This window comes from Cydia pomonella, chromosome 9, assembly GCF_033807575.1.
Source record: "Cydia pomonella isolate Wapato2018A chromosome 9, ilCydPomo1, whole genome shotgun sequence".
Taxonomy (NCBI): Eukaryota; Metazoa; Arthropoda; class Insecta; order Lepidoptera; family Tortricidae; genus Cydia; species Cydia pomonella.
In genome coordinates this window covers 13,462,963-13,710,432 of record NC_084711.1, presented here as the reverse complement: position 1 = coordinate 13,710,432, position 247,470 = coordinate 13,462,963, and the positions used below count along the sequence as shown (strand labels likewise).

The following is a 247,470-nucleotide window of genomic DNA, read 5'->3' as shown; positions in this document are numbered from 1 at the left end:
AAAACAGTTTACACGGTTTGACTGTGGGATCGTGCAGTCTCTACTCTCTTATATTTATATTACATTCATAGCCTCAATAATATCTTTAGGAATCAAGTTCCTCAAACATCTTGAAGCTGTGAGGCCCAATCATCTTTAATCATTATTGACAAATTCGTTGCGTGCCAATATAACCCTCAATGAAGATCATCTACAAGACAATGTGTTGACATCGTTGGAGAAAATGGATATTCCACAACCGTCTGGCAGCTGTGTCAATCGTTTACTGATGTCTGACATCTGCACCGAAGTAAACAAGCAAAAAAGTTATTATATTATTTTATTCTAATGTTATTCTAATGTGTAAAAGAGTCTTGACATACACAGCAGTATTGTCGTTTATATGAAAACTAAAGACCCGGCCGCCTCGCCTCGGCTTCGCACGGGTTAAGGCCCTGCATCGAAAAATAACGGGATCTTTGAAGCGTGGCAGGGGCTAGCCCCGGAAACAAACTGGCGTGATTTTCGGATATATGTATCTTGACTATATGATAAGAGGTATGATACTAGTCGAAACAAAAAGGCTTAAAATTTTCTCGATAGAATATAAATCCAAAGTTACATCTACATGTTTAGTGTTTACCTCAGTGCAACTAGAAAACACATCTTCATCCAGCATAATCCACTTTAAAGTAAAGGTTTTCATCTCGTCTTAAACATCATTCAACTAAATATTAACTTATTATCTTATACAAACGGATTTATTCTCGTTTTTGATTTTATGAATTCAACAGAAAACGCCCATTTTACGCAGTTCGGTTTCTCTTTCTGTCATGCGTCAAAGTCATATATGCGTCCTTTATGCCAGTAATGTTAGATGGCCGTGGTGCCTCAAAGAGGTAAGACCTATGTCAAATCGCGCAGCGCTCCAAATTACGTAAAATCGACATATCCAATAAACGTTGAGTCGTAGCTCTATTAACTAGTAACGGAATCGGAGGTCTACTACGAATGGAGCTATCTTTACAGGCCTATACGTTACGCATGTGTGCGTGTTTGCTTAGCTACGTCAAAGTCAAATACTCTTTGAACAATTACAACGGGTAAGGAAGTTTCGACAGCATCTGTAATGTATCGGTAGCTGTGTGGTCGTGTAGACACCAAAGAAAAAATGCGAGACATCTATAGACCGATCGAATCTAATCGTAACTTTTTGTTTTCTTTTTTTGTTACTATATAATATCTTTATTGCTTATTTTCTATTTCATTGTAAAAGTAAATCTTGTCTGTCTTATACAGAAATAAAGTTATTCTTTTAAATATGTGTATTAAAAACATATTTTAATGACACGAATAATTTTATTTTATTCATACCAATTTTTCTATAGCCTAGGTAATCTTTATGTAAAACAAATATACTTATTATATAAAAAAAATAAACGAAAAAAATCAACATGTTTATTAGAAAAAAAAACTCGTTTGCACGGGCCGGGGTTTGAACCAGCGACCTCTGATTTGTAATCCGCATGCCTTAAGAACAATTCACATAATTTATTTAACAGGATACTGTCAAAACGTCAATGACTAATATGACTTTTCAGCAAAGAGTAAAGTAACTATGCTTTTCAGTTTGATTTTACTTGACAAGGAGCAATAAGAAAAACGTACCGAATCGTCCCTTTCTTAAAATTGCCATTCAAAGAGAGAGATGGGCATTGTGATAAGAGAGGTATGGGCATTGTGAATTTCATCACGCTTTGTGTGGTAGGGCACAGCCAGTACAGAAAACCGCAGCCAAATAACACTAGACCCTACTCATAGTGTTGTGTTCCTGCCGGTGAGTAAGGTTGCCAGAGCTCAACGAGGGGGGGGGGGGGGGGGCGAGTTTAGGGTCGGCAACGCGCATGTAACTCCTCTAGGCGTACATAGGCTACGGAGACTGCTTACCATCAGGCGGGCCGTATGCTTGTTTGCCACCGACGTAGTATAAAAAAAAAAAGAAAATTCAGCTCGTGTGTGGTGCTATCTATAGTTTTTTTATATGGGTACGCTGACAGCTGTCGTTTCAATACGATTTTGCGAGATTTGGCGTTTTTAGGTTAATAATTATATAGAGATAACACCTGTCACCCTACCCATCGAGTTTGAAAAATACTATAAATGTTAACATATACAGGCTTACCATCAGGCGGGCCGTATGCTTGTTTGCCACCGACGTAGTATTAAAAAAAAAAAGAAAATTCAGCTCGTGTATGGTGCTATCTATAGTTTTTTTATATGGGTACGCTGACAGCTGTCGTTTCAATACGATTTTGCGAGATTTGGCGTTTTTAGGTTAATAATTATATAGAGATAACACCTGTCACCCTACCCATCGAGTTTGAAAAATACTATAAATGTTAACATATACAGGATGGTTTTTGATAATGTATATCTTAGAACTTACACTGTTTTTAATATTTTTTTTCAGATTTTAAAATTATACTTTTTTACCTTAATAATATATCTTAGTCTTGACAAAGACGATTAAAGTTTTATACTTAGCAAAATCGCTTACTAACAATGTCTTTCCTGTAAGTTTAGGCAACTGCTATAGCAGATACCACCATTTAACAGCAGTATCAGTTCATTACACTTGGTTCGGTGCTTCAACCTCTTGTCTAACTGTCTGATAATTAAAGTAGTTCCTAATAGACGGCGTTGTGCAATTTTGGATATCCCGATCAAACTTTTCATTTCAGAGGAACGCGATTCTGTGTTGATAATGTTAGTCAATACTTTATTTGTCCATGCTCTTGAAACCATTAGCCAACCAATTAGCTTATGGCGGGCATTGAAGGGTCGTTCTTTGAAATCAGATTATTAAATATAATTTCAATATAAGCCCATCAATCGAATAGGCATACATTTTGGTCAATTTCTTATCTATCAGGGGAATAATAAAATCGATAAAAAGAATGTAAAAGCGACGAGGGAATGAAAAAACCGATAAGGGAATGACAAGGAATGACATAATGACAATGAATTTCGGAACAATTACTTCCAAAATAATACACTGATTCATAGAACGCTCTTAGCAACTTAATGTTATTTTTAAGATCTATAGAACGAAGTACCAAACGTTGATTTTAGTTGAAACCCCAGTCCAAAGGCATTGAATGAGAACCAGGGGAAAATAAATAAGTATGTCTTTGATCGACTGTAAGTAAATAATCATTTACTTGACATATGATTTTACATTGTACATGCCCATGAAGAATACATTTTATATCAAAACACACGGGAATGAAAATCACAGTGAACCAAAGCCACGGGAACGATATTATGAAATCGTTTATTTCAGGTGAAAGACCCATAATTACATCACAAACAAACGAAAATACAATACAAATTATCTTAAATTAAAAACAGTCAAAATAACAATCATAAATACATACGTCAATTTTGTGTTACCTGTAAGAATAGCATATATTTTTAAGAAAATAAGTAAACTAAATATCAATATCCTTAGTAATTTACCTCTAGTTTTATGTCAACCTAATATCCTAAGAGCATTTATTAGAAACATATTAAGAAGTTCTAAATGTCACGGAACGTGTAGTGTGACTTCCTCGGATTTTATGATATTTTATTTTTCTTTGAAAGTGTTTTTGGAAGAATTTTATATCAAATGTTAACACTTACACCTATTCCACAATACGGTTTAAAAATTGTATGGATATATAACGACTTTATAACAATTTTAATAACATACATCTTGTGATCAGTTTTCGTGTCACCGCCGCGCGTGGTAACATAAACATGCAGTACTCGGTAGAAAGTTACCTTTACGTCTGGCAGCCTTTTTAACGCTTTAGAACAGCAATACTGTGTTGGTGTCAGATTTGCAAATGGCTGAAGGGAGAAATGTTGTCGAAAATTATTTTTTTGTGTTAATTAAAAAAAAAAGGTCAACCTTAACGCGTCACCGCCATGTTTGAGTTTTTAAAAGTCAGTGCTCATTTCACGTTATTGTTTGTAACATAAGATATACCTAATACATTCGAGATTGAGCTAATTATTTAATATTTGCAAAGTCAAAGGTAATTTTTAGGTAATACCGAACATGTTTCAAATTGTCACGACAGTGGCCTCAAAATTCTCTCCCCGCCACGGACTATTGAATCCACGTTCGTGTCATATAGATACGTGGTCGTGACATTCTCAATTCGTTTGATTAATTTAGAGGCATATTCACTCTTTAGAAATGGATTTTATTAGCTACGTTCATTTGTTATTATTGCCCAACTGCCGAAGCAGAAAAATGGTTTCCGCGTGTATGTGGATGTATGATGTGTATCCGATTCTTTGTCACGATCTACAGCGTTAGTTTGACGAATTTCAACGTATGAGCTGTCATTCGATGTGTCGTAGTCATGGGAGTAACTTAGGCTATATTCAAAATATTGTATAATTCAAAATAGTGGAGTTGGCCGCCAAAATGCCGAAACGTCACGGCTGAGGGACACTTTGTGACAACCGTGATTATGTACTCATTTTATTTCTTAGTCAATTTGTGTAATAATGTCCTATAATATTTATTTATTTATTTATTTTATTTATTTATTTACCTTTCCTGAGGGTATTAAGCTTGACCATATGCATCAAAAAATATTTTTCTGGACACAATTTAAGAATCACCCTGATTGTTTGAGTAATTGTTTAAAAGTTTCACTTTTTTTGTAGTTTTCGTTGTTACCATATACTTACTTTTTTCTTTTTTATATGTAGGTGACAACTGTGATTCACTATCATCCGAAAAATTGGTCGTCGGAAAACGGCACCCTGTATTTCCTGCCTCAACAATATATTACTAAATAAAATATGATAACTAACAATGTAAGATACCGAATTTAAAAAGATAGGTAGTGTTATACCTACAATTATCTATACTATTGACATCTTCCAAAAATCAACAATAAAAATTGGCTATATTGTAGTCTCAGATTTATTACAATTTACAACAATATAATTTTTTATTTTCTAGTAGCAAGTAATAACGCCATCTTTTTTATTTTCTAAGAATTAAGTTTCTGGCCGACCGCGTATAATCGTAGTTAACTTTTGTAACGCTAGATGGAGCTTTCACCTTCACGTGCGCCGCGGACTCCGCGGAGCGCTTCCATGTGTGCGTGCTAGCGGGGAGTGAGGAAGCTATCGGGCGTGGCTTACGAACCGGTATTCACGGCTTTAGTAGGCCCTTAACAAATAATATTATTCTAGTGAAAACCGCAAATCCGTTCAGTAGTTTTTGAGTTTATCGCGAAAATATAGACGCGGCGAAGACTTTGTTTTACAAGGTGTGGTGTGTGGTTGATGATAACTGTCTTGGTGACAGTTAGTTTCTAATCTAACCTCTAGTGGAATTTGCCAGAGTCGGACGTAAGCAACGTCAAAAAAGCGGCCAAGTGCGAGTCGGACTCGCCCATGAAGGGTTCCGTACCATTTGTGACGTATTAAAAAAAACTACTTACTAGATCTCGTTCAAACCAATTTTCGGTGGAAGTTTGCATGGTAATGTATATCATATATTTTTTTTAGATTTTTCATTCTGTTATTTTAGAAGTTACAGGGGGGGGGACACAATTTTTTTCACTTTGGAAGTGTCTCTCGCGCAAACTATTCAATTTAGAAAAAAATGATATTAGAAACCTAAATATCATTTTTGAAGACCTATCCATAGGTACACGTATGGGTTTGATGAAAAAAAATTTTTTTTTTTTTTAATTTTATGACGTATTTAAAAAAACTACTTACTAGATCTCGTTCAAAGTTCAAACCAATTTTCGGTGGAAGTTTGCATGGCAATGTATATCATATATTTTTTTTAGATTTTTCATTCTGTTAGTTTAGAAGTTACGGGGGGGGGGACACATTTCGGGTCGAAAACGACCACTCCCGAGCATTCCCGAACAAACCATTCAGACGCCGCGGGCGGCGGGTGAAAGCGACCCCGGCCAAATTTTTTTTTTTCGCGATTTCGGGGTTGGTCCCATAATAAAAGTTGCTCAGCATGACCTATATATTCAGCCGGTAAACTATTGCAGGTGACAAAATAAACACCCTGTATGATATAAAAAAATTCTTGAATACATCGATGCCCATGTATTGAAGATATTTTTCAGACGTTCAAGAAATGTTATCTACGAAAATAAAAAAATATATGTTAACGGTACCAATAATGGGACATTTAAGAGAAAATTTGGAGTATTTTTGATATTTCACCGATATCTGTAAAATTTCTACCGCTTTATGCTTTAAAAGTTGAATGTCCAATTCGTCCCTTATGTTTTCTATGTATTGAATAAAATCTACTACAATTAGTTTCAATATTATTAACCAATTAAAACTATGTTTTTTTGCTCCAGTCATGGGATGTATGGCGCAATTAATTTTTAAACTAACAAATATCAATGAAAAATTAAACTTAAGCTGCTTGTTTATGGTAAAATGTTGCCAGCGATTAAAAACTGATAGTAAATACTTGTTTTACAGGATTTTTCCATACTAACCCATTACTGGTGCCTGTTCCATTATAGGGGTGTTTACTATAGGGACCGTGCGCGTTGGAGGGTCTGCCATCTTTTGGCCTGAATCGGAACAATAAACATGTAAATTTACACGTCACGTGTTTTCTTGTGCATAGTAGGTTCTGCCATCTTGTGGGCTACATTGGAACAATAAACATCACATTTACGCCTCGCGCCAAAAATCTGACGGCTCCTGTGCTGCCTCCTATAGTTCATGCACGCTCCCTATATAACCGTGAAAATGTGGCTACGTCATTTGGTCAAAACATGCAAAATCTGCGGTTTTTGCACTATCTTACCTTATACCTTTAAACGAGCAATTGTTGTATACATGTATTTCAGGGATCTTTGAAGCTGCTGTAACGATTTCGATGAAATTTGCTATATGTGGGTTTCGGGGGCGAGAAATCGATCTAGCTAGATCTTATATCTGGAAACATTTGCGAGCATTCGGTCTCCCAGATGTTGAGATTTATGAGTAACGAATTATATGTCACGTAAAATGGAAATTCGTGGAATGGTAACTATTATATTAAGAGAACACCAATAGTCCGACGGCAGAGAATATCCAGAATACAAAGTTTCAAACATTTTGTGTTTTCGACAGTGACGGAAAAATTACCACAAAACTGCCGTCAAGCACCTTGCATTAAAGTAAATTGCGTTTTCTTGCAATTAACGTGCTTAAATAAAATACTTTATTAAAAAACAAGAAAACTTAGAAAAATAGCCATGTTTTTATTATTTAATACGACATTGAACTTATATAAATTTCATTCCGCATACGTTATACAAAAATGTACATATTAAGTCATTATTATTTATTATTTTGTCAATTTACTGTTGGGACACCCTGTTAATAAACAGGGAAGACGAATGATGTCAATGCCTACCTATCACTTGGTTACCTCTCGTGGTCTATAGAAACTATTAGAAACCATCACGAGGAACTAAAATGATAGTTCCTTCAAGTCTCTTGGTTGGGCTAAATTTATAAAATAATTGAAGAACTATGTTTTTACCGTATTTTTATAACTTAAAATGTTACATTTTCTAAATAACTTAATGTGTACAAACATTTTACGTGGCAGCTACTCTATATAAAAAAAACCGGCCAAGAGCATGTCGGGCCACGCTCAGTGTAGGGTTCCGTAGTTACTCTTCCGTCACAATAAGCTAAACTGGAGCTTAAAGTATAGTAAATTGTTAACCAAGGGATGAAACGATACCTTTCACCCGAGTTAAACAAATAGGCTTTGCATAATCAGTACCTAATTAAAGTAAGTCTTTTTACTATGAAGGGAAAACTTTTTGCGATACGATAACTCAAAAACAGCTAAACTGATCATGTCCGCTATAGTTTTCATTTAATGTCTTTTTTAAGCTCTACTTCCACGATTTTTTTCATATTTTTTGGACCTATGGTTCAAAAGTTAGAGGGGGGGGGACACATTTTTTTTTCTTTCGGAGCGATTATCTCCGAATATATTCACTTTATCAAAAAATGTTTCTTAAAAACCCCTATTAGTTTTGAAAGACCTTGCCAACGATACCCCACTCTAGGGTTAAAGCGAAAAAAAAATTCACCCCCACTTTACGTGTAAGGGAGGTACCCTAAAAAAAATTAAATTTTTAGATTTTATTGTACGACTTTGTCGGCTTTATTGATTTATATATCCATGCCAAATTCCAGCTTTCTAGCACTAACGACCACGGAGCAAAGCCTCGGACAGACAGACAGACAGACAGACAGACAGACAGACAGACAGACAGACAGACGGACATGGCGAAACTATAAGGGTTCCGTTTTATGCCATTTGGCTACGGAACCCTAAAAAAGAGTGTCATAAGGCCCATCATTCCACACCACATGTATATAGTGAACTGTCAAGTATCGTAATCTTAATATCAATAAGCACGTTATGATAATTACCTCATCACTAAAAACGGTATCATTTAGGGTATCCTTAAGGAACTTGTAGTATGGGAACATGCTGCCATACGTTTTTGGGATACCGAATGACACCATGAGAGGCCGGCGCTCCGCCGGCGACCTGGAGGGACCAGCCCTTTCCTGCCAGGACATGATTCACTTCAAGATTCCTTAATGTCACTAACACTTGCACTGTAGTTCTAAGCTTTATAAAAGTCTTATAACACATTATATGCCATATGGGCATTGGAACTATCACGCTACCTAACCTCAACAATAACTACTACACTTAATGACAGATACGCCAAAGAATCCACAAAAGTGGCGGGTAGATCGATATTATGAACGAATGGAAAATTCAGGATAGTGTCCTGTCGGAGTGGAAGCAACGCCGGACTGAGTATTGATAAGATTTGATTGAGGCAATGGTATTAAATAATGTGTAAGCCCTTATCTAAGTTATCGGTCTGTTTGTGGAGCTCCACGCTACAAAGTTGTTTACACTTGATACCTATATAGGTACACGGCATGACGCTCACACCCCTCGAATTGAGTAAAATAAACTTTTATGCTAAGTGAAAACAATAATTTGAGGTAAGGAATATTATTTCGTCATAGGTAGGTAGGTAGAGTTCACATACCTATATGTATATTTGGCAATTGTTGGTAATACATTTACACGTTACTTGACGCTAGAACCTCCTCGCAGAGCGTTAAATTAGGTACTATGTACATTAGGCCAATTATTATAATGTTACGACATTTATAAAAGTAACATAATCCAACAATAAACAAAAAAGATATCTCATGATATTTCGATAATATTGAAATGAAAAAACTAGCGCCATCTTACGAGGTTACATTGAACTCCTTATAGTAAAATGTCAGCTGCGCTGCGTTCGCGCAGTGAGGAAGGTTTGTTTCATCCGATTTGGAGGTTATCATAATGCCGCGCTGGAAAAACAGATGGCGTTTGCTTCCACCTGTGTCAACTTAACACATTGTATAGTAGCGCTGGTAATTATACATTATAATACCTATAGCAGTACCTCACAGTCGTGATACCTATAAATAAAAAAGATATTAATAAAATAAATAAAAATAAAACAATAGTTTCATATCTTTAAAAAAAAAAAGGGAACCGCCGTCAAAACACCGACCCACTGAAAAGCACAAAATATTTTTTTCACGTCAGCAGCTCGAGCGTGCGAGGCCTAATACAAGTTCGTAATATTTGGATTCTATTGTCTTTGTCCCTTTCACGTCATTTGCAAAAAGAAAGAGACAAAAAAAGTGCATACGTAATTCAGCGGTATATTGACAGTTTATACCGCTGAATTACAGAAAGACCCCCGAAATAAGTCAGACCGCATTGTTCCAAAACACCCTACGAGTCTTCATTCGTAATAATTAATTAAGTAATGAAATAAAAGTTTAAAATTTAATAAAATACCATATTTTACGTACTTAATATTTATTATACAATCCAAACAATGAACTTAAAAAAAATCGCAATTGTTACGCAAAGTAAATAATGCTACTTTTAACGATCTCAAATAGTTGTATCCGCAATTCGGATCGTATCTTACAAACTTTTTTTTCCAACTCGAAGAAATATCAAACTTTGCTCTCTTTAACTTACAAGCAAAAAAGAGAGTAAAACCTACGTATGCTATGTAGGTATGTCAATATAGTTTAAATGCATTTCACTAAAAGCAAAAAAGGTAAGGTCATTCGTCATTCTACGATTAACAATTACTTGAATTATCTGTTGCTTATGATAAATAATAGTTTGACCTACAGCAGATGACATTAAAAATGCGGAAGTTGCACAAATATTACAATGCCAATCTATCGTCGTGTGAGGCTGTAAACACGAGAGCCCTTCAACGCTTCGCTTGCAATTCGCTATGTGTACGACTGTCAAGCAACCTAGCATCCACAAATGTAGGGGAAAACGTCAATTCACTATTCACTACATCTTATAAAACTATGTACTCCTAAACTAAGAACTACTGAACGGATTTTCATAAGACTTTTATCTATCAATAGAGTGATTCTTAAGGAAGGTTTAGGTACGAGTATATAACTTGTTAAGGTGTTGTGTAAATTGGTTGAAATATGACGATGTTGTGGGAAAAAATCACACTGGCCAGGAGCTTTAATCGAAAACGCTGCCTTCTGTTTGAGCTATAACAACACAATGTATGGTGGGGTTGTCTCTCTTTTATGGTTCTACAAAAAAGTCCGCGATGGTGAATATCTATCTTTTAAGGATAACTTACTATACCCATTCTTAACTTTCATTTAAATGAATATTTCGGGAGTAATCGTAAATTAAAGTTCCATTTCGAGCCATATAACTTGTATGTACGAAATGTTAAAGACGCTTTCCTCGGTTACTTCCAATTTTACCACCGCATGCGCTGCGAATGCTGCGATCGCTTTATCCACCCACCATGCACTTCGCGCATAGCCAATAGTACATTGAAGAACGAGGCCCCCCCCCCCCCCACCCCCTCGTTCCTCAATGTACTATTGGCTTTATTAGTGAAATATTAGAAACTAGGGTGTTAATTCGCGACAGCACTCGAGTGCAATATTATTACCCCCGAAGTTACACACAACATTTTTCATCACACTTGCAAAGAAAAAAAAAACTTTAAGCGTAATAATACATTTGAAACATTCGTCCGCCATATTGTCATGTTTTGACAGGTGAGGCATCGAATCGAAGGCACAGACCTATTCGGCATTAATCCATAATTGAAAATTGTGTAAAAATATTTTAAACGACTATTAAATTAAATATTTTATAAACGGTAGTATTTTAAAAGTAAAACTCATTTATACCTAGTAACTTCCTTGTGAGTTATAGCTTTTTTTTTCACAATCCATAATTACCGCGGGAACATTATAGGCCTGTGTCCTCCAGCACACCAGCATGAAATAAGATCTCTTTCGAGCAAGTGTGATGAAAATTACTTATGCAAAGCAATAATAAATCGTTTGCGAGAGAAACGTAACTATACAAGTAGATATAAACCGCGCTCTGAGGTGGAGGCTTTATGTCGCTTAATCCTACTACGAGGCCACAGTTATTTGACAAACAAGCTGTAACCATGTTATGAGCTATACCTACGTCTAGGTACTCAGTCCAAGAAGGGATGGCGAGGACGACCCACAAAGCGTTTCGCAACGAGTGAGGTCATAATACCCAGCCGCCCGTGCCTAGTTGGAAGGGTCCGGGATCTAAAAATACTGCAACTTTGCTATACTTGAAGCTATTCAATTGGTTCAAACCAGCTGAGCGTAGCTTTATTTACGTAGTCGATAGAGAAAACGAAGCCCTGGCAAGCGTATATAACTACTAATGAAAGATAATAAGATGATTTTCAACAATATGAAAGACGATTAACGCGGGAAAATTAGCTTTTAAGGAAATAATACGTAACTACCTATGTGTAGGAAACGTTTTCTACTAATTCCAGCTAAACTGACATTAGACTATAAATATGTACGGTCAACCAATTTGATTCCTAGGCCACTATAGAACCATGTCATAATGACTTCTACGACAGTGCTTATTGAGTGATGCATGTCATGTATAGAGTAGTTAAAGCGACAAGGTTCTATAGTGGCCTAGGATTCAAATTGGTTGTCTGTACATTACATACGGTATAACCCTTGACTTTCTCTTTATATTTTTATATACAAAATAACAAAAGCAACGTAATATAAATATTGTCTATTGGAAAATGTGTGTAACGTGGATCGCAATTTTTTCTTTTCTCAGATGTTGAATTCATTTTCTTAGGGTTCCGTACCAAAAAGGTACAAAAGGAACCCTTATGGTGCGACTCTGTTCGTCCGACCGTCTGTCACATTGCTAAATATCTCGAGAAGTACTTAAGCTACCGATTTGAAATTTGGATTTGTAATGAACAACGCTAACCCAGACATATTGGAAGTGTATTTTTTTTATTTTATTTAAGTATATTAATTATGGAAAATGCCCAATACAAAAAGAGGGCAAAACTTCAAAGTCTAGTTACAAGGTCAAGTATATTTGGTATCACTTGATAGAGCTCAAATTGAACATTGCAAAACAAAACCTTTGTACCTTTTTAGTACGGAACGCTAAAAAATGCTGGAAATTATCTTTTAAAGGGGAAAAACGTTAAAAGTTCGTGACAAGTACGATTAGCGTGTTTACTGCAACCTAACTTGTAAGAAAAAACTAGTTAGCTATAATTTTATAAAGCTAATTGGCTGTAGGTATCCTTATATAGTTTTTTGACAGTCACAAATCAACACAAAACAATTCATTGCTAATGACTGAGTCACGGCTTTATAACTCTTTAATGAATGTCGGAGTGTGATAATGATAAGGCCTCGCAAACCGCGGTGAAAATCGCAAGTCTGTCTGTACACTGTTGCTTAATATTTTACATGACAATTTGTCTGTACTTTTTACTTTGTGGTTTACGAGTATTAAAAACATTTGTGAAAGTCTCACTTTGTTTTTGCCGCTACATTTATTCAAAACGGAAATTCAATTTCCGAAAAATATTATTGTATGTATGTATGTATTGTAGGTATGTAAATTTCATTCAAGGTGCCTATTTTAGTTTCATATTCAATGAAACCGAGCAGATTAGCTAGCAAGTCTGCTGACAATCACAATTCGTTACGTTATAGACATGGTCAAGTGATGATCATATAGGTACACTGTAATAAATTAATGCAAATCCAATTCCACTGTGTTTTGGTTCGTATGTTTGTGTGAGTATATATGTACTTAGTATTTTTTAAGATATTTGTATACTGAGATGAACTTTGGACAACATAATATTTTGAATTACACTTGCGAACAAAGAAACTAAATCACTTCACATGTTTTGCTTAATTTAATAACTGTTCTAATTTTCACGGCATCCTATAAATCGCCAAATGAATATGATAATTGTGTAAAAATATGTTTGGAAAAGTAGTTACTAATACCTGGTGCAAACATACACATTGTTATATGGTCAAGTGGTCATAGACGCACAGCAATAACGCATCTCAAAAAAGTAGAATCAATTTGCCATAACATGACACTACTTTCGTCTAGTAGTCTCGCTTCCAGTGAAAATATATTGTGATTTTTACAAGACTTGACTCCTTAATAATTTAGCGGTTAGCATATTAGTCCACCAAAGGTATTTAAATTATGAATCAGAAGTTCTAACTTCCTTAAACAAACGTAGCTTTAGGCTTAAACAGAGGCTGAAACCAGGTCAGCGCTACAAAATTAACAGGTAGAGACGCGAACACAACTCAGTAGTTAATTATATCAATGTGTCATACATAATGTTGGGTACTACAACAGATCATAAATCCAATATTAAATAATACTACATACTTGAAACTAGAAGCATATACGTTTGATACTGATTTGTTTCGCTTATTTTAATAGTTCAATCAAGTTCCATCCAGATTTCAAATAAGTTATGATAAATTTAGAACCCATAGAGACCGTAGAGTGCCATATAAGCTAACCTCTCCACTGGCTTTGAAGAGACAAAGAGCGAATTACTACTATTAAAGTCATGAAATTTTCCAGAAAATTCCGAGGAGTTTTCCAACTTTTTGTATACTTTCCGCAACTTGCACATTTGTAGCTCATTCAAAATCTATGCAGAGTTGGCTTGGTCGGACACTATGAACCAGTCTTAAGGCCCTGCATCGAAAAATAACGGGATCTTTGAAGCGTGGCAGTGGCTAGCCCCGGAAACAAACAGACGTGATTTTCGGATATATGTATCTTGACTATATGATAAGAGGTATGATACTAGTCGAAACAAAAAGGCTTAAAATTTTCTCGATAGAATATAAATCCAAAGTTACATCTACATTTTTAGTGTTTACCTCAGTGCAACTAGAAAACACATCTTCATCCAGCATAATCCACTTTAAAGTAAAGGTTTTCATCTCGTCTTAAACATCATTCAACTAAATATTAACTTATTATCTTATACAAACGGATTTATTCTCGATTTTGATTTTATGAATTCAACAGAAAACGCCCATTTTACGCAGTTCGGCTTCTCTTTCTGTCATGCGTCAAAGTCATAAATGCGTCCTTTATGCCAGTAATGTTAGATGGCCGTGGTGCCTCAAAGAGGTAAGACCTATGTCAAATAGCGCAGCGCTCCAAATTACGTAAAATCGACATATCCAATAAACGTTGAGTCGTAGCTCTATTAACTAGTAACGGAATCCGAGGTCTACTACGAATGGAGCTATCTTTACAGGCCTATACGTTACGCATGTGTGCGTGTTTGCTTAGCTACGTCAAAGTCTAATACTCTTTGAACAATTACAACGGGTAAGGAAATTTCGACAGCTTCTGTAATGTATCGGTAGCTGTGTGGTGGTGTAGACACCAAAGAAAAAATGCGAGTCATCTATAGACCCATCGAATCTAATCGTAACTTTTTGTTTTCTTTTTTTGTTCCTATATAATATCTATATTGCTTATTTTCTATTTTATTGTAAAAGTAAATCTTGTCTGTCTTATACAGAAATAAAGTTATTCTTTTAAATATGTGTATTAAAAGCATATTTTAATGACACGAATTATTTTATTTTATTCATACCAATTTTTGTATAGCCTAGGTAATCTTTATGTAAAACAAATATACTTATTATATTTAAAAAACTAAAAAATTCAACACGTTTATTAGAAAAAAAAACTCGTTTGCACGGGCCGGGGTTTGAACCAGCAACCTCTGATTTGTAATCCGCATGCCTTGAGAACAATTCACATAATTTATTTAACAGGATACTGTCAAAACGTCAATGACTAATATGACTTTTCAGCAAAGAGTAAAGTAAGTATGCTTTTCAGTTTGATTTTACTTGACAAGGAGCAATAAGAAAAACGTACCGAATCGTCCCTTTCTTAAAATTGCCATTCAAATAGAGAGATGGGCATTGTGATAAGAGAGGTATGGGCATTGTGAATTTCATCTCGCTTTGTGTGGTAGGGCACAGTTAGTGGATGTCATTCCAGATCTAGAGCAGAGCCCAACTGGGGAAGTACCCCCACCTTACAGAAAACCGCAGCCAAATAACACTAGACCCTACTCATAGTATTGTGTTCCTGCCGGTGAGTAAGGTTGCCAGAGCAGCTCAACGAGGGGGGGGGGGGGGAGTTTAGGGTCGGCAACGCGCATGTAACTCTTCAGCTCGTGTGTGGTGCTATCTATAGTTTTTTTTTATATGGGTACGCTGACAGCTGTCGTTTCAATACGATTTTGCGAGATTTGGCCTTTTTCAGGTTAAAAATTATATAGAGATAACAGCTGTCACCCTACCCATCGAGTTTGAAAAATACTATAATGTTAACATATACAGGATGGTTTTTGATAATGTACATCTTAGAACTTAAACTGTTTTTAAATTCTTTTTTTTTCAGATTTTAAAATTATACCGCTCTACATTTATACCTTAATAATATATCTTAGTCTTGACAAAGACGATTAAAGTTTTATACTTAGCAAAATCGCTTACTAACAATGTCTTTACAAAATCGCTTTCCTGTAAGTTTAGGCAACTGCTATAGCCATTTAACAGCAGTATCAGTTCATTACACTTGGTTCGGTGCTTCAACCTCTTGTCTAACTGTCTGATAATTAAAGTAGTTCCTAATAGACGGCGTTGTGCAATTATGGATATCCCGATCAAACTTTTCATTTCAGAGGAACGCGATTCTGTGTTGATAATGTTAGTCTATACTTTATTTGTCCATGCTCTTGAAACCATTAGCCAACCAATTAGCTTATGGCGGGCATTGAAGGGTCGTTCTTTGAAATCAGATTATTAAATATAATTTCAATATAAGCCCATCAATCGAATAGGCATACATTTTGGTCAATTTATTACCTATCAGGGGAATAATAAAATCGATAAAAAGAATGTAAAAGCGACGAGGGAATGAAAAAAACCGATAAGGGAATGACAAGGAATGACATAATGACAATGAATTTCGGAACAATTCGTTCCAAAATAATACACTGAATCATAGAACACCCTTAGCAACATAATGTTATTTTTAAGATCTATAGAACGAAGTACCACACGTTGATTTTAGTTGAAACCCCAGTCCAAAGGTATGGAATGAGAACCAGGGGAAAAGAAATAAGTATGTCTTTGATCAACTGTTATGATTACGATAATTTTTACTTAATCCATGAAAGTAAATAATCATTTACTTGACATATGATTTAACATTGTACATGCCCATGAAGAATACATTTTATATCAAAACACACGGGAATGAAAATCACAGTGAACCAAAGCCAGGGGAACGATATTATGAAATCGTTTATTTCAGGTGAAAGACCCATAATTACATCACAAACAATCGAAAATACAATACAAATAAACTTAAATTAAAAACAGTCAAAATAACAATTGTGTTACCTGTAAGAATAGCATATATTTTTAAGAAAATAAGTAAACTAAATGTCAATATACTTAGTAATTTACCTCTAGTTTTATGTAACTTGGTAACCGACGATTTCCGTGATGACGCTGATATTGAGAGGGAGCGGAGGGCCTTGGCCGTCAGGGCCAATATGATAGCTCGCAGGTTCAGCCGGTGTACAGCGCCAGTTAAAATAACATTATTTCGAGCATTCTGTACATCGCTGTACACCTGCAGCCTGTGGACTCGGTACACGCAAAAGGCTTTTAACGCCATGCGCGTACAATATAATGACGCGTTCAGGGTACTGTTGCGGCTGCCTCGCTACTGCAGTGCGTCGGGCATGTTCGCGGATGCACATGTGGACGGATTCCACGCGACACTGCGCAAGCGCTGCGCCGCGACGCTCCGCAGGGTGCGCGACAGCCGCCACAGTCTCCTGACCGTCGTGGCTGACAGATGGGACAGTGGCCTGATAAGGCACTGGTCCTCTCTGCATTTATCTCTAGTACCTAAGATAGTTATTTAAGTTTTTTTTTTTTTTTTTTTTTTTTTTTTTTTTTTTTTTTTTTTTTTTTTTTTTTTTTTTTTTTTTTTTTTTTTAAGTTAACCTTAGTCATAGCTTTTAATTCTTAAGATGTACTAACAAAATATGGACCATGTTTGTCTGAAATAAATGCATTTTATTTTATTTTATTTTATTTTATTTATTTATTTTTATGTCAACCTAATATCCTAAGAGCATTTATTAGAAACATATTAAGAAGTTCTAATTGTCACGGAACGTGTAGTGTGACTTCCTCCGATTTTATGATATTTTATTTTTCTTTGAAAGTGTTTTTGGAAGAATTTTATATCAAATGTTAACACTTACACCTATTCCACAATACGGTTTAAAAATTGTATGGATATATAACGACTTTATAACAATTTTAATAACATACATCTTGTGATCAGTTTTCGTGTCACTGACGCGCGTGGTAATATAAACATGCAGTACTCGGTAGAAAGTTACCTTTACGTCTGGCAGCCTTTTTAACGCTTTTTTTTAGAACAGCAATACTGTGTTGTTGTCAGATTTGCAAATGGCTGATTCTCCCTTCAGACTCCCTTTGTGTTACCGAAAATTATTTATTTGTGTTAATTAAAAAAAAGGTCAACCTTAACGCGTCACCGCCGTGTTTGAGTTTTAAAAGTCAGTACTCATTTCACGTTATTGTTTGTAACATAAGATATACCTAATACATTCGAGATTGAGCTAATTATTTAATATTTGCAAAGTCAAAGGTAATTTTTAGGTAATACCGAACATGTTTCAAATTGTCACGACAGTGGCCTCAAAATTCTGTCCCCGCCACGGACTATTGAATCCACGTTCGTGTCATATAGACACGTGGTCGTGACATTCTCAATTAGTTTGATTAATTTAGAGGCATATTCACTCTTTAGAAATGGATTTTATTAGCTACGTTCATTTGTTATTATTGCCCAACTGCCCAAAGCAGAAAAATGGTTTCCGCGTGTATGTGGATGTATGATGTGTATCCGATTCTTTGTCACGCTCTACAGCGCTAGTATGACGAATTTCAACGTATGAGCTGTCATTCGATGTGTCGTAGTCATGGGAGTAACTTAGGCTATATTAAAAATATTGTATAATTCAAAATAGTGGAGTTGGCCGCCAAAATGCCGAAACGTCACGACTGAGGGACACTTTGTAACAACCGTGATTATGTACTCATTTTATTTACCTTTCCTGAGGGTATTAAGCTTGACCATATGCATCAAAAAATGCTTTTTATACGTAACAATATGTGAAAAATAAAAATCTTTTATGAAAAAATATTTTTCTGGACACAATTTAAGAATCACCCTGATTGTTTGAGTAATTGTTTAAAAGTTATTAGTTGAATATTACATATTTCAGCGTAATAAAAATACTTACTTCACTTTTTTTGGTAGTTTTCGTTGTTACCATATTACTTACTTTTTTCTTTTTTATATGTAGGTAGTTACCACTGACAACTGTGATTCAATATCATCCGAAAAATTGGTCGTCGGAAAACGGCACCCTGTATTTCCTGCCTCAACAATATATTACTAAATAAAATATGATAACTAACAATGTAATCTTACATTGTTAGTTATCACACCGAATTTAAAAAGATAGGTAGTGTTATACTTACAATTAACGGTACTATTAACATCTTCCAAAAATCAACAATAAAAATTGGCTATATTGTAGTCTCAGATTTATTACAATTTACAACAATATATTTTTTTATTTTCTAGTAGCAAGTAATAACGCCATCTTTTTTATTTTCTAAGAATTAAGTTTCTGGCCGACCGCGTATAATCGTAGTTAACTTTTGTAACGCTAGATGGAGCTTTCACCTTCACGTGCGCCGCGGACTCCGCGGAGCGCTTCCATGTGTGCGTGCTAGCGGGGAGTGAGGAAGCTAGCGGGCGTGGCTTACGAACCGGTATTCACGGCTTTAGTAGGCCCTTAACTTTAAATGAGATAAGGTCAGGTCAAGTGAGGTAAGAGGACACTTGACAATAAACATAATTTTGCAGTGCCGTCGCCGAATGTTTCAAAATCCATATTGTCAGATTACTTATTACGAATTTCTTGCCAACTCTTGTCAGCAGATCTGTACATTTTACCATCCCAGCACTGCAAACCATGGCGCACCTGTTAAAGACACGTCACGATCAGGGTTATCGGCATCGCTGCTTTCTGAACATCCACTATATAGGGAACCTCGACACGAGAAAAGAAGAACAACCATCCTTTTATATCTTGCCCTGTAAATAACTGTGGTTTTGGGTAATCGTGTCCTCCTGACTAGCATGTTGGTTCTCTACACATCCCTGCTGCTGAAGAATACGACCTTCATGTTTTTTTTTGGAGTTACAAATTATTACGAGATTTATCTTTAGGCGGCTACTAGGTTAAACTTTATTAACCTCTAGGCGCCCACAAATCAAAACTGGCCAAGACAAATGTTATTTTAATTTATCCAATTAAAGATTCATAATTCAATGGAATGGAGGAAGGAGGTTTTTTATAGGTATATGCCGCATGTGTACAAGTATATATCATAGTTAGGTGTTTTGAAGATTTTCTATGATCTTTTAAACATAAAGCTGACAGATATATTGCTGGCCAGTGTATGCTATCTTTGTCGCTATAAATATTAACCTAACAACGAGTAGATTCATTCCGTCTCCGTCAATTGATCGATTGATTCCTGCTGCGCGTGACTGAGAATAAAACAGATATGATTGATTTCTATTGAGATATTCATTCTAGTAGCTACTAGAGCTTGCAGGCATAGTTGTGATACGTTATAGTATTTTTTTGTTTATTATGTGTACCTAGGTTTATTTATTTTTTATAATGTAGAAAGCAAACGAGAAATGAGCAGCGGAATGGCCTGGTGGTAAATAATTGCCATCGCTCATGGACACCTGTAACACGCAATTGGCGTTGACGGCCTTTAAGTTGGGAGTACTCTCTCTTTTCTTAAACGTTCGAAGGTCGTATCGGCCCGGAAATGCCGCGGGCTACAGACCGATAATGCAACACTTTCAAAACCGAAAAAAGCATAAAAAAGTGTTAATCATTTCGATTGTGTACATAAGTAAACACTAAGCTTCAAACAAATAATTTTTACTATCTTATCTTTCAAACTAAATCAATGCTTATCGGCAATGAGATCACTTATTTTCAGAGATAATAAAACATACAGGCCATAAACCATCAACCCGAGATTAGAATTATAATGGAATCATATCAGTTAGCTCTTATTCGCACGAGCGTCTCGCTCGCACTAATAGCTCAAGAAAATTAACCCGACGGGCAATTAACGGGCATAGTGACAATTGCTAAAAATGGAACCATGCTACCACCGCAGATGAATATACTAAAAGTTCTCGAGGGTGGGGGTTGTGCTGACGGAGCAGAGATGTGAAAAATAGTTTATAAAAATTATTTTAATACAAAATACAAATACTTCTTTGATATACTACTTAAAATGCAAATTAGTTTGTATTTGCATTTTAAATACAAGTATTTTAAATAAGTCACATCTCTGTGACGGTGTAGCAAACCTGATTTCAAGTTTTTCCAAAAAGTTTATTTTGACGGAACTTGAACTTGAACTATTGAACCCTACACTAAGCACGGCCCGACATGCTTTGGCCAGTTTTTTTTACGCGCGAATGACAGCTAAATGATATGATTCTAATATCGGTTTGTTATCAGTGCATGTTCGAATTGGCCTGTAACTAGTAACGATTGTTGCTTTGTAGTCTCGATTATTAGCTCATGCAGTAGGCCATTCTACAATAATACCTACCCAAGGGTAGGTAGTGCTAAATGCTCCACATTGCAATGGTAATAGAATCACGTCGGCTGGACATGAACTAACAAAAAGAGTATTCAACGCAATTGACACGCCAAATTTAAAGTATAACCATCATATAATTAGTTTGATTTTAAAGTATTATTATGCAACAAATCAGAATCAGTACCCCTAGTGTAAATATTTTCGACAGCGAAACGTGACGTACGCGTTTGCGTTAAGTGTCATTTTGTATGAGATTTTTGACTTTCCAAAACGTCCCGCTTGGCGCGCTGTTCAAAAACGCATACAAAATGAGACTTAATGCAAACACCCGGTAGCCCTCGGAGTGCCGCAAGGTTCAATTCTTGGTCCCTTCCTGTTTTTGGTATACATCAATGACCTACCAAAAGTTGTGCAAGAAAGACATGATATAGTGTTGTTTGCAGATGACACTTCCCTTATATTTAAAGTGAACAGAAAGGAAAATAGATTCGAGAGCATTAATGACGCGCTATCTACCGTATTAAACTGGTTTACGGCAAACAATTTGCTTTTGAACGCAAAGAAAACCAAATGCATCAAATTTACGCTACCTAACGTCAAGCAGGTAAATAACAGCAAGATTAAAATAAAAGGTGATACGCTGGAATTTGAAGATCGAACTGTTTTCCTGGGAGTCACTTTAGACTCAAAACTGCAATGGCATGCACATATAGCCAACTTTAGCCGGCAAACTTAGTTCAGCAGCCTATGCAGTGAGGAGAATCAGACAGCTAACAAACGTAGAGACGGCCAGGCTGGTATACTTTAGTTACTTCCATAGTGTTATGTCGTATGGAATTCTGTTGTGGGGAAAAGCGGCAGACATTCAGACAATATTTGTACTGCAAAAGCGAGCTGTACGTTCCATCTATGGACTGGGCGCTCGAGTATCCCTAAGAGAGAAATTTAAAGATGCAAGCATTCTTACCGTTGCATCTCAATACATACTTGAGAGTATTATGTATGTTCGGAAAAACATTAACGAATTCAAGTTTAACAGTGATATCCATAACTATAACACTAGAAACAAGCATAAACTTGCTGTGCCCGCCCACCGCCTCCGTAAGGTTAGTACGTCTTTCGTCGGGAACTGTACACGTTTTTATAACAAAGTTCCCACTGATATAGTGAATTTGCCTCTTAACAAATTTAAGTCACACGTTAAGAGCTCTTTGTTAAGTAAGGCGTATTATGCTGTGAATGATTTCATAGATGATAAGGATGCCTTTAAGCCAGTAGCTTGATCTTGATAGTATGATAAAAATGTCAGTAATAGTGTTTTCGTTTTCTTCCTGTGAAATAACCATACTAGCGTCCAGTAGAACTGACACAAGAGAACATCATGTTCTCGTTTGATTGTATTATTTTAGTTTTGGACACTTAGAGACCTTATACACCTCTAAGATTTTATTTTATTTTAAATTTCATTTTATTTTAATACCTATTTTAATGATTTGGACACTTAGAGACCTGTACATCTCTAAGTCAATTTAAATTTATAATTTAGTTTTATAGGTAGGCACTCCTTATGAATAATATGTAGTCGCGTTTATGTGGCGCTATGCCGTCTTTAATGTAACTTACAAGCACAAATGTTGTATCTCACAATTTTTTTTATTATATTTATATTAATACAACCCGGCAGCTTGAACATGTCATGCTCGCTTAAAAGTCTTTACTTACGGTGGCGTCGTTGATCGGGTCGCCACTTTCCCGAATGAAGGTTGAGGGAGGCGATGGCTGAGATACACGTCATACTCGTGAACGGGTGCTGTTTGTGGAGACCGGTCTGTTTAAGCTTACACGGGGTACAGGTTATGTTAAAGTATGTAACTTTACTTTTGAGTGACATTAACGTGAGACACTTCATTCGGTTCTTGTCTGTTTTAATTTTTTTGTCTTTTAATTATTTATATAAGAATTCAAGCCTTGGCGACCCTCTACATCTCTAAGGATAATTTAATATATATTTTTATATTTTATCTCTGACACTTAGAGACTTATACATCTCTAAAGAATTTTAGTATTTTATGGTTTTATTTTTTTATCATAGTTTTTTTTTTTGTGTAATTTGACATTTAGAGACAGTATACATCTCTAATAAAGTATTTATTATTTCATAGATTCGATATTTGTATTTGTTTTTTTTTTTTTTAATTTATTGTTTGTAAAAATGGACATGTAAAAGTGCCCCTGTGGCCTATTTGCTGAATAAATGTTTGATATTTGATAAACGCGTACGTCACGTTTCGCTATCGACTAAATTTACACTAGGGGTACAGATATACAATGTAAAAAATAGCCTGTCATGTCAAATGTGATTGGAAGTATTGAATTCAGAAATAATATGTGATTGCGTAAATTACCAGCATTTGCTTTTGTAACAGTATATTCTATGATACTCGTACATATAATCACCCACCTATTCCTAAATACAGCGTCTCGTATTTTCCAGTCCGGTAACCCTGCGTCTTGTTTTGGTACATTCAAGCATCCGTTAGCGATCGCTAAGAAGCTCAAAATTGGTCACGTTTTTTCTTTTGTAGCCTGCCTCTCTCGTACTCACGAAATATACGTGATGGTTTCCCTTTTGCACACTTCAATTATCTATAAGCGTAAGTGTCATTGTAGATTTGTGATCAGAATACACAAAATACAAGAATAAAAAAATAATCATACGTAGGTGTATTAAATACGGCCTTTGGATTTTCAGGTACATTCACGGCCATGGTTTTAGAGTAAGCATCCATGATTGAGGCAACAGAGCGATCTGCAAGGAAAATATTCACCAAAGTCGAACGCAAATTAAAACGAGATACATCAATAGGAAAGCAAACTCGCTCATATCATGCTGGTTGTTAGCCTATACGGCAAAATGCCAAAAGGCAAATGAAGAAAACCTTTTTACCGAAACTCAACTAGTCATACAAACACGTCATTTATGAGTAAACTCGAGGCGTGCCGCTAAGCCGGTTGACAATAAACGTGATAAAAAGTACACGGCCTAAAATTTAGCAGGTAAAAACTAAAAATAAGTGAAACCTTGAAAGGTTTTTGGACTGTTGGAAAGGAACTTGGAATGGTAGGTATTCCTTGTAAAAAACCAGCCTTTGAGATGAAAACTTTGTGAGAAATGGCGATAAAGTATTTTCGTGCATCAACATATTTATTATTGAAAAAACAAGTTGAACCTCAGTCAAAAGTTGACGTTTGACAATTCAGTGACCGCAAAACTTATGGTGCAGTATACAGCGCCATCCCGCTATCTGTTTTGGATGTCAACTAAGGAGTACGTTTTTTTTTGTCTTTAGACAGTTTATTACAATCAATTATCTTTGCTATTCAAATAAATAGGGGACAACTCACAGATCAACCGAGCCCAAACTAAGCAAAGCTATTATACTATGGAATATGGATAATAGGCGACGATATATCATATGTACTTATTTATATAGATAGAAAACATCCATCACTCAGGAAAAAAATATCTGTGTTCAACAACAAATATCTGTGTGAATTTTTCATAGCATTTGAGTTTGTAAAAACGTGTAACGTTTTTGCGTTAGCTCCCTCTTAAAGGAATGATGATCTCACAAGTTATGAAATAATGGCAGACTGCGGCCTAGCTTTAGTGTTTCGTGCATATCAACAAATCGATAATCAATAGGAAACGTACTGCAACACTGACGTTATCACCAAGAGGATGTAGGCATCGCACGTCTGATCTATCATCTCTACAGATACGATTTATCACGCGAGACTTGGAAATGTTTATGTCGGTTATGTATTATTTATACCTGTTTAGTTCTTTATGACTGATTGAGTTACATACGTACTTAATAATCCTCCTCCCCATAGTGGCGCTTTCCCAGGCTAACAACTTTAGCTGGAATTAAAGGAGCCTTAATCCCGAGAATCCACACGATTTTTTACCTAAGGGAATGCCATTTGACCTTTCATGCCAGAGGTAAACTGGACCTTAATAGGATTAGTCCCGGTTTCATCAGGTTTTCCCTCACCGCAGAGCTACGGTAATTATGTGAAATATTTTCGTACCTATAGTGCACTACATCTGATCCGAAATCTATATGTATTCGTCAGTAACATAATACCTAGAATTCTCGTGTCAAAGAAAATATCACGCCATAAAAAGGAGGAGGAACGGCTATACCGAAAAAAAAAACTGTAAACTTTAAATGAAATAAACTGATGCAATTGATAAGAAATTAGAGTCACACCAAGATAAGTTAGCAGTGATTTTGATAGGGCAGACTTTGCACGTGTTAAGTAAACGTCATAATTTCACAGAAGTTTGACGTTTAAAGTAACCCTTGCGCAGTCTATGTGTCAAAATCACTAATAGCTTGTATTTTTATGATGCAATAGGCCCCAGGTTATCCTTTATAGTCTTTATAAACTTAGGTAATCTTTTACCCACGACGGAATTGACTGAGTATAGTGTTAAGGGTGAATTTGTATTTGTGTATATATATTGTATACCTATGTATATTTTTTGCATACGAATTCACATTCATTATATTCGTCTTCAAAACGGATCGACAGATTTAATTGAGTTTTTCTGTAAAGGACTAAATTTTAACGTTTTAATTTAGTCGAAGGTTTTTTAGTTAAAATTAAAAATTATGTCAATAAAAGACTGCGGAATAAATAATTAATTAATATTATAGGACAAGAAGGCTTGTGTTAGGGGTACTCAGTCAACGATATATATAATATATAAATAGTTAAATACATAAAAAACACCCAAGACTCAGGAACAAATATCCGTGCTCATCACACAAATAAATGCCCTTACCAGGATTCGAACCCGGGACCATCGGCTTCATAGGCAGGGTCACTATTGTCACTAACCACTACGCCAGAACGGTCGTCAATCTGAAGGAGCGCGCTAAAATAAATCTCGATGTAAATTTTCCTAGACTGACTGACTGCCTTGGCCTTGGAATAACCGCTACTCATCTATCATCTATCACCAACACTTAGCACTCGCACTAATTAATTCTTGAGTGACCACTGGAGGTAAAATAGCCAAGCCTACTTACAACTAACAGTATTTTTTTATAGCATCGTTCGCAGACGTTTCTGCTTGTTAAAAATTAATTTCGTATTGGGTAGAGTAGCACATCCTAACTGGTGAATTTCCAATATGAATTGGAACTCCGGTAGCCGTTCAAGAAGTGCCGCTCTTGCGGTAGATGTCGCTAGGGTCCCCTAGACCCATATGGTGGAAAGATTCGCTGGCTATGGATGAGGTCTTGGTGGCTCAGTTGGCAGAGCGCTGGAGTATCCTATCAGAGGTCGTGAATTCAAGTTTCACGTAAGGCAGTAATTTTATCACTTTTAAATTTATTCTAAACTTAATAGCATCGTTCGCTAATGTTTCTGCTTGTTAAAAATTAATTTACTAACAGTTAGGTATAATATTTTTCACTACATCAGCTCCTAAAAGCTCTCGTTATCCTTTAAAATTGATGAGAAAGTTGCATTTCATCCGCATGAGCGGCAGTAGACGTTGGCTGGTGGAATTGATTTTTAAGTGATGATTTAGAATGATAAAAATAATTCATTTGGACTTGATTTGTAATGTTTTACAGTTAGTATTTTCCTCGCGTGTGTGTGTGAAATTGTGTTTCACTCGGTAGCAAAGTTTGATTAACACTTGTGCCTTGAAACCCTCGCAACGCTCAAGATTACTGTTTTCGAAACACTCGCTACAATTTCGAAACACTCGGTTCAATATGCACGAGGGCTAAAACAACAACTTTGCCTTCTTGTAAAACGAATAACTATTATTAAATTAATGTAGCTGTATAAACAAAACCTTCAATCTACGTTAGTGGCATGTTTGTGCCGAACCAAATATTAGATTCGTTCGTCGTAAAAGCAAGTTGGTGGAAATCTTTTGCGATGATTATCAGATCATTGATCTGATAAGACACAATAATATTGATGGAATTCAAGTTGTAGCAACTAGTAGCAGATTTCTTGTTTGTGTAGCTTTAACCACATATCTGACTCGTAAAGGACTTCTTCGTACACTAGACTTTTGTAAAATTAGTAGGCGTGTAAATTCTTTTTCGTCTTAGCGTTAATCTTGATTGCATACTCGGCTTAAGTCATTTTAATTGTTCTCTCTCTCATTTCATTTGAGATAAATCTTATACTCTCATGTTAAGGTATTGCTACAGTATATTACCCATAATGCGGCATCAGTGCCAATTATCAGCACGTCACGTTATTTGTGTTGAATAAACGAAACAAACACAGTCAACAGTATTAACTTAAGAGTACTTTGCTATTACTAGCGGTACCCTAAAAGCTTTTAGTGGTGGGTATTATGGAGGTTCACGTTAATATAAGAAAATCGTCAAAAAATGTATAAGGTTATGCCTACATAAAAATGTTAGAAATATTTACTTAGAACCTTTTAACGGATTGAAAAGGTAACTTTAAGATTTGAGATTAGATTAAATAGTAACGGAAAGAAATAGCGTAGCAAATAAATTCTAAAAAGCATACTTTCGTATGTGCAGTAAACATGTGGGTGGGTTACGTGTATATACTTCAAATAAGGTGTTACAAGGCGTATAATTTTTTTGCAGTTGGTCGACTATACCTATACATAACGACACTTATACGTCCGACTGGTCTAGATACCGGTGAAGAGTTAAAGACCTCAAAAATTTACCGCCCTTGAGTTTAACTGGTGAAAAGTGGATGAGATAAGTAAGAACAACGTACTCTGGTGTCGGGAGGTCAAAATCCCTCCCTAAGCCAGCGAAGATAGTGAGTCATATCATACACCTATAAGATAACTGACCAAGCTGTCATGATTACATTAATCCAATCGACACAAAGCGACAATCCGAATAGTATATCAACGTAACAACGTGCCAATGAGCTGTCTTTGGCAAACAGTTAAGATGGTGTAACGATGATCATAATTAAAACTCGACAGCAGAGGACCTACCACGAAACACTTCATTCGTTCGGTCGTCTATTTCTTGTCTTACATATTCAAGAGATAGAGATAAATTTCGATAACTGTTCATAGTAGGCCCTCAGGTGGCAGGAATATCCAGCGTTTAATAAACTTTGGAGTAGAATTAACATTTTAATAAGTACGTAAATTCTGAAGCACACATATGGAATGGAGCGAAATAAACCAACAATGACAAAGAATCACATGTAGAACCGGATGTTTGGCGAGATACAATTCAAATTGCCGTCAAACGTGCAATGTAGAGTGTACTGGACTGGATACATTTTTATTTTACACACTTTTATTTAGCTTCACCGCGTATCTTCTTTGTATACAATGTAATCTTGTAACTTAAATTTGAACCACTTCCTGGTGTCTGTTTGAGCTGAAATTTGGTATACTTCTGTATTTCCGATGACAATGCAATAGCATACTAAAATGGAGCTGATCTGATGATGCAGTCGGAAGGCAGCCAAAGGAACTCTACGATGGGAAAACTTAAACACATTGAGTTTAGGCTCATTTGAAAGGTCTCGAGAAGTACTTGATAGACATACAAAAAAGAGAAAGTGCAGTCGGCAATAAAAGTGTGTGTCAAAAATATTTTTGACGGTTACTTGTTTTCTATTTAGTTTCATTTACTTTACTCTTTTGCACGTCTCCGAAACAGAAACCATTTTAATTTCAAACAAAAAAACCTTTTAACGTGATGTAACATACAAGTATTGACAGGTAAATGCTATAGATTTCCTTGAGGAAATACATGTTTATGAGAGGAGTCCGTTAGGAGCGAGAAGACAACTAATTTAGCTCCGTTTAATTGCCTGCAGTCTCCAGTTAGCTATCAACAGATTGTATTAGACCGAGACACTAAAGTTATATATGTCGGCTAATACAACACGACATAATAATGCTTGCCAACGTGTTCACTACACTAGCAGCTTGCAATTAATGACACTAATGGGACGATAAGTTACCGATATGGCGTTTATTTTATCTTAATGCGCCTATTAATCCAGCATTTCATAGTATAATTAAGTATCCAATAAATAGCAGTATGGAGTAGTATGTAGAGACGTGTATAGAACTTTTGAACCGTCACTCCATTGAAATAGATTCGTATAAGCATTTTTTTACCTCGATGGTACCTAAAAAATGTTCTGAATCCTTTGAGACAATGTTTGAGACCCTGAGTAATACAGCCCGTCCTCGCTTAAATTGCAATAATCGTATTCGTAACTTGAAGTAGCTACATGTCGGCCTTTACTCGTATTCACTAAAGGCCGCAAAAAAAAACTAACCTTTCATCTGAAATCTAAAGAACGTCAAGGTTACTATTAGAAGTATTAGAACAAATTAAATTATTTTCTGAAAATAAAGGAGGAAAGGTAGGATTTTCAGGCGCCGAAAGCCTTCAGTAAGAAATGACCAATGCCGCCGTGATCCCGGTGGCCGAGTGGCTCAGGCACCTGCCGCGATAGCAGAGGACGCTGGTTCGATTTCAGCCTGGGGCATTGGAGGCCTAGGTCACTTTTTCTCAGTATATAACATTTATTTCAGTGTATAACGTGAAAGTTTTCAATTAGACAATATTATTAGAGTATAGTTTAATATTAATATACCTAAATTTTATTCAATATCTTGATTCTTAGACATTATTAGAGTCAGACCAAACTAAGTTGGCAGCGATTTTGATAGCCCAGCCTGTGCAAGTGTTGAGTAAACGTCATAATTTAATAGAAGTTTGACGGTTAAAATAACACTTGCACTGTCTGGGCTGTCAAAATCGCTGCCAACTTAGCTTGGTCTGACTCTATGTGAATAGATTTTCTGAGTTATTTTTCTAATAGTGTTTAGATGGGGACTGGCGACCTATATAGTATAAGTGGAACTAAAAGTTTTACATATCTCTGGAAGTCAAGTAGAAGAATATTTAAATTTAGCTAGTAATACTTCTTTAAGACATTTATTAAGGTTACGATTAGGTTTTTAATTTATGATTCTAATTTAATATTTATATGTTAATGAAGTAAAGTTAAAAAAGCGGCCAAGTGCGAGTCGGACTCGCCCATGAAGGGTTCCGTACCATTTATGACGTATTAAAAAAACTACTTACTAGATCTGGTTCAAACCAATTTTCGTTGGAAGTTTGCATGGTAATGTATATCATATATTTTTTTTAGATTTTTCATTCCGTTATTTTAGAAGTTACAGGGGGGGGGGGGGGGGACACACTTTTTTTCACTTTGGAAGTGTCTCTCGCGCAAACTATTCAGTTTAGAAAAAAATTATATTAGAAACCTAAATATCATTTTTGAAGACCTATCCTTAGATACCCCACACGTATGGGTTTGATGAAAAAAAATTTTATTTTTATTTTTTATGACGTATTAAAAAAAAACTACTTACTAGATCTCGTTCGAACCAATTTTCGGTGGAAGTTTTCATGGCAATGTATATCATATATTTTTTTTAGATTTTTCATTCTGTTATTTTAGAAGTTACGGGGGGGGGGACACACTTTTTACCACTTTGGAAGTGTCTCTCGCGCAAACTATTCAGTTTAGAAAAAAATGATATTAGAAACCTCAATATCATTTTTAAAGACCTATCCATAGATACCCCACACGTATGGGTTTGATGAAAAAAGATTTTTTGAGTTTCAGTTCTAAGTATGGGGAACCCCCAAAATTTATTGTTTTTAGGGTTCCGTAGCCAAATGGCAAAAAACGGAACCCTTATAGATTCGTCATGTCCGTCTGTCTGTCCGATTCTGTCACAGCCACTTTTTTCCGAAACTATAAGAGCTGTACTGTTCAAACTTAGTAAGTGGATGTATTCTATGAACCGCATTAAGATTTTCACACAAAAATAGAAAAAAAACAATAAATTTTGGGGGTTCCCCATACTTAGAACTGAAACACAAAAAATCTTTTTTCATCAAACCCATACGTGTGGGGTATCTATGGATAGGTCTTCAAAAATGATATTGAGGTTTCTAATATCATTTTTTTCTAAAATAGTTTGCGCGAGAGACACTTCAAAAGTGGTAAAATGTGTGTCCCCCCCCCCGTAACTTCTAAAATAACAGAATGAAAAATCTAAAAAAAATATATGATATACATTGCCATGTAAACTTCCACCGAAAATTGGTTTGAACGAGATCTAGTAAGTAGTTTTTTTTAATACGTCATGAAATTAAAAAAAAAAAAAATTTTTCATCATACCCATACATGTGGAGTATCTATGGATAGGTCTTCAAAAATGATATTAATGTTTCTAATATTATTTTTTTCTAAACTGAATAGTTTGCGCGAGAGAACCTTCCAAAGTGAAAAAAGTGTGTCCCCCCCCCCTGTAACTTCTAAAATAACAGAATGAAAAATCTAAAAAAAATATATGATATACATTACGATGCAAACTTCCAACGAAAATTGGTTTGAACGAGATCTAGTAAGAAGTTTTTTTTTAATACGTCATGAGATTAAAAAAAAAAAATTTTTCATCATACCCATACATGTGGTTGTGGGGTATCTATGGATAGGTCTTCAAAAATGATATTAATGTTTCTAATATTATTTTTTTCTAAACTGAATAGTTTGCGCGAGAGAACCTTCCAAAGTGAAAAAAAGTGTGTCCCCCCCCCCTGTAACTTCTAAAATAACAGAATGAAAAATCTAAAAAAAATATATGATATACATTACGATGCAAACTTCCAACGAAAATTGGTTTGAACGAGATCTAGTGAGTAGTTTTTTTTAATACGTCATAAAATTAAAAAAAAATTTTTTTTTCGTCAAACCCATACGTGTGGGGTATCTATGGATAGGTCTTCAAAAATGATATTGAGGTTTCTAATATAATTTTTTTCTAAAAAGAATAGTTTGCGCGAGAGACACTTCCAAAGTGAAAAAATGTGTGTCCAAAGTGGTAAAATGATGAACGAGATCTAGTAAGTAGATTTTTTTAATACGTCATAAATGGTACGGAACCCTTCATGCGCGAGTCCGACTCGCACTTGGCCGCTTTTTTTTTCTATTTTTGTGTAAACATCATAATGCGGTTCATAGAATACATCTACTTACCAAGTTTGAACAGTATAGCTTTTATAGTTTCGGAAAAAAGTGGCTGTGACAGAATCGGACAGACAGACGGACATGACGAATCTATAAGGGTTCCGTTTTTTGCCATTTGGCTACGGAACCCTAAAAACGGGTCCTTTAGTCGTATATATTACTGGTATTAAGTACATTAAGTAAGAATTTTAACTCAAAATTTCTTGCTTGTAGAGGCCTATTTTACGCTTTTCCGGGGAAATTTTAATCAGTGGGACAACGCGTAGGCTGGCATTAAGCTCTTTGCTCTATATTTAAGCTTTTGTTTTCCCAATTCTCGGCATAGACAAAGCTTTTTTTGGCCAAAATTAATAAATTATGTGTAAGGGTAGTTTTTGGAAGCAAAGTAATTTAATCACGATTATAGAGATTATTAATGCGTGAAAGATTATCTAAAAATAAATGTATTCACACAATGTGCATAGCAAACAGGACATTGCAAGGTGCTAACCGTCGGCTCAAAGGAATCAAATAGCATTATTGATGCCATAAAATGCAGGAGTGCCTGCTCAAGTGTCACGCGCCGCGGCTCCGGTTTGATTGGTGGAATTAAATCGAGTACCCGCACCTCGTTCTTGGTAATTTGTCGGCCTCGTGTCGTACATTCATTACATCGCAGCTGCAAACGATTAAGTCGCGCGTATTTGTTCTAGTAGGTACGCGGGTCAATGATGCCCTACTGCTAATAGATACGAGTATGTTGAATCACACTTTTTAATACCGACACTGAAACTTCAATGATTGTGTGTATAGATAACCGATTAACCACACGTCAGCAGTAGTGGTGCCTTGTATGACACAAATTTACAGACATAAAGTGAAATGCCACGATCAACTATCCATTTATTACGGTTTACAGTTTACCAAAGAACATAAAAGATTTACGATTTTATAGCTATAGGGACGTGGAGCAGAACGAATGTGTGTGTTGCTATTATTATTACATTATAAAGCATTTTTTAATCAATTTAGTAGCCCTATTAGTGTTAGTAAAGTATATCTGGCTACTGTTTCAACATTGTATTAGTTTTGGTATACGATACTTTAATCAATAGAGTTTAAAACAGATGTTTTTAATGTGAGTGGTTAATAACAACATCAACAGTAGTTTTAATGGTGTTCAAGGCTTTTAAAGATGGTAACAATACATTGTATAGATAACTCGACCATCCACGCTTGATTAACATGCGTAACTTGACTGCAGATGTAAATATCGTAAAATAAGTAGTACAAAACAATGTGCATTCAGCATTGTGCTGTGTCGTATAAATACTGACTAAGGCGGAAGGGTTTCATTGTAGCAGACCATTGTATTGGAATCTTAAAATAGAAGCCATAACCTACTACACGCGTCGAATCCATCGAATTGCATTAAATTTGTGTCGCAAGGTCAGACTCTTAATGTTAATCAAGATTGACCCCGCTTTTTTGAGATTATCAACGTGTAACAGAGCCAAGGACGCAAAGGCCACACAATCACTCAGTTGAGTAAACACGAACCAGAATTAAACAGAAAAGTTACTCATGCTATGTTAAAGAAAACAGCGAGGTTCTTTGTCGTGTTTAAGTGTGATGACTATAAGACAAATATGATAAAAAAACAACCGAGCTATGAGACGGCACGTTTCAGGTAGTGGTAGAGGGACGACGACCGGTTCGAATCGAAAAAAATGACAACAAAAACAACAGAGCGTAGTGAAGTCAAGTAGGTACAACAATACCATGCACACTAGCACCAGGCGTGTTGTCATGAGCCGATTGAACAGTTGGAAAATGCATTAACCTCTATACCTCTTGACCTCTATGATGCTCTCCACTCCAAATGTCTTTCCAGTGGATGAGGTGGTGCAAATGGTTCATATAGTTGTGGTGGCGCGCAACCACTTTCTTGCGGGAGTCGGTCGGAGACGGGGGAGCCGTGAGGGACTGCCGACGCCCGCTGGCGGCGGCGATCACGGCTCGGGGAAGCTGAGACGCCAGCAGGCGCTCCGTCTCCGGGCCCTCATCGGACGATATGCTGTCTGTCAGCATTCGCGAATTCCTCACTCTGCTTCTAGGCAAACTACACTGGGAGTCTTGTTTCTTCATGTTCACTCACTGTTTATGTTCGATCGGATTGATGTTATCGCGAGTTCGCGGACACGTGCGGCGCGGCCGGCGCCGGAGCGGAGACAGAGCGCCGCGGTCGCACGTGGGCGCCGCGCCGGCAGTCAGCAACCGGCGACGTCAAAACAACGGCTTGCACACGACCACTGGCTACTAACCAGAAGGTCTACCATGAACTCCGTAATATGTATATCACCATCATTGTCATTCGATGAATGGTAGAGTGAAAGATCGAAATAGAATAGACGAATTTTAACGCGAGCTTCGCGGTAATTGCTCAGCCTGTGGTTAATTCGTTGACTACATCAATATATGTATAATTGTCATTTAATTTTGCATCATACTAATATTGCGACAATGATAGGCAAAACAAAAGGGGGATCCTATATTGTTATCTAATGAAGTGACCCGTTCAAGTAGCCTTAATAAGATAACAGAATAATGTGCAATATATACAGCCACAATTATTATAATTATACCAATTGAAATAAATAACTTGCCAGAATAAAAGCTATTGTTGTTATGTATTTTATATAATTTTTACTATTTACTAAGAGTTAAAGAGTTCGTTAGTTAGTTATTTTAATCTATATATGGCCTTGGTGCTATCAATGTAAGAGTAAATATGCTTTTGAACAGGTCTGTTTTATTGTCTGTTATATTCACAAAAACATATTAGATAAGATTCAACTTAAGTGTCAATAAGATTTGTTCATATTTATTACCGCAAAGGCTAAAAAAAAGAAAAGTATTTTTTATGTATTTTTATAAACTCAATTTTAAAATAAACCTCATGTTATTTTATAGTGATGAATCATAATCTTTACCAATGTCTTGATTCCCAGATCTTGAACAGATATTACTCACAATGTTTAAATACTGAAGTAAATAAATATAAAAATATTTTACATTATTAATATTTTAGTATAAACTTAGAAAAAGTAGCATGTAATATTTTGCTTTAGAAATATGTATGAGTATGTGTGTATAGTGTATGAGTGTGAAATATGTATACTTTATCAATATTTTACTATTAAATTAGTCCTAATAAATATAACATGAATCACTGCTGCTATATTACAACACTGCTGACACACTACTACGAGTTGAAATAATTAATTTGCTACACAAAGGAATATAAAAATTCTGTGAGTAATAAATTGTTACACAAGAAATAAATGAAAGAGATTTGATGTTTAGCAGCAAATATTTTGCCATAAGACTGCAGTATATTTAAATAAATTTGTTGATTTATAAATTTCTTACACTTAATATCTTTGAGGTTGCTTCACAACACCAGTATTGGGTGCAGAGTAGATTCATAAGTTATGACATTATATTATGATTCATGGCCTTTAATACACCCATCCAAAGAGCATATAATGCATCCATCTATCAAAATGGTGTACCTTATGCGGAATATATTGCCACTATATTTCATAGGGCTGATTTCAAATTTGTCTACCCATGCCAGAAAAATATTTTAACGGAAATTGTTTTTTCGTTAAAGGTTAAGTAACTGTAAACATAAATAGTGTTCTGTAAACATAAATGCAGCTTCATTATAAAACTAAACGATATATTACTTCAATCATAGTAAGATACATTTAAAAATAATGGTTTTCTTTTTGTAAATAGTTATTATATGTCCGGAAAATTGTATAGAATGAAGCACTTACCTATGGTAGAAACTATAACTGGTGCTCACAATTACTTGATAGCTACATTATAACAATATCGTCTTTAAAATCACTGAATTTTTTATACTAATACATAATTCAATAAAAATCTGAATCTCACTTCAGCGACCATAGGATGTCAGAAATCTCAGAAACGTCAAATCCAACAAATTTGCCAGATCTAATATATAGCGTTTCTAATACCGAATACCTAGTCAAGCTACTTTTAAATATATTAAAATATTTTTGGATCATTTTCACTAAAACAGTATACTGTACCGATTATAATACCTCCATATCAATAAAATGATTTATTTCTTCGTTCTTTATTTCTTATCCAGTGTACGGTATGGTGGATCTTTCTCTTTTACTCTCACTAAAACGTATTCAGAGTGATAGAGAAAAATGGCCGCAAATGACGCACTTCGATTTTCGCGGTATAGCCCGAATCTGAACGCACTTAAATGTCAATTTGACAAGAACATTTGTCATTCACACCTCACACATGAACCGACTACGGAGTACGTAAACAATGTAAATATTGTGAATTTCCTAAGGGAATAAGATTCATATAACATATTTGTATGTTGTAACTATTAATAAACTTAAGTGGTATTATATGTACCATTAAAGGAAATGGCATTGCCTCAGAAGAAATACTATAGGCAACGTGCACATTCTAACCCCATTGCTGACCACTGTTTTGAATAGTAAGTCAAAATTTGGTACACAATCATTATGATAATCTTTCTGTAACTAACTGATTTTCAAGAATTCACTACACAGTATCATTTTGTTTTAGCCCTGCTCACCCAGATGATTATGACTGGTCTACCTTGTATCCAACACTTGAAAACAATGAAAAACGGGTTGAATTCCTAGATGTTGGTTGTGGATATGGAGGCTTGTTAGGTATGTATATAATGTAAGTGCGAATGCAAAAATAATATTTTTATGAATATTATTCATATCAATTACCAAACAAATATTCTCTATTATCTCTATATTCTCTTTTTGATATTTAAATTTGTTAAATATCAAAAAGTGGCGCTATCTAATAGACCAAGGGTATGGCGGCAAATTTAACACATATCAGTGAATGAATAAGGATCAAAGTCAAATGGCATTTTAAAAGTTTTAATAATGTGTCGAAAGATGGCAGTAAATTTACTGCGGCTACATAATTTTCTTTAACAATTCACCTCTGTTTCAAATTCTCTTTGATTATACTAATGCTCCTGGGTCAACCGCATTCGAGGGAAGCCAGTGCTGTCAAACTGGTCTAACTTGACAGACATTCAGATGTACTTTCAGAGTAGACAACAGTTATACTAATGCTCCCAACTTTCCCTTTAGGGGAATTCATACAAACATTCTCTTTACAGTGACTTTGTCTCCTATGTTTTCTGACAACCTCATGCTGGGATTAGAAATAAGAGTGAAGGTGTCAGATTATGTCAATGACAGAATTAAAGCTCTAAGGATACAGCATCCAGACCAATACCAAAATGTGGCAGTTTTAAGAACAAATGCAATGAAATATTTGCCTAATTTCTTTCACAAGGGCCAGGTTTGTAAGGCATATGTAATAATTAATAAGGCACCTTTTCTCTGTAATTGATATTTTATGTAAATATAACTATTTATTAATGTTTCAGCTTAAAAAGATGTTCTTCTTATATCCAGATCCCCATTTCAAGAAAGCAAAACATAAATGGAGAATAATTAACAAATGGTTGTTATCAGAGTATGCTTATATTCTAGCAGAGCAAGTAAGACATCCTTAGTAACTAATTATTTACCATCATTGATAAACACCATATGTTTTCAGAAATTAAACTCCTTTTGTAATCCAATGCCTGAAATAACTATTTTGTTTTCGATTAAATAATAAGTGTAAGTGGCTTAGCAGTAAGAGTGTGCAACTTGCAATCTGGAGGTTGGGGGTTTACACCCTGGCTCGTACCAACGAGTTTTTCGGAACTTACCTACGAAATATCATTTGATATTTACCAGTTGCTTTTCGGTGAAGGAAACTAGACTAATCCCAATAAGACCTAGTTTACTCTCTGGCTTGCAAGGTCAAATGGCAGTCGCTTTCGTAAAAACTAGTGCCTACGCCAATTCTGGGGATTAGTTGCCAAGCGGACCCCAGGCTCCCATGAGTCATGGCAAAAAATGCTGGGACAACATGAGTAAGATTCATAAATGTAAGTAGGTATATCAAATAAACCTTTTTTGTTTCTTACAGGGTATTGTATATACTATCACAGATGTAAAAGATTTGCATGAATGGATGGTGAGTCATTTTGAAGATCATCCTTTATTTGAGAAAATATCTGATGAAGAATTGGTGAGTACATTACGGTGCCTGATACTTACAAATACAAATTCATAACAGTGTTACATTTATGCTGACTACCACACTAGGCATAGATATATGAATATGACCATGGTCAGCAAACATCGCTTGCCCTAAGGATGCCTTATCAAGTTATTTGTATAATATTGTATTGTAAGGGATAGTTCCATAGATTAGAAAGAATTGCTGTCAAGCTTCTGTGTTGTACGAAGTTTCCTTTCTGTATGGTAGTGTAGTACTATTACTTATTCTTCATATTGCGCCAATCTCAAGAAAAAGGGACCTTTGGCCTTCTTATGGCATACAAAACACCATCTAATTGAGCTGTCAAACTTATGGCTACAATGCTTTACTCTGCTTTACACATTAGTCTTTCCACACATGTTGTCATAACTACTTATTTTAACTGCTTAAGAATTTTTAACCGAGCGTGCTTGTGTCGCGGTCGTTAGGGAGGTTTGTCTTATTTATCAGACTGGCGAACTGAGCTGGATATTATATGCACTACGGCGATTAAAAGTTTAAAACCCAACCTAAGATACGAGTATCTTTATAGATGAAAAATATTACTATTAAAATAACTGTTTCTTTCAGAAAAGTGATCCAATTGTGGAAAAGCTTTATGAAAGCACCGAAGAAGGTCAAAAGGTGACAAGAAACAATGGCGACAAGTTTCTCGCAGTATATAGAAGAATTTCAGATGAAATGGCAAAAATCAAAAATTCTAACTAATTTTTCATTTAATAAAACAGTATTTTGTGCTGAATTCATTGCGTTTTATATTTGATTATAAGTTATAACCAATATTAAAAACTTATCTTTACATACAGACCACACTTTAGTATAAAGAAATGCATTAAGTTAGTACATATTTATATCATGAAGGCAATAATATTTATTTAAAAAAAGCAAGAGTACATTAAATATACAGAATCGTATTTAAAGTTTTTTCCTAATCTAATTAAGGCTGAAAATTCTATTTATATGTTTAGATATATTGTAAAAGCATAAAATTGCAAATACATATCATATTAAAAATAGTAAAAATACTTAAATTTCTTATTGTTTACCTACTGAGTTTTTTCTCTACAAGATTAACCCATCTACTTAAAGAGCGCGAGATTTCTAAATGTCTTCGCATATGCCCTGCAGCAGCTAATAACCAGTCCTTCCTTTCCGTCCATTTTTTGTGTGACAAGAGAGAAAACAAGAGAGCAGCCCAGATCTCTGCCTGATTAGGATATATGTGTAAGCCTTCTTTAGCCAGCAACAGGGCCTTGGCTTGGTTGCCCGCAAAATGCTCGGCAATGCTGGCAGCAGAAATGATTTCAGCTGGATTACATTTGCAGTCTCCATAATGGGCTAAGCACAATGCTCTCTGCGCACAATCGCTGGCCACCTTTGATCTCTTACTGGATTCTCTCATACAGTACTGGGCCATGCAAAACCACAACAGGGCATTGCTTGGATGATCATGAAGAGAATCACTAAGCAATTTTATAGCTCCATTAATGTTTTCATCACATAAGAGAACATAAGACTTCAGAAACCCAATATCAAATCCAAAGTTACTATCCATTTCATATTTTTGCATCTCACTTACAGCAAGCTTAGACAGACTTTGATCAGAATGGATAAGTCCTAATGAACAAATTGCAAATAAGCTGTATGGTGTGGGCTTCTTTTGAGATATTTGGATGCTATGGAAAAGTAAAGTTTTTGCATCATCTGCTCCTTTGTACATATAGACAATGCCTGCCATTGCAACAAGAATATCTGCTTTGTCATCATCTTTATTGCTCAACCAATGCAGAGCCGCATCATAAGCTGCATATGATTCTTCATAAAGGCCTTTCTTATACAGGGCAAGAGCTAAGCCACATGTAGAATCCAAGCTGGCTTCAGTTATTGCTTTATATACTTTCACTGCTTCATCATATCTCTCCATTCTCATCAATATTCTCCCCATATTCAGGAAGGTAATATTTCTGTTTTCATCATCTGCATACTGCAATGCTTTTTCATATGATTTAAATGCCGCCCTGATAAGTCCAAAGCGTTCTTGGAGGATTCCGATAATCGTGTAGGCACAAGCATTATTAGGTTCAAAAGTAGAGTACCACTCGACAAGATCTATAGCATAAGGAATTGCATGGAGACCATCTATAATATACTTTAACTCTGAGTTTTCTTTGTAGTTACTACTCTTTTTTAATGTGCGGCACACCCAATCAGCATAGCCAAGTGCACTTTCAGGGTGGTATCCAAGTCGAGAAGCATGTCTGAAGAGGTCCATAGCTTCCTCTTCCCTAATGACTTCTGCAATCAGTGCCTGTCCTATCCAACTCAGAGGATAAGAAGGCAGAGTCGACTGTCCACGCCAAAAACAGTAGTTAGCCAACTTGTGATGATTTAACTTTAAGTACAAAGTTCCCAAATTACACCAAATTTTGGCAACAGACCATTTCCGAGTTACAAGTAAAGCTTTGATGAAACAATGCTGTGCAAGATCAAATTTCTTTATAAATAGACATATTTTCCCGAGCAAATTCCAATTTCTCCAATGGGATGGTTTTTCCTTTATGCATTGAAGTGTCAGCTTATAAGCTATGTGGCAATTAACCAATTTCCGAGATTCTTGATAGAATGCAAAGTAAGTTGATGCTAGCTCATAAGAAGCAGATAGTTGATTATTTTTAGCAACAAGAGAGTAACATGCAATCGCTTTAGGGAAGATGTCTAGCTTCTGATATGTCTGGATATTCTCATCAGATTGCACAAGTAAATCTGTCATATACACATAGGCATATTTATTTGGCAGAGTGGTGACAAATATCAAAGTATCTGCTAAAAGCTTCCAAAGACAGATAAATTGCTTTTGTTTCTGTAATGCTTTGATAAGGTAATTTATGGCTTGTTGAGCACAATCTCTAGCACTGCCATATACTTTAGCCATTACTTTTTTCTTGGCAATCCTCATCCATGTTTCTGCTATGCCTTTTAAAGCTAACATAGAATTAGCATCAATTTTCAAAACTTTTTCGTATGTAGCAATTGCTTCTTCATACTGTGTTAAGAGGGAGTGTATGTTTCCTATTTTAGTCAGACAGTGTGAGCTCCTGCTAGGATTGGCTGTCATTACTTTATTATAAGCTCTTAATGCTGATGTGTATGAGCCCCGAGAAAAATATGCATCAGCTAAACATTCAAAAGCAGCAATATTGCTCTGATCACTTTTGATAACATTTCTAAACTGTACAACAGCATTTTCCCACAATCTTTTACTCATATAGTGTAGCCCCAATCTGAAATTCAACCAAGACTCCTGTGTGTTCTTCTCTGCAGCAATCAGGAGTTCAAAATCAGCCTCTTTTAGTTCCAATTTTGTGTAAACTTCACTCAGTTTTCTAGTTATTTTGGGATTTGTACTTTCCAAACTGTGGGCTTTCTCATAACATTTTCTTGATTTTTCTAAATCCTTCTTGTAATCATGGTAGAAATGACCTAAATACAGAAATGTGTCTGGATGGTGTGGGTTAAGTCTTGCTGCTTTTAGTAAACTGATTTGGCTCTTTTCATAGTCCTTCAGTTTCCAGAGAGCCTTGCCCAAGTAGAACAAACACAAAGGTTCATCATTAATGTCTTGAAGAAGTGATACAGTTTCAGCATATTTTTGCTGTTTCAGTAAAAATAAAGCTTGGAGCTGAAGGTAGTATTCACTCGACTGAAGCAGGTCCATTATGTGTTCTGCATTTTCATTAGTTTCAATGTAACATTCTGTGAGAATGGCTTGCTCTTTAACACTCAAAGTATCAAGGGGTATTTCTGATGCTGTAGAAATGGCTTGTTTCCATTTCCTTTGTTTGGCAAGGGATAAAAACAAGAATCTTTTCAAATCCAAGATAAAACTTGGTTCTTTAGCTTTAGGGAGGAAATTTGTAGCTAATTTTTGTACAACTGACCATTTCTTTAGCATCATGGCACATTTTATAATAAATGTTGCTTCTGTAATATCTGCTTGGTGGTAGTTTATCAATGGAACACACTGCTTATAAGCTTCCAAATATTCTGATTTGTCAAAAAAAATCATACACTTTAGCAAGCCAGGGTACTTGGAATTTTCAATTCCATCTGTTATTTTGTCTACAAGACTCTCTATTGGTATGTTATTGAATGAGTTATCTTTAACATATCTGTTGCATATGTGTTTGCAAGTGAATTCCCGTAACACAACATTTTGTGTAAAGAATTGAAGGCCTATAATTTCATCTACTGCTTTTGCATAGTCGCTTTTTTGAAGTATTACTTTGGCATAAAGTAGCTCTAGAGAACTGCTGGGATCTTTTATGTAATACTGATCTAATAGGTTTAAAGTTGACTGTATGTCATCTTCTTTACAAGAAATACCACTCTTAAGAAGTTCTAATAGTTGATTTTCTACTGCAGCTAATAATTTCGCTTCACTAACTTTGTCTTTATAGTGGAGAAGGGTAGTGATAGCTTCTTTGCTTTTTAGATGGCAGCCGAGTTGCCCAAGTTTGGTAATTATTTCGAAGGCTTTGTCTTCTTCAATTTGCAATTTTAATATTTCATCATAGACAGTAATCAGTTTTGTCTTTGAGGATTCATCATCTTTTCGTTCATAATAGTTGGCAAGGCCATGCCAAGCTAATGGATGATCTGGTTTGCTTGCAATAGCCTTCTGATATGCCAGGGGTGCTTGATCAGCATCTTGTAGCGATTTCCCAAGGAGCACTAGTGCAATATAGTTTTGTTTATCCTTTCTCAGAATATTTTTGCAACATTCTTGTGCATCTTTGTAATTGTTATCATCAATTAGTTTCCTTGCTTCCTTCAACAATGCTTTTATGTCAGCCATCTGTAATTCACAAATAATGTGCTTTCATTATTAGACACAAAGTATGTATCAAGACAATTAGAATAAAAATACGTAGAAATATAATAATCGGTAATCAATATGGAAAATTAAAAATATCAACAACTTTTCTTAGGCAGTTGTCGGTTTTATATGCAAAGTGCTTTCGAAGAAAACATCTTTTATTGTACACTTATCACAAACAATTACGAGAATAGAATTATACGATTCTAACAAATGTAATTTAACCTACCGCATATATAAATCTCGAGACTCATGAAAATTCAACATATAAAAGTAAAGAACCACCACAAGACAATGTCATAATGTCAACCACATTGAACTGTCACTGTCATTATAACCGCAATGTTGCCTTTAGGCGAAATAAGAAAACCGGGAACATCGCATCTTAAAAACCGGCCAAGAGCATGTCGGGACATGCTGAATTGCTCAGTGTAAAGTTCCGTAGTTACACATCCACAGGCGCGGATACAAGATTTGGCTTAGGGGGGGGGGGGGGGGGCATTTTGAGAAAATCATATATTTTTGCACAGGAAATAAGGTAAAAAAAAATGTTACTCAATTTAGTAATGTGAGAGCCAGGGTTTTAGGGGGGGGGCCATTGCCCCTGTGGCCCCCCCCTTGTATCCGCGCCTGCACATCCATCACAGTAGAATGCCTTGAATGGAGGCTATTAGTAATTATCATGTACAGTCAGCAAAATGGAGTACCTTCGCGGTATGGCTTTGTTTGAACTAAGAAGGGAAGACTTTTTGCAATAACTCAAAAACGGCTTAACCGATCATGTTTGCTACTACGATTCACTTCACGTGACACGCACCTTACTGTGTCTACTTCTTTGTTTTTCTTTTATCGTCTTTGTAATCAAAACTAATTAAAATAATTATTTTTATTCTAATTCTAAATTTTTTTTTTTAGTTTTCGCCTACCACTTTGTTGGCGTGATTGTTTATTTCAATCAATCCCATTGCCAAATTGCAAAGGGTTATGATTTAATTGACTACGTAACCCTAATAATGTGACCGCTGGAATTTTATCGAATTATTTTGATTTATGAATTGAAGTGACGAACTGACGATAAAATATGAATCGTCATGTTTTAGTTTTCCAAGGTAATCAATATTAAAAGCGAATTATTGTAAATATCACGAAAAATGAGTTAATTATTTGATTTCATTTTATAACCTTTTAAGATCATTGAAAAATATGAATCTAAGCCTAAAATAATAACAAAATAATACTTCATTAAGGGTAAATATCTATGATTGGACCATCAAAAAACGTAGAAAACGTGCCAAAGCGTGGCATCTGGTAACACAGCCAACATATTTGAGACACGTATAAAGAAGCTCAATCTATACACGATTTCAATTAGTAAATGTAGATTATTGGGTCGACCGGCTGGATATTAGCTGTACATTACAAAAGCTGTCAGCTGTACATTACAAAAGCTGTCATGGACTTTTCGTTATATTTTCAAAAATGTGTAAACAATATAGTAATTTAGCTTCTCTATTGGAAGTTATAGCATTTTTTTAATTAGAATTACGCTCGGTACTTATTACGCTCCATGTTCAGAGTTCATCATGACATCCGCTGAATATTTATCGAATTATATTAAAAAATTAGGTAAGAAAACTTATAGTTTGCCAAGTGAACGTAAAGTTCCGTACATTATAATTTTCCGTATATATTTGTTAAAATCTCTTTTAGGTCATCCTATAAGGGAAATACGTGAACGTTCACTGCAGTTATTGACCGCTAAACTGCGTTTGGGTTGGGAGATTGAGGATGAATTATCTGGTACTCGTGAACTTTTGGAGGCTTTGCTGGCATGGTTCCATGTCCAAAAACCTACACTCCAACGAGAAGCACTACAATTATTACTAAGTACATTAATGGTAACTATCTTAGATAGTAGTTAAAATTACATAGTTGCACCTTATTTTGTTTATGTCTGGATCGGCCGGTCAAGTGCTAAAATGCTAATGACATATAAGGAAAGGAATAGGAATAATGGAGTATATGTCAATAGTTGGGTTCACACTGAGCGAGTATATGCGTAAGGCAGTTTCCTTGCGCACAAAGCAGCCAGTGTAGATGTGCCTCGGCCGAGGCATGTCTACAGGTATGTCTGGCCGTTTTGTGCATGAGTAAATTGCCTCGCGCGTATGCTTGCTCTCTGTGGAGATTCTCTTCTTATGATGTATAATAAGTACATCTACAATTTTTTTCAATCCAAGTTTTCTTTAAAAAATTCAACTAAATTGATTGTTTGTACTGAATAAAAAATTTACTAGTAGAGAACAGAGTGACAGACTTTTTGTATAACACATGGGTTTACATCACAGATATGGCCTAGATGGTGATTAAAGTGCAGTAAGGTGCTAAAACACAGAAAAGTTCGATTATCTAGAAAACCATGAAACTTTTACAGACATATAAGTTCATTATCTGGACCAGCCTAAGGTGCCCTGTCGGTGGTTAGAAGGTTATCCATTAACTACTGGGCTCCTGGTATATCCAATAAGATTTTTTATGTATGAAAGTTATCACCATTGGTAATATCAATTATGTCGAAACTTCATAAGAAAAAATAATTGAGTGCATAAAAAAGTAACACTAATTTCTGCTCAATTAGTCCTGTTCCTTATGTCATTTGCACTTGAGCATCTGATCCCTATTCATGTCCTATCCCAGGGGCACCAAATATCAGACGTCTCTACATTACACTATTACTTTTGCTTATTTAATTAACTCAAGTAGAAAAGAATCACATTAGACATTTATTTTAAAAACCTGACCCCTGAAGAAACGAATTGGTGGCCCCTGTCCTATCCTTTAGTCATTAGAAATAAATGATAAAAGTTTCTGATGTTATTATGAAATTAATGTATGTTAATTTTTTCCTTAATTTATAGACAAAAGCGGGTAATTATATAATCAAGGAATATGGAGTTAAGAGACTTCTATCTAAATTGGATGCCCTAAAACACAAAATAGACGAAGATGCTCATGACACCTACCGAGAGCTGATAGAAAGTATCCAGTTCCTTAATATAGTAGAAGAGGGGAGCAATGTGGATGTGCCGCGCTTAACTATACCTTCTGTTACTAGGTAAGCAATTACTAAAGTGCAGGCAAGCCTGCGAATTTGCTTGAGAACTGACAACAAAAGAGATTCTACAACATTTCTATCCAAGAAACATTTTTTGTGGTCTTATATTCCATGTCATCCAGAATGATATGCAGATTTGTCAAATCTAAGCTTAAATAACATGACAATACGAGTCAAGGCCCGCGTCTTCGTGAATAACACAATCTATATCTATTAATGAGTACATATATACATTATTTCTCTAATGAAAATAAAAGGTACAATTGAGGCTCTTCAAGCCATCCAACAATGAACATTTAAGTGTTCTTAGATGTCTGAAAACAATTTCTAATAGGATTGGCTCTTTTTGTGAAAAGTGTACTGACTTCTGATTTAGCTTATCGATTGGGCTCCATGAAGCAGTGTGTTAATATATAGCAACATTCTTAGTTGATCACTGTTATAACTTATATTGTTTAAAATTAGTCAGCTAACTGTGTTGAATATTAAACTACTAACATTTTTTCCAGTTCAGACAGTGATAGAGATTCAAACCAGGATTATTTGACAGGCTTGAGGAATGATTACCAGTCATCAAGAGATGGTTCCATATCTAATGAAGATCCTGTCAATGTGTAAGTATTATTTTCCTTTCTTTTTGGGGGGCATTCCAGAATAGTGTTGGGTATGTTTTTTTGAACTTCTGATAAAGCTAATAAGCCTATATTTGGCAAGATAATGCTTTGTTAATTTAGCTTTAAATTCAATAGTATACTCGCATAATACAGATTTCTCCAGGTTATTAAGGTAGCTGCCAAATGCGCCACATCCCCGACAAAGTAGACCTTTTTGTGGAATGCTGTTGGGTAGCTATGACCATCTTAACTTATCTTATCCTCATAAAAACTCCACCACTACCACCAGAACCTTGCTTCGTACGCGCCACTACATTTCAACTTTTTCTTTTGCGGTGCATGCCGCAACCGCTGTAGGGAACTATTGAGTGCGTCAACTTCTGGCTGATTCCAGAGCAAACTGCCCAATCAGACTCTACACTATTCATCGGAATCACACTTTCTGTCGCGTAGTTTAAGGAATTTATTTGTAATATTAAATAAATATTATAGGACATTATTACACAAATTGATCCACACATAAGGCTTGTGTTGTATGTACTTGGACAACCATATACATAATATATAAATACATAGAAAACACCCATGACTCAGGAATAAATATCCGTGCTCATCACAAAAATAAATGCCCTTACCAGGATTTGAACCCGGGACCATCGGATTTATAGGCAGGGTCACTACCCACTAGGCTTAGACCAGTGGTTAATATGAGCCTTGATCCTTGAATCAAATGCTAAATAAATAATTACATTGTTTCAGGTCCAAGGATCACAATGGCATCAGGTTACTCCTTTTTCCTTGGGTATCGCTGACGTCATCTGACTCCAAAACTGTGATGCTGGTAGAAGATGCATTGAAGCTGCTGAAATCTACACGGCGTTGCTGTCGCTTCATCTGTGACGTGTTCCTTAGGGATTTTCCAGCTGAAATATTTCTGAATCGACCATCAATTGTACAGGTACATATATTATAAAAAATAAAGGAGATATATTTCTGTTACTGCTAGCCGAGACTCAAACTCGTGGTTCTGAAACCCCGGCTTACCTCTCTACCAAGTGTTTCAACTATATCCTTCATAGTTATGCATGCCTAAAGGTAGACGTCCACAGGGCCGCATCGCTCATATCGGACGCATCGCACGAAACGGATCACTTTTGTGACTTTCTATACAAAGAATACTATAATCCATTGCATGCGATGCGTCCGCTGCGTGCGATGCGGCTCTGTGCTGCCTCTCCACGGAAATGGAGATGGAAAAGAGAAGAGATGAATAGCATTGGTTATAATCCACGTCTCCTCTCATCTCCTCAGTGAGAAGGCAGCTATAGTGGGGCTTCTAGCGACATCTACCGTAACAAACTGCCATGCCGTGCCGTAGCAATGTCATCAATTGTGACTATATTGTAAACCTTGTTGCATTGAAATAAGGTCGACCAATGGTCATTTTGGTGTCTCCCTTTTAATTTATCATGAGTTTAAAAAAACTAAACTTACTGTACATTAGCACTTTACATTTGTCGGGGGCTTAGTTAAAAATATTGTGTACGGTAAAATATAAATAACAAGTTGTATGTGAAATTTGATCACCATAAAAACAGATACTGAACTTTAATTTAATCTAATTATAATTCAAGACCTACTGCACGAATCCACGTTCGAATACAAGAGGTTAAACATTATTTTTGCTTTCTAGAACCTCCTATCGATGGCAAACACCGGGCAGGGCGGACGTCTGAATGAGGTGTTATTGGTTTTGCTTAGCATTACCCAAACTCTGAATAAGAGGGTCTTCGAATTGTCTTCTGTTGATTTGGTTAATGATGCGTACAAGGTAAAAAAAATGATTGTTTTAACATAGATAAAAAAATATATTAAAGTGTTACAAAATATTGTCTCAGTTGTATGTTTTTTCGTAACAGAATTGTCAAACAGGGATGTACGTTATCTAATTTAGCTGTCAGATTTGCCAGCCCAACCTTACAGACAACCGCAGCTAAATAACACTAGACCCTACTCATAGTGTTGTATTCCTGCCGGTGAGTAAGGTTCCCAGAGCTCAATGAGGCTGAGGGTGCGTGTTAGGGTCGGCAACGTCGGCAACATAGGCTACGGGGACTGCTTACCATCAGGCGGGCCGTATGCTTGTTTGCCAACGACGTAGTATTAAAAAAAAAACGATCTTTTGAACATCGACATGACTATATGACTTAGTATTTTCCTTGTCGTTTTAGTTTAAACTTTGAAATTATTATATGTATAACCCATCCTACTTAGAGTAGGAGAGTAGGCTACTCTCAATAATTCCTTCCGTCATCTATGTATCCGACTAGTTTGGCTACAGCTAAGTTTAAGTCTGTTGCAATATCTGTGTGCCTCCACCGTAAAAGATATGGTTTATTTTGTTTACATTTTTCACTGTCAACATAACAGACCGAGTTTAACACATTTTCTGTTCCACAGATAATAGACTCCAAAGAAACAGATGACGGCATGAATGCAGAACTCCAAGAGCTAGCTGGCAACAGTTCCCCTGAATTGCAGGATGACACACTAGCAGCTTTGAGACAGTGGCCCGCTCCCTTATATGCTTTGGAAACTACACACACGGTGCTTACTATTATGGCTAGAAGTGTTGTGCTGGTTGATCCGGAGGATAAAAGCGAAGTTTTAGATGTGGTAAGAATTAACCATGAAGTGCCAAACTTCAATAATTGTAATACCGTATGTAGGTCAAACTTGATTGAGTAAGAGTGTAAAGTCCAAGACAATATAGTGCTTCGAATTTGAGAGCTAAACGAGATGGCGCTTTTTTTTTAAAACATTACCGCTACTATAATTGGTGGCACTTGGACATGCTGGCGAGTTCTACAAGCCGAAAAATATGTATTACTTGGTTACGCTTCACTATTGGTACAGTACAGTATTGGTGGTGGGTATCGGTTTTTTAGCATTGTTCTGTTCTTTAAATTTACATTATCATTTAACAGCTAAGGTATAGTCCTTTCACTCCTTGCTGGCGTAAACTTTTATAACTGTTAGGTATATAGCATGTAATATTATAATGATTTGTTTTTCAGAAAACGTTAAACACATGCCTTAGCCTAGTGGAGTCCCTTATTCAGCTTCTGCTAGAATGTGTAAAGGAAAGTTTCTGGATTGCCGACCATACATCTAAAACGCACAGAGACATAGCGCACAAAAGTTGTATGGTTATGAGACTGCTTGGGGACCTGTTGACGAAATACAAGTGAGTTAAAAAGATGTGATATTCTATAACTAGGTATAACTAACTAACTATAACTTAACTAACTAATTAACTTTTCGATCTAGTATAGCTAGTGTTTAGGACCCGTAGGTCTATGATGATCGCGCTTTTATCGCTTGCCATCGTGGCCGTGACTGTCTAACAAGTATGTAAGTGTGATAGTGACTGGTGACTAGGTAGATGATAAAAGAGCAAGCATTTTATGAGTGCTGGTTGCTTATGTCTATTATTGTGTTCACGATAAAATATATTGGACTTGAAAATGATCATACCTTTTTCACTCTGCATTCACAGCTTGTTTGATGATAGTAACAGTTTCGGTAAACAAAAGGTTCCACTTTTTCGGCTGTCAATAGGGATCATTTTTAACTGTATTTTTATACCACCAGATTATTAAATTGACAAACGTCTAAAATTATACACACTTTTTGTCTGAAAATAAATCGTTCTATTTTATATTAATTTATTCCAGAAAATCATACACGAACTACCCAGAACTGAGCCATCATCGAGTAGCATGGTTTCGCCTAGTAAAGTGTGCTGAGAAGTTGTTGCGCTGGGCGCGACGCTCCGCCCTACCGCCTTCCTCGCTAATGGTCGCCTTGCAGGCTGCGCAGCTCGACCCAGCGCTGGAGTTGTTCTATCCGAGTCTAAGCGAGGATGTTTGTGAGGTGTTACAAGTAAGTTATGTAGTTGTAGATTATCAAGAGATGAGATATGACTTAGAATTTGGTAATTAGCCCACGCTAGTCCAGAGACCACTCTCTGGACTCTGGGAGCGAGGTTCGCAACCGCGTTGCGTTCACACGCTGGGACGACTGTCAGAAAAAAACAGAACTTGGCATGGTTTAGTGAGGTCTGTTTGCTCAAGTTAGGTATATTATCATTTCATTATCATTTTTCTGTACTTGCAGAGTACTAAAATATCTACGAGTAACGAGTTTAAAACAAAATATCAAGAGTTATCCAGGCTCATAGAAGCGATGGACGCGGCAGTTAAATTTATGAAGAACAAAAACTCATGTCGCAGCAGCAAGCAAGTTCTGAAGATCATAAAAAAATCTTTACCGGTCATAGAAATACACTTAAATGAGAATTATTTGGACGAAGTAGCTGATATACTATTGAGAAAGGCTAGATATATGGACTTGAGCAATGAAGATTGGACTTTAGCTCGAAGTATAGCCCTAAGTCTGATGGCACATAATGTGAATTGGGTTGCTATAAAGTTTTACAATCAACTGGCAGATATGGTGAAGTCTGTGTTGGTGGATGAAGATATAAATCAGATTGACAATGAGAAGTGCTTGACATTACTTGGTGATGTTAGTATTCTGACTGAGATTTGTTGTCATGGGATGTCTTCTAACATAAAAGAGGCAAGTTTTGTTTAGATATTTTTGTCATTTTATTTTTTATCTGTTTAGTAAAGAGTTATTGATGGAAGAGGTCAAAGTGTAATTAAAGCAACGTCTATTTTAAGTATTTTAGCTGCCTATTAGAAAAAAAAATCGTGTTATTTCAACATATAAATTATAAACTGAAATAGATGCCATATACGAAAGAAAAAGTGATCATGCCCAAAAATTCGACCTAGGGTCCGGTCTGGTATCCCTTTTGAGAATTTTGGAAGAGTATTTCGTAAGGTATTTGCTTACCAAAGCCGTTGCTCTCTAAAAGCCCATTCTGCTTTTAAAGCGCTTCATAGTATGGGTAAGCAGTTCTCTTTTCGAATGTATACCTGTTCTTAAGCGCTAACCTCTTGAAGGGGTATAATCCCTTATAACCCTTATGCCATTTTCAACATTCTTTTCATTAAAATAGAATCAATATTGCTAATTTATGTTTAAAGTGAAGGACTGGGTGTTTGCGCGTTGACAGCACAGGTGTCATAATTTTTTTGGTTTAGGTTAGGATACCCTTTCATTTGTAGCGGTAGCTCTGTAAGGGACATCCCTTTCTAGAGCTAAGCAAAATGAACGGGTAATCAATTCAAAGGGAAAGTAAATCGTTGGGGCTAAACGATAAAGCCAGTTAAAAAGGTTTTTTCTGAGGCGGGGTGGATGGGTCCCTGACCCATGCCGCCATGACCCAGGTGGCTGATCGCTTTTAGGCATCTGCGGCAAATGCAGAGGACGCTGGTTCAATTCTAGCCCTGGGCACTAGGGCACTGTAGGGTGTGGTCACTTTTCCTTTCGCATATGACATCTATTTCAGCTTATAACTTCTATTTCAGTTTATAACTTAAATAATAATTTTCTTAACAGGTTGAAACAAGCGCTATTGACATTATGCTGTACTTACTTCGCGGCCGTATGGTTTTGAGTGAGAGTTGTTGGTGGCGGCTTTTGGCGAGTCTATTACCCATACTACCATTATTGCATGTCTATGCGGCACATGACACCGAAATTGGTACAATATCATTATACTATGAAACTTTGTTTACATTCACTTTTTATTACTAGCAGTTTCCTCAAATCAGTTTTCGTGGAATTAGCAAAAAATATTATAAATTTAATTGTGAATTTGTAGAAGCATTTATATTTTTACATTAATTTCAGGTCTTTGCTTCAGGTATCGTACGTAAATATAAAATTATCCGTAAAATATCCTACTTGGCATTTTAAACAAATTGAAGCCTTGTTCTAAATCGATATTGGATATAGGATAGGAAGAGTTATTTAGACTTGCTCGAAATACGGCTTGGCAGTGCGTGGAATAATAATAACATAAATTAGAAAAAATGAAACTTAAATCTCTATTTCAATTTCATTTTCACAGGGCAAGCAATATGCAAGTCTCTAGAACCAGAAATATCCGAATGCATGGGTGTGAGTGCGACAGAGAACATGATGGGTCTCGTGCGGTTGCTGTTCGTGCAATGCGTGGCCGTGCGGATGGAAGCTGCGCACCAACTCTGCCGGCTGCTAGGTGCGTTATAAACCTTGTTAGTTAGACTTAAGGTTCAATATGCAAGTCGCTAGTGATAGTCAAGTTGTTAGAGAAGACGATGGCTCTTGTGCGATTGTTGTTCGTACAATACGTGGCCGTGCGAATGGAGGCCGCGCACAAACTCTTCCGGCTGCTAGGTGCGTTATAATAGTAAACCTTATTGGGTACAACCTAAGGTTCAATCGGGCTGGCAACTGTCAATGGCTTGCAAAGATGGTGCCAGCATTGATTTTATCAGTCTCTAGTGTTCTACATATGAGAAGTGGCATAAAGGGTTATCCTATGCTAGCACCCAGGCCATATCATTCCCAAAAAACATGATTTGATTTTTGAAATTTTTATTTCTTGTTATGGTCTAGTTACGGTATATGTATAATTTTAAAATTCAACACGTCATCCGTCGTTCATTTCACGTAGACATATAAGGTTGCTTAAGAAATTAGTTTATTTTTCATTAAAATAAAAATACCTAAATAGCTAAATTAAGATCTCATCACATAGTTCTGTCACACATACATATGCATGTCATTTATTCTTATAGTAGCAAGTTTTTATTAATATTTGTTTACATATAGGAAACTATAGGTATAGGCATAGAAAGATGTTACTTTGTCTAAGACAACACAAATACGTCTCTAATCAAAGCGCACGTCGCCTAGGTGGACGTAGAAAACATAAAGTGTTCGACTCAGTTGCGCACAATACAGTTTTTTATCGTCGTCAACTTGACTTCCTTGCACCCTTCCTTTATAACAAAGTCAACGAATATTTATACATTCAAAATGATAATAAACACTGCTTGATAAAAAATATCCGTAATTGGACTCTGACCCTAAACTACGCTAACACTGAAAAACTCCTTGAAATTGTAAGGTGATTGGCTAGATTGATTCTGTAAGATAAGCATTTAAATAAGTTTTTCTTCTTCTTCGTACTAAAGGTAAAATAATCTTGTAACAGTTGGTCTTATCAATAAAAAGCGATCTAATCAAAATATTGCAACCACTCATAGTCTTATATACGTAAGGGCTATTGTTGACCAACAACCAGCAGTAGGTATATGTATGATAAATTAATAATATATAATGAAAAGTTCATCACACAAGCACACACACACACACACACACACACACACACATTACTGATATTGTATACGTATATACGTAATTAAGCAAAATGATTATCCAATTTTTAGATTTGTGTACCAACTAACCTTTGCTGCATTTCTAAAAATAGAGGTGGTTCCCTGATCCCTATAAGACAGGTTTACCTAGTTTAGGGCTCAGGACACTATTCCTAGGCTTTCCAACAACAATAGAATGCTTCTAAAAATGTAATACTTTTCTACTGTGTAATAAGCTGCAATTTTGATACCTAAATAAATCATTTTTCATTTTCATTTTCATATACTTATCTGTTTTGTAAGACTTTTTGTTTCTTAACAAATAAGTATCAAAATCTTTAACTTAAACTTTAGTACACTAAACTTGACGTTACTAAATTACATTGAATTGTTTCAGGTGACCAGAGATATTTACCTCCTAGAGAGTCCCTACGCAATGACGTATTACTGAATGCGCTGAGAAGAATTAAGCCGCAGAGTTTCAATGTTGATTACTCTAGCTCTCCATCAAAGACTCACCAGGTAATCATAATTAATAATAATATTACTCATTAATTTTTTTGATATTGTTGATTTTGTTTCTAGGTCTTTGTCAAAGAGTATAATTAAAGTCAAACTTAAGAAGGAATTTATGAAACGTAAAAATTGTATGATTTTATATTGGAATGATCACAAGTAGAATCAACCCTTTAACGACAATTATTGAGAATTAAGTTAGGTTAGGATAGGACTACGTTATTGATATTCTTTTTTCAACTCGCTAAGTCAATTATTACCGGCTAAAATTGACATCAACTTCTTCTAGCCGCTCGAGTTTATCGAATTACTCATACTAGAAGCCGCGTAACTAGAATATGTTTATGTCAACTTTAGCCGGTCTTCTCCGGGACCACGGGGACAACGCTGTCCTCGAAGCGTCGGAGGTAAACTTAATTAATTAATTTTAAAATTTAAGTGAAAGTTTAAATCAGTGTTTCGCTAAGTGTATGTATAAAATTATAAGATAAAATGTTTCCTACATCAAACTCCAGACTGGCCTCTCACAAATCCTCGACGTATTGAAGCAAGACATAGTACTAGACGAGAACGGCAAAGAATACGTGACACGACCATCAGGACGGCCGTCTTTAGAGCCTTCATTGCGAAGAAGCTCGCTTCAGCAACTATCAGTGTTAATGCGACAGCAAGGCGCTCATGACGCGTTTCTGCGCTGCGATGGGATACAACTCATTGTTGCTATACTTAGGTAAGTCATATGGTGACCCGGCCAGTATGTGATCTGTCAATACAGTAGACTTTAGAGCCTTCACTTCACAAAGCCACTATCAGTGTTAATGCGACAGCAGGGCGCGCATGAAGCGTACCTGCGCTGCGATGCGATAGATCACATCGTTGCTATACTTAAATAAGTCACATGGCGACCCCGCCAGCATGTGATCTATCAAGACAGTAGACTTTACAGACTTTACTTCACAAACCAACTATCAGTGTTAATGTAACAGCAGGGTGCTCATGACGCGTTTCTGCTCTGCGATGGGATACAGCTCATCGTTGTTATACTTAGTTAAGTCACATGGCGACCCTGCTAGCTGGTGCTATCAGTAATATCAGTATGGCCGGCTTTAGAGATAAGACCGCCGATTGTGTTACCTATAGGGAATGCAAACCGGTTTTAACCGAAACCGAAAAAACCGGTTAAAACCGGTTTTTTGACGTTAACCCAAAACCGGGTTTTTAGAATTTGAAAAACCGGTTTCGGTTTTATACGGTTTTTTTTTATTATTAACTAAGTTGCATGTTTTATTCATTATAAGTGTGTAAATCGGTCCTAAACCGGTTGAATCGACATAAAAATCAAATAATGTTGTGTTGTGATAGTTTGATCAACAAACCAAAAAAATAATTTTATATAATTGGTTTGTTCCTATTCCTAGTTACAAATAACATTAAGTCGTTTGACAATTCCCATACAATACAATAAAATAGTCAGATATTCTGTCTTTAATTTCGTGATATAATCGTGTATATACGAGGGCTGCTATTTATATATCCGGAAACCGGGATTACAATCTTCTTAAATAGTATATTTGACCTCCATGGTAAAATTTGAACTTGTTTAAGTACTGGCCGGTATATTTTTTCTTTCTTATTAACGCTAGTGTTTTGTTTTTGACGGGTTTTAAATGTCATCTCGCTGCAAGAATGGAACTCACTCGTGAAAATATTCGTGCTATGATTTATTATGATTTTCGGCGTGGTTTAACGCAACAACAGTGCATAGATCAACTAACTTCAACTTTTGGGGATGAAGCTCCATCTAAAACTACTGTGTATCACTGGTTTAGTGAGTTCAATCGTGGACGTAGTATGCTTACGGACGAAGTTAAGGCAGGTCGCCCGAAATCGGTCGTTGTACCACAAAATATTGAGGCTGTGCGAAAACTTATAATGGACGACCGACATGTTACGTACCGCGAGATAGAGTCGACTCTGGGTATTTCTATGACTAGTATTAATAGCATATTACATGATAATTTGTTCGCGTTGGATACCGCACAACTTAACTAAGGAGCAAAAAGATGCTCGCGTTGAATGGTGCAATAAAATGTTAAAAAAATATAACCGTGGTGACTCAAAGGCCGTTTATAACATCTATACAGGTGACGACTCCTGGATCTGCATGCGATCCCGAAACGAAGCAACAATCAACGGTATGGGTGTTTCAAAATGAGCCGGACCCTACGAAAGTTACTCGTGCAAAAAGTACATTGAAACAAATGGTGGCCTGCTTCTTCGGTATTAATTGCCATGTAGCTACAGTGCCACTAGAAAACCGTAAAACGGTTAATTCAGATTGGTACACGACCATTTGCTTACCGGAAGTATTTGAACAAATTCGTAAAACTAACCAGCGACGAAAAATCATTCTTCATCATGACAATGCCAGCTGTCATACGTCACGCGAAACAACTCTATTTTTGGAAGGTCAAAATGTGGAATTAACGGGTCATCCGCCATACAGCCCTGACTTGGCACCCAATGATTTTTATTTATTTCCCAATATAAAAAATAAATTACGCGGTCAACGATTTTCGACCGCTGAAGATGCTGTCGACGCATTCAAACAACACGTTATGGAGGTACCTCAGGCGGAGTGGTAGAAGTGCTTCAAAAATTGGTTCACACGAATGCATGTGCAATGCGAAGTGCATAGATCATCAAGGGGAATCTTGAAAAACAATAAAGCCGTGTACGTTTGTTTTTTTGTTTCCGGATATATAAGTAGCAACCCTCGTACTATACTAGCATTCGTTTTTACACGTGAAGCAATCTTTTCTTTATTCCATGGCGATGAATTTAAGAATTGTTGATTCTAAAAACCGAAACCGGTTTTAACCGGTTTCGGTTTTTTTTGTGGTAAATTCCCTAGTTACCTACCGCTACTTTTAAGATTGTGATTGTATCTTGTAGGTTGTGATTGTACTGGGGTGGACAATAAATAGTATTGTATTGTATTAGGTGCTACACACAAGCCATTTAATAAGGGCACAGAAACCCTATGAATTAGGCCTTACTATAGAGGCTGCCAAATTCACAATGAAATGCTCATAAAATGAAAGGATACGACTTTGAGCTTGCCAGCAGCAGCAGAGAGTAGGAGCAGGAAGTTAGATCACCCACGCATGATGCCACGCCACTGCGATATGCCACTAGGGCTTAACCGAGCTGAGCTTAATTTAGCTTAAAAGCGTTCGACACATTCGTAGAAATACCGGATGAATTGTACCTACCATATTTTTTCAGAATGTCTCTGATGGTAGACGACTACTTGGCCTTTCCAGAGTGCGCAATCAGTTGCGTATCAATACTCAACAGCGTATGTTTTGCTAGCCGGCATGTTTTGGCTAAGATACATGACCTACCCTCACTTTTGATAAGAGGTATGATTTTATTTCTGCGTACCCTAGCTAAGTAGATCACTACTTTTTTTTTTATATAAACAAAACCACGTGACTTGGTCGTGTACACTACCGCTCAAAAGCGTTAGCCCAACCAGCTTTAACGGAACAAACGCGGGCGGGTTTGTACAAAACTTAAAATCGCGGTTGGGTGGGGGAAGTTATTTGGACTCGGTCATTGCCGATTGACAGGAATAGGCTTATTGCAAACAGGGTTATTATGAGTAGCCGTCGTTATTAAATGACCAAAAATGTTGGTGGGCAAATACTTAATACAAATACATGACAACTGATGTAATGGTTAACTTGGATTTACTTCCCGTGTGACGAAAATATTTTTATCTAATAGTTTTCTCATACAAATCCGCGTTCCGGCATTTGAGGGCTTAAATAAATCACCTTTTATGATAGGTTTAATCTCATTGGTCGCATGACTGAGATTGAATCCATACACTAACGAATGAGAAATTCTGTTTGCTTCCATTCCAAGTATCTAAAATATCTATTGTATTGGATTAAAAGCCGATTTGCCGATGTAATAAAATGTGGTAACTTTAGAACAACACATTTGCTTTTCCAGTGTGAACCACGTTCGTTCGCTATAAAGTCTTAATTTTTTCCAGTAATATTGGTATTCCCTGCCAACGATTCGGCAGTGCTGATGTCAGCCCAAGTACTAGCTCTTATAGCATGGTCAGGGTTCGCCCTTCAGGAATTGGATGCTAATCGATTTCAAGTACCAGCATTGCCATTAAGTGTTGTAGACCGGACAATAATGCCATTTAATGTAAATAGTTACTGGAGTATGAGTCCTAACGCTGAACATTCTATTGTAGGTAAGTAAAAGAAGCTATGTTTTAAATATAGAAAACAACGTTACACATTCTTATTTATCAGTTTCCAAAATATTAATGCGTATGCTACTAAAATCATAACACTTCAATATGATTTTGCTGTAGTACCTACTCTTTAAAATGCCTGAAGAAAATTAAACAGCCTAACAAATGACTCAAACGACTGGACTCGATCGGAGCGTGGTTACTAAAGTTAATGTAATTATTTACGACTGCTCGCGATCTCTAGCACTGCCATTTAAATATAAAATATAACTACTATTTATATAGAAGGTTCAAATTCTTTTTGTAATATTTGCCTATACTTTAGCCGTTTGACGTGATTCGTGCCTACCATTCCATTTAATCACCTATTCTAGAATGGCTGCTCTCCGACGACGACTGGCGCGCCTCCGTCCGTATCCGCTGGTGGTGCGCCTGGGAGAGCCCCTCGCGCGTCCTAAAGGGCGCCCCACCGCCCCCCGCGCCTCTAGCCCTCCGCCCCACTGCAGATGATCTCACGCTTTTGCGAACTGCGTCGTCGGTGCACGAGGCCACTAAAGCGCTGCTAGCGCTGGAAAATGCCACGTCGCATAAGCAAGTTAGTGAAGCGCTGAACATTTTAGAAAGGTATGCTACATGTCTTTACATATTTTAAAACTTACTTCTAAGCAGCAAGCAACAAAGCGCACCTCGGTATGTCCCCGCTGGTGGTGCTCTTGTATCTTATAATAATTTCTACTCGTTGACTGTAATGGTTGAATTAAGATTTCGTATACCAATCTATAATTGCGTGCTTTTCAAATGAATCGGGTTTAACGTGACATAATTCACGACAGAGTCTGCAATAAATGATTTTTATTTTTTTTATTTAATTTCATTATTTTTATCTTTAATCCGACGTTGCCTATTTTTTACCCGTTCATTCATTAAATGTGGCGTTCCATGTCTAAAAGAACCTTATGCTCCATGTGCATAAGGACCCTTCTCTATAGAAAGTCACAAATATGTGTACACAACGCGAAAGTTTAAAGTGTTATAATTCTATATTTTGTTTTAAATCTCTTTGGTGTACCTCAATGTTATTTTATTTGGTTTGATTTTTTTAAATTTAGTATTTCCCCAAATCCACCTCTTCCATGGTTTCCGCTTAGTAGACCCGGTCTAAAAAAAGTGTACTTTTAACTAGTTGTTGTCACTTGATTATAGCGAGACCTGAAACATTACTCCTAAGAATTTTTTAATATTAACGTAAACTTTATTAACCACATAAAATTAACTAGACTAAAATATTAGTATATAACTGAAATAAATAGTTTTAGTGCTGAAAATTGCATGTATCAATATAGGTATAAACCTGAATCTCTTACTATAAAAAATATATTTTAGTTTTTTGTTGACTTGCATGACATTTAAATGTACATCTGGTCTCCCGCGATACAGACCTAGCCTAGTGCGGGGACTCCTGGAAACTCTGTTGTCAACCTAGTTATGCACCAATTCCTAAAAACAACTGCTGTATCCTTTTTCTGTCCTTTTTTGTACAATAAACGTATTTTTATCTTTTATCTCATTTCACCTCTAACCATTTTGCGTGAGTACAAATATCCAAATATCTCACATTCAAACATCAGTAAACATCCCGATCTTTGTCTCACAGTTACACTCACTTGGCGAAATGGTCTCCAGAATGCGCAGACTTCGGCGCCCTGCCCTGGCAACACATGCGTCGGTTTCTATGCGCGCCGCCAGCCTCACCCCGCGATACGGCACTTTTGATCGCTCTACTGCACTTTATAGTTGCGTACATGGACAATTTGCCTAGCGAAGGTATTCAATTCAATTCAATTTATTTTCTGAACACATGTACGTTCCATAGCGTGGTTAGTAACAAAATAATCAAGATATTTATAAGCTACTGGTAGTATTTTTAAAATCGTAATGTGTAACAAATATTAATCATAAATATTTTTTTTACAAATAAAAACTTATTAACTCCCTACGTGGAGCGCGCGCAAGACATGGATATTGTACTGAGCTGGTGATCCTTGCTCTGGGGCGTACTTGGTGCAACAGGTCTCCATAACAGTTCAGCGGGCAATGCTGCAGGCATTATAGGGTTCTGTGAACCAGTACGATGCAGGGGGGGGGGAGAGTATTTTAGGCTAAGTGTAAGTTAATTTTATCCTGTTTAATTGTGTTTTTTTTCTTAACTACTATTTTAAAAATTTCGTAATTTTTAGGGTTCCGTACCTTGAAAGAAAAAAACGGAACCCTTATAGGATCACTTTGTTGTCCGTCCGTCCTTCCGGCTGTCTGTTTGTTTGTCTGTCTGTCAAGACCCTTTTTCTCAGAAACGCGTGGAGGTATCAAGCTGGAATTTATATCAAATACTCAGGTATACTGTCCCTTGGAGCTGTGAAAAAATCAAACTTCTAAGCCAACGCAATCAAAAAATACAGCCGTTTATGCCGCAAATTTTCGACACTCGCAAGGAAATCAAAACCTACAGGGTACTTTCCGTGAACTCAGAATCTTGAAATTTGGTACGAAGCAACGTCTTATAGCACAGATAAAGGAAAACTTGCGAAAACCGTACAATTTTATTTACATCATATAATAATACATATATACTTACAGGTTTGTACGGAACCCTCGGTGCGCGAGTCCGACTCGCACTTGGCCGGTTTTTTAACATTATGTAGGATGGTTATATTATGATTTTATTTATACATGTGTTTTTTATTATTGTAATGTGAATAAATGATTTTTAGTATGTTGTATTGAAGAAATCTATGCTTTACTAAAAACCTATTTATTGTCAATAACAATATACATAATGGATATATACAGATGATTACTATAATTAGCTTATATCTAAAATAGGCCCTTGAGGCATTGTACCAAGGATGCTGGCGGCATTTCCTCGTTGTATCGCAATACTGATACGTTGTGCGAGGAAGCCGCCAGCTCTTCGGTCACCAGTTACTTAGTTGTTATAGTTGTATGAACACTCAAGGAAAACTTCAGTTTTGCCCACATATCAATATAAATCATAATCAGTAGGTTTGTTTCAAGCTAAAAGACTGTTTTCTTTTAGCTGGTGCGCATTCCTGGATAAAATCCTGCTTCCTGGGCAAGGATACATCTATAATCGCCCTGCTGAGCCGCGACAGACTGTTCCCCCAACAGACTGCGCAAGACAATATAGAAATCACACAGTTGCACATACACATAATCAAGGTGTTGCTGCGATGCGTCGTTCTACTGGAATCCTATGATGATTTTGACAGCAGCAGACTGGAAAGTCTCGTGAAGATCCTGCTTGCGTGTTTGGAAAAAGTCGACTTGAGGAATTTTCATATGTTGGGTAAGTTTAAATCAAGGGATGTCTAGTGTAAAACTTTTTTTATAGGTTTATCATTATATTTCAGGCGACTTTTTGAAACTAATTTAATTTCCAGGGTACCTAAACGAGCTGATGCGCTGCATACGCTACGCCCTGTACTCCCGCTACTGCAAGCTCTCAGAGAGCACACGAGACTCTTGCCTAGCGCTAGTGACTCGCACACTGAGCGGGTGCTGTGCGGGCAGCGGCCGCAAGGGACAGGCGTGCCGACTCGACGCCGTGCTGTCTCTGCTGGCCATGTTGAGGCAGATCCACGAGGAGGGCATACCGCCGCAGGTAGGGGACACAAACCCGCACGAATTTTAGAAAACCGGTTTTTCGGATTTGGTAGAACAGCAAAACCGGGTTAACCCGGTTTTGCCGCTCTGCGTAGTGGCATACTACGCAGCGCACGTACTGAAGTATTAAGAAAACTACTTCAAATCGTGAAATGTCTAATGAGGGATCCCTCACAACGACTTTAAGGCGGAGATTTTTCCTCAGCTGGTTACGACTTTGAGCAACAACAGGCGTGGTCGATGGCGCTTTAAAATGGTGTAGACCAGCGGTTGAACAAAAATGGGTTTCGATAATATTAAAGTTTTTTCTTTTTTGATATGTCATTGGGAGTATGTTAAATAATACTTTGGTAAAAAGTTAGAAATTTTAAGGTTGAGCTTTCGGTTATATTTAAATATTTTAATTTTTGCTAATAACTAAGTAAATATAGAATTAAAGTTACAGAAAACTTTAGCATATCGAATAACACTTCAATTTATGTACAATTTTCAGTTTTTAGAAATCTGGAACAGCTGCTTTCTGGTAAACGTAAAAACACGAGTTATTTTGTAAATATAGAATTAGAGTTGCTGATATTGCAAAATTACGATATTATCGATCAACTTAGTATTCTAGTAAAAAGTTAGACATGTAGACAATGTGCTTGTCTATATATTGATTTCAGGTTAAGCAGTATAGCTAATATTGAATTAAAGTTTGTAGAGTTAATAATAATCGATCATCAACAATGATCTCAGTTACTAAACAAAAATTTAGAAATATAAAATCACGGCGACACTCATTACTGATATGTATGCATTCCTTGCTTATATAAATACGTTACGTTTCAAACGCGCGGCAAGTTTGCGCGCGCCGCGCGCTGTGGCAAGATGCAGCGAACAACGGTAGTGGGGAGCGAGGTGCCCTTGACTGCGTCTACGGTCCATCAAAACAATTCCTAAAGCGTGTTTTAAATTAATAGCAATAGAAAATTGTTATTTTGTTGTTAGTATACTAATGGCAATTTACCTACCCGTATTTATTACTATACTAGGGATTGCCCGCGGTTTCGTTCACGTAAAATTCGTTATCGCGTTATATGAATATTATTTATTTATTTAAACTTTATTGCACAAACAAAGAAAAATGTACAAATGGCGGACTTAATGCCAAAAGGCATTCTATACCAGTCAACCATTGGGTCAAATAGAGACATAAAAAAAAACACATTCTCATACAGATGACCACCCTTCCTTCCTTCCTTCCTTCCTTGTACCTTGTATATGCACCCTCATGTTATTTATTTCTGATAAGAAATAAATGTAAGACAAAATTCACAGTGATACATTTCAAGTAGGTTGCCTTGTAAGATTGCGTACGGATAGTTTTTTTGTTTGTTATTTCATCGTATGATATATCAAATGAAAGCTTATTTGAAAGTTGCCGTATTAAAAAAGTTGGTCCAGTTAATGGTCGCCTAGATTAACCGATTTTTATATAAAATGTAGGCAACCATGGACTGGACCAACTTGTTAAAAAGGCAACCTAGTACAGTTAGTAATATAGTACCTGGGCGACCGAGCTTTGCTCGGTTATAACTATTTATTGTAATATGGTGGTGATAATCTACATAAACTTAAAAAGTAAAATGTGAACTGACAATTATTATTATTTACAATCGATTTTAACCTTACAGCACTTGTCACAGAGTAACGCCATCTATTGTCGATTTCTCTTATTACATAGGTCATTTTTTTTTACTAAATTAAACTTGTGTAAAACAATAAAAATTAAAAAATTATATATAAACTTGAACATATAAAAAAAAACAAAAGTTAGTCACCGGGCGAGATTCGAACCCGTAACACTCGTTTAGCAGTCCGCGTCTTAACCCGCTGGACCAGAATGACAGTGGCCGGCAACACGAAATTAGTGACCATATTCTGCGTCGAAAGAAAAACGCATGAAAACTCGAAAACACGCGTTTTCCCAAACATAAGACTAATCTAGATAGATTGTATACCCCCAAAAACCCCTATATACCAAATTTCAGCGAAATCGTTAGAGCCGTTTCCGAGATCACAGAAATATAATTATATATAATATATATACAAGAATTGCTCGTTTAAAGGTATAAGATAAAATAACTTTTCTTTTGATATATCATGTGACGTTTTCGTTTACACACTAAAAGCACAGTGTAAAAAGTAACAGTGGGTCGACGCCTTTGATGTTTGCGTAAATGCCGACACCGCTCAAGGTCTCCGTACCTACCTAGGGTTATCACAGACTTACACAACTGCCCAAAAGAGGATGGAAATGTTTTTAGTTTTCATGTTGTATGATGTATGTGTACTAATTTTACAAATGACGTCCATTTTGGAAATAAAGATGGCGGACGTCACTTTTTTGAAAAAGTCGTCATGGGTGTTGTTTTCTGGGTTTTTAGGGGTGTGGATTTAAAAATGGCATCTATTTTGAAAATAAATATGGCGGACGCTACTTTTTGAAATGGGTGTCGATGTGTGTAGCCGTGATATCAACCACCTTTAATTCTAAAATGGTCTCTATTTTTGAAATCTGCACCAACAAGAACCGCCAAAATTGACGTCATTTTTGTAATTGGAACCCCGAGGAACCTCGGAGATGACACCCATATCGATTTTTAAGAAAAATTAATGTCCGCCATCTTGGATTTCAAAATAGACGTCATTTTCGTAATCGGAATCCCGAGGAACCTCGGATATGACACCCATATCGACTTTTAAGAAAAAATAATTTCCGCCATCTTGGATTTCAAAATGAACGTCATTTTCGTAATCGGATCCCCGAGGAACCTCGGAGATGACACCTATATCGATTTTTAAGAAAAATTAATGTCCGCCATCTTGGATTTCAAAATGAACGTCATTTTCGTAATCGGAACCCCGAGGAACCTCGGAGATGACACCCATATCGATTTTTAAGAAAAATTAATGTCCGCCATCTTGGATTTCAAAATAGACGTCATTTTCGTAATCAGAATCCTGAGGAACCTCGGATATGACACCCATATCGACTTAAGAAAAAATAATGTTCGCCATCTTGGATTGCAAAATGAACGTCATTTTCGTAATCGGATCCCCGAGGAACCTCGGAGATGACACCCATATCGATTTTTAAGAAAAATGAATGTCCGCCATCTTGGGTTCCATAATGGATGTCATTTTCGTAATCGGCACCCTGAGGACTTTCAAAAATAATGAAAACATCAAATACTACATGATACATATACAAACAGAAGCAAGAAACAATTTCTTGCTTTTTAAAGCCTTAAACTACTCATAATTTCTTAAAATAAGTTATAAAACATGTCCGCCATTTTGAATTTGAAAATTGATATCATAATTATGATATATTTTTGTTTACACTGAGACAAATAATATTAGCACATGTCGTATGAAATATTTTAATTGTGTGTTTTTTTTATTTATTTTTATACTACGTCGGTGGCAAACAAGCATACGGCCTGCCTGATGGTAAGCAGTATCCGTAGCCTATGTACGCCTGCAACTCCAGAGGAGTTACATGCGCGTTGCCGACCCTAACACCCTCCCACCCCTCGTTGAGCTCTGGCAACCTTACTCACCGGCAGGAACACAACACTATGAGTAGAGTCTAGTGTTATTTGGCTGCGATTTTCTGTAAGGTGGAGGTACTTCCCCAGTTGGGTTCTGCTCTAGATCTGGAATGACATCCGCTGTGCTGTGCCCTACCACACAGAGCCAGATGATGAAGAACGAACGAAACGCACAAGGCGTGCGGATCGACCGCTACCGATTTAAATCGTTTTTATGGATTAAACAACCAAACCTGAGTGTTTTAGTGTTCTATCGCGCGTGACAAAAGGCCTAAGACTGTTAACCGTACCGCCGGCCGGCGTGTGAAGGAGGAGAAGGTGCTAATCGTAAGAAGAACCAGTCACATCGAGAGGATTCCACCATTGCTGCAACCTCAGGTTAGTCCCGTGCATGATAATCCTGTTGGACTGAATTTCTCTTGTTGTATCGCTTGTTACCGGCGAGTGTAGATATTTATGCTCGATCCAGTATGTTACGGATTGGCATTGCATCTTTATTAAAACCGCGCTAATTTGTAACATTCTTTTTGGTATAAAAGAATGTTACAAATTAGCGCGGTTTTAATCAAGATGCAATGCCAATCGGTAACATACTGGATCGAGCATAAATATCTACACTCGCCGGTAACAAGCGATACAACAAGAGAAATTCAGTCCAACAGGATTATCATGCACGGGACTAACCTGAGGTTGCAGCAATGGTGGAATCCTCTCGATGTGACTGGTTCTTCTTACGATTAGCACCTTCTCCTCCTTCACACGCCGGCCGGCGGTACGGTTAACAGTCTTAGGCCTTTTGTCACGCGCGATAGAACACTAAAACACTCAGGTTTGGTTCGCATTTGACGCGCTATGCTATTCCGTGCTCTAGTTTTAAATTGTCTATCTCATGCAAAATTTTCATCGCAGCGTTGGAGCGAAGCCTGGTCGGGTGATGCTGTTCGCTGCGTAGTGGCATGTGCGGGCAGCGCGCGCGCCTCGTTACGAGCCGCGGCGTTGCGCGTCCTAGCGCAGTTGGCGCGGTACAGCCAACTCTCGCCGCAGTTACTTCAAGGTACGGTACTACTGTCTGGATGATATTTGATTAGTTATACTTTATCGACTGAAGCACCTCGTGAGACGTTCTCAAGCAATTACACCTCATAGTTTCAATTCATAGTTTATATTAATGTGGTAGACTTGGCGGCAACATTAAATCAAATAAATATTGTTTCACAGGATATTTAGACGCAGCTTAGTCCGTAGGTGCGACATTTTTCTGTTATAGTTAAATTAAGTCTCCTTATGTCTAACTAAATCCAATAATACTCGTGTGTTTATGTATAGCGATCCCATCGGAGTCAATGGCACAATACGCTGTGAGTTTCATTTCGAACGAGCGCGAAGCGAATGCTGTACGCGCTGCCGCCGCTACCCTGCTGACCGTCGTGGCTTCCCGTCCGTCACATTATACCGATGTAAGTCTAGTATTTACCATTCTTGTCCACTAGCGATCCTGATATTCTTGATACGTGGCACAATACGCTGTGAGTATCATCTAGAACGAGCGCGAAGTTAACGATTTGCGCGCTGCGGCCGCTACCCTGCTGACCGTCGTGGCTTCCCGTCCGTCACACTATACCGATGTAAGTAAAAGCATGTAATAACTACAAAAACTGTAACTAACTACATACTCAAACTGCCTAATATGTATTAGTAAACAGCAAATGGGTTAGTTTACTTCATACATATCCAATTTGTTTTGCAGCAGACATTATATGAAATCAGTGAAGACGGAAATACACGGAAAAATAAGTTGAATTTTAAATAATCAATAGTAAAACTAAAATAACCTATTGTTGTAGCTGATTGCTGTTTTGCTGTGCTTTATTGTAATATTTTATTGCACTTTTGTCTTTCATTTACATGTGCATATTTTATATTATAACCGGATACTTGTCCACCGTCATGAATAACAAAGCGACATCAATTCATCGAGCAGACTATAATGTAGATATTTTACGATTTTACCACTAACTTTCGGCCATTTTATGTCGTGTCGGTGTGTTAATTGTTTAAAGTGCTCGTCACTATATACAATATAAAGTGATAACAAATTAGCTACCATTATTTTTACAGCTCCTGGAGCATATCTAAGTAATAGCTTTTATGATGTTTTTTTTTTGTTGAGAAAAATGGAAAACAAAGCTATGTAATAACACCCTGTTAATGAGAGATTTAAATGAGACTACATCGAACAGATTCTACGAGTACAACCTCCTTTACCTAACTCTTAACTGGCCACTTCACGTTGATAGATGAAATTACACGTAGATTATGACAGAAAGTGTTAAACACCTTGTTAGTTAAATGCGCATGTTGATTATTTTTAGATAGATTTTTTTTGTTAGGTAAATGAAAACAAACAATTATAAGAAAAGTTATCTTAATTTCTATTTAAAGTTAATTGTTTATCACAAATATGTACTTAACCCTTTGACGGCCATTATCAACCTCCTGCATTTCGACTCACATTTCGACCAAAACCTGGCGTGTGCGTAGTATATCTTTACCAGGATGGGAACACTCATCGCGAGTGAGGTCACTGCACCGAACAGGGGAAAGTGGCCGTAAGATAAATAAAGAATGGAACCAATGATTTATTGATTCTTAATTCCCTTAATTCGTCCATTGGTGCCGTTCATTTTGTTGATTGTTGTTCAATTATCAGGGATGTGTTCCGTGTTTTCATAATAGGGTTTATACCGTCTGTATTGTACCATCGTCCTCATTGTTAACTAATAATTCGTAAATAAGGTTTATCATACGTCAATTAAGTGTTGCTTTTAGTTCATTTTTTTTCTATAAAGAGCGTTTAAAATAAAATAATTTAATTTACAGTACATATGGTGCTACTCTGCCTCACTAGTGCGAAAATAAGCATATTACGTTACTGTGTCGAACATTTAAAGGACCATATGTACTGTAAAACGTTGTACGATACATGTGCGAATACGTAATTTACAACTCGCGTCGATTTAAAATACTCCTCTCAGTAGTGTTTTAATTTATCGCCACTCGTTTCGAATGTCCTATTTTTCGCACTTGCATCGTAATATACTAATCGTAAAAACATTTGTTGAAAAATCTTCAATCCATAAGTAATCAAACGCCGTATCCAATATGTCATATTGAATATGAGAATCGTTTATGGACAAATTCCAGACGAAAATTAAAATCGCATCGGTATCACAGATGCGACGGAAAGTCACGTCATCTCATCATATAATTTATAGGCATTATTGATGTTTCGATTGACGTTTTCTATAAGTACTCGTAAACGGTTGTCACTTGGCTAGGCCCCTTGGACAGAAATATAGTATTTATATAAACGACACGATTCAAATAGTTTCATTTGGAATGTAGCATAAGGCCGCGTTTCCCCCAGAGATGTGCGAGGATGCGTAGCGGGGGATGTGTTTGTTAAGAGCCAAGAGTATCACTACATGGTTCTTATGAAACACATCCCTCGCTACGGATCTTTGCACATCTCTGGTGGAAGCGCAGCCTAACGGGCTGACTGGTGGTATAGGCTAAAGTAGATTCAGCGAATCGCTTGATTTGTTATTTTATCGCAGTCGTTTAAGATGTGCGCACTAGAATAGAGTAACTAAATTATCATATTCTATATCAGTTCTCGGAATTTGTATTACATCACCAAACGATTGAAACCTAGTTGACTACAGGATGTTTTATATTTCGATATTACATATTAAATAGTTAGCACATTAAAATAGAGTAAAACCATATTCACAAGTTCAGTTGTTTTTGTCAATTTACATTGCTAAAGGATATTTAATATGGTAGGTACAGTCAGCCAAATATATTGCGATACACCTTTGTTATCTTGATATATTTCACCACTCTGAAGGTCACTTATCTGACGCTGACTTTACATATTTTAACAAATATAATAAACTTATTACGGATCGGCTTAACTCCTTGGCGCTGCGAGAGATGTGGCCTCGCTCTTCATTTTCTGTCGCATGTACCTATAACGGGGAGTGCTCCGAGGAATTGTTCGGATTAATCCCTGCCTCTTCTTTTCGCCATCGCCCTACGCGATAACATTTCCATCCTCAACATTAAGATGGTCGGCAGTCCTCACCTGTGCGTTCCTCTCTCACATACTTTTGCAGGTGTCCATGGGCGGCGGTAATCGCTTACCAGCAGGTGATCCGTCTGCTCGTTTGCCGCCCATATTGTAAAAAAATAGCTTCGATTTAAATTTATAAAAATTATTCTATGTCCATCCCTGGGCCTTAAACTGTCTCCATAGGTACTAAATTTCATTTAAAACGGCTCAGAGTTTAAGCGTGAAGTGGTAAAAACAGAGTTACTTTCGTATTTATAATAGTAGTAGGGATATGTTCTTAGTAAGAAATAATTCCAACCTAGATTTATCTTGTACTTGTCAGCACAACTGACCATCGTTATACCTATTGCAATAAGTGCGACAGTTAACAGTTTTGACTACAGTATAAGTTGTACATGATTATCTGTACCGATATAATGACTGGGTACAATAATTTATGAGAATGTTAATCGTTCAAACAAATGAGTCTGTTCTAAAGCGAGGCACAGCACCATTGTATCACATCCATAAAGAAGAGCCGGCTAAGGTGGCTTGGGCATGTGTATCGAATGGAACGGACTAGGTTACCACGTCAAATCCTGCTAGGGGTGGTTGCAGACCCAAAAAGACCGGTCGGGCGGCCAATGCTGCGCTTTAAAGATTGCGTCAAGCGTGATATGGTTGCTTTTAACATCCCATGTAACAAATGGCAGATAATGACCGAAGGCCGACCCGTGTGGCGTCGTGCTATTCATGATGATCAATCCAAGCACGACGATGCCTGGCTTACCTGTTTAAAAGAGAAACGCATGAGGCGCCACGAGTGGGCTTCCAACTCCCGCTCACCTGGGGAAGCATATACCTGCCGCGTGTCTTCATTTCTCGCATAGGACCCATACAGCCACGAACGCAAGTGTCAACATCAGGATGCTGCTTAAAACATTTGACTTAGATGAAAAGGCCTATTAATCATTCTACAAAAATACGGTCAGAAAACTAGTATCTAAAACAACATTCAATCTAGAGGAAATGTTATCTTAATGTAACGAGAAACTTTTTATCACATCCATTGCATTGTGCAGTTGTGCGTGTATTTGTAATATACGTGCTTAGTGTTTCTATGATGGATTCTATTATGTGAGTTGCATACATATTATTGAAATGTATTCATACTCAATTATTTGCAATTTATGCAAATACTACACAAATACTGCTTCTCAGATAAAGGCATTTTAATATTCTCAGATAAGACTGAAAACGGTCATAGTAATTTTATAATAAAACAACGCAACTCTATTGAATTTAAGCTCGTTAGAATCGCCTTATATTATTTAATATCAAAGATAAGTACAGTCCGCGATAAAATCTTATACCTACCTATGAAATCTAACGTATGTCAAAAAACTTGTAATTGATTCGTAACGGTACCTGTTGAATAAAGGATATAAAATCTCATCAACATTATTATATAACCATTCCTTGCTTTGAATGCTAATGGCCTGTCTCTTAGACCACCAACGAAGATTACCACAACGTTCATAGTTGTACCTTTTTAGATTGATTGCAGTGTTTGTATGCAAGCTAGTTTCCAACTGCGCTAACTCAAAGCATGGCGGGGCCATGTGCGACATTCGTTACACTAAGTACGATTCTCACCGAACGGGCCGAGTCGGAGCGCGCCAAAGCGCATTTTACTAGTTACCAAAGGAATTTAGAGCGTCTGCATAGTAGTCAGATCCTGTATTTGAATATTATTGGCACCGCTTCCGACCGGTCGGCTGCTCGCGTACGCGGACGGCGGCGCTCGGCTGTCGTTGCACGTAATCGGCTCCGTTCGGTCACTCCGCGCGCCGTCGGGTGAAGTCACGACCTATCGAATCCATTAGTGTACCTTCCGCCCCTGCCTTTGGTGTCATCATTTTCATCTTCTAATGCAGCAGCCAGCAAAATAAGTTTTTATTCTACTATTTTTGATAGAAACGTTGGCGACGATCTCCATTTCAGCTTGACCAAAAATGCTTCTGTTTGTCCTGATGTTCTCCTCTGCAGCTCGCATTTCTCAACTGATTCTCGTGTAATTTTGTGAGCAGGTTCGGTTGTAAGATAGATTTTTTCTGTCGTTATTGTGAGTTTGCTTTGCTGTGACCGTAGTTTCGCCATATCCATCTGTCTGTCCGTCCAGCTTGACCAAAAATGCTTCTGTTTGTCCTGATGTTCTCCTCTGCAGCTCGCATTTCTCAACTGATTCTCGTGTAATTTTGTGAGCAGGTTCGGTTGTAAGATAGATTTTTTCTGTCGTTATTGTGAGTTTGCTTTGCTGTGACCGTAGTTTCGCCATATCCATCTGTCTGTCCGTCCAGCTTGACCAAAAATGCTTCTGTTTGTCCTGATGTTCTCCTCTGCAGCTCGCATTTCTCAACTGATTCTCGTGTAATTTTGTGAGCAGGTTCGGTTGTAAGATAGATTTTTTCTGTCGTTATTGTGAGTTTACTTTGCTGTGACCGTAGTTTCGCCATATCCATCTGTCTGTCCGTCCGCGGCTTTGATCCGTGATCGTTAGTGCTAGAAACCTGCTACGGTAAGATTACACATTTTGCAACGAGAGGGTAAGTGAAATTTTGGATACGAGGGAATTAAAGACCCGAGCTTCCAATATTCTTACCCCCGGATTTACACACAATGTTTTTCATTACACTTGCGAAGAAAAAACTAAATTTTAAGCGATATAATTCTTAAATATGGTGACATATCTAACATTCGTCCGCCACGTTGTAATTTCTTGACTGCATTCAGCCATGAAAATTATTTTAAACTGCTGTTAAATTCATCAAATTAAATATTTTTAAACATACACAAAAATATTAAATTTTAAACGTCAATATTTTAAAAGTTAAACTCATTTATGCTACTTGGTTTGTATCAATAAGTGACATAATTAAAAAAAAGTTCATAAGTTTTCATTGTAATTTTACATGTAAAATGTACTGTTATTGGAAAATTATTGTTTGTAGGTGTACTACTCTGTAGCCGTACATTTACTCAGGCGGTGCTGACACTCCGTAGGGCTTATCAAGCCGTTGTCCGCTTGGCGTTTCTATCACTACAGCTTCGGACCTCGTCCGCAGGCCACGCAGTCTCTCCCTGCATTTATTTACTCACGTTCCAAACGCCACGCCAACAATTATTTAAATCAGATAAAATCAGCGTACAATGTGGTTCAGTCTTGTTCCTTTAGTGGGTTTGTTATCGCTTATTGTTCTGCTTGCGGGTTTTCACTACCTTTCAAATGGAAGAAAATACTGGCTACAAAGGAAAGTACTTTACGAAGAACCGTGTCCTATTTTCGGGAACTTCGGCGCTGCTCTGACATCGCGGCGCAGCTATGCAAAAATGTTAAAATATTTATATGAGAAGTATAAAAACGAAAAATATGTCGGCATTTTCCAAGCGCGCCGACCCACACTGATGGTGCTGGATATGGATATAGCGAAGACTATATTTTCAACAGATTTTGCTTGTTTTAGTGACCTGAGAATATCGTCAACGGATACCAAGCGAGAGCCTCTATTAAGAAATGTGATAAATATGAGAGGTACAGAGTGGAAGGCGATGCGGCAAATTATTAGTCCCACGTTCTCTTCAGCAAAAATGAAAGGGATGTTCCCGCTTATATCAGAATGCGCCCACAACCTCAGGAATGTCTTGCTTAATTCTCTCGGAGAGGTCGAGGTCCCTGAAGTAATGTGCCGCTACACGACAGACGTCGTAGGAAGTTGCGCATTTGGTGTCGACCCCGGATCGCTGAAAAATCCTGAATCTCCCTTCTTCATAATGACAAAGAAAATGTATAGAGTAGACCGTGCCACGATTCTGAAACGCTACTGTCGGACGTTTTCCCCTAGATTGTTCAAATTGCTGAATTTGAGGAGTTATCCTCCAGACGTTGAAGTGTTTTTCACGTCCGCCATAAGCCAGGTGCTCAATGAGAGACGCTCCGGCGTCCAAAGAAATGATTATCTACAATTGATGCTGAATGTTCAGGAGACTGAAAAAGAGTTCGAAATGACAGATGCCCTTATTACATCGAATTCGTTTACATTCATGTTGGCGGGGCTTGAAACGTCTTCAACTACATTATCGTTTTGTTTGTATCAGTTGGCTAAGGACAAAGAGGTACAGGATCGGGTTAGGGAAGAGATAAAGGAATGTATGGAAACGCACGGCGGTTTGAATTTTGAGGCGGTAACCGCTATGAAGCTTACTGCTCAAGCGGTTACTGAGACGCTGCGCATGCACCCACCGGCACCAATGGTCACTCGTCTCTGCACCTCACCTTGTGTGCTCACTGGCACTGACTTGAAATTTGAGCTCAGAAACTCAGTGCTGATCCCTATCCAGTGCATGCAACGCGATGCCCGATATTTCTCGAACCCTGAAAAGTATGACCCAGAACGATTTAACGACCCTAAGACACCAGCTATTTTCGCTTTCGGTAGCGGTCCGAGAAGTTGTCCCGGTAAGCATCATTGTTAAAATAACGTCCCTGTCATGCAGTGATAATAATACATTTTTCTATACAAACATCCTTTGTTCATTCAGATATATTTTATAAAGTAATTTGTCATTATCATAATTGTTTTAAAGTTGGCCTTAAACATTGCGACATTGAGTCTCGATGCTCTCGATATCTTGATAGGTAATCACTCTTAGCGTTGAACTTTCAACTATTTTGATTAATATCTTATTTATTTGTATCTGTACTGTAAATACGTATTCCAGGGGGTCGTTTCGCTTACCTGGCGGTGGTGGCGGGGCTCGCGGCTATGCTGAGCAGGATGGAGGTGGCGCCGAGCGCGCGAACTACTCCACGTATTGAATACGACCCCAGGAGTTTCATACTCAAAAACAAGGGCGGCATATATCTTGAATTCAAAGCTTTATAAATAATACCGTCTAATATTAATTCTGATAGATGAGGTATTTTTACAATGTATCTATGTTTCACGGAGTGGGATGGTTATGGCAAGTAAGCATTCCCGTTGTTATCCCGGCCGATTCACTCTTTGCACAGACTATGATCAATTTAGTTTTATGTGCAGCTCATAAAATACGGCGTTGCGTGAACAAAAGATTTCATTTGGCAGGATTCGTCCTTAGAACCCAAGGATGGATTTAAGAAGTGCAGCCACCAAGATTTTTGATGTAATTTTTTAAGTGGGGGCTCTCAACTTTATCTTTATATATATATCATTTAAGCTACTAGCTAGGCCAAGTTTGGTATCGTTTTCGTATCAATCGGGGTTGCTGAATTTATTTATGGTATCATATTACCACCATTCCGAAGTAAAAACATAAAAAGTAATTTTTTAATTCCTCGTCACGCTAAAATCGTTGAACTAATTATAATTAAGTTAAAATTTGGTATAGAGATAGTTTGAGTCCCGGGGAAGAACATAGGATAGTTTTTATCCCAAAAATCCCTTAAAACTGAGAAGGGATTGTATGATGAACCAATAACTGCTCAACCGATTTAGATGAAATCTACGACTACATCTGGGTTATTTTCACTAGTTACCACCAAGTTGTTAACAGTGGTAACTACTGGGTTTTTTTCCCCACTGGTAACTACTGGAAAAAAAAATGACCACTATAGTTACCACCAACTCGGTTTGGTGGTAACTACAGGGATTTTTATTTCCCAATAGTTACCATTAAAATATTGTTACAGTTCAATATTAATAAAACAGTAGAAATAGTATAGTATAAATGTAGAGTGCTTCAATAAATAATTATACGAGTAAGTCGTATAGTGTTTCAGTAAACTTCCTTAAAAGTGAGACATCAGAATGAAATGTAATAAATAATAATAATCAGTCAACGCAGGGCAGCTTGTGGCGAGCTATTGGGGAGTAGCGACCTCACGTACCCGAGTGCTCCTGGGGAGTACTGTTACCCGCAAGGAGGGTGGGTGGGACAGGATTCTCTGCCTCTGGCTTGCCTTAGCCGGCCGGCCAGAGTGGAGTCGATAGAGCTTTAAACTCCAGGGGTGGAAGTGATCAATTGCATAAGACGCGAGTTGGCACAGTGGCTGCTCGCAGCCTCTAGGTAGAAAGCGGCGTACACCTTTCAACACCCCTGAGCCGCTCACACCGGTGTTGCCCTTGAGCCATCCTAGATGTCGCTTTTTGTAGGGGCCCATCTTGTGAGGGCGAGTAAAATTGAATACCGTTTTATTAGGCAGGCGTCCGGTTTTATATCCTACAGCCCAGTATTTAGTCTATCGCCTTCACCCAATAGCCCAGTTCATGTTAGAGTCATCAACTCAAATAGTCCTTACACCCTGGCGGGTGCTGCCTCTGCGTGCGTCCCATGACACGGGCAAGGGCAGCATCCGCTCGGTGTACCCTTTACATTTCATTAAAGTGTCAAAAGGGCCTCTACGTGTTGGCTTCGGCTCCGCGCACGCCTCCCAAAGGTCCGGAACACCATTGTTCCGTGATGGGAAAGACATAATAATAAATAATAGTCGTTTCAGCGAACGGTCTCATAACGAAGAGTCTCGGCCAACACCTTGAGAGACTCGCTAGGTGGTTGGATCAAGGGTCAGATGCAGAAGGTGGTGATCTTGGACACGGCGCGGATAGTGCGGCGGTTCCTCTCTCTGCGGCTCTGACCACCGGCAGCTTGGGCCCTGCCCCGCTGCTTGCGGCACCCTAGGTTTAGGTTAGGTTAGGTTTTTTTATAATGTGTTTATATGTATTTTGTTTTCTTTTTGTATGATTTTTTTGTATTTTACTTTTATAATCATATTATAGAATGCCTAACCTAAGATCCAAAATAAATAAAGAGAATAAATAATAAATATTATAGGACATTATTACACAAATTGATTAAGTCCCACAGTAAGCTCAATAAGGCTTGTGTTGAGGGTACTTAGATGACGATATATATAATATATAAATATTTAAATACATAGAAAACACCCATGACTCAGGAAAAAATATATCCATGCTCATCACACGAATAAATGCCCTTACCAGGATTTGAACCCGGGGCCATCAGCTTCGTAGGCAGGGTCACTACCCACTAGGCCAAACCGGTCGTCAAAATTTGCATATTTAACTAATGATCGAATTCTGAAGCTGAAAAATAATAGGATTCGTTGTTTTTTAGTCATACAAGGGAAGCCCAAGTTTTTTTTCTGGTTTTCTTAGAAATTTTCTGTTGTTTTCTGATAAATTTTTTTGGAACTTACTGTTTGTTACTATTTCCCTTGAACATTATTGTTTGTGACACTGAACTAGTTCAGCTTTAGCAAGTATCTGTAAAAATCCGTACTCCTATTTGAAGAATATGTATAGCTCATACTGTGCTATATGTAGTTTATTAAAAAACGTCGGAATAGTTAACGTCTATAGTCAAAGAAAATTTGGTCATAAACAGATATTTTAAATTCCGTCATCAAAAAAAAAATCACTCTTTCTTGGAATTACCCTTATATACCTATAACGTTTAATAAAGTTCTTTTGGCAAAAGAAAAAATAATAATTTTTAATAACGAGTATTTTTATTATTATTTCGGTCACCTATATACTCTACCCTTTACGATTTGTCATAGGAATAGTCATTGCCAACTACTAGTATGTATTTGTAAAACGTCCATAACATAAAATGTTTCATAATTCATAATTCATAATTCATAATAATTTATTTGCGAAAAAAGGAGTTACAATAGTTGGTACATTATATTTTCAAGCAAGTCCATCCTCTTAGCCGTCCATACACAGCATGCAAATCTTACTAACTAGCCTAAATATGAAATATTTTATAAAATAACAATTTTATTTACAATCATACCTAAAACAACAACATAATTTAATAAATAATTTACAACGCCTTCAACACGAATTAAAAAATAAAATAAAGAAGGGGGTGCATAACCATATAAAATTTTAATTGAAATGTAATGTCAAATATAAATAATAAACTAATAACTAGAAACAATAATTTGATGTAAATTTTTATTAGATTTACTTTAATTTATGTTGTCTAAAAGAAACGTCCCTACATTATAGTACTGTTTTTTCCGCAACAGTTCTGCTACATTTTTTCGAAAGCTATTAAAAGGTAGCCGTTGAATTTCTGGCGGCAACTTGTTAAAATTTTTTATACACATTATATAGCACTGCTTTGAGAAAAATGAAGTCCTTGGAACGTAATCGTGTGCCAGTCTTTCGGGGTTTCTAGTGTTTCGAGGGTATACTTCTTTAGCCGTCTTAAAAAGATACATGTGTTTTTTAACAAAGACGCAAACCTCTAAAATATATAAACAAGGCAGGGGTAATATATTTAGTTTTATAAAAATGGGTTTACAATGATTCGTCTGGGGCCACACCAAATATTGCCCTCACACATTTCTTTTGGGCTATGAACGCCCTTTCAAAGTTTGTACAGTTACCCCACAGAATAAGTCCATATCTTAGTTGAGAGCTAACATAACCATGGTAAGCAGCCAAAGTCGCTTCCATGGTGGCAGTGCGTCTTAACCTACTTAACACATACACAAATCTATGGACTTTGCTACAAACGCTTTCAATTTGAGAATCCCAATTTAAAGAGGAATCAAGTTTTAAACCTAAAAACCTGTTTAACTTCTTTAAAACGATAAAACCAACGATTCCCTCCACAGTTCGTGCAATTGTGCTATAACAGGAATAACGTTAATTCATAAAAATAAAAACACCACTGCAGTTTAAAAGTGAACTTGAAAAATATTTTAATCTACACATATCATAAACCCTCTATGATGCCTTCAAAATCCGTAAATAATGGCCAACATTACGATAAACTATTTTGTTACAACAAATTTCTTATCTATGATGATTTTGTAATTGCTTCATAATTCATAACAACATCAAAATTGTTTTTTTTTTAATACTACGTCGGTGTCAATCAAGCATACACCTGCAACCCCAAAGGAGTTAGTTACATGCGCGTTGCCGACCCTAACACTCCGCACCCTCGTTGAGCTCTGGCAACCTTACTCACCGGCAGGAACACAACACTGAGTAGGGTCTAGTGTTATTTGGCTGCGGTTTTCCGTAAGGTGGAGGTACTTCCCCAGTTGGGCTCTGCTCTAGATGTAGAATGACATCCGCTGGCTGTGCCACACAAAGCGAGATGACAATCACAAAGCCTATACCTCTCTTTTGGACGTAGTTTAAGGACGTACCCAGGTACGTACGAACAGAGCAACGATGTCTCAACGTTGACTGTAGTGAATATATCATAGAAAGTTTATAATACATACATACATACATATAATCACTCCTTTTTCCCTAAGGGGTAGGCAGAGACCACGGATTTCCACTTGCTACGATCCTGACATACCTCTTTCGCTTCCTTCACTTTTATGACATTCCTTATATGTGTGTAGATAAAATAGTGTATGTATAACTGTACATAATTAGGCATTAAAACACTCGTGTGATCCTTTTAAGAAACTCACTTAGTTCGTTTCTTAAACTAAGACTCGTGTATTTTAATGCCTTTGATTATGTAGCAGTTACATAAACTGCTATTAACATATTGTGTTAGTTACTTAACTTAATAAATTAGAGTATAAGAAGTGTTTGCACTACCATTGTCATATTTGATGTTCTGTATACTGTACAATTTGTGTACATAAAATTTTTAGTATTTTGACTATGAAATTATCCACTTACGTCATAAATATAGTGTGGTCGTGCCTCATAGCACCACCCAGCACAACTACGACCTCTTAAGTCACAATGCCTAAACATGTATACCGTATGAGCACATTTTTTTTGTAGTATTTGGACTATTATGCTAATGTCTATGCTAACCACTAATGTTATAAAAAGCGTCTTCGTGCCAGATAGCATTTACCCAGCACAACCCCTATGTCACAGTGCCTTAACTGTTTTAGTACAGTTTTAATTAATTAAAGGAACATAAACCGTAAGACACTGGGCCCGAAACAAAGACCGGATGGAAGCTGGACAGTCCTTAAGAACCGTGAGATTGAAGACCTAGTGGCTGGACCTAACATCATTGGAGAACGTAAAGCCCACTGACTCCGTTGGTTGGGCCACCTTGAGAGAATGGACGAAGATCGGAACATAAAAAGAGCGTACTTGGGTCGCCTAGCAGGAGATCGTCCTATCGGACGCCCCAGATATCGCTGGAGCGACATGGTGGAGGCGGATCTGCGCGAACTTCGAGTCAACAATTGGCGAGAAGTCGCACAGGACCGAGAAACGTGCTGTCTTGTGTCGGAGGCCAAGTCTCATTTTGTGTCGCTGAGCCAACGGAGTAAGTAAGTAAAGGAATATAAAAGTAAATGTTTGTTCGTGATTTTGTACCGCAAAAGAAATGACAAAATCTTCGTGGTCGTGCTGTATATCATCACACGGATTAACCCGGAGTTACCAGTACAATTGAACCCTGTGTTAACGGTTAACTCCGAGTTAGTGGCTAACCCTGGATGGTGCAAGTGGCCCTTAACAGCAACACAAAAGTGTATGCGTATTAGGATCCTGACTGTACCTTAATGTATATTTTATATCAATTGTAATAGTGGGGGCCTAGATATATTGCATTTTCTAATTCAAAAGCTTCTCTTTTAAATCGGGTTTGCCCTTATTCTGTTTCAATTTAAAAAAAAAAAATTGTAAAGTCTTAGCCAGACTTACCTTGGAATAGCTCTATACAATCTTTGCCATTTACTGGTATATGATATTAACATCGATAATGACCATTGTTTGCAGAATGATAAATGAGTATTTAATTTTAATTTCCTACGTTTGTTTGCGAAAGGTATTCAAAACAATCCACATAATACCTATTACTGGTGGTTAAGTGACCTATCGGTTGTGTTTTCAATTCAATCGTGTTGTATCTACAAGTTTATCTTTTGTAACTGTAAAAATAAGGTCATGCTCATGAATCATGAACTGAAAAGGTACTGCGTTGTTGTTTGAGTTAGATATTTGACACAACACAGATGAATAATAAAGCCAACAATTCTAAAGTACCTGCTTCATGTTATATATCTACCGCTACAAATACCAAATACTTACTTGTCTTTAGGTACTCGCAATTCTTGTGTGGGGTCTTCCCTCAATTTCAGTCAGTCGACAATTTTTTAATTTTGCACTTTGCACTCTGGGAGTTTGATTTCTTAGAATAGGTAAGAAGTAATTAATCTTCAGTGCTGCGAAACTACTCAAAGATTATCCCCTGGAACGTTATTACTTCGAATGCGGTTATAAAAAAAAACAATAAGCTAGCCTACGCCAGTAATCAATCATAATTGCAAGCACGCATCTGATAAATATTTTTGGCAAGATTTCGTCGCTGAGAATGGCAATCGTACAAATTAAGCGAGGATCGGCGAACGTAATGCATACTTAATGTGATGGTGATTATTGGACCTATTTATTCCAGAACACAATGGACAGCGTAGCGCACAAGCTAAGGTGTAGTATATGCAAGTCACGGGCGCGGTACGTCAACATTCGCGGCCTTGAGCGGGCTTGCCGGCAACAAAGTATTAAAACTAGCGACAGTAATATATATCTGCACATTTAGGAATTCTTTTGCAACGTTGGAAAACAATAGCTCTTCTTTAATATAATAATGCATACTAGTTGTATGATGTTGATGACACACATGATAATTGCTTGCGGTCCGCGCGAATTTTATTGTTTGAAAATGTACTACTCGGTATATCATTTTACTCTTACTGGCGCTCGCGCTCCGTAGCGCTTATCTATCAGTCGTTGGCCATTCCACGCTTCGCTCACTCCAGCATCGGAGCTCGCCCGCAGGCCACGCCGTCTCGCCCTGCATTTGTTTACTCACGCTCGAAACGCCGGCATGCGATAATCTGCGTTTAATTTTCAAACAATAACTTGAATCAGATAAAATCAGTGTACCTACAATGTGGCTCAGTGTTGTTCTTTTAGTGGTTTTGTTATCGCTTATTGTTCTGCTTGCGGTTTTTCATTACGCTTCAAATGGAAGAAAATACTGGCTACAAAGAAAAGTAATTTACCGCGAACCGTGTCCTATTTTCGGGAACTTCGGCGCTACTCTGACATCCCGGCGCAGCTATGCAAAAATGTTAAAATATTTCTATGAGAAGTACAAAAACGAAAAGTATGTCGGCATTTTCCAAGCGCGCCGGCCGACACTGATGGTGCTGGATTTGGAAATTGCGAAGACTATATTTTCAACAGATTTTGCTAGCTTTAGTGACCGAGCAGCATCGACAACGGACACCAGGCGAGAGCCTCTGTTAAGAAATGTGGCGAATATGAGCGGTGCGGAGTGGAAGGCGATGCGACAAATAATTACTCCAACATTCTCTTCAGTAAAAATGAAAGGGATGTTCCCGCTTATATCAGAGTGCGCCCACAACCTCAGGAGTGTCTTGCTTAATTCACTCGGGGAGGTTGAGGTCCCTGAAGTGATGTGTCGCTACACGACCGATATTATAGGAAGTTGCGCCTTCGGTGTCGATCCTGGATCGCTGAAAAATCCTGAATCGCCCTTCTTCAAAATGTCAAAGAAAATGTTTAAAGTAGACCGTGCCACCATTTTGAAACGCTACTGTCGAACGTTTTTCCCCAGATTGTTCAAATTGCTGAATTTGAAGAGTTATTCTCCAGACGTCGAAGCCTTTTTCACATCCGCCATAAGCCAGGTGCTCAAAAAGAGACGCTCCGGCGACCAAAGATGTGATTTTCTACAATTGATGCTGAATGTTCAAGAGACTGAAAAAGAGTTCGAAATGACAGATGCCCTAATTACATCTAATTCGTTTATATTCATGTTGGCGGGGCTGGAGGCTTCAGCAACGACATTATCGTTTTGTTTGTATCAGTTGGCTAAAGACAAAGAGCTACAGGATCGGGTCAGGGAAGAGATAAAGGAATGTATGGAAAGGCACGGTGGTTTGAATTTTGAGGCAGTAACAGCTATGAAGTTTACTACTCAAGCAGTTACTGAGACGCTGCGCCTGCACCCGCCGACGCCGATGGTCACTCGCCTCTGCACCTCACCTTGTGTGCTCACTGGCACTGACTTAAAATTTGAGCTCAGAAACTCGGTGCTTATCCCTCTCCAGTGCATGCAACGCGATGCCCGCTATTTCCCGAACCCTGAAAAGTTTGACCCAGAACGATTTAACGATCCTAAGACACCAGCTATTTTCGCTTTCGGTAGTGGTCCGAGAAGTTGCCCAGGTAAGCATCGTTATTACAATAACGTCGCTGTTATGTTGTGATTTTACATTTTTTATACAAACATTCTTTGTTCATGCAGAGATATTTTATAAAGTAATCTGTCATTCTCATAATTGTTTTAAAATTGGCCGTAAACATTGCAGCATTGCGTCTCGATACCCTCGATATCTTGATAGGTAATCAATCTTAGAGTTGGACTTTGAACTATTTTGATTATTATCTCGTTTATGTGCTATGTACAATATATATTGCAGGAGGTCGTTTCGCGTACCTGACGGTGGTGGCGGGGCTCGCGGCCATGCTGAGCAAGCTGGAGGTGGCGCCGAGCGCGCGAACTACTCCACGTATTGAATACGACCCCAGGAGTTTTATGCTGAAAAACAAAGGCGGCATATATCTTGAATTCAAGGCTTTAGATATAAATACCGCCTAATATTAAGTCTGATAGTTTAGGTATTTTTACTGTGCAGTTGTAAGTGATAACACCTCAGAAAAGAAATATTGTTGTTGTAAGAAATATTTCGCTATAATGTGTGAAATGCGTACTTCAATGTAATGAGGTGGGTTTTACCCGCGAGTAAAACCAGATATTTAGTAACGATGAATCATTCTTTGCTCTCCTGCACGATATTGTAGGATAGAGCATCACCGTGAATCTCGTTTCCGAGTGAAATACAAATGAAAAAATATATTAATATGATGAGAGGGAAGGTTGGAAAATGCAACTATTGTCATAGTTTGTAGTTATAAATAGTATTATTTACTTGTTTATGAATTATGTACTTAAGTTATTATATGTTATTACTTGTTAATATAATGTAAATGGATTATATAAATGTAAATCTATGTAAGTATATTATGTCACCAACCTGTGTCAAAAATATTTCGATTAGTAAAATAACGTTTCATGTTTTGAATAACCTAAGTAAGCATTGATGTGATATAGTTACTAATACCTAAGGGTCAAGCATTTCAGAAGAAATTAATAATTTGAACTTATACTGCGTTGCTTAATCTGAAAAGTAAATGTCTAACCGAGAACGATGTACTTATTTCCGATCGACCTTTCTCTATAGCCATATTCACATGTAACTGGGACAACTGGTGACAAAAGGAAATATGCATTTCAAATATTTTTATAAATTGCCTTTATATGCTGAAATGCAATAAATCTGTTAAAATCTAATATTTTAGTATACCACATACTTAAATAATGCTTTACCACGCAACGCCATACCTACTTGCACGACTAGTAATGTACAGTCAAAAGATTTCATTTGTGACCCATTTCGTAAGTATGAAAACCAACATGAAAGTCGCTAGGGACCTCATACTATTGTCACTATGACAAGATACGAAGTGGGTCATAAATAAATCTTTTGACTGTACGTTTCATGTAATCAATTAATCATACTAGCGTTTAATAAAAAAAATATTGTTTCTCTGTTGAGTTACGTTAATCAGTATCGATTGTTGTTGGTCAGTTCCTAATTGAATTAAATAGTGGGTTATAATAGTGCATAATAATATTCATATAATAATAGTAGACTTAGAAATGTCAAAACGAAATGCCTTTACATTTCAGGTATTGGAGAGTGAAATCTTACAACAGCTTCAAGAATACAACTTCTTGGAAACTTGTATTGAAATATTCGTGGAGTTTTGCAATGAAATAAAATACCAGAACCAAATAGGTAAGTCCCGCATCAATTTCCGATTGTGGTGGTTTTTACGAGTGTGAATTTAGACTTATGCGTGTTTATCAACACATCAAGTGTATTAAATTCACACTTAAATATGAGATTAGATATGATATAACCAGTGAGATGAGAAAGCAAGCACAAATTGCTTATTCATGTTTGTCACTAGTTGTATTTATAGATAAATACATGTTTTTAGGGTTTCGTAGTCACTTAGAAACGCTGCTGTGATCGTAAGTGCTAGAACGCTGCAATTTGGCATGAATACATTCATGCATGGCGACAGAACGGTAAAATAAAGCCTGCAAAAAATTTTTTAGGATCCGTCCCATACAAAATGGTTTTTTTTTCGCTTTTATATAATGGTGTGGGATTATCGTTGGATAGGTCTTTCAAAACGAATAAGGGTCTCCGAAATAATTTTTTTGATAAAGTTAATATTTTTGGAAATAATAGCTCCGAAAGAAAAAAAAAAGTGCCCCCCTCCCTAACTTTTGAACCCTGGATGCAAAAGTAATAAAAAAAAAATCGTAAAACAAAAGATTAATAAATACTTTCAATTAAAACTATTGCGAACATAATCGGTCCAGCCGTTTTTGAGTTATTGCAAATAAATCTTCTCTTCTTAGTAAAAGGACGTACAACGCGCTGCGGGGGCTCTTATAATGTACATGATATGTACTTTATAAGAGCCCCCGTTTGGCCTGTTCTGTCAGAATGGTAACTACGAAATCCTACACTGAGCATGCCCCGACATTTGTCTTGGCCGATTTTTTTATTATTATTGACAAGTTCCTAAAGGAAAAAGACTTCAAATCTGCTAGATGACAATTTAGAATACACGCCATACATTTTACGCAGGCTTACACTTCAAAATTACCTTACATTTCAAAATATAATAAACGAACGGTATTGTTGCTAAATATTCTATATCAGGATATTTCTTGATCAGCTTTAATACTACTTTGCAAGATGCACTAAAATTCCGAATATGCATCTCCAGCAGTGTAAGTAGCACTTTTTATATTCATGTAACGAACAATGACTAATGAATCGTATGCGTGGTAAATAAATAATTTAAGTCTGTTATAAACATGCTCACAACATACTATAGTATTTCAAAACAGCGAATTTATATAAACTAAATCAGGAGGCCGATTTTGGTTTAACATTTTTTTTAGATTTTGATCTGGTTTTGTTACGACTTAGACGATCGCTTACGGGCACCCCACACTAGCGTCTTTTGAGCGTCGTCTAGTCAGCGCTATGGAAAATGGCGTCGATGCACAGTTGCGCCAACGTTGCGTCGATCAGCAGCCATAGAGTTGACTAGACGCCGACTTTCAGGATGTGTGGTAGCCCTACGCTGATTGGTGTGCGCGAAATGCAGCCAGCCCTGTCATTAGGCGTCTATCGCATTGATTGGTAAGACACCTAATGACATCAATAATAAATGATTACATCAGAAACGGCCTTCTAGGTACAATAATCTCAAAATAATACTACCTACATAATTTTTCAGAACCTAACGTTCCAATGTCTCTACTCGAACGTCGTTCAGAACTCGAAGTGCGCGCTGAGAAATGCGCAGATGTGCGGATATCGCCGTCGATCGACGCGCAGGTACGCCGCGCACCGACAGCATCGCTAGTGGCTGCACTCGCCGATGTTTTACACAACGTCGCGGTATTCAAGCGATGCCCAGTGCAGGCGTGGAACGAGCAGGGACTATACCGGCTGCTGTTTAGGTATGACAAAGTACTATGCTAGAAATGTGTGACAGTGGGTATGTTGCAGTATATCGGTGGAACGCAACGCGCTCTGGCCACAACGTCGCTACGTTTAAACTTTTTTTTTTTTTTTTTTTTTTTTTTTTTTTTTTTTTTTTTTTTTTTTTTTTTTTTTTATAATTATTATTATTATTTATTATAACATTAAAATATAAAATATGTGTACCACAAAACAAAATATTCACCAAACTGCGAGACAGTTTGTTGGCGATGAGCTCGCTCGTTATACTTGAAAATGAAAAAATGAAAAATGAAAAATATTTATTTCGTAACTTATAAGTAGCTTTTTACATCTTAAAAAGGTACATAATTTTGCACTGTCCTACCGTCCCGGCATGGCCAATTTTTATGTAGGTATTACAATTATGAAGTAGGTATAACGTAGGATTGGTGACTCAACACTGGTGGCGCGGGCGCGGGACAGGAGCACAGCGGTGCGTAAAAAACTAACTTAACGCTAATTACTACGTTTGGTTATAAACTAACAACTCGTTATATTTTTACAACACAAGTGGCAAGAGGCACTACAATAGTTGATTTATATGAAGTTATTTTATGATACTAATATTAATGTTAGGTATTTAATTTACTATTCATGCTTTATGGAGTTATCGAATCTGTCTATTAATATTTCTTTAAATTTTTCTTTCAGGCTACCTATTTTTAATTTAGGGATATCTAGCAATATTGGGTATTCATTGTAAATTTTTGGGATTAAGTATTCTTGGGTTCTCCGACCATAATAGTTTTTGGCTGCAGGTTGATACAATTTTACTTTTTTAGATGAGCGAGTCACACGTTTATTCTTTTTCTGTACTTTAAAATCATCTGTATAATACGTATTGATAACATTTAAGTATGTGACTTTGCAATGCACTGGGAGAATTCTACAATATGAGAACAGTGAGTCATACTGATGTTTATACCTATTCCTTGTGTTTAAACGATTCCGGGCTTGGATCTAGTTATTAAATTGCAATTTAAAATTTCAGATGCGCCTCCTGGTCCCGTTGTTCTCCGTTGGACAACAACCGCGTTCGCGCCGCGTCGTGCCGCGCACTGGTCGCCGCCGCGCCGTATAAATGCGTGCGCTCGTCCCTGGCCGCTACTAAGGATTGCTTATACAATCTAATGATGACTCTCACACCATTGGACGATGGTAAATTTGGGGACCAGTGCTTTGGGTGTTTGCTTCTTGGTACTCTCATTTGGACAACGACTAAGTCGGTTGCGGGACGTGTAGTGCGTTAGTCGCTGCTCCGCCTTATAAATGCGTGCGCTCGTCCCTGGCCGCTACTAAGGATTGCTCACACAATCTAACGATGACTCTCACACCATTGGACCATGGTAAGTTTGGGGACGAGGGTTTTGGGTGTTTGCTTCTTGGTACTCTCATTTGGACAGCGCTAAGTCGGTTGTGGGACGTGTAGTGCGTTAGTCGCTGCTCAGCCGTATAAATGCTTGAGGCGTGCTGCTAAGGATTCGTTACACAATCGAATTATGACTCCTCACCATTAGCCTGGGCTCTGACTTACGTGGAACCGCGTTTATTTGGCAAATGACGAACTTTAAGGTCTAAGGGCATAATCTACCAATTAAATAAATAAATAAATATTATAGGACATTATTACACAAATTGACTAAGTCTCACAGTAAGCTCAATAAGGCTTGTGTTGTGGGTACTCAGACAACGATATATATAATATATAAATATTTATAAATACTTAAGAGTCCTTATTCCTACAGACGAGCGTATTTTGTAAAATGCTTCCTTTTTCATTCAAGATTACGACGTAACTATTAGTATTTATTCAAAAACTGATAACGTACTTAAATAATCGTTTCCTAAACTAGGGGCTCCAACAGTTCAAATTTTCATTTTCTCTTTTAAACCTCTTTTTTAATGAGGTTTTTTGGGAGTCTTTTCCAAATTTTGCAGTGAGATGTGGCGTTTCGGTTCTCAATTTTGCTATAAACAAGAATCATTTGGTACATGAATGACTACAATTTGATTCAACATATCTCGTACGAGGGGCTGGAATGATTAACAATCGAAGATTCATTTGAAAAAACTGATAAAATACCTTCCGAGTTTTCTTCATTTTTTTGGCGAAAACAGGGTTTTATTATATTTTATTTCCGCAAATTGTACGCATATTTTGCTTTAAAAATAATATTATAGCAAACTGTAACTTTATGTTAACCTATAAAAAAAAAATCGTAACTATGGGACCTACATTGCCGTAAATTTATATTTTTTTAAAACACGTATAAATCACGCAGCAGCGACGCCCCGCTCGCAGTCCGCGCGGAGCGCGCTTAGAGGACGGACCTGTGCTCGATTGTCAGGCATTCGTTGCGATCGTAATCAGCTACGGAGTTCCGAGAAGTGCTATATACTGCGATTAGAAAATCTTAATAAAAGTTCATTTTTTACAGTATGCCTAACAGACTCGCTTATTGATGGATTTTCAGTGTTACTTTTTTTTTAATACTAAGTCGGTGGCAAACAAGCATACGGCCCGCATATGTACGCCTGCAACTCCAGAGGAGTTACATGCGCGTTGCCGACCCTAACCCCCTCCCGCCCCTCGTTGAGCTCTGGCAACCTTACTCACCGGCAGGAACACAACACTATGAGTAAGGTCTAGTGTTATTTGGCTGCGATTTTCTGAAAAACGCATTTTCACTTGAAATTACGTTAGGGTTTGCATTATTATTTTTGACCCGGATGAAGTCCAAGTTCTCATGATGGAGTCAGGAGTTGGTCACCAGAACTCCTAATCTACTAATTATAATCCCATCGTGTTTGGGCTCAAAAGATTTGCCCTGACGAACACCATCGATCTAGATGAGGTCCAGGGTCTCATGATGGAGTCAGGAGTTGGTCACTAGAACTCCTAATCTACTCATTATAATTCCATCGTGTTTGGGCTCAACAGAGTTGCCCTGATGAGCACCTTCAATCTAGATGAGGTCCAGGGTCTCATGATGGAGTCAGGAGCTGGTCACCAGAACTCCTAATCTACTCATCATAACTCCATCGTGTTTGGGTTCAATAGAGTTGCCCTGACGAGCACCATCAATCTAGATGAGGTCCAGGGTCTCATGATGGAGTCAGGAGCTGGTCACCAGAACTCCTAATCTACTCATCATAACTCCATCGTGTTTGGGCTCAATAGATTTGCCCTGATGAACACCATCGATCTAGATGAGGCCCAGGGTCTCATGATGGAGTCAGGAGTTGGTCACCAGAACTCCTAAACTACTCATCATAACCTCATCGTGTTCGGGCTCAATAGATTTGCCCTGACGAGCATCATCAATTTAGATAAAGTCCAGGGTCTCATGATGGAGTCAGGAGTTGGTCACTAGAACTCCTAATCTACTCATTATAATTCCAACGTGTTTGGGCTCAAAAGATTTGCCCTGATGAGCACCATCGATCTAGATGAGGTCCAGGGTCTCATGATGGAGTCAGGAGTTGGTCACCAGAACTCCTACTCTACTCATCATAACTCCATCGTGTTTGGGCTCAATAGAGTTGCCCTGACGAGCACCTTCAATCTAGATGAGGTCCAGGGTCTCATGATGGAGTCAGGAGCTGGTCACCAGAACTCCTAATCTACTCATTATAACTCCATCGTGTTTGAGTTCAATAGAGTTGCCCTGATGAACACCATCGATCTAGATGAGGCCCAGGGTCTCATGATGGAGTCAGGAGTTGGTCACCAGAACTCCTAAGCTACTCATCATAACCTCATCGTGTTCGGGCTCAATAGATTTGCCCTGACGAGCATCATCAATCTAGAAAAAGTCCAGGGTCTCATGATGGAGTCAGGAGTTGGTCACTAGAACTCCTAATCTACTCATTATAATTCCAACGTGTTTGGGCTCAAAAGATTTGCCCTGATGAGCACCATCGATCTAGATGAGGTCCAGGGTCTCATGATGGAGTCAGGAGTTGGTCACTAGAACTCCTAATCTACTCATTATAATTCCAACGTGTTTGGGCTCAAAAGATTTGCCCTGATGAGCACCATCGATCTAGATGAGGTCCAGGGTCTCATGATGGAGTCAGGAGTTGGTCACCAGAACTCCTAATCTACTCATCATAACTCCATCGTGTATGGGCTCAATAGAGTTGCCCTGACGAGCACCATCAATCTAGATCAGGTCCAGGGTCTCATGATGGACTCAGGAGTTGATCACCAGAACTCCTAGTCTATTCATCATAACTCCATCGTGTTTGGGCTCAAAAGATTTGCCCTGACGAGTACCATCGATCTAGATTAAGTCGAGGGTCTCATGATGGACTCAGTAGTTGGTCACCAGAACTCCTAATCTATTCATCATAATGGTAATTTGATGGTGCTTGTCGGAGTAAATCTATTGAGCCCAAACACGATGGAGTTATGATAAATAGATTACGAGTTCTGGTGACCAACTCCTGACTCCATCATGAGACCCTGGACTTCATCTAGATCGATGGTACTCGTCAGGGCAAATCTTTTGAGCCCAAACACGATGGAATTATAATGAGTAGATTAGGAGTTCTAGTGACCAACTCCTGACTCCATCATGAGACCCTGAACATCATCTAGATTGATGGTGCTCGTGAGGGCAAATCTATTGAGCCCAAACACGATGGAGTTATGATGAGTAGATTAGGAATTATGGTGACCAACTCCTGACTCCATCATGAGACCCTGGACTTCATCTAGATCGATGGTACTCGTCAGGGCAAATCTTTTGAGCCCAAACACGATGGAATTATAATGAGTAGATTAAGAGTTCTAGTGACCAACTCCTGACTCCATCATGAGACCCTGAACATCATCTAGATTGATGGTGCTCGTGAGGGCAAATCTATTGAGCCCAAACACGATGGAGTTATGATGAGTAGATTAGGAATTATGGTGACCAACTCCTGACTCCATCATGAGACCCTGGACTTCATCTAGATCGATGGTACTCGTCAGGGCAAATCTTTTGAGCCCAAACACGATGGAATTATAATGAGTAGATTAGGAGTTCTGGTGACCAACTCCTGACTCCATCATGAGACCCTGGACTTCATCTAGATCGATGGTACTCGTCAGGGCAAATCTTTTGAGCCCAAACACGATGGAATTATAATGAGTAGATTAGGAGTTCTAACTTGGCTGGGCAGCATGGGTGCGTAGCCAACATGCCAAACGTTTACGATACGACAAGGAAACACTATCTGTCTCTCTATCGCACTAATATGCGCAATCGATTGGCTTCTTGGCTAGGTATCATGGGTGCGTAGCTAACATGCCAATCGTTTACGATACGACAACGAAACACTACTCTCTCTCTATCGCACTAATATACGCAAACGATTGGTATTTTGGCTAGGCACTAAGCAAGTGTGTGGCCAACATGCCAATCGTTTACGATACGACAACGAAACACTATCTGTCTCTCTATCGCACTAATATACTTTATTTATACCTGCAGTCATTTAGTAACTTCTTCATTTTCCATTGGTGTGAAAGAGACAGAATAAAGAGCAAGGGTTATAGTACACTCTGTAGTCTGTACACTTAGTAGTAGTGTACATAAAAAAAAAACTACTGTGCATATACAATAAAATAAAGAGTGCCCATATGATATCATATGACACTAAAATTAATGTTGCTTGAAATTATATTGAAAACTATCAAGATTATTCTAGTCTGCATTGATACGCGCGTCGCGTTGCCGGCGCTCGCGTACCGAGCGCCAACGCCATCTATCGAGCGTTATTTCGTGAAATCGGAGAACGCTCCAAGGATTAAGGGCTCTTAAATACATAGAAAACACCCATTACTCAGGAACAAATATTTATGCTCATCACACGAATAAACGCCCTTACCAGGATTTGAACCCGGGACCATCAGCTTCGTAGGCAGGGTCACTACCCACTAGGCCAAGCCGGTCGTCAGCCATTAACTATTAAACTAATCGCAAAACCCCGATAAGCTACGTACACCTACGCAGTGCTACTTACGTAATTATTGCGATTGAGTCAGTATTACGGTGAGGGTAATCTTTTCCTCATTTTATCTGCTGTCAGCTATTAGACATTATTGGTTATCAATCACCATATTGTTAACAGTTGTGACATCACAATTGTATTGTTATTATTTTGTTGACGTACTGTTATTGAATTTTAATGTTATGGTTTCCGCTGTTAACTAGCGCTTGGCACATTTACTGAATATGTAAGAAATAACCACATATATTATAGAGCTCTTATTAGTAGACGTTACATTTAAAATACAGAAAATACCTTGCTGTCCTACTAGATATGCCTTACCTCAAAATCGCAAACACGTCAGTCGTTGATATGCATTATTTTTCTCACTTTAATTCTGAATTTCAGACGAATTGAACGTCGACGCACTTGCAGCTCGAACTCAAGCATTGCTTCTCCTCGGCTCTCTGCTGCCAGACCAATCCACTAGTGATTCCGTCTGGACTCAACTGCGGAACGCGCCTTCGGCACCGTTTTTCAAATTACTACTGCAGTGTTTGGAAAGTGATGTCACAGGTAATAAACTATTAATCTTATATTTTCCTGATCATTGATAAACGGCTCTGTTCTGTCAGACCGTTCTACTGGTGATTCCGTCTGGATTCGGCTGCGGACCAAGCCGTCAACACTATTTTTCAGTTTTTTACATCACTGCTTGGAAAGTTGTTTTTGTTTTTTTTTTTTTATAAGTTCTTTATTTCAAAATAATATATAATATACAAGGTAATATGCTGTACACGAAACCAGACACTTACAAATGACGATAATAAAAATTAGTTTCTCAGGCTAAACGCTAGCTTTCTTAGGCTAACGTAGGCCAGGATCATATAACACTGATTTGACCATTTGTTGTCTTTAATGGAATAATAAATAAATAAAATAATAAAAATTAACACCTATAAAAGTTTATGGCATACATTTTTGAATATACTAGTTTAACATGGAATGTTTTGGATATATTAGTGCTTGGAAAGTGAGATCACATAAACTACTAATCCTACATTTTCCTGTTCATTGATAAGTCCGATAGACTGGTGATTCGACTAAAATAAAGAACTACTTTTGCTTGTGTCAAAAACAGTAAGATATCTTTTGGGTGAGGTTTTTACGGTTCCGTAGCCAAAATTGCAAAACGGAACCCTTACAGTGTCGTCATACCCATCTCTCAATAAAAAAGTCAGCTTCGGACCGAGCCGTCGACACCGTTTTTAGTTTACTACTGCAGTGCAATGGAAATTGATGTCACGGGCAATAAATAACAAATTCTACATTTTCCTGTTCATAGATAAGTGTTCTGCGAAATATTTGAACAGTTGCATGATTTGTATGATTATTTTATGATTACACATGACACATCTACCTCTATTTGGTACTATGACTTCATCGTGTCTGGTAATAATCTATAATTTTTCCTTCATGGTTTAAAAGTTTCATAATGCACGAACCAAATTCTTCGGTAATGCCTTATTTTTATTTTTAGTAGTGGTATTTCTTGTTAGGTTATCGCTCGTATTTACAAGTCCCAACATATACATCAATTTATGCTTTCAGATTTCCAAGATGCAGCCGTATTCTGTCTCATCCAACTCTCACAATCAGCTGCTAACCGCAAACACCCAGACAAAACGCAAGACGAATCCTGCATACAACTATTGGACAACATGAAAGCGCTTCGCTTCGACAATCGGGACCTCAGCGCTGGCGACGCGAAAGATTGTCAGCCAGAGTATTTAGTAGAGGAGCTGTGCTGGTCCCTGATGCAGATTTATCAGAATATGGCCCTGCAAGGGAACGTGCATGAGTCCAGTCAAGGTAAAACATTATTTTGATTTGTGTTTGTTGACCCCCATAAGAAAACTTATTAATAATTATACTCTAAGTCAGAAATCTAAATCCCTCTCGTTAAAATAGTGGAGGAACCTACTACAGCAATTTCTATTTCTCTAGCTTATAATTAATTAGAAAGATGTCAGTTGATTTTTCTAGATCCATCGGGATAAAACATATCTTAGTGATATGTGTTCAATACTGTTTGTAATACAGCGTCAGTTAAAATGACCTTGCATTTTTACCAGTGACTTGGAACTTTGTTTATAAATACGATAAGATACAGAGCAAACAAAATAGTGATCCACTCAAATGATAGAACTAATTGCATTCCATTTATTGATTAATGGAAACAGGTAAACATTTTATAGATTAGATACTTAAATCTAGTCGAACTGAATGATTTATTTTTTTATTTCTAGCTAACATGATCATTTACATTCTAATTATGGCCTTTCTTTAAAAATCGCGTTAAAGACTATAAGTAGGCTTATTTTAGCCCCTTTCCAAATATTTTTTTTTTTTAAGTATTATAGGACATTATTACACAAATTGACTAAGTCCCACAGTAAGCTCAATAAGGATTGTGTTGTTAACGATATATATAATAATATAATATATAAATATTTATAAATACTTAAATGAGTGAGGTGAGGTGAGTAAGGTTGCCAGAGCTCAATGAGGGGGGGCGGGTTTAGGGTCGGCAACGCGCATGTAACTCCTCTGGAGTTGCAGGCGTACATAGGCTACGGAGGCTGCTTACCATCAGGCGGGCCGTATGCTTGTTTGCCACCGACGTAGTATTAAAAAAAAATACATAGAAAACACCCATAACTCAGGAACAAATGTCCATGCTCATCACACGAATAAATGCCCTTACCAGGATTTGAACCCGGGACCATCGGCTTCATAGGTAGGGTCAATACCCTCTAGGCCAGACCGGTCGTCAAATATTAGAAATTAAAATTTCATGATAACATTTACATGTAAAGCCCGACCAGAAATATGTGATCATTGTCAAGAGGGCGCTGCTATTCTCATGTGACAGTTCAGTTTAGTATGAAAAATTTAGTTGCAATGAAATTCCGCAATATGGCGCGTGATCATATATTACTGGTCAGGCTTTACGGCGCTTGAATGTAAACAGTCTATTAAACCTTTATGTCGTTAAATGGACTGTCATAGATTTTAAATGAACATGTTATAAGAGCATTATTCCATAAGGAAGTAAGTTTTAACGGTGCTAAACTGGATTGTCAAACGTTAGCGCTAAGTAACCTATAAAACCGCGGTTAATTAATTGGCAGTGACTTGTAGCTGGAGGTCTCGGGTTCGAATCTCGGTAAGGGCATTTATTTGTGTATTCATCACGAATATTTGTTCCTGAAATTATAGATGTTATCTATGTATCGTATGTATTTATGTATATATATGTATAATGTATATTGTCGTCTAGTACCCATAGTACGGTCACAGACTTTAATTGTTGATCCATTTAGGGTACAAGCTATGATAATTTGGTTTTCAATATTAATACTTTCGCTACCAACGCTTTCGTAGCGCTACGCTCGTAGCCGATCCTAGCGTTTTCCCGCTTTGTAGAGGAAAGCGACTACGAACAGAGAACCCGCCGAGCGCGTTCCTGGTACTCAATGTGTTAACGGTATGCAATATCCAATGTAAAGTAAACCCTAAATAGTTCAACAATTAAAGTCCGTGACCTTATAAGCTTAGCTTAGTTCGAGGCTAACCCCCTTATTCATAAGCGTCTACTAAAGTTAACAAGCCGCTAATAATCGTTTGTCCCTTTCCGACGTATTGGTATGATGGAAAGGGACAAACGGTTATTAGCGGCTTGTTAACTTTAGTAGACGTTTATGAATAAGGGGGTAAGTCGATATGTGTAAGATTGTCCCCAAAAATGTACTTATTTATAAGTTTGGTTTTTCCAGACGAGCGCTGGTGCCGTTTATGTTCCTGCCTCGCGTCCCTGCTGTCAGTGAGCGCCCGAGGCAGACTCTACAGCGTGCACCGACAGTTCCCGCGAACCCTGCTAGCCACACTGCAGACTGTGCGAGATAGATTGTCTGTGTTAGGGCAGCCCGTTGAAGTTATCAGGAATGCGAATAATGTAAGTAGTAAAAAATAGAACGTTTGTTGTTGTAGTAAACCTGGAACTCCTCCTGGAACAGTTTATTGTGCAGAAAATTGAATACAACAAGGTGAAAAAGGGATAACATTTATACAAAGATGAATTTATCTCTTTACAGGATCTCTGTCAGATCGATTATCTTTAATCCATGTTTCGTTTTAAGTAATCGTTTTCAGTATTGGTTAGTATTTTTTTTTAAATATCATATCAATATTGTTTTTTACAACAAATTATACAAGATACGAGAGAAAGAGGAAGAAGTGAACTTTTTTAGAGGTCCATAAAATGCCATTCCTCCACACATATATGTAAATTACGTTGTTAATTAATGTAGTATGTGTACTGTGCACGTTTCATAACTTTGGTGGAATGACTATTTTACGCCTTAACCCATCAAATAGCAATAATTGGTAAACAGACCCTTCTGTTACTACTATACATATAACTATACATATAAAATATTAGTGGGCATGATCATTTAAAACTTGTTTGTATTGTTACTATTGACACCAGGGGGGCTATCTCAGTGAGTGAGAGTTTTTATTCATTCGTATCATCCGAATACATTGTTATTGTTACTTTTCGATTGACGTTTGTCGATAAACGATTATCAAATTGGGTACGGCCCCTACACGTTGGTACGAAATCCCTACCTAATTAACGGTCACTAATAATCACAAAATGTTAATTCCAGAACCCAATCCTGCGGACATTGTACTGGTTGCTAACCCTGATCAGTTGTTTGATGACGGATTGTCTGCCGGCGAAAGAAAGTTTAGCGGAAGACAACATAGCGTTGTCGCTCAACCGACTTTGGCCTTGGTGTATGATGACCGAGCCGCTAAGGGAAGCCGTGGTTCATCTACTGTTGACGTTCACTAACAACTGCCCTAAAGGTAAGAATTAGCTTACTGAATTGGATAGTGTAAATTGTGTTTGACTAAAAAATACAAGAAACACGTATCTACGCTATAAAATCGAGTTCTTCTAGTGAAGAAAATATCAATGTTCCTGGCAAAAATACATCGCTTTCATTCAACAATTGTCCTCACGTCAATATAAATATTAATTTCTATGAAAGTACTTATAGTTATGCCAATGTTTTCTTATTTCCTCGCAGTAGTCGTGAAAAGCACTATGTAATGCCTCGGCCGGAAACGCTAAAGATGGACTCGTATTATTTGAGGGTCTCCACTAATGTCTCGGCCCTCAAATTCACTCGTCCATCTATGAGCGGTTTTTCGGCCTCTCCTCAAATGTACTATAGCTGGTTGTTTGCTGGCGGAGAAAAGTTTAGCGGAAGATAACATAACGTTGTCGCTCAACCGGTTTGGCTTTGTTGTATGATGAGAGATGCTGTAGCTCATCTAATATTTACTTTCATGAACTGTCCTAAAAGTGAAAATATTTTATAGGCTAATTATTTATTTAGTTATTAATATTTAATTTTAAAATGTAATTGTATTTAATTTATATAATTGTATGTTTTTTAAATGTTATTTAATTTTATAAATATGGATTATCAATTGTCTGAAATAAATGAATTTTAATATTTTTAATTTTGATTTTGGTAAGTTCACCAATGACGGGTTCTCGGCAGAAAATGTGTATAAGTTACTGCAAAAAAAAACTACTCAAGACAACCAAGCATTGTCGCTAAATTGATTCTAGTTTTGGCTTGGTGCGTTGATGGGCGAGACGCCGACAGAGGCTTAGATCTATTTGTTGTTGAGCTTTATTTACTTACGATTGATCAGAAGGACAATATATAGGACGATTGTCAGCTGTCTTATTGTATTACAGCTGAAAAACAAAAAAATTGAACTAAACTGATAGATGAGCATATTTTTTGTTATATAATCGATCATACTTATGCTGATGATTGTTTTGCAGCATGGAGCGCGATGTGCCTGTGCGTCGCCGGGCGCAGCCTGCTCCTGGAGTGTTGCTCCCTCCTGAGCCGCGAGGCCGCGGCGGCGGGCCGCGCGCGCTCCGAGCTCGCGCTGCTGGCCTGCGTGCGCGTGCTGCGGCACACCGTCGGCCACCACCACTGTCGCGCCGTCATACTGAAGGTACATCCGCGGCGGCGGGCCGCGCGCGCTCCGAGCTCGCGCTGCTGGCCTGCGTGCGCGTGCTGCGGCACACCGTCGGCCACCACCACTGTCGCGCCGTCATACTGAAGGTACATCCGCGGCGCCGGGCCGCGCGCGCTCCGAGCTCGCGCTGCTGGCCTGCGTGCGCGTGCTGCGGCACACCGTCGGCCACCACCACTGTCGCGCCGTCATACTGAAGGTACATCCGCGGCGGCGGGCCGCGCGCGCTCCGAGCTCGCGCTGCTGGCCTGCGTGCGCGTGCTGCGGCACACCGTCGGCCACCACCACTGTCGCGCCGTCATACTGAAGGTACATCCGCGGCGCCGGGCCGCGCGCGCTCCGAGCTCGCGCTGCTGGCCTGCGTGCGCGTGCTGCGGCACACCGTCGGCCACCACCACTGTCGCGCCGTCATACTGAAGGTACATCCGCGGCGCCGGGCCGCGCGCGCTCCGAGCTCGCGCTGCTGGCCTGCGTGCGCGTGCTGCGGCACACCGTCGGCCACCACCACTGTCGCGCCGTCATACTGAAGGTACATCCGCGGCGCCGGGCCGCGCGCGCTCCGAGCTCGCGCTGCTGGCCTGCGTGCGCGTGCTGCGGCACACCGTCGGCCACCACCACTGTCGCGCCGTCATACTGAAGGTACATCCGCGGCGCCGGGCCGCGCGCGCTCCGAGCTCGCGCTGCTGGCCTGCGTGCGCGTGCTGCGGCACACCGTCGGCCACCACCACTGTCGCGCCGTCATACTGAAGGTACATCCGCGGCGCCGGGCCGCGCGCGCTCCGAGCTCGCGCTGCTGGCCTGCGTGCGCGTGCTGCGGCACACCGTCGGCCACCACCACTGTCGCGCCGTCATACTGAAGGTACATCCGCGGCGGCGGGCCGCGCGCGCTCCGAGCTCGCGCTGCTGGCCTGCGTGCGCGTGCTGCGGCACACCGTCGGCCACCACCACTGTCGCGCCGTCATACTGAAGGTACATCCGCGGCGCCGGGCCGCGCGCGCTCCGAGCTCGCGCTGCTGGCCTGCGTGCGCGTGCTGCGGCACACCGTCGGCCACCACCACTGTCGCGCCGTCATACTGAAGGTACATCCGCGGCGCCGGGCCGCGCGCGCTCCGAGCTCGCGCTGCTGGCCTGCGTGCGCGTGCTGCGGCACACCGTCGGCCACCACCACTGTCGCGCCGTCATACTGAAGGTACATCCGCGGCGCCGGGCCGCGCGCGCTCCGAGCTCGCGCTGCTGGCCTGCGTGCGCGTGCTGCGGCACACCGTCGGCCACCACCACTGTCGCGCCGTCATACTGAAGGTACATCCGCGGCGCCGGGCCGCGCGCGCTCCGAGCTCGCGCTGCTGGCCTGCGTGCGCGTGCTGCGGCACACCGTCGGCCACCACCACTGTCGCGCCGTCATACTGAAGGTACATCCGCGGCGGCGGGCCGCGCGCGCTCCGAGCTCGCGCTGCTGACCTGCGTGCGCGTGCTGCGGCACACCGTCGGCCACCACCACTGTCGCGCCGTCATACTGAAGGTACATTCGGTCAGTGACAAGGGCGTGAACATTATACAAATATGCGTGCATCACCTCGTGATCCCATCTTTTTCAATCACAATACGTTGCGGCGGCAATGCGTACACGTGTGTCCGCGAATATGTCGCATTTAATAATTTTCCTTCGGAGGGAGTTTTATATTCAACTCAAAAATGTTATCTGCAGAGCTCGTCGCTGCCGTCCCTCAACAAGATGCGGTTCCGGGCCGGCAGCGGCGCTGTCGCGCGGCAGTGGGGCGCGCTGTGCTGCGCGCTGGCGCGGCACGCGGAGGGCGCGGCGGGCGTGCTGGCGCTGCGGCCGCGCGCCGCGCCGCTGGCCGCCGTGGCGCACGCGGCCTGCCACGTCTCCCTGCGACACAAGTTTCTTAACGACTGTGAGCACCCAAACGCTATGCTTTCATTTCAACGAACGACTAACCCCCTTATGCATAAACGTGTACTAAAGTTACGATGCCGCTGATCATCGTTTGTCCCTTTCCGACGTGTTGGTATGATGGAAAGGGACAAACGATGATCAGCGGCATCGTAACTTTAGTACACGTTTATGAATAAGGGGGTTAGTATTTGCTCTTATGTCAAGCACTGACGCTGAAGCTGTTAACGTTGAAGCCGCGCGCGGCGCTGTTAACGGTCGAGGCGTATGCGACGTGTCGTCCGTCTGATACGTCCCTGCGACTACTGCGATACTAATATTATTAGTCCACGAACTGTCAAATCGTATGGGTTACCATGACAACACACTAATAATATTAGACTAATACCGTTCGAGAAATGGGACCCAGCGCTCCTCAACGATTGCGAGTACGAGATTAAGCGTTCGTTCAAACGAACATGTACGTATTTCTTCTTATGAGCCCCATTGTGAGCGACCACGTTTCTATGCCGTACGTCATCACTGGCAACACACGCTGGTTGAAGACTTTCGTCTTAAGACCCTGCGGTAATTTGGACGAGAAAATGGTACGTAGCTTCCCAAACGCTGCCCATCCAAGTTGGATTCAACGAGTGGGCGGGCCACGTTGCTCGCAGAACCAATGGCCGATGGGGCAGAAAGGTTCTCGAGTGGCGACCACGTACCGGAAGACGCAGCGTGGGAAGGCCCCAGACTAGGTGGACCGATGATCTGGTTAAAGTCACGGAAACTGTTGGCCTTTGTCCAGCAGTGGACGTCTTTCGGCTGAGATGATGGTAAAGTTAACCAGCTCACCAATCCGTAGTTCCCGAAAATTATAATAAACGTGGTTCACAGTTGACGTCATTTCCATTATTCTAAAGATATACTGCATTGTGTAATGGATACGTTTTCGTTTGTCTTGTCAAGGTTGCTTTTGACAGCTGTGACACATAATTATTATTACAATACACTGGGAAACATGATAAATTATTGGTGTCATTTTATTTATGAATATTTAGTTTTTGTTAACTACGTCTAGGTTCAGCGTTCTCATAATGCATGCCATTTTATTTTATTCATATTTAGAAACCCATAATTCAACTTGTTAGGTACATGTTTTATTTAAAACCCACTAGAGACTAGTGAGTAATATAAACTTCATAATTTTGAAATATCGTTTGCAAACAAAAAAGAGGTCATCTATAATAAGTAGGTAGAGATTCAAGGAAGTCTCATTTGTTATTACAAGGTTCCAAACCTAGTACATACGAACATTATTTCGTGTGTTAGTGTGGGTCAAATCTGGGAAGCTAAATTTGACCCTCTTTCCGGATGACAATGCAATATTATCATGATAATATGTGATTATGATGATCTGATGATGGAGACAGGGAGAGGCCATGGGAACTCTGATATAATAACAACGCAAACTAATTGTGTTTGAGGTAGTTAGAATTATCTCGACGAGTATTAGTTGCCTGTGGGAAGAAAAGTACAGTCAGCGATAAAAGATTGTGCCAAAAAATATATTTTTTTCCCAAACACTTATTATTATTCAGTGTGGGTGTAACTTCGCTTTTATTATAACACCACCCATGAAACTCAAAGTAAGACAGAGAGTTGAAGTATCTGGGGGCCTGGCAGTGTCCCCGCCAAGTCGAGCAAAAAAGCGGCACGGCCGTACCATCCTTTTCTCGAAGCAGTTCAGGACATTTTCGACCCCTCTATAACTTCGTTATGGATAAAACTAATTAAATAAAATTTTCAGTAACCAAGCGGGCATTGTATAAACACAGTATATTATAAATTTCATTCAATTTGAACCAGTAGTTTAAGAATTAAAAACAGTCAAATTTTCTTAATTTTGTCACTCACTGAATGACCGATCATCAAAACTCTAAGGCTTTTCTAGCTGACCTAGAAGCTTCAAATTTAGAATACAACTAGTGTTTAGTGTGTAAATCAAGACAAAACTTTATTTTGCAATAATGGTCCAGTTTTCTTGATACACCAACTGCATAAATAACTTTATAAACCTATATAAATATATAGGATTACTAAGTTACGTTTGCAGTGAAGGAATCAGTGTACCTGTAAGAAGTACACAACTACAAAAAGTACACAACAAAACAGTACTACAAAAAGAAATGAGATGCCATCAAAAACATAACTTCTAAAAAAACCAAGTCTCGCAACACAGTTCTACCGTAAAAAGTTGTGAGATCCATGTAATACCATGTCGGTTAATTTATTTAGTCCCTACTTAAAGGAATTTCTGTCTTAAGTTATTACATAATTAGCTAACCTAACAACATTTTATAGTGACCATATCAATATTTAAATCTTTTATGTTTTAAATAAATAAACTGACTTGGTAATCGCACTAAACAATCTAATTTAATATAATATGTATTACTTGTGAGATACGTTATGTTTTCATGCGATGGCCAAGTCATTCTGTTTATTTAAAACACGAAAGATTGTTAATATTGATATGGTCACTAGAAGATGTTGTTAGGTTAGCCAAATACGTAATAACTAAATTTCCTTAAGTAGGGACTAAATAAATTAACCGACTTGGTATTACATGGATGTGACAAGTGTTGCGAGACTTGTTTTTTTACAAGTTATGTTTTTTATGGCATAATAACATTTCAAAACCAGTTCAGTCGTTTACGAGTTACGAATTATGCTGATAGAACACAGATACACACGTAAAACTTAAAACTTCCCCTTGGTTTACGCAGCCTACGCAGGGGGTAAAAATATACACCCACATAATGTTGTTCTAGTATCAGCTGCCACTATAACTATACTAGTGCTTGTATAAGCCAATTTCCCTTTTCTATACGTTACACAGCGGCTCTAAAGCCACGGTATAGTGTTTTTGTCTGTCGACTGTTAAATGGGTTGAGATTTAGCAGTCTTTGATTTATTCGTCTTTCTCTGAAACTTACTGACAGAACAATTAGAGAAGATCGGTCGGCAACCATTATCCATCATGCTATTGTACTTGTCCATCACTTTGCAGTCACTCGCGAAGCCATATCTTTGTTTGAACGACAACCAAACGACATTTGCGTAAAAGTCAAATATGCACAGACCACACTTTTGCTAGGCAACAAAGCAAACACTTTTGAAGGTTATTTTAAAAACCTTGTAGCTAAGCGGGGCTATAGTCGCTTGTCCGTGACTGTCCAAATATTTGAAATGCATCTCTTGCATTGGTAAAGCAAACAAAAAGATTGAAAGTCGTATTTGTATGTAGGTATACTCTTGCTCTTGTAGCTAAACTCTTGTTGTTGGGCGATAATTTTTAAAATAGCAGCAAAACGGTAATTTAGATTACCTCTAGTATTTTAAGGTTACAGCTTTTGTGTTTGCTTCCATAATAGTAGATTGTAAATTTTCCTCGCAATCGAAGTGAAAAGCAGACTGTATAACTCAGTATCAATAACTCAGGCATAAATGTAGTTTGTCCATTTTTAAATGCTTCTAAACCGGAAACGGTGCCGTATAAAAATAAAATAAAAATATACATAAATTCAAGACATCAAGTAGTATGACTATTCCAAATATCAGCAAATTCTATAACCTATCATTTTTCTCGCTGCCCGCTTGGCATGAAATGCCCCTACTGTTTAATTTGCTTCTGAAGACTTCGCTAATAGTATTAAATATTGAAACTTTCTAGCGGAACTCCTGGAGATGCTGACAGGCAGCCTGCTCACGGGGGACATCGCTGACATCGTGTCGGCAGCCCGTGCTGTGTGGGCATTGGCTGCTAATAACCATAAGGTACGTGATATTAGACTTGTGACTTTTCTGCTTTTGGCGACTCGGAAATTATAACCTTCCCCACCATGGAACTGTGTTAAAATACGGTATTCACCTGATAAGTTGAACTAACTTTAACTGCCCCCTAGCTTAGACACATCCCTCGAGCTGATTTTCATTCAGAAATTAAATTCCGTATCCATAGAGATGTATCAATACAATTAATAGGACCGCGGCCGGTGAAACATCCCACTTTATCGATTTCCATAAGGACGCCTTGACAGGTTATTCGTATAAAGATGAAAGCATATCTTGTCCTTATGGCAAGCGACAAAGGGGGACTTTTTGCCGGCCGCGGTTACAAATATTACATAAAAATTAAAAAAAAAAAAACCCCTACGCTATATGCCAAAAAATCCTGGATAATGAAATTTGTATATTTATCACGAATTTTGATCCCCAGTTGTGGATGTTTCCTATATCGCGCATGGTATCCTCAACATAACAACAGCCTTATTGAGCGTATCGTGGAACTTCGATTAATGTAAAATTGTCCCATACCTAATATTTATTACAATTGTTAATGTGTCATGGTTCCGTTGTGGGTTTTCCTTCCATAATAATAGTGTTATCCTACATATTAGGATTCCAACGCATAGGTACTAAATTCAATTAAATCGAAATAGAATCACAGCTGCTGCGGTAATAATACCGCTTCGCTGGGTACATGTGTCGATTCCTTTTGCGGTTTTCCGTCGCCACGTTCTAAATTGTACCAACGGGCATTATTACACTCGGTGTCTTCGTGTGATTTTTACTTTATAAGGCTGCATTTACACCAAAGTGGGGCGAGGATGTGGAACAAAGTGAATGTTTCCACCATCCTGACACAGCTTCCAATTCAATTCGATTTCTTTATTCTTCAATTTAGGCATTAACATAATGCACCCATGAATGTCAAAAAAGTACATTTGTACAGAATTCAAATGAAATTAAACAATAAAAACAATCACAAACATACATATTGCCCTTATTGATCGTTTTTGCAGTAGAAATATTGTTTCAATATCAGCAGCAGAACCCCACAGTACAAGTATGATATCAGACTGTTAAAGTAGGTAAAGTAAACCAATCGTGCCGTCTCTATATTAGTTAATGGTCTCGTTTTTCTGACTGCAAAAGCGGCTGAACTCAACCCGCGCCAACGCGGATTAGCAAAGTAATAATGTTGTTCTAATTTATAACACAAGATCGAAACTAGCATGAATAAGCTGTTAGTTTAACTACATCTACAATTGGCAGGCGAAACTTCTCCTAAGGAGCGCGCGAGTGCCGCTAGCAGTGCATTCGGCGCAGCAGCGCTTGCAAAGAAGTACGGACCCCGCGGCGGCGCGGGCGCTGCAACTCATCGCGTATACGCGTTCCGTGCTGCAGACCACGTGATCACGTTTACTGCACAGGTAGGCCACAGCGAAATGTCAAGCTCGAATCTGGACCAGTCCAACTGGGGTAATCATAGAGTGCTCACTCCATACATTAGTTTAAGAAAACTTAATAATAAGAATCAAAACGCTTATTATTTTCATAGTCGACATCTAGCGTCAAGTAGCAGATTTATCAGTACTGCTACTTCACAATAGATGTCGCGACGAACGAAAAGTCTAATCCTCAACAATTTTTAGCTAATATCTGGTTTTTTCAGTATCCGTTATTTTCAGTTAATATTACCGGATTAACCGGAACTATATTTTGAACTCCTGCCTGTAATATTAGTTGTAAATTGAAGAGCAATACATTTTTGGTCAGACGTGACACCCGTTACATCTAGTGTCAAGTAGCGGTACTGATAAATCCGCTTCTTGACGCTAGATGTCGACTACGAAAGTAAGCGTTTTGGAAAGAAAACTGATGTATGGAGTGAGGACTCTATGCTTACTTGTTTCTCTATGATATAGGCGAGTAAGGTTCCAGCCGTCCAGCGCAGAAGCGTTTACATAAAAGTACGCACGATGCACGCAATGCCATCAAAGTGACTTTAGGGTTAACAATGCTTCACTCTACATTCCGATGATAGAAAAAATAACATTTTTAAATATTTGTCCTTCTAGAGCCCCTAAGCTCACAGAGGCATTCCACAAAAAAGTCTTGTCGGCGGTAACGTCTAATGATATTACCAAGAATTTCATGATCTGGCGGATTTTACGATCGGATGATGTACGAGTAGACGAAACACACAAAAAAATACCTAAAGTACCGAACTACGAGGTTTTCGACCTCTGCGTGCTACGAACGTTTTTGTACAGTGGTAGTACCTAGTAAGACTATATCTTAGTAAACATGAAATAAAATACTGCTTCCTTATAATGTAAGACCAAACCTCCACAGCTTAAAATAATTACATACATTAAACCTCATAAAGACGAAGTACCCAACTATTTGCTTTTACGTAGTACGCAACTATTCTTCTGTATTTGATATATTGCGCTTTTAAGATCATAATTGGACATTAGAAGCGACATAGCCGCTTAATCATAGACACGGCCACACAAAACACGACACAAACGTAAAAAAAACTTCGTGGACCGCATTATTTAACGAGCACACTTATTTATTTTTATTATCGTCATTTAAAACCATTATTGTGTACCCCCTAAAATACCTAGTGCTTAAAATTTCACAAATACATAATGGCTAAAGGTTTCTATGTATAACGCTGTCGTTAACAGGAGATCATTATACTTTGGCGTTAGTACTGAGTTGGTATTCATTATTATTATTACTAAGAGCTACTGTAGATATACCCGTACCTACTTTCAAAATTAAAATAAGTAGTACAATAGCTTGACCAATTACAAATTGCCTTAATTTAAGCTAACGATTAAGGACGGGTTACACCGACGGCGTCAGACTAATTAACTAACAAAGATATAATTTTGTAAGTGTAGAGTATCACTGCCGAAGATGTAGAGAACTTTTTAAAAACCATACAATTATTTTTCTGATAATAACGATTACCGACGGTTGGTGTAACCAGTCCTTAAACTTGTACAAACTTGTTTACAAGCAATATTTAAATTATTGTTTTGTTTCAGCCTAAGAACAGTACTGTTCGTCGTCTACATAAGTATTCAACTCACGTTTGCTGCTAAATCTTATAGCGCAAATTGAGTCCCGATTGTTCGGTGAACACGCTTTTATTGTTGGCTCCTTTCCAAGACCTCAACGATCCCAAACTCGATGCAGTTTAATATCATCTAGGAGTTCCTTTAATTACCTCTCGACTGCATCATCAGATCAGGGTGCCGATTTTTGAATATCGAGCGCTCGATTTCGTCACTAGTCTGTGGAAAACGGCGAAATGCTTTTTTAAATATGAGCGATAGAACTTAGGAATCGAATGGTATTCACCACTCGTTTCAATTCTATTAGTAGAATTGAAATGCCTAGTATTGGATATAGTATTGAAGGGAAATTGAGCGCTTGATATTCAAAAATCGGCCCCCAGTCCATGTCCATATAATCGATATCGTAGGTTACGATTTGGATTATTAAAAATCACAAGCAGCGGATGCTTTGTCCGAAAATATTATAAACTTTGTGTCATAAAAACGTGCCAAAATGATTACCATTATAGCAATATAATGTGTTAAAATATTTTAAGATGTAAAAACTTGTAAATTGACCGTTAAAGTGCGAAAGCTTATATGCTTAGTTAAACGATATTGACTTAGTAAACACTATTCAAATTGTAATGTGACTTATGATATGAATGTTGTTGAATTAATCTTAAGTGTGACACACACTTAGCCGAGCATTTAGTATGTGTTTATATTGTGTTTGATAAAATTGATTTCAAATAAATGTGTAAAATATTGTGTATAATATTTTCATTTTGTTCCTCCTTCCTTTCATTGTCTTATTGTATACATGCATACATACACCGTGGGCTGGTAAAACCCGACAGATTTTAAAGGTGTATTCTTGACCGCATTTAGAGACTAAAATGTCATACAAAGTTTTCTGAAATCTGTCTTTGTTTTAGAGATAATGAGAATTCTTGTAAAAAAAATCTGTTATAACTTAGTGAAAAACGCCTTTTTGGCTGCGGCGCTGCGACGTTATGACTTGGTTTAGACATACTTACCTATTGACAGACATTAAACTTTTAAAGGAAACTCGCAATTTTTATAGGCGGGTTCTCTTTTCGTAGGCGCTTTTCGCTACAAAGCGCGTAATAGGCAAAGATCTTTCGTAGCGGCGCGCGCTGGCAGTGAATGGGTTAAGATAGTTGTTGATAGTCGGTTGCTAAGCGATTATCTCGGATGACCTGCAAAAATGGTAGTTTGTTTTGATCAGCTTTTATATCGACTAGATATTAAATATTACATAACGTTGATGTGCTTAAGTACTTAAATAATGTAAATATAAAATAGGCTTAACTTACTTACCTACTCGGTAACCTAAGTATTTTATTGTTAATGCAATAGTAAATTATACAACTAGGGCATTAAGCGACTCATGTTATCCGAGGAAATTTTCTCTACTTTTCACTTCGATTGTGAGTAAATAGTACATTACTATAGAGGACGGGAATCGAAGGATTGCAGGCCAAGTAGATATAGACGGCCGAGCGTAGCGAGGTCGAATAGGGATACGCGGCCGGCAACCCCGTTTCTCGCCGAGATTTGTATAGTGCTTTTCTCAAACTTGCAATGAAATAGTTAAAAAAAATAAGATGATGATGATGATTGTTATTATTACTTTCGGGTTATTAATAGGGGAACGAAAATTTGATTGAACTTTATGGGGCTGTACCTAGTTGGTTACTAAATTCTGTTACTGCAATAATCTTTATCTACATAAAATATACGAACGAAAGTTGAATAAACTATATATTAAAATGAAGTACACAAAATCAGGAATTACGTATGACAATATCATTCAAAATGGCCTCCTCCGGCCTTGACACAGGCCCTCAAACGACGAGGTCAGTCATCAATAGCGGCACGAACGATTGTCATGTCTAATTCAGTCACTGTCTTAACTATGGCCCGCTTGAGGGAGTCAAGATGTGTGTGGGGTTTAGCACAGGCTTTCTCCTCAATAACCTGCCATATGGCATAATCCAGGGGGTTAAGGTCCGGGCTGGAGGACGGCCAGTCTTCGTGGGCAATAAAGTCAATTTTGTTCCTTCGAAACCAGGCTTGAGTTGTTTTTGCCTTATGTGCAGGAGCTGAGTCCCGTTGAAAGACCCATGGCTGGTTTTGAAATAGGGTGTGGCTTAAGGGCTTCACTATTGGTTCGAGAACGGCTTCCTGGTAAACTTTGGCCCCAGTTTTCACACCTTTTTCACAGAAATGAACCTGTGTTAGCCCTGAGTATGACACACCCAGCTAAATCATCACATAAGAGGGATGATGGCCTCGTTGCACTCTCGGAACAGACACAATCGCCTCTTGACTGTCTTTTGCATACACTCTGTCATTCTGGCGGTTACAATATTCTTCAATGGTATTTTTTTTGTCTGTAATTAATATTTTTCGGTGGTCATTTTGTGCGTACCGCTTTAATAGCACGCGACTTCTCTCTAGCCTCATAGTCTTAATCGTCCATTAAGCAAATGACCTTTTTGCCTGCGGTAAGCGTGTAGTCGAAGGTCTTCATTGATAACTTTTTTTAAGGAGCTTCTCTTCACAGACATCTGTATTGCCAACAACTTTTGCTTCCGGAAGGGGTTTCTTGCACCTTCACTGCCTTTATTAGAGCTGGGGTCCGAACGGTGCGTGGTCTTCCAGACTTCTTGGGGTCATCGAAGCTCTGAGTACTATTGTATCTATTAATTGTGCGATAAACAAATTGTTTGTTGATTTTTAGGTTTTCAAGCAACTTCAAAATCATGTTTGGCGGGTGCCCACATTTACGATACGATACGAACGATTCTCTTTTAGGCCCCATTTATAGATACGACGAGATAAGCGTTATGTGTGGTATATAATTATAGCTCACAAATCCACCACATTATGTAATTTTTTATTTTTTCGGTAGCATTTGTTTTAACGGAAATAAAGAGGTTGTAAATCGAGTAACAGAACTTAGTAACCAACTAGGTATCTCCTAAACCGTGCGTCGTAGCGCAAAAATAATGAAATTTTTGTTCCCCTTTGAGTCCCTGAAACAATATATAACAAACACAAAATAGAACAAAATAAACACAAAAAAGACAAAAAAAGAAAAAAAACATGATGGCAGAATTTTGCTTATAGGTAGGTTAAGACGTGCCATAATTTGACGTTTAAAAACAAAAGAAGGTTGCCTTACAGGCCTATATCATCTTCACTCATCGCACCTGATATGTAGTATTTCCGGACCTAATTTGAAGTCATGTCAACATTTCATTACAAGTTTGAGAAATAGTTATTTACTATACAAGAGCAGAAAATAGGAAATTCGCAACGAGTGGTGATAAATTAAAACACGACCGAAGAAAATGTTTTAAATAGACAGGAGTTGCGAATTACCTATTCGCACGTGTATTGTACAGTCAGCGTCAAATAGTTTGTAGCAACCAAAGTAGCCAAATAGTTCGGTACACCATATATTTAGTATGGTGTACCGAACTATTTGGCCACTTTGACTGCTACGAAGTATTTGACGCTGACTGTACAACGTTTTACAGTACATATGGCTCTTTAATTTAAAGGTTCGACATATGCAAGGAAAGTGCTCATTCCCGCACGTGTGCGGAAAAGTAGCACGAAAATCGTACTCGGGCCGTTCAGGGGCGCAGGGCGTGCCGTCGGGAGCGCGCCGGCAGGTCTGGCAGTTTTTGAACTTTATTGCTAAGTTAATAAGGGTCGATACATATGATTTTTCTTTATGTTTTGGAGCGCAATAATTAATTTTATGCCGTTTACACGCGACTTAAATGTCAATTATACGAGCATGAGAAGTGAAAACTTGGTTATAATTCTCACAGAGTAGTTTACGTACAACTAGAATAAGGAAAACTGGCATAATACGATCAATTAATTTCCTTGAGCAACGCTGACTACAAAAACATGCCTACGTACATAGGAACATAGGTAACAGTTAAAAAAATGCCTAGTAATGTATTGATGCTCAAATTATTTTACAGTACATATATGTATGTATTTCCCTTATATGGTGCTGCGGTAATTAGCACTTAACGTGACTATGTCGAAAATTTAGACGGCCACAATGTATAGGCACTGTAAAACGTAAGATACACGTATAAAAAGGTAATTCGCAACTCGTGTCGATTTAAAATTGATCGCCACTCGTTGCTTCGGCCATTGCAGAACTGAGATATTTGTATTTTAGTCAAAACATCATCGCCCAATCGCTATCGTATTGCTAATCGTTGTATTTTCTTAAGTTCATCATTTTGATTGTAACAAGGTACAGTCAGCGTCAAATATTTTGTAGCAGTCAAAGTGGCCAAATAGTTCGGTACACGCATACTAAACATATGGTGTACCGAACTATTTGGCTACTTTGGTTGCTACAAAGTATTTGACGCTGACTGTACAATAAAAAACGTAAAATATAGTGTTTTTATCAAGTTTAAACTTTTTTTTCGAATGAATACTCGTAGGGTTTTTTGGAACGATGCGGTCTGACTTATATGTACCTACATATTATGTTATGCCCCAAATTTTATATTAAAATTTTAAGGAAAAAATGGATAAAGTTACGCTTCCGGTAGGACTTCAACCCGCAACCTCCGCAATCCGTGCGTTGCTCTAAAACTAACTAACTAAGCGCAAATTTTTAAATTTTTTCCTTTAATATAAAATTTGGAGTATCGCACGCAGACGTATCTGCTTGTTAAAAAAATGACTCTCACATGTTATGTTTTTTTTATTTGTAGTTTTCTTCTTTCATTTTGCTACTCTACTTATTTCGGGGGTCTATTATAAACCGTCAATATACCGTTGAATCACGTTTGAATTTTTTTTGTCTCTTTCGATTTGCGAATGCCGTGTAAGGGACAGAGATAATAGGATCCAAATATTTTGAACTTGTATTAGGCTCCACACGTTGAAATGACATCCGAATATAAAGGTCACTTATATGTCATTGTGCCTCACTCAGTGAGCAAAATCTCTCACGCTCACCTCTTGTAAGCAGCAAATTAACCTTGTTCAAGCTGCTGAGGTGAACATGAATTGCTGCAGGGTAGATATTCGCGCACCGCTGCGAGTGCGGCATACCATTCGCCACGCTCACCCAGCGGTAGACTCTATTGCTTAGGTAATAAGAGTGATGACATTTTGACTAAAATACAAATATCTCATTTCTGCTATGTAATTCCGCTTTGTGCCCATATGACGAAATGAACTACATAGAAATACATCTCAAATCACCTAATTCTCAGCTCTGTTGGTTTTTGGTTCATTTTGACACATAGTCCTTTGAAGTATTTCATAATCATCACGTTAGTTGGTATGGTAGGATATAATAAACAAATTTCGAATGATAAATATTCAATAGCATTCAATTACATTCGATTTGTAAAGTTTTACTGCTAGTATTTTTCTTACCTTGAGGTGGGATTAAAAAAGAACTCTTTAATTAATCCTCGCGCCTTATAACGGTCAACATTCCACTTTTTTATCCACTCGCTACGCTCATGAATTTTGCTGTTTTCCACTTATATACTCAGCTGAATCAAAATATTGACACGAGGGGATAAACATTAACTTTGCCGTCTTGTAAAACAAATACATAACTAATATACAGTTCTTCCTATTTACACTTAGATAACAAGAAATAAGTCACCAAAGCTGTAATGTTAAAATGTGAAGACATTATTATAGCGATAAAAAGTGCATGGCGCATCTGAATACTTTAGCAACTTTATTCAACAATTGTTAAATCCTCCAAGACTTTATTATTAAACTGAGTTATGCCGTAGACAAAATCGAAGTCACAATGACTATAGAAATAAACGCCATAAACATAACCCATAAATTTAATTAGATACCTACCTACATGTTTTATTTTAATGCAGAGACCTGTCAGTTTGACGTAGGTTAGTAAAATTAATAGATAGAAGTAGCACGAACATGGACTCATATTTTGTTAATATAAACAGTACCTAGGTTTAAACTGCTATTGTGCATTCGCTGCTCGTTCGATTTGTGCCATCTGATCGCCGATGGTTTACTTTATTATTGTTTACTTACGTAGGTAAGTTTATAAATAAACTCATCAAGTGCCTCGGCTTACCCACAGTGTGGGTATCGTTCGCGAAGAACTGTCAGCTCCCTTCGATATATGCTTGAGTATCGTCCGCGATAAGGCAAAGGGCGCTCAATCGCGAGGGGCCAATACAAACGTAGTACGGGGAAGTTTGCTTTGCTCATTATCGGCGAGCGTAAAGCGATAATCCGCGTGTGCGGGCGCCGGCGGCGTCGCGTCAGTGCGGTCGCGTTGCCCCTACCCGCCGCGCCCGCGCGCGTCTTCCTTCGCGAAACGATCAATAAGGAACAATGGATCGCCCGGGCGGCCGCGGCCGGTGGTCCAGAGCCTCCAGTGCTTGACCGCGAGTGTGTGTGACAGTGGGCATGTCATTGTTCAGTTTCCCGCCGGAGAGCTACTCGGCGGTGTACGATGGGAAGAACGAAGCTAACGTAAGTAAAGCGCGCGGCTATCGGCGCAGCGCCGGCGCACTTATCTGCGCGCGGACAAGGTCGCGACGTGGACCGCACTACGGTGCATTCAACTCGATCGGCATCAATATTTACGCGATCATTACCAGCTCGCGGTCTGACCCTAGCCTGCCCATCTAAAACTTCCCTTGACACAGACGGCCCTCTAACATTATCATTTGATGGTACCTATTTATCTTGTAAATAGGAAAAGTAACCTATTCCAAATCTAAGTACCTAAGACATACTATGTTAACCTAACATACTAATTATTAGGTTAGGTAAGTATATTCGGGTTAAAAATCCTGTCTTTAATCCACCGCGACTATAGTTTTGACCACAGGGTCAAGTACTTGCATGTAAGCATATATCATTCAAATAAGTATAATAATAAGGTAATTTGTATAATGTTTAAGTTCTCATAAGTTTAACCCTAACCGTATATAAATTGAAACTTTGTTTATAACTTATAATAAGGTTTGGCAACAAAAAACAACGCGTAGTAGGTATAATTATATACTTGACGTTGTTTGCAATAAGCCGATTAATGTTAGGCGCGCTCGTTTAGCGTATGGAGCACGCACCTCGGCCTGAGCTACATCTGCTTTGTTCTTTTGGTTCAATTGTTTCGCCAAGGTTAACTATGCTATACTTACATCGGTTATGTTATCACAGATACGGTTCGTTAAGTTTTCGAAGGAAACATGACCAATTTGACTACAAACAAGTTTTTCACATGTAACCGCTAATATGTTCTTGGTTTTTCTTGGAGTTAATTTCTGCCCACCTAAACCGAATGTCCAATGTCGCCCATTACTGGTATTATACATAAAATACAAACTTTCAAGAAAAAGGTACCTGTACCTACATTCCTGTCTGTAGCGCATTATTGATAACCGACAATAAGACCCTTAGTTTAAAACCTCACATAATAAGGTTTTCTTTCGAGGTTTTCCTCACCAAAAAGCTAACGTAAATATGAGTCATTCAAACCTACGTTTTCCTGATTGAAAAAATTGTGTAATATAGGTTAGGCCTATTATTTATTGATTTAAAAATTACTTTCACAAGAACCCGCCGCCATAAAAGTGACATTTTAAAACGACAACATGCTGAAATTATATGAAATTCGGCATGAACATTTTAAGTAACCTAATATATAATACATACTTATATATTTATTAACAGAATAGACATATACAGAGGAGAGTAAGTGTACAAATACTAGCTTAAATCTTTAGATTTAATAGGCCCTTGAGGTATTGTACCAAGGATGCTGGCGGTATTTCCTCATTTAATAAATAAATAAATAAATATTATAGGACATTATTACACAAATTGACTAAGTCCCACAGTAAGCCCAATAAGGCTTGTGTTGAGGGTACTTAAACAACGATATATATAATATATAAATATTTATAAATACTTAAATACATAGAAAACACCCATGACTCAGGAACAAATATCCATGCTCATCACACAAATACATGCCCTTACCAGGATTTGAACCCGGGACCATCAGCTTCGTAGGCAGGGTCACTACCCACTAGGCCAAACCGGTCGTCATTGTATCGCTCTTCGGTCACCAGTTACGTCAACCAGACGCTTCGCGATTTCTGCAAAAAACTTGTGCACGCTGGAACCCCATGGACCTAGAGTTTCAACTCCGTATGGTACTCTCTACCGACATTTATATTTGTTACGTTTTAAAATTTCAAAACCTATATAATTATGTCTGGTATTCGTTTTTTTGCTTAAAATTGTAATAGACACAAAGAAAATAAAGCGATATTTGTATTACAATACCTATACCTACTTATAATAATTACTTGAACGCTTTGCCAAATGTCATGTTATTGCAGCATACCGTTTTAACTTCAAGTGTATTTTATGTATTTTATTTTATTTAATATGTAACCTACTTATTGATTTTCTTTTTCCAACGAGCTTTAGAAGGCAAATTGCAGGGATGTTTCTGTTTTCAACATTTATCATAATGGATAGCTTCGTAAGAAATGGAATCAGGAACAGCGTCTAGGTTACCAAAAATTAAATTACAATCACTATGGTTCAAATTACAAAAATGGTTCGTTTTCCGGACAGGTCAAGTCTTCCGAACTCCTCATTTACTTAATTATTTTATGGGTAGAAGCAGGTATATCTATAGGTATTGGTTGGCATACTCGGATGCTCGACAGTGCCTCAATCTTCCTACTGCAGGTTATTAGTTAGGTAGTCAATAGTCATGCAACGGTTGACAGTTATAATAGTAGATTGTTAACCAAGGGGTGAAAGGCACCTATTCCTTCTCTAGGTAGGTAGACGCCAATAGTCCGATACTGAAATGATGCCTTCCACCCGAGTCAAAAACTCTTCATTCCATTTCGAATACGAGGAAAGTAACCCTGTAGTAAACCTGTGCAGTGCATTTAAAACACACGGCTAAGTAACTTAGTATTTCTTGACGGTACTTTCAATAAATAATTTAGGTAGGTATAAATATCGTTACTTACGGAATGGGGAGTTATTATAAAAAGTGCTTTAGAGCAGAAACGTATAAATTTCTGCACACTTTTTAGAACAACAACGACCCACTTTCAGAGCATGAGAAATAAAAAATAGTAAAAAGTATAAGAATTGTTTGTGCCCATGATAATTCACATCTTCGTGTCATTTTGTTGAGGGTTAGGTTGCTGCACCATGCTCTTACGGGTCAAACATATATGAGACGATCTCATTTTTGACACATAAATAAGTACCCATTTCACCGTGTCGTAAATTTTTGCGTAGTTTGTCCTGCAAGATATTACATTATTACAGGTAGAGGTACACCTCAGTGTTGCTCAAAACAAACTAAAACACGAACCGAACGCTGCCTCCTAAGACCGCTTCAGCCAGAATGTGACCTTGGCTGTATTTTTTATGAATACATTTATTTTTATATTGTATCGTATTTCTTAGATCTAAACGTGTATCGGGTTTCCTGATGTTTCTTGTACTAGTTGTACTATGTTTGCTTTCCCTAATACCTTCTGTTTGACATAATGATCCTGACCCTATAGTCCTAATTGTTATCGTTTTCACGGGGGCCGCAGTGCTAACCTAACCTAACCCACTCGTCTGGCAACAGTTCATCTTCATGGGGGGTCACAGTTCGAAGTTAACCTAACCCATTCTTCTGGCAACAGCTCGTTTTCGTGGTCGCTAACCTAACCTAACCTAATCCACTTCTCTGGTAACAGAGTTTGCTCGTAGAAGCCGCAGCAAAGTCACAAAATCTAGGGCTGATCTGATACCCATTAGAACAAAACGGTTAGGACAAGGGATTTTGGGACAAACGTAAATTTCTTTATTCATTTAATCTTTATTGTATTCAAAGAAAATACAAACGTACAAAAGGACTTAATGCTACAAGGCATTATCTACCAGTCAACCTTCGGGCAAAGCAGATTAACTAGTAGGCGGTGCAACATCATACTTAAGGTTTAAGTATCCCACTGGAGGCTCCTCACAGGTCTGGCCTCTATGGAGTACTGTAGGTACTTCGAAATAAAGATGCCTATTACGTATATATTGAACATTTTTGACAGGGCACAGTCGCCGTCGTCGAGGCCGTCGCAGAATCGAGCCCGACTTCAGCGCGATCCAGTTCTACTTCACTCTTCAGCTGCTTCCATTGTGCGGTAGGTGTTAGCTACCTACTTTTAACTAGTTGCTAATTTCTTGTGCTAGTGTGATTATGGAACACAGGGTCGCCAGTCTAGAAATAACAGTACGATGCCAAATACAATTAGGTACGTTAGTAGGTAAGTTCTCTGAGAGAGTTACGGAAGAGGGGTTGCGTTTCAATCCTTCTCTACAATGTTTCTATAATAATATGATAAAAGGCCTATATTATTTACTTGTATTGGATATGGAAAATAACTGCCTTATATATGTATTGTCGTACAGCCATTTACCTTTCTAAGTTTACCGAAACGCTGGAAAGCTATTTAATTCATAGATACTCTACGTGAGATGGAACTGCTTGTATGCTGCTGCTTATATTGCGGCTTCAGTCTTAACCAAAATAAATAAAAAAATAGGCATTGAATACCTACCGAATAGAGCGACTGAAATTAGGCCAAGTACCACAATTGTCGGAAACAAACGTTTCTTTTTCAGTGTCTTTAGATAAAATTCTTACCAAGAAATTAAATTTCACAACGAGAATGGTCCAGGTATTTGCCATTTTGGCTGTACAAAACAGCCCACAGGGGCTAGGCCAGGGGCAGGGGCTGCGTCCTATAGTGGTTTCAAAGTAAACAATAACATTAATTTAGTTTTAAACGTGCATGCTGTAACTTAAATTCCTACCTTACCCATTATACAATTTTGAATTTATTTTGAATTTTGATTTTTTGATTTATCTTACAGATCCCGAAACAAATCAAAGGCATACGCAAACAGAAAAATGAAGCTAAATATAAGGTAAGATATTCATATAATTATTCAGTTTTAATATCCCGTAATTGTTTACATATGTCGTTAAATTAAGGTTATTGCCTAGGTAGGTATGTGTGGCGTTATGAATCAAAGGACGTGAATTATGTATTATAATTCGCTAAATATTTGAGGGCATTTGTTTGACAATCAATGATTCACGGTTAGGCCGTGGCATGCGCCTGTTTACGAGTGCCAGAACATATTAAAACACCATACATTTCATGCCATTGTGAGTATTTATAAGTCCTTTTGAAATTGCAGAAGAATACGTATGTTAATCACTGGCTCTTGATGGCATTAAGCAAATATCTCTGGAAACGTTGGGATTTCCCACAAATACTAATATTTGGACCTTGTTTAAGTGCGGATACTAAGTTGTTCTAAGGCTAGTGGATTAGTTAAGGATTGAATGTAGAAGTTTTAGTCGTGGTCCAATACCTAAAATATTGTATCAGTAGGTGAGATTTGATTGTTCACCTCACTATCTGGTAATGTTATCTTTATGGTTTATCCTTTAAAATATGGGCGAGATGAAGGAATTGCGAGGGTTGTACGGTCACGTCTGAAAATATCGATACGGACGAAGTGCCAAAAATATTTAGACTACCCATGGGCCATAATGTCGTGTATACATTTTTTTGGCACTTCGATCGTGTCGATGTTTTCAGACGTGACTGTACCTATTGCTTTCAAATTATACATAATCTTATACCTTTAAACGAGCAATTCTTGTATATATGTATATATATATATATATATATATATATATATATATATATATATTTATATATTTTGGGGATCTCGGAAACGGCTCTAACGATTTCTTTGAAATTTGCTATATGAGGGTTTTGGGGGGGCGAAAAATCGATCTACCTAGGTCTTATCCCTGGAAAAACGCGCATTTTTGAGTTTTTATATGTTTTCCGAGCAAAGCTCGGTCTACCAGATATTAACTACGCTAAAGGCGTTAACTTGTATTAAATTTGACAGAGATCTGCACGGGTACCACGAGTTGGCATTTGACATTTACATTAACGTCTGCGTGAACTCGATCGCGTTCCCTCTCTATCGCACCAATCCATCAGTGCGAGCGAGATAGACTGCGATTGTTTACACACTCGCTAACGTAAACGTCAAGTGTCAATTCGCGGTACGGCTACTGAAGAAAACCTCGCAGCACTTATTGTATGACCATTACCATCTGAGCGTCGGGGCAGTAAATCATTTTTATCGGACTCTCTCGCTCGTACCCGTGGTGCTTATGGCGAGCGCAAGTGATGCATGTACAGTCAAGTGTAAAAATATGGGTGTACACATCTTACTCAAAAATATGTCTCATAGGATCTTATTCCAGTGTAATAAGAGCGGAGTACCATATTTATGAGACGATTCTTTCGATACATATTTTTGCACTTGACTGTAGTAGCAGCGATGTTTTGCTATGGATAGATTTATGTGTTAGTAAAATAGTACTCTTATAGTGCTACGACTTTTAAATACATATCCTCGCCGAACAACTCTGACTTCTATGACTATTATATTGCATGGCGAATTTGGCGAAACAATTGTTCTAACTAGACACTAAGTTAAAATAGGTCATATTATAATCTAAGGATATTTTTTTAATTAAAATAAGAACAATGATTTAAAAACTCCAATCAACAGTTGTAATTCCAATGTAACTAACCGTATCAATCCAAGTGCTTGCAATTTCACGATCCAACTTGTTAGATAGGAGCCTAGATCCTGGAATTTCCATCTTTAAAAAAACTATAAGTTATTGTGTCAGAGTTTCTATAAAGTCTATGTACTTATTACCTAGCTATTACCTAGTCGAATTGGCAGCGTAGTGTCAGTGTCATAATTTCTCACTCTTCTCTACGATAAGGTTGGATAAGGATAGTGCATTTTGGAAGCATATCTTGCAGTGGATCATTACCTAATTTATAGACGTACATTACCAAGTGTTTGCCTGATATTTATAATTTGTTCAAAGACGACACGGAATTTCTCATTTTTTTGCCATGTTTGATTATTTAAATGTGGGTATTCCCAATACCTCTTATTCATTATGTGAACTTTATGTTTCCATGACATAGAAAAAGGGTTAAGAAACACCTAAACATATACTTTACCGTTAGCGCACCCTCATCAGTATAGTTAGTTAGTAAATATCTATGGTACCTATACTACTACTACTTACTAAGGTCCGACCGAGAACGCTTTTTTTGTCTCGGCCGAGACCGAGACCGAGACCGAGATTCAATGGGATTCTCGGCCGAGACCGAGACCGAGACCGAGAATTTATAAAATAGAGAAAAAATACGAATTTTGCACTAAAATTGTTTTTATAATCGAAATTCGACGATTTATCAGAAAAAAGTTATCATAATCAATTCCTAGCGCTATTAAACAGTATTTTTAGGGTTCTGTAGCCATAATGGCAAAAATCGAACCCTTGTAGTTACGTCATGTCCTATGTCTGTCGGTCTGTGCGTATATCACAGCCATTTTACTCAAAAACTATACGGTATATTTTATAACCAAAGTTGGAACGTAGGTGTAGATGTATTATGTAAGTCGCTTCTTAGTTTCGAAAAAAATAATGTAAAATATATTTTCAAATATATACTCCGTATAAATGTAACAAGAAGTAAAAAAAAATCATGTGGCTCATCATTAGATAGATCTTTAAAAATACAGAAAGGTTGCTAAAACGTTTTTTTTATCAAATAAATACTTTTGACAATAATCGATTTAAAAAAAAATTGTGTGATCCCCTCTAACTTTTGAACCGGGAGAGCAAAACCATTAAAAAAATTCTAAATAAGCAAATAATTTTTCAGGAAAATTATTTTGAATATGGAAGAGTTATAAAAAAACTGATCTTCTTATTAAAACGACAAAAGTGCCACTAACATACGCTCTTTTGCTTGTACGGCTTTTTTGTATTATATGAAGGTACGGAACCTTCCATTATGCGTGGTCCGACACGCACTTGGCCGGTTTTTCAGTACGGATGTGCACAAAAAGAGGTAAAATAACAATAATCAAAATAAAGAGTTCTATATTGTAACCCAAAATATCCGCCACAGGTGTCGTTTTGTACTTACCTACTGCTTTGCTTTTTCCCTTTGACACAAATATATTTAGTATCAAAATATCCAGTGTCATCTTCCACTCACAACAAGTTAATCTAAGTTACATCCCGATAACAATATACACCCATTTATTCATCAATAACAACTACCACAAAACGAAAAAGAAACAAATGAACAAGTCATTACTTGCAACCGCGCCTATCCGATCCCAACACTTAGTATTTGATAAGTAATTGGCTTAAAATGTGGCTATGAAACCAATTTAAATCACAAAAAACGTCACACCAACCGGGCGATGCAACCAACGAGTGGCTTAGACCCCGGGGATCGTGCGCGGAAAATTCAAATTCACCAATGATAACTCATTGCTCATTCTCGGTCTCGGCAAGAATCTCGGCCCATTTTGGCCGAGAGCCGAGACCGAGATCTCGGCCCGATTTTTGGCCGAGAATGCCGAGACCGAGACCGAGATCTCGGTCGGACCTTACTACTTACCCAAATCGAATAAACTCACGATGTACGAGTATCTCGGTACTCTAGGAGTCTAGACGGCATGTTTTGGTCTTCTTGGAGGATCCTTCTGAAGTTGAAGATGTGATCACGGCTACTGCCAGCCGCATAGCTTAACTGCATTAGCGAAATCAGTAAAAAAAATATTTTCGAGAGTAAAAGTAGGTACCTAATTTTTGCGTGCGTCTTTGCTTTAAGTGAAATTTTCATTTGCCCATTGAGAAATCATAGACAATTATATACATAGCGGATAAAAATAATTGTTTTAAAATATTTTTTCGTACTTGTGATTACTAATCATTAACGAATTACACAGTTTCGTTCGACCAGCTCTGTTTGACGTTACTTACAAATATGATTGTAGTTTTCGAGAAATATTATAAAACATGGAAGTGGTAATATTTTATGAATGCGCGACGGTCACAGACTTTAATTGTTGACCCATCTAAGGTTCAAGCTAATATGGTTGTCAATACTATGACATCTCCAATGTAAAGTAAACCCTAAATTTAAAGTACTGTGACGTGACTGTACCTAATATTGTTTGTTTTCATTCGTCACATGTAACTTTATCTCTCGTAAGTAAAGTCCGCTCTTAGCGTTGGTACGCATGTTGCATCATGAGTTATGTTACGTCAAATCACTGTGGCATTGCGTTTGAGCGTAATATTTGTTGTCTGATTGATGTTTAGTCTATTACTTATCTATGGAATCGCTTCGTCGCGCGTCATGTATCTTATAACTTCCTGTGTATCAATAAATACAAGCAAGTGTTATATAACACTATTCTAGCGATAATTATGCTTGCCTGAAGTATAAGTATTTATGAGTACGCGTTTGAAGGCATTGAAAGCTTTACAACTATGAATATATAGCTATGAAACTATACAATAAATCCACTCTATTTATATGTAAAATCATGTCGGTTTTTTTGTATTAGTTTGTGTTTTATTATACAATCCGGCCCGGGTAATTGCTGTCATGTTAGGTATGTATTATCTTGGCGAAGCATGGCAAGTGTATTAAACGATTTAGCAGATGAAGTAATAGTAAATCAGATTAAATCAACTACAAGATCAGTTTGGTTAGTGTCTGCAAAACTCTGTGTCGCCGCATAGGTAAAACACTTTTTCACCTCAGCAGCTCGAACAAGTCTACTTTCGTTACTCCAGGGAGTGCGGAAAGTGCGACTTTCCTCACTCCAGGAGGTGAGACAAAGTAGCTTTTTAATTTAGTGAAGGCCATGAATGCAGGAATAAAAACTTTACTTGATGTTGATGTTCTCACTACTGAGGTGAAAAGTTGTATGTGTCACACGAGAGTAAAGTTATTTTACATCTCGTGTTTTTGAATCCCGAGTAAGCGAAAGATTATGTTGAGCGTAGCGAGAAAAACTAAAGAAAATCAACACTCGCAAGAAAAACTAACTTTCCTCTCTTGTTGCACAAATAACTAATTTATCCACACGTAAAACTTATTACATCCATTCATTTTTGTATGAGTTTTAACAAACTTGAAAAACTTGTATTTTTTAGCGACTTTTTCATAAATTTCACGTTATACCCAACGTATACTGCGATTCGAACTATCCTCATGCGAATTTACATCTAAGGAACGGGGAGTTCTCCTAGGAATTGTTCGGATTAATTCTTACTGTTTCTCTCCACCTACGCGACAACATTTCCATTATGAGCACATACATGCAGGCAGTCCTCAACTGTGATTTTCTCCAGAAACTTCCTGCCACACACAGCTGGAATCAACTGTCACCTACGGTATTTCCGTACTTTCCGTGCCTTCATAACTTCAAGAAAAGAGCGTACTCCAATTTTAAATGCCAGCAACGCACATGCAACCGCTCTGATGTTTGCAGGTGTCCATGGGTGGCGATAATCGCTTACCATCAGGCGATCCGTCTGCTCATTTGCCTCCAATATCGTAAAAAGGCGTCTAGAGATTTAAGCATGAACCCGTGCCGGAATTTCTCCCGGTCAGCACAAAAACTCTCCTCGTCCAAGCTCTTGTTCTGCCTGTCCTTGATTATGCTGATGTTTGTTACACTTATCTCACTCAAAATTCCTTGAATAAATTTGACCGGCTCCTTAATAGCTGCATTTGGTTCGTGTTCGGACTTCGTAAGTATGACCATATCTCCTCTTTCCGTAGAAAACTTAATTGGCTCCCTATTCGAGAGCGTAGGTCCCTTCGTATTCTATGTACTCTCTACTCAATCTTGTTTGACCCGTCCGCCCCAGATTATCTCCGTTCGAAATTTAAATTTGTTACCCCACGTTCAGGTACAGATCTTCGCTCTTCCCGTAGTCTTAAGCTCATTGTCCCCCAACACCGAACGGGTTTCATGTCCAATTCTTTCACTGTTCAGGCAATCAGACTTAGGAACGTTCTCCCACTCTCTATCAGACAAGCGCGGACCAAATTCACATTCAAGCGCATGCTGCGCAAGTATTTCCTTGACAAACTTTCTTCTTCATCAACTTCATGATTCACACTTGGTATAATTATGTATGTATTAATATATGTATGTTTATGTATATGTGTAAGTTTATCTATATATAGTTTATATTCATATATAGTCTCGGTTACAAATTCATTTACTTTAAAAGACACTGCACCTACTTAATCTTTCTGGTTTAACCCATTGGTTGACTGGTAGAGAATGCCTTAAGGCATTAAGTCCGCCATTTGTACCTTCATGTATTGTGCAATAAAGATTAAATAAATACTCTGCTTTAATAATACAATGTCAAACCTGATCTTTGACCACGAAACGTGACCTTCGGTGCCCGAAACTGTTGCGAATTCTCCGGTCACGGAACTCTGATCGCATTTCTCTGCCACATGAAAAATGGGATAACGTATAAGCATTCCTATAATAAGAAAATATATGCGCGGCGCGGCGGTGACTGACCGCCGCCTCACGTGCGTTCCATGGGTCACGCATGCGTAATTTTAGTTAATTTTTACCCGACTGCCGCAAAAGGAGAGTAATGTTTTTCAAGCGTATGTATGAATGTATGACCATTTATTTGACACGCCCTACAGCCAAAACAGCTATATGGTGGAGGAGGAGGAAGTGGTGTCGTTGAATTACTCAGAATTGTGGTAGTGACAAATTTTGTAAATGACGCCCGCAAATTTAAAAAAAAAGTGGAGGGGGGGTCGTTTTTTTCTTCTTACCATACCAGATATGGGTATCAAATGAATGCTAGTAAAAAGATCATTTAAAAAATACATGTAAGCAGCCGGGTTATTGTTTTTATTTGTTTCTATACCTTATTTCAATAAAGTCACTTATTAAAGATTCCACTTGACGTGCAAGAATAAACTGTACCTATATAATAACTGTACGCTCCTGAAGTCATTAGTCTCATTAGATACATCCTCATTACCATTTAACATATATCAGTGAAAACCCGGCGTTATAACTCTTTTTAGAGATGCGTATATGGAGTGTGGATTAAAAGGAGTGCAATCTCTTATGGTAGAACTGTTGCAAAAGTGTGGAGCTGTCAGCTATAAATAATATTTCCAAATATCTCCAGAGTAGCGCTAGAGTAGCTAAGAACCTAGGCGTTATCGACGGAGTGAACTGCGCTGTCTATGATTTGATTTATTGTTCAAGTACTCTAGGTATTGTAGCGCCACCTATTTAAGGTTTTTTGATGACACTTTTTGGTATATGGAGATTTCTTTCCTTACTTTACTTCCACCTTTCATAGATGCGTAGTCAGTGTAGCCAGTAAGGTACCCTTACACTTTCGCCATGCGCTTCTGTCATTCTGAATAGGTTGAATCGTTACATGTATGGGGTGGCCCCTAATAATAGTAATAATATAATATACACCTTGTTCGCACCCACTCTGTTAATTTTAAGGGTGACTTTCAAATGTCGTACTTTTTAATTGTTTGGTTGAGTTAAATATAATACCCGTGTTATAAATAACAACGCTATATGCGGCATTTAATAACTTTTTAAGAAAAATAAAAAATATATACCTACAAATTTTCGAAAATTAACTACCGTTACTTTCCTTTAATGTTCTTAACCATACCCCGAAGTTAAAGAATTCAGTAAAAACACTATACTTAACTACTATAGTAGCCTAATCTACTAACCTACCATAGGTAGCAGTTACAAAATACACCCGTGTTCAAAATTTTATTTAAAATGTGATCACGGGAGGTGTATGGCCTTTTGTGACGGAAAAACATTCACGTGCCGCTTTCCTGCAGAATTAGAAACATTTTTTGTCTCCCGATTTACAAGATTTTGCCTCTAATTTGCTTTATAAATTATGTTTTCCCTAACTTCGAAGTCTTCGAACGGACACATAAAAATTCACCTATCACCTAGCAAATGATTTTGAAATTTGATCGCGATGAACAGTCATAACCATAACATTTCACAGACATCACATCAATGATATTATAACTCCAGATAAATAGGCGTTACAAAATTGAAGCGCTTGTGCCCTTCTGCTCCTGGAAACGACGGGAGAAAGAGACAAGTTTATGTTCAATAAAGAGTGTTACAAAGATAAATGCGAAAAATAACAAAAAACAGATTCATTCCCAAATAATGCAATAAATATGGGAGTACATATTTTTTGTGCGCCTTATGTATGTGTATAACCTATCTATAATTATACAGGTTGTTTATTTAGTCACCTGCAATAATTTACAGGTTGAATATATAGGTTATACTGAGCAATTTTTTCTATGAGACCAACCCCGCAATCGCGAAAAAAAAAAAACAACGGGTTGCACTCCGGGAGTGCCGGCAGAAGTGAAAACTTGAATATTAACGTTGTGCATTTTTGATATTCTGGAATGGTTAGGGAAATATTTTGCACGAATTGCTTTAATTATCAGTATAAAAGTACTAATGTATGTGGTAAAATACAATATTCATTTATTGCGCTATCGTACACAAGCATGACAATTTATATTACTTACATAAAAAATGTAACACTTCAGAACGATTACAATTATTTAACATTAAAAAGTTTATCTCTCAGAAAAATCAACTTCCATCCATAATGTCAACGACTCTTACACCATCATCATTACTAGAACCATCATGGAGTTTTTCGATCAGGTCACGTGTCCGTCTTACGAATTTTCAATCTGACGAATCTGCCGGTCACGTGACCTGTCGCGAGTTTAACATTTTTTCCCCATCACAAAAAGTGCACAGCGCCGCTAAAGAAGTTTTCACTTCAAAAATTGTCTGTTTCATACATTTGGCTGTCTGATCTTGAATGGGAGAGTAATTTTTTTTTCGCGATTTCGGGGTTCGTCCTATAGTAAAAATTGTGCAGTATGATCTATATATTCACCCCGTAAATTCTTGCAGGTGACTAAATAAATAACCTGTATAATATAATTGCTTCACATTCGATTTTTTGACGATAATTGCCTCCTAGCCTAATAGGTGTATTTGTTACAGAGTTATCAATGTTTTCTATATTTTTCAGTATTTATGTATGTCCCTATTAATATTATAAATGCGGAAGTAGAGTAGTAGTAGTAGCAGTCTGTCTGTCTATTCCCTCTTCACGCTTAAACCGCTTAACTAACCCATTTACCTAGATAAAGTTTGGTATGGAGATAGTTTGAAGTATTATATTAAATTGTCGCTTATAACGTACATATTTCCCATAAATGTATATATAAATAAATACGAATGTCCTGACTGGCTGACTCATCAACGCAGAGCCGAAACCACAAAAGCTAGAAAGTAGAAATTTAAACATGTTTCATCTACTTATATTGTGTAGAAAAAATAAGAAGCAACTTTGAGATGTTCAACCCCTAAGGAGTTTAAAACGGGGATGAAAAGTTTGTATGGAAAATAAGCTTTATTTGAAGCTAGGAACTTGAATGAAACTTTGTTAAAGGGTATATTATTAAAATAAAAGTAAAGTGGTTTAAGTATTTTTGAAAATTATTTCAGCAGTTATGAAAAATTATCCCCAAACGGGTTGAAAGCTTGTATCAGAAAAGACAATATTTTTGAAGCGAGGATCTTGAAACTTCGTAGATAAATACAATATTATGACACCCCTGCATCTTTGGAAGCATGCAGAGGCAGCACCTGCCAGGGTGTAAGGGCTATTGAGAGTTGATGGAACATAAAATGAACTAGGCTATTGGAAGAAAACAATTAACCAAATACTGGGCTATGGGATATAAAACTAGACGCCTGCTTAAAATGGTATACACACCACCTTTAACAAAATCACAGCTGTAACATCTTGACTGAGGAAGAGAATGTTTAGTTCATGTATTTAGTATAAAAGTACGATCAGACCGCTGCTTACAAAACAGCGGTGTCGATGTCGTCGCACCTTAATACGTGTGTGATTAATAAAGAAACGTGACCTACGGAGGAACGATATTTAAATGAGTTAGTTAATCATATATATATATATATATACATTTGTATAAATCTCTACGTTTATATTTGTCTACTGACTGTCCCAACACAGCGATCATTGGTCGGGTGACGATTTAACTGACCCGACTCACCTGACTGACGGTCTAACCTGACTCAGCAACAACAAACAACAACAAAGAGTGGAAGTGACATTAAAAACGCTATATTTTCATGGAATTATTTTTATTTTTAAGGAAATTTGACATTTACGATGATATTTTCACACTGTCATTGTCATTGTGAATGCCCTGCCGAGTTAGATCATGGTGATGACCAGCTTAGAGGTAAATTCTTTCTAGCAAAAATAGAAAGAAATACATACTCAGATCGGACCACGGGGCTCGGAATAATCTATGAATATACATGAAACAAAATAGCCACAACCGAATACAGAACCTCGCGTCTTGCTATTGAAGTCGGTTAGTAAGAAAAAATCTTCTGACATTCTTACCATATTTTATGCAAAATAAAGATATTTTGATTTTTGATTTTTTTGAGTTTTTGCTTGTTGTCCCATCACATAGGTATCTAACTTGTTATACCGACTTAAAAATGGATGGGTGGATAAAAAAAACTATTTTTTTTATATTTGAGCGGGTCCGCTTTCTAGTTAGTCCCACTATCATCAAATTTGGGTCTTATGACGGGATCCTGGAGATATCCATAAAATTGTATAATAGAATATATAAATATTTAACTTTCTTGTATTTTGTCAAAATGTTTTGTAGGAATTTTCTATTCTGACTTTCATATGTGTACGAGTAGGTATGTACCTACTTACCTCAATTTAATTATTCTAATCGGAGCAAGTTGGTTGTCATCTGTGAGTTCTGTGACAGATGGAAGGACAGACACACTAGTGATCCTATAAGGGGGAACCCTTATTTTTTCCTTTTAAACTACAGTACCCTAAAATCGTTGGTTTCTCAACCAATTCTGTTTTATCCCGTGATCCTGAATAGTCAAAATAAGTCCAGTTTAAATGATGCCTTTTAGAACTTATGCCTGTAAGAATTGTTATTTTTGTGGATCTGGTAAATTATGTAAAATATGCTATTCGTAGGTACGTACGAGTACGTGTTGGGCTCATTCATTTTTTCTTTAATAGAACCTACTTCTTATTTATAAACTACGCAGACCGCTAGCTGCGCAGAGTTTTAAAGCACGCTAAATGCGAAGTAGTCAATTTATATGCTCGCTCTGTATGTGGAGTAAGGCAGATAAGCAGGCTGAGGCAGCGCTTGCCAGAGGTCAGTATTGACGTCAATGGAGTCACGTGGTCCGAGCGCGCAGGCGCGGCGCATCCTGCGCCCACGCCGATGCGCACACATGCCTTCTTCCTGCTATTTCGGTTTAAATTCTTGTAGAATTAGCATAAATATTGTGATTTACTAGTAGCTGAGGATGCATCCGAGAAAACGCCCGGATGAAAGAGAGACGGGTATAACTATAATAACTTATTAATTACTATAGTTACAGTTCAAAAATGTATTAGATATATGCCTAGGTTTATACCCGCGCTTGGCAAGGCGTTGGCTATGGCGTGCGACAAAGTGGGACGTTTTGCCGGCCGTGATCACATATATTCAGGTTTTGCTTTAAAAAAAATTGTTTTGCAAATTTTGAAAAAAAGGAAAACCTGTAAACCTCAAAGATGATAAGATCCTATAGATATTATATACTCGTGCGTCCGTGAGGGACCAAACATACGAAATGCGACAAAATTAATAACATGTTTTAACATTCCTGACAACATACCAAAAACAACCTACGTAATTTGGGTGGGTTATTTGTTGCCCACCATAAACCATACTAAAATGTACGATGAGGGAAAAAAATGAGACTGTGACAAGGACAAACAATAATAGCGCTTTCTCTGCTACTCCTACTGAAAGTTCCTTCAGTGCAACTCGTTCGTTCATCTGGTCCCTCCCCCATTTCATCTCTATATTATTGGACCTCTATGATAAACCTAGTTTTTCATTGTCAATAACATACTAAAAATCATGGAGAATCGAAATTTTTCGAAGTGGAAAAACATTTTCTCTCTTTTCCATGGACGAGTACGTAGTCTTTAAGTGCTAACACTGTACTTATACTGTTTTCAATAAAATTATTTGTATTTGTATACCTACTTCCCTCTTTGTTCATTGTAGATTTCTTGTAATTTTTATCGATTTAGTGCTCCGTGCAAAACTTTGTTCATGTAGTACTAATGGTATCACTGCGGTCTTGCAAAAATATGTAGGATATACGCATTTAAAAAAAATGATAACTCGTGAAATGGGACTCTAATGTTGGAAAAACAAGAGGGAAACACCTACTTGCAAGTTATTGAGCTTGAATGCATAAGTATATTTTCTTACAAATGGACGGCAAAGTCGGCTTTGCCGTCCGAAGTTTATGTTCTATCAAAAATTTAAAAGTTAAAAACGTTGCAGTCTCGATTTCAGGACTGCAATGTTGCATACAAATTCCATTATTTGTCGAGTTCCAAACTTTTAACAGCTAAACAGATGATTAGTAGGTACTTACTATTATAATGTTGGTACTATAAGTATATATGTATATTGTAGCTGTTGTCAAATAGGTTGGCGTATTTTGGGCAGAAAAATACACTTAAATTTTTTAATTAAAATATTTTAAGGCGGCAAAGCAAATCAAACGGTTATTCTGTAAAATATTTCTATTAGATTTAATATTTCTTGCACCTGTTTTGAGAAAAGCACTATTATAATTCAGCTGGAAAGGTACTTGCTGGCATGGGGTTCAATTAAACGGACTCCCAAGGTCGTTCGTTTAAAACGGATCCCCATCCAGCAAGTAATTACTATACTTCCGAGCCTCGACAGTAATTGCTTCAAATCTTGCAACTAAAATATGAATTAAATCCTCAACATCAAATAATGACAGTAAAACACCTGTCTATATGAACCTACGTATTTATTATAAAAAAAATAATTCATACGGGGTGGGACCGGTAACAGGGACGGTTCAGCGACTTTAAAAACTAACTTGTGTTTTGATTTTTAGTACTCACACTTTAAAGTTTATTCTTAGACGCAATGTATTGCGAATTTTGTTATGTTTAAAGCGTGACAAGCAAGTTCAATTACAATGGTGATAGCCAGGGGTCAGACAAAAAGTGCGGATGACGTAAAAATGACGTAATCTTGCACACAGGTGATGTTTGAGTTTGTATTTAAACTTCCGTGTGACATGTAGTAACAAAGTAGTATTAATGAAGTAACAAAATAATCGTAAATAAATCCATGGATTTAATAATACAGGTGGTAGGGTGATGTAGTGAATAAAATAAATTTCACGAAACTTGTTACCATAAGGTATAATTATTTGAAATTAGTTAGAACAAGTCTGTGGGATTCACAGATAAATAGGTTTAATAGTCAAAAGTGGGAAAAGTAGGTAATATTAGTAAAAATTAAAAAAGATAATTTGATGTTTTGTTTACTGCTATCATAGAATTTGTAAGGTTCATATTAAATTCACTTTGCCCTTTTTTTCTACGTTTCCGACATGTTTGGTTATCTCCAAATGTCTTTTAATATTGCTTACCTTCGTTGGTATATCTTGATTACAGCAATATTGTCACGTACCTCCAAAAACGGAAAATTGCCACAATATTCGAGTAAAGATGACATTTTAGAGCGTTTTCTTATACATTAGTAAATATAAATTTTAGCTAAATATAATCGTGAAGATACAATAGCTAAACAATAACGAAGTCAATTTATTGTTCATCTGATTGACAATGTGTCAGTCAAAAACGTACTTACTCATTTCAAGTGGCGATATCGTTTAATAAATGATAAGTGATAATTGTTTATGAAAATCAAAAATACTATTTGAAATCATCCTATAAGTGGTTTGACGTCATCCGCACTTTTTGTACGACCCCTGGCGATAGCATAATATTAAATTTGTATGAAAAATAGAAAGTCTTTTAAAGACTTCATATTTTTTTAAAGATATAGAACTAAAGTGCCATCGTTGAGGAGTACAATCTAGGTATGTTTTAATTATTTGCTCGTGTTACAGGCCCCACCCGGTATATACGCACCTTTCGGATACTTACAAAACATATACTTAATACGTAATCTAACAAATTAAGAGGAAACGTTAGCGGTAATTTTTCCATACAAACGTTCTCGATATTTTCCTTTACGGTGTTTGACCTGTAGATAAATATTTTTTTATATGAGTTCATTTCAATATTACCAGTAGTTGTGTCTGTACGTTGACAGCAATAAACGCAAAAATCAAAATGGTCAGACACAGATAATTTCTTTCTCACCCCATTTCCAAAATTTTGTTACGATTGGTTAAGTTTTGGAGGAGGAAAATGTCGAGAACGAAACCTGGATTTCTGATGTTTTACGCAGGACTTTTCGCCTAAGCTGCAGTTGTCCTTATCGCACTAATTTTCAGAGCCGTCCCCGTCATCGCGACGGAGATATTTACCTGAAATTATCTAATCTGAGAAGGGACTCAGCTGGTATTTCCACTTGAACCAGTTTATTGAATTAAAAAAACAGCGTACGTTCAGATCGATAGCACAGGCTTCCTTATCTAACAAAAAGCTCATCCAACTTAGGTTTCGTTAAGGTTTAGGTTACGTAGTACAGCCGAGTTCAAGGATATATTAACATGTATCGCCATATTACAAAAGAGGTAGGGTGTAAATTGTAAACATTTTTGACATCAAATATATATTACAAAATTTACAAACGCCTACTGAGCGGGCATTGGCAACAATGTATCATTTCTGTTTCCATTGTAACTACAAAGGCAACTTTGCAACTTCACATAAATAGGCGCACAACTGATAGCTGCACTACTGTAGCCACTCAAATGCTTCATATTTTTCAGTGACTTCTATTATTATAATAAAATCAGGGTGACAGCTGGTAACTACAGTTACCAAAAGCAAGTGGGTGGGTAGGGCGTTTGTTTAATAAATTTGTATCTGGAATCTGTATTTCCAATTTCAACGGAAATGTTTTATTAAATTAATAACATAACTATGTGCTTAATCGATCATTCACGTAGATATAATTTTTAATAATTTCTTTCATTTAACTACGTTGCATTGAAATTTCTTCAAATCTTACGATGTTTGGTGGGTAACACAATATTTTTTTGTCATCTTCCTTATATTTAACAAAAACAAAACATGTTATGTTATAACCCATAAGTATACCTTACGTAGACGTAGATTTAAATTTAACCTTATTATTTACGTCTTATGGCTTCTAGGCTTCAGGCAAACTATTATTTAAGTGTGAAATTCTTTTCCTAAGGGTTCTATCCCCAGTAATGATTAATAAGTCACAGCAGCCTTTCTATAATATAAGCATGATTAACTGGTGTTTTTGAATCTGCTGAAAGCTCTAGGTAGCCATAGCTATTTATCGCAAGTAGGTATTTATGTTTTACACTAACGGGATATTTTTTTTAAATAAAAGCCTGTATGTAGTTACCTTTACATTTGACTTTAGTTTTATGGTTTATCGTTAACAAGTTTTTTTTAAATCTGACAGTGGGACGTTGGTCCTCGCTTCACTTAAGTTTAGCTACTAATATAGTTACTTATTTAAGTATTTTCTTGTTACTAACAAACTATGGTCACTTATTTGTCTGAAATCAATGCATTTTATTTTTATTTTATAGGTGTATTTACGTCCTTCTAAAATATAATCTGTGCCGGCGGAAACGTGATTTGATCAATTTGTTGTATATCAAAGGCAATTTAGGCTAAGCTACTTAGTACCTGAGCCGTAGGCTCTGCTCGAAGTCACGTAGACCCTCTGCCAAGTGACGTGTCGCGTGCCTTCTAATAACTGTATAGGTTTTATGTAGCATCGTGCCAATTCCATTTATTATATTATTAGTTACCTACTTTAAATTTCAACTATACATATGTAGATGGGAAATTAACTAATGGCACAAAGGATTCTTGGTGGTAGGTAGGTATAGTTTTGCTTTTTTTAAATAAGCCATATAGTTATATGCCTGGATTTATGGTATGTTGCAGGGATCGGAAACCAGTATTTTTTGAATGGGAACGAAAACTGCATTTTTTCGTTCTTTATAGTTATTTCATTTTTAATTGGGCAATTGAATAAGACGAAATCGTTATCTGAAAACAACTGAATCCTACATTTGGAACATAAAATAAACCCAAATATATGGTTACTTGGAAGTTTTTGCAAAAATTCGGTTCCGATCCCTGGTATATTGTATGAGTATGCAGATTACATTATTAGAATTGCTTCTATAAAATTAGCAAACTAAGAAGATTGTAAGTATCCACGTCATACGTGCTTAACATAATTCAAATCGCCTACGAATTATTTATTAGCGGCGCTTCTTTTACAGGTTTTTAGCATGTTTATGCTAAAATAAGGTATATATCAAATATATTAAAACTTTGAGCCTGTGCGTGACGATGGATGTTTGAAAGGTAAAAACGGCGACGACTGTAAACTTTAAATATAGTGTAGTTCAGGGGTGGCCAACTTGATTAGACCCAAGATCTCCTGTTTACTAACGAAACCCTGTGTGATCTACCAATTACATACTTCTTGAAACCTTAAATGAAACTGGTCTACGTATTTATATTTTTTTCCTTGCCTCGATCGACTGGACTAACAGTCGCGATCGACCGGTCGATCGCGATCGACCTGTTGGCCACCCCTGGTGTAGTTCTTATCAATATGTGATAGATGATTAACACAATATTTGAAGCGTTTGTCCTATTAATATGTAGTCTCTTCTTTTGAAAAACATTAAACATTATTTTCATTTTGTTTCTTTAAAAAAAAAGCATGTTTCCTTCAAGTAAAATTAGCTAACTTAAGGTTTTATGGCATAGCTTTAACTTGCATGTTATACTGTGTTAATGTTAAGGGATGCGAAATTTCTTTTTCCTTACAGTTTTGAGCGGTATGTTCAGGTATAATCACGCAATAGTACATTACTATAGAGGACGGGAAACGAAGGGTTGCAGGCCAAGTAGATATAGACGGCCGAGCGTAGCGAGGTCGAATAGGGATACGCGGCCGGCATTTGTATAGTGCTTTTCTCAAACTTGCAATGAAATAATAAATAAAAAAATAGGATAATGATGATGATGATTGTTTCATGTCCTAATGTGATATTCAGTGCGTCGGGTATTGAAGGGGAATAAAATGTGATTATTTTTGTGCTTCGACTCCGACGCACGCCATTACGCTTTTTTTTCTTTACTTTTTTTTGGTGTTTTTTTTTCGTTTTTTTATTATTACTTTGGGGTTATTAAAAAAGGAACGAACATTTGATTATTTTTGCGCTACAACGCACGGTTTAGGAGATACAGTCCTATAAAGTTTTTTTTTCAGTCTTGCAGAAATCTTAGGAAACCCTGAAATAATATTTAACAAACACAAAAAAGAAAAAAAGGTCTAAAAAGCATAATGGCAGAATTTTGCTTATAGGTTTTTTATGGTTGAATGCCAAGATGTGCCATAATTTGACGTTTAAAAACAAAAGAAGGTTGTCTTACAGGCCTAGGTGTGTAAGGCTGTATGAAATTCCTTTACATAATTATCATCTTCACTCATCTCACCTGATATGTAGTATTTCCGGACCTAATTTGAAGTAAGTCATGTCAACATTTCATTACAAGTTTGAGAAAAATAATATTTCTGAATTTACCTTAAAATTGCTACAAATTGAAACAGCATACTGTAATAATAGATAATGACATCCACATCTCATGCGTCAGCTAACGAGTTAATGACAAAGCATTAGTCGCAATTACTCGTAATATGATGAAAATTGCGGACCGATATTAGGACACTGATTTTTTTATTATTGCCGGTCTCATTAATGTCGATAGTCATTAGATATAAATACATAGTTTACCCACTGAGGGCGGCGTACGTGACAGGACGAACTGTGTCACTTCGTTAATCGGAGAATGCTGTTTAGGTAACCGGGGTTACTAATTGGTTCTTAATTATACCAAACTGAACGGTATTTGATATAGTTTTCCTTATACCTAAATCCGGACTTGTAATGAATTAAAGAACATTAAGTAGAATGCATTTGGTTGAGAATGTTCCTTTTTATTTTACAAAGTTTTATGACTTTTTACTTCTCTTTTTGTTCCCGATACGCAGTTTTTTCCCATATTCGTTTTCGTATTACCTACTTGTAAACTTTTTCTTATAAATACATTAAGTATTAAAGATTCCCCGAGTCTAATTTTACAGTCAGTCGTCGGAAAGTCGTACCGGATGGGTCCTGGAGGTATCAATGATCGGCCAGCCGACAACGCAACGTCGCTTCCGTTCTGGTCGTTTCGATTTCCATCCAATTTCCAGAGTCTACGAGCGAGGTGGTTGACGTCCAGTCCACAGGACAAAGGGCAACGCTTCGGCGGCGCAGACGGTGGGGTAAATGCTCCGCCTGGAGACGATGCATTATTCAGCCCTGCATTGACGGCTCACGAACTGATTTCATTTGTTTTCATCAATCTTGACGTTCGATTTGCAATGTTTATAGTAAGTAAAAACACGGTGATTTTTAAGGAAAACTTTGTTTCCATTCTAGAAAATTTTCATGATCTGAAAAGGTTCTTTATACACAAAACAGGTAAAGGTACCTGCTTAGTTGGGTACACAGTCTTATCTTAAGGGTTTAATTTCTTAAATCTTACCTGTTCCTATATATATCTAAAATTCTACAGTCAGCTGCAAAAGCCTGCAAAGACTGTACATGTAGTGCATAGTGCCTTTTCAAGTCTCGAGTTATCTTAGGTAAGTTTCACTACTTAGCGTCATAGTGAAAAACTGGAGACGAAGTGTGTCGTAAAGACTTGGTAGTAATGGTGGTCCCAATCTGGCTGTTATATAACATCATGTGACAGATACAACATGATATTGATAGTATTTTATTATGTTGTCCTTGTCACATAAAGTTATATAACATGTAGCCGCCGTGCAGGTCAGGATCTCGACGACTTAAATAAAACTTCGATTTATAATGAAGTGAAGTATAATCTTCCAAAAGGTACTGGTTTACAAGGGTTCTTGCCAAGACGATTAACTGTAGAAAGTGGGTGTTGATAGTATGGAGGATGATGAAAGAGTGATTTGCAATATATGATCAGTACAAAAAGGTAGTTTAAATTTAGATGCTTCTAATTGGCGGCGATACAGAGTATGTGGAGCGCTCCTATTGGTGCTTTTAAAAAGCCTCCGAATACTAGCCGAGCCCGACGGCTGCGTTTAGCTACTGCATTGATTTTTATACAATAATAAGTTGCATTCGCAACAAACATTTTATAACAGCTAGTGTGGGACCATCATAAATCACAACAGCATAGATGCACGAAGATAACAATCTAAAGGTCCACCGCACACTTTCCCAAATTTACCTAACATAAGGAAGTCCTCTGAGTCTGTAACATTTCTGAGGTATTTGTAGTACTGTATCAGCATCATACAAACCTGATTCATTTCGTCTTATATACGAGTACGTATCTAAAAAACACATACGTTGAACATGTCCTTGCTGGTCTTTTAGATACAATGTAACGAGCAGCAGTGTTCGACAAGTCTGTCCCAAAGATGTTAGCATTAATATGTACTTTATAAATCGAGTTTATACGAGTGAATCCGTCGGATACTTTGAACGTTGTTGTAGTAGTAATAATCACATTATTGTATAAAAACAGTTTCGCGTAAAATTTACAGAAATTTTGATCTCTTCTAGCTAACCTTCGACTAGATGAGTGGAAATTAACTGGAAACTTTAATTAGATAGACAATACTTTGAACGTTATGTTGTGCTACTTGCATTAGAAAGATTGACCTTTGAATTGGTTCACTAGCCGATGAACCAGTTTGATTGGGCAATTTATTAAATTGTTATGTTTCCCCTCGTAGTCAGTCGTCGTTATTCAATTGAATTGCCTGTTATGTACATCACGGTATCAATTAAGAAAAAAACTACCTATTTCAAAGTAAGCTAATTCCTAAAATATGTGTACATAATTAATGTACCTCCCAGGTGTTTTAGTTACAATCAGATAGCATTCGTTTTCTGAACAATTTGGTGATCGGACCCCAATCTCCATTTAAACACACAATAAAAAAAGGTGCTAAAAGTTGTTTCATTAAGCAGTAATAAAACCTAGTATCAACTTTTTTATGTATTTGTACTTTACGGTTGGTATAAAAGTGACGTTGTTAGGTATGTAATAAACCTATTTTATCTTTCGGTTAGGTTTCCTGTTTCCTTTTGTTTATCGTAACTGCGTAGTGTTCCTCCGGCTCCTCCTATCGCTTGTTTACGCTTGGATGACGGGCTCGTAATTCTCGGTAACATCAATATATATTTTCGAACATCATTTACTTAAGATGGTGTTTACATTTACCGCCCAAGGGCCTGGACGTGGGTTTGTTCAACTCTTGTTTTGATCAAGCTTTCATGAGCTTTACCTTAGTCTGGTTCTTCGCTACGTGTTAAATTGTTTTGAAAGTGTACATCTACACTTTATACAGACATCGTTACTCGTATTCTTTATGCTGGGGCCACACTAACGGGAAAGGCCGTTTTTCATACGGCCACACTGGGATCCCCGTTAATCAAGTACTGTTTTATCTAGTAGGTACTGCTTGCTACTATCTAAATAGGGCATTAGTTAAACTTAAGGAAGCTACATGCAGTAGGTATAAAAATACCCCAACTTACCAAAAAATATATGTAACAGTACAATGAAGAGGCGTCACTCTTTCATAGTTTGTAATAAGTCTAGTTTAATCTGTTTTTTAGCAGTTTCAAGAAATTGATATTCGAGTAATAAAAAGTTTATGTTTTATCAAAAAATGTAAAACATTTGCGTCAAATAGTCGTAGGCACGCGCAACCCCGCGGCGAGTGGGGACGCCCGTGGCACACGTCACTGAATAACTTAAGTTTTTCTCGAATCATTTAATAAACTGCATGACTACGTGCCAAATAACCAACCATTACATTGTATGGATTAAAACGAATAAAAGCTTATTAATTTATATGGACTGGGTTGGAGTGACTGTATAAATACTTACCTATTAACGTAAACTCAACGTCAGTACCTATATAACTATTGTCATTGTTGTGCAAAGTTTCATTACAATCCAATACGAAACTCCGTTTGTATGGGAAGGTGAAATTCGGCCGAGCTTCCTGGGGACTCTAAAGTCCTCCATTTGTACAGTGAGCTGAGAATTTGCATGGAGAAATTATGCATGAATGAATTGATGAAGTCGCTTCATTAAAGTGTAAATAAAATAAATATGTACATATAAAGCGCTGTATAGTAGCTGTATCTCATCTCTGCACTAATGGCACGTAGCAAAAGCGGCTGTTTGTGTCAGGTGTTCAAACTATTTGCACACGTTCTTAGTCTCCACCTAAAGCTTGTCACCTGCTACCTAAAGGTTGAATGGAAGAGATCGATTTTTAACAATAAGACTGCCTGTACTGGCTCTACTTGGGTTGCTGCTTTCTTTCTGTATTGGTTTCTTCTGATGAGGAGTGCAATATAGTATTTTATACAATCGTGATGTATTAGAGAGCTTTTCAGTCGAGTACCGTGTTGCCTAAGTGAGGTACAAGATTAGGGTTCCGTACCCAAAGGGTAAAACGGGACGGGTGCGTATTACTAAGACTCTGCTGTCCGTCTGTCACCAGGTTGTAATGGTTGTATCTCATGAACCGTGATAGTTAGACAGCTAAAATTTCCACAGATGATGTATTTCTGTTGCCGCTATAACAATAAATACTAAAAACTAGGGAACACTCGGTGGGCGAGTCCGACTCGCACTTGTCCGCTTTTTTTAATACTGTTGGTATTCGGTACTTTACGCTGTTAAAACAACGCTCTAAGAGCCAGTTTGTAAGACTTCGTTTAAAGTTTCCCTCTAGCAGCTTTAGTTCCTTTACCTGTTATTCACTGCTATGGTAATTTTTTAAATAGTACCTGGTTAATTTAAATCCCCCCCCCCACCTTTTCAATCCATTGAAAGCTAATTGAAAGGTAACAATCACGTGCTCAACAGTCTCAATCGAACGATCTAACCCATGGAATTACATCGTGCGAAAATAAATCACTCAGGCAATTGGGGTTAAATCGTAATTGGGCATGACATGGAGCATGAGTCCTTTAGACGCGCGTTAGCACGATCTGGGCGCGTGCGCATACGGGCAAACGCGCACTGCCATTCTGATATCATTATTAAATTATTATTTTTTAATTAATTTGACAGTGCCTTAATTTGTTTTAAAGATGCAAATAATGGTTCTTCATATACCTATAGAGTTGTTGTAACACGGGCATTACATTTAATTCAACCAAACAATTGAAAACTGTGACATATCAATGTCATTTCGAACATCAACCGTCCGAGATACGTAGTACTTACGTTTAGTAGCAAGTGTAACTCGTACTAAACACTAATAAATATTTAAATAGGCCCTAAAGCAAGTGTATACGCTTGTAAGGGCCTAATAATAAAAAAATAAATTATTAATTATCTCCGAAATGGAGTTAATTAGAATACCCGTGTCTTTGAGAAAGTTACTTAATTTAAGCTCAGGAATGCACCCTTAAAATAAAAGGAAATAAAAAAAAAACACGGTGTATAAATGCTTTTCTTGGCGACTGTTTGATTTTGATGACGTCTTACTAATAAAAATAACATCAAAATTGATTATATAATTATGACCGGCTTCGAAGTAAGGGAAGAGAAGAGGTGTAAGATATAAGAAAATTTTGTCAGCAGATCCGAAGAGCATAATCGGAAATCCCCTTACATTTAATGTTTTCCACATTTCCAGTTTTTGGGCCTGATATTAAAACGTTAGGGTTTATCGTATAGCTTTTTTGTTTCATTTCGGTATTTTACCGCGGTATTTATTGCAAAGTACTACCAATAGTGGTGGAGCTATCAAATTTAAGATGCAGTAGGTTCAGAGAAAGGAGTTTTAAACAACCGTAGCGCTTTTTTGGATCACAATACGGCTGCTATAAATTTAATTAGCAAATCTTGAGGCCTTTCCTAAAGGAACTGTATCGATTCGAATCGATGTATAAAATGCACTTAAATTTTTTTTAACAAATTATGCACAAGAGCTAAAAATATGACCATTCCTTCTAAAAATCGTCAATATAATGTTTGAGAGAACGTATCGATTACTTTTTTTTTATTATAACGTAAAAAAATTGATATTAACATGAAACTGGCTCTTTCGGGCACGTACAGTCAGAGTGAGAGAAGAACACGAACTCACTGGGCTGGCTGGAATGAAACAACTTACTGGGCCTTAAAATTAAAAATCGTGCTTTGTGAGCGTTGCGCGGTAGTGTCAAGTTCAATCAATCAGCGCAACTGGTCGGCGTGCAACGGCCGGGCTTTATTTACGCGCCACTTTATCAGCTCGCACGTAATAGCCTTTATGTTTTATTTATGGCCTAGGCACTATTGCTTTGCTCCTACGTAGTAAGGTTGAGATACGTTTTAGGTATAAAACGTTTCTCAAGAGGGACTCCTTTGTTGCCTATGTACCGCTCTTCTACTACAGACATTTTATTTTTAGGCTATACAGATTAAAATATTTGACTTATTATTGAAAAAAGCGCTGGTGGCCTAGCGGAAAAAAGCGCTGGTGGCCTAGCGGTAAGAGCGTGCGACTTGCATTCCGGAGGTCGCGGGTTCAAACCCCGACTCGTACCAATGAGTTTTTCGGAACTTATGTACGAAATATCATTTGATTTTTACCAGTCGCTTTTCGGTGAAGGAAAACATCGTGAGGAAACCGGACTAATCCCAATAAGGCCTAGTTTACCCTCTGGGTTGGAAGGTCAGAAGGCAGTCGCTTTCGTAAAAACTAGTGCCTACGCCAATTCTCGGGATTAGTTGCCAAGCGGACCCCAGGCTTCCATGAGCCGTGGCAAAATGCCGGGACAACGCGAGGAAGAAGGTTTATTGAACAAAAAGGGTGGGACGGATTATAAGAGCACTTTTACGGTACACACCTGTACATACCTGTATGAACCGGTATATATGTAATATGTATACCTACTCTATATTTTATTACTAAACACCACTGTGGGGATTTATGCTCGTACCTTGCCATAGCATATTTGGCATTCTCTTACTTAATTTACATTACAGTAGGTAGGAAATAACTATGACCATTCTTAAAAAGGAGCCACAGATTAACCCACCTAGGCTAGGTACCTAACTGATTCGTTAGATTGTGATCAGTGATGATAACATAACATAATCGTCGCCTTCTTGAATACCTAAATACCTATCACTTATTATTATTCATATTTTACCTTAGTGCTCATTATTTTAGGTACGAATTTAATTAGCTTCTTAGTTACTTCCAAATTATCCTCATTAAATATCATTTGTATTCGCTTTGTTCACATATGTGGTTACGATAGTGCGTAACCTTAGTACCTATTACTATCATTTTTAAATTAATGTCACAGCTGTTGAATGAATAAAACAAAAATTGGCTATGACAAGATAGCTAGGGATTGAGGGGTTTATATATCACTTATTGTACCAAATATGTATAATGTACGGCTCTTTACAAAAAGCTTTCATGTTCGCAGGTAAAATCCACGTCAGACGTTGAGAGTAAATGCTCCCATCCCCATGCCCCGCCGCGGTCGCAGTCTATTATATTATACGCTTCATTATAGACTTATTATTTTGTAGGGGGCATTTTAAAAAGATGTCCATTAATATTAAAGGTGTAACGCTGCATATTCAGCGCGGCCTCGGCCATGGACCGGTCATTCTGCCGGGCGCGTGGCGCGGGTCAACGAATCTCCTCAACTACGAACCGCCCCAGCAGTACGCACATACCAAGTTATTATAATGTATGCCCCGCAGTGACCTATCGTTATTTGACCACCGACGCCGGGAATGAGACGCGCCAGGACCACCATGACGGCAGCGTTTATATGAATAATAATTGTATCACTTACTCCACCCGATGCGGTCAAACAGTTCATGAACCGCATCCGTCCATCTGATTTACGTGGAAATGAAGGAGTTTTCCACATAAAAGCATATTGCAGTATGTAATTTATGACAAACCAAGGTAATTTTAATTTTCCTTAAGGGGTTCTAACTCGCCACAAAACGACATGGACTCATCTGATGGCGATTGGCGGGAGCATGTTTAAAACCGTGGGTGCCGCGTGACGAGTGGCAAAAGATAGGCAAGACTTGGTTTGTTTAAACGATGCATGTTGTGTTTCCTACGTAAACATATCGCATCTCATTGCGAATTTGTTGAAAGAAGAAGTTGGCATTAGGGTATCTTTGCCTTTTTTTGGATTTGCTTATGGTATAATTTCATTTTATATAAGTAGGTATTTATTGCTTGTCATAATTAAATTTATTTTAAAGTACATACATATGGTGTTACTTTAACGCCCTAGTGCTGTAACTACCACTATACATTCGTATGTAGAAAATTTAAAGGGCCATTAAAACGTTGTACAATACACGTCCGAAAAGGAAAAACTCCCTTCGGTCGTGTTTTAATTTATCGCCACTCGTTTTTCGTTCTTTGAATTTCCTACTTTTCGCACTTGTATCGTAATGTACTAAGTCTATAAAGAACATAATATCATAATACGAAAATATTTAGGTGCAAAAAATATTTATTGTTAAAAAAAGCAAGTTAAACATGCTACATGCTCAAACTCCAATAATAAATGAAACCTCTGGAGCTGCAGGCGTTTATAGGCTTAAAATTATGACGTATTAAAAAAAAAACTACTTACTAGATCTCGTTCAAACCAATTTTCGGTGGAAGTTTGCATGGGAATGTATATCATATATTTTTTTTAGATTTTTCATTCTGTTATTTTAGAAGTAACGGGGGGGGGGGGGGACACACTTTTTACCACTTTGGAAGTGTCTCTCGCGCAAACTATTCAGTTTAGAAAAATATGATATTAGAAACCTCAATATCATTTTTAAAGACCTATCCATAGATAGCCCACACGTATGGGTTTGATGAAAAAAGATTTTTTGAGTGTCAGTTCTAAGTATGGGGAACCCCCAAAATTTATTGTTTTTTTTCTATTTTTGTGTAAACATCATAATGCGGTTCATAGAATACATCTACTTACCAAGTTTGAACAGTATAGCATTTATAGTTTCGGAAAAAAGTGGCTGTGACAGAATCGGACAGACAGACGGACATGACGAATCTATAAGGGTTCCGTTTTTTGCCATTTGGCTACGGAACCCTAAAAAATGGTTTTTGCGCCAATTCATGGGATTAAATTGGTGAGCGGATCCCAAGCTCTCTTAGTGAGCCATCGCAAAAAGTCAACGTTAAGATAATGTGCGCGGCTTCTGTTTTGGAGATAGTAGGTTCGTTGTTTTCCTACAAGCAACTGATAAATACCAAATTATATTTGTACATAGTACATACCTATACATAAGTTACGATAAACACTTTGTTACGAGCCAGAATTTGAATCCTTTTATGCTTTTTGCAAATAATATTATTTATGTGTTGTAGTCAAACCCTTAAACTTAGGTTTGCTTAGTCGCAGACCGAAACTGACTAGTAAATCTACCAAAGTACTATAGGTACAGTTGAGTTCATCAATATGTATACATTTCTTAATAAGATGAAATAATGTTTTATGAACTCGACTGTACGCCACCACTTAACTACCATGAACCACAGCAGTATTACCAACTTGGACAATAAACTAGTATCCCTTTGTAGTAGTCTTTTAGTTATTTCCTTGTGTTCTTCTTCTTCAGAGCGGAAAAGCGTAGAGATACAATATTTGTAAGTTCCATATTCTTGCTAAGTACGCAAAATGCCTACACCATTTGTTTACCTTATCCAACCATTTAAAATACACATTCCACGATAAACGCATTTGCTGCTGGACATTCCCAGCCAGCACCAAAATATTATCAAATTCGACGTGTAGGCAGACGTCGATAAGTCGTTTTTAAAGCGGCAAAAAACGAGTTAATCTGTTACGGTGAAACCGAACGAAATTCTTAGTATATTACTCACATTACAAGGATGTGGTTGAACAGATTGTGAAGATCAAAGATTGGTTATTCATTTATAACAGGATTCGATTGACGTTGCGACGCTAGGATAGTAAGTAAATAGACAATTATGTCAAAATGTTACGGGTAAATTACCATATTACGTAACTTACATAAGAGTGTGATAATTTGTTTTTGGGCAGTTTTATTCGGTTGTTGGAATGGCTAACAGTTTCGTGGTCGGTTGATTAATATTTTTTCTGAAGATTTAGATTATCATTCCCGATTATTTTCTAGTAATCCAGACATCCTGCGAAACATCAATAATAACCCATAAATGGTAACCCTATAGGAAATTGCTAATGATTCAACCTTGAAACTGAAACCCCTAGTTGAAAGGTATAGTGTTACTTATGTTTTACTGCTGAATAACAAGGCACAGTGTGGTTTTGGTCACTTTACGAGTGCCAGTGTAGACGAGGGAATAAACATTTTGCGCATGTAGTTTACAGCGAAAAACAATTAAAATAATCACAACCGTTACCGGAAATACTGTAAACAGTAACGGCATGACGTTGTTACAATGATGGCTCACTGTAGAATTAATGTAGATTTTTTTGCGTCATCTAAATTAAATACTGGTAAAAGTCCTCAGTCCTTGTCTTTTGCACTTCTGTCAATGAATAATATACCTACCTAAGTAAGTGCCTACATTTTTACGAAAAAAAAAAACTACGGGATATCGTGCGAGCATTGAGCGTGACTATTGCGAAGAAAAATCTTACCGTGTTTCTACCTACTTACCTAGGTTCCGTTTTTGATTCCTTTCTAGATTTTTTATCGCTTGTTCTTTCCCTCCTCATTTTCGATCATGTTAATAAAATTAGTAGATAGTAAGATACCTTAGATACCCCGGATATGACGTAGGTTATTGGTTCAGGAATGATTCATACCGGTCAGAGGAACAGAGATGAGTGTGCGGCATCACGCAGGCTGGCACAGCCAACCGGATTGTAAAACTCGTGGCTTGCGCTAAACTCCTACACAATACAAATAACTATTGTATGAGTAAATAGCGAGAAGCGCTGGTGCCCTAGCGAAGCGGTAAGAACGTAACGACTTTCAACCCGGAGGTCGCGGGTTCAAATACTTCAAATCCCGGCTCGTACCAATGAGTTTTTCGGAAATTATGTACGAAATATCATTTGATATTTACCAGTCCCTTTTCGGTGAAGGAAAATATCGTGAGGAAGCCGGACTAATTCCAATAAGGCCTAGTTTACCCTCTGGGTTGGAAGTTCAGATGGCAGTCGCTTTTGTAAAAACTAGTGCCTTCGCCAATCCTTGGGATTAGTTGTCAAGCGGACCCCAGACTCCCATGAGCCGTGGCAAAATGCCGGGACAACGCGAGAAAGAAGAGAATATTATATGAGTAAATAAATAAATGAAAAGATTGTTATCGGGCTAAATAACAGTGTCTTTTGAATCAACAGCTTCTCGATCCGAAAAAATAAACGTAAAAAGCAACTTGCAGATTATTATGTATGTTCTTAGATACATATCTATCTAGTATACATATACTTAATTTTGTAAGAACTAAGAAGTACCGGAGTAGATTATAGAATTTTTTATAATGCTCTTTGAATATTTATAAGATTCAAATAAATTAAAATAGTACATTACGATACAAGTGCGAAAAATAGGAAATTCGAAACGAGTGGCGATAAATTAAAACACGACCGAAGGGAGTGTTTTAAATCGACACGAGTTGCGAATTACCTATTCGCACATGTATCGTACAACGTTTTACAGTACATATGGCCCTTTAAATGTTCGACACAGTAACGTAATATGCTACTTCTCGCACTAGTGCTATAAAGTAGCCCCATATGTACTGTAATAGTATTTAGCTTTCTCGCACAACGTATTGGAATCGCTATACAGCGGGGAAATGCTGCCAGCATCCTCAGCACCATGCCAAAGGGGCCAAATTTTTTAGACATATTTTATTATTATTTTTATTTAGTATTAGTTTTTAGTTTTAATTTAGTTTTATTTAATAGATAAGTTAGTTTATTTTTATTGTACCCGACATTTAATTACTTTTTAATAAATTTGATAATTACTCAAATAGTATTTCATCTAAACAACAACAACAAACTTACATAACCCATTACTTTCTGAATGAAAAGGTCTTTAAACTGAGCTTGTTTACAAACTTACGAAACAAAAGCTGATGTTTTTTTATTCCAGCAAATTAATTCAAGTTACGCAGTAGAAGCATAGTCAGTTGTTTTTAAACCTGTCTACTTTATATGAATTTAATGTTAGTGCAGTTCAAGGCTTGAACTGCGAATTCAAAGTGACTTTAGAAAAGTTCGAATTAGAACGTTTCCTTATTTTTTTGTTAACAAAGAAAAACCTGCTATAATATAAAATTCATTAATTTTAATCACTTTTCCTTTTATTTTCATATCCTTGTTCATTAATTTTAATCACTTTTCCTTTTATTTTTGTTTATTTATGTAGATAGTTTTGTTTATAAGTCTACAGAAAATCATTCCCATTTTTTAACCGACTTCAAGATTTCAAAAGGAGGAGGTTTCTTTGTTTTTTTTTTAATGTTTGTTACTCCATAACTCCGTCATTTCTGGACCGATTTTGAAAATTATTTTTTTGTTTGAATTTATATATATATATATATATATATATATATATATATATAGATTGGTCCCGTTTTTGTTAAAACTCAGGTCTGATGATGGGATCCATGAGGAATCGAGGAAACTCTTCAAATGTGAAAGGTATACATACAGTGATTTTTGTATTTTCTTTAACATATCAAGCATATACATTCAAAAAAGTGACATTTGATGAAGTGGAACTGCTAATGATGATCAGAATGGAACTCTTCAATGACGCATAGTACACGTTTGGCGATTTGTCCTCTTCGCTGTGTTTGTTAAGTACGAGTAAATTAGATTTTCAAGACAAATTTTTGGCAAGTTCGAGTTCTGACGATGGGGTCCATGAGGAATCGAGGGGACTCTTCAAATGTGAAAGGCATACATAAAGTGATTTTAGTATTTTCTTTAACAAATCGAGCATTTACATTTAAAAAAGTGACATTTGATGAAGTGGAACTGCTGATGATAATTAGAATGGAACTCTTCAACGACGCATAGTACACGTTTGGCGATTTGTTCTCTTCGCTGTGTTTGTTAAGCAAATTAGATTTTCAAGACAAATTTTTGTCAAGTTCAAGTTCTGACCATGGGGTCCATGAGGAATCGAGGGAACTCCTCAAATGTTAAAGGCATATATATAGTGATCTTAGTATTTTCATCAACAAATCAAGTATTTACATTTGTAGAAGTGACATTTGATGAAGTGATGATGAACAGAACGGAACTCTTCAACGATGCATTGTTCACGTTTGGCAATTTGTTCTCTTTGCATGTTTGTCAAGCAGTTAGGTTTTCAAGGTACATTTTTATATTTCTATCCTATTTAGTTTTTTCAATAATTATCTGGTGCTTTATTTCATGCATGGTGTGAAATAATTTATCATAAATACAGTCGAATACCCTACTGCGGGTATCTTACCAGTCAACCATAGGGCAAATCTGAAATGCGCCAAGGTGGGTACAGTGACAAAAAAAAAACATGTTACCTCCTTTTCTACATAATTAGGCATCGGACGCTGTTTTTTTAATTTCATTGTATGAAATCCAAAATCAATAATAATCGTGCTTTCACCGGTCCACCAATGAGGGATCATTGAAGTCGGTTTTTTTTCTTAAAAATTATTTGTTATCACCCGTTAAATTAGTTACCGATATTTTAAGACATAGTACTTCACACTAAAACAATTGATTTTAAATAGAAATTAAGAAACATTTTCATATATTTTTTTGTTTTCATTCATAGAACAAATAAATTAATATTATATCTAAAAAAAAACATGTGCGTTCAACTGACAAGACATTTAACACTTTGTTATGTCAACAATTGTAACGTTTTTAACTAAAAGGTACCACATTGTCGGTTGTCGATTAGGTTGATTTAATTTTGAAGCTTTATGGAAATAGCTCTTATTGACAGCCGACAATAAGTTCCTGTGTGGCTGAAAACGCCATAATTGTTTGTCTAAGATGTCATTGTCAACGTGTCATTTTATTCATCCACGTGAAGTGGCCAGTTGTTAGGTTCTAGAATCTGTTCAATGTTGTCTCATTTAAATATCTCATTAACAGGATGTTGTTACGTAGCCAATTTGTTTTCCAATTTTCTCCAAAAAAATTCATAAAACCTATGATGTACTCCAAGGATAAATATACTCCCGGATCAGGTGCAGAGTACTATGAGCTGTAAAAATTACGGTAGCTAATTTGTTAGCACCTAATTTAGTCAAACGCGTAGGTGTTTGCGCAAACAGGTATGGTTCTACTCTTTTGTTTTCTATATAGTAAAGCAAGAGTTGCGACAAGATTACTGTCGAAAACGAAGTGAATTGTCAGCATTTACCTTTACAACTGCATGTCAAGTGCGTGGTAAGTAAGTTTAAATAGTCTCTTCCATTTCCTTTTGCTTTATAAAAGTAACCTAACATTGCATTTCAAAAACACTTTTTTAGTTGAGTGCATTAAGAATTTAAGATTATTGTCTATTTATTGAAAACATTGTTGGTACTTTTACGTTTCACTCTAAAATATGAGTCACAGTATAATGTTGCGTAAATTTGATTGAGTAAGGTGCCCTCGCGTAAACAACATTCCTTGAATGGCGTAGTGCATTTTCAAAGTAAAAACATCTAGTAAGCATTTTTAATGCTATGACGTCAAAGAATGGATTTGTTTTGTTATGTAGTCCGTGTAGATTGTCGTTTGCATATATAATATAACCATTCGTTTGCTATTTTTCCGTGAATTATACTGCCCAGGTAATAAAGGTGATAACTAAAGCCAAAATTAAAATAATTCCTCGCAGGTTAAGCTGAAATTTGTATCAAAAAATTGTATCTTTTGAAATAAATTTATAGTTAAGGATTAGTTACTAGCAAACCATGCAGGATTTTAAAGTGGCACACTCTAGTTTTTTGGGTCACTAGTCAGCACCGGTACGATTATTTCGTGAAATATGACGTGAGGTGACGTGGAAGTAGGCTGTTTCTATAAGTGTATTTCAACTCAAAACGTATATAAGCCATTCTACTTTTTATTGTACTTTTTGACACTTTTTCGTAAATGTTTATTTTAGTATTTCTATTTTAAAATAAGCATTTTCTATTTTCGCAGTAGCCCCTCTAATCCAGCTCTAATCCTATGTCAGTCAGACCAATATACTGTAAGAGCGAAATTAATGATGCTTTGCAATTAATGTCCAATCAATGGTAACATTTGATTAAATTTCAGCAAGTATCAGCCAGCTAGTACAGCTGCCTTAAAGCAAACATGTAGGTACAGCCAGTCATTAATTATTTAACATAGAGCCATATTGTTCAATGAATCGCGCTTAATTCATTACTGTGGGTATGCGCCAGTACAAACTAGTTAAGGGACTAACCAAACATACGTTTTTTATTTGCTGTTTTGTTGCAATAAACAACCATTTTACCCGTTACGCAGCGGTGCACGTTGCATTGCATTGCTTACGGTAAGAAAAATAATATTAATTGCAAAAATGAGTGCCACACGACGCATTTATTTTGAAATCGAAATGGTATCTAATTTTATGTTCTGAAAATGTATCCAAGTGCTTTTATTCCTTGTAACATAATTTGTGTAAAGTCCTTATGAAATAATCGAGTACCTAAGTTACTTATAATAAATAAGTACATTGTGGAATATATAGTACTTAACGTGAATTAAATTTAGATCGTGAAAATATGTAGGTTATCATAACCAGGAATCGTATATATAATACGTATTAATCAATCGTCTGTTGAAATATTTCTTGCATCTATAAGAGAAAACCATATCGCAATCGTGATCAGAGTAAACACAGTGACCGCCGCGAACCTCACGTCCGATGACCGATGAGTGACGAGTCAGAGAAAGTGAAGTCTGTATATAAATCGTTTCGCAAATGTTCGACTCTGGTTTACTAGTGTAACTGTAACCCCGAGATCAGTAAAAGTTGTGCGACCAGTCATTTTATTCGTATTGGTTTGCTCGAGGGCCGAGGCGAATGCTAGCCTGAGCTACAGATGTGATGGCAATGTTGAGACAGGGTGGCGCTCCGTTCGTTTGACGTCAAACGATGAGTGTTTCATAATCAACGGGTTGTGCGTGCTTTGGAAATCGCTTCCTCAGCGGTGAAGACATCGCTGATACCAACTTGAAATATTATCTTTAACGTAGGTCATCATTCTTATCAAACAATTTCGTGTCGTGCATAAAACTAATGTGCGTGTTTAAAATAAGAAACCATGGTTATTTACGGAGTTAGGCGATTTCATTCGTATTAAGATTCTAGGTTAAAAATACGTCGACACTTTTTAAATAATAAATGAGGCACCATGGTAATTCACAAAGTAGTTGCGTACAGTCAGCATCAAAAGTAGAGGATGAAATTACATGTAAAAAGCACCCACATTCGAGAATTTCTGTTTTGCCCTATGGTTGACTGGCAGAGAATGCCTTAAGGCATTAAGTCCGCCATTTGTGCTTATTTTTATTGTGCAATAAGGATTAAAATAAAATAAAAAGTGTGTAATTACACTACATTAGTATTAGGTAGCTGGTGCTTACTTGCAACAGTTAAAACTTGCTACTATTTTCTTTTCTTCCTTGCAAAGTTGGTTAGTACAAATTTGTATAAAAAAATAAGTTACTCAAATGGTTGGCTTAATTATTCGACTTCTTTGTTTCTTATAAAATTCGCTTCGTTTTCATTGATTATCTATGTGCAGCTCAATTATCACGATTTTTTTAGACCCATGGTTCAAAAGTTAGAGATGGGGGGGGGTACATTTTTTTTTCTTTCGGTGTGATTATTTCCGATAATAATCACTTTATCAAAAAATGTTTTTGAAGACCCTTATTCGGAAAGATCTGTCCAACGACACTCCACACCATACGGTTGAAGCGAAAAAAATAATCCTTGCCACTTTTTACATGTACCCTAAAAATATTTAGATTTTATTTTACCACTCTGACGGATTGATTGCTTTATATACTTATCCATACCAAATTTCAGCTTTCTAATATCACTAATGACTAATGTTCACGTAGCATGAGCAAATCCTCAGACGGACAGACAGACAGAAAACAGACATGACGATACTTCTACAAAATTTTAACCAGTTCCTATTAATCTACGAATAGCTTCATTTCAAAAATTGCTTGTATGATCCAAAGTCCATTTTATACTGCGAAGTTGCCGAAATATACAGTTGATTTCGATACGCGTCTGCGGCGTATGCAATTAAGGATTATGAATTGTCTGGGTGTTATAGGCCGACATGTTCGTTGCCAAAGGCATCGGTTGTCCGTTGGCGCCGTTCTCCGTTTTGTATAAATGTTTGTTACCTATGTATCTCCATACAGTATGACGCTTTACAGCATCGACGACTCGACGGAGACCAATGCCTAAGAAGTGAAGTGACGTGCGCAAACTCTTCGACGCTTCGTCCATAAATATGAAGAGCATTGCCTGCGTAGATGCAAAGAAGACGACGCGTGGACTACTGTAAGCTTGTCACGTTGATATCCTATAGGTACATACAATATACATACAAGCACATGGTACATATAGTCGGCGCAACGTAAGAATATTTGACAGTTATGTACAGTTAATATTTGACTTCGTTGACCCTTCTATATATGACGATAGGCTATCAGTTAAGCGGTAGGTCTTAGCATCATATCCATAAAGGTCAAATCATAAGTGTCAAATAATGGTTCTTACGACGCGCCGACTATATGTGAGTAAAGAGCGTTTTGTGAGTAGCTTTTTAATTGGTTTACAGCTGCATAAAAAAGAGGCACTGACAGCATTTTATGTGTTTTTATTCTTTAGTAAATTTTAAACACAGTACCTAAATTTGGCTGACTCGTTACACTTATTCGACCGTCAGAAGCCACCTGACCTATAAAAAATAAGATTGTGTACCCAGAGGTATCTAACGCGACTTCAACTATGGAGTCACGCGCGAGAATGCAACTCATACTAGCCGGTCAGGCTGACAATCTTACTTTCCCTTCCCTCTGTAGTAATGTATTTTCTGTTAAACAAAATATTCATATTCATATATTGCATCCATGGTAGGTACACAGGTGTTACATAATAGCTTGTTTCACATAGGCCCTGGCAGATATATTAACGTTTGTAAACTATAATTTAAACTTAACTTCTGAATGTTTCTTTGTTTTGAACATTTTCATTGATTTACATAATCCGTGTCATGTCTATTATCCACAGGATATTTTTTACCGATTTAAAATAGTAAACAAAGCAAATCGACGCTTTGTGTGAATACAATGGCGCATTTATCCGCTCTTCGCAATTACACATTAACCGTAAACCTACTATTCATTAATGTTATACAAGGTTACTTCAAGACCCATTTATAATGATTAGAGCCAAATAATAGAACTGCACCTACTTAATATTTCTGGTTTAACCCATTGGTTGACTGGTAGATGATGCTTTAAGGCATTAAGTCCGCCATTTGTACCTTCATGTATTGTGCAATAAAGATTAAATAAATGAATATAATTTGCATTTGTTTTTAATATTAATTTTATTTTGTTGACACGGTTGAGTTAGTTAGTTGTCTGGAAGTATGGTCTTACTATGTCATAATTATATTATGTTTTTGCCTATATATACTTTTAAAGTTAGATAATTAATTTAGAAATAAACGGGGAGAATTTTCGTGAAAATATCTGAGCCAAGCGTTCTTCTATCAGATTATTTTGAAAATTGATTTATTTAAAAAAACCGAGTTCATAATTTAACGCGTAAATCTACGTCACTGGAAAACACTTAAGTCTAATGATTTATTTATACTGAATTATAACGTTGCTTATAAGGAAACGTTATTGATATCCACTGTACTTCCTTCCTCTATAACGCCGTGTATCTGCAGATTTTTTATTAAAGATTCTTGAAAATATGTAATAGTTGTACAATATTAAGAGAATACGTAGGTCAATGTAACATCAGCGTTTAGGAAAGACCAAAAACGTCACGTCGTAATTCGCTGAAGTACGTGTTTTTGTTTCCCCTGATGTTCCCCGAATCGTGTTTTAAAATTCATATGACAATGTGTAGTTATTTCCAAAACAAGTATTTTCAGATTACAAATATTAGTACCTATTATTGGATCTTGCCTGTATATGTTCATAAATGTTTATCTAAAATTCTTTATCTTCAATCCTCAGTAAAGATACATTATCTCTATACTCGTAGTAATAATTATTGTTGTTTAGAAAATATCTATTTAAATAACATATTTTCAGTTACCCAAAAAGAGTTTGCTAAAGGGCGCTTTGATGGGCTGGTGTATGTAATAGTTGATGACAAGGTTCATCTGGCAAGTCATAAAAAGTGAATACTTATCATATTTAAAATATATATTTTTAACAGGAAAGGGGATGGCTTCTCTTCTTTCAAAAGTAGTCCCCATTTCCCTCTCTGGATATTGACATTATGGAAAATATTTTTACTCAATTTGATATGTATGTATTAACCATTGCTATGCCCCTACGTGTGACTTTTTTCGATTTTTGATGATTGTAAAAATTAGGTGCGAAAATCAGATTTCATACAGTTTTTTAAATGCTCTCTCAACTCTTATTGAAAAAAAAAAAAAAAAACAAACATTCCCTACGTTGCTCATAATAGCTGTGGTTGATATATGTAACAAATGTGTCAAAATATATTCAATAGTGTTGATATCCAGAGAGGAAAATGAGGACTACGTTTGTATGAAAAGGCGATTTCGCGCGGGTCCTCCACTCTCGTCTTAGGGGCGAGTTGCACCAGCAGTTAACCATTAAATTTCCCATACAATAAAGTTTAGCGAAGGTTATAATGATGACAGATGGTTTGGTGCAACCGACCTTAAGTTAAGGCATATTCTACATCTAATAATTCGTTTACATTTAAAACATTATGAATGCTGATGTTCTCAGTTCAAAGTTTCAATAGTCTCGATCTCTTACTACGCATTTAGATGAATTCTCTTACTACGTATGTAGATGAAATCTCTTCCGTATTAATATGAGATGTGTGTCTAGGAATGCTCTAGAGTTGGTTAATATGCAGTACATTAGGAAGAGGGTAAACGCCCTGTCGATGTGGAGGCGGCGGCACAGGACGAGCATGGGCAGCGCTCGCGCATGCTTTATGCCTGCACCGCGGAGGCCGTTGACGTCAATCACAACATACATATTTATTGAAACACGCAAGTAATTATTCATTTGTTCGCTAAATCGAAACAGAGTTTTTACGCGCAGGTAGCTGCTTGAATATAAATACCTACATCTACGCATCTGGGCGCGTATTAGGCGGAAATAAATCTTTGCGGCTGCTGAAATTTAGCTTTTTACTGGAATCGTTGAGGGAAACCGGTATAAATATGAATTAAGCCGCATTTTTTTTGCTTTAATTACTCGTAAATTCTATATAATGTGTAACGTAAATTTTAATATGGCTAGATTAAATTAAACATTACCTGTAATTCTTTCATTCAATAAACAAAAACAAGTACAATAACAAAACTTATAAACTATTACCACAAAATAAAAAATAAACAGAAGATCTGTTCCCGCCGTTCTTGAATATATATACCTAAACTTGCCCGACTCACTAGGGTTGCTTCTGTATTAATTTCTAATTTTAAAAAGGAGTAGGTAATATAAGTTTACAGACATACATACATCTTATCATGTTTACATTCCTTAGATACTGCATTTTGACGTACATAACAGTAGGTACCTACGTAGCGGCGGGGACGTCAAGTGAACAACGCGCGCACAGCCCGACTAAGGTCTGCCCGAGAGTGCCCGAGAACGCCTGTAAATGTAAATGTAACGTCTGTGTGCGTAAATGTCACGTCTGTGTGCGTGCGGCGAAAATGGCACTTTGTACTGAGCGGAATCTTTGCTCCGGCGCGCGCCGCCGCTATTTACTTTCTGCTATCACTAAAATTAAGTATAAACTAAATAAAAAAATAAAACGAGGTCCCCTAGATCTGTCCCCAGGGTGCCCATAAAGCTGGCCACATTCCCACGCTGAATAGCTATGGCTATTCTATGGCCTAGGAATAAGCCAGCTTAGCCAGCCCTAGGGTCACCCGTAGTCTCAAATTACACTACTACATAAGGTACCTTAAAAAGTTACAAAAGCGTAGAATTACAAAAAAAAAATCGGCCAAGTGCGAGTCGGACTCGCACAGAAGGGTTCCGTAACTTCCGTACCATTATGTATAAAACGGTCACCCATCCAAGTACTGACCCCGCCCGATGTTGCTTAACTTCGGTGATTGGATGAGAACCTCGAGATTGGAAAGAAATATTTATTTTATTCTGTTTGTCTATTTGTTGTTATAGCGGCAACAGAAATACATAATCTGTAGAAATTTCAACGGGCTAACTATCACAGTTCATGAGATCAGGGATCGGAACCGGTTTTTTGGAAAAACTTTGTAATAAACATATATTTCGGTTTATTTTATACTCCAAATATAGGACTCGGCTCGACTTCATATTATTAGATTGCCCAATTAGAAATGAAATAATTAACAAAGAACGAAAAAATACCGTTTTCGTTCCCATACAAAAAATACCGGTTTCCGATCCCTGCATGAGATAAAGCCTGGTGATAAACGGACGGACGGACGGACAACGGAGTCTCAGTAATAGGGTCCCGACGGTCCCGTTTGACCCTTTGGGTACGAAACCCTAAAAAAGATGTCTAGATTGAATTTCTATATTTTTATAGTTATTTCTATATTTAACTTAATATGTTTAACCTTACGTAAGTTACTCGCAATTTCAATAACATAGAATTATTTAATTTCTACACAAGCGAGTGCAGTCACCAGTATAAACCAGCTAGTCCAGCTACGTCATACCTAGGTGCATTCGCCTATTCACTTTTACTATGACACTGACACATTAACTAATTAGTATTTTCAACAGTTGCAAGAATTATTAGATGTTGTAGTTATACAAATGCGTCATTTCACCCACTTAGGTACGTATTCAGTAAGTACGTGTTTTAATGTTAAGGCGAAGTATAGCCATTTAAAAGGCGAGGTACTTAACATTGGCAGTTTCGCGGTTTCCCGTTTTGGTTGGGACTAGGTAAATTTACTTTAAGTACGATTAAGTAAGTGCCCCAACTTACGAGTAAGTACCTTCTTTCGTGGCCTTAGTAGCTGTTATAGAAAAGTGGATACTTTTATTTTAGTTCACGGACTTTACCTACTATTAATAAATTTTGTTTAAGTAGTTTAATACGCTAAATATTAAATTGACTTGGTACTGAACAACAAAATAATAACATCTTGCAAAATAGTCGAAACGATATGTAATGAGGCTTTACAATTAAATGTAATCTAGATGACAATTCAAACATTTGGTAAGCTGATTTGGCCAAAAGTGGATAGAATAGTGGACACTCGTTGGTAAGTAGCTCTAATTCTCTATATAACCTCCTCGAGTATGGACTCATTTGATTATTGGTTAGTTCACGTAAATTGTCGGCAATAAAAGCGTGTTGTATTACCTAATTATATTTTGGTAGAAACTTATTATTAAATATATGGAGTTCAAATTAATAGCACGCACCTAGGTCGTCCTCTGCCAGTACATATTTAACTTAAGAGCCCATCCACATGCTCACTAGCGCCACTGCTAAATAATTGTGATTATTCAAATTTAACGATAGATATTTAAAAAAGGGGGCCGCTACGTACTGTATTTTGTGATTAAGTACCTTTTGAATACATCATACTAGTTTTTTTTGTACATTGCTGGATTCTTCAATCCAGGCGTCCAAAGTTAAAACGGCCGTTTTTGTTTTGAGTTCATAGATCGACGAATCCAGCAACATAGAAACTAGTTTGATGTATTCAAAAGGTACTTAAATACAAAATACAGTACTAGCATAATCGGACCAACCTCGAAATCTCTGGAACAGTCATGAAATTTGGTATGTATATAAATTAAAGGCCCCTTTTTCATGCCCACACCATTTGTCATTTAGGGACCTCGAGGAATCGCAGCCATCTTGGAAAATGTGTATCATCCAGGAGAAATTCGCGTTTTACTCAAAATCTTCGTTATTTCCGAAAATATCATGTAAGGCAACATTCAAGCTTAATTTTGCCGCACATAAAGTGATAAGGCGCATATTTTTTACATGTTCATTTTACAGGTGACGGTATTTCCACCGCAATACAATCGTCTGACGGTTTTTTTAATTGAAAACAGCATCAAAACTATCATCTGACCAAGTACCAGCCGGGAGGCGATGACTGACTGACTGCCCGCGGTCTATTGAACGGATTGAACCTGGGGTTGTACCTATCATATAAGTTTTAGGCGGTTACCAAGCCGATACGGTTTCCAGATGCACCATCATAGTGATAGCCGCCTTAAATTGTTATGCCTTGGAATAATCTCCACAACCATTCCACCTCCGGAGTGTTCCCGAATAAAATCTGCATAACTGTAATGGCAATGACTCATGAGGTCATTAAGCGTCTAAATCCGTACATATTATTATACTTATTTCATTAAATCGTTACTGTGACGAGTAGGTATATGAACAAATAGCTACACCGTTTCGTAAATGTTTTGTACTATTGAATGACGCACGTCGATCGACATAATTACAATAAGTAATGAACTCCTTTGCCGGATTCTAGTTTGTTCGACGAGTGCTAACAAGGCTGTTCACAAATGCTTGCCAAGTTATATACAAACATACCAGTGTAAAACGGTCTTCCTAAACCATACTTCGTTACGAAGCTTGGGGATAAATTAATACTGGAGACAGGAGATGGTCAGGTAAAATGTGAATGTTGAGCGTAGGTATTACTATGCTAACCAAGTTCCTTTTCAGGATTGGTGTCGTTTCCAGCTTATCAATCAGCGAACCAATAGTAGTATTTACAGCTTCAAAAGGAGTTGCCGTAGGTATCCAAATCATGTCAACAAATTTTTCGAATACGACTTCAACAGGTACCTAGTCCGTTCGTCTGGTTTTTATCTCATACAAATACATATTTAATACATTAATCTCTTAATTTTTATTAAACCAAATATTCTTATGGCTATCTACTAAGGTATCTCCTCTCCTCAGATAAGTACTTATCCCAGAAAATCGCGTTGACATTGATACATACCTACGTAGGTCTATTCTTCATCATCGCTCCCTAAATACTCCGAATTGTGACCAATCATATAGTCTCTCTAAATGTTGCAGTCTGTCTTCAGCATCACCAGCTTTATTAATGGTGCGAGATGCCAACAGAGGAATATATCCTTTGGTGCCCAGGATTGGTTATATTGTGATTTTAGTGGCGCATAGGTACAGTCACGTCTAAAAATATCGATGCGGTCAAAGTGCCAAAAATATGTATACACGACCTTATTGTCCATATATTAAGGCAGTGTATACATATTTTTGGCACTTTGTCCGTATTGATATTTTCAGACGTGACTGTACAATAAAAATATATACTCGTATTTTTTAACTGTAGCTTCCCAATACATCTATGATAGTATTACTGATGTTGTTAAGAATCTAGACTCCTTCACTAAAAATTCTGATGTCCATAACTATAACACTAGGAATAAAAATAAGCTTGATATCAGAAAGTTATGTGTCCGTAAAGTACAAATTTAATTCGTTGGGCAATGTATTCATTTTTATAACAAGTTACCGGACGATGCTTTAAGATTACCCTTTCCAGCTCTTAAGAATTACTTTAAAAAGTCACTGATGTTGAAGGCTTATTAACATGAATGGTACCAACCAGAAACTGAAATAAAAACAAGTAGCAATTAAAATCATTGTAATGTGTGTAGAGTTATAGGTGATATTTACAGTTCAGGTAAGAAAGCACGTAAAATATTTCATGTAAGTAAGTGTTCATAGCAATCAGTTTATTTTTTTTTCCTTTTGTAAGAATTCGATGTTTTCTGAAAGAGCTCCCGTATTTGTTGATTTGATGTACATAATGTACGTATAGCCGCTTATGTAATATATTTAAGTAAATCGTATAATTTCCCTCACGGGACAGGCTTTGCCTGGTGTGGGGGTCAAAATAAAATGTAACTTGCTCTAATTTTTTTTTTGAAAATAAACTATTTGTATTTATTGATATATATTTTTAAATCAAATGTATATAAAGAAAAGTACCTACTGTATGTAATTCTATAGCAATTTAAATTGAATATTTTCTTATTGAATGCATGTTAATTAGAGGATGTAACGTTTTGAAAAGATGTGTCCCGAGACGATCATAAGCGCATTGTAATTATGGCTACTTGAAAAATAAACTACTTAAAAATCTTTTCTTTACAATACCCTATTTTATTATGGTCCACAATTAAGTAACATGGCTAGCCGAAAATGTCTGTAAATTTATCGCAACAAAATAAACCAGCTTCACCTTTAGTTATCTACTTTCCACTATCACAATCACATTTCCCAAAAATATTTTCAATATCGACCATCGCTATGTAGCGATGTACTTGCTTTGTTTTCAAACTAATTAATATTTATTTAGAACTTTAAAAATATACTCGTACGAATTGTTAAGGTCGTCGTTTTAGGTTCAGCCATTGTTCACAAATTTCTCACATTCCTGCAATACACACGCCTTTTTATGACTCATGTATTTTGTTTATGAAGAGAGCGGACGTCAAATGTCAAGAAAGCATCAAAACACAGAAAAAAAGTGGAATGAACTTAACAATTTCATTTGGGTTCCAGGTTTGGAAAAACATATCGCCATTCATATTATCTACACTGGACATATAAGGACAAATTATACACTGAAACCACGAGTAAGTGACAAGAAATTATCGATATAGTTACTGCCATTGCCCGTGTTGTGAGTCTCACTAGCAACACCCGCCAAACGACAAAGAAAGCATCCAAGTGTCAAAACCAAAAATAATGGGGGTTGATAATACAAATTATATTTCGTTCGTTTCATTCTTCAGATATAACATTTACCAGGTAGTCCTTTGAACCTACAGGCGACTTTTGCACGATATTAAGAGACAGTCAATTGACTATTGAACTGATTTTTAGTTCAGTCATTCGTTCCCCTACCCTTTCCGTTCGTTCCACCGTTATAGTTGCTCACAAAAAGACTATTTGGTTCCCGACAACTGTCGACTGTTACAGGCACCAAAATTAAACGTGGAAATTTCAGCAGCCGTACCCGATATGGTCCGGAACCGAGATAAAAATCTAGCCACAACGCAGCAACAACTCGGCCATGGGATCGCTGCCGTCAACAGGGCCATGGATATACTAATTAAATGTGTCGATGCCAACGGAATCGAAGCTATGAAACACCTCAGTAACGGCTGCCGCATTCTGTGTGACCTCCATGCGTCATCTACTCAGAGTCGCATAAAACTCATCACTCCTAGTCTCGATAAGACGTTCTTGCAAGTTATTCAAGATACAGAACGTGATGATACCCTATTTGGCAATAAATTGGGCGAAAAAATCAAGGCGGCTAAGACCATTGAAAAACAAGGTCTTCAAATCAAGAAAACGTCCCCAAAGAAACCCACGCCAGCACAGCCGTCGACAAGTCGAGCGTCATACTCGGGAAACTGGTCAGCGCCCCGTCGTTACGCGTCGAACAGGGGGGGGCGGAGAGGTGCTCGCAGGCAGACGAATTACACCCGTCGGACGTTTCCAGCTCCACAAGCGGCCAAGACATCTCCCGCGACCAAGACACGTGCCCATGCACCGTAACGCAGGTACATGCCGGCCGAATAAGTCATTATTATAACTGTTGGCTAAAAATAACATCGAACGACATGGTTTTGGACTGGGTCAGACATGGCTACTCAATCCCATTTAACTCGGACGTAAAACAAACATTTGTTCCGTCAAACACGCTTGAACAAAATGAAGTCGCTGATATGAAATTAGCTATACAAAAGCTGTTAGATTTAGGAGCCATATCTGAGTGCCCTAAGGTCAAAAACCAATATATATCTAAGATTTTTCTTGCCCCAAAACCTAACGGAGGAAAGCGTTTTATCCTAAATTTAAGAGGTCTCAATAAATTTATTACTCCCTGTCATTTTAAGATGGAGGATTATCGCACGGCCTCAAAACTCATTCCTCAAAATGGTTTTTTAGCCACAATAGATTTGACAGAAGCATATCTGCTTATACCTATAAATATAAATGACAGAAAGTACTTGAGATTTCAATTTAATAATCTGACATATGAATTTACATCCATGCCATATGGTTTATCTGTAGCCCCTAGAGTATTCACAAAGATAATGAAAGAAGTGATGTCTAATTTGAGATCGCGAGGTCTCAAATCTGTCATTTATTTGGACGACATTCTGTGCATAGGAGACTCTTTTCAAGAATGTCTTAATAATGTTAAGGAAACCTTAAAGCTATTGCAATGTCTAGGATTTGTTATCAATTACGACAAGAGTTCCTTACATCCAGAACAGACTTGTAAATTTTTAGGGTTTAACTTTTATACCCAAAATTTGACCATTGCCTTACCCGAAGATAAACGAAACAAAATTGCACAATTGGCTCGTAAATTTCTAAGGCTCCCTAAATGTACCATTCGGGAGTTCTCACAACTCATCGGAGTTTTAGTGTCAGCCTGTCCCGCTGTAAAATATGGTTGGGTTTATACAAAAAACTTAGAAAGGCAAAAATATCTCGAGTTATTAAAAAATAACGATACTTTTGAAGCTAAAATGAAACCTTCTAGTACCATAATGGACGATCTTAACTGGTGGTTAAATAATATTAGTTCATCAAATAATTACATGAGAAATCCTAATTTTCAACTCGAAATTTACAGTGACGCATCCAACTCAGGTTGGGGTGCGGTTTGTGGGAAAAATAAGATTAATGGCACGTGGAAATCTTCAGAACGAGATTCTCATATTAATTATTTAGAATTACTGGCTGTCTACCTCGGATTAAAGAGCTTTGCAAAAAATATTACTAATTGTGCAATTTTGTTGCGGGTTGATAACACGACCGCTATAAGTTATATAAATCGCATGGGGGCATACAGTTTCCACACCTAAACGATTTGTCTCGTACAATTTGGCAATGGTGCGAGAAGCGAAATATATTGATCTTTGCATCATATATAAATACAAAAGAAAATATTGCGGATCCAGAGTCTAGAAAAATAGTTAACCCTGACACCGAATGGGAACTTTCGGACAGAGCGTTTGAATCTATAGTACACCGGTTTGGTAAACCAACAATAGACTTATTTGCTTCTCGTTCCAATGCAAAATGCCAAAATTTTGTGTCATGGAAATGCGACCCAGATGCGATAGCGGTCGACGCATTTACAATTAACTGGAGTAAAAAATATTTTTACGCCTTTCCCCCTTTTTCGTTAATTTTAAAATGCCTTAGAAAGATCGTAGACGATCAAGCAAATGGAATATTAGTGTTTCCTTTTTGGCCATCGCAACCGTGGTTCCCCCTATTGCAGAGCCTTCTTAGTTCGGAGATAATGTTTCTCAACCCGAATAAAAACTTGCTTCATTCCCATTACAGGGACTGCCATCCCCTACACAAGGGGCTTACCCTGGGGGTCGCGAAGCTCTGCAACAGTCCTTCAGTCGAAGAGGCTCCCCACCAGAGGCTATAACACTGATGTTGGCATCACTCTCCGACAAAACAATACAACAATACGAAGTTACATATAAGCTCTGGTGGCAATTTTGCACCGTTAATTCTATTGAAATTTTCAATCCCCCAAAATCGACAATATTGTCTTTTTTAACAGAACAATTTAACAAAAATTGTGCATACGGCACACTGAATAGTCACCGTTCAGCCTTATCCTTGTTATTGGGAGACAGTGTCGGTTCGGACGATTGCGTGAAACGCCTTCTTAAAGGTGCGTACAAACAAAGACCGAACGGTCCCAAGTATAACCATACATGGGACCCTCAGGTTGTTTTAAACCGTGTCTCTCACTGGTATCCAAATACAAGTATAAGCCTGGAACTATTGTCGAAAAAATTAGTTACATTACTGGCCATATGCACAGCGCATAGGGTTCAAACATTATCGCTTATAAAAATCGAAAATATTGTTATTACCACAAACGGTGTCAAAGTTGGAATCACGGACATAATTAAAACATCAGCTGTCGGGCGAGAGCAACCGGTCCTCTTCCTCCCATATTTTAAAGATAATGTTTCTATATGCCCTGCTACAACTCTCAGAGATTATATTTTTGTAACAAAAAATAAGAGAGTTGATAGCATAGGACATTTGTTATTGACATACAAGACTCCACATAGACCTGCAACTTCTCAAACCATCAGCAGATGGATTAAAAATGTTTTGTCGGAAAGTGGCATCGACATGACAGTGTTTAGCGCGCACAGCGTGCGCCACGCCGCCACGTCGGCCGCGAGCCGCGCCGGGGTCAGCGTCGACACTATCCGCCGCACAGCAGGCTGGACCTCGGCGTCTACGTCGCGCCGCGCGGTTCTATAATAGGCCACTATCGGATGAAGGACTCTTTGCGAGATCTGTTTGCTTGCCGAATACAAGTGACAATCCTTAGATAATAAGATTATCGATCATAAGTAGATGATTTTTTGATTATATGAACAATTGTTAATATTAGATGACTGACCAATAAGGTCACGTCAAAGAAGAAAAGAAATATATTGATTTCGTGTCTATATACCTATAGCTTCATTCCACCTTAAGCAAAACTTTAAGACTCTAAACATCTACCTGGTAAATGTTATATCTGAAGAATGAAACGAACGAAATATAATAGATGATCAAACGAACTTCACGAGCGAAGTTCGATCACTATTATATGAGTCGTTTCATTCGAAGATATAATAACCCTCCCTCCCTAATACGACCCCAAATTTAAAAAGTTTTGCGTTTTCTCTAAAGATAATGAGCAACTATAACGGTGGAACGAACGGAAAGGGTAGAGGAACGAATGACTGAACTAAAAATCAGTTCAATAGTCAATTGACTGTCTCTTAATATCGTGCAAAAGTCGCCTGTAGGTTCAAAGGACTACCTGGTAAATGTTATATCTTCGAATGAAACGACTCATATAATAGTGATCGAACTTCGCTCGAGAAGTTCGTTTGATCATCTATTATATATAAAAAAAGAAAGATTTAAATGAATGGACAGCGAGTCTGACATTGCGAAAAGAAACCTAAACAAACCGAAAGATAAATTAATTGGGTAGGGGCGCCAGGCATCCGTGCCAGGGTCGCCAGACGTCGCGGGCGCCGTCTGCCGATAAGGGGTCCCCTTGTCTAGGACCCCTCTGACACCAAGCGGAAACCTCCAGTAATAACATGTAACAATGTCATCACCATCAAAAGGCCATACAAAATTATGTCAATGATTAAAATAAAAATCGATTAAATAATAAATCATTCTTTGCCTGCATGCATGTGCAACAACATTCGAATAATGTAGTTCTTACCTATTTAATAGACAATATATATATGAATTTATAGAACAGGAATTGAAAAATCTGATTAGCTAATAGGTAGGCGTATTTTAACTATCTGATATGAGTCTTATCGCATTTTGCTTGCACGGAGTTTAACTATGTAACTAATGGGTGCGAAAGGGTCTTCAAATCTAAATACGGCTAATAAAAGTAGATCACGAAGTCCTCATCAAATGGCGTGTGAACGGAAAGAGTGCGATAAAACCGTGAGAATGTTTACCGTCGTGTGCCACAAATATCGCAATTACAATGCGTCTGCGGCTGCAGTCGGGGCAGCACCATTGTTGTGAACAATGTGAACCTACGTTTGTTGTGCCGAGCTTTGTAAACTTTCAAGTAGGACAACCAAACAGCGTACTAAAATGTTGCAGCCTGATCAAGTTCTAACACTATTATGTATTGGGGCAGGTTTTGGTTTTTCCCTTTCCATCTTTAGGCGCTTTCTGAAATTATTTTTATATGTGATTATTTTTATATATGGTTATTTTTATATGTGGTTATTTTTAAGAAATTCCATGTAAGTGCCTTATGGTTTTGCTTATGATACCTACTATACGCAATAGGAAAAATTCAATACATTATGCTGTTTGTTTATTTAGGTACTCTTTAGGTTCCCAACAGTGAAATAGCCCTGTTTTTTTACTATTTGTGTATAAATATTTCGACAAGTTTTAGTCAATTATTATTATTTAGAAGGTAGGTAGTTCATACTCATTCTTTTATTGGGTATTATGAACTATAAGTAGTAAGGCTAATGAAGGTTTGTCCCTATTCATGTTTCAAAATATGTGTAAGAATATTGAGCGTTATTGAAAAGCTTTTACTTACCTACCTAATTCTTTATTTTAGCCACAACAGCATGTTAGAATACTGTATCGGCGTAAAAACTGGTTTTACATAAATTCGTTTCGGTACATTCACTACACATTCAAGCAATTCCAAACTGATTGACGTCAAAAATGTTTTATATCTGTGTAGACTAAGTATATTGCGATATGTATTAGAAATATTTAGCTTCATACAGCTTTGTGGAAAAGTTTTGGTGAAAACGTTTTTTTCATTCCTAAAATACCCAATGACAAAACTAGTTTTCACCGAGACCTTACGGAAAACTAGTTTCAAATCGTGAAAACGCGTTTTCAGTGAGGCAATATGGAAAACTAGTTTTAATTAGGGAAAACGCGTTATCACTAGTAACGGGGTTTTACGTTACCGTAAACAATTTATTAGGTGTTATATTTATAAGAAGCCATTCAATCTTTAATAGATCTGTCTACCATTCTCAAGAGACATAAAATCGTTCTTTTCTGGTGAATAGTTAAGAGTTGGAAGGTATTCATAATTCTACTTATTTTAAACTTCGAGACTTCGTATTTGACGTCAGTCCTTTAATAATACGTAATTCAAGACAAGTTAGTCGTAAAACTTTATCACTGACACTGAGTGCCTTTTTTTCCAATGTTATTGAGCAGCGACCTCCAGGTTAACTCCGGCCCTAATACTTTGCATTTGCACACATAATGACAGAAGCATAGGGAAACCAAATGGAAAGGTGCCTGAATATTTTTGTAAAAACAATTTTTTAGGGTTTAGTACCTCAAAAGCAAAAAAAGGAACCCTTATAGGAGCACTTTGTTGTCCGTCTGTCCGTCCGTCCCTCTGGCTATTAAGCAAGACCCTTTATCTCGGGAACGCGGAGAGGTATCGAGTTAAAATTAACCATACACTCGGGTCTACAGTCCCTTGAAGCTGTAAAAAATCAAATTTCTAAGTTAACGTAAAATAAAGATATGGCCGTTTATGCCGCAAAAAAAACCTATATTTATTTCCGTAATTCCGTGAAGGAGATTAATTTGTGAGGCTACCCATATTATTTATAATGTGTGCCAAATAATAAAGCCTGTACAAATAAATTAACTTCATGTAAATATCGCCTCGTTGCCTATTTTTTTGTTATGTATGTGTTGCCTATTATTACAAGAAAATTTCTCGTTTTCTTGTATTTAAATAATGCGGCAACGTAAATAATGCACCCTATGTACCTACATAGGGTGCATTATTTACGTTGTCTTACATTATAAAATATAAGAAAAATCTATCAAAAAAAAGTATGTACAATTAACCCGAACGACCTCTGGTTGAAAATGGTTAGTAACCAGTGGTTACCCTGTATTCACTCGAAGGTGACGTGACTCTAGACGTGCGCAAATCTTTACTTGTTTGTAAACTTAATTGTTTGATAAAACATTACAGTCACTAGGTAATGTCAGATTTCGTATATCCCAGCTGGTCAAAGGCTAATTGATAACGCGCGAGTAATTAATGAACCATTAAAATCATGAAGGTACATCGTCTAATCATTAATTTGACACGTGCGAGCGTATTCAATTTATGTTTATTGCGTACGATTATTATACGGCATAACTTGTACTTCGGTATTTTAAGTTATACCGTATTCAATCGAGTTATACTTGCTTTTTATGACACTGATTCTAAGACCGAGTCTCACTGTAACAACATAACACTATTCTTTTTCAAGCTTACTTATCTAAAAAAAAGATTCGCGATTGTCAGCTTTTGCGAATAACTAACAAGCCGATATCGTCCGGCGAACAGAACCCCTTAGTGTAAATTTATTCGATAGCGTAACGTGACGTACGCGTTTGCGTTAAGTCTCATTTTGTATGGGATTTAGAAACAGCGCGCCAAGCGGGACGTATTGGAAACTCAAAATCCTGTACAAAATTGGACTTAACGCAAACGCGTACGTCACGTCACGCTATTGGTAATCAGTGGGCCCCTTTATAAAAGTATCATTATCATCCGCTTAGAGCTTTTAACGTAATAGTGATTATGAACACCTATACCACTTGTTTTTTTGTAACGATGTGGTGCTACCACTACCAGATGATACTAGACCCTTTTTATTCCGATTTTATCGAATTAAATACCCCCCTACTCAGTCCTCCTTCTTTAGATTTCCGTGGTAAATTAACTCGTAGAACATCTACGATTTGCTACGCATTTTATGACCATTTCATGGCCTGCTTGAAATCACGTTTCAAGCGATGTTATTTGCCAATCTAGCGTATACATAAGATAGTAAATATAACGCGTGTTTTAGTAGGTACTTGTGTCACTCAAGACAAGCGTGGTTTAATGGAAAGAGCCACCAGCCTCTGCAACTCCGTGATAACCCGATTAACCAGAGGCTAGTAAACATAGTAAACTGGCAACCCATACAACACCGCGTGCCTCATCAATGTCGTAGGTGGCACTATTTACCTAATATTTTTGCATTGCAGCTTCAGGCGTATGAAAACTGTCAACTTATGTCATCTACTATTAATTGAATTTAAACTGTCGTGAGACATACCTACTAACATTAACCTAATTTAAGCTTTAAACCCACGTGTTTTTAATCACTCGCGCGACATGTTTCGGAGCGCCTCGGTCTCCTTTCTCAAGCAGTAACAGTGCGACAGTGCATCTGTTATTTATTACTTCTAAACATAAAGTTGGATTGGCCTGAGTGGCCTGACCGTGGTAGTAGGCACAAAAGTTAACACTCTTGATTAATTTACTACTCTCTGACCCAACATGCAGTCGATCACGTGGCTTCAGCTGGTCGGGATGTGCTAAGTTACAGTACCGCTGCACTTACCTACTCTGATACTTTATGTCACGCCAATAAAAATGACATAAAATTTATATCTCGTACTTACATAAATTATTACATGACGGTATACGATATAGGAGGTATACATTATGTCAGTAAGAGCGATAGTACGAGTAAACGTTCGCTAATTTTAAACTAGTGGCTCTGTGAGCTGCAGACTTAATGCCATTAAGCTTAGTACTAAAATGTAAAAGTGAAAATCTTATTTTTCACATCAGCAGCTGGAACAAGGGTAATTTGCAGCTTAAAAACAGTGAGCAAAATCGCATTTTGCTCACTGAGTGAGACAAAATAACATTCAAGTGACCTTTATATTCGAATGTCATTTCAACGTGCGGGGCCTAATACAAGTTCGAAATATTTGGATCCTATTGTCTTTGCCCCTTTCACATATATCATAAGCAAAAAGAAAGACACAAAAATAAGTGCATACATAATTCAACGGTATATTGACGGCTTATATGAGACCCCCGAAATAAGTCAGACCGCATCGTTCTAAAACACTCTACGAGTCCTCAATCGTTATAATTAATGACTGAAATAAAAGTTTAAAATTTAATAAAAACACCATATTTTACGAATTTTATTATATAATCAAAACAATGGACTTAAAAAAATACGTAATTGTTATGCAAAGTAAATAATTCTACTTTTAACGATCTTATAGTTGACAAATAGTTGTATCCGCAATTCGGACCGTATCTTACAAAGTTTTTTTTTTACAAAAAAAAGTTGTCGATTGAACTGTCAATTGATGTTCGTTAGTTCATTATTTTATTGAAATTTCTTTAGGTTTGTTATATTGCGGTAATTAAACTTAATTGTTAGAATACCTTAAGGAAACATGAGTGAAATAGTGATGAAGAAAGATTAAATTTTTTGAGGTTGTATTTTTACCTTTCAAATATGTTCACACTGCTGTAGTGAAATTTTTTGTGTTCTACACGAGATCAAAGTTATTTACATCTCGTGCGCTTTTGAGTCCCTTACTGCGCTCAAGATTCTAAATAAGATATTATAGAATCTTTCGCTTGCACGGGACTCAAAATAGCACTCGAAGAAATATCAAACTTTGCTCTCTTGTTGTACAAATAACTATAGTTTGTTGAGTTTGATTCGTTATTACAGTGAACTCACAATGGTCTTAAGCGCCATAGACGCTATTGATGGCGCTTAAGTACTTTATTTTCGCATTTTGAAAAAAATCCAAATACTGGATCGACAATAAAACTATTTAATCATAGAATCTGGCGATTCCGGTTTGTTACAGCCAAATGTCATAATGTCATTTTACCCATTTGACTAAATCCCATATTGTTTTAGTTCCAAAAAGCCTAAATTCCCAAATTGACTTGTTTTCAATACAATCAAATGTCATAATAACATTTACACATTACATCCGATATTCAAAATGTATAGTTGGTAAAATGAACAATAACTTCAAATACCGAATTATTATTAAGACTGAAAGTGAAAATGCATAAGATTCATAATTACCAAAATTCAAACTTGCCCAAACATCATAATGACACTTTCTCATAATACCTAAAATTTTAACCACGCAGTATTTTTAGTGTTACGTATTTATAAATGTAAATAATTATGAAATAAAACTATGGAAACGGATTATATCGCGTATAATTATAATCCGTTTCCATAGTTTTATTTCATGAGAAACTATCGCGGTAACCGAAGACAATATTATGTAAATAATTAGTTCACTTTATCAGAATTGGTTTAGCAATTTATAACTACTATGCTTTTGTAAACGAAAACCTATACCACAAAACTTTACAAGCATACAATTTCAACTATATTATCAAATTTAACTATGGGAAATCAGGGACTGAAAAACCTCAAAAGCCGGTAACCTAAAATAAAGGTATCAATTGAATAGTTATCCGTAACGGTACCCGAATAAAACTGCAATAGACCGGTTACCTAAAATAAAGGTATCCATCGAAAAATACTGAGTTAAAAATAAAGAAAATAATTGCGTAATTGTTGATTTATTAATGTTTGTGAACAACCAACAAAACCAACCCGTATTTTGAAAAGGGAGGATACTATTGTAAGATAAGTAAAAAAAAAATAGAACACGAGTCAGACTCGCACTTTGCCGGTTTTCACCGATAGTGTAATTTAAAAAGAAAAAAATTGACAAAAATGTTTATTGAAATAAATAAACTTACAAGAATTTAAACTTACATCTAAAAGTTACATTCGTTTCCTTTGTAATTGTATTTTTACTTAAATACGTGTCACAAATTAAAATCAACAACAAGTACAACAACATAACAGAACACTTCTTTGCTAAAATATAGCAGGCACCTTAGAACAGTGTCGTTTGCATACTTATTGGTTCTTGTAGTAGGGCTCCTGGGCATTAAAAATCATATTGCCAAGCTGAAGAAGTCATACTGCGTTCTTATAATAATGGAAATGACACTGTTCTATGGTTCCGGCTTTAAAAAAATAAATACCTAATTACGAGTAGCTTTTATGAATGCATCCTTTAATAATTATACCCACTATACTGCTACTGTTTAATATTTAATGAAAACGTTGTCTTACTGCACACATATTTTTCAAGAACTCTACTGCAGTTATAAATCCGTCGTTTAAATCTTTCAGGTGAAAGCGATATTGATTGTCAAAAAGAATATCTTTCCGTTTTCTAGTCATGGTCGAGAATAGCGAATTAATTATTCTTGTGTTTTGATATCTTGCCTCTACTCTCAACCTGTGTACAAACCGAATCAAAGTTGGTTTGTAAGGCATACGGTGGTTAAGGCGGTTATGCCAACCTTCAATCGGGTTATCCGTCCGGTGTTTGTCTTGAGCACAACTCAACATTGATGGACCTAACCTTATCCACTGTCTCTGCATGTAGCCTATAAACAATTCCATTTCATCGGTTCCTGGTGCGATTTCAATTATGTTGAGCCAGCAATTGTTAATCTCTGTTTCTGGTAGTAGAGACAAATTCGCACACATCTCAATAATCTCGCGGCTTTCTGCTGTTGTGTTAGCCTTGAACTTTCTGGCGTTCTTCCTTACAGCACGAGAAAAATGGAAGTAACAGCCTGTTAAACGGACATTCGGAAAAACAGCCTTGCATGCATTTATAATAGCAACTTCGAAATCACATTTAAAATTTCTGATTTCCAAGTTCAATTCATCTCTTAATAGTGTAAATAGTCGATAGTAAGTGTCTTGCGTCTTGTTAGGAAGCAGAGCGAAAATAATTGGCACCACATTACTCGATCTTCCATTTTTAACAAGATCAACATGTATGGAGAATAGTTGTTTAAAAGGTTTAGGTTTCCTTTTGAAGTTACCATCTCCAAAGTATTGATGGTTACCATCGGCATTGTTTATATACAGTCTGCCCGTAGGTGTTGCAAAGATTAATATTTTCTCTTCTGTTCCGTCTTCGATTGCTAAGAAATCTTTTTTAAGCATTTCAGGAATTTTAACATCCCGTAAATTTAAAAAATCAGTTTTGTGCTGCCCTAAGAATTTCTTCCTCGCTCTGTATAAAGCACTCCTTTTTTCTTTGTATGAACACATAACAAAACTCTGATCAGTCTCGACAATTTCCGTCACAGCTTCCTCAAATATTTGTTTTACAGGTGACATTCGTTCACACACAGCTTTTTTGCACGAATCCATCACAACATCCCTAATGTTCTCATTATGGTGAGAATTGCAAATATGTGCACTTTCGCGGAGCACTGCATCTTTATGAGAATTCAATGTGACCGATGCATTGCATTCTGGGCGATTGATGCATCGCCACATACTAGTGTTATTTTTGTTGGTGTAACCGAAATTATATTTGTGCCCATCGTACACAAGAGCTGGGCGACCTTTTTGATTATTTATAAAAATCAAATCTATATTGTTCTCCATTGTGAAATATCTCGATTGTAATAATGTTCAGGCGAAAGGAATTAATTGCAATTGTCATTATCTGTCTTTCTAAAGCACTTCATTTTCAAGTGGCCAGTAACAACATCAGTATGTACTCGTACCTCCAAGCAGTCTTACTTAATGAAATCTCGATTGTAAATGTTTTGGGTATACATTTTCCTTACTAAATATGATATTAAAAAATTAACATACAGTGAGACTGAAAATCTCCTCACTATAATTTCTTAGGCAAAGGCAACTAGCTAAATATTTAATTTAAAGTTTATTTCTTAATTTGGTACTGTTTTTGTAACTGTATATAGCTAATAATTAGTCTTATGTTAACTTTTTGCTGTTACACGACCTAAAAACATTATTTCGACATCGATTTTGGACGAACTCTAGCCCCTAAGGCACAGGTTTTTTACCTAGTTTAGGGGTCAATAGTTTGACTACTGAATACTGACATGTTTGTACAAACTTCTTGTGTACTGTGTTATCATGTAACTCTTCTTTTATGTACAATAAAAAGTTATTTATTTATTATTTATTATATTATTATGTCTTTCCCATCACGGAACAATGGTGTTCCGGACCTTTGGGAGGCGTGCGCGGAGCCGAAGCCAACACGTAGAGGCCCTTTTGACACTTTAATGAAATGTAAGGTTTTTTTATTGTTTTTATAGCTACGTGTTAGATTTGGGATGTATAATCGGTGAGTATCTGGTTATTATGTTCAATTTTGAACAGTTTTGCCCCTTGCAACGTGTGTGTTTCTATTGGCCGACTTATAATTCGTCGATCGAGACTCAAAAGTAATTAAGAACAATTTTTAATATTTTAAAGTGACTCCTCTAATGTGGTAATACCCAGTAGTTACCACCAAGTTTTTACCAGTGGTGACTACTGGGAAGAAACCCCAGGAGTTACCACCAAAATATTGTGATGGTTCAAAATTAAGTGGTAAAAGGTGGAGAAAAAATCCACCGCCACTGGTAAAAACTAGGTGGTAACGTTGCTTATAAATGTCCTTGGGCAATGATACGAGTAACTGTTTTGCATCAGCTGGTCCGTCTGCTTTTTGCTAACTATTACAAAAAAAAAAACTCATTTACATAGCCCTAACGGGAATGTACCTAATTTTAGCCATCCTGCATAAAGATTAAATTTCATTAAAGTGTCAAAAGGGTTTGACACTTTAATGAAATGTAAGGGGTACACCGAGCGGATGCTGTCCTTGCCCGTGTCATGGGACGCACGCAGAGACAGCACCCGCCAGGGTGTAAGAGACTATTGGAAGTTGATGGAATCTAAAATGAACTGGGTTATTGGTGAGAGCGATGGACTAAGTACTAGGCTATGTGATAAAAAACTGGACGCCTGCCTAATAAAATGGTATACAATCTTATTTCCGGCAGACGGTGACTTGCCTCCACAAAATGGGCCCCCACAAAAAAGCGACATCAAAGATCGCTCAAGGGCAACACCGGTGTGAAGGCTCAGGGTGTCGAGAGGTGTACACCGCTTTCTACCCAGTGGCTGTTAACAGCCACTGTGCCAAGTCGCGTCTTATGCAAATTTTCACTTCCACCATGGAGCGTATAGCTCTAACGACTCCACTCTGGACGGCCAACTAAGACAAGCCAGAGGTAGAGAATCCTGTCCAACCCACCTTCCTACGGGTAACAGAACTCCCCAGGAGTACTCGGGTACGTGGGGTCGCTACTCCCCAACAGCTCGCCACAAGCTGCCCTGCGTTGACTGATTGCACTGGAAAACCAGTGGGCGATGGGGATATTATTATTATAATTAATTTAATTACTCATTGCTTAAAAACTGAAAACTTGATCATAATTTTAAATATTTTCCATAGATACTGTGTTTTAGAATTTTTTTGACAATGTGACGTTTTTGCATCTAGTTCATTTGATTTTTAGACATTTTGGGAAATAGTTTAATTAAAAAATCATCAAAACACGATCAAGACAAGTTTTAGACATTTTGGGAAATGGTAGAATTGAAAATTTATCAAAACGCGATAGAGTTTAAATGAGTTATAGTCATATTAAGAATACGGTAATTTAAGAAGTAGGCGTAAGTCATTTCGAGCTTTAGACATTATGAGAATAATCTGTTTTGATATTCTGACATTCTAGAAACACGTTATTATGATATTTGGCTGTAACGAACCGGAATCAATCTGGCCCAAAATTTCACGAGAATCGATTAAGAATTGCGACCTGTAGAGGAGATGATCCGGACATACGAAAGCAAAATACCAGAGTTAAAACGGTGTAAAAATGTATCTGACACATTTCCTTAAGAAATTGTAAGAATAGATACACTACTCGTAATAGTTTATCTACAATGACTATTTTTGTAAATAAAACTATCAACACAGGAAGAAATCAGTATTTTTCCAAGGTTCAATGCAATCTGTGCCTCATTTGCTTGCTACATTATGAGTACATTAACACACCTAATTAAATAAAAAAAGAACTGATATCTGTTTATATATACTTACAATAATGAGTGCAAAGTCAACTTCACTCATGTTACATGATAATCACGGTAAAGGTAGATGAATGAGGCTTTTAATACGTGGGTAAGTAGTTGATTATCACCCGTTTATATTATTTCTTTTAATTCTTATCGTCGTATAAACTTGCTTATACAACCTACACAGTTTTTAAAATAATCTGAGAATGTACCTAGATACAATTAGTAATATTACTTTTTAATTTGGTTATACAATTGTGCTTAACTAATTTAACGCGCAGGTACATTTTTGGACTCCAAGACAGCGCAAGCAACACAAATAAATACCAAATAAGTGGGTCCCAATTAACTATGGTATGTTTTTCATGAAATGCAAATCGGTAGAAACAGTAGTGAGAGTGGGTCTAAGATAATTCTTCACCAATCTTGGCACGACACAGTGTGGGGGGTATCATCATATACGTCATATTTTCATAGATTTTTGACGTTTATGAAATCATTTCCATATGCATTGTTTTAGCAAATGCCATACAGAGTTGATGATCTTTGTGATATACAGAAGTGGGTATCTATTCAATGTTACGATGGAGAGATGCCACATACATGACAAACTGCAGTGTCATTTTAAATTTGAAATTCTTATCTACATGCCTTTTTGTTCTGGTGTGTGTGATTTGTTTCATTCGCGCCTCCATATTCTCTGAGACCTTTGGAATGGTTATTCTTAGACCGTCTTATGTCATTATTATTACAAGTTTATATTTAAACATTTGCAGGCATCATTACGAATGTGAAACATGGATATAACAGCTAAAACAGGGCTATTAGAGTTGAGGTGGCCCATTTAGAAATATAATCACGATTTCGCACTCGCGTGATACTTCGACCATTGCGAGTATTTGTAATATGTATGTGACAAAAATAGAAAGGTTTAAACACGACAGATGGGGATTTGTGACTTGTTTTATTTAGTAATAAATTAAAAATAATTATTGAGAATTAGAACTTTAGTTTTTTACTTACTTCACTTTACTTCACACATGCAACCACATTATAAGTCAAGTCTGATTATGATTATGCACTATTACTTAGGTAAAGCAATAGTGATTTCCCATTTACATTTCGTTTTTGTAACTGTATCGTACAGATTACTTTGAAAAGTACCGGGTATAGCACCGCACTAAGGGGCAGTCCACACGCTAGAAAATAAGGTCACAGTGGCGCCAGTAAAATTGTGTAAGTTAGTAGATAAATACTCGAAGCGCATTCGTAAATAAATAGATTGTTATGGTTTGGGCGTCGGAAGCTGTAGGGGTCAGGGCAGTGCCGGCGCTCACACACACAATCTAGTTCAAACCGCCCCGCGAGATAAAACTACACAACATACTAATTGCAAGCCGTTTTGTATAATCGATGTAGCCCGATTGATGACGTAAGCAAACGCTATTATAACATTCACGTTTATGCAAATTAAGCGATATTATATGTTTATATTTGGTTAATATATACGCATGTTTACAGCGGAATCGGCTGTATCGTTAGTTAAGCACATCGCTCGAAAAAACTACACATGCTCTGTAATACAGACGTCAATGCATGATCAGATTGCAAACTATGTAATACAATAAAATTTTTAAATATCTATACTCTCTTCTGAACTATCACTATTAAACATTTGATGCCTGTAGTTGAACATTTACAACCCATCGCTAAAGTATGGAATAATTTTTTTTTTTAGTCAATATTTCAATGTTTTACTTGAGAATGAAATACATAGGTATTTCAATATTCTTGACGCTCAAACTTCGGACACAGCCTTACGAGTATAAGCGTAATTAATTATATCCAACGGTCGTATATATCAGCGCCTCTACCTCGTTGCGACTTCTGTATTATTTTTTTATCGAACGTGACTAACCGAGGCGCGTTTGTATCATATTTTTACGTTACGAAAATAATTTGTAGTTTAGAGATAAAAGTGGGCTGTTGATATGGCAATGGCCAAGCGGAGGGGGAGGGGCATAAATTTAGTTACAAATTTTATCCTTTACGGGGAGGCAGCTCCCTCCCCCTGCCACCCCCTGGACACACCCTTGTAAATACAATAAGTGTTGTCACTTATTTTTCGTAATAATATCCCACCTTTGCCTTTTGCATTGGGATAAGAGCCCTGGACTTCGTACCCATAAGGTCTGTGTCAATATGGATTTGTATTTATAAGTACTATACTTGTTTTCAAAAAAAAGCCGTCTAAACCTTCGTTTTATGCTTAGGGCAGGTACCTGAGACTTTGACCATCTAAAACCAGTATTACCAAAACAAAAAGTATTTAGGTATTCAATTTAGTAGCCTGTCGGTGTTTTGTCTAAAAGTCTAGAAAAAAATAGGGGGGGTCCCCATACAAAAATTGTTTTTTTTTTTATTGTAGCGTTGGAACCGTTACAAGCAGATATTTGAAACTATCCCAATATATGTATTATTATTTTTAAATAACAGCAATTGTTATAGGTATCCAATAAAGCAAAGAAATAGAGTTGAATACTTGTTCATTATGTTATTTTTTGACTTGGCACTCATTTAGATCTCCATTCTTTTTGCGGCGAAGCCCACATCCAAGCATAATTTTTGTATTGAACTTGGCTCTCCTTTTTTACACTTATGTTTTTGGTGGGATTTTAAAGATACCATGTGGGGTATCAAATGAAAGGGCTTTGTGAGTAGATTACAAATATACATATAACATTATATATCATTTTCACTACTTGGTCTAATAAAATAAAATAAAAAACGTAAAAAAAAAACACAATGCAGAGTTGACTTTGAACTGCTTTAGATTGTAAGCGACTGCATGGATTATTCCAAAATATACCATATTACTGTGAATATCCTTTAAATGTCGTTTAAAAACAATTAACCAGATATATCGAAAATAGAGAAGTTACTCCCACTATTTTTGCGCTTGTCATCACATATATATGTGTTCAGGACATCATACTGAATGCATTGATACCAAATATACCCATGTCCGAGATTGTTTTTCAATACCTAAGAATATTTTAAGATATAAATACAACACGTTAGACCATCTATTTCTTTTTGGTTCCGCCAAACGGGTTTCTTTTTTTGCGGTGCAAATTTTCCTACCGATAAAACGAGCTAGGCAAATGGCCCATAAATCTTAAAACGATTGATCCAATTAATAATAATTTTACTATAACCTGTTATTAATTCTTAGGGAAGAACTTTAATTAAATTAGTCGGCTATTTGGTAAAAAAATAAATATGACACCAAAATTAAATACAATTTAATAAAAAAATATAGGATAACAAGTATATTTTGAAAATTAGAAATTTAAGATCAAAAAATCTCAGAGCAAAAAATGTAAGGATCTAAGATGTTAATCGAGCGAGCGCCTACGGCCAAATAGGCTGAGTTTCGGTCCTCGTGGGCTGAGGAGGGGGTCCTGTTGGGTGGTCGCTTTGTCAGCAGTGTGCAGACTTTGTAGCTAATACTGTTATAAAGCTCTTTAGGGCGAGTACACCATATTCGATTTTTTTTCTCACCACAATCGGTACACTACAAGCCTATAATTTGCGGGTATAAGAACACATTTTTTATACTTATAAACAAGCGTACGCACATACATACATGGAATAATATATATTTATAACGCGGTAAATGGTAGCGAGTAGAAAAATATTTTATCCGAAATGAGAGCCTCCTCCTTGTTATTAAAACCTGCGAACCTGATACTCGGAGTTCTCCTCTTAAGCTATTCTCACACGTAACTACTATTGGTCCATCATATTGCCCTCCTAACGTAAAGAACAATAACTCATATTAAAATAATATTTAATTGTGTACTTTGTTCTCATACAATGTGTCACACAATTAAATCATACATAAAAATCAAAAGTGAGAATATAAGTAAAGTTACAATATCTTTTTGACAGCTTTAAAGCGTCTGGTAAAAGTTACCGCGGAAACGGTCTGGCAATGTTGATTATCAATTATTAATAATATTTTCTAAAACATACATAATAATCAGCCATGAGAATATTAAGAAAAGTTAGTATTATTTTTACCAACCTTTAGCACCTTGTACCGGATAAATGGCCGTCGGGCCAATATAGCAAGTATGCAGACATTAAAAGTACATAATAACAGTACTATATTATCCCATAATTCCCATACATTTTATTCATGAGAAAATAAGTAAGTTCTGGCGGCTCTGGGATCTTGGACTATAAGATTCACATGAAGCTAGATATATGTTCCACAAATGTTCATTCCAAGTTTCATGTAATTGAAGCATGTCTTTTTAAAATTAGGGCGTAACGTATATTGCATGGGAGCGGCTTTTTGGCAGCGGCGGGTTCAAGTAATTCTTAGGCTAGAATTCCTCTTCTAAGTACCTACATTAGGCATTTCACTTGTTGACAGTGTTGATTGTTACTATGTTATTATAATGTTTTTGAAAGAATTGATAAAAATATACAAATATTTTTCAAACAACTAAGATCACAAATAATTAATCAAAGACATTGTTGTCGGCGAACCAAGGAACACAGCTCACGTGCACGCGCGCTTATCAAGATCATCTCATTGACGTCAGACGGCCCACGAAAAACGCTGGCCTGCATTTATAATGCCTGCTAAATATAGACACAATCTAAAAAGAATTAGATATTTAAACCAACTGTTATTTTGGCAATAAAAATTAAAGTAGGTATAGTCACTTTTATCTCTTTTTTTTCGGCTTGGTTTCTATAATTTACAGATTTTCGCCATACGCAGAACATATGGGAATCTAAGTACTTACTTATAACACGCAATAAAGATAATCACACGGTAAAAATTAATATATTATTATTAAGTAAATATCATGAATAGTTCAGCGACTCTACACAGAAACAGAACCACGGTCAAGTATGCCACACAAATTAATTACATTAATCCTTTATTCGGCACACTTAGATATACCTTTATACGTTAATTACATTAATCCTTTATTCGACACGCTTAGATATACCTTATTTATACGGCAATAAAACCACCCTATAACATCATCATTTCGTTTTTTTTTCTTATGCAGAATTCATAGGACTTTAAAGAGGCGATGAGGCTTGAACGTGTTTTATTTTAATTGGATCCGGTATGGATCGTGTCACTTACGAAGACGCGTGCCTTGACTCGTAATGTCATGTTATTAAAGGTTAGATTTGACAAATATGCGCGTCATCATGGATGATAGGAACTATAAATACCAAACACACCACACAGCACATGCATTGTTGGTTCTGCAATAAAGGTTGTGTAATTTTGTTAGATGATTTTTTACAAAATAAAAATTTCATACTTAGTAGCAAATTTCCACATTGTGTTGTTTTCATGATCGCATTAATTTTGCGCCATCCTTCATTAGTAAACTTCGTATACTCTGTCGTCATTTTTCACATTCTCCCTGTTCTCAAAATAATAATTACCTATCCAAATCCATCACCCATAAATACTATAATGCAAGAATCATTGTTTACAGCATTTTTTACCAAATGACGTACTTAGCCGCATTCTCAGTGTTTTTTTTTCGAAGCCGGTGGGCTTAACTTTCCTTGGACGTATGCCCATGTGTCTTAAGATATTTTTATCAATTTTTGCTGATGCATTTGAATGTCCTCCTGAGCTCTGTAAGATTTTGTGACTCAGCATCAGATTTTGTCCGCTATATTGCTTTAAAAATTCTTTAAAATGTATTCTGCTGCTGCTAGAAGATGCTCTTTCAGAAGTCAATACAACAGTTACGATGACTTCATATAGTGACATCCAAAATAGATATATAGCAACATTTATAAATACAACAGCCAATACCTGGGTATATATTAATACATTACAATTATCTTAAAATAAATAATTGTTTCTGAGTGAGTCGTGTGGTCAACGTCAACCCTTAGGCTTACAGTTCCGTCTGAAAGGAATACTAGCACTAAGTGAGAATTGACATTAATATGTAATACATTTGTGTTAAGTTTACGTGATAGTAAAAATAAACATAACATGCAGGCACAAGTATTTTGATATACATATTTATATTATTTATCAAGCTTGCTTTCAGTTGCATTAGTCAAGTGCGGACAAAAAGCACATTTACGGATCTCTTGAAATGCTAAAACAATGGCATATTTATGAATAGGTACAATAAATAAATACTCTCACTTTCCACTCACAGATGACCTCATTTTTTAGTGCAGGCGCTGCTCTTTAGAAGGAAAGAGGCCCAGGCGTTGGTAATGGCTATAAGTAAAATATTTTATAAAGTTCAGATTTATGGTAAGGCAACTCACCGTTTTTTATAAGTCAATGTCACTGAATGCCAAAATCGTGACTCAATCTACTAATCGGAGCATCTGACAAAACATCGACATTTTCAGTAGATTGTCTTCCTGTCTTTGTTATGGGCTCTATCCTATCTTTGGTTTGACGCTTAGCTATCTGCCGTGTCTAATTGCTTTATGAGAGTAAGATTATTCGTGAACTGTATGCATCCGGCAGAAGGATCAAAGTTGATTGTTATAAATAGACTTGGGACTTTTGTATGCTCGCCGTGGTTCTAGAATCCACGGAGTCGCCATGTTATATTTTTTCGAAGTCAGTCAAAGTGTAAAAATAAAATATTATATTAGATGTCATGATTTATGCCGTTATATCGGTAATAAACAGGTTATTATGACTGCAATTCATTTTATCATAAATCTATACTATGATCATACACACAAGTCACTGTCACAGTTCACAACTTCACAACTGACGCGATATGCATATTATTCATTTTAAATTATATCATAAATTGTTTAAACCGTCTTTAATCAAAAATGGCAATTTATTACTCAAGTGTTTTTTATATTTTTTATTTGTAAAATAGATGCCAATAGTCTGTCACAATCACAACACAAGTATCAAAGAGGATGCATAATTAAGTAAATCATATATGTATGTCAGCTGCGAACTGTGATAGTGACTTGTGTGTATGATATGTAGTATAGATTTAAGCTAAAATTAATTGCAGTCATAATAACGTGTTTATTACCGATATAACAGCATAAATCATGACATCTAATATAATATTTTATTTTTACACTTTGACTTCGAAAAAAATAGTATAACATAATGGCGACTCCGTGGATTCTAGAACCATGGCGAGCATCCAAAAGTCCCAAGCCTAGTTATAAAGCGTAAATGTTGTATTCAATAATGTTCTACTTGTATACTTCGCGGGCATTGAGTCTAACCAAAACATTTGGCTTAAACATTTTCTACTCATTTGGAAGTTCTAGTATACTCGTATTATTCGTGTAATAGCTAATAGCTTCGGATATTATTTAGATGTTTATATTATAAGCAATGAACAACTCGTGTTAAAGGACCTTTTATTTGAAGAAGGCAGCTTGTTAATCAATTTTTTTATAAGAAAACTACTTTCTCTAAAGAAAGTGTTTCTTTACACCTGCTTACATTACTCTTTAATTACTTTGTTCACCTATCCTCTTATTAGACACTCCTACTTTCATTTACACCGGGCACTAATCTTAACGACCTGCCGTCACTTTCTCCAAATGTCTCCAAGTCGCGACCTATCTTAACCGGCAATGAAGATAATTTATCTTTAATGCGCCTGGAGTTTTATAGATAGGAACTTAATATTTTAAAAACAGAATGCAATCTTTATCACGAGTTCACGACTGTTTTGGTTTAACCATAGGTAATACGTTTCTGGAAATTGCAGTTAAGATTGTTTGATTAATTTTGAACTTTACGAGTATAGTGGGTAGGTTAATTATGGTGTGGCCGGTGGCGGAGCCCCATCCCGCGGAGCGTGCCTGGCCTATAATAAGAATAACCGTGCTTTGCGTCGGGCGGGGAGCCGGGGTCCGGGGACTCGGCACCGGCAGTAGTGCACGCTGCGAGCTTAATCTCTCTCTATGCAAGATTATATTCAAATGGTTAAACCAACGTGTTGTTCCATTAAGTAGTTATCAGTGATTATTCATCGTCAAGTGTCATTTAAATTAAAGATAAACGCGATACTGAATGAGACAGTGAAGTGTTGGCAGAGTGAGGTTATGTTGACAAAGCAAAAGTTGATTACATGCGTGAGTATATGTTAAGTTTATAATTCTTAGAATAGTGCAAACCACATTTTATGCAGTATTTCTGTATTTCTCTCAGTAAAAGCTTTGTAGTTTGTATTACGAAATGTGGTGATACTTTAGCATCATAAAAGAGCGTCGCCAGCTGACGGGCAAGGGGGGGGGGGGGGGGGGGGGGGGGGTCAGTTGCTATGGCCAATGACGGAGGGTAGAGGGAGGGGCATTTATTAAGTTACAATTTTTATTCTCACGGAATATTGAACCAAATTAACTCTGCATTGCATGGCATTTGCAATGACAAATTTCATCAAGTAAAATTTCAATGAAAATATATCGGTTATAATGACACTCCGTACTTTGTTCTATTCCATTCGGTGCAAAGTTAGCTTAGACGGGTTATACCTAGATATAGACTTTTTATCTAACACTACTTAGTCAGGCCATAAGTTCTGTCTCAAAGATTTTTCCTGATAAAAAAGCTATACTTAGGTACAGATTCCTGAATATATATTCATATATGAATGGGCTGAAAGCTTATTTAATGAGGAATTACTTAGAATATAATTCAACGTAATTTGCTGTCTCAGTTTTGCATGATTCTATGTAATATTCGGATAAATGTTATAAAAAAAAACCATGCAAAAAATACACGACCTGTTCAAGGATCACCTTGAACATCAGTTGATCCCTATTTATTTCTTTTTCTTTTTTACATTGTACAGATGGATTGTACATAAAATAAAAGTTGGACCTTTTATCTTTCTTAAAATATATAATACATGTGCATTGGACTGCCAACATTGCAACTGTACGTGTTTCACCAAACCTACTCGTTGGATGCCAGTCAAAAATTAGTGTGTCAAGTAGGTTCAAACAAATAAACAATTGTACCTATTTTATTTATGTGACATTGATTTTTATTCCCTTTTGTGAGGTATAATTTTTAAAATCCAGCCTCATACACGCGTCTAACGACAATCCCAAAGTGAACAAGTAGTTCATTAAATCGTGATCTAAATTTGAAACTAAATTTATTACATTTTGTTCAGTATAAAACAAGTTTTCAAATCATGACAAACTTTTTCTTATTAAAAGCTTATATTTTATCAGTCATTACCTTTATGACACCTGATTAAGTCAGTAGTTATCTACGTATGTAGACGTGCAGTCGTGCAAGGTATAAAACCTATAAATAATTAACTTAACCGATTGTTAATTGCCATGTACTTTGCCACTTGTCAATCTAGTTACATGGGTACGCATAAATCTAGATTGACAAATTAAATGTTCCTATTTCTAACCTGAACACCAGCTTACCTGACGTAAGTGACCGAATGAATAATATTTTTGTTGTAACAATGATTACACGAATCAATAAGCAATACTGTTGACGGGTGATGTCCGTTAGATGCTCATTAAAAACTTGTCCAAGAAAGGAAGAGTTGACGATGACGCGCGGCACGTAGGCCACGCCGCGCCAACAAGCTAGTTCGTCTCATCCACGATGACGCGTAGATTTGTCAAATATAACTTCTAATAACATTACAATACGAGTTAAGCCACGCGTCGTCGTTAATAACATGATCTATGTATAGCAATAGTAGCAATGGATTAAAATCAAGTTTCCACTGCCGTCATCGTTTACTATGTAAATAAACCTTTTTAATAATCCATAATCCATATACAATATATTTCTTAACTAATGTTTTACGTTACCAGTTTCATATTTTTTTTGTCTGATAGGTTTATCTGATCCCCTTTTAATAGGTATGTTTTTCTACTCGTCGACTGTAAAGGTTAATTAAGATTTCGTATACCAAACTATAATTGCGTACTTTTCATGTATGGGCTCCTAACTCTACTATAATATTTATTGCGATACACTTTAGTCAACTATAAAAAATGTACCTATCACGTGCCGCCGCGCTCCTATATAAAATAGGCACTAAACAGGCGCGGGCTCGGACTAAATAGTCGCGCGTTTATGTCTTCTCTAATACATTTTTGTCTACTGAGATACTTGCCAATGTTCATAAATTATTTAGGTTTTTATAGTAAAAAAAATTTTTTTTGAAGAGTCGTAGAAAAATGTTTGTATATAATAGTTATATAATCAAGCTATTCAATCTCGTACCTTACTTAACACGGTACTCCGCTGAAAAGCTCTCTATTATATCACGATTGTATAAAATATTATTTAAAGCGTTTAAATATGTTTACAAGTATAAGTTTCAAATGTAAACGTCTCTCCCAAGGAATCAAGTAGAGTAGGTTATTACTTAAAATTGACAACAACCAATAGGTTGGGATCGAGTTGTGAATAGACACATCATGTAGAGGAAACACACATAAATATATTACATATTTATGTAAGTATTATAAACACTAAAATGGCGAAGGAATGTTAAAGTTGTGTTTATTTCCTCACAATTAAAAAACATTGAGTGTAACACGAGAGTTATTAAAATTGTAAACTTACGTTAATAAAACCGTTTGTGTTCAACATCAAGGTATTATTGGACTCCCGACGCAATATTGGCCATATCTCCCTTATTGTATAGTCGCCATCAGATACCCATATTTGTAAATATTAATTAAGTCTTGTAAATAATTATTATTATAGGTGTATGATATTAAGTTTTATTTTTAATTATAATTTATATTCATATACAATGTAAATTGTGACTTAATAAATGAAATGCAATGATATAGCGATAATGATGAAGCGGCCGAGGACCCAAAATTATCTAAACACGCATTCTAGCGCCTTGACAATACAGGCTTGTTCAGATATTTGTGACCACATTGGCAGCTCTGATATATCTGATGCCGAGTGAACAATGAATGATGTATTAAGAATTATAAACGAGTTCTAAACAGAGTCTAACTTAGTTATATGCCCTATTTGTTTACACACACTGATAAAGTTTAAAGAACTTGTTAAATACACACTTATATATTACTAGTATTATAGTATAGGTTAGGTTAAAAAAGTTTAAACAATAATAACAAGCATCTAGATCATGTGTTTCTGTTATTTTCGTTTGCTAATTTATACATTAACAACTAATAATTAATTTTTTGCTAATTTATTATTTATACATTACACGACAAATGTCAATTGAGCGATATTGAAAAGCTTATTTGTTCTTAAATGGGTGTAAGGGTATCCTCACGTTTTAACTTTAAACGTGATTGTCACAGTCTGCGAACCAACTAATACTAGTATTATCATGTAAAAGAAGCGCTAAAACTAAGAGAAATACAAGAAAAGCGAGCGTTTAATTCGAGGTCTGGTCTGAGAACTATCGAGAACAAAAATGGATGTTAGAAGATGAATTTATCGATCACACGAGCAAGTCAAGTTGGTTAAGAGGCAAGAATAGCTTTTCGAATATAACGAAATAACGGTAATTTTCCTATGAAATTTCATTTCGGGAGAAAACGTTTTACACTAACTAAATTTTAACAAATCACTTCGTGACCACGTGATCGTTTTAGCATACTTAATATATTCAACGTTTATAGGTTTTGCTTTTTTGTTTTGCAAATTTTGAAAAAAAAAAGGAAAACCTATAAACTTAGTTTTTTATTTTTTCAATAACATACTAAAAAATCATCGAGAATGGAAAATATTTAGAAGTGGAAAAGCGTTTTCTCTTTTTTTAGGGACGATCACGTGGTATATAATATACTTCCCTCTTAAGCATTCGCGTGCTTAGCCTATTATGTCGATGCATGGTCCAACGGTCTTCCTAAGTGCTTCGCCATTCTGGCCCTCGCCTCGGTAGGGACTTATTAAAACCGTTTACCGAGCAATAGGAACCAGGGAAGTGTTCTCATTTAGTATGGTCTTGGAATACAAACACTTGTTACGGATTTAGAGGTTACTCTAATAGTGGTTTAACTGAATACTGTTAACTCCGTTTATAACAAATACAGAGCTTGTTCCGTTATTGCAGCCAGTGTTTAGCATTGATCATGTTTTGGCCCGCCCCGCGGCTTCAAGGCGTTATATGGTAAAGGATGTTGTAAACTTGTAAGTTATATAAATATAACAAATCTACTTCCTTGGTCTATTCTTAGGAGACTAGGATGGACTTTGGATTTAAGATAACTATCCGATTGCAGTTCAACTGTTAGCTCTTCAGCGCGGCGTCACTGGATAACCGCCTCAAACTCAAAAAAAAATCTGACAAGTGCGAATCGGACTCGCCCACCGAGGGTTCTGTAAATAATTGTGGCATAAATGGGCGTCTTTTTTTATTCCGTTAACTTAGAAGGTTAATTGTTTACAGCTTCAAGAGACTGTAGACTTGACTACCTATATGGTTTTAATTTCAACTCGACATCTCCATGAGTTCTCGAGATGAAGGGTCTTTACAGACAGATGGACGGACGGACGGTTCCGTTTTTTCCTTTTGAGGTACGGAACCCTAGTAATATTTTATAAGCACAGAGTTATAAAAAATTAAGGTAATTATTCTCTAATGGATTCATTATTCATTAGATAGTGCAATTATGCTAAAAGCTTGAATAACATACTTAAGTGAGATTTGACAAGGACACTAAAGAGCACATGCAGGGAGAACCTTATGAAAATACAGAGAACAGCATGCATGGCTATTACCGGGGCGTTTAGAACAACGCCAACAGCGGCGATGGAGGTACTGCTAGACCTCCCGCCGCTACATCTGGTGATACAATCTGAGGCGCGGAAATCGCTACACAGGCTGGCACTAACAGGCCTATGGAGCGATAGCAAGCCAAAGACTAAACACACAAACATGGAATGTGACAATTTCATGGAAAGGATAACGAATATGGGCTGCGATAAGATGCAACCCAAGTTTGTGTTCCGTAAGAATTTTGAAGTTAAAGTTCCAACAAGGGCTGAATGGACCGAAGGTCTTCAAGCACCAAATTCGGATGAAAACGACATCATATGGTACACAGACGGGTCCAAGACAGTATCTGGTACGGGGGCAGGCATTTATGCAAATGACTTTAGTTGTAGCATAAGCATGGGTAATTACGCTACTGTCTTCCAAGCCCAGACGTACGCTATAATTGCCTGTGTGCATGAGAATATAGTTAGGCAAACCCAAGGGAAGAATATCTATATACTCAGTGACAGTCAGGCTGCACTCAAGGCGCTCAGGGCGCCCAGAGTGGACTCTAGACTGGTGTACAATGGTGTCCAAGCTCTGAACGAGCTTGGAAGACAAAATAGAGTGCAACTGGTATGGATTCCAGGGCACGAGGGATTCATAGGCAATGAAAATGCAGATGAACTCGCCAGAGCCGGATCCGCAAATAACCACATAGGTCCGGAACCATTCGTGGGGCTCTCACAGGGAACCATTATAACGGCTATTAAAGACCACACTAGGACGAGACACCAAAAAGAATGGGACAGTCTGACGGGTCTAAAGCACTCAAAGCTCTTCATACAAGAAGTAGACTCCGGTTGGAGCAAAAAGCTATGGAAACTTAGCAGGAGACAACTCCAAATTATAACAGGGGTGTTTACGGGCCATTATGGGGTCAAAGGGGTTTTGGCCAGGATGGGACACTCTGACAATACCGATTGTCGAATGTGTGGTGAAGAGGAAGAGACAATAACACACCTAATGTGTGAATGTCACGCCCTCGCCAGACAAAGAATGAAAGACTTTGGATCAGGCTATCTGGAACCAAAGGAATTCAAAAGGCTACCCATAAGCACCATCATCCGACACATGGAAATGGTCAAAAAGGCTCTTGAGTAGCTAATGGGTCTTTCCTTAGGGGGCAACTACACAAAAGATCCCTATGGGTCGAAGTGTATCCGCAAGGGCCCCCGGTAATTAGAAGATAAGAAGATAAGTGAGATTTGTGAAAACAGTGTATGTACATCTTTTATATCTTTTATATCATAAAGAGGAATTGGAACAAATGGTACCAATTTTCAGCCCAGCATTTGTAGGTTTCTTGTAGTATGAACACTACTTCAAGGATGAGCGGCCAAACTAATTAGGTACCTATTTATGCATATATTTTTCACTACGTATTTTACAGTGGCAAAATAACGAGATTGTCACTAATACGAGTTACGCCAGTCAGCCTTGATTAGTGTTCTTGTAAACTGACTTACTCATCTCACTGCACAGCACATATACACGCAGATGTGGCTTGTTTACTCATACTGGCAGACAGATAGGCATCTTGGAAAAATACTTTTGTACAGATGTGGACTCGGGAAGTTCGTTTTCCAGGAACATTATTAAGTTGGATACTTATTAGCAACCTACCTAAAATAACAGTATGAATCAAACCCCCTACAGATTGTCGCAGATTATGTTAGCTACACACAATCAAATATATCAACAAGCACGTAACGAAGCCAAGGCATGCTAAGTTCATTGACTTAGGTGCTCGAGGCTGTCGACGGAATCGATAGTAAACACCAGCGACTGCCGCCGTGATACGAACCTATAATATTTGCTCAGTACAAGCACTCAGGTCGAAGTGCTGAAGGCCTTAGCCTTGCGGGTTTAGGTTTCGAGACATTTTTATCATAAAAGCAGGTCAGGTCGGCGGCCGGCGTCGTGGTGCAAGGAAAGCCGATGAAGTGGTCGTGGTTTCCTTTTTGCAAGCGCTCGACGCATGCGCGGGGGGCGCGTACGTCAGTGTTGCGTGGGGCCGACGTTCACTTCGGACGCGCTGCTGGCGCTCGTCCATGACGGTATCTTTCGGACAGTGCTAGTAAGGAAGGACGAGTGTGGTTTTGTGTGAAGAGTGCGATGAGCGGCGGCGGCGCGGACGTGGCGTCCCGGGCGCGGTCGGGCCCCGCAACCCTGCCTACCGAATTCCCCGTCCGACTCTACATGAGGGCGCTCCGCCAGTACCAGAAGCTGCTTGATCTAAGGCGAATCACTTCCAAAGACAAAGTAAGTACCCCATCTCGAAAGGATGCTGTTTACGTATGCGTAGCATGCGCGACGATCGACGTGCTCTCAGCCGTATTGCTTTAAGTAGTAGCGGGGTGAATAATGCTTAAAAAAGGAAAGTTTAAAACTTTTGATTAAATATAGTTTATAGTATTTAAAATGCAAATATTTCCTTAACAACTCTAGGTTGGTGATAGTTAATATAATATATGACATAATAGGATTATGTTATCATTTGTTTCATTAAAACGGAGTCAATACTCAGAGCAGTAATTATTTTCTTATTATTTCCTCTTGTTGTCTTTAAACCGTTATTGAAAGGGCGTTTACCGTTTAATCATGATAATACATACGTAAATACACAAATGCATCTATTAACTTCATATATATATATATGTACTAATGAGTAGGTTTACTTTTTATACTTGAGTATGTATTAAGCATTTACATTTACTTATAGGAAGTTGATACAAAGCTTAGTAAATAAAATTTGAATAGGTGACATTACTATACCTATATATTTGTTATAAATAAAAAATATTGGTAAGGAGTTAGAACCCCATACTTACAGTTATACTTATATTATAACACAGCGAGTTACAGCAACAACATTGATATTCAGATATTGTACGCATATTTTGCCGTGGCTAAAGCCTAACCTTGGTAAAGCGCGGTTGATAAAAACTTAAAGATACTTTCAAGTGGGTATCGCGTTTTTATCACGGAGAGCCTATTTACAATTACATTAAGATACGCTCGTGTTCGTAAATATGATTTATATTCAATATATAGGTATGTACATTTTTACTTGAAGTAACATCATGTAGGTGAGTAAATAGTTTTATTGCAAGGTAGAACCGTACGTGTTGCTACACAGTCAGCTGTCGACACACAGATTCTTCACATAAACAAGTTAATGGATATGATGTTAGACTATTGACTTTTGCCTACTTATGCTCAATTAGAATGCATAACTAAACAAATTATTGTTAATTACTTTACCCGTTTTTAATTAGTTGGAACTGGACGACAATACAAATTCATGTCAATTTCATTTCATCTCGCTCTATTCTCTCGTACATTGCTCGTAGGTAATAACAATAGTAATTCAGCCTTTGTAGGTACGTCTCACTGCTCAGCACAGGCTTCATCTTATGCACGAGAGATGTAAACAATGAAATCGTCGTATTTAAATTTTAACGTTAAATGAGTTTTTTTTTTAACTAGATTGGACTGTCATTTTACAACAGGAAAAATAAATAGGCATAGGTATAAAAATCTTGTATTTTATTTGTGTACTTTATCGGGCTGTGAGGTAATTGTTTCTATATTTGTGATAGATAGCGTACGTACACAGATAAGCTCGCGGGGGAGTGGAGTGAGCGAACTGCGTTGCGTTGCCGCGCTGCGGGCGAAGACTATTATTTACAGACTCCGCATGTGAAGCGATTAAGAAGGAGTATTCATAAATTGTGCGAAGACATTCGTGACTTTGATGTGCACTAAAAAATGGAACCATGAATGTCATCAAACATTCGCATAATTATTCGTGAATGTATTCCTATGTATGCAAAAATAAAAGTTTTGACGCCCTCCTAGCCTTGTTGGCAGTGATCCTGCCTATGGAGCAGGAGGTCCTGGGTTCGAATCCTGGTAAGGGCATTTATTTCATTGATTTGTGTGTTTGTCTGGTACCCACAACACAAGCCTAATTTGAGTACTGTGGAACTAGGTCGATTGGTGTAACATTGTCCAGTATTAATTTAATTGCTTAAACTGTTTAAAGTCAAGTAAAAGAAAGTCCATAATACTATGCTAAGGGTTGCACCGCTCATTTGCACCCTACATCATTATTACTAATATTTATTGTTGATATTTGTACTTCACATAAGTGAAGAGCACCGTTATATAATGCTAACACAAACTTACACGTGTCATACATTTATTTTAATAACACGCGCCTAAAAAATTGCAAGAGGCCACCGTGTGCTTGTGGTTGCCGTAAGTAAAGGCCGCCGCCGTTTTATAATGTCAAAACTAATTAACAGTAATACACGTGTCAAACATTGATGCTATTAACCCGCGCCTGATAAATAGCAAGAGGCCTTTGACCAGTGTATAGCCGGTTAGACTAGTAAAATCATAACTTGTTGCATAACATAGCGTCTTTTGCTTATAATTTGTTTTACAGGCAGATTATTTTTCCAACAATTGGAAAGAATCACATAACTCTCCAGGTTGCATACCTACTTAATTTTTGAGCTTTTTGTATTTTTTATTTATTTACCTAATCAATTGTTTCGCAGCATCCTGCCACTCCAAAGGATAAAAGGTTTTAAAATGAACTCGTCTTCTTGTATCTTATAAGTTACGTTTTTTTTTATAAAACGCGTGTCAGGACCTAAACTGCAATGCATGCGGTTCTTATACAATGGGTAAATTAGTAGGTATTAGGAACGCTTTTGGTCAATTTGGGGTACAAACGCTTTTGGACAACTTTTAACGAAGTATATTAAGTATATTTACTGTACATTTTAATGATATTTATGATGGTTAAATAGTAGCCGGGGACCTCTAATACATTACAAAAAATATCATCAATTGATACACTATGTGCGCCATAAATATGTCCAAACCCAAGTAATAAAGGGGGACAAAAACGCTCTGATATTGCATTAATGTGCGGTGAGGCCAATACACTTTAGGTAACGTAAAATGGGGTGAGTAGGGACGAAATCGAAATGCAAACCTGGATAAAAGTTTATTTTTATAATTGTTTCGGATGTATGAATTTTAGTTTATCAATGATAATTTGTTGTTTCATTTCATAGTTCCTGTGATAAATACATAATAGTAGGCAATCCCAGCTCACCCCGTAGTTGGGGTTAGAAGGGATAGCAATGGGGTGAGATGGGAAAATTGCTAGGGTTGACACTTTCGGATTATGACAATCGCTTAACTTGTCAAGATAGCATTTTATTTATGTAGCAAAATTATGTTTTATTTATGCTCCTTCATAAAACGATTTAATGTTTTCTGACTTTTGACAACTCATGTAAATTGACTACCCTGAACCACAAACACCAACTCCCCCATTCATGACCCAATTGTCCCCGTTGTCATCCCAACTCACCCCTCAATACATGCCTTCTCACCCCATAAAATTCCTCAAATGCGGTTGAATCGTTTTCTATGTTACAACCATTATAAATAAGGAAAATATAACTTATATTTTTCTGTTTTCAATAAGCCTCGTAAGTATATAAACGATATCCGAAAGGTTGATGAAACTTACTTTGGCAAATTTCACATAAAAATAAAAAGCTAAATTCAAACAAAAATCCGCCGCTTTCGAGCATCAACTTTGACAGTAAGTTTGTGTTTTAAAATTGTATGATTGGGCAACTTAGTGTTGCCAAAAGAAGAAAAAATATGTCTAAAATGATAATCAAATTACTTTAAGAACATCCTGAGCCCAAAAATCAAAGTAGCTACTGAAAAAAGAAATTCTGGATTCGCATTCCTACTCCCCCGCAATCCCTACTCACCCCATTTTACGGTACATCTAGTTAAACTGTATTAGGTATGTGATCTGTGGTTGCGAGTGTTGCGAGGTTACTAGCACCAGGGTAGGTACCTCAATGGCGTGGGATTGTCGATAACTACGACCGAACCAGGTTGGATACGATACCTGTTATGAAAATCTGCAACTAAAATGCGTTTTTCTGAGCCTGTCTCTATAATAATTTTATGATAAAAGTAAAGTTATGAAGATACTTTGGCGTATATTATAGGTATACTAAAACAACTGAACGATAGTCCAGTCAGCACTACAACATGGTCCATAGGCTCAATAATAACCTAATTAAGTATCAAACCTAATGTTCTTTTTGGTTTTATCTGAGTTTTTCTTCCATTTTATAAACCTATTTTGCCGTAGAACTACAAAATACAAATAAAATAACACCTGAACGGAGATATTTCAATTATAAATTTAGATCATAGTCACATGCGTGTGATGGGTGGCTACTAATGATTTTTTTTTTTCAATTTAATTCAATAGATACTGACTGAATATTAAATACAACGTCCCATCGAAACTGTTTGCACAGTTTGACTGTGGGATCCGTGGATTAATACTAGATTAGATTGTTACCTGCTAAAACGAAATACCTAAGATTCAGGTATTAAGTTACTTAGTTTAGGTATTGATATAAAATATGTTCGAGCCATTTATAAATTTTCCTTACAAGATCTCATATTTATATTATTTTTCCTTTTCTAAACCATGTTTGTATATTTCATTATTTATTTAAGTACTATTTACTTATGCGGTTTATGGTTGTTTTAATTTTTAGATATTTTCCAATTAAATAAATTTTATCTTTATCTTTTATAGTTGGGAGCTTTTTTAGTCGGATTATTTACGGTAGGTATTTCCTAGACATTTATGAATAGGTCCCAGATATAGTTAACTGTTTCGGACCGGTATTAGGACGTATAATTAGTCAGTTCAAAAATTGTTCTAACTCAAATATACATATGTTGTCAAACAATAAGGTCAAGAGGGAACTATAGGTACAGTTTAATATAGTATACAATACCTCAAGTACCTGTATAATATATTCGATTTTTTGAGCCTTTACGTTTCGGTCGAATTTTGAAACAATTTAAGTTCTTCTGTGCCCATAATCTAATAAAGTTATGTAAATACTAAGTACCTATTATTTAGGGTCAAGTTTAAAATATGGCTAATATTTACCGTGACGCTGATGATATTACCTATAGTAAACTGAAGGTATATATCGTGATAAAATTATGATAACGGCCGCCCGCAGATCGACGGCTAAAACCGGCTGCATTTAAATGGTAAATGGCGTTCCATTTAATGTATTCATGCGGTTCTAATTTGAGCGACCTAGGTCATGTGAAACATTAACTGTGTATTGAGAAATATACGCACAGTAAGTACTCACGCATATTGTAGATTTTTTTAACGAAATAAAAAAAATATACGGCTTCCAATATAAAATGATATATTTGTCTAGAATAAGATAAGGGGTCACCAATACAAAAAAAAACGAACATATAGATAGATAGATAAGTAGATAGATAGAATACTCTTTATTGGCACACCTTAGTAAAAAGATACAAGAAAAGAAACAATTGATTAAATGTAGAGGCAGGCAAGACAACAAGCGGTCTTATCGCTAAAGAGCGATCTCTTCCAGACAACCTTTGGGTAACGGAAATAGAGAAGTTAATCGAAAAAGTAGGTGTTGCTAAAACTTTATGAAGCCTACATTCACACACACGATTACAGTGAATATACATACACATATAAGGAATACAAATAGACATATATAAAAATACATATAAATATATATATAATTAACCGCAACATAGCTAAATATGACAGCAGCATGTCAGCCACAGAGTAAAAATAACTATGTACTCTATAAACACTAAGGAAGAGACAAAAGTTTTTCAAAAAATCATTTTTGGTACAAGCTTTTATCGATGACTATACTTTTCTTTCCACAGGCAACTAATACTCATCGAGCCAATTCTAAAAACCCCAAACACAATTAGGTTGCGTTGTTTTATCACAGAGTTCCGATGTTCACCTCTTGTCTTCATCATCAGATCAGCTTGATGGTACAATAATATTGCATTGTCACCCGACTTACATATGTATGCAAATTTTCAGCTCAATCGGAAACCGGGACGTGGATCAAATTTAACTTGCAAGATTTGATTACAGACCGACAGACAGACAACGGGACAGGTGAAACTAAATAAAAGCTTGAAAAATTGTTCTTTGAGTAATTTTTTAAACACAGCAAGAGATTGAGCGCGTCTAATGCCAACGGGTAAAAAGTAAACATAACGGGTAAACATTATATCCCTTAATAATAGGGAAAAGTTCATTATTGTCTGTTCTTAAAAGCAAAGCACCGTGACCTTGTTATCATTGACCAAATTGAAACATAAATAAAATAATAAAACACCTGTTATTTTTAATGTCACGTACTTAATACAATTTTTGAGAAATAGAACCACAATGTTGTCTCAAAAATCTCTAACTTCGTGGCTAACTACGTGTAAAGTCAACCTGTATAGTATCTAACAATTTTCATTATGCTGTCATTAGTGCCGTTTTGAATATATTATTATCTTTACTGTATGTAACTAACTGGTGGTCATATGTTCATAAACACTACCGAAGCCGCCACACAACTGAAGCAACTGTTAATCACCTTTATGTCATTATACTCATTATTGGGTTGGGTGTACCATTCCCTACTCGTCATGGTGTAAACGGTGTATTCCCAATAGGTGTATTCATACTCGTATAAATCATTTCTATTTGTCCCCGCCCCACGTGAACGCCACCATTCATGAGACGGCGACATGAATACACCTATTCCCATCTGTGCCCGGTGGGGACACTCTAGAATTATATATATTTTCTTTTGCAACCGTATTTAACACGTGTGGTTCCTTATATTTTGTGTTGAATATTTTGTAAGAGCAGTTTCACAATCCTAAAATCAGTCAACGTTGACTTATCGCTCGCATGTGCAGTACATGGCGTCATTGTGATCATGCCGGCATCGATGCTACTTTCATGCATTGGACATTTTAGTTCTAAATGTATGTAAGTCGTTTAAACAGGAATTAATCTTGTTGAGTCATACACATTTTGTTGTATGCTTAACTCGTTCGTTTCTTCAGACATCGCAAAGTTACGAGAATCAAAACCTAATTTTAACGTTGCAACCTTATAGCGGGGTAATTTTTTTCATTAGGTATTTGATACTCAAATAAGAAAAACTAAACGAAAAGTAAACTTTAAATGTATTGTTCACAGAAGTGACCTTTTTTTAAATTGTGTTTGACCTTGTTATATTCAAGTTATGTTCATTCGTAGGAAATAATGAAATAGATATGAGAAAAAACAACAGTAAGTACGCAATCTGGAAAATTTTCGCAGGAGCGAATAGCAGCTCCTTTCAGAAATAAAGATGGCGATAGGTACCCAATTATACGGAGTCGACAAAAATAAACCCAACAAATAAGGCAGTGCAGTAAACAGTTCATATTTAGAAGATGCTGAAAACACTCTTTGTTCCCTAATTGGTAACATTACTGGTTTAATACGCGTATCATTACGTTCTAAAAATAGCTCTCGAAACTTGTTAGTTCGTTCTGTATTAGTGGCACAAAGCTGCGTTATTAAACTTAGTGGTAACGCGTGGCTAATCAAGGCTGCATCTGGCCCGCGGCGGCTGGCAATTGGTAACGACCGAGTGTATTAGTATAGTTATTTATTTATGTATACAAACCTAATCCGTGGGAGCACACGACTGAAGGTCTCAGCTATTTAAAGCTACGTAAAGGTTGCTTCATTGCTTTTTATTTAGCCACGTAAGAACCAATGTCCTGTTGTAGTTTGATGCCATTCTATCCACGAAAGTGTTTTACGGAACAAGTCGGTCGTATACAGTTCGCATTCCATATCAAACTCATTTTATGGTTTGATGATCCTTTGCACTCATTTTGTGCAATTGTTTATGATTTGGTACCCACAATTTAAATATTTGTAATAGGGTGAATGAATATAGTCTATTCTATATCGTAGTCTACTAAAATATATCGCATTGATGTACATATTTAAGAAACAAGCATTGCCAATTTTAATAAATATGTATTGGTTGTTTATCGATTTTATAATTAAATTGTTCTTAATTTCTACAAAAAAAGATTAACACAAATTGGATTTTATACATATTTATGTTTCAATTATCAAATTAGAACTTTAATGAGCGAACGATATCTATCTACGAGACTACACAAATTCGTCAACAGTCACTTACATGGTTGGATATTTACGGAAAAGCTATGAAATTTCGGTGGCATGTTGTAGTTGTGGTGGTGGTGTGCGGGGAAGACATGTCACGATCAAATCTCGGTCACCCAGCTGTGTGCGAGCCTTTCCGGCTTGGCCGCGGCTGGCACGCTAGCACTTCCGGGCCCCTCGCCGCTCGGCGCTCGGCTGTCCGATTAGACACTTCCGCTCGTAAACACAGGGTGCTATTACAATCGCTATGGAACAGTCGAGTAGAACACTACGATAAACCAGATATAAGACGAAATGCGCCTTGTACGGGCGTGAGATTGTTGAGCAATAGGAATAAACGGTAAAATGTGAGCGAAGGATTTAAAAATAAACCCTTCTAATTATTGCTTTAAACAAAGATACATAATTACTGGCAAAATGTGCAAAAGTGTTTAGACTAAGTTCCTAACCCAAAGGATAAAAAGTTGATGAGAAGAGTTTGTTTTCTGAGATTATTGATAAGTTTAACGACACTTAAAAGATTAACATATTCAGTAATTAGGTAGATATGCATGATTTTTTTGCAAGAAGTCAATGGATTCTACTTCCTTTGAGATTTGAAATGTTACTAATAAACTCTGCTGTGCCCCAGAAACTTCCGCGAATAAATATGCCCCAAACAAGAAGCGCACGGCCCTTGACGTCACAGGATGCACGTCGCGCAAAACGTATGGGGGGAGAGATTTCTGATAAGTAATTTTTTCGTTCCTTTTTCTCCTTATAACATAAAAAATCTAATAAATGTGTTTAACATACACAAGACGTCTTAGTAACATTAGTTCGTCTCGTTTAACTTGCCCGCGTTCAGTATAATTGTACAAATACATGGCCAGGAAGCTCACGCAGTGGTATTCGCCACATATTAGAAGAATACCTTATAAATGGCTGAATTAAATACGATTATGACCATTAATAGCAGCGGACAACCGATATCGTGTGAACGGACGCTCCACTAATAGCCTGTATCTATCATCCATTCAGACTCGGCACTGTTTTATTAATAGTTTCATTTAAGTAGTAGTGTGGAATAGCGAAACAAAATCATTACTTATAATATTCAGTTGAAAGTCCTAAGTAGTATTCAAGCTAAAGTACGAGCATATGTTAGAGAAAACGCGATGTGAATTAAAACATTAAACATTCAAATGTTGTTCAATGAGTTCTATAATTTACATATGCAAACCGCAGTAACCAGCTCATTCTTTATTTTTAAACTGGTTATCTAATATCAACATGAACTGATGAATTAAATTGACTCTTGGACTCTTTACGACTGTCCATAACTACGTTTCGTTACGGAGTGTGAATGATTGGCACCTTGTCTACGTACCCAGGATTTTTTCCGTTTTTTCGTATCTTAATTTCGTAATTAGGCATTAATTTATATTCGTCCTTATAGACAGATTATGACTTCCTATTCCGATTAAATTGCTGTCTACTCGTAATTTCATATACTTAAATATGCATGTGTTACTCAATTGTTAAAGTACATTTCGATAATATGTTTGCTCTACAGTCTACACTATGCTGGCATACGAATCTAGGAAATTTGCACATGTACATTTTTTCCGGTTTAGAAACTAATGTCAAGTTTGACCATGGACTTTATATATCTATACATATTAAACAGACACAGCTATTAGTATGGAGTTCGACATTTGTAAGTTTTGAAATATAATTATTTTTAACTAACTCCTTTCCTAGTCGGTGGACTAGGAGAAAATAAAATTATATACTTAACCTATATGTGGCTCAGAGATGGGTCCTTAAGTCCTTATGCACATGGACCCTTTTCTGATGGAAAGCTATATATACCCAACATCATCAAGCTATTAAAGCTTTCTATGAAAGTTCTATGTATATTCTTTATCGTCGTTCTATTGATAGCCAAGGTTCATTCATTGTTACGTTGCACTGTGATTCTGTCGTAAAAGCTTTCATATTGATGATGACTTTAGAATTTTGACTATTAAGTAAGCGTATACGTCAGTAATACTAATTCCCATTGTATGTAAACCGGCTTTAATACAAAGGAATTCAGTATTCGTTCCACTTTCTCTGGCCAGACCTCCGGCTCATAAATACTCGCCTTTGTTTCACCGCCGAGATTACGAATGCCACAGCCGTATTATTTCACTCGTCTATTTTTAGCGACGTTTATATTTATTCATTTTAAGACACTTTATTACTTAAGGTAAAGTCACAGCAGATCATCAGTGGACAAGGTCGATGTATGGCATGAATGGAACGAATGAGTGAATGAATTGGAAGTAAGTTTAGGTGATATCACGGGCCAACCTTATACAATGATGGATGTCATGTGCATCGCTTGCTTGTAAAGATATCACTAGACATTACCAATAATTACCACCATACTTAATTAAATTTGTATAATTAGATTAACCAACCGTATTACTAGAAACTAGTTAAAGATAATAAATACTATCACTAAGCAACATCTCAGCTACTTTCTGGTGGTAAGTAGTTTCATTTGGTCGATGTAGTGTACTGTATAATTAATTCTACACACCTAGCCTAGACTCCTTAACTCAAAAAATCTTTTTAATTTAAGATTAGTAGTTAAGTTAGAAAAATGCATGTGTTTTGTTATGAAATAAACAGATTAAATTTTCCATTTTTTTTTAGCCAGTAGATAATATAAATATCTCGCAGCCCATCTCTCGACCATGTTCACTTTCTGACCTTGAGCGCCGAGCCTGACTGGTCAGATCGAGATAATGTCGACTTTCTCCCATTGTTTTCAATTTCTAAATGTTTGTAAGTACTTCCATTGGAGAAGAATTTAATCTTTTATCTTCTTTATATATTTTTCTGCCTGTGTTATGTAGATATAATATTTTTTTTTTTTGGATGAAATCTTTATTTACTAAATATACCAAGCCAAGGATGCGGGCAATGCTGATACGTTACGTTTGGCAGCCGCCAGCTATTCGGTCACCAGACGCTTCGCGATTTCTGCAAAAAACTTGTGCGCGAACATGAAATATTGATTTTCCAGAATTTATATTGTCATCTAAACACTATAGTAAAATATTGACGGCATGTTTACATTATCATTCTAGGTTCATGCAGGTTATGAACTGTGGGATTGTTGTTTTTGTAGTCTATGCCAGATCAGCTATTCTCGGTCATGGCGATGGCACCCAGGACAATTTCGGTCGGGGCGGGAAAATTCCTATGCAGCGACCTTACCACAAATTAAGTGAATTTCGTGACAATACAGAGATGTCACGAGATTAGACACGAATATTATTAATAGTTCGCTTAGAGCTAAAGCACGGACAAAAGTTAGGTAGGACGCTGACCTTACACCAGGAAAACTTATTCGTGCTTAAATATTCATTTAAATAAGAATCCTTAATTTCCCACAAATCGTTTTTTACTCGTATACCCTCTCTCTAAGTATACTTTAGATACATTGAACCTTCCTTATTAAAAAATCGAAAGAGCACACAACAAACAGGTATATTATAATATGTAGGTACCTACCTTGTTACAGTGGCCATCAGATATATCGGAGCGGCCGAGGAGCTCAAAAATATCTGAACACGTACTGTAGTTCCTTGACGATAGAAGCGTGTTCAGATATTTGTGAGCACCGCACGGATATATCTGATGGCGACTGTACCTACATACCCACCTGAGTATCAAAATTAAAACCGTACCGTATTCGTATCAAAGTATCAAAATTAAAACCGAGACTAGTTTTTCCTGTTACTGTTTACTTTTAATTTCTAAAGTTATTTACTCCAAACTATGAATTTCGAAAGATATTTGTTTCCAAATTAAAGGGACAGGGATCACAGAGAAAGTGTAAAATATGTCTGCGTGTGGATGTGTCTAAAAAGGTATACATATTACTATGTCAATGACGTTATTATTTCTGGCCCCTTTCTAGATACCTTGTCCGTAGGTAAGATTAATAAATGCGTAAAATGTGATCAAATTTTTTTAGGCAAAATACTTTTATTCCTAAATAATAGTAGAGAGTTGACCCTAGGTGCGGCGCATACACAAGCCGTAAACGTAACCTTCGATCCAGTCATGACTCCCAAACATGTGAACGTGAACATGTTTACGGGCACGTGTATTCCTTGGTCATGCGTGCTCTGAAAAAACAACTTCATGTCTCCTATGTAAATCCTTGGAATTGAGCAGGTTTTTTGACGGGTATTGTTTTATTTCTGGACATGAGACGGTTATGTTTTACAGCCAATCTTATTGTTGCAACCGAAATGTTGCATCAGCACGTAACGATAATAATGTCGGACCATAATGATGATATGACGCCTAGCGATAGTGGCCAAAGATAACTATTGGCTCCGAAATAGACTGTTTCTTCAGTTTGGTAAACTTCGATACGATAACCTTTAATATAAAATGATCAAAATAAGAACTAATGCCCGATAAGTACAATTGAAGGTTATGTTGTGGATTTTCCCTATATGTTAATTAATTTATTTTCATGCTAAATTAAAACAACAATAAATTAAATGACCATAATAATGTCAAATAATGAGCGCTTTCCTGCAGGTGATTTTATTTTCCTGGGTAATTTTAACCGTTTATTTAATTTAATTAATCGGTACCTAACTAAGGAAACATTAAGGCGAAGTGGAGAAAATTGAATGTACTTCGGTACTACCAACCGTAACATCTATCTATGTAGGTATACCAACTTTATGTACCTTTTTTACAGTTTGAAATCATAATTTACATCTTAATATGCCTTCTATGAAATTAAAATGTTTTTTATCCTTTAGACATAGCCTTATAATTAGTAGACTTTTATAGAAATATCAATGACATCTACGTGGCATTGTATCGCAGTATATAGCCTTCAACATGATACTGATGGTCGGGCATCTCATCTGCTCATGTCGTCATCGTCCGTCACCCACAGTGTTTACTGTAGGTACAATAATACAACATCCGATACATTCAATTAGTATATAATATCAAATGAGAATGACGTCAATCTGTTAATTTTCAGTAATATTAGCTGCTGTTTATTTCAATTTTTATATTTTTTTAAATAGTTATGCAATTAGATAAAACAGGCTGGCAATTAATCTTTAAGTCACGTGAGTTGTTGCAATTACTTAAATAATTTTATATTTACTCTTATTCGATAATTTCGATACGAAAACCTGAAGTGGGTAATACCTAACAACGCAATTCGTAATCACAAGATTTTTCGTAATAATAATTCGTCTAAAACAACGCCCAAAGTTAGATTTATAATGTTACCGGAACATCCCTTTGGGATGTTGTGTTTTGTTGCAATTGGCATGTTCGCATTAGCATTACGTTTAAGGTATCGATAACTTTTTATAGAAAACAAGTGTGCTCACCAAGGGGAAGGCGTTGCACTTCCGCTGGGACATCTTCAGTGCTATCGCGAACCTAAAGGTTAATCATATGATAAGCATATTATATGCAAACAAAATTCTTAGGCAAATAAACCTGATCGTATGACGTGCGCCAATAAAGCAGCACATCGATTTTATTTGTGTGAATATCTTATAACTTGGTGATCGCAGTTTTAAGCATTTATCAGAGTGAACGATCGGCTGGTCTTGCATTCCAACAACCTAATCAAATCAATTTCATTATCACTGCATTACGCGTATGCGTGCTAACTAGCTTGCGTGCTTGCACATTGATGCAAGCGGGTGTTTAGTATGTACCATACCAATACGATTTCAATGTAATTCAACTAGCTACTTTAAACAAGATTATTCAATTTATCTTACGCCTGTTTTTATTACTGCCTGAACTGTCCAAATAGGATGAGAAACGAAAAATAGGCCAAGTGCGAGTCGGATTCGCACAGGAAGGGTTCCGTACCGTATTCAATAATAACCGGCCAAGAGCATGTCGGGCCACGCTCAGTGTAGGGTTCCGTAGTTACTCTTCCGTCACAATAAGCTAAACTGGAGCTTAAAGTATAGTAAATTGTTAACCAAGGGATGAAACGGTACCTTTCACCTGAGTTAAACAAATAGGCAAATATGCATAATCAGTACCTAATTAAAATAAGTCTTTTTACTATGAAGGGAAAACTTTTGCGATAACTCAAAAACAGTTAAACTGATCATGTCCGCTATAGTTTTCATTTAATGTCTTTCTTGAGCTCTACTTCCACGATTTTTTTCATATTTTTTGGACCTATGGTTCAAAAGTTAGAGGGGGGGGACACATTTCTTTTTCTTTCGGAGCGATAATCTCCGAATATATTCACTTTATCAAAAAATGTTTCTTGAAAACCCCTATTAGTTTTGAAAGACCTTGCTAACGATACCCCACACTCTAGGGTTGAAGTGAAAAAAAAATTTCACCCCCACTTTACGTGTAGGGGAGGTACCCTAAAAAAAATTAAATTTTTAGATTTTATTGTACGACTTTGTCGGCTTTATTGATTTATATATCCATGCCAAATTTCAGCTTTCTAGCACTAACGACCACGGAGCAAAGCCTCGGACAGACAGACAGACAGACAGACAGACAGACAGACAGACGGACATGGCGAAACTATAAGGGTTCCGTTTTATGCCATTTGGCTACGGAACCCTAAAAACGGTCACCCATCCAAGTACTGACCCCGCCCGACATTGCTTAACTTCGGTGATTGGATGAGAACCTCGAGATTGGAAAGAAATATTTATTTTATTCTGTTTTTAGTATTTGTTGTTATAGCGGCAACAGAAATACATAATCTGTAGAAAGTTCAACTGGCTAACTATCAGCCTGGTGACAGACGGACGGACGGACGGACGGACAGCGAAGTCTCAGTAATAGGGTCCCGTTTGACCCTTTGGGTACGGAACCCTAAAAACGAGATGAGAAACTGTTACTAGGTAGATACTTCAACCTACTCTATGATATAGATCGTGAATTTTACTGCAGATGTTAAATATTTCCATATTTACGGTTGCGAGTTCGTCTGGTTGATGTAAATTAGGCACATCCTCTATTTATTCCATAGTGGCATTGCTTTCATAAAAGCTTAAATTTATCAGTGCCTAAGATATTAATAGGATAGGACTACTGTCTAGACATGGTATTTTTATACATGATTCGAAGAGACGGAAGCATCTGATTCAGGTCGTTATGCCAGGTACTGTCAAGTCTTAACTTATGTAAACGATTTGCAATCTTATTTCAAACGCATAAGATCTCAAACGAATGTACAATACTATTCTACATTGTGGGAGATGATTCCGTGATTCTGACAAAATACCCACCCACTCATGCTTTTAAGACGGATGAAACACTTTATTCTTTATATGATAATCTTTGCAATTGTCAAACGAACATGAACAAACACAATTTACACGAATTTGAAATAACGAAAAACCAAATCTGCATGCGTTTTAGTTCTGCGACCAAGAAAGTACAGTCGCCATCAGATATTTCGAAGCAGCCAAGGTGTCCAAATATTTCTGAGCAAGACTAAATTTCAATAAATTCTGCACACTGCAAATATCATTGATATCATAACTATTGCAATGGCTAATAAATCTGAACACGGTTTTTTTCAATAATTTCTTTGCACACGTCCAGTCGAAAATATCTGATCGCACAAAATGTCAAACGTATCTAAGCATTAAGGACTTTCACAAAAATCTGCTGATTTCAGGACATTACACTGTATGTGTTTACTTTTCGTCGTATAATTGGTTAGCTAATAGTGTGGTACAGTCACGTCTGGAAATATCGATACGAAAAATGTGCCAAAAATATGTACACACCTTAATATATGGGCAATAAAGTTGTGTATACATATTTTTGGTACTTTGTATCGATATTTTCATACGTGACCGTACGAGTAAAGATAGGACTAGGTAACATTCACTATCAACCACTTATGTCTTCCTATTACCCGTCCAAATCTCTACTTATCGTCTTTTAAAATTTCTTGAAGGAAATGTTTTTATTATTTACAGTACATATGGTGCTACTTTACCGCACTTGTGCGCAAATTAGCATATTACGTTACTGTGTCAAACATTTAAAGGGCCATATGTACTGTAAAACGTTGTACGATACATGTTCGAATAGATAATTCGCAACTCGTGTCGATTTTAAACACTCCCTTCGGTCGTGTTTTACTTTATAGCCACTCGTTTCGAATTTCCTATTTTTCGCACTTGTATCGTAATGTACTATACAAGCCTACCTATATTGCACCTACCTATGTACCTATGTTGTACCTATATTGTACTTTATGTTCTTACATTTATAAGTGTTTTTGCATTGCTTACTATGTGTAAAATAGCCATCAAAATAGTGACTTAAATGCTCATGCTTGTATAAACTTCTTCATATCTTTTAATATACTATTAAACTTATAATACATATTTTGTCTTGGGTAAATCGGAAACACTCACTACCTCGTAATAACTTATACAATCCTAGTCATTCGAACCTTAATTTAGGATGACAAAAACCAAGCATTCCAAATAGCTGATACTTATTATTCTCACACTATTAAAATCAACGGCTGACACGCAAGACACAATATCGTTTGACGTTACGTTACTCTTCTCGTGAATTGTCAAAATTTAAAATACGAAATTCACTTTAAAGTTTGTTCAGGCTGCCTTATCTTACTTAACCTTAATGCAAAAGCTAAAGGTATATTTTGCTTTAATGTGCAGATCTTTGTGAACGCCCTAATTGCTTAGATACGTTTGACATTTCGTGCGATCATATATTTTCGACTGGACGTGTGCAAAGAAATTATTGACAAAAAACGTGCTCAGATTTTTTTGCCATTGCAAAAGTTATGATATAATGGCATTTGCAGTGTGCAGAATTTATTGAAATTTAGTCTTGCTCAGAAATATTTGGACACCTTGGCTGCTTCGAAATATCTGATGGCGACTGTACCTAACTGTCAACACACACATCGATTCAGCCAACGTCATCAAACTTATAGTGTATTCTATCTTATTTTTTATTTTATTATTGGTTATCCTTTGTCGTTGGGTTGCCTGCGTCATGTGATGAGCCAGCATGCAGCTTACGTATGGCGTCGCAAAGTTCATGAGGTTCGTAGTTTGCGATGATTCAACTAGTGTGGGACTTCCTATACGTTGGATTTTTTTTTTCGTGTAACATACTTGTTTTACATAAAAAGTACAGAATCATAATCAAATACAGTATAGGTATTGCAACTTAGATTTTGGAATTTCCAGATAACATCGATGATATAAGTAGGTACTCGTATTTGGGAAAGTACTCGGTGGCAGAAACTTTTGGTGCGTAATTTCATCTGCTACTTTTGAAGCTGACTGTACATAGCTGAGGTAGCACTTGCGTTTTCTAAACAATATTTAACCATCGCCGAAATTAAAATTACAAGTCCTTGGACAGCAACAGTAATGCATAATATTTAGATGCATTTGTAATACTCATTTCTGCAGCTCCGCCCGCGTGGGGTTCATTCTGTTATTTTCTCTACCTACCCTAGAGGGTGGGTATTTAAAAATACCTGAAGTAATTATTGTAATACCCAAACCACCCAAATCCAAAAAATCCAGGGTATACCCAAATCCAGGGCCTAACCTTTCCGACTGTCAATTCGCCAAAGGCGTTAAGTTAGACATATGTATAAGGAACAGAGTTTGGAGTTAAGAGAGAGAAAGCGACTTTTGCGTAATAAATAATTATGTAAAGTATCCGGGGGTACGGTAGTGCCCCCGCCAAGATGAGCAAAGGGAAGCGCAAGGGCACTACGAGTACCTATCTTTTCTCGAAGCGCTTCGCCTTTTTTTTAACCCCCATAACTTGGGTTCGGATTATATCAGATAAACAAAGTGGACTTAGGTATTAAGCATCAAAATGTTCAATGGTCTTATACTTTAGATTAGATTTTATTCATATCTAACAAACCCCGATTTCTTCACTGACTCACTCACTGATGATCATAAAAACCCTTAGGGTACTTCCTAAAGTCCTAGGAAGCTGAAATTTAGTATTAGTACGCAAACAACAAAAAAAATCTTACTCTTGAAATGTTCATCCCCTAAAGGGGTGACAAGTGGGGTGGAATTTTGTATGCTGCTGAAGCGATTTAGTTCAAATTTAGTATGTAGAGTTTTTGTTATGTGGAAGGTTCTAGAATCGTTTTCAACTCCAAAATATGTGGAACAAGACATTAGGGGAGAAAAGTGTGTATGTCAGTAATAAGCAGATTGTATAAAAGATGTACCCAGATACGTCTTTCAGGATTTTTAGTAAATCACCCCCAACCCTTTAAATTAGATGGAAGATTGTCATAAGCAACTTGCAATAAGATCTGAAATCCCACCATAAACATTTTCGTGCAAAATATTGCTAAGACGAATCCATAAGGTTCGCACTGTCATCTCTACGGTTTCGTTTTGGCAACATTTGACATGAAAATGTTTTTGGTGGGTTCTACTTACTATCACGCACATAAATGAAGCCTGCGTGTTTTGTTGCCCCAAGTAATAGTTAATAAAATGCTAAATCAATTCATAAGAGATGTGTACGTTTAGTGTAAACAAGTTTACCTTTTGTTTGTCACATGCGTAGCACATTAAAGCGGCTCGGCGGCGCGGGCGCAACAAGTGGCTGCGGTTACACAATCAATAACGTAATGTATACGCCACGAGGAGCTTAGCGTCCTATTGAAATTTTGACATGTTTTTTTCAAGAAAAAACAATCTCTTGAGATGCTTCATGTAAAATGGTAGCGTTTCCATAAAAATACTATAAAGAAAATGATAATTCGGTAGCGTCTCTTATACGAGTGTTGCAAAACGTGTGAGTGGGATTAGAGTGATACGATACGATATTTCCACTTTTTGCACGTGGCACCTGTAACTCCTGCAAGCTTTGGTTTGAACAAAACTTTTCATAGTCAATCTTTCTTGCCAGGGAAATAATTTACCAACAGCCTAGGGAGCTTGGAGAATAACAATCGCATAATTATGCGTAGCAATTTCATGGGAGTAATTTCACTGGCTGTAACTAAATGACTGCACCTAACTGCAATGACTAAATACACACATACAAAACGGGAAAATTAGACGCCCCACTCGTTTATTAAAGGTATTTATGGAGCAGTAATTTTGAAATCAAATCAATATTGTATTTTAGGTTTCTATAGATTGGTTTTACGCGGCCTGTCGACTGCGCCAACGAAGGAGATGTATTGTGAATTACGTAGTCGCTAGCAAATATATCAGAGTCAAGCTAAGTATTCGTTAGGATACTTAAGTGTAGTTCAATAGAAATGGCCAATAATTCTTTTAATATAAAATTTATGGCAAATAATGTCAACGTCAAAATTTTTTTATTTTATTTATGACAGATTTTGTTAGCATCTGACGTCCTATCATTTTTACGAACGTATCATTGAAATATTAATAGTTAATTATCATATATACATTAATTTAAGTACATAAATTGTAGATTGTTGGTTGTCCTTAAAAAGTGCGAGATTACAAAGTAGGCAATAAAGGTAAATTGGTCTCCCTTCGGTCGTGTTTTAATTTATCGCCACTCGTTTCGAATTTCCTATTTTACGCACTTTTATTTTATTTTTTTATTAAGTTTTAATGTCACTGGTAATGTTTTACATGTTTTAAATAGTGTAGGATTTTTTTCATTTCTTATTTTTACCTTTACAATAAGTAATCAATTAATTACAAAGCCTGCACCTAACGTCTACTAAATGTCTCTGTTTGACCCAGTGGTTGACTGGTAGAGAATGCCTTAAGGCATTAAGTGTACCATTTTTACTTAATATTTTATGTGCAATAAAGTGTAAATAAATAAGTAGTTTTAGAAATAATTTTTATTATAAATTAAATTTATAGATTTTATTGTACGACTTTGTCGGCTTTATTAATTTATATATCCATGCCCAATTTCAGCTTTCTAGCACTAACGACCACGGAGCAAAGCCTCGGACAGACAGACAGACAGACAGACAGACAGACAGACAGACAGACAGACAGACAGACAGACAGACAGACAGACGGACATGGCGAAACTATAAGGGTTCCTAGTTGACTACGGAACCCTAAAAAGACGTCGAAATTCACAACTTTTTATCAAACCTAACCTATGTAAATAGTTATTAGTAACGATATAAGCATGAGGCGCTGGTAAGAAAACACTTTACAAAGTTCACCTTGTTTATGAATTCTGCCATAGGTACTCGTATAATCAATTGTATGCTATGCGGCGTCAAAAGATATTCTCTTGGGATAAAAAAAGAGATACATATTGAATGTGTCCAGAAGTCAATAAACTTAGCATGATAATGTTGAAACGATTTGTGAATAATTTGAAATGTGACGCACATGTTAGCCTTGCGAGCGAGAGGCGAGATGCGAGATGCGCCCTATTTCATAACCCGCGTGGCTCCCCACCCGCGGAGGCGCAAGATCAAACTCATACATGGAAATCACTGTAGGTATAAGTTGCACGCAGGGATAAGGTAAACCGTGATGCATTTCAGGGATAAACTGGGTTTTCCTGTAATACTTTACAATACATGAATCAATTTATACCGACAACCAAAGTTCAACATGCAAAAAACGATAAATTCCAGGAAAAATCAACTCAAAATCTTTTTACGTATAGTCTTAACAAAATGTTATTTTTGCGAAATATTAAGCAGTAGCCAATTTGAATGATGTCGCACATGCGCCTACGTACCTACTGCCGCTTCCCTCTTCCGTAGTGTAGTCAGAATTTCAATCATTTCAATTAACCTCGCAAAATGTTTACGAGGCTTATCATCAGATAAATATCTGCAGATACAAAACTTAGAAGTGCTGCTAAATTATGACTTTAATTGGCTCTGTAAACGATGCTTAAACGGACGTTAGCCAGCGGAGCACGGACCTAATAGAAAACAGCTTCGAGAAATGTATTCGCAGTGAAAGTGGCTTCACTTTTCTACTAGGCAGAAAGCTGTCGAAGGTCCTGGCACGTGTAAGGTCGCACGTTCAAATTTACCTTAACTGGATCACCTTGACCCTGATAATTATCCTCAAAGCATGCTGCAAGGCACTGGCAGCAGTTCCGGTACGTAGGCCATGCTTCATTTTGTATTCGCGCTGCAGGTTTCCGCTTGCCGATATTATTAACATCTGACTCCGAATTGATTGAGCCTACCCAATCAACGCACATATTGTCTACCAAACATCACGTTTATTATACAAATGGCAACTGTCAAATATTCCTTGTCCATATGCAGTACGAATTTCACATTATATTTTTTGTTTGAAAAACACTACCAAATACCATCTTATTTAAATTTTGCACATTACTTTCCACGTGAGCGTTCTTACGTGTAGGTGTATTTTTATTTGACTACCTTATCGGATTCCAATGAACTAAAAAGCGTGTTATTAATTGTGAGAATTTGTAATCGGTGTCTCGGTGTGCATATAAGTGAAGTGAGCGTAAATTTATGCTCGTGCTTTAATTTTGTAAAATATGTTTGGACAATGACTTGTGATGATATATACAAAGAATGTCGTCATATTATTTTTATGATATGGCTACAAAGAATATGTTTATTATAATGATAACATACACTTAAAAACACGTAAAATGTCATACAGCATGCGTATTATGGGGGGCTTTATCCACGTGATATAATAACTGTCACTCTTTAACACCGTGGGATAGAAAGTGACGGACACCGTTTTATCATGCGGTCACGTAGACAAGAACGACCATAATATCCGTAAAGATTACAATGTAGTTAATAGAATTAAGTTAGGAGATCCAAATATTTATGACTAATGTGTTGTACGGGTCTCCCCACCCCAAACCTGGCCGGCAACATAGCTGCATCAGGCCTGAGCACGCTTCCTGCCCACTAACTGCCTATTGTCACCATCTCGGCGACCGATCCCTTTTACGAAACAGTCCATGCATCACATTATCATCAGTACAAACAACGACTGCCTATATACCATTACTTATTTTAACTTTCTTGCAGACCTGAATATAGTTTCTTTCATTGACGTCACTTGTAGGTATGACTTTTGGATATATTAGTTAATATTTATTTAACCTCCTTGCGCACGTCAGTAACAAAGGTTTAACGCATTGGAATCCCAAAAAATACATAAAAAAACAAGCATGTGTACCTAGCGTGAAAGACTTGTGACTATGAGTGCAAGTGTTTTCCGCTGATGCAGCGTGAGTCATGCTTGAGTTTTCGGTCCGAAGTGGGAACCATTGCGGCGGCGGCAGCGCCCGCAGCTGCGCAAACACCACCACCTGCGCTCGGCAAACAGCTCCCCTGCGTCATGCGGCTAATTCGATCGAACACAACACGAACATTGAATAACATTACCACTGTCATTAAGCAAAAGTATTATTCATAGGTATCGTGCAAAAACCCAAATGACGTTACTCATGCCAACTGTTGTAAATGAATGAAATTAATCCACCAATTTAGTTATGCGCCTGTTTAATTGTTGAGACATGACATTATTGCGCGTACGTTCGGGCTGACTGGTGAGCATTCAACTTTGTTTTCTGCATCTTGCGACATGACCGTTATCACGGTCATCAAAATAACAATTAATTATGTCCACTGCAAATTTCAATGCTTATTGCATATTTAGCTTGCAATAGCACATTTTGAACTAGTGATATATTTTTTTAAGAAGTCACAAAGTAATTTGTAACTATATTACGAACTGCCACTAAACGCATTCGTATGCTTCGGACAGGTATTTTTGCGATTAGTAAATTTTAACCGCTATTCACACACATTCGCAGGAAGGTCATAGGTCCCCGTAACAATGTGGTTGGGTTTTTACACGACTACTAATAACCTGACCTAATGAGCAATAAATATATCAACACAAACATGCCCTTAGGAAATTTAAAAATAAAAGGGAAATTCAGTCATTTGACCGATTAGATGTTTATCTGAAATTACCTAAAATAGGAAATAGCTTGGGTTGCTGCCAAAACTAATTATTTATTTAAATTTTTTTTTTTTTTTATTCCGAAAAAGTAAGCATTTGACCACAATCTCACCTGATGGAAAGTGCCGATGTAGTCTAGGATGGAACATGCTTACCTAAAAGATGTCTATTCACTCTCGATTTAAAAAGGTCCAAGTTATAGTGGACTGGGAATAGATTTGCAGGAAGTGAATTCCACTCCTTAGCCGTACGCATGATAAAGCTGGATGCGTAGCGTTTAGTGCGAATCAGTGGTAAAGTAACGACGTAAGGGTGAAACGCAAGTCCGCGTCTAGTCCCACGGTGGCAGAACGGAGATGGGGGGATAAGATTATGTAATCCCATCGCACACTCCCCGAAATGCATAATGCCTCAGACAGAAACACAAATACAACAAAACAGCAGATTTCTATGTGTTTTATGCAAATAAATTATTGAATATTAATATTAATATTTATTAATTAATACGGGAATAATTATGTTATGATTAATGACCCATTTCTTAACAAAACCAAATTGTTAGTTTTTAGATCTTTCCATAATTATAATTAACGATCGTGAACAAACAAGATTATGTATCTTAACTAACTAAACTTAGCGGCCGTCCTTAAGTAAGTTTCTTTAAAACATCCAGACAATTCAATGAACACGAGCCAGCGAGAGTAAACTCAGCGTAATCTATTAGCTGTTATTAATGGTGTTTGATCTGGACATAAGCACGTCGCACGTTGGAGCACCGGGCTACGTAGCATTGCAAACATCGGAAAAGTACAGAATTCTACCACAACAATGCAATATCTTCTTTTGTTTCTCTCATTAACCTTTCTCGCGTGAGAAGCGCGAGTGCAACGTTTATGACGCTCTAACGCTATTCTTAGGGCAGTCTCATGACCCTTAAGAACTTTGCGACTATCAAATCCTCCTATCACCTATGCTAATAAATTCAGTATGACCTAACTCACCGTCTCCATCTCACCAATAATGTATATGATTTGGCGAGATAACATAACAATGTTACCTAACTTTCGTGAATTTAGTAGATATTGAATCACGTTGTTGGAATAAACCTGAATTTTACATTATATTAGTTTTCATTTCAGTAGATATCTTTGACCTGTGTTTTCCGCCAAAATTACGCAAGATACTGATTTTCAATTTGCTATTACCATTTTTATTTTTATCCGTACCTAATTTATTATCATGGTGGTATCGATATGTATACATATTGGATAAAGAAATGTAGATTTAAAAAGAAATGTTGTTTTATATTCCATTGGAAATCAGAAATTTCACGAGATGTTTGTGGTCACGTGAATAAATCTCATCAGGGTCACGTGCTGACTTATTAATAACATCCGTTAGTTTTGATATTTCTGGGGCTCAATTTGACAGAAATGTACGTACCTAATAGAAGGTACTCTGTGGCTATTGCTACTTTTGTCATTAGGTTACAGCCGAACTATCAAATTGTTTTATTCGACATAATTTATGTTCCCATACATAGGCCTCAATTCGAAATTTAAAACATGACGGCGCTACCAACCTTGCGTATCTTATAAAATAAAGATTTTCGATTTTGAATTGATTTGGCTTGAATGGTTTGATATGGGTACAACGCGACTACTTTCACGAATCAGTAAACTATAAGTTGGAATAAGATCACTAAAAATGGTCGAGTCGCAGTCGCACAATATGTAAGAGTACACCAAAGTATGTGCAAATATTATTAATCATTATAGGCACGTTTATTAAGCATCTTTCATCACACAAAGAAATCAATGAAATTGTGGACGAATTAAATTAGGTATGTACAGTCAGATGCTCCCTGCATACAATCGTCTATGCATCTCTCTACATCTGATTGTACATAACTATATGTATTTTTATATTAACATGTATTATTTTATTACCCTTTATTATTTTTGGGAAGTGAGTTTTAATCAGTTTTCACCAACAAATGAAATTAAGTGCAAAGTGCACATAAGAGTCGCGCTCATAGTTTATTAAATTTCTAGTGATAATGAGTAAAAACTGATTTGGGCATTTAAAAAACATTTAACAATTCAAAAATTTTTAACAATAGGTACACAACACAACACAACAACACAACGCTTTTAACAATTGTTAGATCGACGAAAAATATCGTGTCAAAAAAGATTAGGGGAACAAAACCGCCCTGATATTAACTTAAAACCGTTTGTTAATCACAAACCTAGTTTGTAATGTTTAACTATTTGTGGATATTGTAAATAATTCTAATTATTAATTTTATTATTTACCTAGTTTGCACAATACCTAGTTTGTAATGTTTAACTATTTGTGGATATTGTAAATAATTCTAATTATTAATATTATTATTTAACATGTAAGCGCTTTGGTACTTGAACTGTAAGCTTGTATGTTGCATGAATAAACAATAAACAAACAAACTAGATGTAGCGTGTAATAGTATAAATATTACGTCCCGTCGTAAGCAGTCTAATTAAAGGTCTGACCACACAGCTGCTTAAAAAACGGTGACGTTGCGGAATCGCAGTGATGCATCGTAAGCGTGTACGCATGCTTCACACACAAAATGCTTTTTTACCCTTTAAAATAATATTTTGACCATATGCCGCATATTTATTCAATTTAGTATAATAAAAAATAAATAACAAAAATATTTCAGATATACCATAATGTAATGTGTGATATGTTTTTTATAATATAGTATAATTTAGATTAACTTTGTAAATATAAGATTTGTATACCCATTAGCTGGCTGAATACACTGTTCTTTGAAATGTATTTGACAACATCCACTTGATTGTATTCTAGCAAATAAATGATTTGATATTGAATACCGTTGCTTAAAAAACGGCGACTGTACTGAATCGCAGTGACGCCTCGTAAGCGTGTATGCTCCACACACCGTTACTTAAAAAAAGATGACGGTGCGGAATCGCTGTGACGAGCCGTGATTTTACAAGGAGGACATGTGTTAAAATCGTGACATTTTTAAGCAGCGGTGTGGTCGGACCTTAACCCATTTGACTAAACTAAAAGTACCCACAAGTAAATTAGGTCGTGAGAGTAAGGTGATCTGCGTAGTGTATGCACCGCTCGGCCTCGAGACGCGTATTAAAGCCACGCGCCGTCTGCGCATAATGCACTAGATACCTCAAGACACTGCACTTTCTTAAGGTGCAACATGGTGTTAGTTGCGCTCTACTGTAGGTCGATCGTTGTGAGAAGCCTACATATTATAACACAAAGTCTGCTATCCGTTCAAAATACCACACTGTATTCTCTTTTCTGTATTTTTCTGTAATTTTGATGTGGATGAATAAAGTAACTGGTATAATATTTACCTATTTATTGTTAGGTAACAGACCAATAGCAGATTTGATCGTTTTTAGATTACTTTTAATTAACCAAGTAGATGAGATGTGTGCAGTAACGTTCTTCAGTTGCCCCTGCAGGTGCAGTTAGGGTTATATTATGAAAGCTTGTAACTTGCAAACAAGCGGAAGTTCGGCATTTGTACTAACTCTAATGTTATCAACGTTATAGTATTACGTAACAAAATTTACCTTGCTCGTATTTATAATAATGAAACTTCAAACCTGTACCAATGTGAAGGTAGGTATTACGTTTCCAGCAAGAACATTACAAGAACTAGGTACCTTTTTCATTTATAATGCATGCAAAGGGTTTGATACTTTTTATAAAAAAATAACTATACACTCTAAGCACCTATCAAGTATACCTATTATAAAAAAAAAAAACTGTTAATGCCATTCTTCAAACAGCGCTGCATCTTAAATCTATTGACTGACCCTGACCTGACCTATGCAGTTATACGAGTACAAAAAGGGGGTGTTCACAATACGTGATATATATGCATGAATCACTTATACATATATGCTCTACGACTTTATTGGGAATCCATCAAAATGACAATACTAAGTAAGTACATGTGCCAGAAACTTTCCGTAGTAAATCCCTGTGAAATCATGTTTCTATTTTGACCATTCCTAGTCTGTTTAATCGCCAGAAGGATTATACGCTTAGGAAATGTGCTTAAGTACTTATCAGCTCTTATCTGGCCACACATTCGCTCTCCATGTATGCATATTTCCATTTGTTGTTACTCCACTCGGTTTACTTTTTATGACCAATCACTGGATATAGCCACTCTATGTTTTATTAGTCTCCTGCATTCCTCTTTTTATGTTTTTTTGGATTAACGGTGAAATAAAATTAGGAAATTCCAGTTTTGGACCCTTGGAGGCCATTAACGGCGTCTCTCAAAGGAGATAACGACAGGACCAACGTATGTTTCACGTCTTGAATGCTACGATTGTATCTCCTATAAGTTATAGAGCCGATGTGGACCTACTGACCTAGCGATTCAATCCTGTGTGTGTGTATGACAATTCTTACTTATAAGTACTTACAAGTACCAAATAGAAACAGTTTTTTTATCGTATTTTATTTAGCCTTATATATCAACGCAACTCGTAATGATGTAACTACTTATTCATTGAAATAAAACTTTTACCTACAAATCTATACATTTTACACCATTTCCAGAGTTTAAAGGTTATACTGATAAAAAATAATTAAAAAATAAACGTTTATTTACGAATCATGCTTACAACTTATTACATATATTATTCTGCCAATCCACGGAGCGGTTTGTTGGCAGACGAGGCTCCTGTAAGTTTATGTAGGCTGGGTAGTTTATATGTAACTTAAACTTATCTACTTAACCCTTTACCGTGCCTGCATGATAATATAATACTATAGTACCGAAAGCAAAAACGTTTCAGTACAAACAATTTCCATGCAGTAAACATATTATTGTTAGACTATTATATTATAAAGACACACATTGTTAGACAAATATAACTTTTTTCAATAACTTATTTGTTTTTCTATTGATTTTCCTCAACAGTTTTATAAGGAAGGTAGATTTCACAGGCATTCTAATTTGTAATTTACTGCCTGTAATAAAATCTTTAGAGCAGTAAAGTTGCCAAATTCAGACAGGAAAATATTTAGCAAGTAGTTTTGGCACCGAGTATTTTATTCTGTACGCACTAAGCAACTCCTCGTCTACTGTATTACTTCCTTCCAAACTTGGGTATACAATCATGTTGTCAGAATGGTTTATACTTTTTCATGATTTACTACGTAGTTGACATTAAACGGAAGTTACTGTTCTAGTCTAGCCACTATAGCCAGTCTAAGTCGAAGTCGAAGTCGAAGACGTAGGTAATCAGAAATCACATTTTAGCAGATAATAATAATAATAATGGCACCCTAGGTTAGGTTTTTTATAATTTGTTTAATATCTTTTGTATTGTTTTATAAGTGTTTTTATATTTTACTTTTATATACATATTGTAAAAAACCTAACGTAAGAGAAAAAATGAAATAAAGGGAATAATAATAATAAAATACTTTATTGTGCACTACAAAGAAAAATACATGTTACAAACAAAAAAAAGGACATAAGTAAGTAGGTAACCACAGGCGGACTTATCGCTAAAAAGCGATCTCTCAGATCGCCATTTAAATGCTCCAGCAAAATGGGTATTATGTACAATAAACTGAACTAGATTAGGTATTGTTTAAATATCGAATGAAAATTACAATTAAGTAAAAAAACAGGGTAAGTACTTCACGAGGAGCACTTTTATGACGCGCGACATTCTAGGGTGGCCAAGAGTAATAAAAAGAGTTTTTATGTAGGTATAGTCTGTCCGTTTTTCTAAGATCAAATAGTAAATGTATGGCGAATATGATCTTAGAAATCGGGCAGGCCTAATATCTTAAATTTTTTAACATTTTTTTTTTGATCTCGTCTCGCCTCATTTTACCGTGTATACGTAGGTCACTAGATCAGTTTTGCAATAGACAAATATGAAACAATGAGGTGGCCTATCATATATATTTTTTAAAACTATATTTCCATAGGCAATGTTTGGGCGGAAAACATTCAGGTACTTTATATTAAAATTTATTTATTAAAAAATAGATTTAAACTTTGAAAACGTCGGCGTGGGCTAAGGGCGATTTACGCATATTTATACAACATTTTCATTTTATACAAAGTAAATATTGATTAATAAGTAAATTTACAAGAAAGTAAACGTTTTCCAGCCAATCATAATCTATGGAAATATAGTTTTAAAAAGTATATGTGATAGGACACCTGTTTTTTTCATATTTGTCTATTGCAAAACTTATCTAGTGTATTGCGTAATTAAATGCGTACGTCATATTATATTGTGCAGTGCAGCCAGATCGTGCATGTTTCAGCCTCCACGGCGTCACGGCGCGGAGATTGTACGCGTGTCTCCCTGTACGTCACGGCCCGCTCCGGTGGCCGCCACACAGGGCCGCACGCCATTGTCATTAGTGTCACTCATCACTTCTAGGACCTACGTTTATATCGAGCTATATTGTATATTTGTAGCACGGTAAGCCGTGCTGAGAACCTATGCGGGTGGCTGCTGTCCGATTGTGTTAATCGTGATATATACGGCCAAATGAGTTATTGATAATAGTGAATTAGGTATGCCTATAGACTATGTAATTATATTATCCATACTATAAATGCTATAGTAACTCTGTCTCTCTGTCTCCTCTTCACGCTTAAACCGCAAAAACGATTTATATGAAATTTAGCATAGGCCATCTGCGTCACTGAGAAGGGCTTAGGATAGTAATATCCGGGATATCATCCCTTTTGACGTCGGAAATTACTATGTAAATAATATATGGAAGTACCTACTAATTTTACCCAAATATCAAATTCAGAGTATCCAAAGGTCAGCAACACATACAAGTATATAGCTGTCTTAGTATGGGCTACGATGCCCGTTTTTATCAGGGGGCTCGTCTGCCCATTAGCTACCGCCCTTTTTATGTGCAGCTGCAGCGGCATTTTTAAGTGCAATAACTCATTCAGAGAACAAGGTAAACAATTTAATGATATTTTAAAATGAGTTAGGTATGTACTTAAAAATGTTCCTGCAAAAAAATGTTACTATATGTACCTATGTTAGGGTGGTCTTTATTTCGTCGAAGTTATGTTTTTCTACGGGGCTCCCGCTTAACGTAAAATATACCACTAAAAAACCAATGTAATTTTTTTCAGAATTTTTAAATACTATATATATTGGTCGCTTTGAAAATTTGGACCCTCCATACAAAATATTTTATTTTTTTGACGATTTTTCGTTGTGGGACGTAGTATATTAAGGTTCAACTTAACATAAAATAACGCCGCAGTTTTTTTTTAATGGTTTTATATTTTTTTTACGGTTCTAAGAGTTCATTTAGTGTGTCCGTACTTTCCGTTATACTACAAATAAAAAATATTTTCAATGTTATTATAAGTTAAATTGAATATTAATACACTTTGTTACGTTGTTCCACAATGAAAAATCTCAAAAAAAAGAAACTAGAAAAAAGTTATCTTGTATGGAGGGTTAAAAAAAATACATTGGTTGTTTAGTGGTAGACTTTATACTAAGCGGATGCCCCGTAAAAAACGTAACTTCGACGAAATAAGGACCATCCTAACCTATGTATCACTAATTCTTATATTCACTTAATGCAATATTGAATCTCATTTTTGACACATCGACCGCGGCTAGTACTTTGTATGCTAACCTTCCATGTGTATTAATTATTAGAGTCTGTGCGGAAACATAAGAGTCGTAGAATGTATGGGCACCCTTACATTGCACGACTCTTCTCTTACCGGTCTTTCCGCAGACTCTATTTCACTACTTAATTGTAATTTTGACCTGTAATGTATGTGTACAGTATAAATAAATATGAATAATTAACCCTTTATCACACTGACAGTTCAAAAATGACAATCGTCAGGGGTAGTTGCACCAAACCATCTGTCATCGTTAAAGCGTTCGCAAAATGTTATTGTATGGGAAGTTAAGGAAGTTTCATAGTTCACTGCCGAGTTTCTACTGGCTCTTACTCATTCAAAATAGAACACATGTTTGAAGTGCCGTATGGTGGAGATATATCTCCCAACACAGTACCACACATCCATCCATCACTATAGCAGTAGGTAGCAAATGATTCAAATGGTGAAATTTATTCGCTGGCTGTTGGAATCAACTGAAAAAACCCGACATCCGATGCGGTCGGAAATTTGCATTCCCTTATGAAACAAAATATAAGGAAAGTTGATAATAGGTATAATAGCACAAACTCGATCGACGAGTTTCTAATGAATCAGTAAATATACCATTCAACCATGTTCAAGGTTATATTGAAACATATTCAATTAGTTGGGTATAAATTATAATGTCAATGTAAGTACCTAAATGGTAGGTAATAAATATCCATGTTAGGATAGTTACAATAATTCCACCTTAATTTTATTGCAGATTTACACGAAATATATCGTGTAGAAATTCTTATTTTAATGGGTAGTAATTAACCTGGTGAAATTATTTTGCTATGCCAATTTCTGCTAGGTATATTTTGTCCGCTAAAACAAACGGGCGAAATTTAACAGGAATCAATTAAATTTCTACATTAATCGGATAGCCATCTTACAACAAGGTATTTTGCTAATAAGAATAAATAGTAAATCGGTGGTACTTTATTTTTTATATCAAAGATGCTGAATATGCTAGCAGTTTTTCCAAACAAGATAGCGTTCTTAAAATTACACTGCCTCGTATGCGCTAGATTACGAAAGATTAATTGACAAAACCATTGTTTGCTCACATCAGTCGCAACTCTCGCGAACAAATACCTACACATTTATAATTACATACCTACAGAGCTTAATACAAAGAGAACGCCTAATGCGTATGTATTTTTATGAACTCTTTGGTGCTACCGAGTGTTTGTGGCGGAGGCGGGCCAATTAATGCATCTGTCGTATCGTATACTAGGCATTCGTGAAAAATACGAGGCGCCAGGAAAATCGAGAGACGAAGCGCGGGCTGAAGAGCCGTGACGTCACGAGAAAGCCGAGGTCTATATATACGGGGCAGACCCTCCCTCCGGCATCACTCGTAGGCCAGCAGTCGCTCGCTCACGTCGCTTGCTGCCCGCGCATTGATACTCCTCGGTTATCGCTCACTCGAACTCGCGCTTCCGTCGCACGCACTCGCGCCATGACCGTCTCTAGCAAGATGAACAGTGTTTCTCGCCAGTCGGTGCTCAGCCGACTTGGCCCTGGTGGACTTCTCTATGCCGCTAATAAAATTATTGCGGTACGTTTCTATTTGTGTGTGGAATTTATCAAGTGTTATCTCGAATCGTGATTATTAATCCTGCAGTGAAATGTGATATTAGATGGTTGTTTGACCGAGTGTGTTTGGTTGTCCACAGGTCGCTGTGCCTGGCAAGGATGAGGACCGATGGCGTGGCAAGGAGGACGGCGCGCTTTTCAAGCGCTGGCGCCGCTCCTCGCCTGACACCGCGCCTCCTGCCGCTCCCGCACAGCCATCGGAGCTCCTCAAGTTTCTGGCTATTGTAAGTATCTATACTCTAATTAACAATCCATTTTATATTAATGTTCATTCTAATTAGAAATGACTTGTAGACAATTAGCCAACCGTTCTTTATTTAGAAATTCATAGTAATGACCCGCATTTTTATCATTATCACACAGTAATAAAAAATAAATATTAACATTAGGCACACTTGTAGTGGAATACTTTTTAGTGTCTAGGCTAATGGTTAATTTCCTTGTTTACAGAATGCGCTAGAGCTATCAGCTCCGGCATCAGACGCGTTGCTGAAGTCCCGTTCTTCGGAATGGTTTCAGCTGGCGGGGCACCCCGGGTCGCTGGCGCCCGCGGGCCCCGGCACGGTGTGGAAGCGCCGCTCGCCCGGCGACCACCCGCACCACAACCCTGAGCGCGACGCCTACGAGGCGCTCGCCGCCTGCCCTCACATGCGCTCTGCCATTCCTCGCTACTACCGCGAGCTGGAGTACGGCGGCGAGAGCTTCATCGAGCTCCAGGATCTTCTTCATGGCTTCCGCGACCCCCACGTAATGGACGTCAAAATGGGAACCCGCACCTTCCTCGAGGATGAAGTCAGCAACGCACGAGCCCGCGCCGACCTCTACGAGAAAATGGTCCGCCTGGACCCCAACGCGCCCACCGAAGCGGAACACGCGGCGCGGGCCGTCACCAAGCTGCGCTACATGCAGTTCCGCGAGCAGCGCTCGTCCTCCGCCGAACAAGGCTTCCGCATTGAAGCCGTCAAGCTCCCGGGCGAACCGCCCCTGACAGACCTGCAAAACGTGCGCGAGCCGAACCAGGTGGCGGCCACCGTCGCACGTTTCCTCAGCAAGAACGACCGCGCTCGCCGCGCCATCGCTACCCGCCTCCGTGAAATTAGAGACCTGTTTGAACGCTCAGATTTCTTCAAGAAGCATGAGATCGTCGGTAGCAGCATTTTCATTATTTACGACGAGGAACGCGCCGGAGCCTGGTTGATCGACTTCGCTAAGACTAGGAGCGTACCGGACGGTGCGGAAGTGACCCACCGCGCTCCTTGGGAGCAAGGCAACCACGAGGAAGGTTTTCTTTACGGATTGGATAGACTGATAGACATTATAGAGACGGCCGATTTGCCGGCGCGAGACGACGCGGCGGCGGAGCCCGACGTGTCTCGTTGAACGGCCGGCGGGAGGACCCTGGACTCGCCTCGCGACGACAGTCGCTCGCTCACATGAGCCCGCGTGCCGCGTTCCAAGCGCCCGAGGTGCCGCAAGGAGAAGCACAAAATTATATGCTATTTGTGAATATGAGAAAATTGCGATTTATACTTGATCTAGTCCCGTTTTGTATTGATATAAAAAAGCTTAACTTTTAAACAGTTGTTTTAATACCTACCTACTCAAAGATCTATTACCCAAATTGAACCGATATACAAATACCTACCTACATGAGAAGATCTAATAAGGTAAACGTCCTAGTGCTCGACGTGCTAATGCCCAATACACCCTGCTGTCACCCCTATTGCTAATGACATAAGTTTGAAGATGAAATTATGTGGGACAGTGTCGACTGTCGAGCACTCGGACGTCTACCTTAACAATCAATACGAAAGGCACTAGGGAGCAACGCATAATCAAAATGGTAATTTTAAGTAAGGGCAGTCGATCAACATTGTATATGAATATGTGTATCACGCCTAAAAATATAATAGAACCCTTTTGCCTATAATACACATCAAATACTTTAATAATAAATGCAAAAACTGCCGTCTTTTACCATTTCATAGCTAAACAACAGAAACAATATGAAAGTTTTATCAGTAGCACCTCTACAATGATAATGGAAAATAAGGTTTTCTGTAAAGATTAACAAGCGTTATTATTTGTTTGTCTCTAATAAGCCTTTAATGTTAAAAACAAGCAAAGATCGTATCAGATGAGTAAAGAAGAATTAGGTGTGCCCCTGAGTGTGACAGCTGAAATAGATGACGCTGTACTGCGCCGTTTGTTTTGTGGTAAGTTAATTGTCAAACATCGCACGGACAATGGGGTGACACTGGACCTTTCGGGCGCTCTCGGCCCAGCATTGCTACTGTGAAGTGTGGAATTTAATTGCTACGAGCAATTATTAGGGTTGGCAAATCTTGACGTTCCTTTGCGTTCACAACCACAGATAAAATAATGACGTGAATTTTGACAACCCTAAATAGCTCAAAGGGATAGTCCCATGATTCGTCCCTGAATCTCTGTCTAACTTCGGTTTTATATGAAGTCTGTATTCTGTGGCATGGACACAGACGTATAACGCAGCGCCATCTAGCTGTCAAATTGGACACTAGCAATAATTTTGCTCGTATTACATGTGTTTGAGACAAATTGGTTCATCGAATTTGACAGCTAATGTAGATGGCGCTACACATTATGCGGTGAACTCGTTGCCAATTCAGTTACCACAACATGATGCCGTAAAGCACCATCTTCTTCAGCTGTCAAATTGGAAGCCACGGTTTTTCTTCGATTAAACACATTTTATGAATCTATGTTTGAATCCTCGTGGAAGGTGTCGTAAGAGTTCTACTTCGAAATGTTAAAAGTACCTACAAAAAATATTAGTTACCCAGAAGGTAACAAAAATTCGCTACTGACCAAATAAAACCAACTAATACCTCGATGATACTAACTACCGTGGAGACTAAGCCCAAGACTATAGCTGAATTATTATTATTAATACCTCGATGATATTCGGAATAACTTAAGAGAAAGGGGACTACCGCCTTTCCATTCAAATATAGTGCTCATTTTCCTCTCTGGATATTAACATTATGAAAATTATTTTTACACAACTTGATACTTGTATATTACGTATACCGTGCTTTTTAAACTCCGTTATCTAAATGGCATAGTTAATTTTGATTTTATCTGCAACAAAAAGTAATAAAATTCTGCATGTAGCGTTGTTATCGCAGAGCAAAGAATTGAAAATTGTGACATACCAATAAAAATTTTAATATCGACAAAGAGAATTTGAAATAGAGGTGTGGCAGCAAAAAGTGGCGCCATCTTGCCGGGCATCGGCTAAAGGTTGTGGCGCCATCGCTCGAAACGATGGCCACCAAACCTTTTTGATATTTAACAAATAAATAAATAAAAATATCAGTGAAAGAATAAGGATCCAAGTGAAATGACGTTCTTTAAAAGTTTTAATTATAAGCAAATTTAGTAAATTTACTGTGGCTACAAAATTTTCTTTGACAATCTACCTCTGTTTGAAATAATGAACCAAACGGTGCCATCTATTGGCCACAGTAGACGTACATATTTCTTGCGTTCCGAAAGTGTCTGTCATTTCATTAGCATCATCATAAACGATGAAACGATACGTCTCCGAGATGCAGTGAAAATCCACTAGATGGCGTGAAAATGAATATGTTCGTTTGCGTCAAATTCGGTAGTTATGATTTTTTGCAGACTTGTTTATGATATTTGCCCAATGAATAATCCAAGTTTGTGACCTCGAGCGCCGAATGCAACTTTGTCAAAAATCGAGAAAAACCGCCGGTTTGTTTTTTTTATTTAGGCGATTATAATCCTATAGGACTAGTTATGATAGTACAGTCACGTCTGAAAACATCGAAACGATAGAAGTGCCAAAGAATACGTATACACGACTTTATGGTCCATATATTAGGGTAGTGTATACATATTTTTGGCACTTAGTCCGTATCCATATTTTCAGACGTGACCGTACATTCTCAGGACGTTTTTTGTTTGTTTCGTGATATGCGTCACAAACTCACAACATGAGAGCCACAATGTCGAAAAAAGTGTAAAAGCGTGATCCTGATCACCCTAAGTTTGCGGACATCCATTCAATCATCAGAAATAACTTGCTTTATGTACAAAATATTACAACGAGAAGAAAAAAAAACATTGGTAAAATTAATCAATCTATATTAACAGTAATAAAGAACATTACAGATACAATACGATACGACATAATTACTCATGTTCACCAGTAAAGTGTTTAGACAAAACTAAAGCAATAATTGTTATATTAAACGTTAAAACTTTATCTATAAACTACTGGGTCTATTTATATGATTTTTATTCAAGTCATGGGCGCTTTTCAAGAAAGTTTAAAAAATGTTTAAGTTATAGCAGCAGTTATGCAGTTTATTTTCCAAAATTACGATATGGATATATAATGATAGATACAGTCCGAATTAATTTAACATGTGACCTGTCATACAGTCTTGTACGGAGATCACAAAAATGACATAAATTTAAGGCTATTTTTACTATTCAAATCAAAATCAAAGAGCGTAACCGTGTTTTCATGGAAAAGCGGCCTTTCCACGAAATCCTTAGTTTTTTTTTAAATTAAGAGCCCTCATGACAAGTATTATTTCCTGTAAGTTTCAGCTTCCTATCTCTGTTATTTTCTGAGATATGATTTTTTTAAACACCACAAACGAAAAAAATCACCCTGGCTAATGCGATTTACTTAAACTTTTGGTATGGTAATCTCTATATATATTATATAACTAATATTTTATTTCTATTTAAAAATTCTTGGATAAATGTAGGAATTAAAAGTTCAGTATTTTTTTCTTTGTTACGTTATTGCTTATATATAAAGGCCTACAATATATATTTTTTGCAAAATAATACAGTTGGTACTTCATACTAGAAAACAGAAAAATAATTAAGTCGCAAAAGAGTTTTTGCACATTGTAACCTCTTCATGAAAACACGCCTACGCTCTTTAGTAATATAAATTATTTAAATTTTATCAGTACTCTCGCGCATGAGAGGAGGCCTGTGCCCAGCAGTGGGACGTATATAGGCTGAATTATTATTATTATTATAATCAGTATGGACAGTACTTAGTCAGCTCATAAATATTTGACTGATAAAATGTTATACAAAGCTTTTAATGAAAAAACATGATTTGAAAGCTTCTTTTATACTGAACAACAAAACGTAATATAGTTCGTTTTAATTTTAGATAGCTATTTAATTTACTAACTACTTGTTTACTTTTGTCATTAGACGCGAATACGCGGCTGGATTGAAAAAAAAACTACTTCACAAAAGCGAGAAAAAATCAGCATTAAATTCTCCAACAAGTTGGTACTTCTGCTAATACCCTTCAAACTTAGGGTTAGGGTTAGGGTACTTTTCATTAACGCTTATTTTTGACTGCCATCCAACAAGTAGTTTGGTAAAACATGTACAGTTATAATTTTGGTAGTCCAATAAACATGAATTATATATCTAAAGAAAGATAAAAGACTGATTTGGCCTGCGGGCCGGGGTTTGGAGACCCCTGTGGCAAGTAATTCAGCATTAAATAAGCTTTCAAATCGTCACCTTAGTTGACAATCGTACTAATTACGACGAAAATTTTATTGCAATTAGTACCATAGTGCGCAAACAAAAGGTCTATATTACGACCAAATTTTCCGCGTAATTAGTGCGATTGTGAACTAGGGTGACGATATATGAATAATAAGGGATCTGTACCTATAACATTTTAATCAGTAATAATCTTTCTGACAGGACTTATGACCTAACTAAGTATGAATAAAAACTTTTCTATAAAAACGCCCATTGAACTGTAATAGCCCCCTTAAAGAATTATAATAAACATGTCAATACGATAAAATCAATAATATAAACTATGTGTCAACCATTGTTAGATTCTTTTTGGCTTTCACTGTTCGGCAGCTGTTTACCTTTGTGGCGAAGCGTAGAGAGTTGAGAGTCTCACCAAAGCATTCATCGAATTGGTTGATATTGACCAACATGAGGGTTTTTGAATTGCCACCAAGGCTTGGCATCAGCAGGTGAGTTAGCTTTGAATTTCTGTACGGGATATGGGCCTGGTTTGTCTGTAAAGACAGAATGACTTTAGACAGCTCTGACAGAGATCTGTTGATGTGCTTGGTCTCGTCCATTCTCTGAGTGGTCTTGCCACTCTCAGACCCGGCTAAATCCACCAAGTTTAACTGGCTTGTGTACTTTTCTTTCCGTATTTCGTTGATAGCAGAAATCTTAATTTGTGTAACTGAATGAGACCTGGAGCTTCGCTCATTGTTGAGTGTTGCGGCAGTTTGTCTGTTACGTTGGGCATATATCATCAGTTTGATAAAATCATGGGAGCTCTTAACTTCCTCTTCTTTCAAGTTTGAGACATAGAGGTCAGTTCCTTTGGAGTTAACCATCTTGATGTCATGGCTTAGCTGGTCTTTGCAGGAGTTCAGCAGATCGTAAATTACTTCATTGTAGATTTCTAGGAATGATGCTTTTATGGTTAACTGCCAGCCCATTCTCTTCAGATCCTCCATACATGTGAACATGAAGTTGAATGCTCGTGGTATAATGCCATATTGGTCAGACCCGCAACCTCCTTCCATTGTGTATGTTTTTCCGGATCCGGTTTGTCCATATGCAAAGATACATACATTATATCCATCAAGAGCTGACTGAATCATGTTAGAAACTTCCTCAAACACTGTCTCCTGAGTTGAGTGTGGTGTGAATATACCATCAAAGCTGAAGGTGTGTTGAGATTTGCCCTTCCTTGTTGATTGGGATAACGCATTCAACTCAACCTTTTCAACTTCTATAGTACAGGCATCCACAACATTGAGATTAAACAATGGCTTGTATGTCTCTGACTCTAATGGTGGTCGTACTCTACAATATACTCTTATATTACCTTTAAGATCCTGAATAGTGTTTCTCAGATCTCTTTGACCCTGATACATTCCAGCTAAAATGTTCTGCAGTTTCTCTACATCAGCTTCATATGATGATATCTTCTTTTTTGCTTCTTCATAGTTACCAGTAAGTTTATCATAGTCTTCAGATAGAGTAGCAAGCTTTTCAGACTTCTCTCTTAATACCTTGGCCTCTGCCTGGAGGGCATTGTGACGCCGGGTCAAATCATTGAATTCTTCCTGTAGAGTATCAAATTCTGAAGTCTTCTTATTTAAATTAAAAGTCACTTCGGCTAAAACTTTTGTTTTGCGTACCAATTCTTCATTTTCGCGTTTTTGTATTTCATGGTCAAGCTTAATACTATCCAATTCAGTTGTCCTTTCTCTTAAGTCATTTAAAGCATTCAGCAATTTATCCTTTAACATGTCCTTCTCTCTAGTATTGCTTTCAACAGATTCTTTAATTTTTTCATAGTCATCAGCAACTTCTTCATGTTTGTATTTTAGGTCATTATAATCATTCTTGATTACTTTGTGTTTCTCCAACAAGTCATTAAACCTTGCTTTGTAATCATAAGGTGGGATCTTTGGGGCAACTGTTGAAGGTTTTCTTTCAACTTTAGTAACTTTTGCTGCATTAGTGGAGGGTGCTGGTGCAGTAGCAGCCCTCTTGAGTCGTGCCCCAGTGGTGGAAGACATTGGGCCAGTTTGGACAGCTGGCTTAGTGTGGTTCAATAGCAAATTCTTTTTGTCATCTGCACTAAGGCCATTTACTGTTCTTGATATTGGACGTTTATTGACGAGTCCAGGTCTATTTTCTTTTGCTGGGACTGGTAACTTAGGTATTCTCGACATCTGAAATGGACATATCATTCTATATTAAAAACAAAACAGATCATTTTGAGGAAAACACCAGATTTTAAATCTAAATCAAAAATACAAATACATTTCTTTCATTACTTTTTACAGCTGTTTTAGGTATGAAGGTTAGGCAGGTAATTAAGTAGTCCATCACAGATAAAAAGAGTAGGTAAGACATTACTTTTAAATTAAAGCATGTGGATTGCATCAATTGCATGCCCAGTATGGGCTGTGTGTAAGACTATAAATAGATGCAAGTATGAGAAATACCATTCATCACAATCATAGTATAGCAGTTTAGTATATTATACTACACTTTCCTCACATACAATTTTATTATTGTGGCAAATGGTTCACCAGTTAGGCTACAAAAGTAACCTGGCTAAGGCAAAAAATCATAAATAAAATCTAATCTAATAGCTAGGAGTGCTGGTGGCCTAGTGGTAAGAGTGTACAACTTGCAATGCAAGTTGCCAAGCGGAACCCGGGATCCCATGAGCCGTGGTGATATACCGGGGCAACGCGAGGTTGATAATGATAAATAGCTACAAGGGATACTTGTTAGAACCTGTTGTATAAGGAATACAGTATAACTGTCGGTGCTTAATCTTTTTTCAGAAAAAAATCTAAATCAAACGGAAAACTTCAAATTACTCTCCTTCTCACTCCAAAAACATTTTTTTATGGATTATATATTCAAATATGTTCCTAGTTCCTGCTACTTGGTTTTTGATACACAACGTAAACGGCCGAGATCCTTGCGAATATACTACGTGTGCCAAGCTAAATCGTTCGGTAAATATGGGTAAGAGCTAGGTCAGCTAGGTAATAAATGAAAAAAGCAACTTGCAACGAAATGATGATCACCCAACAAATGCCCAAAATGTATCCTCAGTTTCTGTGAGAACAAGTCGTCACATACATTAATTACAATCATTTGTAGATAATGTAAGGTAAAATACAAATTTTAAACCAAATACTTACATTAATAACACATGTAATGGATTTGTTTTAAATATTTAACCACTACACTAATACACAAAACGACTGTTGTTCAGTTCTGATGTCGTGAACGGTTTTATTTTCAAAATTTAAAAGTGACGCTAGATTAGTGTTGCCAGTGTATACATTAGAAGAATTGGGTATTTTATATATAAGACCGGTATTTCTATTTCTAACCGATTTCAAAGTATATTTTTCAAATTTGTATTTTTCATTATTTTGCTTGTGTTTTTGGTAGGGGTCAAAGAATACAATACTCACTACGAGAAGAACGATAACTCTATACAAAAAAATGTCCCTTTCAAAATTTTAATTATACAAGGGGCGCTCTCTTTGTTTCTCAGAACTAAAATTGACAGTCGATTTAGCCTGCCGGGTTTTGGTAGTATACAACTTTGGGAAAAAAAATATGCTTATCAAATATTTCGATTTGTGTCACACGTAAATCATTTTTTTTTTTAATATAAATTATTACCTATTTCAATTTGTCTTTGTCTATGTTCATAAATCTTTGGTCAATAGGCCTTGCACTCGGGTCTGGCTAGTTAGAACATAAACAAAAGTCTGTAATGTTAATTTAATTAAAAAAAAATTTGCTTGAAATATATTTATTGATTAATTTTCAAAATTAAAAATCCACCGTACATAGTCTCTGCACAGACTCAATTTAATCCATTGTACAAGAAAGAACAATTATTTCAAGGTAAGAAATATTTAATTCATAAAATAAAATAAGCGTGCTATTGCCAAATTTAAATACATAAACTTAATCTTACCATCACCTTTAGCTGACAATTTAGACCCCTGGTAGTAATAGATCCCTGGTAGTAGTTAGCGAGGTTAGTGATTAGGGAGCAGTGGCGGATCGTTCAAAGAACTCGATTCCCACCGGCTTGTCTAATTTCAGCCTGTTGAGTACTTTCATGATCGGTTCATGGAGAAAAGGAAATCAAAATTAGCTCTGGGTTCCCTACGAATATTTGTGACGCGCCGCCACTGTTAGGGAGTTAGGTTTTAGCGAGGTTAGTGATTAGGGAGTTAGGTTATAGTATTTATTACAATATGACTTTTTGTTTTAGAGTGAGAGTACTTCACAGTGAGAAAATAATCCTTGTCTGTCATATAATTTCCTTGGGAAGGCTCAAAATAGGATAAAAGGCACGGATCCGCCGCATAATTCCGACTAGTTTTGCGGCGACTGTGATTCAGAAAGTGTCCGACAATTGGATAGATGTAATAACAACTTTAGTTGTCATATATCCATGTATTTTTTTTAAGTTTTTGGCCTGATATATGTGATATGATTACAATTTACATTAAGAGGCTGTCAAGACCTAAAGCGCGCACACTATTTGAATCGGAGTAAATGAGATAGCACTGTCGCATGTTACTGGGCCTGGGCAAGGGAATAATAAGAAAATTATTTAAATAAAAAAAAAAGTGGATTTTTAGTATAATATTTTACTCATTAGCGGTTTAGATATAAATGTTTTGAAATTGTGATTTTAATTGCAGACCCATAAGTCAAAACAATAAAGACATAGAACCGTTTAATTGTGATTTTAAGATCAATCTTTGCAATTATTTTCTATCGAGCCGATTTCGTTCAATCATGTATCGAGTACAACCACGGTCTTTGAAATATAATTAATATGAACATATATTTTTCTTCCTTGACTAAAACAAATAGTCTTTCTTAAAAAACTGTTTAAGTAACATCAATTTCAAGGACATTGGGTGTTGACAGCCCCTTAATTGCAATAGGGTCGTTTCCAATTTTTTGAAACGCTTGTATTACGTTCTATATTATATAAAAGTTGCCCTAAAATTCAAATTTTATACTAAAAACGGCTTTAAATATGTTAAATTAACAAAATATATTTTGACAGATGCTTTCGCGCCCAAAACGCTCTTTGAAAATTGTGTGACGTTACAGTTCACGGTTTGACACATAACTACATACACACGTAGAAGATATGAACTGTCAACTGACATTTTTCATTTGTTGTTTATCGCCTAACTGTCAACAGTGTCAATCCGAGAGGTGTGACGTCATCAGAATCTTCAATAACGTTTCGAGTTTGGTCACGTGACGTGTGCCAAAAGATATTTTAAATTCAATATTTACAAAATATGGTCATTACACGTCCCCTAAAAGTAATTTAACCTGTTCTTATAATCCAAAAGAATTTATTGGGATACAATTCTGCCCTGAGATTTGTAGATGGAAACAACCCTATTTCATAGGATTGGTAGGTTTTCAATTTTGACGACCGGTTTGGACGACTTATGGTCCCGGGTTCTTATCCTGGTAAGGGCATGTATTTGTGTGATGAGCATGGATATTTGTTCCTTAGTCATGGGTGTTTTCTATGTATTTAAGTATTTATAAATATTTATATATTATATATATCGTTGTCTAAGTACCCTTAACACAAGCCTTATTGAGCTTACTGTGGGACTTAGTCAATTTGTGTAATAATGTCCTATAATATTTATTTATTTATAGGTACATATTTTTTGGGACCCTTATTATTTTATGTTAAAATCTTATCCCATTAACATGTTTAGATACATTTTCAAAGTACTTAATGACAGATTAAATTGTGTTAATACTATTAAGTAAATTTCTGTAGAAGTTATTGATAACAATTTTACCACAATAAATTACGCTACCTCTGGTGCCAGTGCCACTTCCCGTAATGAACATGTCCCATCCCTGCGCATACTCATGACAGCTCGTCATGTTTGAAACGACCAATCGCAACGCCGTGAGCACCCGTCCCGCACCTCACGGTTTGGTGATTCGCGTCTCGAACAAAATGGCCAATATCAGGGCCCCTACAGGGAAAATCGAAGAGTAAAAGAGAAAGATCCCCGCAATTTGCGAATTTCGGTTTTCGCGGTAGGCCCCCAGGCTTCTATAGGCGGTTTTTGCCGCGACAGCCGCCGCAGCCGGAAGGCGGAACGGAAGCGGCCCCTCATACCCCCTTGACGGAGGGTATCGAACGACATCCAGTCTAAAGGCGGTTTTCTGTGTGCCCACCAGAAACCGACAAAAATATACGGTTGGTAATATATAATTATGAGACTGTGACGACAAGGACAAATAATACTAGCGCTTTCTCTGCTACCAGTGGCGGATTTACAAATTTTCAAGGTATAGGCTGAATAGTTTTTGCCGCCCTTGCCTCAACAATTGTCATATCATACATTATTTTTACAATGCAACAATTTCGTTGAAATTGCACGTAAAATAATTTTTCGGTATATTTTTGAGCTAATCGAAGCTCAATCATGTATCACCAAATTATATTAAATTTTTGTTTAAAAAATTCGTATGTAGCCAACCTCCTTAACGTAAAAACGTATTTTTTTTCTATTCTATCACGAAAAAATCAGACCTTTGCACAGTTTCCGATGAATTGTTTATTCTTAATTATTATTTCTATTTTTTAATGTTTGCTTAATTGAAAAAGACAAAATCACAATATAGCCATGAGCAATCTTTTAAAATACTATTTATAGTTAATATGAAAATGTTCAAAAATTTAACGTGACCATGTTCCAAGTTTCGGAATAAAAATATTTTTGCAGGGCTCTTTCAATAAATTAATTCGTTACAAATGATTTATTATAATTTATTATGATTATAAAAAGTTTTTACTTACCGGTGCTGTGAAAATATTCATAAAATTCAGGAAACACTTCGAAAAATAACAGCACACACCCAAATAAGTCGCTTGAATCACGAGACAGTATTTGTTGTAAGGGTAAAACTCGTGGTTCCGTAGTTTCGTGCTTTATTTTCCTTTTTTTTCCTTTCCTCCGATTTTGTTTTCGTTTTTCGCCTCGATTTGTTCGGGTAACCGGGGTAACCCACACGGTTATTGGAATAGAGAATGAAGCTCGCCACGTGCACGTGCAACATTGACGTCATTGATAACATTGTAGCATTAAAAAAATACCGCGTTCGGGGAAAAAATATTTTTTTGACTTAAGACTATCTAATTAAAACAAGAAATATTACTTTGCTAATCCGCGAGAAAATAACGTGTTAGTCAATCAGTGCTAACCCGTTATACTTACTTGCGTATTTTTACATGCAATTAATTTTCCCACCCTCCCACCGCAAAAATAAATACGCAAATAAATATAACAACCCACCACCAAAAGTACAAAACTCGACACGTGTTTCGCCTCTCTACGAGGCATCCTCAGGAGATGCTGGAGATGTTGACGGTCTGACACCCGACAACTGACTGAGCTGTCTAGAACGGTCGGCCATATTTATACCTTGACCAGTCCCCCTACTGTGCAAGTGTGAGTGAGATGGAAAAATTCGTAATAACGGCGATGACGCAACATTCAACTGTTCGTTAAGAATCATCCCCCTATTGTTGTACCTAATTATTTCCAACTGTTCCAGAACACTCAAACGCAATCCTTTCTCGCAAACATGTAAAATATCAAAAGAATGATTCTCAGGTAAAGCATGGCCACTGTCTATCAAGTGCTTCGCAAAATTTGACTTTTCTGGATGGTTATGTCTGTATGACGCAACATGCTCCTTATACCTGGTAGTGAAATTACGGCCTGTTTGCCCCACATACACTTTATTACAATTATCATAAGTAAGCTTATAAACTCCAGATTTTTTTCCCTTCTCGATCTTATCTTTCCCATTGCAAAGTTTAGAGTGCAAAGTGTTGTTTGTCCTAAAAGCCACAGGAATGTCGTTAGATTTTAAAATTTTGTAAATTGCATCTGACAATTTGCCAACATAAGTTATGCTCGCTTTGTATTTCTTAATCGGCTCAGAGGATCGTGCAGCATACAACATAGTGTTGACTATACTATTTCGCTTTTTTTTTTTTTTTTTGGTGGTGGGTTGTTATATTTATTTGCGTATTTATTTTTGCGGTGGGAGGGTGGGAACATTAATTGCATGTAAAAATACGCAAGTAAGTATAACGGGTTAGCACTGATTGACTAACACGTTATTTTCTCGCGGATTAGCAAAGTAATATTTCTTGTTTTAATTAGCATGGATTTCCGCAAAGTAACGCCTGATTCTATTAATTATTTTTAAGACTATCTCGCTATTACTGTTCAAGATTTTTTTTTTTAAATTCCAATCGAATTTTCTTTCTTTCAATAGTGCATGTGAAACACATAATAGTCGATACATAAGATTGAAATCTGTAAAATTATTCACTAAATTATTCATTATATTCGAATAAAAATCGGAAAATTATATACAAACCATCCAGTTCGTAGCCTCCAACCAGTAGTAAGACTGGCATGTATGGGTTGTTAGTGGGAAGAGGGGCATATTTTTTACAATTGCGCTCTTTTCACTCATAAGAAGTGTGGGCAAAGGGCGCAGAGGCGAGAGGCCGATTACTGCTTGAGGGGCGGCGAACTAGCTGTTTTACTCTAGAATATGGAAGTTTGCTACTCTCGAAATGTGCAATGACAAGTGAGAGAGAAAAGTCATCGACAAAATTTGTTGCAGACTTCTATCTGTAAGACATCAGAAAACCGTCATAGAAAAAACTTTTTGATTTCTATGAGGTAAAAAAAAAAAATCGTTCCCCAAATTTGCCGCCCCCAAAATCTGCCGCCCTAGGCTCGAGCCTACTCAGCCTGCTGGTAAATCCGCCACTGTCTGCTACTCCTACAGAAATATATGTGACTATCCCGTTCGGTCATTTCCTTCCACCGCTCATGCAGGCATGTTCCAGTTATACTAAATTCATGCGGCAAAAGCATATTCAGAACAAAAAATATTGTGCCGTAACTGCCGCACACTGGTGGCATCCCACCAAAAAAATTACATTTTGAAGCCGATTATTTTAATTGCAAGTCAATATCTCGATTATCCATTATTTCTACTGATCCTTTTTTGCAATATTTTTTGTGCAATAAGTCGCCGTAATAAAAGACTTTTACTAGGGCTAGCAACATTGTGACAAGAAGACTGCGCTCTCATTTGGCAAAATATTAATAGGGTGTGCTGCTATTGGCGCATTGTATTTTATATTTTACAAACTAACCATTGACGTACCCGGATCTCGAGTGTGGGTCACTACAACGTGGTTGTTGAAAACAATATAACTCATGAATAAATAGCCATTTCTGCTGCTTTGCGTGTGGTGTGGTGCGAATTATGTGGAAAGTGTACTGTTTTATTGATATTTTAATTGGAAGCGAGTTTTAATTTGTGATATACTTCTTTGAATCTCTTGTTATACATGTAAGAAGTTATTAATTGTCAAATCGGTTTCTTTTAACAATAACAAACGCCGTTGTTAACCTGTTTATTAACAGTGACGGATGGAAGGCCTTGCACATTCTGCAGAGTCCTCCAATGGCGGTAAATTCAAGTTTGAAATATTTCTAATGTAACATGTAAGAATATTGAGCATATTGTTTATGTGAGATGGGTAGTCCCAAAGAAGAAGTTATTGCTTCTGAAAGCAATTGTGAAGTAAAGAGTGCAGAAAACGAAGCAGTTGGTGAATTATCGGACAGTGAAGTGGCTAGCGCTACGGATTCTTCCGTAAATATTTCTGCGAATCAGTCAGTCTGTGAATCAAACACTTCGAAAGATGGAGATATTGCTGCTGGTGCCGGTAAAAAGGGCAAGAAAAAGTCTCGTCATGGAAAAAAGGGCTACTTGCCTTCTAAAGATAACTCCGACCGAAGCACGGTGCGCAGAGTGCACTACGCGGGAACAAAGTTCAAGCAAGGCAGGAAAAGAGCACAAAGTTTCCCTTCCATATCAAAATTCTTTCTTCCATACAAAAGACCTCGTAAGGAGGCATTCATTCCACCCACAAAGTTTCTTCTAGGAGGTAATATATCAGATCCATTGAATCTTAATAGTTTGCAAGATGAAGACATCAACAGGGCAATGAACGCAGTTACTCCAGAATCTTCTCCTCTGCCCACACCGCCTCGACATAAGGCTAAAATAGATGTCATTATTCCGCCTAATATTAGAGATCCTTTGAATCTTTTGGAACCATTGGACAATGAAGAGTATGAGAAACGTCTTGAAATGCAACAGCGCAAGCCACGCAAGAAGCCCCGTTTGCGGCGAAGGACTACTGAATGCTCAGATAATGCTCAAGTAGTAGAAAAGGTTGTGGAAGAGAAAGCAGATGGTATCAAGGAGCCTCTTCCACCTGAACCATCTACATCAGTATCAAAATCTATAGCAACCGCTGCTTCTAAAGCAAGAAAGAGGTCTTGCAGTGAGAGTGAAAATTCTCAGAAGAGCAAGGATGCCAAGAAGCTGCGCCGCATGGATTCTTTGGACAAAATAGTCAGTCCTGTGGTACCACAGCCGGGAACATGGAAGCGAGTCAGGCCGCACCAGCGGCCAGTGCCACCCGACCGCCCCATCTCGCCGCACAAACAGAGTAAAGCTGAAGGAGAACATAAGCTGCCTACATTTCACCCAAAAAATACAAAATATCAGTATGGAAACTATGACAGGTAACTTTATACATGTGCTTTTAGTTGACCTACTTTTGTTGTCAGACTATTAACAAATCTTTAACAATCATAATTACCATTAATTGAGTGGTAACTTGCTTAACATATACAAGGTTGAGAAGAGTGAGTCTGTTTTAGTACAGCATAAAGAAATCATTGATTTCATAATTACATTTAAAGAAAGAACAAGATTAAAGCTGTTTGAGAATAAAAAAAAACATTATTTAAAAAATGTGTTTAGCATATTATTTTGAAGATCAGAATAAATTTAGATGGAAACCCATGAAGATAGAGGTAAACAACAGGCGGCCTTTAAAAGATAAAAATAATAAGGATACAATAAATTTTTAACATTACAAGTTTGTCTCTTTGCACAAAGAGTTCCTAAAGTAAAATTCGTATAACATGTCCTATAAAGCAGCATCCTATAAGTACCATTCTCAATAAGCAGAAAACAGAATATAATTTTCCATTTCAAACTTTAGTTTTTTTTTTACAAATTTCCTTACTAACTTTGCAGATACTATGGCTACCGTAACCTGAACGCGATGATGGATGTCCGCCTGCAAGTGTTCGAGATGCACCGCCACTTATTTCAGAACAAGGATGTGCTGGACATCGGCTGCAACGTTGGACATGTGTCTATCGCCGTCGCGCGCACGCTGGGCGCCCGCTCCGTCGTCGGGATCGACATTGATCCAGTGCTTATTGGTAAGTGATTATTACCGTAACCTGTACGCTATGATGGACGTCCGCCTGCAAGTATTCGAGATGCACCACACCCTATTCCAGAATAAAGATGTGCTGGACTTTGGCTGTAACGTAGAACAGGTGTCCATCGGCGTCGCGCGAACGCTGGGGGCCCACTTTATCCTCGATCGACATTAATGCAGTTCTTATTATTAAGTGATTATTTCATTATAAAGTAAACTAGCTCCTGCCTCGAAAGTCACTAACTATGTATGTAGATATGAAATTTCATCTAAATCGGTTCAGCAGTTTAGAGACTTTTGGACTGGCTGCTCTCCAGTTACAACCTAAAGTAAATGAGGCAAACCAATTTTAAGAATGGACTCTAATTGTCGCTAAAGTATGGCTCTTCATTCATACAAAAAAGTTTATAAATTCATTGTCTATAAATCAACACTTGCTAAGAAAAGTCGCAAGCATTGTCAGTAACTTAATTAGTGATGTTACCTAGTTTATTTTCATTAAAAATATTAAGATAAGGAGCCCATTGCGTAATAACTTGTAGCTTGCAACCATAAGTGGAAGTCTCTTTCTGATAAAAGTGGTTGAGAAGAGACTTCCGCATGCATTGATTGCAGCTTGTTATGCAATGGACCCTTGCCGGCAATAAAGTTGGGTGTAATGACTGCCTAAACTGTTACACGGTTATTTTATGTCCCTAAGTCTCAATTTCATATACCTATATAGAATAAATTATTATCAAATTATTAAGTTTAAATTGCATATGAATTTAGAATAGGTATAGGTATACAATTTATTTCATATACTTACGCATTACGCAAGCATTAGTGTATCTACTTATATCTTGCCTTTTTCATTTTTCATTAACTGTTCACGGAATACCAGACAATTTGGTAATAATACCCCTAGATAACATTGTGTAGTCCCAAAGTGTGAACTGCATTAATAATATTAACAAACTTACTTTTTTTCCACTATATTTTCAGGCCGAGCGAGAAAAAATCTAAAATCATTCGTACCCGTTCCCGCGGAACCAAAGACGGAAGACGATAAGAAAGCGGAAATGGACGACGATAAAAAGGACTGCGACAAATGTGCCGAAGAGAAATGCACGGATTGTAGCACGACAGCTCCGAAACCGGCTGGAGAAGAGAAAAGTGGAGAAGATAAGAAGGAAGGCAAGAAGGAAATGAGAAAAGTGAAGAAGCCGCGTAAGAACCGGAAGGCGGGGAAGCAGGAGCAGAGGTGCTACTTCCCAATGTCTATGTCGATGCTGTATGGGCCGCTGTGTAGCACCTTGGAACCGACGCCGCCGGTCTTTCCGCATAACGTTACCTTTAAACAGGTCAGTTTTGTTTATACATGTAAGTCCTCGTGCTTGTACTAGTACGAATTCGAGTTTTGATCTCTTGATCTGATAGAAACAATAGAAAAAAACTCAAAAAGCGCAAAAATTGCCCTGGGGATTACGCTGTTAACTTCATATTTCGGTTTTCCTTTACCTTCTAAACTTACTGCTACTGCTGCTAATTAATAGTAACATTGTGTACAATACAAACGTGTGGTGTTTGTCTTTAATTTCGCGGTTTGCGGTGTTAATTTTATCGTAAATAGGCGGGTCCACACAGAGCGAGCGCGTTTTCCCCGCTCGAGCGCGCCGCCTCGGACGAGGCACGGCTACACTGGCCGCTTTGTCCGCGAGAAAATTTTAATGTGGTTTCTAGAGCAAACCAATCTTATTAAATATTACATTGCCACTACTTACTTCAGAATAATTCCTCTGGTACAGTGTATTAGATACAGAAGAACAATGTACCTATATCAGTAAAACAGCATGTTTTATAATTGGTTTCAGAAAATATGGTACTTACATTTACAAATTTACTTTGGACTATTAGACTTTCTAGCTTCAAAACTGAATATTTTGGCTAAGCTCCTGTAAAGTACACCCATATTATTTGTGAACGTAATGGCAACACTGCAGTACAGTTGACGATCCTTTTTTTACCGACTTCAACATAAGTAGGGCCAGAAATGATTCATAATTATTTGAAATTCCTCCCATGTGTCATAAATTGGAAACGTATGTGACATTGATGACACTTGACATGTTGCAGGGCAACTACGTCCCGCGCGAAGAGACGCCGCTAGGCTCGGAGAGCGCGCAGTTCGACCTGATCCTGTGCCTGTCCACCACCAAGTGGCTGCACCTGAACTGGGGCGACGCGGGGCTGAAGCGCGCCTTCCGCCGCATGTTCGCCGACCTGCGCCCCGGCGGGAAGCTCGTGCTCGAGGCGCAGAACTGGCCCAGCTATAAGCGAAAGAAGCGCTTGACGGTGAGTTTCACTGCCGGCTTACTGAGATGCCACATAGATGCTTCTTTTATATACTACGTCGGTGGCGAACAAGCACACGGCCCGCCTGATGGTAAGCAGTCTCCGTAGCCTATTCCAGAGGAGTTACATGCGCGTTGCCGACCCTAACACTCCACACCCTCGTTGAGCTCTGGCAACCGCACTCACCGGCAGGAACATAACACTATGAGTAGGGTCTAGTGTTTTTTGGTTGCGGTTTTTTGTAAGGTGGAGGTGCTTCCCCACTTGGGCTCTGCTCTAGATCTGGAATGACATCCACTGTGCTGTGCCCTACCACACAGAGCGAGATGACATTCACACACAACTTGTAATTTAATTTCCTGGGACTCTGACTATGAAAAATCTTAACACGATTAACATGGTTGTTCATAAAACTTAGGAGATTATAGGACATTATTACACAAATTGACTAAGTCCCACAATAAGCTCAATATGGCTTGTTTTGTGGGCACTTAGACAACGATATAAATAATATATGAATGTTTAAATACATAGAAAACACCCATGACTCAGGACACTCCCTCTGGTCGCATAACAACTTTTGACATATTTTTAGCTGTCATAACGCTTTATGCATAAAATTGTAAGTCATAAAAATCTTTAGTCTGAATTATTCCTTAGCATAACTGGGTTTTTGTCATAAATGAGTTATATCATAATTATTATAGTCATTAATTTAATGCGCATAAAATTTTAGGTTAGGTTCGTTAGGTATGCACAGAAAATATATGACAACTGCTATGTATGTCATCAAATATTATGGCTAAAAATATATGACACAATATGACTTTACATTTGTATGTGCAATGATGATTATGACATAAGTTGTTATGCGTATCAAGGATATGACTTACTTAAAGTTTTATGCAACCCAACACGAATAAATGCCCTTACCAGGATTTGAACCAGGGACCATCGGCTTCATAGGCAGTTACTACCCACTAGGCCAGACAGGTCGTCTAAACGCCATTTGTAAAGAAGATATAGCCACGAACAGATGAACCCGCGCCATCTCAGTTCCCGTGACATCATGACATGGCCTGGGGCTCATTTTTCAACAAATAATAATATCAGTTCAGAAGCTGGCCAAATCATGTAAATTTTTCATAGTTAGAGTCCCAGCAAATTAAATTACAATTTGTTTGAGAAATGGGTCATAATTCCCAAGATGGCAATTGGCAATTGAAAAAGTCAAGGAGAAGTGTCAACGTTAGTAAAATTATGTATGTATTACTAAATATGTTTTCGTTTATCACTCATATTTATTTAAAATTTAGTCAAACTAGAGGCTGCCTTTACATCTTGATACATCCCATGGTTATGGTCCTGGTATCTAAGGACTGTCATCTTATCTGAGTAGGTAAAACGCCGCTCATAACCGATAAGAAATGTTGGTGTATACTAACAGCCGTGGGAATCTGTTAGCGTTATAGATAAGATTACTTACGAGTTTCTTTTTCAAAAATGGACGACAATGTCGACTTTGGTGGTAAAAAAATAGGTCACGAAGTTTTTGTCAGTCAACAATTAAAAAATTTAAAACATTACAGTCTCAATTTCAGGACTGCAATGTTGCATACAAATTCCATTATTTGTCGAGTTCCAAACTTTAAATCGCCAAGCGGGAACTATGCGTCGTTGAAGAGTTCCATTCTGATCAGCATCAGCAGTTCCACTTCATAAAATGTCACTTTTATATGTAAATGCTTGATTTGTTGATGAAAATACAAAAATCACTATATGTATGCCTTTCACATTTGAAGAGTTCCCTCGATTCCTCATGCATCCCATCATCAGAACTGAGTTTTGACAAAAAACGGGACCAATCTGTATATATATAAATTCAATCACAAAAATAATTTTCAACATCAGTTCAGAAATGACGGAGTTATGAAGTAACAAACATAAAAAAGTATGTTTTTTTATGTTTGTTACTTCATAACATAACTAACCGAATTGAGAACCTCCTCCTTTTGAAATCTTGAAGTCGGTTAAAAAGGTGGCAAAGCATATCTATTCAATTGTTTTTACTTTTTAGGGTTCCGTAGCCAAATGGCAAAAAACGGAACTCTTATAGATTTGTCATGTCCGTCTGTCTGTCCGATTATGTCACCACCACTTTTATCCGAAACTACAAGAGCTATACTGTTCAAACTTGGTAAGTAGATGTATTCTATGAACCGCATTAGGATTTTTACACAAAAATAGAAAAAAAAAACAATAAAGTTTGGGGGTTCCCCATACTTAGAACTGAAACTCAAAAAATCTTTTTTTGAGTTTGTTCATTGCCATGCAAACTTCCACCGAAAATTGGTTTGAACGAGATCTAGTGAGTAGTTTTTTTTAATACGTCATAAAATTTTAATAATTTTTTTTTCATCAAACCCATACGTGTGGGGTATCTATGGATAGGTCTTCAATGATATTTAGGTTCCTAATATCATTTTTTTCTAAACTGAATAGTTTGCGCGAGAGACACTTCCAAAGTGAAAAAATGTGTGTCCAAAGTGGTAAAATGTTGAACAAGATCTACTAAGATTTTTTTTTTAATACGTCTTAAATAGTACGGAACCCTTCATGCGCGAGTCCGACTCGCACTTGGCCGCTTTGGTTAGGGAGGTTAGGCTAGTTTATGGACTCACTTAAGAATAGTCCTTGTAAATGTTGACATTTAGTGAAAATCAAGCTTCTTTGGTTATGAAGTATTTTGTATGTAATTAAAAAATAATGTATTTATCTAACACATTTTAATATGTTTTAACTCCCACTTATTCCTACGTAATATTCTTAAGTGAAGTTAGTAAATAAATAAATAATCTATTGCATACTAACTTGATGTATAGCTTGTAAGTTACAGACTATCTTAATAACTACCTATGTTAGTTGAACAATACAAAACGTAAGAATAAAATAATAGAAAAAATTAATGTAATTTTTATAACTCAAGCTATTGATTGCTTGCAAAAGGTGATCTCAAAAGTAAATCGTAAAAGTTACTTTGATTGTCACAAGATTTATTATTATTATTTTAAACTTTATTGTACAAATACACGTATAACGTACAATAGGCGGACCTAATGCCTTGAGCCATTCTCTGCCAGTCAACCACTGGGCCAAACAGAAATTTGCTAAGGTTACTTAAATATCTCTTTGCCCTAGACGGGCCATTAACACATTCTTATGACTTTACAAAACGAATAATAAAATCTGTCCTCAGCAAACCATCTACGAGAACTTCAACGCGATCGAGATGACGCCGCAGAAGTTCCGCGAGTACCTGCTGTCGCCCGAGGTCGGCTT

The 247,470-nt window shown here is 37.1% G+C and overlaps 10 protein-coding genes across 13 annotated transcripts in view; 8 read left to right on the top strand and 2 right to left on the bottom strand.

Annotated features, from left to right (window-relative positions):
- Positions 1–36,731: 36,731 nt before the first annotated feature.
- LOC133520934 (tRNA (guanine-N(7)-)-methyltransferase) lies at positions 36,732–39,382 on the top strand. Its single transcript, XM_061855642.1, has 6 exons — positions 36,732–36,964; positions 37,057–37,166; positions 37,640–37,824; positions 37,913–38,026; positions 38,506–38,607; positions 39,211–39,382. The coding sequence occupies exons 1-6, from the start codon at positions 36,891–36,893 to the stop codon at positions 39,346–39,348; spliced, it is 723 nt and encodes a 240-aa protein (XP_061711626.1). The 5' UTR covers positions 36,732–36,890; the 3' UTR covers positions 39,349–39,382.
- Positions 39,371–43,947, bottom strand: LOC133520925 (superkiller complex protein 3). The gene is made up of 2 exons (XM_061855618.1): positions 43,746–43,947; positions 39,371–43,495 (listed from the first exon to the last, which is right to left on the bottom strand). Exon 2 carries the CDS (start codon positions 43,493–43,495, stop codon positions 39,683–39,685), a length of 3,813 nt encoding a protein of 1,270 aa, XP_061711602.1. The 5' UTR covers positions 43,746–43,947; the 3' UTR covers positions 39,371–39,682.
- A 959-nt stretch (positions 43,948–44,906) lies between these two features.
- Positions 44,907–100,051, top strand: LOC133520923 (rotatin-like). Of its 2 annotated transcripts, XM_061855609.1 has the most exons (30): positions 44,907–45,142; positions 45,227–45,414; positions 46,435–46,631; positions 47,141–47,245; positions 48,005–48,203; positions 48,939–49,076; positions 49,706–49,921; positions 50,323–50,492; positions 50,983–51,190; positions 51,425–51,889; positions 52,778–52,922; positions 53,292–53,441; positions 54,983–55,107; positions 55,617–55,831; positions 58,390–58,526; positions 59,168–59,380; positions 59,758–60,007; positions 61,038–61,207; positions 62,478–62,747; positions 62,842–63,062; positions 67,573–67,717; positions 67,990–68,120; positions 85,634–85,742; positions 87,271–87,496; positions 88,531–88,697; positions 93,930–94,097; positions 95,133–95,393; positions 97,361–97,539; positions 98,255–98,456; positions 99,454–100,051. In XM_061855609.1, the coding sequence occupies exons 1-30, from the start codon at positions 45,100–45,102 to the stop codon at positions 99,738–99,740; spliced, it is 5,700 nt and encodes a 1,899-aa protein (XP_061711593.1). In that variant the 5' UTR covers positions 44,907–45,099; the 3' UTR covers positions 99,741–100,051. The 2 variants fall into 2 exon arrangements, with proteins under 2 accessions (XP_061711593.1, XP_061711594.1); XM_061855610.1 differs by lacking the exon at positions 59,168–59,380.
- LOC133520931 (cytochrome P450 6k1-like) lies at positions 73,730–76,580 on the top strand. The gene is made up of 2 exons (XM_061855638.1): positions 73,730–75,293; positions 75,557–76,580. The coding sequence occupies exons 1-2, from the start codon at positions 73,988–73,990 to the stop codon at positions 75,718–75,720; spliced, it is 1,470 nt and encodes a 489-aa protein (XP_061711622.1). The 5' UTR covers positions 73,730–73,987; the 3' UTR covers positions 75,721–76,580.
- On the top strand, positions 81,505–85,089 carry LOC133520930 (cytochrome P450 6a2-like). Its single transcript, XM_061855637.1, has 2 exons — positions 81,505–84,048; positions 84,303–85,089. Exons 1-2 carry the CDS (start codon positions 82,743–82,745, stop codon positions 84,479–84,481), a joined length of 1,485 nt encoding a protein of 494 aa, XP_061711621.1. The 5' UTR covers positions 81,505–82,742; the 3' UTR covers positions 84,482–85,089.
- Positions 100,052–100,951: 900 nt separating the features above from the next.
- On the top strand, positions 100,952–148,900 carry LOC133520935 (uncharacterized). The gene is made up of 7 exons (XM_061855643.1): positions 100,952–101,172; positions 101,359–101,566; positions 105,281–105,384; positions 106,666–106,823; positions 118,628–118,720; positions 119,454–119,507; positions 144,270–148,900. Exons 2-4 carry the CDS (start codon positions 101,386–101,388, stop codon positions 106,804–106,806), a joined length of 426 nt encoding a protein of 141 aa, XP_061711627.1. The 5' UTR covers positions 100,952–101,172; positions 101,359–101,385; the 3' UTR covers positions 106,807–106,823; positions 118,628–118,720; positions 119,454–119,507; positions 144,270–148,900.
- Positions 114,954–166,618, top strand: LOC133520999 (uncharacterized). Its single transcript, XM_061855721.1, has 3 exons — positions 114,954–115,019; positions 162,982–163,667; positions 165,472–166,618. Exons 1-2 carry the CDS (start codon positions 114,954–114,956, stop codon positions 163,660–163,662), a joined length of 747 nt encoding a protein of 248 aa, XP_061711705.1. The 3' UTR covers positions 163,663–163,667; positions 165,472–166,618.
- A 19,003-nt stretch (positions 166,619–185,621) lies between these two features.
- On the top strand, positions 185,622–226,367 carry LOC133520932 (inositol-trisphosphate 3-kinase homolog). Of its 3 annotated transcripts, none has more exons than XM_061855641.1 (3): positions 185,622–185,666; positions 224,870–225,013; positions 225,240–226,367. In XM_061855641.1, exons 1-3 carry the CDS (start codon positions 185,637–185,639, stop codon positions 226,167–226,169), a joined length of 1,104 nt encoding a protein of 367 aa, XP_061711625.1. In that variant the 5' UTR covers positions 185,622–185,636; the 3' UTR covers positions 226,170–226,367. The 3 variants fall into 3 exon arrangements, with proteins under 3 accessions (XP_061711625.1, XP_061711623.1, XP_061711624.1); XM_061855639.1 differs by lacking the exon at positions 185,622–185,666 and adding an exon at positions 192,322–192,595; XM_061855640.1 differs by lacking the exon at positions 185,622–185,666 and adding an exon at positions 224,476–224,751.
- A 2,557-nt stretch (positions 226,368–228,924) lies between these two features.
- On the bottom strand, positions 228,925–234,368 carry LOC133520929 (protein claret segregational). The gene is made up of 2 exons (XM_061855636.1): positions 233,561–234,368; positions 228,925–232,570 (listed from the first exon to the last, which is right to left on the bottom strand). Exon 2 carries the CDS (start codon positions 232,568–232,570, stop codon positions 230,672–230,674), a length of 1,899 nt encoding a protein of 632 aa, XP_061711620.1. The 5' UTR covers positions 233,561–234,368; the 3' UTR covers positions 228,925–230,671.
- A 5,262-nt stretch (positions 234,369–239,630) lies between these two features.
- LOC133521433 (7SK snRNA methylphosphate capping enzyme bin3-like) overlaps positions 239,631–247,470 on the top strand; it is an 11,018-nt gene continuing 3,178 nt past the window's right edge. Inside the window, exons 1-5 of the mRNA XM_061856393.1 lie at positions 239,631–241,084; positions 241,605–241,795; positions 242,782–243,140; positions 243,913–244,131; positions 247,388–247,470. The exon at positions 247,388–247,470 is cut by the window's right edge and continues 97 nt beyond it. Coding sequence (XP_061712377.1) covers positions 240,024–241,084; positions 241,605–241,795; positions 242,782–243,140; positions 243,913–244,131; positions 247,388–247,470 — 1,913 coding nt within the window. The 5' untranslated portion in view covers positions 239,631–240,023. The remainder of the gene's footprint in view (positions 241,085–241,604; positions 241,796–242,781; positions 243,141–243,912; positions 244,132–247,387) is intronic.

Coding starts and splice junctions, on each gene's coding strand:
- LOC133520934 (XM_061855642.1), top strand. CDS start 36,891: ATGGCATTGCCTCAGAAGAAATACTATAGGCAACGTGCACATTCTAAC. Junction 36,965..37,056: donor GCTGACCACTGTTTTGAATA/GTAAGTCAAAAT, acceptor ATTTTGTTTTAG/CCCTGCTCACCCAGATGATT. Junction 38,608..39,210: donor AAATATCTGATGAAGAATTG/GTGAGTACATTA, acceptor TGTTTCTTTCAG/AAAAGTGATCCAATTGTGGA.
- LOC133520925 (XM_061855618.1), bottom strand. CDS start 43,495: ATGGCTGACATAAAAGCATTGTTGAAGGAAGCAAGGAAACTAATTGAT.
- LOC133520935 (XM_061855643.1), top strand. CDS start 101,386: ATGCGGTTCCGGGCCGGCAGCGGCGCTGTCGCGCGGCAGTGGGGCGCG. Junction 101,567..105,280: donor ACACAAGTTTCTTAACGACT/GTGAGCACCCAA, acceptor GAAACTTTCTAG/CGGAACTCCTGGAGATGCTG. Junction 105,385..106,665: donor TGGCTGCTAATAACCATAAG/GTACGTGATATT, acceptor TACAATTGGCAG/GCGAAACTTCTCCTAAGGAG.
- LOC133520931 (XM_061855638.1), top strand. CDS start 73,988: ATGTGGTTCAGTCTTGTTCCTTTAGTGGGTTTGTTATCGCTTATTGTT. Junction 75,294..75,556: donor CGGTCCGAGAAGTTGTCCCG/GTAAGCATCATT, acceptor TACGTATTCCAG/GGGGTCGTTTCGCTTACCTG.
- LOC133520923 (XM_061855609.1), top strand. CDS start 45,100: ATGACATCCGCTGAATATTTATCGAATTATATTAAAAAATTAG. Junction 49,077..49,705: donor TGGTTAATGATGCGTACAAG/GTAAAAAAAATG, acceptor TCTGTTCCACAG/ATAATAGACTCCAAAGAAAC. Junction 97,540..98,254: donor TTATCAGGAATGCGAATAAT/GTAAGTAGTAAA, acceptor TGTTAATTCCAG/AACCCAATCCTGCGGACATT.
- LOC133520930 (XM_061855637.1), top strand. CDS start 82,743: ATGTGGCTCAGTGTTGTTCTTTTAGTGGTTTTGTTATCGCTTATTGTT. Junction 84,049..84,302: donor TGGTCCGAGAAGTTGCCCAG/GTAAGCATCGTT, acceptor TATATATTGCAG/GAGGTCGTTTCGCGTACCTG.
- LOC133520929 (XM_061855636.1), bottom strand. CDS start 232,570: ATGTCGAGAATACCTAAGTTACCAGTCCCAGCAAAAGAAAATAGACCT.
- LOC133520932 (XM_061855639.1), top strand. CDS start 192,449: ATGAGCGGCGGCGGCGCGGACGTGGCGTCCCGGGCGCGGTCGGGCCCC. Junction 192,596..224,869: donor GAATCACTTCCAAAGACAAA/GTAAGTACCCCA, acceptor GGTTGTCCACAG/GTCGCTGTGCCTGGCAAGGA. Junction 225,014..225,239: donor TCCTCAAGTTTCTGGCTATT/GTAAGTATCTAT, acceptor CCTTGTTTACAG/AATGCGCTAGAGCTATCAGC.
- LOC133520999 (XM_061855721.1), top strand. CDS start 114,954: ATGTCATTGTTCAGTTTCCCGCCGGAGAGCTACTCGGCGGTGTACGAT. Junction 115,020..162,981: donor ATGGGAAGAACGAAGCTAAC/GTAAGTAAAGCG, acceptor ACTGATTTTTAG/TTCAGTCATTCGTTCCCCTA.